The sequence below is a fragment of the Amphibalanus amphitrite genome, unplaced genomic scaffold (assembly GCF_019059575.1).
Source record: "Amphibalanus amphitrite isolate SeventyFive unplaced genomic scaffold, NRLGWU_Aamphi_draft 000079F_arrow, whole genome shotgun sequence".
NCBI lineage: Eukaryota > Metazoa > Arthropoda > Thecostraca > Balanomorpha > Balanidae > Amphibalanus > Amphibalanus amphitrite.
In genome coordinates this window covers 33006-318818 of record NW_024881575.1, presented here as the reverse complement: position 1 = coordinate 318818, position 285813 = coordinate 33006, and the positions used below count along the sequence as shown (strand labels likewise).

The following is a 285813-nucleotide window of genomic DNA, read 5'->3' as shown; positions in this document are numbered from 1 at the left end:
CACATACATACAGCTCACACACTTGGACGGATGGCAACCATAGCACACTGTTAGAACTTCTGGGAACATCCCGGCATGCCGCCTCCGCACTCTCAGAAGACACTGTAGTCGACCCGGGAGATGGCGGCCGAGTGGCAACTCTGCAGCGGGTTCTTGCTGGACGGCATAGTGAACGCCAGCGGCTGGACGCGCGAGAAGTCGTCGCCGTACTTGGCGCCGAGCGTCTCGCAGAGGATGCCCGCAAAGCTGGCCTTACGCAGCTCCTGCAGCTGACGCGGCGTGAAGCTGTGCACCATGCCGCCGTTGTCGTAGAAGAACCGGTCGCCGTAGCGCAGTCCGAAGAACTGCTGCGCGATCACGCAGCGGAACGTGGGGCCGACCAGAGCGTCGTCGGCAGCCGCCTCCGCCAGGCCGCCGATGAACAGGTCCACGTCGGCCACGTCCTGGTACACCCGCATCAGACGCAGCATGTCCTTCTGCTTCATGACGGAGAGCAGGTCGGAGAACTCGCGGATCTTCTGGCCGGTGCAGGCCGACAGCACGCTGGCGTAGGTCGGGATGCCGTGCTCGCGTCCGCGCTGCACGTTCAGCGAGATCAGGTCCAGGCCGTGATCCTGGTCGGCGTTAAATAGCTTCTCGTGCACCGCCTTGGCGACGCTCATGTCGAACTGCATGGAGCGCATCGTGGTAAGCATGCGCACAAAGTCGGCCATGCCGTAGCGCATCAGGCCGCTGGGCTCGAAGAAGGTGGACGTGAGGTTGACGGTGTGCGTGACCCGGCCGTCGGCGCCGAGCAGCGTCAGCTTGTCGCGCACCATCGAGTGGCCGAACCGGAAGGCAGCCGTGGAGAACTCGGTGCTGATGCGGGGGTCCACGTCCTCAGAGTAGAGTGTCGAGTAGCCGCTCTGCAGCGGCAGCAGACCATGCCGACGCGCGAATTCGCGCCCGATGACGGCCGGCAGCCACTCGTTGTAGGTGACGTGCTGCATCATGGCGCCCAGGACGCGGCGCCCCTCCTGGAAGAGGCGTTCGTCGTCCCAGGTGGGGTGGTTGCGCTGCAGCTGCTCCACGATGTGGTTGTGCAGGCGCACGAAGACGGTATGCACCACGGCCAGGCCGGTCTGCTCGTTGACGCGTTCGTCTCCGGCCTGGAAGCAGACGTGGCCGCGGCAGCGGCCGTCTGGTGGCTCGCCGATCATGCGCGCGGTGCGGCTGTGCGGACAGCCGCCGGCCAGTGAGCGGCCGGCCGGCTCAGTGCCCTTGTCAGGCAGCATGTGGTTGGTGCTGGTGCGCAGCCGGCCGTTGCTGAAGGAGCGCAGCTCGGCCGTCTGCTCGTCGGTGCTGCCGTACACGTTGGACGCGTCCAGCAGCTGGGTGGGCGCGTTCAGCTGCGAGGCCGGCCGCGCGATGCAGTCGGGCTCCGGGGCCGGCAGCGAGCGCACCATGTTCATGCAGCGCAGCCGGTGGCGGCTGTAGAACGGGTCGTCGGCGGGGATGTCGAGCGGGATGCAGAGCGGGTGGCGCGGCACGCTCGGCAGTCGGGCGCCGTTTTGTTCGCAGCACTCGATGCCGGCGCCTGTGTCCAGCCGGAAAATGGGCACCTGCGTGATGTCGTGGTCGATGAATTGGCCCATCTGCATGACGGACAGCGTGTGCGCGGCCGCCTCCGTGGCCATCGAGTCCATGGTGCGCTGGCTGATGAAGCGGGCGCTGGGCAGCGGGTCGCCACTCCTGGCGCGCCGCCGCGGAGTGAACACGCCGTCATCGAACGTGTCGGCCAGCAGACGGATCTGCTTGGCCAGCGAGCGGCCCCAGAGTGGGTGCTTGAGGTTGTTGCACTCGCCGGAGGCGGTGCGGTAGCGGTGGCCGGCGTCGCAGCGCGGCTCCGGCTCAGGGGTGCAGCCGGGCACCAGGTGCGGGTCGGCCTGGCGCCGGGTCCTCCGCAGCAGCTGGTTGGTGCTCTGGCCCTGGCGCATCATGAGCAGCAGCGCCTGGAGGGCGTTGACACCCTTCATCTGCGCCTCCTCAGAGGAGGGCGAGTTCCAGATGCTCAGGTCGGAGGGGGTGATCCGCTCGAGGTTCGCCTGGCGCCGCTGACGGCGGCGGCGCAGGCTCCGCGGCTGCATCTGCTTCATGGTCTCGAGGTGCTGCAGCGCGCTGTAGCCCATCGCCAGCACGTTCGAGCTGGACGGCGAGTTCCAGAAGATCATCTGCGAGGACGTGTCGTCAGCGGTCTGGAGGCGCTGGTTGGCCTGGCGCAGCAGCTGCAGCGCGCTGACGCCGGCCTGGTGCGCCAGCTGCTGGTCGGCACTGGCCGACAGCTGCAGCCGCTCGTCGGACGCCGCGCTGCCCAGCGGCGCCAGCGCGCCCAGACCGAGCCGTCGCTGCTGGCGGGGCACCTCCAGGCGGCACAGCCGGCCCGCCGAGCCGTCCGGCAGCGTGCACGAGCGGCCGGCGCCCGGCAGGCCATCGGCGGGAAGACACTGGGCGGCCGGCCGACAGAGAGACTGATCGGAGACCGCGGCGGCGGCCAGCGCCGGCCACAGCCACAGCAGCTGTGTTATCATCTGAAACACGATCAAAGGATAGTGGTAATGCCCACTGAATTGTACACTTATATTGTGCGTTCCTTAGTCATGATAAAATGCATCCAGCAGAAATTCAATTTTATTTCGATAACTTTTCATTGTTCACCTGTGTGTACCTAAGGTCTAAGGATGCATAATATGCCCGTGAATTTGTCTATTGTAGTGTCATTTATTATGTCATGTTACCCACATAAGCTGTATGTAACTATGTCCGTGTTCCTCTTGTTATTTTAACTGTATGCCGTTTTTTCTGAACGGTCTCTGTGAAAATGTTGATTCGTCAAGACAAGCAACACTGGCTTCGTCAAGTGTCCATTCGGCTGGAGTTATAGTTAGGTATGACGGCGTTTTCAGCAAGCCGTCTTTGAATTATCGACGGCTATATGCTGTGCTAAATGACATTATCTTCGCTGATTTTCCCAAAGTTTCGCTAGTCATAAAGCATAACCAGAAAGGGAAATATTGCAAATGTGATGAAACATGATTTTTTTTACAATTGATATAGATTCGGCCTCAATGCATTGCTGTTCTAAAACGTCGAGCGCTCACGGGCATCACTTTCTGAAAACTATTGGTGTGGTTGGAACGGTTAATTTTGGGATGCTAAAGTCATTTTACTATGGAACGCCACTGGGCTAAAATTAAAAACTCCAAAAGGTGAGGTCATTAAATTTCGCACCTACTTCATTTTGTACAACTCGGCGCATAAATCGGAAACGAATAGAACTACAGCGCCACAGAAAGAACATTTCGTAGCTCTTTAATTGCGCTTTCTGATGATTTCTCATTCTAATTTGACCTGAGGTCAACCGCATAGGCTTCAGATTGCAATAACTGTTAATCTGGCATTTTACCGGAAAATGATTTCTTTTCTACAGTCACTATTACTTGGCTCAAAACGCGAACATTTATTTTTCCGGCATCGTTTTTCTTTCTCTCGTCGAGACGTATCGAATGAATAACAATAATTTGACCTAAAGTTAAAAAAAACTGAAGTTTTGACCTCACCAGAAAAGGTCATGTTGCATATCAGTCGATCTGTATCGTGGAGCTGAACACATCCAGGTGTTTTCATTGCTCTAGCACAGTGGTCGGCAGGTCACTCGGGGTTGTGCCCCCTTTTTAGGCGCCAGGCAGGGCCATTACCCTCACCTACCAGACCCCATCGCTGTCAGAACCAAGTTTACTGAAATTCCATACCTTTCTGGAATTCTTTGGGTATTTCTGCATTTCCAATGCATTAAATTTAAAACATGACACTTCCTCCACAAAGCATTTAGTATATCCCATTTAACCCTCGTACATATAGGGGCGGCGGGTGGTTTTTCGTTAAAAGCTCACGTAAAAGCCGTTGGATCACGACCAAATTGTACCCTCGAGCCAATCATTTTTTTTTTCTGAACCTGCCCGGGAATTCCTGAGGCCAGTTTTACCAACAGAAAAATAGCCGCCTGCCGGAGTTTTTGCCTAAAAACCGCTTCACATACGGAGCGTAAGCGCGATGAGCATGTAAGTGGATAGGGGTTTACCGTTTGCGTTTACGTTTACGTAATCATTGGCTTCACATACGGAGCGTAAGCGCGATGAGCATGTAAGTGGATAGGGCTTTACCGTTTACGCTCCGTATGTGAAGCGGTCTTAAGGCGAACAATTCCGGCAGGCAGCTATTTTTCTGTCGGTAAAACTGGCCTCTGGACCCATAATGATCATTGGCTATGAGCTTTTTCTGGAGGTCATCTTGAGCCATAAAATCTCACTTCAAGAAGTTATACCGGGTCCCGATTTTCTCGACACTTGTCTTTGACCTCCTGAATGAGACGAAATGACCAAGGAGTAAGGACCTTAAAATGGGCAGCAGCGGCTTCCAATAGTCGTTTTTATGCACAACTCCATCTCAGAGTCCGAGAGGCCGCGGGGGTCCGATCGGCTCCTCCCCCTTACGTTAGCGGCTGTGGAAACGCCAACAGACGGGCGACGGTTAAAAATTGCAGCTGCTTTTGTACGACTGTACGGAACTGCGGTGAGATGGTGAGGCGAGCAGCTACGTGAAAATTGGTATTTAATCAATGTGTGCTATGCCTTTGACCTGGGCTTATCTTTGAGCCCTGGGATGCAACAGTCACGATGGTTCCATCAATGGAGCCACTAACTCTAAAAAGATAGGTTTTCTCAGAATCCCTCATTACCCCCACCGAAAGGGCTCCATTAGGTACCCCCAAAGGGGGCATGCCCCACCATTTGCCGACCCCTGCGGCTAGCATGTGACTATAGCTATCGTCGAAAAACTATGAAAACCTTTCATGACCTTAGGCGACCCCAGGGGCCTAAAGAGAGGCCACGGGTGCAATTTCTCGATTCTATTCCATGTTTACCTGTTACCGATTTTTTTAGTGTTTGTAACGATTTTCTTACAAAAGAAGTGCGGTTAAATTTCCTCGAATTGACTTATAGTATGGAAGGGTCGTAAAATGCTTTTGATCGAATCGATGAATTGATAGATGATTGCATTTATCGAATCGATGAAATGAATCCATCGATATTGAGATTGTGAGACATTTGTTTTATACAAACTAATACCCTTATCAAGCTCTAAAAGTTTCAAAACGACCATTCAGTCGGTGTAGCTATAACGAGCATTATAACTTTTCCTGAAGTACGGTCGCTTGGCGTGACTGCCTAAATTCCCCCCCCCCCTCCGGCCGAGGGAAGTAATGACGTTTGCCCAGGACGAGGCACTGACGTTTTTCTCGATTGCTCAGAATGCATTAGATGTAGAGGAATGAAATTCAACATAAGTAGGTACCTGATTTCAACCGTATATTTTGACACAAACCGCTCTTACCGGTTAAGTTAGATCACTGACCTGTGACGTCATGTGTGATACTCGGCGCGATACAGCAATGTCGCAACCTCGAGTGCTCCCAGCAGCAGGGTAGCTTTCGCTAAGCGGTGAAACTTGCAACAAGTGACAAGCTCCAGACTCCTTACAATGCCTACGTCTACGAGTATCTCGATTTTAATCATAGCGGTCACCAATCGTTTGAGGTCGAGTCGGTCACATACGTCTCCTGTTATGCCGAACTCAATATTGAAAAGCAAGGGAACTTATTATTTTGCGCCGGACGCTTTCTATCGGAGACTGTTCGGTAAGCATTAAAATCGTAATTTGCTACCATTTGCTTGCAAAATAAGAACTTGAAAGCTATTCTTTCATTTTAGACCTTGCATGACATAATAAGAAACGACGTAATAGGACATGCCGTACCTATTATGTGACATGTTATAATAGGACATGTCGCGACATAATGAGACATGACGTGACAGATGTGTAGAACATGACATGACATAATAGGTAAATCTCCATATATGGCCGTTGACCCTTTTGGGATCATCGGATTTTTCATCAATTTAACATCCAATCAGCTTGGGGTACCGCGGGCCAGAACCAGCAATGAACTCAGAACGAGCTACTGATTAGAATGATAGGTATGCATCACAAGTTCCTTCGACCAGCTACTTGGACTGAACGGTTTTGACATGACCTTGACATGAGCTCTGAGGTAAACAGCGTGTCATTGGACGTGGTTGAACACACCTGGCCCGTTGTGCATATACTAAAACCGCTGCTCTGTGGCTATTTTCTCCCGAAGTTAGGTACCAAAAATCGGACCCCAGCCTTTGGGTCACTGACTTGACAGCATAGGTCACCGATTAATTTGAAACTTTGATTGAGAACCATTTGCTGCGCCTCGGGGCGGCCAACACACTCGTTTACGTACAAAGCTCTGGCTCAACAACGGGCGACACGGCGTTAAAACCTAAACGTTTTATATGAAACGTTAAGATCCACTCTTAAGAGAAGGATACTTGCCATTTATTAGTTGAAAGAAGTTAACGTTCGTTGCAAAATACCCGAAAAGCATGGACGGATGTGGCTGTGAAATTTTTGAAGGAGTTACATCATGTACGAAATTTCGAAAATATTGAATAGTAGGTACAAAGTCAAATAAAGCAAAGGGAGACGAGAGCTATTACCCAGCGCCAAGAAGCTTTGAAACTGAGAGAGGCTTGCGACATTAATTAAAATTCAGATATCGACGCGTAACTAGATTTTGAGACAATAGTCTGTGAACGATCCCGTCAAAAGTATTTCAAATAAAGTTTTAGCCTGAGCAAATTAATTGATGGCGTACCTACTTGTAACGAATGGTCGGTAGAAAAATAACGGAATTTTATTCGTCTTATTTTCGTTCACATTGACAGTCAGATATTGCTTGAGACAAACGAATATAGCCTAAAACTGTCCTCCCTGGTATGATTCCTTTCTAACATCCTCTATGTCCCGTAGCCGGGTTTCAGTAGGTGGTTGGTCCGCCAGCGGACCACTCTGTATGTGCTCACCAGAGGTCGAACCATGTAAGCCGGGTGTGTGAAGCCGTCCGTTCTCGGTCCGTCGTCGCCTTCAACTGACGCCGGGAGCGTCGGACGGCCGCTCCGAGCTGCCGACCCGCCTCAGAACCTGACCTGCCGGTTTGCGCGGCGGCAATAAGAGTCGTTTCTGCTCGTCTCTCTCAGACTACGACAGCGAAAGCGATACTCTGCTGAATACGCCACCCAGACATGACCGGCCGGGTTTCTTCGACGCCAACCTGTAGCATCAGTCACATTTTACACTTCTCACAGCTTGCATTCCACAATTCGTCGCACAATAATGCAGAATAACGTAAATTTTCATCAATCGAGACTTAAATTTGTGAACCAGTATCGAGCTATGCAGTGTCCATAAGGGCACATTCGATAGTCTTATAGAAACTTTTCGCAAATGTTTCCTCATATCTGACCTAGGTTTAACAACTTGGCGTTCATAAGGCAAAAAACGACAAATCATAGACGTTAGACTGGGGCGTTCCACGACAAATCGACAAATAGAAAATTAAATTTGCACCCACATATTTTATTCTTCGTTGAAAATTGGTGTAAGGGGTTGCAATCGGCGGGGAAGCCAGCTGTGGCAATGATTTTTTTCTTCGAACAACGGTTTACGAGATATAGCCTCGGGCAATTCCTGGAGGTCACGCTGCAACTCCATGTTTGGCGGCTTATAACTCAGAAACTATTGGTTTTCTATGATAAAAACTTTATATGACTCAGCTCACAATCTACCAACAAACATTTTGGCTATCTCGGTTTTCAATTTTTGAAAATTTTGATCACGTGACCTTTTGACGTATTTTTCAAAGAGTGACCTTGATATTTTCCCCACTGAAAGTTAAAATTTTGTCTGATGAGGATTAAAGCCTGATCAATGGTCATTCATATGCGATAATAAAAAAGTGGTTATCACCCTGTGTTGACCTCAGGTCAGGTCATTTTTATGACCTGTCCATTATTACGAGCGGGAGTGACAGCGAGATCTCGAGAACAAAGCAAGATAGCGACAAGCGGTAAACGGTACAGGATACACAAGGATAAGATCTATAATTCTTACTGAGGTCATTTTCAGGTCAGGTCAAAGATGACGTCACAGGGGCAAAAAGGAAGTCAAAATAGCGGCACTTTAAATATATGAAGTTTCTCTCGAATAACCCGCGAGTTGCTGGGGGGTGGGGGCGTTAAACGCCCCCACTTTTTTCGCCGGGCCATAGCATAAAAACGGCGCGCCGTAGGCGCGCCAAATTTTGGGTACCTGTAGAGAATTGATTGAAGTTTATGGAGACAAATTAAAAAAAAAATCGATCGGGAAATTTTTGAGATATCGAGGTTTTAGTGACGTCATGATTTCTGAGTTTTCGACCAAAAACGGCATATGTTCAAAAAATCATATAAAATCACAGAATAGACATACAGACATGCCGTAAACGCCATTAGACTGCCTGCCAATACCATGAACAATCAAATGGCTATCTTCGATTATTGATTATCGTTCCGCATTTTCCAAAATATTGAACTGAATCTCGGAAATTTCTCGTGACTACTTCACCACCATGATATATGCATTTTTTTTTTAATTTAACTTTTTGAGCCAAATACGTACACATATGATAAAATGCAGGGGCGGATCCAAGGGGGGGTCACATGGGTCATGGCCCCCCCCCTTGAGGCCCGGGGGCCCAAAGACCTGCCAGGGGCACCACCGGCCTATCAGGGGTATCACAGTCCTGACAGGGGCACCACAGGACCGCCAGGGGCACCACAGGCCTAGCAGGGACACGACGGGCCTGGTGCCCCTGGGCCCTGACAGGACTGTAACGCCCCTGACAAGCCTGAAGTGTCCCCGGCAGGCACGTGGTGCCCCTGACAGGCCTGAGGCGCCCCTGCAAGGCCGGTGGTGCCTCTGGCAGGCCTGTGGTGTCCATGGCAGGCCTGTGGTGCCCTTGCTAGGCCTCTGGTGCCCCTGACAGGCTTGTAATGCCCCTGGAAGGACTGTGGTGCCCCTGGGCCCTGACAAGCCTGAGGTGCCCCTGACAGGCCAGTGGTGCCCTTGCTAGGCCTGTGGTGCCCCTGGCAGGCCTCTGGTGCCCCTGACAGGCTTGCGGTGCCCTTGGAAGGACTGTGGTGTCCCTGGGCCCTGACAAGCCTGAGGTGCCCCTGACAGGCCCGTGGTGCCCTTGTTAGGCCTGTGGTGCCCCTGGCAGGCCTCTGGTGCCCTTGCTAGGCCGCTGGTGCCCCTGGCAGGCCTCTGGTGCCCCTGCGCCCGGAGAGGACTGGTGCCCCTGAAAAGTCTGAAGTGCCCCTCGGCAGGCCCGTGGTGCCCCTGACAGGCCCAAGGTGCCCCTGCAAGGCCGGTGGTGCCCCTGGCAGCCCTCTGGTGCCCCTGGCAGGTCTGTGGTGCCCCTGGCAGGTCTGTGGCGCCCCTGGCAGACCTGTGTTGACTGGTGCCCCTGCTAGGTCGCTGGTGCCCCTCACAGACCTGTGGTGCCCCTGGGCCTTGACAAGCCTGAGATGCCTGGCTATGACAGGCTCGTGGTGCCCTTGATGGACCAGTGGTGCCCCTGCTAGGCCGCTGGTGCCCCTCACAGGCCTGCGGTGCCCCTGGAAGGACTGTGGTGCCCCTGCCCCTAGGGGTGCTCATGGGCCCAGCAGGCCCGTTGTGCCCCTGACAGGCCTGTAGTGTCCTTGCTAGGCCTGTGGTGCCCCTGCTTCCTGGCGGGCCTGTGGCGCCCCTGCTTCCTGGCGGGCCTGTGGCGCCCCTACAAGGCCATAGGTGCCCCTGACAGGTTTGTGGTGTCCCTGGAAGGACTTTGGTGCCCCTGACAAGCCTGAAGTGTCAAGGACAGACCCTTTAGACGCCAGTGTCAAGTTCGTCGGACTGACAACGATTTGCTTACCTGATAACGTTCCTGGTAAGTACTCACTACTCAGCGTCCACAACATATACATATACACATAGCACATTCATATATACTTGCTTACAATTGGTAAATGTGGTTGTGGCTAAGAGTTAAGATACTGACTAAAAATGAAAAATGAAAATAAAAAAAAACTGAAAATGGGGGCACCACCAAAATGAAGTGGACGAAATCCGTTGAGTTTTTAATTTTGGGTATAGGTAGGGGCACCACTTCGATTCATGACCCTCCCCTTGGAGTTTTCCTGGATCCCCCCCTGATAAAATGAATGTCACCATCGTGTTCTACGCCTCAAATTACCCATAAAACATGTGTCACAGGCTGCGAATATCAGTTTTGATTTTCGGGGATATTTGCCTACCCGGTTGACCTGACCTTGACCCTGACCTATGCTTGACTGACCTTTACATGGAGCTGACACTCTTGTAGGCCTTATATGATGGATTGTGCACCGTTTTGACAGAGTTTATGACGAGAGGCGCCAATTGCGAAGTCCTGAAGTCCATGCTACTGAAAGCCCGATTTCAGGTGTTTGACCTGACCTTGACCCCACCTGTGACCTCAAAATTCAACTTTAAAGTACTCATCTGAAGCGTCTCGTCGCGTTCTTTCGTTTGCCGCCTCGTGCGTTTCGCTGCGCCTATTGGTTCTCGAGTTATCGGCTGGGGGCGTTTAACGCCCCCCCCCCCCAGCAAACGGTGGGTGGCGAAATACCCCAGCAACTGCCGGGATAACCTTCAAGGTATCCCAGCTAGGAACAAACTAATAGCACCATGGTGATCCTCTCATCGATCCGCATCGAAACATATGTATGTTGACCTCGAAAGGTCAAGGTCAAAAGTTGACCTTAGGTCACGTGACCTAAGGTCATCATATACATCATTCGATGCGCCTTGACAAGCTGAGCACAATGAGTCCATCCGCGCATCTGTATCTCAAATCTGTAAGGAGTAATTAGCAAAAAACCTTTGATGACCTTTAATGACGTCGCATGACCTTACAGTTGCCCAAGAGCAAAAAAGGGTCTCAAAGTTAATCCTATATGAAGTCACTCATGGTATAATAGGCGATTGCGACGTGTTTTAGTTTAAAAGTAAGCGAGCCGATTTTTCCCCAATTGACTATTAATGGGATGGTCAAGAAATTGACCTGACCTTAGGTCATCGATATCGAAATTCAAAGCAAACTGGCGCTAGGCCAAAGCAAATACAATGGTGCCTGTTCCACGTCTCTTTCTTTATTAGATCAAAAGGTACAGCCAAAACTATTTTGACTTCCTTTTTACCCCTATGACGTCATCTTTGACCTGACCTGAAAATGACCTCTGTAAAAATTGTAGACCTTATCCGTGTGTACCCTGTACCGTAGAGCACTTCATGGGCCGGATAAATCCGTTATCCACGGATAAATCCGCGGACCGGATAGGATTGGATTCTAAATTTGTTAAAAAAGAACGGATATGGGCGGGCCGGATTTGGGAATTGAAGGTTGAACCCGGATCAAAACGGATCAAAATTTTAACATTCAACATTGAAGTTAAAAATTAACCTAATGTGTTAACCCTCGCATGTGTGCGGCGTTTGTCAGCTTCTAATGTGTAGGGGGGGGGTCGGTTGGACCCCCCCCCCCCTTGCCGTTTGGCCCCTGATCGAGCTAGAGCTTCGCGGAAAAAACGAGCGTGTTGCCCGTGACGAGAGGAAGCCGATGATACCCAATTTTAAGGTCCTAGGTCATTGGTTGACCTTCCAGGTCAGGTCAATGACCCAAAGTCGGGAAAATCGGGACCTGTTAGAAAGTCGTAAAGCGTGGCTGCTAAGGGGTTTTTCGGGGTGCTGATCACGAATATCGTGTTAGTTTTGATCACAGATGATGTCTTGAAGCATTTAGACCAGGTCGGGTCAGGTCAGGTCAGGTCAACCAGTAGGCGTCGTGACGGGTATTCGTAGTACGTGTCAACCGCCTCTGACAGCTTCGTAACATGTTACGAAGTCACCAAAACTACTTCGTAAATGTTCAAATGGTTGCTAAATTCGAAATCAGCTCCAAAAACTAGCCTAGAAACATGTAAAACTCGAAAAAGTGAACCGAGGTCACCCGAGGTCACCAAAGGTCAATGACCTGACCTGACCTTCAGGTGACCTTGACACACACGGGAGTAACATCAAATCACATGTTTGAACGTTTGAAACCACGAAAAGCTTGCAAACACGCGGCTAGTGCGAGCCGACATACGCGAAATCGCGATTCCGGCCAAACATGGTCTCGGAAAAGAGGTCACAGGTCAAAGGTCATTTGGGTCAGGGTCATGAAATTTTCAGGGTAGGTGTAAAATTGATCAATGCGAGGGTACTGAAAGTTTCGTCGCGATCGGCCGCTTTTTACGCGAGTTATTCGCGAAAAACCATGGGGGGGGGTCCATCCGACCCCCCCCCTACACATGCGAGGGTTAAGCGGCAGCAGAGGTTTGATTAAAGTAATAGGCATCATTTTATGACACTCACTTGTCACAAGACTTGTCTTCAAGTGGATAATGTATGCAATGTATGCATGGTTCTTGGAACCATGATGGTCTATGAGATGTATGGCTGTCTGGTCCCTTAGATTAAATTTGTTAGTCCAGTTTTGGGTGAAACCAGTTATTGGTGAAACGGATTATTACGGATATTTTTTGGAAGTTTGGCTGCGATACGGGCCATGGGTGGGCCGGATTCTGATATTCAAAGAAAGGCGGATAATGGGCGGATCTGGATATGACTTGCCGGATATGGGCCGGGCCGGATCCTAAAAAGCCTATCCGTGAAGTGCTCTACTGTACCGTTTACCGCTTGTCGCTATCTTGCTTTGTTCTCGAGATCTCGCTGTCGCTCCCGCTCGTAATAATGGACAGGTCATGAAAATGACCTGACCCGAGGTCAACGCAGGGTGATAACCACTTTTTTTATTATCGCATATGAATGACAATTGATAACGCTTTAATCGTCATCAGACAAAATTTTAACTTTCAGTGGGGAAAATATCAAGGTCACTCTTTGAAAAATAGGTAAAACGGTCACGTGGTCAAAATTTTCAAAACTTGAAAATCCGAGATAGCCGAAATGTTTGTTGGTTGACTGTGAGTTGAACCACATTAAGTTTTTTATCGTAGAAAACCAATAGTTTCTGGGTTATAGGCCGCCAAACATAGGGCTGCAGCGCGACCTCCAGGAATTGCCCGAGGCTATATCTCGGAAACCGTTGTTCGAAGAAAAAAATCCTTGCCAGTTGCCACAGCTGGCTTCCCCGCCCATCACAACCCATTACCTACACCAATTTTAAGCAAAAAATAAAATATGAGGGTGCAGGGCACTTGTCGATTTGTCGTGGAGCCTCTGTGGAATGCCTCTGTTAAAAAATTAAAATACTTTCATAGGGTACCTACACCTAATGAAACACACTGTACCAAGGTCGTGTTTCGAGGAGACACGTCAAATGAACTATAATATGACCTTTAAAAAGTAACTGGATAATTGACCTCATGTCAATTTCACGACCTGGCCATGAAAGGTCATTTGAATGTGTTGGTCCGCATTGCTGAGCTGAGCAGCCTGAGCATATCTATCGGTTATTTTGATTGCTCTAGCACGTCTCTATCAAAAGGTATCGTCCAAAACTGATAGCGACCTTTCATAACCTTTTAGATGCCCGCTAGTCATCAGCCGCACCGTGCACGTTGGCTTTTACACATGAGTAGATCTCAAAATTTATTGCGGTTTTGGCACGTTTGTTCAAAGAAGTTACGCAAATATTAAAACTGTAGCGTGGCTTTAAACCTTTAACCGAGCTGTGAACTGAATGATATAAGGCCTGAGTTCACGGCCTGAAGCTCAATCGACTTGAACCGTTCATCAGACAATGACACATACCTACTGTACGTCAGATTCCATCCTCATACGATTATTATAGGAATCACTAGGGTTACCCGCGTGCTCCGCAACGCGAAGGGGGGATTTTTTGACCCGTGGGTATTGGGTTGGTCTGTGTCGATTTGGTTGGTAGATATCCATTTCGTTCGATTGCTTTTTGACGGCCAAGCATTTTGTAAGAAAACAAAAAGATACATCGCATCGAGGTGCCCGTGTCGTATTACCATGCGTTCTACCACGGAATATATAGTCTACGACATGGAATGGACAAGATCGAGATTTCCTGTAACTGCCGAGTTTTTGGCGACCTGATGATTTAGTCGTGCGGATTCGCTGTGGTTACTTCCTTTACGAGGATGAAAGTATAGTTGCCAGACCTATAACTAATAGGGGAAGGTGGGGCATAACGGGGTACCGGGGCAATATGAGAAGGTGCATTTTATTCTAATCAGGTGTTGCTGTCTGGAATCACTTCTGACAATTCAAACTTCGCTCGTTTGCCGCCCTTTTCCTGTGGACGCCGGCGGGAGGCGGCGTTGCTGAGGATGGTGGGTAAGGTTTTTTCATGGTGCTGATGTATTTTTCAACATTCGTTTGGTAACTTCCTAGGTGAAAATCCGTTCGAGTAGGTTTGTCATAGTCAGTGAAAGCAATGACTCTCGTCCTAGCCAACATTTCGCTGCGATAGAAAGTTGCCGGCTGTTTTGATAAACATGAACGATCCTGCTCTATTGCCAATGTCCTTCGGGGGTTAAAACGGGTTTCCGGTAGAGGCGATATGGGGTGGTGAATTTTACCACATTTTACCACATTTACCCCATTTACGTGCCCAGAAGTGCTTTTTTGTTACAGTTAAAACTAGTTGCCTTTATTGGCCCACTCACGTTTCATGAATGCATTTAGATGAGGGGTTGTGTTAAACGTTTCAAACGTTGTCATAATGTTTCTTCATTATAAGTAGGTACACAGGCACCGTGTATGTGCCTAATATATATTTTTGCCGAGATAAACTCTTTCATTTTCAGTAGCTTGGATCTTGGTTTAAGCGGCGAGTGCACAGGAACGTGCACCCAGCAGCCTGACACAAGTCCCAGATTTTCACCACGCCTTTTATCGTTTGTCGCAGTCCTCGAATGGAGTCGATGCTGGCGCCGCCACCGTCAGTCCACCGCTGCAGCCAGGCGTCGCTCTCCTGAAGAAACTGCATGTGTTCTCCCGCCGTTGCTGGATGGAGGCTGGATATCGCGCGTCGCTTTGAGCAGGGGTCGAACCGGGCGGAAGAGTTTAGCACATCGAGCAGGTCGTTGAGGCGCAGCAGGAGAGTAGCAGTCGGGAGTGCAGTGCGCGGGAGCTTGCCGTGGGTCGCATGCAATGTGATTGCTGCTGCTACTGTCCGGCTCATCACCTGTAGGGCATAGCTGACTTTCATTTTTCAAAGCTGTTTGGCCTGATGTGTTTCTGGCTTAGTTTTGGAGCAGCCCGTGGGAAAGAAGCGCATTCCAGTGCGTAGAGTGTTTCTAAATGACTCCAAGAGGCTACTTCACCGTCTACTTCAATATCGTATTTCATTAATGCATTTCGTATGCATTTGAAGATGTGAGGCACGTCATACAGAGCAGCAACCTCGTGCCTGTCCACGGTGAACAAGCCGGTTTCCGCAGCTCCGAGCAGTCTGTAGGTCGCCTGGTTGTTCTTTGACATGTCACAAGTTGTAGCTAGCACAGTGAATCCCGCTGTTGTTGTTACACGTTGGACACACTGTGTTAACAGCTGCTGCTGCACAACGGCCTTGGTCGTTCCGTAACTCAGAAAGAAACCGATGGGCTGTTTCCAGCGTTTGGTGACACTGACGCCCCGCACCATCATGACCAAGGCGTGGTCGGCGCAGGCATTGGCGCGGCAGAGAGAGCCATGATCAGTGAAGCCCTCGATGACGTCATCACCCCGCTGGTAGGCCAACCTTGGTTTCAGCTGCATTTCGTCGAACGAAATGATGCACAGCTTGTCCTTGGCACTTGCTCCGGCGAACTTCTCTTTTAGGAGAGCCAAGATACTGATAGCGTCATGAAAGCCAGGTCGCATCTGTATTTTTTCCATCTTCCTCCGCAGAGTTCGAGGATGGGGAAGGACGTACCGTTTTTGTAGGAACCGATACGCCCTGGGACCAAGGCTATATATAGTCCTGGGACCCTGAAAGTAGAGCGCGAGTGCTCGCACTTCCTCATCTTCATCAAATTTTAGACGAATTTCATCGAATTTCATTTAATTTTAGACCAATGTTAAAACTCTAATGCAATGAATATGTATAAATGCTCCCGTAACAAAGTGTGCTAAAAGTTTCCAATAAAATATACGGTTACCATTTCGTCACAGTCACAACTTGACCCTTGAAAATGAAGACGAATCATTCGGACGATTGTTAAGAAAAAATGTATGAAATGTTAAGAAAATATATGAAAATGTAAACCACGTGGAAAGAAATTCATCCGCATCCTCCGGATCTCCGGATATTCATCCGGCAAAATCCTTGATTTTTGGTTACACACGTGGCAATGCTAATCGAAGCTCCTGTCCATTCCATGTCGTAGACTATATATTCTAAAGTAGAACTTTAGAATGATTCGAAAACTGACGTGGAGTCTTTTGAGGGCCATCGATGAATTCCGGTAAAAATGACAATGTAATGGTTTGGAACATTTACATTTTTAAGAATACTGTTGATCATCATGCAAAACTGAAGGCTGAGCCTTGGACAGAATTGAATGCTCTTTCCAACGGTGCCATTTTTAATTGCCAGAGATATCAGATCATTGAGCAAAACCCGTGTGATTAATTAAGTGGCACAAAATTTACAAACACCATTTTCTTCCGTGATTTGTACCACCTTGATTTGGAGCAAACAGCTTTTCACAATTTTCTCATGAGAGGCGGTACATTTCTCTTGCCAACAGACGTTGTTCCAACTCGCTCCGCTTAACAGTCACCTAAAAATAAAATTAATTCCAAAATCCCTCAAAAACCGCAATTTTTCAAATAAAAGTGCCCTCTCCGGTGCACGTGGCGCGTGCTATCCTCTGCATTGTACACCATTCAATAGCCCGTTCAATTCTGTACACGATGCTGTTTTCCCCGTGCCGGTCGGACCCCTGGTCACCAAGATATTGCACGTGAACTGGACCCGTGTCGGCCAAAATTAGCCGTTTTCGCCCGATTTCGCACGCCGATTTATACATGTAAAGTCTATGACGCGAATTTGCACTTTTTGAGCACTCGCCACGCGCTCCCTATCAATCCGATCGAGCTGAGACCCCTCAAAGGCACGTCGCGCATCCTTGATCTATAAGTTGTGCAAATTTCATCGGGCTAGGTGCAACGGTCTGGCCTGTAGTCCACGCAAAGCACCACCAAGTCGGGACCTCGGTAACGGACAGACGCACCCTCCTCAAATAGTAAGATAGATACGCACGATTATTTGTGCGTATGATACCTTCCATCGTTTTGCTTTTGCGGGATCCGACAAGCACCGCGGCATGCACCCAACAGCCCCCTTGTATCTCTCCTTACTCCCGTACTCCTGTACCAGTGAGGTATAAGAACGCCTATAGCAGTGCTTTGTCCCGGAATAAACACCACTACGACCCCGATGTTCTACCATAAATTAGACGGGTGCAGTGGCGGATCCAGGGGGGGGGCAAAATGGGCATTTGCCCCCCCCCCCAAACGGCATGATTTTAACATTACGCCTATGGACGATGCATGGAAAGAATCGATAAATTTTTATGGTTTGTCCCCCCAAACCTCTGAGCTGGATCCGCCTCTGGACGGGTGGACAGAAAAAAGAAAGTTTTAATTGTTAGTTTATTGAGAAGTCATTCAGATTATACAAATAGAATTGCATATCAATAATTTCCAGGTGATCAAACAATCCAAAATTGTAATCGCCAAAGTTATCGCCAGAGAACCATAGCGAAGCTGGCTGATCGGAGAACGGACTGGCACCAGTGCCCGCCGGTCATGACAGACTGTGCTCGCATTCAGCCAGCGAGGGTCCTCGGATCCCTCGGATTCAGTGCTTATCCACCACACCGTCTGCCCGTCGCCCTAATCGAACCGTTCGCCCATCACCCTATATGGTGCCGTCGTCCAACGCCGTCAACACACGGGACCAAACACCAGTGTCCGTTTATTATAATATAGAGCGGTATAAACTGACTCGGGGGTGGGTGGGGCGCGGCTGGCGTCCCTCCGCGGCGCCCGCTCAGCTCGCCTTGGCTCGGAGCACGGACCGCTTCCCGGTAACGGCCTGTGGGCAGACACAGAGAGAGGTGTGTCACACCGGGGAGTAGGGGTCACAGAGACCCGTCACACGGGGGAGTAGGGGTCACAGGGGCGTTACACGGATGAGCAGAGGTGACGGCTTGACGGCAGACACAGGGATCTCACACGGATGTCAAACGAGTGAGCGGAGGAAGCAGGTCACGCAACATCGCAGGACACAAATGGGCGCCAGATGGACGTCACCACCGATGAACAAATTTATACTGCATTGTGTCGCTTGACTTGATGTTATGTCCACAACACAACCACAAAAATAAACAATGTCAACTGATTAAAAAGAACGGTGACAGCTTTTGATGTGCTATCATTTGCACTTGAGTGATGTATTTAATTAAATTCAAATTTATTCTATAGATTTTACGCAAGGCAACCGGCATCTCGCTCTGCCACACTGCAATAATAGAAATTGTACGAGATTTTACCAAGTACATGAGCTTCCTCGTTTAGATAAGCAATCGGCAATACGTGACGCATAATAATTCAGAAATACGACACTCAATTTGTGAGTTATTATGTGATAGACCCGACTATTGCGTATACGCGCGTGGCTCGGCTCCGGGGCGGCGCGGGCAGTAACCGGCCCCGTATGGTCACTACGGTCCGCAGCCGGAAACACGACAGCTCCGGTTCGGCAGCCGGTCCAGCGGGCCGGACCGGGCCGGCGACCTGAATCGCCGTCCCAGCGCGACACGGTTCGGACACGAGACGGCCGCAGATGCGCCCGACAGCGACAATGATGCAAGAGCCGCATTGTGATCTACACACTTCAAACTACCTCGGGACTAGGCAACAAAACAGGTGTATAAACTGGACAGGCAAGTACGTTAAGAAAACACAGCTGCGTCGTCAAATCTGTCAAAGCTGTAAAACCCGATGTCGCAAAGATTTCGGAGAGCCTTGCCATGCGTCATAACCCCAATGCACAGATTGTGCAAACAACTGTAAAAATAATAGTTAAGCATTTAAAAGAAACCCAAACAGCAGAAAACAAAGAACAATGATTGATATCCCATGAGCCTAGAACACTTAATATGAGTTCCCACTAATCATCCATGCACATTGCACAATAACCGTCCGTATCACGTGTGATGTCATTTGTAAGACGGTCAGTGTGTCGCACCCGGGAAGGACAGACCGGACACGGGGCGCGGGCCGGACGCTCACCTGGAAACCGGACTTGATCGAGGCGACCGTACACCGCGAGCCGCACGACTCGCACTGCAGGAAGAAGAGGCGCGTGTCCTTCTGCAGAATGGTGTCGGGCGAGCGGCACGTGTGGCAGGTCACGTACTCCTGCCGGACGGAGAGGTGTCGCAGGGTCAACGCACCGAGCCACGCCTTAACGACGGGCCGGTCAACGCACCGAACCACGCCAAACCAAAACCGGCCAACGCCTCAAACACGTTCGTTTTGTAATATTGCACGCAAATCATTGCAAATCGTTAACAGTCACAAGTCGCATTAGAGATACACAGAAAATTATTCATATAAGAGGTGTAATCGATACGAGATCTCAACCTCGCAATCCACTAGGTCTTGCAATATGTAAATGAGAAAATCCATACCGGTCATGGGTTTAGGGTCAGGTATTCAGAGGAAAAAAACGCCCCTTGAGCCGAAACAGCTAGGGCCCTGCCATGATCTGTGTTGATGTCTGATGAGCACTGAGCGACGGATGCTTTTTTAGCAAATCTTGACACCAGTCACCATCTTTTTGCTAATAATTATCATCGGCGAGTTCTTTAATATTTTTATTGTAGCGAATTACCTAAACGCTATTGCAACTTAGCAAGCAGCAAGCCGTTGAAAACAAAGCCGATCAATTACATTGCGATGACATCACTTGCGATTTGTGACGTCTAAAGAAACGATTCATGCAAACGATTCATGTTTCATTTGCATCAAAGGAATTTGGGTTGTGACAATTGATAACAATTTTCAACACATGTCTTACGTTATGCTGGCAGACCGGCTGCCCACCAACGGTGAAGTAAGAGACCGGTCGAAAACCGGGCGATCCAGCCGACTGTGGGGGATGTCACACAGCCACACAACGAAGTACAATCGTGAGCTGATCGGCGGGAGAACGTTGGCCGCTAAACCGGCTTTACACTGTGCATCTCCACTATGCTTTTCGGTGATAAATCGCGTTTCCATTTATTCATGTATAATTAATACCTGTTAGCATTTTCTGTACGACTTTCATTTGATGACTTTCCTGTGGTTGAATGTGTGAAAGCGGCGTAAGTGGTGCATAAGCCAGACTGATTATTTAGATTGGACTAGTAACGTTGGTCAGTAGTGTCAGTACTTTTTATGCATTACGAAATTGGGATGTCGGCTGTGGTAGCTTGTTTAAAGCATAATATTTCATCTTTATTGCGTCCCTCTAAAAACCTAAGCGGCGACATTTGTCACCATATGTCACATCATATGACATCATACGGCTGTCATTCCGTGGCTTCAAATACGATACTTGTGACAATTACGCGTATTTTCTGAGACCTGACTTACACCTCCGTTACACTAGTCATCCTTGGCATCAATGCAAAACTTGCCATTACATGCATCGTAGGGGAATACTGAATAGATGCATTATCTATGCCGCCAGCGTATTCATGTTTATATTACGGCCGAGAAAGTACCTAGTTAGTTGACAGTAAATCGAATGAAGCTGGGGTAGCTTAGCCAACACATAATACACCCGTAGATATAATAACACACAGCCATATAATATATAGTCGCATGGTAATATGTAGTCACACCCCGCAGATATAACTTTCCTATCACAATGCACTCTGTCCGCCGCTCTCCCCCGGTATGGGCGAGAGAGCGGTGTCTGACGCGCGCCCCGGCCCGCCACCTACCCTGATGTAACGGCGCAGCACTGTCTCAATCTGCTTCTGCTGGAAGCGGCCCTTGATGATGAGCTGGTTGGTGCCGTCCACAGAGCCAGACGTACCCAGCTCGGCGAACAGGAAGTTCAACAGGTGCTGCGGCTGCCGGTGGAGCCTGTGAGAGGAGACGTGAGATGAACCGTAGAGCGAAAAGTAGGGAGGCAGAGAGGGACAGAGTTTAACGATAAAAATACAGTGTAATAAATATCCCTCCAACTTGAAACAACAGCATGAATAGGTAACCTGGAAATTCAGAGATTCACTGGTACAATAATAAAATACTAGCCATCGCCACAACAGTGTGTGAGGTCTCCTTTCATAAAAAGCTGAAACTCTGCTTAAGGCTCATGATGAATAATGATAATATAAGAATAACCAGTAACCTCATAATATAAATCAGAAATAGGAGCCAAAAAATCATATTTAAAGTTATCGAATATTTCGCTCCTGGAGCTTCGTCAGCGATAATTACAGAAATAAATAATTACTTTTTTTAAATAAATTTTTTAATAATTACTTTTTTCTGTAATTATCGCTGACGAAGCTCCAGGAGCGAAATATTCGATAACTTTAAATATAACTTTTTGGCTCCTATTTCTGATTTATATTATGAGGTTACTGGTTATTCTTATATTATCATTAGGTCTCCTTTCAATTTTAACTTGTCCAGACACCATGGGTGAACGCGTGAGTACCGGCTTGTTCGCGACGGTGGACAACAGCTAACAATGAGTAGGTACGTGATGTTACGAAATAAATACACATTGCACAAAATTCATCCGACTTCTTCATTATTCCGCCGCTGGTTTCACAGAGCACCCCTGAAGGATGAATTATACGACTTACATTTTGCAGATGTCTGCGAAGTTGACGAAGCTGGATTTTTTGGCGCCGAGTCGCACCACCTGCGGCGGACGCATCACGAACTTGCGCTTCTCGCCGGCCACCATGTCGGGGTTCTTTTCGCGCATGATGTCAAACACGCGCGTCAGCAGCTCGTCGTAGGTGTAGTCGCGGTCGGTGCCCGCCCAGCCGGTGCCGTCCTGGTCCGCTGTCGGTCACCGCCCGCCCCCGGTCAGTCGAGCGGGCAGTACCGCGCCGGGAGGTCAACCGACGGGCTAGTTTGGGCTCAGACACACACCCGTTCATACCCCGGCCTGCAGTATAAGAAATCTATTATAAGCGAGCTTCCCAACGCTGTTCCCAAAAGTATGCAAGCGATGTTTCCCTCCCCACAACTGGGCATGATTAAACGCAATATCGGTTGACATAGTGCAAGTAGCTATTAACCGAGATAAGCAAATGTAAGTATTTCGATTACTGTTGAGTAAATATCACCGGACGCAATCCCAAGGCTCCCCAGCGCCCTAGGGAATGGATGAGCGTATTGCAGCAGTGCACTGCCACAAAAGGTTCAGGGGTGAGCATGGTGGCAATGCTCGGCCCTAGCTGGGGCAATAATTTCCAAACAGAACAAGCCTATCGGCAGCAATATTTCGGCTTCCACGGTCCGCATGAGACGAGGTGGCCGAGTGGTTAAGGCGTTGGACTGCTAATCCAATGGGGTCTCCCCGCGTGAGTTCGAATCTCATCCTCGTCGACCGTTTTAAGGCAAACAAGGCAGACATTATGTTAACTGAAGACCCATCCACCCGCCGTTCCCCACCCACGACGTTTCGCGCAAGGCGAGATATATCATGGGGACTGCCATGGCATGGTGCTGGCATGGCAAACTATAGAACACGCTTGTCAGGGGTCTATAACCTATCAAGGGCCTAAAGCCTGAACCAGACTTTCCGCAGTCAGGAAATCGCATGCGAGAGCCTATTAAAATACATGGAAGCACGCTCGCATCAATCGCACGCAACTCCCGCATGCGATTGATGCGGGAAGAATTATAGCGTATTTGAATAGGTTCTCGCATGCGATTTCCTGAATGCGTAAAGTCTATTTCAGCATTTATAGGGCCAGTTTTCGACTTGGGACGACACGCAATTTAGCCACTCGAAATGCCACTCGTGAAATTTAGAGATGCAGCAGTCCTCTGACGAAAGCAGATAAGATCGATACTGAACGCCACATAAGCTCATGTAAATGCTAAAACGGACTACCGTCATGCTTGGGTGGAAAGTTGGTCGGAAAATGGGTACCAAGAACTAGGGCTCTTGAGGTACATATTTTCAAATTCATATTCAAACATCGCCCATCGACCTATTTCACTAAATTTGGACAAAAACCTGACACAGAGTTTACGTAAAGAGCCAAAACCACACAAAGGTGTAGATCGATTACATAGCTGATAGTTGCCTTCTCTCTTCTGCAATCATGCAGGAGTTTGCCGTCATCGATATCCATATGACATCCTTCCTGAATGCACCAGCGACTGATAAATATCTCAGTTTAGCGAGTAATGTTCCCGATTGGCCTGGTACCGGGGCGACTCGTGAACAGCGCCATCTACAGACACGTGACGGTACCTACCGGGCTCCTCGTTCTCTGCGTCGTCACCCGCCACCAGCTCCTCAATGTCCTTCTTCTTTTTCTTCTTCTTTTTACTCTTACTGAAGTCCATGTCCAGATCAAGATCCAAATCTTCGGCAGCCTGTAATACGTTCAAGAGGAGTAAAGACCTCACAAGTCACAAGAGAATGCTTTTCTTCCATCCCACAGGGACAAATTTGGACTTTGAAAAAGCAGCCTCACTAAGTTTCGTCTGAAATGTTTTATCATTGAACAGCCTGAAAAAAAAACAAGAGAGAAACAGAAGAATTTAGGAAAATATTTATGAAGGGGGAGGGAGGGAGAGAGAGAGAGAGAGAGAGAGAGAGAGAGAGAGAGAGAGAGAGAGAGAGAGAGAGAGAGAGAGAGAGAGAGAGAGAGAGAGATTCACCAGTCATCGTTTTAACGCAGTGTAATAAATCGTTATTTATTACACTATGATGTTTAAGAAACCATACTTCAGATGCATTGTGCTTGGACAGGGCACTTCGAGTTCAACCCACTTTGGGTTACCATACCACTCATCATCAGACCCTTGAGAGGAGCGTGACACATTGTCCTACCTCTTCAACAACCTCTGGTTTTGGCTCAGCAACCGGCAACGCATCACCCAACTCGTCCAAATTCAGCGGCATCTTCTTCTTTTTCTTCTTTTTGCCAAAGGTCTCCAGGTCAAGGTTAATGTCTGAAATAATGAAGCACAGAATCAGGACACATTGGACAATAAGTGCCGCATTGCAAACACACAAACAAATCGTATGTAGGGCCAATTAATAGTGGCTGAAGTAACATAAATATGTAAGAACCGATTGCGAAATTGAAAAATGAATCATTTACGATTTTATGCCATTTATAGGATCAAAATGTCTTTGCAACAGGCTCACACATGAGCAATGAAGCACTTTTGTAGGCACATACAGCCAGTGAGCAAGAAAAAATGTAATCTACGCCCCTCAACTTTGATCATTGTGCAGCCTACCCCAAAATTCAATGAAACAGTGCGCCACATAGCACAACTTATACAGCCCGCCAGCAGCTGAAATCTGCGTACCGTCATCGATTGCGTAGGAGGAGGAGGGGGCGGCATCTTGGCTGGAGGAGCCGGCGGCGGTGTCGGCGGCCGGCGCTGTCTCAGCTGCGGACGCAGCGCTGGCCGACGCTCCGCCACCCTCGCCCAGAGCGGCGTCAATGTCAAACGGAGTCTTCTTCTTCTTTTTCTTCTTCTTTGAGGCGTCAAAGATATCCAACTGCCAAAAAACAGGACAGGGATATGGTTACCGAGAATTGTGACAAAAAGGTTTCTCACAGAAACCAGGGGTGCGCTCTGACATGCGCAGCTGCATTTTGGGTGCTGTAGAAAACCAGTAGCCGGTAAAATGTTTTAAATGATTTAAATCTTAAGTCTGCTCAGACTACAATGACATCCTTAACCCGCGCCGGGCCGGGGATTGAACACCCCCGCCCCCGGCGGTTTTTCGCAGATATCTCAAAAACGGCGCGGAGCGCCGCCATTTTTGGAAGACCTGTTTATGCATCCTCTCCGCACATGTGCAAATTTCAGACCCAGGGCTCTTAAGGTCAGGTCACCAGGTCATGTCAAGTGACTTCACCTCAGAAAAGTTTCAATCCTCGTCATAGCTACACCGACTGAACGATCGCCTTGAAACTTTCAGCGATTGCTAAGAGTAACAGTATGTACAAAATTTATATCTCGGAAGTTTGATATCGGTGACCTAAGGTCAGGTCAATTTTGCGACCTCTCCATTATAAGTCATTGGGAGAATATTCAAATGCGCCTCTTGGGCGAATGGTGTTCAAAACCCTCTCAAACATCGGTTCATGGGTAAACATGACACACTGAATCGGAAAAATGCACCTGTGACCCCTCTGTGTGCCCCTGAGGTAATTTCAGGACATGAATGGTCAGCAGCAGTTTGTTGGCTATAACTTTTGATAGAGACGTGCCAGAGCGATGAAAACACGTCATATGTATTCAGCTCGACGATACGGATCGACTGATATGCAGCATGACCTTTTCCAGTCAGGTCATTAGTATGACCTTGACCTAAGGTCATATTTTCAAAATGACCTTTCAAGGTCAACGATACCTTTCAAAGTCAACGAATAATTCATTCGGCGCGTCTCGACGAGAGGAACACGATGCTGGCAAAAGTAATGTCGTGGCTTGCTTGAACCGAAAGTTATTACCGAAAACCTTTTACGTGAAAACAGCTATTTTTAGAGTTTTTGCCCTGCTAAACCGTTGAGGCGGTTGGCCTGAGGTCAAATCTGAGAACATAACACAGAAAGGTCTGTAAAATGGCTATCGAATGCGCTTTTCCGCGGTGCTGTAGCTCTATTGGTTCCCGAGTTAGCCGTTGGCAGCTTCCAAAATTGTTGAAATGGACGACATTTGACCTTTGATGACCTCTGGCGATTCGGCACAAGCGATTTTGCGCTGAAATTTCTGCATGGTTGGCGCTGGAAGTCGGGTGCCTATTTTCGCCAAAATTAAGCCAACTTTATGTCAAGCACACATGCACATCCATCGGTCAAGACTATATCAACCAGACAGGGCGTTTCGGTCTTGCACGCTCTCCCATGTTTGAGCGCCTAAATTATGTATGTATGTATGTATGTATGTATTGACGATCAAGAGCAATCCACAATCGGCGTGGCGATTACACTCCGAGTCCGAGCTGGTTGAAGATAACACAAGAAATAGGTACCTACACAAGAAAACGCACACACTTACGGATACGAAATACACAACGCGAACGAAACGAAAATTAGTTGATGTTTCCATGGAAACCCAATACCACAATAACCGTAGCGTCGTGCCGTGAAACAAAGCCCGGGCCGGAAGTTCGGGGGCCACAAAAAACAACAGAGCGGTGTGTTCAAGGCTGGCGAGCGCCGGCGAGGACCAGGCAGCAGAGCAGCAAGTGCTCTAGGACATCGGCCTCTTGTGCGGACAGTGGACACCGCTTGTCCGGGCACTGCTGGCACGCCGCGGAAGGGAGACGGCCGATTGGGTGCACGTACTGGAGCGAGGGGCCCCAGTGGGCCGCCCTCATCTGATGCACCAAAACAGCGTCCTCCCGGTCCTCTCCGAGCATGGGGAGCTGCAGCCTGCTCCCGAAGAGTGGCTTGAATAGTAACTCGGACCAGAGGTGGAGATCTCGGGGGTCCGGCCCCCCTAAAAACGAATTTCTGCTCTGATAGTTAATGGTATTGCACCCAGCCCGCCTCCATCTGCCCGGCCTGGACCTCCCCCCCCCCCCGAAATTTTGAGATCTCCATCCGACTCGGACCAGTGTCGCGCTATATTGACGCGAATCCGCACATTGGCGCACAATGAACCGGCCGAGTTAGCAAGCGGGTGTTCAAGGGCAGGACTGCCGCTTGCTTTGCCAGGTTGTCTCTCCTCTCATTCCCTTGATCCAGGAATACTTCACTACACCCGGCGATGTTCACCAAGGTCTTCCATACCTATCTCCGCGCTAAGGGTGGAGGCCTCACCTGGGCGGCCGCAACTTCACTGAGTAGACTCAGGGTGGCTCGCGATTCAGTGCACACAATGATTGGGGCGAGGGGCGTCTCATCCCAAGCCCTTTCCAGAGCTGCCCTCATGGTGAATCTGCTGCTAGATTAGCCAGCGTGCCAAAAAATTTGGTAGGTAACCGCCATTTGCCGAAAAATTCTGTGACAACCCTGTGCAAAAATCAAGCGGCCGCCATGCGCGGAATTTGACACATGGGATGTTACGCCGGACATGCAAGGAATTTTTTGGCGCAATCCAGCCACTTTGCCGGATATATTCGGCTTAAGGTCTAGCTACACTATGCGGGATCCTACGTCCGTGATCTGCAAGTTTGCGGGTTTTGCAGAAAATCGGTACGCAGGTCAAGTTCAGCTGATAGGAAATACACAGGGTCGGCTACACTGGGGTCACACAGATTCAGTCAAGGAAATCCCGGACGTTCAGTACAGGAAATGCCGGATAGTCAGGACGGTCAGGATGTTCCGTACCGATATAAAGTTCAGAGCTACAAACTTTTTTGCAGAATCTGCATCATTGTGTGATATGAGACAGTTGTTGGCACACTTGGTGGCGCACCATATGAATCCAAGTGATGTAATTAATAATTGTTCCATTAATTTTCATGAGCTGTTGATGTTTTATTGACCAAATAAACTCAAAATTAATAAAATAATATAGAAGATAGCAAACTTAAGCGTTTGTTGCGAAAACATTTATTACCTAGTTATTATTACGTCGGCATACAATAATTCACGGAAATTCTGTAAAATCGCAGAAACCGATGTCAAGGGAGTCTCGCAATCACGGATCTGCAGATCACGCACGTAATTTCCTGGACAGTCACACATAGTGTAGCTCAGCCTTTAGCCTGTATTTTTTCCAGCCTGGGCCTCAACTTCATTTCTTGTATTTATTGACAAAATAAAAAGAATTGTATCTTAAGTAGCCTATGCCATCTCATAAGGCAAAACAAAGCAAAAGCAACAAAGATGCCAAATACAACCCATCCTAGCCTTTTTAAAGCAAATAAAACTTTTTGCAAAAACTCAAGGAACGATGATAGGTATGTCCTAAATGTACATCATGATAAAAGCTAGAAAGGTTATGAGAAAATAAAACTACTTACCGCTTCTTCCTCTGCCATAGTTACAGATCAAGATCAAACTTTTTGCACTTATATAATTTTAAATAAACTCTCAATATCGATATTCACAGCCCTCCTTCCACGTGTGACGGCGCCAGTCTGACTTCAATTCTGACGCACGTCAACGATCAACCGTCTTACGCAAGCACAGGGGAGCAATGCCGCTTCAACCCTATTGGCCGTAGTGTCTAACGGTGGCGGCCATATTGCGCAGACCAGAAACCGGCTGCCGCCTGTGTTGAGGAATAGGGAATTCGGGACCTCGATTTACGTTTGCGGCCGCCGTATCCGTTACGTTCAAGTTACGTAGATACGGAACCCGGCATCTTACGCAGAATTGTGTGGGGAACACGATCGTATCTTCAGAACTCCTCAAATTCACTCTACTGACCTACATTTGCCCCGGCCGAGGGGGTTGATTGAACCCACCTCGCTAATGCACCGCTAATTAAACTAGAATTAAGCGGTAAAGTGGTCGTATGCGGCAAATTATAATGCAGAGTGACTGGTAGGAACCCGCTGTAAGGGTCTCAGGTCAACCGGTGACCTCTGAGGTCAGGTCAAGTGATCTAAGGCACGGGTTCGGTTTTTGGTAAATAGCTTCGCCAAAAATGGCCGTAGAGCCGCGATTTTGGCATCATCGTGTTCAGCTAGCTCAGGCGCATTGAGTGATATACTTTTTGTTCGGGTCAGGTCAACTTAGGGTGTTGACCTCAGGTCAAGGTCAGGTCAGCACCCCAGGTCACGAAGTTGGTCGAAAGAGGTCATGTCGCATATCATTCGATTCGGCAGGTCTTCCTGAGTCCATTGGTGGCTTTCCCGACTCGCTAGCTCAATTTGATCGGAAGTTATTGAAGAAAAATTGTGACCCTTGTGACGTCACAGATGACGTCACGCAAGGGCAACAATGCAAATATGAAGCATAGAACCTTGCAAAAAGTGCATGAAATCATGATTCTATATGCTTGAGATAGTTTCAGATCATTCTCGGCGCCAAAATAGCAATTTTCATATTTCCCCATTGACTTATAAGGGTTTAACGTATTAGTTCCTTGTAGCTGAGGATTTTTTAGGATTTCATCTTGTTCTCCACTCAATTCTGCGTAAGATGCCGGGTTCCGTGTCCACATAGCTTGAACGTAACGGATGCAGCGACCGCAAACGTAAATCGAGGTCCCGAATTCCCTATTCCCCAGCACAGGCGGCGGCCGCTTTCTGGTCTGCGCAACATGGCGGCACCGTTGGACACCATTTGGCGGCCGATGCGCATTCCACATTATATATCGGGGTTACATGAGCACAGTAAATACGTATTTAGCCGCTAATTCGAATTAGGAACGCATTACCGACTCATGTAGCCACCTGCTAGTACGAATCGGCGATCCGATCCGCGGTTACATGAGCAAAGCAAATACGTATCACGATCGGATTCACCGCTAATGCGAATCAGGAGCGTACTACCGACTCATGTATCCACCTGCTAATACGAATCGGCGGTCCGAACAAAATCCGCTGAGAAACAGGCTTAGAAGCGAATAGGACCAAGATACGTATTACAGGAACTATTTCTTTGCAAAAAGAAACATTAAAATGCAAAATAATAGGTATTTTTTTCAATTTCTTCTTTTGAAATAATATTTAAAAAATATGTCGGTATATTGTCAAGTTTTCAACAATAAATATTGTGAAAACCAAATAGTACATATCCACATAATTTCAGTTGAAACATTTTTCTGACAGCACTACAGACGAATCAAGAGAGGCAATTGCCCAATGAGTCAAAGCAAGACGACTTTATGTTCAACTTTTTTTTGTTAAGTTAAATGAGAATGTTTTGAGCAGATTAAATGCAAAAAAGACATAAGATAATAAATTTTTAATTTAGTCACCTCTATTGCTACGGAAGTGCGCCACATTTGTATACTATTCCGTTTGTAATGCGCATCGGGCCGAGAGCCAAACTAGATCCGTTTGACGTCACTGATACGAATTTGCTCATGTAGTCGGTGCACTGAATGCGTTCTTGGGGAGCTGATGCGAATTAGCGATAGTGCGTATTTGGAACGGATCGCTCATGTAACCGAAACGTCCGAGGCACACGATTCGGGCCGTATTTCACAAGAACTATTCTTTGCTGACTGGAAGCGTCAAAATGCAAAATACTAAGCATTTTTTTTATTGGCTGCCTCGTAGAATATAGCAAAAAAATGTTGGTATTTTGGTTTAGTCTTTGCATGTGAAATAAAATGAATGAAATATTTTGATAGATAATTTTTTCTGACCACCCTGCTGTCGCTGCATGGCGAATCAGTGCCCACTGACTTAAAACAAGAAAACTTTGTTTTCATTTTTTGATTTCATGTTAATTTTAAATGTTTTTGAGCCTATCAAATGATATAATTATTAAAAATTTAGCTCAGTCGTCCCGGTAAATGCCACAACTGCGCCATGACTGTACGCTAATCCTATTCCGTTTGTGATGCGAATTACCGGCCGTCGAGGAGTCAGCCCGGGTGAGCCAAACAAGATCCGTTTGACGTAGATAAAACGAATTAGTCTCATGTAACCGGTGCCGTAGATCCGTTTGTGGGGAGCTGATGCGCATTAGCGTAGGGCGTATTTGGAACGGATCGCTCATGTAACCCCGGTAATAGAGTTCAGTGTACGCAAGGTACTTGAAAAATAACATCATCACATCGTTATCGAGCCAATGACGTCACGGCACTGGCAGTCTTTTTCATCATCGACAAGATCACCACTTGAGATCCTTCAAGATAGTCTTTATTAGATACCAAACCACCCTATCGTCTCTACCAGTGGCGGATTCAGGGGGGGGGGGGGCAAAATGGGCATTTGCCCCCCCCCAAACGGCATAATTTTAATATTACGCCTGTGGACGAGGCATGGAAAGAATCGATAAATTATGGTTTGCCCCCCCCCCAAACTCTGAGCTGGATCCGCCTCTGGTCTCTACTCTGGTAAGATCATGGGTTGATCTTAGGTACTCCATGTCGTTATCATAAAAAGCTGTGGACTGCATAGTGCATAAATATTGTGAGGTTTTACTCCAAAGAGCAATGCCGGTTTTTAGGCGCAGCGGCATTCGGCGCCCCGATATGGTCTTGAAAGGCGCTTGCTATGCTTGCTATAGGTATTTGGGAGGGACTAAAGCCCAGTGTGCCCCCCTACCCCTTGACTGCGCCCCTGTACAGTCTGTCTTTAAAGTACCGCGCAAAGTAACGGTGGATCCATAAGACTAACCGAGGAAGGAGTGCTAAATTTGAGTCACCGAAGCAATTGACATCCTCGTCTCGTCCATTCCCCAGGTCAATTGGTTCAGACTTCGGTGACCCTCGGTCAGGCTTGATGGATCCACCGTCACTTTGCGCGGTACTTTTAAGACAGACTGTACGTGGACGAGGTGAAGCTCACGCCGTTTCGAAAGGTTGTGATGGCACTGGCCTCAACGATCTTCCCCCCTCCCCTTCCACTTCTTGTCAATTGATCCGGCTGTCCAGGCTCCAGCAGTGTGTTAGCTGCAAGTCGCAGCGCGATGTTACTGGGCCAGATCTGGTTGTTTCGGTCCAGCTCAGATGCCTAAGTTCTCCAGCGATAGTAGCCCCGTTTGGTCCATTTTCATATGACTCTGCAGTCTACCTACATTTACGAGGTGTAACCGATCTCGCACCGATGTTACGTGAAGTAGGTAGTTGGAAGGAGAGAACACGAGCTGTAGATGATTCTGGGTATATTGGAACATAGCATGCATAGACGCCACACATCTTCCGGGTTCCAACACAAAGCACACGAGTGACAATTATCTATTCTACCATATCCACCATACCATATCCACCATACCCACAGCATAGTGTTCCCGATGATGAGAATTAATCAAAATGAAATAATACCCGATTCTGCCGGCATCAGTATTTGAGTGCATCGGCAGTGAACATACAGATTTGAGACACAACTCAGAGTTTTACTACCGGAAAGACATGCACCGCAAATGGTCGATTAACCTTGAACATACGTCCTACGTTACAGAGCGCCAGAGCTGGGCGCGTTCCTCGATTTTCGGTAGTGCGTTAGCGTTCCTGCGTTCCCCCGGCCGCGGTTAGTGCGTTCCTGGAATAGCGTTCCTCAATTTTTTTCGCTCGGTGCGTTAGCGTTCCTGCGTTCCTGCGTCCCAAACTGTTAACCCGTATTGTATTCTGGCTCTACCAAGCAGCAAATCATACCAAAATCAGTGCAACGCAACACTGTAGCGGACAAAGTAGGCAAATCGCGCCAGTCCAACACTACAGGCGTGTTCTTCACAACCGAAGTCGTGGACAAAGAAATACCGCCGAACCACGCGGCGCGGGCCCAACCAAACACGGGGCGAATCGATCACAGAATACCCAGAATGGCGACGCGGGGCCGAAAAGCAACTCGACATCTCTTTTCCGAATCGAATATCTGAAATACGTTTTACCAATATCATCCGTAGGGTTTTCAACAAAAATACGACCTGCTTAAAAACAATAGTTAAGTTGAAAGATGTATCTAAGTAAAAGTTATCATATTTCCATTACACATTTGATGCCTGAAACCGAATCGAATAGTGAACATCACCACTAAATCTAAACAAGCCTTCCTCGATTCGACCGACAAGTGGCGCCTCTACCGGCAAACACACGTACTCGAGATTCAAACATTTGACACAGAGGTCTTTGGCAGCAATATGATTTTTTCGGGTGGTTCCGCAAGAACGCAGGAACGCTTCAAAATTTCGGGTGGTGCGTTCCTCTTACTTGCGTTCCTTTGAAAAACTTTGCGTTCCTGCGTTCTTGCGTTCCTAAAAAGGGCGGTGCGTACGTACGGAAGAACGCAGGAGCGCACTAAAGGAACGCACTTGCCCAGCTCTGCAGAGCGCAACTCCCTGGGTGATGGATCTTGACTATCTCGGAGGTGAAGCGGTATCTGGTCTACCAAGTACCGGGCACACATGACACAGCCAATACGTGAAGTCGTCAGGCTGGCGAACATACACCGCTGAGTGTTTCACAGGACATGGCCTGGCGTCTGCTAGCGTCAAATATAACGGAATATAAACCATTAAAAAGTTTTAAAATGGCAAAAGGCATGAACTTCAATCTGAGCCTAAATTATTTTTTTAAAAAGCAGCGAACATTTAGTCATCCATCCGCTTCCAAAAATAGAAATTTTTCAACGAAAATTGCTGAATGTAAAACAAATTACCGTTGTCTAATTCTAAAAGAAAACGATGTATGAAAAAGGAACATCATTAATCTTCAAAAGAACACGTTCACGTACATAAGCCCAAATCACGTATTTTAGGAATACAGGTACGCATGTAAAATACAGGTAAAGTAAGTCTGAGTTATAACTTATCGTACACATCGATTACAAGAAACAGCCAACCACGCACACGATGGGTAAAAGCGTTGGGATAATAAACACTTTATGCTCAGGTCACACCTCTTTGGCAACAAGGCATCGTCACGTGCCTGTCACGCGATGTCCTCTGACGCTTGTGCTGAAAGCTCTCGTACCTCACTGAACCGACGGGCGCTGGCTGTCTCAGCCAGACCTCAGTCGGAGCTGGTGCGTCACAGTTCTCACACGGTAATGTCGCCAGCGTCGTGATCCTGCGGCGTCCGGAGCAGCGGCGGCTCCGCCGTGACGCCGTTGTCGTCCACCGCAGCGATGATGGGCTGTCGGTCGGCGTCGCCGCGCCGGCGGACGCAGCAGCACAGCTGGCGCAGCGAGCAGTCGTCCTCGTCCTCGCGGTACACGCCCGTCTCGGGAGCCGAGCGGCGCACCGCCAGAAACTCGTCCAGCGGCGACATCGGGAACCCGTCGCGGTAGAAGGCCTTGATGGTCTCGTACGAGTCCATGATGATCGAAATCATAAGACTGATGACGACGTAGATGAAGAAGAAAATGAATACGTAGATGTAAAGCTTTGAGAACCAATAAATCATGCTGGACCGAGGCCAAACCTGAGCAAAGGTCGCGAACATGTCATCCCCATTCATCAGCGAGAATAGCGTCTCGGAAGTCTTGCTAATGGTGCGGAACTTGAGATGATATGGCGCCAGAACGAGCCAGCCACAGAAGACAAAGCCGGCATAGGAAATAGTTGCACACACCGAGAATCGCAGCACGCTCGGCATGGCGCTCTTCACTGTCAGGATCAGGACGTTGTAGGATTTAAAGAAGCTGAAGTAGCGCAGCATGCCTACCCAGACGAGGAGGTTGCCGGCCCCCAGCACCACGGCACACAAGTTCCAGGTCTCGACACCAATAGGAGACGGGATCAAGTCTATATCCAGCTGGATATGGATGAGAGACGCGAAAACAATCAGTCCGTCGTTGATGATGATGAGGACGTACCAAAGATTGAGGAAGCGCAACTGTTCCTCGTAGGTCAGGTCGTATTCAAAATGTTCGTGCAACAGAGACACGGTCTCGATTCGTAGCAGCTGTGCTCGATACATGGAACGCATGCACATAGCGAAAGAAGAAATACAGACCACAATGACCAGAGAGCTGATGATCGTGAAGAACACCTTCAGCGGGGCGCCGCCGCCGCTGGTTTCCAGGTTGCCGTTGCACGGCTTCAGGTGCGACTCTACATTCATCCTGACCAGCATCCTGCCGTCCTGACCGCCGTTCTCGAGCACCAACGCCGCCTGGAGCCGGTAGCAGTCCGGCTCGTTGGCCGGAATCATCTCCTTCAGGCGCACGGCGTTCAGCGCGAACGACAGCGTGGTGCGCGTCAGGGCGACAAAGGACACATTGAAGTCGTGCTTACCAAGGAAAGCACGCGTGGAGAAATTGTGGTTTTGTATTTCTACAGGGGTTGGCCTCAGATCCAAACAACGCTGGCGCACATGCGCGTCGAAAGCGTACGACAGATTGGCTGGGAAGACACGAGCGCGACGATACCCATTCAGACAGAGGCGTACCGGCGGCACTGTGTCGTCCGTGTAGCCGATCCCGCTCACCGTCAGGTTGTCCAGGTCGTGGTAGGCATTCACAGCGAAGTCGAGCGTCTCGAAGTAGCTCTGTTGCGAGTAGACGGCCAGCGGTCCGGCGCCGGGAGGGTAGACGTTCACCTCACGCGTCACATCCCAGCCCAGGATGAAGAGGTGATCCAGCGAGAACTGGGTGTTCTCCAGAAAGCTGACATGGGCAAGCCGGCTTGTGGCAAACAAGCTTAGCTGGATAGTGATCAGCACCACTTTGAATATCTGAAGGCTCAGCTTGAATGGCAGCTTCTTCCGAGCGCGGTATTTCTCGATCGGGTTCATGAAGAAGAACTGCAGCTTTCGACGCACCCGCTCGCCGGCAGCCTGCTGCGCGGGGTCGTCGGCCGGGAAGTGCTCGAAGCGGCCCTGGCCGGTGGAGCCGCAGTGCGACCCCGGGTCCGCGGCGACGTTTCGGCTGGCGGCGGACTGTCGCCGCCGCAGCACGGGCGACGGACACGGCGACGGGCTCGGCGACAGTCGCGCGCTGACCACGGCCGGACTGCCGATCATGGCGACACTGCGGCACACACAACTAGTGACAAAACTGTCATAAGGGCATTACCTATGAGTTATAAGGTTAGCCTAGCACCACCTAGCTTATCACAAATTTCTATTCACACGTGTGTGTAGGAAAAGGATACATGACATTGTGGGAATATATGTTTTAGGAGAGGTTAGTGCTTTCATTTAGATAAGTATCCTATTCCATTTTTCTTGAACACCTTATACCTCTAAATAGAAATTATTTGGCTCTCCTAGTCCTTCAGGTACCTTGGTGAAAGCACTTCCATCAGTGTAAGCTGTTAAAGTTGCTAATCATGCTTCTTCAATAGCATCAAAATTAGGAAAAACAGCAATAAAACCCCCAAAATTGACCATCAATACATCCAAACAACTCCATATACATAAGTTATGTAAGGCAACCAACAAGCATTAGTAATTTTCATGCTTCAAACATGACATGACATGACATGACATGACATGACATGACACCAGAGGTTGGTGTGCAAGACCACAATCAAGCCTGTCCCGTAGCTCAGTTGGTAGAGCATCGGACTCCCGGTAGTGAGAGCCCGGGTTCGAGACGCTCCGGCGCTCGTTATTTGAGACTCCTGACGGGGATGGTCTGCGGTTGGTGGGAGCATCCGCAGCCAGTTGAAGTCAGTTGAGTGGGACAGGCCGTGTCCGGCTTTGAAGGGCACGTTAAACTTTGGCATCTAAATTCTCCCGTTACCCGGAATTGCGCGATCGGACGGTAGGGGTCGGGGTCTACGCAACAAGCTCCGCTTAGCGTGGGCTCCGGCTCTGTCAATCCGTCCATTCAAACATTCGAGCTAAATTTATAAAAAAAAATTAAACTATGCCTTATACGTAGTTGCAACTGTAATTCTGATTAAAGATGTACAGCTGTACAGAAGATCCAAACACTGATTAGGTTATCATTCATAAACAATGAGCCAAACCAGCAGGTTAATGGTTTTCATGCAACATTACTTCAAGCCAGCCTAGTTTGGTATTGCATCCATGCCCCAAGTCAACCACTGTGGTATCAACTAAGGTCAATGACTCAATGGTGGATCCAGAAAGGTGGTATTGGGTGCAGAATAATTATTGTGGTTATCATGTCCTTAAAGCTCCAGTAAACAGAAAATTGGATGGCAGGGGACCCAGCATTCTCCCCAAGGCTGTTTTTCATTTTTTAAATCCTCAGATTTCGCTTCCTAGCTAATTCCTCAGATTTTCCTCCTTTATCCATTGCTATGAAAATCAAAGTAAACTTTTCCTTAAATAACATAGCTTCATCCTATGTGAAACCAAAACAGCAACAAAGTTTTGGAGAATGTTTTTGTTCACGTTTCAACAGTTACAAATACTTTTTGTAAGTAGTGATTTTAAAGCAGAGTAACATTTTCCAGAATCCAGATAGTGTATCAATTAGTGCAATTTATCAGTGTATCAGATACTGTATCATTCAGTAGCTTTATGCTTCTTAATTGATACATATGTCCACTCAATAGCTCTGTCAAAATAGGCACAGTGTGTATGGGCCAGGGTAGGCAGGAACCTAGGCACACTTTTCCTTAGCACCACCATTACATCATTTATCGTGATCCACAATTCTGTCAACAAGCTTTCAGTCAATGTATTTAGCAAAAGTGATAGATGAGCTTGACAACCAGTCGATACACCTAATAAGGTTGTAAAGCGGAAAATGAAAACAGAGGCCAGTTTAATTAACAGAAAAATAGCCGCCTGCCTGATTTTATTTTACCTGAAGACCGCTTCACGTACGGAGCATAAACATGATGGGGATGTAAGCGGATAGAGCTTTATCCTTTATGTTCCATATGTGAAGTGGTCTTTAGGCAAAAAATTCCAGCAGGCGGCTATTTTTCTGTTGGTAAAACTGGCCTGAGAACATTAATTGAACTGCCTCAGCAACTGCAATAGGCGTGCATTACCATGCATACCGTTTTTCAAAGTTGTATCCAGATTACGGTTTGGATCAAATTCTGAATGCAATAAAATCTTGGCTCAATACAAGGATGTATTAATCGTCAGATCTGAAAAAAAAAACTCAGCACAAAACACTGGAGAATAAAGAGAGCAAGGAGCGAGCGCTATTATCTCCTATCAATCAACAACAAATTATCTTCCGGAAATTGCAACACATGCGCCATATATGCCATTTCCATTGTCGAAAGCAGCCACTAAATGAAAGACCTGAAGGAAAATTTGCTGATCGTCCTGCTTTCACAACTAGTACTAGGGTGTTTGATTTTGATTTGTTTAATTAAAAAATGGAAATAATTGTAGCTTTTTTTCCGGAATATAGATTATTCACACTTCTTTGAATACCAACACCGCGGTTTGCATCGCACGCCACAGACCACAGTCAGAACTCAGAGGCCAAAGGGCCAGATATGGCCCTCTGACCTTATAGGCCTTTGCGCTGCTCTCAAAGACCGGTATGGGCGGTATGACCGAAATGAGGCCGAAATGAGGCCATTAGAGACCGAAATGAGGCCGTTAAAGGCCCTTGGAGGCTGGTTTAGGGCCTCAGATGGCCGTTTTTGGCAATCTGAAGCCAGTGAAGCCAACACAGGGCATGGCCCATGGAAGGCCAGTGTGGAACTCTGACCCTCAGACGTCGACGTGGGTCATCAGAGGCCAGAGACCCTTACAAACCAGTCTATGGCCCTCAGAGGCCAGTGGGCAGTGTGGGGGGGTCTAGCCCTAGGGCCTCCAAGACCGGTGTGGGGCCGTAAAAAGCCGGCGGTTTGGGGTTTTGATTGAGTTTTGACCCTCGTGATAATCGACCAAGGGCCACGACCTTATACGCCCATGGTGGCTCATCAGTTGTTCGGGCGGGGCGGGGCATGTGATATCTATAGGTATGACGGTCCTGTGATGTGATGTTGGGGACTGGGGTTGGTGGGGAGGGGGGGGGGGGGGTCTGGGACACCTGAGCGAGCGTCAGCCGTCATTTCAGCGAAAGACATTTGAGCGAAGCCTTTTCAGCGATTATCAATTTAGCCCGCGCCCCAGTGGCGGTCTCAGCCAACTTCGCCCTAGTGTGGGGGGGGGGGGGGGGCATAGGTATATGTTACCACCCACCTCTAACTCAAAAACTAAGAGGGCTAGAAATACGCGGTTAAAAGCAGTCGATAGCTCTCAATGCGTACGTTTGAAAGTATTCAGTCATTTTTCATCTTAGAGCAATATTGGGGTCACCAGAGGTCATCAAAGGTCAAAATTTGTCAATTGCCATTATATTTTTCAGAAAACATGCCGTTATCTCAGGAACTATGGTAGCTAGAAAAACGCATGGAAAAGCAATCGATAGCTTTTGAACTCTTCTTTTGATGAGGTCATAATCAAAATTGACCTCAGGTCAACGGTTTAGCCTCCAGAGGGCAAAAACTCCAAAAATAGCTGTTTTTACGAAAAGTGTTTTTCGACAATAACTTTCTACTACAAAAAGCCACGACATTTCTATTGCCAGAATCGTGTTCCTCTCACCGAGACGCGTCGAATGAACTATAATTTGACCTTGAAAGGTCAACTTGAAAATTTGACCTCAGGTCAAGATCATGACCTGACCGGAAAAGGTCATTTTGCATATCAGTCGATGCGTCTGGACAAGACAAACACAATGAGACCATACCAAGCGCTCTATCTCTTTCCAATCGTGAGTTATTGGCAAAAATCGGTTTGTAGCCTCAAAATGACCTCGGATGACCTTTCTAGAGGCTATCAGCAAAAATGACACCATGGTCATCACGGGTGGTCCAAATCATTGTGCTTCTGAAATATTTGGACTGTTCCTATGCGTACACACGGATCTAGAGGCATTTTCATTTTTCTCCATTGACTTGTGCCCAAAACGTGTTCTTAGGCTACCAAGACAATATTCGTTGCATACAATATCATTCAGAGGTCAAGGTCAAGGTCAAGGTCAGGTCAGGTCACCAAAAACAAAATATAGAAAAGGGCATGTGCAACACATGTTTTATGGGTCATTTTACTCATATAATTCAATAGGCACACTCAATAAGTGATATGGACCACCTCTGGATGAATTTCAGGTCGAGGTCAGGTCAACTGTCAAGTTCAGGTCAAGTGAGGTCAAGTTTTGAAGTTGGTTGTTAAGGCCTAAAAATGTGTCTATCTGATGCAGTTTTTCACGGCAAATCGAATGGTGCTATTTTTGTTTCCGTACGAGGTCTAGAACTTCCACAAAATCATTTTTAAAATTTGTTGTGTGTCGTGACGTCATAAAATGTTTAATAACTCCCACATTTTTGAACCGATTCTTCTAAAAATTGGTATGTAGGTGCACATAGACCACTTCTCTGACATATATTCCGGTTTTTTTATACACTCAAATTTTGGATTTTATAATTATTTTCCCAAAAAAGTCAGTTTTTTGGAAAAATTTGGACCAAAAACCAAAATTTTCAAAAACCGAGATAGCCATTTGATAACCAAAGTAGAATTACGTATAACCCTTTTTTGTTACGTCTTGATTCCTTTAAAAAAAATTTAAGATGTTAGCGGCGTTTGAAATTTTGCCGTTTTTGAGGCGAAAATGGCGAACATGACGTCACTAAAACGTCAATTTCTCAAAAAATTTCCGACGGATTTCGCTAAAATTTTCAGGGAACGTGTCAAATTGATGTAAGAAAAGGTACTGAAAGTTTGGCGGCGCTGCGCGCCGCCGTTTTTGAGATATTGCAAAAGATCGCGAGGGGGGTAAAATTTACCCCCCCCCCTCCAGCCCCGCGCGGGTTAAGCGATTGACTTTTTCAGCGATTGTCAAGTCGGCGAATTCAATCACAGCGATTATCAACTTAAGCGAGGACTGACGAAGTGTCATTTCTAATCTTCCTCAGGTAAATTATAGTAATTCGTATTCGTTTCGGGCTACACAATTGTTTTTATCTCAGTGTAGCCCGAAACGAATACGAATTATTATTAAGCGAGGACCAGAATCAGCGAAACAAGTTTGAGCGAATATATGGAGGTCAATGGGGGGGGGGGGCTAATTGAGCGAATACAGTTACAGCGAAACCGAACGCGACGGAAGTCAATCATTTGCTACTTTTCGCCTTTTCGGGAATTCTTGCCCTTTGAATACCCGCTTGGTAAATGGTATGTGTCATGCTTCAAGCTGCGCACGGCGCTTTTAAGCTTGGAAACCACAAAAATATCTGGCCTCATTCTGCAACTTTGAAGTTTGATCTGGAAATGTGGAACGTGAGAGATAGGACGACGGAAGGAATGCCAAGGACCAATAATAAACTCGAGGGATGGCACAGGGGGATCCAGTCTATGTTTCAGGGACCTCACCCAAATATCTGGAAATTCGTACGTTGCTTTGGGGAAAGAACAAATTTTACAACATGGGGAACTGATCGAAATTCAAGCGGGGGAATTTCGCGAAAAATAGCACAAACAAAATGAATCTCTGAACAAACGTTTGGTCACCATTATTGGCAAACAGCAGGGGGGGGGGGGTGAAATCGAACCACTGGAATTCTTGAGAAATGTGACATTAAATTTGGAGCCTAATGTCTGAGCTTTGAACGTGACATCCGCCATCCAGTTCCGCCCTCCGGATAGCCATGAAAAGTTCCGGAAACATTCGTTGTACGTAACTACGCTCGCAAAAGTAAGAAAAAAAAACTACACCGTTACGGGACGATGAAGTGTTTCGCTGAAATGACAGTCGCTCAAACTGTAGTCGACGAAATAGATGTCGCTGAAACATAGCTTTCGGTTAAAGTGCTAATCGCTCAAATTGATAATCGCTATATTTGATAATCGCTGAATTTGATATTCGCTATTTCGCTAAGTTGCCAGTCGCTGAAAATGGTTCGCTCAAATGACGTTCGCTTAAATGACACTCGCACCGGGGGGGGGGGGGGACACGACCGTGAGTCCTCCACCTTCTCGACCACCATCGACTTTACCTGACCTGAAAATGTGGTTGATGTCAGAAGATCCGCCTCGAATTAAACGACATTTAGGTAAATGACTTTTGCCGCCTCGACAATGCTGAAGGAAATCCTTTAAAATCGGAGGTGCCGGATGCAGATAAATAAGGTCAATCAATGCTGAAGCAATGCTGGATATGTATGCACTACATAGTGCACAAATATTATTCAAACGACTTTGGGTTTATTGACCCCAGGTATGGATTCAATTAAGGCCTTAACATAGCTGTATGATGCATTGTTTATATTATCTTTATAGACCACTGGCTTATTGGATACGTCTTTGCCGATTTAATGGCGAGAAATTGCGTAGATATCAATCAATTAAAGGTTTTTCTAACTTAGTAAAGAAAATGCCCAGTTCTACCGGTTGAATAAAGATGTGCAAATGAAGCTTTTAGCAGGTACGCTCCGAAAATCTTATCATATTTTGTACCGTACCTTTAGCTCCCTGTCGAAAATGGCTAACAAATGCATTCTCAAACTTGATATTTTCTTAAATGTGATTGCGACTTCTATTCACGCACTTATGTACCTAGTTATAAATGTCCCCCGCCATACCCCGCCCACAACCCCGGTTTCCCACATTTTCCCCTTGCGTGAAGGGAAGAAAGAAAACAGAAAATTGTATTGTTTCCAACGTTATTAAATGCAAATGCTCAAAACAGTTTTTCTTTTACTAACAACTCCATCCTTCCTTTTGTACCGATCTAAAAGCAGCGCCACTTGCACAATGATTTGTCAAAGATGGCAGCGTTTAATTGACGTCTCGGCAGAAAAAGTCATTTAAATGTGTTATGTCACGCTCGACTTGTTTAAGCACTCGTTTATAAATGAAATCGTTTCCCTCGTTCATTTATAAACTCGTGCTTAAAGGGACTGTCCCACCTTAACATTAGATTTGAGTTGAGATAGCCATCTTGATGGACGTTCTTTGAAAATCAGTGCCGTGAAAACCGTTTCTCCAGCAATTACTTCATCGTAAAGAAATTTGAGTTTGATTTTGACATCTGTGCAAATAAGTGCCACAATGTATTGGTATAGGCACTTAAATCTGATGACGTCATCAGGCTTTCGAACGTCCGTTAAATGTTTGACTAAAACGTTTTGTAGCACGTGGTGGTATATGCTGCGTTGCGCGCAACAAATGCCGCACTTTTAAATAAAGTCGCTAGGAACAGCGGAGATCCCAAAAAGTAAACAAAAGTAAAAGTCTAATATCTTGAAAACCGGTGAATATTTTTCGGTGAAATTTGGTAGATATTCGTTTTCGCTCTTTCTGAACCGAGCGACATCACTTTCATGCCAATTCATAAACTTTTTTAAAGGTGGGAGGGTCCCTTTAAACAAGTCGAGCGTGACATAAAATACATTTAAAAGGGGAGAAGGTCGCATAAAGGATAAGGTATGCCAGCTTTCAGCTTCCTACATTCACCGACGCGCTGTGATCCCGAAAAAGGTGACACCAATTCTTTCCACGGCCGCGAAGGGCTTCCTGAATTTCAAAGTGAGAATTTTCTGTCGATAGAGAGTAGGTAATTTTTTCATTTGCGATAATGGCAGGTAAAATTGGCAAAACATATCCTAATTTGATCTGCTTATACCTTACCGATTGCTTTGAGTTTGGATCTGGGCTGCTTAGGATTCATGATAAAGTTTAATGGCCGTTTAGATTTTAAAATCAGTCTAGCAGTTTCGGACATAGATTGGGGTCGATGCAATCTAAACCCCCGCCCTTCAAAGTTCCCCATATGGCGGTTAAACTCAGCCAATAGTCCTACAAGTTACGGTTTACCTCCTCTCCCTCCCTTGATGTTTTCGGTTTGAGTCTTGAAGCTTGAGATCAAGCTCTGCACAGGCTAACGTTAAATAAAAGTTATAAAATGATCGTACCTAATCCCTTCAGCAGTAGCCCAGCGATTAGTGTTCTGTGTGGTTGGCGCCAGCGGCGGTCACACAACTAATCCTCACCCCGGCTCTATATACGCTCGGACGGTGACGGTGCCACCAGACCTAGCGTCAGAGCGACGACAGCGCGAGACGCAGTTGGACGCCGCTTCTGGACTGCTCCGGTACCTTTATCAATGCCCGGTAAGTTCAGCTCAGCACGGGAGAAAGGAGTGTATGCACGTAACGGGTAATTATGGCAAGGATGGAAAGGCACCATGAGCAGGCAGGACGCACGTTTGTTTTGGATATAATGTTATGTAGTAATTTCAATGTCAACCTGTGAGGTGTTACGTTCCATATCGACGTTGATTTTTTGCGCAGCATTATGTCAGCTTCCTGTGCATTCGCTGTTAGTACGGGTACACATGTTACCTACAGGGGCGATATGTTTGCGATAGCTTCTGCACCATATGAGAGGGTTAAACTTAAAGTGCATTTTCTACAATGAATTAGACACTCTGAAACAAAATTATTTACCTATACTCCCTGAATAGTGCGTTGCATATCGATTCTTTAGTTACTGACCTTTTTGTAGATATTTAGCTCGAATGTTTGAATGGACGGATTGACAAAGCCGGAGCCTACGCTAAGCACAGCTTGTGTTGTCCGACCCCTACCATCCGATCGCGCAATTCCGGGTAACGGGATTTAGATGGCAGATGCCAAAGTTAAACGTGCTCTTCAAACCTGTCCCACTCAACTGACTTAACTGGCTGCGGCTGCTCCCACCAACCGCAGACCATCCCCGTCAGGAGTCTCAAATATCGAGCGTCGGAGTGACAACGCTCTGCCAACTGAGCTACGGGACAGGCAGACGAATTTGGGACAGGCAGACGAAGGGTATGTCTGCCAACAGGCAGACCGACCCTTACAGACGAATTTCGACGTCAAGAAGCGTGAACCTCAATAGTACCTAACCTATCTTTATGAACCAATAACATTTTAAACTCAGAAACTAAGGTCGCAAATCGCAACTATTTTGAAATAAGATCAGCAGCTTACTTAAAGTGACCGTCCCACCTTAACCCTGTTTTCATCCACCCCTCAGGTTTTTCGGGAATATCTCCGAAACTGCTGAAGCTACGATGCTGAAATTTTCTGACTTTTCCTAAAAACTAAATTGGGCACATTCCCTGAAAATTTCAAGTTCATAATTTTACCAGGGGCGGCTCCAGAGCACTGGGAATTGGGGGGTCCTATTCGTGAAGCGAGTCATTTGGGCGAAGATCACGATGCTGATGTAGTATAACTGTATGCACCAGTTTATGAACAGTGAATGAAAGGTATCATGTGATAACATATACAAAGTTATTGTGCATCCTCTTTTGACACGTTTTTGCTATAATAGGCAGATCCAGGCGTCCAAAAAGGGGGGTTATGTTTTACCTCCCAACATAGGTGCCCTGACACCGCCTATGCATGACCAATACAATTGTAGTCGTTCTCTCATAAGAAAATTGTAACATAACAAGACCATTGCCACCCTTTTTAGAAACAGTACCAACAAAAACCTTATTTACTTTACTTTTTGTGTACCCTAATCTCAATGATCTGTATCCGCCTATGATTTTTGAAAATGCATATTTTTAGGATCCATGTGAATTCCTGGTTCATCCTCTATCGATCGGCAAAAGTTGCGTTAAGATGGGTTCAGAAACCTGGCCGTGATAAACAGTCTAAAATGTATCTGGAATTTGCCCGTTTTTACCGCCCTCTACCACCTATTAACATTTTCTTAATTTTTATTTTTTAGAAACGTAGATCACGTTGAGCGAAATCGAATGCCGTTTGAATTTTGAAAATCGGCCCGTTAGATCTCGAGATATCAAGGGGGGTCGTAAACAGCCCCCCCCCCTGCCACTAATAGGGGTAGCCAGGAGCCTGCCACTAATAGGGTTAACATTAGTTTTGAGTTGAGATAGCCAAAATGGGGTCCCTGGCTTGCACTTACCGGTTTTAGAACTCACAAGATCGAGAAATGCCTCAAATAAAAATATCTCATTAAAGTTTCAGCACTTGGATTCAGAGGGCCAGAGGGGCTAATGCATTAGAATGCCCCTTCTGAATGTGTGACGTCAGCGCAGATCTAACGATTTTAAATATTTTACTTAAACGTTTGGTAGCACGCGGTGGTAGGTATATGCTGCTTTGCGCGCAACAAGTGCCGCACTTTCAATTTTCAAATAAAGTCGCTAGGAACAGCGGAGATCCCAAAAAGTAAACAAAAGTAAAAGCACAATATCTTGAAAACCGATGAATATTTTTCGATGACATTTTGTACATATTCGTTTTCGCTCTTTCTTCTGGACCGAGCGACATCACTTTCATGCCAATTCATTAACCCTCGCCCTGGCAGGGGGGGTCGATGCGACCCCCCCCTAAAGGTTTTTCGAAGATAGCGTAAAAACGATTTGGCACAGCCTATGGGGCAACCCTTTTACATATGACCTGAAAATTTCAGGTCCGGGTGACCTTGGGTCAGGTCACCAGGTCAGAAAAACCGGTACAAGGTCATGGTCAAATTTCAACTTTCTTTTTGCACCTGTACAACTCACAGTTTTCGACTGATTTCCTTCAAACTTTCAGGATGTGCTAAGTTCACCGAGTTGTATAACATATAGTTCGGGTTTTTTGAGGTCACTGACCTGAGGTCAGTTAGAGGTCATTGCGTCGTAATGTTAAGCCTATGGGAAAATACTAAATTCGGAAAATACTGGAGATATCCGCTTCGTTCTATCACTTTTGTGCTTTGAAACCACAGTACTTAACAGCAGGTCACTTGGTCCTTCTTTGTTTGGTGTACTTATCCATGGGTCAGGTCAAATGAGGTCAGGGGTGGATTTTTATATTAAGTTGGGGTTGCACGTGCAACCCCAACTTTGAATTGTGCAACCCCAACATCGGTTTGTGCAACCCCAACTTTACAACTGAAATAAATCGGCGGGCGACTCGAATGGTGCCGCCCCCATAACCCTGAGCCATCCCAAAACTCTATGCCACCCGTTGACTTGGCACCATCTTTCAAAAGAGTCCTACCCACCCCTCAACTATCTAGTGTAGTTGCCGCCTCCTCAGACCTCAAATATAGGTGCCGCTCCCTCGAATGTAGGTGCCGCCCCCTCGAATGTAAGTGCCGCCCCTCGAATGTAGGTGCCGCCCCCTCGAATGTAGGTGCCGCCCCCTCGAATGTAGGCGCCATCCCCTCGAATGTAGGTGCCACCCCCTCGAATGTTGGTGCCGCCCCTCAAATGTACCTAAATGCCGCCCCTCGAATGTAGGTGCCGCCCCCTCGAATGTAAGTGCCGCCCCCTCAAATGTTAGTGCCGCCCCCTCCCTCGAATGTAGATGCCGGCCCTCCTCGAATGTAAGTGCGCCCCCTCGAATGTAGGTGCCGCCCCCTCAAATGTTAGTGCCGCCCCTCGAATGTAGGTGCCGGCCCTCCTCGAATGCAGGTGCCGCCCCCTCAAATGTTAGTGCCGCCCCCTCGAATGTAGATGCCGGCCCTCCTCGAATGTTGGTGCCGCCCCCTCAAATGTACCTAAATGCCGCCCCTCGAATGTAGGTGCCGCCCCCTCAAATGTTAGTGCCGCCCCCTCGAATGTAGATGCCGGCCCTCCTCGAATGTAGGTGCCGCCCCCTCAAATGTTAGTGCCGCCCCCTCGAATGTAGATGCCGGCCCTCCTCGAATGTAGGTGCCGCCCCCTCAAATGTTAGTGCCGCCCCCTCGAATGTAGGTGCCGGCCCTCCTCGAATGCAGGTGCCGCCCCCTCAAATGTTAGTGCCGCCCCCTCGAATGTAGATGCCGGCCCTCCTCGAATGTAGGTGCCGCCCCCTCAAATGTTAGTGCCGCCCCCTCGAATGTAGATGCCGGCCCTCCTCGAATGTAGGTGCCGCCCCCTCAAATGTTAGTGCCGCCCCCTCGAATGTAGGTGCCGGCCCTCCTCGAATGCAGGTGCCGCCCCCTCAAATGTTAGTGCCGCCCCCTCGAATGTAGGTGCCGGCCATCCTCGAATGCAGGTGCCGCCCCCTCGAATGAAGGTGCCGCGCCGCCCCCTCAAATGTTGGCCCCGGCCACTTATGCATAGGTGTCATCGGTCATCCCATAAAATGTAGGTGCCGTCCCCTCGAATGTAGATGGCACCCCCTAGGGTGTAGTTGCCGCCCCCTAAGGCCTAGTTGCAGTGCAGCCCCCTCAAATGTAGGTGCCACCCCCTAAGTGTAGGTGCCACCCCTTGAAATGAAGGTGCCTTTCCCTCACATGTAGATAGATGCCGCCCCCCCCCCCCCCATGCGTGGGTGCCGCCCCTCAAGTTAGGGTGCTGCCCATAAAATGTAGGTGCCGCCCCCTCTGAGTGTAGGCGCTGCCGCCTCAAGTGCAAATGCCATCGCCGCCCCCTCTAATGTAGGTACTACCCTCCTCTCAGGAGCTTGAGCTGTCACAAGGCCGTATAGAGCTGTCGGACATGCAAAAATGACCAGTTGAAAAAATCGTGGATTTCGATTCCTGGTGCGCCGCTCACCGCTCAGTGGGGGGTGGGGGTGGTGCCCAGTGGAGGTCACAGGGGGCATCAGGGCCATGGCCCCCCAAAGACAAATCAGGGGCCATCATATAATTTGCCCCCTGAAGCAACCGATGGGCCCCGATGGGCGTAGGGCCCTGGCTCTTACCCGATTGTCACGAGGCTCAAGAAACCAACGCCAGGTATTATGTAACAGCCCTCATACCTGTCTTTGAGTATCCTGACTTCTGAGGGCGCTTCAGTGGCCTTCAAGGGCCCACCTTGACCGATGAGGGCCCACATCGACCTCTCAGGGCCCTCCACTGGCCCTTGAGGGCCCTAAAGCGGCATCAGGAGTCCCCCAACCGGCCTTTGAGGGCCCCACACTGATCTCTTGATGGCCTCATTTCTATCTCTGGGGTTCAGGACTGACCTTTGGGTGCCGGTCACTAAGAGCCCGCATCTACCTCTGAGGGCCTCAAACTGGTCTTTGAGGGCCCTGTACTGGTCTCGAGGGCTCCCAAACTGGTCTCTGGGTGTCCACGCCTCTAATGGCCTCATTTCTTTTTCTGGGGGCCCAAGACTGGCCTTTGGGTGTCCCCGAGGGCCCGTACTGACTTCTGAAGGTCCGATGCCGGTCTCTAAGGGTCCACATCGGCCTCTGAGGGCCCTATACTGACCTCTGGGGTCCAACACCGACCCATGCTGGTCTTTTAGGGCCCCACACTGACCTCTGAGGGCTCCACGCTGGCCTGTAAAATACCACACCGGCATGTGAGGGCCCACGTCGGCCTCTGATGGTTCCAAACTGCCCTTTGAAGGCTCTGTACTGGTCTCTGAGGGCCTCACACTGCCGGTACGGACCCACGCTGGTCTTTTGAGGGTCCAAACTGGTCTCTGACGGCCCAAAGTGGCCTCCTAGGGCCCAACACCGTGGCTTCGGATGGCCCAATTTCTGTCTCTGGCGGACAAAGACTAACCCTTGGGCACTTCTGAGGGCCCGTACTGGCTTCTGTAGGCCCGATGCCGGTCTCTTAGGACCAACATTGGCCTATGAGGGCCCATCCTGGCTTTTGAGGACGCTATGTTCGGTCTTTTAGGGCCCCATACTGACACCTCTGAGGGCTCCACGTTGGCCTGTAGAAATCACACTGGCCTCTGAGGACCCACGTCGGCCTCTAATGGTTCCAAACTGACCTTTGAAGGCCCTGTACTGGTTTTAGAGCCCAGAGGGCCCTAAACTGGCTTCTAAGGGTCCCAAACTGGCCTCTGAGGGCCCAAACCGGCCTCTAAATGTCTCACACCGGCTGCTGATAACCCCATTTCTGTCACTGACACCCAAGGCTGGCCCTTGTCCCTTGGGTGCCTCTGAGGGCCCCGTACTGGCTTCTGAGTTCTGAAGGCTCTATGCCGGCCTCTGAGGACCCATGACGGTCTTTAGGGGCCCTGTGGTAGTGTGCTCCTCGATTGTCTCCCTGGAGCCGCCTCTGCGAAGACTTGCCCGCCGGCGCATGGGCCGACGGCTGGGGTCAGCGGGCGCGGTTGGAATGTGGACCAGTCTTGTTCGAGACACAATGCAAGAGGGAGCCCTACTGTCGCTTATAACAGGCCCCACACTGGACTCTGAGGGCCCCAAACTGGCCTCAATGGGCCCCAGCCGGTCTATGGGGTCTCTACATCGCCACTGATGGCCCTATTATGGTCTCTGGGGTGCCAGGTTAGTCTGGTCCCTGAGGGCCCACATCGGCCTCTGAGCCTGGGGGCCCCATACAGGCCTTTGAGGGCCAATACTGGCCTTTGAGGGCCCTACACCGACCTCTGACGGCCCCGAATCGGGCTCCTCTGAGGGACCCACACTAGCCTCGGATGAACCCACTCCGGTCGCTGGGGGCTCAAGATTGAACTTTGGGTGCCTTGCACTGGGCTCTGAGGGCCCACATTGACCTCCGAGAGCTCCACACTGGCCTGTAAGGGATCATATTGGGCTGGCCTCTGATGACCAACTGGTTTTGGAGGGCCAGTACTGGCCAGTGGCCACTCAGGGTCCCAAACCGGCTTTTGAGGGCCATAACCGGCATCTGATGGACCGAACCGGACCCTGGTGGCCCAAAACAGGCCTCAGAGGGCCCCGCACCAGGCTCTGAGAGTCCCATCTTTAGTCTCTGGGGTCCAAGGAAGAACTTTTGGCGGTTCATGCCGTCCTCCAAGGTTCCCTGTCAGTCTCTGTTGGTCCCCATGTCGGAATTTCGGAATTTGAGGGCCGTTATCTCGTCGCAGCGGGCCGGCATTAATCTATTACCATATAGTTATTACCGTATAGTTATTACCATATCGGGGTCGCATCGGTTTCTGAGGGCCCATGTCTGCTGCCTAGGGTCCCTGGTCTCTGATAGTTCCATTTAGGTCTTTGAGAGCCCGGGCCTGCCCATCATAGGCGTCTCATGCTATCTTCTTATTCTCTGCCGATCTCGGAGGGCCCCTGTCGATCTGTTTGGCCCGTGCAGGTTTATAACGGCCGCTGCTAGTCTCTGAGAGCCCCATGTCGTTAGTTGTGTCTATTTTGGGTCGCATTGGCACCACACATGTCTCTTGGGGTCCCATATTGACCTCTCAAGGACCAACGCTGGCCTCAAGGGCTCACACCACCTCAGAGGTTTCGAACTGGCCTTTGACGACCCCGCACTGGCCTTTGATGACCCCGGGCCCGCACTGGCCTCTGATGGCTCAGGCAGGTCTCGTAAGACCCACGTTGGAGTTCAAAGACCCATACTGCTGTGCGAGGTCTCGCCCGGTTTATGAGGGTCAATCTCAATACTGGCCTTAAATGATCTTACGCCGGGCTTATATAGGGTCTCATACTGGTTTCAGAAGTTTTCCGCTACTTACGAAAAACTTCAGGGGGAGGGGGGCGGATATTCGCCCCCCCCCCTCCGCGGTACGCGGGTTGAGCTAACACACCGCTCCCCAGCGAGGGTCTACAGGGGCCCCTTTGCCAATTCGCCCCCCCCCCCACGCCAAGTTTACGACCGTACCTGGTGGCGCCCACTTCCGGACTATTGCGCCCCTCGGAACCGCTTTGGGCGCCCTTTCAGGGCTGTGCAACCCCAATAAAAAACAAATAAATCCACCCCTGAATGAGGTCAACTGAGGTCAAATCACATTTTTTCCAATAACTTGGCACATAATGACGCTAAAGCTTCAAAAACGGTGTCATTGTGTTCCTGGTGATCAGCCGAATCGAATGATATGCGATATGATGCAATTTGGTTAATTTGAACTTAATTAGTTAATTAAAGATAACTTAAAAATTAAGAAAAACTTTAAGTACACTTAAGCAAGCTAAAAAGTATATCATTCGACGCGCCTTGACGTGCTGAGTTCACTGGTGCTTTTCTTTTTGCTCTATCTTAATTAGATCAAAAGTTATAAGCGAAAAACTTTTGACCTGTTTTTAGCGAAATTTTTACATTTATACCCCCAAAAACCCCCCTAAATATTGACCTAGAACAACCAAATTTGCACATGGGCGAGAACTCCATGGGGCCCACCTACCTACCAAATTTGATGTTTCTAGGTGCCATAGGAGCCAATCGCGAGGGGGGTCGCATCGACCCCCCCCCCCTGCCAGGCCGTGTTATGAAAAAGGCCCTGCCAGGGCGAGGGTTAAAGGGACCCTCCCACCTTAACATTAGTTTTGAGTTGAGATAGCCAAGTTTGCGGCCAGGCTGAGAAACCACCATTTATCCTGGTCGCAACCCCCGCAGCTTTATGGTGTTCAAGAAATTTCTTCCCTTTACTTGCAGGGTGGGACCAGCGTGGTCCCTATCTCTTAACCATTACGGGAATCTGATGACGTCACCAGGCTTTCGAACGTCCGTTAAATGTTTGACTAAAACGTTTTGTAGCACGCGATGGTATATGCTGCTTTGCGCGCAACAAATGCCGCACTTTCAAATAAAGTCGCTAGGAACAGCGGAGATCCCAAAAAGTAAACAAAAGTAAAAGTCTAATATCTTGAAAACCGGTGAATATTTTTCGATGAAATTTGGTAGATATTCGTTTTTGCTCTTTCTGAACCGAGCGACATCACTTTCATGCCAATTCATTAACTTTTTTGAAGGTGGGAGGGTCCCTTTACCATTGAAACGTTCGAGCTAAATGAGTTTATTTTTATATCTCTTGTTTGATATACCCATGGAGGCTCCGTTTTAATTCATCTTTTTTTTCGCAGGCAATGAAGAGTTGCTGATCGCTCTCATGCTGTTGCTGTCAATCGCCAAAAAAGTAAGGCCACATATAGTTTGGATCTTCACTCAGCACTCATAGTCCTTGTTGTGTTGGTCACTGACCTTTTATGTCAGAGGTCACTAACCTCATAAGAGGTATCCGTGTTTTAACTGTACGTGCCGAGAACGCGATATTTTATCTGAGCAAATTTGAACGTTCTCTCGGCACAAACTGTGTGGTGTTATAATTTGATCTTGAATATGTAAGGCACTCGAATACAGGAATTAAACTAAACGAACTCTAAGTTACAACATAATGGCGACGAGGATGAGATACTAATTAAGTAGAGTAACGTAACGTCAGATATCGAGTGTTATCATGATAATTTTTATTTGAGAGAAGCTTGGTGCAAAGTAACTTAACAGACGTTTGATTGAGTTGGAGTGAGGTTGAACGGTGAACTGAGTCGCGACTGTTGCATATAATTGTGGATATCACTGTGGACCCGGAACAGGCCACAGCAAGTAAATATGGCGCTCAGTCTCAGCACTCCAGAGAAGTTCCATGAAGGTGAAGACTTCGATATATGGCTAGATGGATTTGAAGTGTACCTGTGTGCTTTAGGCATAGAAGAAGTGACTCGGAAGAGAGCACTGCTGCTTCATTTACTGGGCACTGACATCCAACAGAAACTAAAGGATATGGCTGAAATTGAATCCGATTCAGCACTGCCAAATGACTATGAACGCACCAAAGCAAAGCTGAGACGTATTCTTAAACCCCAGGTCCGAACTCTGTACGAAAGGAACATATTCCACAACATGACCATGATGGACCGAGATGAAAATATTAGAGATTTTGTGGGGCGCTTGAAGAAACAGGCAGAGAAGTGTGACTTTACTCGGGAGCAGAAAACTGAGCTCATTCGTGATATGATAATCTCACGGTGTCCGCACTCTTCGCTGCAAGTCAGAATGCTTGAGGCACAGCACCTGACGGCAGAAGATGCAATCAAAATGTGGGAGTCGTTTCTGCAGGTCCGAGTACAGGCAAAGAAACTTCAAGAGATGAATCTGACAAAAGAAGTCAATCCGAGTCCGGAGCAGGAGCCGAAGAAAGAAGGAGTGTCGGCCTACCGAGTCGTCGGTGAAAAAGGCCAGAAAAGTCCGTTCCAACACGGCGACAGAAAAGGCGGACAGAGTCGAGGCCCATGCTACCGATGCGGAAGGAGTTCGCACAAAGCGAGTGACTGTTTAGTCACCAGAGGGAAAACGTGCAACAAGTGCGGAGGCAAGAACCATTTTGCCAAGATGTGCAAAAGCCGCCAAGATGATGGACCGAGCTACAAGCGGCGAGTGAATGCCACAAGAGACGAAGTCGAAGCAGATCGGACAGTGAGTGATTTCGACGACTTTGCGTTCACGTCCGAGAGCAGCAGCGCTGAAGGACGTGGCACACTGACCTCAGTGCAGCTAAACGGTCAGACTGTGAGGGTTTTGGTTGACACAGGAGCCTCAGCAGATATTATAACAAGAAAGGACTTCAAAACACTGGTCGGTTTCAAGACAGTGAAGACCAACCGGCGTCTGCTGCCGTATGGCTCGAAGATCCCTCTGAAGCTGGATGGTCAGTTCTTGGCGACAACGGCGGTGAACGGCAGAGAGGTCCAGAGCTGCTGGCTGATCGCGGCCCACGGCCAAGTTTCGCTTCTGAGTGGAGTAACGGCGGAGCTGCTCGGACTGATATCCACCGGGAAACACGTCAATCAAGTAGCGGAGAACGGCAGCCAGCGCCTATCACTCGAAGCGATTCTGAATGAGAACAAGGATGTGTTTGAAGACAAGTTAGGACAACTGGCTGACGTAAAGGCCCATTTGAGGCTAAAGGAAACGGCAGAGCCCGTTTTCAAGCGAGTCAGAACGGTCCCATATGCCCTGCAAGACCAAGTTGAGAGCGAGCTGAAGAAATGGGAAGACAGTGGAATTGCTGAGAAGATCGAATATTCTGACTGGGGAACGCCACTGGTGGTGGTTCCAAAGCCCGGAGGAGGCATCAGGATTTGCGGTGACTACAAGTGCACTGTGAACCCTCAGCTTGAGGTTCCGAAACATCCAATGCCAACCTTAGAAGACATTCTGGCAAAGCTGCCAGATATGAAGTTGTTCTGCAAGTTGGACCTCAGCACAGCGTATTTGCAGATGACGCTGGACGAAGAGAGCCAGATGATGACGGTGCTGAACACTCCGAGGGGACTGCTGAAGATGAAGCGGTTACCATACGGGATAGCAGCCTCTCCAGCTATATTCCAAAGCACGATGGAGAAGGTGCTTGAAGGCCTTCCAGGAGTGACATGCTTCCAAGATGACGTCCTTGTAGCGGGACCAACAGAGGCTGAAACATTAGAGCGGTTAAATGAAACGCTGAAGCGACTGAAGAAGTGGAAGCTCGTCCTAAAAAGGAAAAAGTGCGAGTTCATGATGAAGTCGATTCGGTATCTTGGAGTGGAACTCAGCGGTGACGGCGTGAAACCAGTGAAGGAGAAGGTGACCCCGGTGTTGGACGCTCCCAGACCTCGGAACACGGGCGAGTTGAGAAGCTTCCTGGGAGCTGTGACCTTCTACGCCAGATTTGTGGCTGCCATGTCGAAAGTGGCAGCGCCGCTGCACAGACTGCTGAAGAAGGGCCAGAAGTGGAAATGGACGGCGACTGAAGAAGCCAGCTTCAACGAGCTGAAGAAGAGGCTCACTCAAGCACCCGTCTTGGCACATTATGACGGACGGAAGCCAGTGCGTTTGATCACGGACGCCAGTCCGTATGGCTTAGGAGCCGTTCTCGTGCAGGTGGACGGAGACGGGAACGAGAGGCCTGTCAGATTTGCCTCCAGAAGCCTATCCACAGCCGAGAAGAATTATGCCCAGGTCGAACGGGAAGGGCTGGCCGTTATCTTCGGTGTGAAACGGTTCCGCCAGTACCTGTGGGGCAGAAAGTTCTCATTAGTGACTGATAACAAGCCACTGACAACGATGCTGGGACCAAAGACACCAGGCCCTGCTCTAGCAGCTGCCCGAATGCAAAGATGGGCGTTGATTCTGGCAGAGTATACCTATGATGTGGAGTACAGAAAAGCAGCAGACATTCCCATGGCTGACTTCTTGTCTCGTTTGCCAGTTCCGGAAGCAGAGGAGACTGACAGGATCACAGATGAAGCTTCAGTGTGCTTCCTGGAGCAGTGGGACAGGATGGCGCCACTCACCTGTGAACACGTCAAGAGGGCCACTGGTCGAGACAGAGTTCTATCAAAGGTGGCACAGTACCTCCTCAGCGGCTGGCCGGAAAGGATCCCATCCGAGCTGCAACCGTTTGAAGCAAAGAGGAGTGAACTGTCGCTCACCTGTGGCTGTATTCTCTGGGGTAACAGAGTCGTGGTTCCGGAGAATCTGCGAGCCGAGGTGCTCAGTGAACTTCATAGCAGCCACCCAGGCATCAGCAAGATGAAGATGTTGGCACGAAGTTATGTTTGGTGGCCAAAGATCGATGAAGATGTGACAGAAGCTGTAAGAGGCTGTGCAGGATGTCAAGCTGGACAAAACGAGAGACCAGCGGTGTTTCTACATCCGTGGGAACATACGAAGAACCCGTGGGAGCGGATCCATCTGGATTACGCAGGACCTTTCAGAGGTCAACATTACCTAGTCGTAGTAGACAGTCATACCAAGTGGCCAGAGATAGTCACCATGAAGACAGTCACAGCAGAAGCAACAATCAGTGAGCTCTCCAAGATATTTGCAAGGTGGGGAATTCCGGTGCAAGTTGTGACGGATAACGGAGCGCAGCTGACCTCGAGAGAGTTTGAAGAGTTTATGACAAAGCTGGGGATAAAACATATCCGAATCGCACCATATCGACCTCAGTCTAACGGACTGGCTGAAAGAATGGTGCAAACAGTCAAGCAGAAGCTCAAAGCATGTCTTCTGAGCGGAGATGACCGTCCGCTGGAACTACAGCTGTCATCGTTCCTGATGATGTACCGAAACACCCAGCACAGCACCACTGGAGTCGCCCCGGCAGAAGCTATGATGGGGAGAGTGATGCGTACCAAACTCGACCTGCTGAAGCCAAGGCCCGCCGACAAGGTGCTAAATGCACAGGCGAAACAGATGGAAAACGGCAGCAAAAGATTTCCAGAATACCAGTCTGGAGACAAGGTGCTGGTACGCAACTATGCAGGCGGACCAAAATGGAAGGAGGGCCATGTTATTGGCCGAACAGGACCAGTGTCCTATCAGGTGGCAGTAGACGGACTGACATGGTCCCGTCACGCAGGACAGCTGCTTCCGCTGGGACATGCCAGCAAGCCAGCCTCGAGAGCAGCCGATCCACGAGCAGGCTCATCCGAGACACGAATACTTGGAACTGAAACGGAGTCAAGGAGGAACAATTCACCGCTTCGTCAGCGAGTAACCGAGATGTCCTCCCGCCCAGTGACACGACAATCGGTTCCAGTTGAACCGCGACCACAAGAGGTCAGCAGGAGCAACCCAACTGATGACAGGGTCCCTGATACGGGCACGACGCTCTCGGGAGCCGGGTCATCTGTTGAACATTCAAATGACGCTGAAAGGAGCACAGAAGGGAAAGATACAGCAGAAGATGGACACAGCGATGGAGACCCGTCCTCTGGCCAGGATGTTACTACATACTCTGGCCGGACGAGGATATTCACTAGAAGTGGCCGAGAAGTACGCAGGCCTCTCCGTTTTCAAGCAGGGGAGCCATAAAGGTCACAAGCGGAGTGGGGTCACATTTTAGGGGGTGTGAGTTGTTGTGTTGGTCACTGACCTTTTATGTCAGAGGTCACTAACCTCATAAGAGGTATCCGTGTTTTAACTGTACGTGCCGAGAACGCGATATTTTATCTGAGCAAATTTGAACGTTCTCTCGGCACAAACTGTGTGGTGTTATAATTTGATCTTGAATATGTAAGGCACTCGAATACAGGAATTAAACTAAACGAACTCTAAGTTACAACAGTCCCCCTGATACGGATAATCTGACCACTCCAACTTTCACGCATACAGAAGGATTGCTAAAAAAAATATTGGTAAGACACCCGAGCAAACAGGATAGTCATTAGCGACTGCTCGTCGTCCACTGGAAGCTCGTCCCGATGGCTGCCAAGATGATAATCGGCACCCTGCTCGGCCTGCTGATCGTGGCCACGTCCGGGGTGCTGCCGGTGGTGGTGTCTCGCTACCGGCACCTCCGCTCGGCCACCAACTACCACCTCTGCGTGATGAGCATCGCCGACTGCGTGGTGGGGCTCATCATGGTCGTGTACTCGTGGCTGAACACCTTCTGACCGTCAGCCACCAGCTCGGGCGTCCTCTGCGCCCTGCTAATGGTCGTCAACACGGCCTGCTCGACCGCCTCGAACGTCACCATGTTCTGGCTGGCGCTGGACCGGCGCACGGCCGTCCATAACCCGCTGCTGTACCCGCTGCTAGTCACCTCGTCCACGGTGGGCCGCCAGCTGCTGCAGACGCTGGGCTTCATCGCGCTGCTCATCGGGTACGTGGTCACGTGGCGTCATCTGGTCGGCGCGCCCTTCCCGGCCAAGATCCCTCGGTGCGCCTCCTCCTCGCAGCTGGTGTTCGGAGACGTCGGCACGGTGATCAACAACGGCGTCACCTGCTGGTCAGCTTCGCCACAGTCATCCTCTGCATCGACGTGCTGCTCGTGGCGCGCCGCACGCTGCGCCCGAACGTGGCGGCGCTGCCGCACGAGCTGGCTGAACGTGCACGGCTGCGTAAGCACGTGCGCACGTTCTACTACCTGCTGCGTGTGATGGTGCTGTACGGCGTCTGCCTGATCCCGTTCTGCATCACTGCCCTGCTGAAGGCCGTACTGGATATCAAGGCCTCCCTAGCCCGCGCCCGGCTGGGGGTCCTGGATTTCCACGCCCTGCTGGGGGGGGGGGGTGTTTGAACACCCCCCCTTCTAACTCGGCTCCTGGGCCACGTAGCGATACGCGGAAGGCGGCGTTCGAAAGAGCGTCAAAAATAATGACGAAATCACTTCGGTCAATTTTTTGGTCAGGTCAAAGGTCAGGTCACCAGAGGTCATTGAAGGCAAAATTTCGCCGATTTCCAGGTCGAATGTCGACAATTTCCAAGAAGCTAACGCATAACTCGGGAACCAATAGAGCTACAGCGCCGCGGAAAAGCGCATTCGATAGCCCTATTAACGCCCTTTCTGAGTAATTCTCTCAGATTTGACCTAGCGTCAACGGTTTTGCCTGCAGGGGGCAAAAACTGCAAAAATAGCCGATTTTTTCGGAAACAGTTTTTCTGCAATAACTTTTGACCCAAGCCTTGTACGAGCTTACTTTTACCGGCATCGTGTTCCTCTCGTCAAGACGCATCGAATGAACTATAACTTGACCTTGAAAGGTCAACTTGAAAATTTGACCTCAGGTCAAGGTCATGACCTGACCGGAAAGGGTCATGTTGCATATCAGTCGATCCGTATCGTCGAGCTGAACACATCTAAGGCGTTTTCATCGCTCTAGCATGCCTCTATCAAAAGTTATTTGCGAAAAACTGTTAGATACCATTCGTGACCTAAGATGACCTCAGGGCATAAACAGGGGTCACGGACACCATTTTCATGTTCAGTGTGTCTAAACCACTTGTAATTTAGTGTTTGGGAGTGTTTATAATGTCTTTCGTCCAAAGAACGCGCATTTCAATTTTCTCCCATTGACTTATAATGGGGAGGTCGCAAAATTGACCTGACCTTAGGTCATCGATATCAAAATTCTGAGATATACATTTTGTACATGCTATTGCTCTTAGCAATCGCTGAAAGTTTCAAAGCGATCGGTCACTCGGTGTAGCTATGACAGACATTGAAACTTTTTATGAGGTGAGTTCACTTCAAGTGACCTGGTGACCTGACCTTGAATGACCTTGGTCTGAAATTTTTACAACATGTGTAGAATTGATGTATGATAAGGTGTACCAAAAACGGCGGCGCTCCGCGCCGCCGTTTTTGAGATATTCGCGAAAAACCACAAGGGGGGGGGGGTGTTCAAACACCCCCCCCCCCCCAGCAGGGCGCGGGCTAGAGGACGGACCTCCTGCCGAGTCCACGGCTGAGAACAGCACGGCGGTGGCCCCCACCATGGACTCCGATGATCCTCAGATCCTGTGGTTTGTTATGATGGTGCTGCGCGGTTCGTTCCACCTCGTCGACTCCTGGCTGTTCTGCAGCAGTCCAGAGCTGAGACATGCCATCCTGCACTATTTCGGAGGCGACCGCTTCGACCTTTACCCATAGATATTGAGACAACTTGAGACATAGACCCGGGAACAGGGGGCAGCGGGGGCGCTTGCCCCCCCCCCCCCAACGTGAGAGCCGAGGGGCGGCGCCCCCTCAACATTGAGGCAGCGAGAAAGGATCTGTCCTCCCTTTTCCGGACTTCTATCCTTCTTGTTTCCTTTATACATCTAAACATCAACACACGACATTTGCCTTACCAATTCTGAATGGTTTCTGCTGATACGGTATCGATTTGATAACATCTGCTATTGTCATTCCGCTATGGTTTGGGCCCTGACCTTGGCCATAAGTTTGGCAGGCCAGATTTTATACTGGACCATTCTGAGTCAACTTTGAGAAATACACAACGTACATAGTACGTACAACGGTGGTAAAATCGTTGCTATAGGTATAACACAGTTTACCCGCTCCGGGTGTGAGGGAGGGGTGTGGGTCAATGAGTGCACTGACGTGGCGCCCTCGGAAGGCCGGTATGAGATTAACCCTCGCCGGCACAGGGGGGGGGGGGGGGTTGATGCAAACCTCCTAAGGTTTTTCGCGAATAACTCGCGTAAAAAGCGGCCGATCGCGACGAAACTTTCAGTACCCTCGCATTGATCAATTTTACACCTACCCTGAAAATTTCATGACCCTGACCCCAATGACCTTTGAACTGTGACCTCTTTTCCGTGACCATGTTTGGCCGAAATCGCGATTCGGCTTATGTCGGCTCGCATTAGCCGCGCGTTTGCAAGCTTTTCGTGATTTCTGCCATACATTAGGATGGGTGTCAAGGTCACCTGAAGGTCAGGTCAGGTCATTGACCTTTGGTGACCTCGGATGACCTTGGTTCACTTTTTCGAGTTTTACATGTTTCTAGGCTAGTTTTTGGAGCTGAATTCGAATTTAGCAACCATTTGAACATTTACGAAGTAGTTTTGGTGCCTTCGTAACATGTTACGAAGCTGCCAGAGGCGGTTGACACGTATTACGAATGCCCGTCACAACCCCTACCGGTTGACCTGACCTGACCTGACCTGACCTGGTCTAAATGCTTAAAGACATCATCTCTGATCAAAACTAACACGATATTCGTGATCAGCACCCCGGAAAACCACATAGCAGCCACACTTTACGACTTTCTAACAGGTCCCGATTTTCCCGGTTTTCGGGTCATTGACCTGACCTGGAAGGTCACCCGATGACCTAGGACCTTAAAATTGGGTATCATCGGCTTCCTCTCGTGACGGGCAACACGCTCGTTTTTTCTGCAAAGCTCTAGCTCGATCAGGGGCCAAACGCGAGGGGGTCGTACCAACCCCTCCCCCCCCCCCCCCTGTGCCGTCGAAGGACGCAAAATGGCCTGTGCCGGCAAGGGTTAAAGCTCAGCGACACTAAGGGCTTGTGTGGTGCCTTCGGTTATCGGTAGCACCCTTAGAATCACCGGCGTAGGGCCCCTCAGAGCCGCCGGTAAGGGGCCTTTAGAGGCACTGGTGTGGGGCCGTCATGCAGGTGCCGGTGTGGGCGCTCAGAAGTGCTAGTGCAATTCTCTCAGATGCGGCGGTGAGAGTCTTTACAGGCGTTGCTGTGGGCCCTCTCCTCATAGACGCTGGTGTGGAGCCGTTACAGGCGGGTGTGGCGCCTTTAGGGCTGCTGACGCGAACCCTCTACAAGCCGGCAGGGGGTTCTCAGTGACCGGCAAGGGGCCCTTAGGCCGGCAGAAGAAGTCCTGTGGGGTCCTTTGGAGACCGGCATGGTACTGTCAGACGCCGGTTGGGCCCTCAGAGTCACTGGTGTGGGGCCCTCAAATGTCATCAGTAGATGTCAGCCTTTAGATGATACTGGTGCTGAGTAAGAACTATCAGAGGCCAGTAACGGGCCTTTGGAGACCACCGAGGGGCCCTTAAAAGCTGCAAGAGGCCATCATAAGACGGCGTGGGGCCCTTATGGAGATCTTAGTGTGGTTATTTAGGGCCCATGAGGTGCTCTAGCGAGCCCCATGGGGCCCTTCTGAGTCGAAATATGGCCATCGTTAACCCTCAGCGGTCAAATGGCGCCGCTGGGCCTCTCGGACTCGTGGGTCCCCGGGAACCCGATGGGGGGGGGGGGGTACGACAGACACGTTTTTTTTATTCAACTTTAAAATTTGACCTTTTTTTACCTGAAGTGGCCTGCCCTAAGCTAAATTCAACTCAAAATGACCTCAAACGACATAAACGACATCGAATTCGAAATCTAGCCCTAAATGGACCATAAAAGATGTGTCACGTGACAAATGCATGATGTAAGATTTCCGTGACCTGTGATGACCTGACCTGACCCTGACCTGAAAATCAAAGTACAAGTTTGGTACCTTCAGGGTATCTTAAGCATCTGTTCACGAGTGTGTAAATAAAAAATGAACCTGATCTGACTTGTAAGACGGCGGCCAGAGCCCAAAATGTTAACAAGCCAAACATTGATAATTTTTACTTTGACCTGACCTGTGAAGTCATCGGTGACCTTGAGGTCAATGAAATTAGGTTTTGTTCGACAGTTTTTCCGGAACTATCAGACACCGTTTGAACTTTGACGATCGGCCCAGTAGTTTCGGAGTTAGGAGGGGGGCTATGAATAGCCCACTCCCCCCTCTCCCCAGTAGGGCGCGTTATACGCAGACCCCAGTGGGGTGCGGGCTAATGAAACGAGTTCTTTGATGATACGTTGACGGCTCGTGATGCCCACGAGCCATTAGTGCCATTTTCGGCTGGGGAGGCATCTGAGCGTCCATTAGCTTCTTACGCAAGAAGCTGAGCGAAGCCGGACAGTCCGAGGCTATATTTGGGCGAGCGCAGACAGCCAGGACAGAGCAGATCCTGGCTAGCCCCGCCTATAGCTATATGTCTTTGAGAAAAATGAGACGGAACCTGACGGCACTGGTATATTCGCTGATGAAGCAGGTCCATAAACAGATTAAAGAGGCCAGTCAGCGGTAGCGATCACTCGCTGAAAATATATTAGGAAAAGCATTACTGGATTCTGAAAACGGGACCAAATATTAGAAGAATAAGTCAAATACCTATAGTTGTACTTGTCAGGTACCAATGTTGAAAAAACTGCATTTGTGTCAAATTACACGCATCAAGCTTTCGATATGAGAATACCCTCTATATATCTGTGAGCAGCTGAACACAGTGTCCAATATATTTTCACATCGAAAGCCTTGTGCATTATTTCCAATTTGTCCCAGTAGGTACGGGTAAGTGCATCTGAATAATGATTTATTATCGTTATCTGCTATCCCAATTGTTATGGATACACTACGAGCAATGTGGAAATATGTGAGCGCGAAGCTGGTAACTACGTAACAACATTACAACCGCTTCTGCAGCGCACTGACCGTCCATATTCATACCGCCACTGACGCAGACACATACGGCGGCTCTACTATGGACGTCAAACCCCTTGAGACCCCACTTTTTTGCGATAATTTTTAAATGCGTCAACATTCGTTGACAATATTCTGGCAATGTGTGTTTCAGAACCTGCCGAAACTTTTATTACTAAGGTATTTTGACGCCAAACGATTATGGAAGGTACTTCTCATTCACTCGTAATGCTAAGGTCAATTCAGGCCCGGGCAGAGGCTTGCGCTCGGCCACACTCGAGCCTCGCCACCAGCGCCATCTGCTCTAAATGCCATCTACCAGCGCCCGCTACCGCTACCAGCTACCGCCCACCATCAAGCCTGAATGGAGCGAGAGACGCGAGTGACCGGTCGCCGGGCAAGGAGCGCCGGAGGGGTAGGGCGGAGCTTAGCGCTGACGTCATTACGTGGCTCCGCCCCATGAGCGCGTAGCCTCTACCCAAACAGCAGATTCGTTCCGTGAAATTTAACATTACGAGTGAATGAGAAGTACCTTTCATAATCGTTTGGCGTCAAAATACCTTAGGAATAAAAGTTTCGGCAGGTTCTGAAACACACATTGCCAGAATATTGTCAACGAGAGTTGACGCATTTAAAAATTATCGCAAAAAAGTGGGGTCTCAAGGGCTTTGACGTCCATAGTAGGTAACTATAAATCTGTATTCAATGAAGCAGCTTATCTGTGCCGATACGAATGAAATCCGAGACATTCGTGCCGGTTTATTGTCAACTGTTAGCAGTAAATGGCACTTACACTTGTGCTTGCATCAATATACAAACATGTTTATTTGATCATTCTCAGACAATTTTACGCAGTACACAATATTTAGCATATGCAATACACACGCCACGTTCGGCTGTCACGTCGTGTATACTTGAGCGGCCGTTTTACGACAAAATGTCGCAGACTCGCCATGTGCATATACAGGACAGACATCGAACACACGTTACAGTGGTCCCTAGGCAGACCGAGCATCAAACACCACCGAGCGGGCTCGCAGGTGTCGACTCGATCGCAACCACATGATGTCCTTGGCCACAGACTTCTCGATATATATATGAATAAGTCTGTGCCTTGACGTATGCGAATCTCACACATTACGGTTTCTTCAACGCTGATAACTGCTACAAATAATCAAATATGTACATACCTCGTACGAGCCGAATCACCCACACTCTTCGCACCGAAACCCTTCCCACACGCTACGTGGCTGAAGCCCACCCATAATTCCATACCATAACAGAGCCAGTGCCGAACTCGGCCAGCCCAATGCCGTTTCCCGAGGCCAAAGAAGCGCGCATCACGCCGACACGGTGGCTGTCCACAGCGACATTTCTCGCTACGTTTTGTCCCGCTCGTGTCCATGGCAACGGTTAAGCTCCAAGCAGGAATATTGCTTTGCCAGCAGTAAACCTCAGCTGGCAAGGCCTCCAGCCTCACCAGGCTACATTCAGCCTTGTAGAAAGATAACCATTTCTCCCCTTAGCGAGCCATCTCTACAGTCACAAACAGCCTTACCTTCTAACTAGGCATGTGATCTGCAAGTTTTAACCGATCCAAAACAATATTGGTGAACGAGTGTCTTTGCATCGTGTAACTAAGGGCCCTGTTACCCAAAGAACACGCATAGAAAAAATGTAGGGCGTTTGACATTAGGCAGGCATCGATACACTGTCAAATCATCGCTTACGATGACGCAAACCGAAAGGACGACAGATGGGTCAGATAACGCCTCCGGAAAGGACTGCAGTCCACCGCATTTCTCCGCATTCATTGTGCATCTGGGGTTTCTTGGGCTGGCAACCACCAACTCGCGCCAGACTCTGTCCCACCGACACGCGGCTTTGGATCACGAGTCGGTATCACAAGACGTTTCTGATCCGGGAGATCACCTTCGGTAGCTGGACAGTCCCGGGACCGTGAACGGCGTCCCGATTATATCCGCCTGTAAAACAGAACATCGCATAACAGTTAAAACGTAGCAGTTGCACCACGCTATTAAATGATGAGAAGAAAATGATGAGTGTTGGAGACTGTAGTGCGGAAAGGGTCAATGGGCTTGGCAGTACCTATGTAGATAAGGTGTTCAAAGAATACATGTGGATGAGATGGAAGGGCAAATCAAGTGACAAACAAGCCAGAATTCTTCGGTCCAGTATTTATCGCACTCGCATTTACAAAACATTAATTCAGCAGCTGGACTATGGTCGCACGGATCCGTGCGCCAGCTGCGGCGCCTGGCGGTGGCGACTCGCCTGTGTCAGGTCGCACACGCCGGACGACTTGTAAAGCAGGTAGGCGTTGCAGAGCGCCAGTGCGGCCACGATGAAGAGCGTGAGCACCAGCCAGCGGTGTGTGGCTGCCCCGTGGCGCGCCACCTGCTGCGAGAGCGCCTGCTGGCGCGCCAGTCGCTGCGACACGGACTCGAGCTGCTGGCCGAGGCCGCGCACCAGGGTGAGCAGGGGTCGCTCGGGGGCCGGGGCGCAGCGCAGCCGGCGCTCCAGCCGCACCTCGGCCGGCAGCGTCTGCGCGCAGAACAGATAGGGGTCAGTCAGAACAGATTGGCAAACGGTGGAGGATAGAACAGCCAAGAGGGGTCAGGGCAGCGGGCAGACGACACACGAGGAGTCAGCGCACAGAACAGTGAGCAGAACGGAGACGAGATCAGGGCACGGAGCAACGGTCAGAACAGACACGGGACCAGGGCCTCGTTTCATAAGGCGAGACCGTAGCTTACGCCGGTTTTTGGTCTTTTATTGCAAGTGCATGTGAAGTGATAAATTTATTTCCCCTTCTCCCTTCTGTTCTTGCTTGCAAGATAAATAAATTTAACGATTCAACCTAACGTCATCGCTTCACATGCACTTGCAATACAAGACCAAAAACCGCCGTAAGTTACGGACTCGCTTTATGAAACGTGACCCAGGGCACGGAACAGCGGGCAGACAAGACGAGGGACCAGGATACAGACAGCGGAGAGACTAGGCCCGGGGTCAAGGGATGGAACAGTGGAGACGAGACTGGAGAGATCAGACGCGGGAGCAGGGCACGAACAGCGTCTATGCATGTGGGAAATTTGAAATACAATTATATTATAGCATACAAAAAAATGCAAGTGAAATTAAGGGAACTGAAACCAAACCGCATCTTCAGATGTTCTGCAACTGTGTTGACTAATTTTGAGTTTTTCATTGGTATGAAATTGCCTATCAAATACAATCAAATCAAAATAATAATATCAAAAATAATATCGATAATATCAAATACTAAATAGTCTAAGCGACAACTTCAGGATAGCGAGGATGGCAGAATTCACCGCCAGCTCAGGGCTCCCCACACTAAATCCAAACGTTTCTCCGCCGCCGACTCGATTGTCTCACCCGCCAGATGGTGTCCATGTCACCAGCCGCGACCTGCTGCGGCTGCACGGGCGCGGCGACCAGCAGGAACTTCTCACAGACGGCCTGCTGGGCGGCCACGCCGGGCGCCAGGCGCAGCTCGACCGTCACCCGGCGACCCGGGGCCACCACACCGCACGACGGGCGCACGCGGAACTTCTCCGGCGCCGTGATCTTTACCTGCGGACGGAACAGTGTGGGTGGTTCACCCGTGCCGGGGAGTGCACTCACTGGCTGAGCTTCATAGCACGGATCGTCTGATTACAGGTAGTAAAGAAACTAATTTGACGGATGTCTTTCCATGTTGTTGTAAATTGTCTGTGGTCAGAGCAATGAGCAAAACAATCCATCCTCCAAATTTCAAATTGCGCAACGATCGCGATGGAATTGCCGGCGAGATGACTCTCTGGAATTCGATCCTCAGCTGTGGGCTTATACGCATGCTTCTCATCGCACAAATGTTCCAGAAAACAGCCACTGATGCAATCGTAAACGACCAATACGACTACAGACGCGTATGCAGGCTGTACGTAAAAGGTCGGATTGTGCGGCTTGTGGCAGAATTTCCAAACTGACGGGAGATGCAGTTAGTTTACAGGGGATGTGATAATGCGAACACAGCTGAGCGAGACGCTACATTACCGCATTACACAGCGATACGCTGCATGGATAGACTGTGCCACATTTCACCATACGCCGCGTAGGTAGACTGTTCCGCATTACACAGCGAGAGCTACATACTGTATAGGTAGACTGTGCCGCAATACACCATACGCCACGTAGGTAAAATGTGCCGCATTACACAGCGAGAGCTACATACTGTATAGGTAGAGTGTGCCGCAATACACCATACGCCACGTAGGTAGACTGTGCCGCATTACACGAGAGCTACATACTGTATGGGTAGACTGTGCCGCACTGCACCATACGCCACGTAGGTAGACTGTGCCGCATTACACAATACGCCGCATAGGTGGACTGTGCCGCATGACATCATACGCCGCAAAGGTAGACTGTGCCGCATTACACAATACGCCGCAGAGCTAGACTGTGCCGTGTGACACAGTTCAGCGATACGCTGCATAGGTAGACTGTGCCGCATTACACAATACGCCGCAGAGGTAGACTGTGCAGTGTGACACAGTTTAGCGATACGCTGCATAGGTAGACTGTGCCGCATTACACAATACGCCGCAGAGGTAGACTGTGCAGTGTGACACAGTTTAGCGATACGCTGCATAGGTAGACTGTGCCGCATAACACGGCTCAGTGATACGCAGTTATAAGGCCGCGCCGTATCACAAAACGGCTGAATGATACGGCATTCCGTGCCGTATGACGTCAGCCGCTATCAAGGGCGCACACAAGGGGGGCACACGGGCCCGTGCCCCCCCCCCCCCCCATTCGAGTTGGCCTCAAATGGGCCTCTAACAAGATATCTTGGCTCGCTCCGCGTCGCTTTGGCCATAAAAAGATTCGGGAGAAAATTTGGGATCGAATGGTGTTTTTCCGGTGACGTTCGGACGTCTAGAAGCTTCGATATTGGCGAAAAACTTGCTGAACTTGCAAAAGTACTTGGTACTTGCTTGGTACTTGCCAAAGTACTCGGTACTTGCCAAAGTAGTCGGTACTTGCCAAAGTACTTGGTACTTGCTTGGTATTTGCATAAGTACTCGGTATTTGCCAAAGTACTTGGTACTTGCTTGGTATTTGCATAAGTACTTGGTACTTGCTTGGTACTTGTAAAAGTACTTGGTACTTGCTTGGTACTTGTCGGGTAGAAAAGCTTGCCACTCTACTTGCCCCCCCCCCCGTTCCCCGACTCTACTCCCATCCCTACCCCCTCGGGATAATTCCGGGTTCGTCGGGTAGGAAAACTTGCCACTCTATCCCCCCCTCGCCCCAGAGCCATTTGGTATCGATCGGTGTTTGTCCCGTGTCAATCGGTCGCCAATAAGCCGAGATATGCACGGCGAATTATTTCAATCGGCGCCGATCAGAATCTTTCAAATACTTGGTATTTACTTGCCTAAATACCGCAAAGAACTTATTCCTTTCCGACGTTTAAATCAGACGACTTAAGCCGACCAAAGACTTTCCCAATTTCTCTTGGTCTCAGTTTGTTTTAATTTGTTATCAATGAATTGTTTGCAATTTCAGTTATGGTTAATTCCAATTCGTATTCTGTTTCACCTACCTATCATGTCTCACATGCTTTTTGCGTCCTACCTATTAAGCGATTACACTTACGTTGAAAGAGCCGGTGGGTGGTTATAATGCAATACCCTGCACGGTGAACAGCTTGCGAGTTTTGCAGCGGTGCGATTGCTGGGGCTTATCGCTGACTGAAAAGGGTAAATACAGTAAATACAGATGGCTGTGTTGGATCCCTTTGCTTTTGCCCAACATTCAGCGTTGGAATTGTGGCTTTACCGTCCCTCTTATTAAAGTTATCTCACTTTTTGTAGCTTCGTCAGGTTAGACACGACGCGCGCGGCGGTATCCATCTGGCGGCCGCTGGCGGAACTACCGCGCACGGCCCGCTTGCCGCACGGGCCTGGCGGCCGCCAGTGGAACTACTGCGCAGGTGGCAGCACCTGCCCGTGGAGAAGCGGCTGGCAATCGGCCGCCCCACTCCCCACCCCGCCCCCACCCAGCTGGCCGCCAGACCGTGGGAACGACTCGGCTCAGCACTGCCGCACGCGCACTCAGCGGCGGGTTGTCGATTTTTCGAGTGTCGGCTGCCGATCTCCCGAGAGCCGGCCACCTGTCAGCCGCCGCTCGGCTCTGTGTTAAGCATATGGGGTATCTCACTTTTCCGAGATGTACGTCAAACTACGTATTTAAAACTACATATTCTACAGCCGAATCTTCCAACTGGGGGTACCTCACTCATAATCGCACGTGAATTCAGCCGCATTCCATGTCACGCGCAATGTTGAAGAGATATGTGTTTCCGCGGGTATCTCGCAGGCCCTAAGAGAAAAAGCTCGCTGCAAAAACTCAGCGCTTCAAAAAACCCGCAATCCTACTCAAATGGATATTTAAACAAGATATCTTGGCTCGCTCCGCGTCGCTTTGGCCATAAAAAGATTCGGGAGAAAATTTGGGATCGAATGGTGTTTTTCCGGTGACGATCGGACGTCTAGAAGCTTCGATATTGGCGAAAAACTTGCTGAACTTGCAAAAGTACTAAGTACTTGCTTGGTACTTGCCAAAGTACTCGGTACTTGCCAAAGTACTTGGTACTTGCTTGGTATTTGCATAAGTACTCGGTATTTGCCAAAGTACTTGGTACTTGCTTGGTATTTCCATAAGTACTTGGTACTTGCTTGGTACTTGTAAAAGTACTTGGTACTTGCTTGGTACTTGCGAAAGTACTTGGTACTTGCACTCGCCCCCCCCGTTCCCCCGACTCTACTCCCACAACTACCCCCTCGGGATAATTCCGGGTTCGTCGGGTAGGAAAACTTGCCACTCTACTCCCCCCCCCCCCCCACAGAGCCATTTGGTATCGATCGGTGTTTATCCCGTGTCAATCGGTCGTCAATAAGCCGAGATATGCACGGCGAATTATTTCAATCGGCGTCGATCAGAATCTTCAGAACGGAGGGACCCACACTCATTTCTGGCCGTATCTCACTTTTCCGAGATATCATTTCTCACTTGCTTTTCGCGTCCTACCTATTAAGCGATTACACATACGTTGAGGGAGCCGGTGGGTGGTTATAATGCAATACCCTGCACGGTGAACAGCTTGCGAGTTTTGCAGCGGTGCGATTGCTGGGGCTTATCGCTGACTGAAAAGGGTAAATACAGTAAATACAGATGGCTGTGTTGGATCCCTTTGCTTTTGCCCAACATTCAGCGTTGGAATTGTGGCTTTACCGTCCCTCTTATTAAAGTTATCTAACTTTTTGTAGCTTCGTCAGGTTAGACACGACGCGCGCGACCTCTGTCGGCCGCTGGCGGAACTACCGCGCACGGCCCGCACACGGGCCTGGCGGCCGCCAGTGGAACTACTGCGCAGGTGGCAGCACCTGCCCGTGGAGAAGCGGCTGGACATCGGCCGCCCCACTCCCCACCCCGCCCCCACCCAGCTGGCCGCCAGACCGTGGGAACGACTCGGCTGAGCGCTGCCGGCCGCTGGACGGGGAAACCCCGCCCCGCCGCCCGCCGCCCGACACACTGCCGCCGGGCCGGCCGGTGGAATTTTCCAGCCGTCTCTCCGGAACGGCGGTACCCCGTTCATCTTCGCACGCGCATTCAGCGGCGGCTTGTCGATTTTTCGAGTGTCGGCTGCCGATCTCCCGCGAGCCGGCCACCTGTCAGCCGCCGCTCGGCTCTGTGTTAAGCGTATGGGGACGGCGAATTTCTCCCGGAGGGAAGCACCTCGCTCACAAAAGCACGTGAATCAGCCGCATTCCTGTGTGGCGCGCAATGCTGAAGAGATATGTGTTTCCGCGGGTATCTCGCAGGCCCTAACAGGAAAAGCTCGCTGCAAAAACTCAGCGTTTCAAAAAACCCGCAATCCTACTCAAATGGTATATTAAACAAGATATCTTGGCTCGCTCCGCGTCGCTTTGGCCATGAAAAGATTTCGGAGAAAATTTGGGATCGAATGGTGTTTTTCCGGTGACGATCGGACGTCTAGAAGCTTCGATATTGGCGAAAAACTTGCTGAACTTGCAAAAGTACTTGGTACTTGCTTGGTACTTGCCAAAGTACTCGGTACTTGCCAAAGTACTTGGTACTTGCTTGGTATTTGCATAAGTACTCGGTATTTGCCAAAGTACTTGGTACTTGCTTGGTATTTCCATAAGTACTTGGTACTTGCTTGGTACTTGTAAAAGTACTTGGTACTTGCTTGGTACTTGCGAAAGTACTTGGTACTTGCACTCGCCCCCCCCCGTTCCCCCGACTCTACTCCCACACCTACCCCCTCGGGATAATTCCGGGTTCGTCGGGTAGGAAAACTTGCCACTCTACTCCCCCCCCCCCCCACAGAGCCATTTGGTATCGATCGGTGTTTATCCCGTGTCAATCGGTCGTCAATAAGCCGAGATATGCACGGCGAATTATTTCAATCGGCGTCGATCAGAATCTTCAGAACGGAGGGACCCACACTTATTTCTGGCCGTATCTCACTTTTCCGAGATGTACGTCAAACTACGTATTTAAAACTACATATTCTACAGCCGAATCTTCAAACTGGGGGTACCTCAGACCGTGGGAACGACTCGGCTCAGCACTGCCGCACGCGCATTCAGCGGCGGCTTGTCGATTTTTCGAGTGTCGGCTGCCGATCTCCCGAGAGCCGGCCACCTGTCAGCCGCCGCTCGGCTCTGTGTTAAGCATATGGGGACGGCGAATTTCTCCCGGAGGGAAGCAAGATATCTTGGCTCGCTCCGCGTCGCTTTGGCAATCAAAGTATGAGGGAGAAAATTTGGGATCGATTGGTGTTCGTCCCGTGTTAATCGGACGTCTAGAAGCTTAGATATTCACGAAAAACTTGTTGAACTTGCCAAAGTACCTGCCAGCTTGCTGTATCACCTGCTACTTGGTAATGTACTGAAAACTTGCTAATGTACTGAAAACCTGCCAAAGGTATTTACTTGCGGGCCTAAATACCGCAAAGAGTTTAAATCAGACGTCTTAAGACGACCAAAGACTTTCAAAATTTCCCTTGGTCTCAGTCGTTTTAATTTGTTTTCAATGAATGTTTGCAGTTTGAGTTATGCTTAATTCCAATTCGTATTTTGTTTCACCTACCTATCATTTCCCACATACTTTTTGCGTCCTACCTATTAAGCGATTACACTTACGTCGAAAGAGCCGGTGGGTGCTTATAATGCAATACCCTGCACGGTGAACAGCTTGCGAGTTTTGCAGCGGTGCGATTGCTGGGGCTTATCGCTGACTGAAAAGGGTAAATACAGTAAATACAGATGGCTGTGTTGGATCCCTTTGCTTTTGCCCAACATTCAGCGTTGGAATTGTGGCTTTACCGTCCCTCTTATTAAAGTTATCTAACTTTTTGTAGCTTCGTCAGGTTAGACACGACGCGCGCGGCGGTATCCATCTGGTGGCCGCTGGCGGAACTACCGCGCATTGCCCGCTTGCCGCACGGGCCTGGCGGCCGCCAGTGGAACTACTGCGCAGGTGGCAGCACCTGCCCGTGGAGAAGCGGCTGGCAATCGGCCGCCCCACTCCCCACCCCGCCCCCACCCAGCTGGCCGCCAGACCGTGGGAACGACTCGGCTCAGCGCTGCCGGCCGCTGGACGGGGAAACCCCGCCCCGCCGCCCGCCGCCCGACACACTGCCGCCGGGCCGGCCGGTGGAATTTTCCAGCCGTCTCTCCGGAACGGCGGTACCCCGCTCATTTTCGCACGCGCATTCAGCGGCGGTTTGTCGATTTTTCGAGTGTCGGCTGCCGATCTCCCGAGAGCCGGCCACCTGTCAGCCGCCGCTCGGCTCTGTGTTAAGCATATGGGGACGGCGAATTTCTCCCGGAGGGAAGCACCTCGCTCACAAAAGCACGTGAATCAGCCGCATTCCTGTGAGGCGCGCAATGTTGAAGAGATATGTGTGCACGCAGCTATCTCGCAAGCCCTAAGAGAAAAAGCTCGCTGCAAAAACTGAGCGTTTCAAAAAACCCGAAATCCTACTCAAATGGATATTTAAACAAGATATCTTGGCTCGCTCCGCGTCGCGTTGGCCATAAAATGATTAAGGAGAAAATTTGGGACCGATTGGTGTTTGTTCCGTGTTGATCGGACGTCTAGAAGCTTAGATATTCGCGAAAAACTTGTTGAACTTGCCAAAATACCTGCCAGCTTGAACTTGCCAAAATACCTGCCAGCTTGCTGTATCACCTGCTACTTGGTAATGTACTGAAAACCTGCCAAAGGTAGTTACTTGCCTAAATACCGCAAAGAACTTGTTCTAAAATACTTGGTATTTACTTGCCTAAATACCGCAAAGAACTTGTTCCTTTCCGACGTTTAAATCAGACGTGTTAAGACGACCAAAGACCTTCCAAATTTCCCTTGGTCACAGTTCGTTTTGATTTGTTTCCAATGATTGATTGCAATTTGATTTGAGTTATGCTTAATTTCAATTCGTATTTTATTTCACCTACCTATCATGTCTTCCTTGCTTTTTGCGTCCTACCTATTAAACGATTACACTTGCGTTAAAAGAGCCGGTGGGTGGTTATAATGCAATACCCTGCACGGTGAACAGCTTGCGAGTTTTGCAGCGGTGCGATTGCTGGGGCTTATCGCTGACTGAAAAGGGTAAATACAGTAAATACAGATGGCTGTGTTGGATCCCTTTGCTTTTGCCCAGCATTCAGCGTTGGAATTGTGGCTTTACCGTCCCTCTTATTAAAGTTATCTAACTTTTTGTAGCTTCGTCAGGTTAGACACGACGCGCGCGGCGGTATCCATCTAGCGGCCGCTGGCGGAACTACCGCGCACGGCCCGCTTGCCGCACGGGCCTGGCGGCCGCCAGTGGAACTACTGCGCAGGTGGCAGCACCTGCCCGTGGAGAAGCGGCCGGCAATCGGCGCCCCACTCCCCACCCCGCCCCCCACCCAGCTGGCCGCCAGACCGTGGGAACGACTCGGCTCAGCACTGCCGCACGCGCATTCAGCGGCGGGTTGTCGATTTTTCGAGTGTCGGCTGCCGATCTCCCGAGAGCCGGCCACCTGTCAGCCGCCGCTCGGCTCTGTGTTAAGCATATGGGGACGGCGAATTTCTCCCGGAGGGAAGCACCTCGCTCACAAAAGCACGTGAATCAGCCGCATTCCTGTGAGGCGCGCAATGTTGAAGAGATATGTGTGCACGCAGCTATCTCGCAAGCCCTAAGAGAAAAAGCTCGCTGCAAAAACTCAACGTTTCAAAAAACCCGCAATCCTACTCAAATGAATAACTAAACAAGATATCTTGGCTCGCTCCGCGTCGCTTTGGCCATAAAAAGATTCGGGAGAAAATTTGGGATCGAATGGTGTTTTTCCGGTGACGATCGGACGTCTAGAAGCTTCGATATTGGCGAAAAACTTGCTGAAGTTGCAAAAGTACTTGGTACTTGCTTGGTACTTGCCAAAGTACTCGGTACTTGCCAAAGTACTTGGTACTTGCTTGGTATTTCCATAAGTACTTGGTACTTGCTTGGTACTTGTAAAAGTACTTGGTACTTGCTTGGTACTTGCGAAAGTACTTGGTACTTGCACTCGCCCCCCCCCGTTCCCCCGACTCTACTCCCACACCTACCCCTCGGGATAATTCCGGGTTCGTCGGGTAGGAAAACTTGCCACTCTACTCCCCCCCCCCCCCACAGAGCCATTTGGTATCGATCGGTGTTTATCCCGTGTCAATCGGTCGTCAATAAGCCGAGATATGCACGGCGAATTATTTCAATCGGCGTCGATCAGAATCTTCAGAACGGAGGGACCCACACTCATTTCTGGCCGTATCTCACTTTTCCGAGATTTACGTCAAACTACGTATTTAAAACTACATATTCTACAGCCGAATCTTCAAACTGGGGGTACCTCAGACCGTGGGAACGACTCGGCTCAGCACTGCCGCACGCGCATTCAGCGGCGGCTTGTCGATTTTTCGAGTGTCGGCTGCCGATCTCCCGAGAGCCGGCCACCTGTCAGCCGCCGCTCGGCTCTGTGTTAAGCATATGGGGACGGCGAATTTCTCCCGGAGGGAAGCACCTCGCTCACAAAAGCACGTGAATCAGCCGCATTCCTGTGAGGCGCGCAATGTTGAAGAGATATGTGTGCACGCAGCTATCTCGCAAGCCCTAACAGGAAAAGCTCGCTGCAAAAACTCAACGTTTCAAAAAACCCGCAATCCTACTCAAATGAATAACTAAACAAGATATCTTGGCTCGCTCCGCGTCGCTTTGGCCATAAAAAGATTCGGGAGAAAATTTGGGATCGAATGGTGTTTTTCCGGTGACGATCGGACGTCTAGAAGCTTCGATATTGGCGAAAAACTTGCTGAACTTGCAAAAGTACTAAGTACTTGCTTGGTACTTGCCAAAGTACTCGGTACTTGCCAAAGTACTTGGTACTTGCTTGGTATTTGCATAAGTACTCGGTATTTGCCAAAGTACTTGGTACTTGCTTGGTATTTCCATAAGTACTTGGTACTTGCTTGGTACTTGTAAAAGTACTTGGTACTTGCTTGGTACTTGCGAAAGTACTTGGTACTTGCACTCGCCCCCCCCGTTCCCCCGACTCTACTCCCACAACTACCCCCTCGGGATAATTCCGGGTTCGTCGGGTAGGAAAACTTGCCACTCTACTCCCCCCCCCCCCCCCACAGAGCCATTTGGTATCGATCGGTGTTTATCCCGTGTCAATCGGTCGTCAATAAGCCGAGATATGCACGGCGAATTATTTCAATCGGCGTCGATCAGAATCTTCAGAACGGAGGGACCCACACTCATTTCTGGCCGTATCTCACTTTTCCGAGATATCATTTCTCACTTGCTTTTCGCGTCCTACCTATTAAGCGATTACACATACGTTGAGGGAGCCGGTGGGTGGTTATAATGCAATACCCTGCACGGTGAACAGCTTGCGAGTTTTGCAGCGGTGCGATTGCTGGGGCTTATCGCTGACTGAAAAGGGTAAATACAGTAAATACAGATGGCTGTGTTGGATCCCTTTGCTTTTGCCCAACATTCAGCGTTGGAATTGTGGCTTTACCGTCCCTCTTATTAAAGTTATCTAACTTTTTGTAGCTTCGTCAGGTTAGACACGACGCGCGCGACCTCTGTCGGCCGCTGGCGGAACTACCGCGCACGGCCCGCACACGGGCCTGGCGGCCGCCAGTGGAACTACTGCGCAGGTGGCAGCACCTGCCCGTGGAGAAGCGGCTGGACATCGGCCGCCCCACTCCCCACCCCGCCCCCACCCAGCTGGCCGCCAGACCGTGGGAACGACTCGGCTGAGCGCTGCCGGCCGCTGGACGGGGAAACCCCGCCCCGCCGCCCGCCGCCCGACACACTGCCGCCGGGCCGGCCGGTGGAATTTTCCAGCCGTCTCTCCGGAACGGCGGTACCCCGTTCATCTTCGCACGCGCATTCAGCGGCGGCTTGTCGATTTTTCGAGTGTCGGCTGCCGATCTCCCGCGAGCCGGCCACCTGTCAGCCGCCGCTCGGCTCTGTGTTAAGCGTATGGGGACGGCGAATTTCTCCCGGAGGGAAGCACCTCGCTCACAAAAGCACGTGAATCAGCCGCATTCCTGTGTGGCGCGCAATGCTGAAGAGATATGTGTTTCCGCGGGTATCTCGCAGGCCCTAACAGGAAAAGCTCGCTGCAAAAACTCAGCGTTTCAAAAAACCCGCAATCCTACTCAAATGGTATATTAAACAAGATATCTTGGCTCGCTCCGCGTCGCTTTGGCAATCAAAGTATGAGGGAGAAAATTTGGGATCGATTGGTGTTCGTCCCGTGTTAATCGGACGTCTAGAAGCTTAGATATTCACGAAAAACTTGTTGAACTTGCAAAAGTACTTGGTACTTGCTTGGTACTTGCCAAAGTACTCGGTACTTGCCAAAGTACTTGGTACTTGCTTGGTATTTGCATAAGTACTCGGTATTTGCCAAAGTACTTGGTACTTGCTTGGTATTTGCATAAGTACTTGGTACTTGCTTGGTACTTGTAAAAGTACTTGGTACTTGCTTGGTACTTGCGAAAGTACTTGGTACTTGCACTCGCCCCCCCCCCGTTCCCCCGACTCTACTCCCACACCTACCCCCTCGGGATAATTCCGGGTTCGTCGGGTAGGAAAACTTGCCACTCTACCCCCTCCCCCCCCCCCCCCACACACACAGAGCCATTTGGTATCGATCGGTGTTTATCCCGTGTCAATCGGTCGTCAATAAGCCGAGATATGCACGGCGAATTATTTCAATCGGCGTCGATCAGAATCTTCAGAACGGAGGGACCCACACTCATTTCTGGCCGTATCTCACTTTTCCGAGATGTACGTCAAACTACGTATTTAAAACTACATATTCTAAGGCCGAATCTTCAAACTGGGGGTACCTCAGACCGTGGGAACGACTCGGCTCAGCACTGCCGCACGCGCATTCAGCGGCGGGTTGTCGATTTTTCGAGTGTCGGCTGCCGATCTCCCGAGAGCCGGCCACCTGTCAGCCGCCGCTCGGCTCTGTGTTAAGCATATGGGGACGGCGAATTTCTCCCGGAGGGAAGCACCTCGCTCACAAAAGCACGTGAATCAGCCGCATTCCTGTGTGGCGCGCAATGCTGAAGAGATATGTGTTTCCGCGGGTATCTCGCAGGCCCTAACAGGAAAAGCTCGCTGCAAAAACTGAGCGTTTCAAATAACGCCAAATCCTAGTCAAATGGATAACTAAACAAGATATCTTGGCTCGCTCCGCGTCGCTTTGGCCATAAAGAGATTCGGGAGAAAATTTGGGATCGAATGGTGTTTTTCCGGTGACGATTGGACGTCTAGAAGCTTCGATATTGGCGAAAAACTTGCTGAACTTGCAAAAGTACTTGGTACTTGCTTGGTACTTGCCAAAGTACTCGGTACTTGCCAAAGTACTTGGTACTTGCTTGGTATTTGCATAAGTACTCGGTATTTGCCAAAGTACTTGGTACTTGCTTGGTATTTGCATAAGTACTTGGTACTTGCTTGGTACTTGCGAAAGTACTTGTTACTTGCTTGGTACTTGTACTCGCCCCCCCCCCTGGTTCCCCCGACTCTACTCCCACCCCTACCCCCTCGGGATAATTCCGGGTTCGTCGGGTAGAAAAACTTGCCACTCTATCCCCCCCCCCCCAGAGCCATTTGGTATCGATCGGTGTTTGTCCCGTGTCAATCGGTCGTCAATAAGCCGAGATATGCACCGCGAATTATTTCAATCGGCGCCGATCAGAATCTTCAGGACGGAGGTACCCACACTCATTTCTGGCCGTATCTCACTTTTCCGAGATGTACGTCAAACTACGTATTTAAAACTACATATTCTACAGCCGAATCTTCAAACTGGGGGTACCTCAGACCGTGGGAACGACTCGGCTCAGCACTGCCGCACGCGCATTCAGCGGCGGGTTGTAGATTTTTCGAGTGTCGGCTGCCGATCTCCCGAGAGCCGGCCACCTGTCAGCCGCCGCTCGGCTCTGTGTTAAGCATATGGGGACGGCGAATTTCTCCCGGAGGGAAGCACCTCGCTCACAAAAGCACGTGAATCAGCCGCATTCCTGTGAGGCGCGCAATGTTGAAGAGATATGTGTGCACGCAGCTATCTCGCAAGCCCTAAGAGAAAAAGCTCGCTGCAAAAACTGAGCGTTTCAAAAAACCCGAAATCCTACTCAAATGGATATTTAAACAAGATATCTTGGCTCGCTCCGCGTCGCTTTGGCCATAAAGAGATTCGGGAGAAAATTTGGGATCGAATGGTGTTTTTCCGGTGACGATTGGACGTCTAGAAGCTTCGATATTGGCGAAAAACTTGCTGAACTTGCAAAAGTACTTGGTACTTGCTTGGTACTTGCCAAAGTACTCGGTACTTGCCAAAGTACTTGGTACTTGCTTGGTATTTGCATAAGTACTCGGTATTTGCCAAAGTACTTGGTACTTGTACTTGCGAAAGTACTTGGTACTTGCACTCGCCCCCCCCGTTCCCCCGACTCTACTCCCACACCTACCCCCTCGGGATAATTCCGGGTTCGTCGGGTAGGAAAACTTGCCACTCTACCCCCTCCCCCCCCCACACACACACAGAGCCATTTGGTATCGATCGGTGTTTATCCCGTGTCAATCGGTCGTCAATAAGCCGAGATATGCACGGCGAATTATTTCAATCGGCGTCGATCAGAATCTTCAGAACGGAGGGACCCACACTCATTTCTGGCCGTATCTCACTTTTCCGAGATGTACGTCAAACTACGTATTTAAAACTACATATTCTAAGGCCGAATCTTCAAACTGGGGGTACCTCAGACCGTGGGAACGACTCGGCTCAGCACTGCCGCACGCGCATTCAGCGGCGGGTTGTCGATTTTTCGAGTGTCGGCTGCCGATCTCCCGAGAGCCGGCCACCTGTCAGCCGCCGCTCGGCTCTGTGTTAAGCATATGGGGACGGCGAATTTCTCCCGGAGGGAAGCACCTCGCTCACAAAAGCACGTGAATCAGCCGCATTCCTGTGTGGCGCGCAATGCTGAAGAGATATGTGTTTCCGCGGGTATCTCGCAGGCCCTAACAGGAAAAGCTCGCTGCAAAAACTGAGCGTTTCAAAAAAGCCGCAATCCTACTCAAATGGATATTTAAACAAGATATCTTGGCTCGCTCCGCGTCGCTTTGACCATAAAAAGATTCGGGAGAAAATTTGGGATCGAATGGTGTTTTTCCGGTGACGATCGGACGTCTAGAAGCTTCGATATTGGCGAAAAACTTGCTGAACTTGCAAAAGTACTTGGTACTTGCCAAAGTACTCGGTACTTGCCAAAGTACTTGGTACTTGCTTGGTATTTGCATAAGTACTCGGTATTTGCCAAAGTACTTGGTACTTGCTTGGTATTTGCATAAGTACTTGGTACTTGCTTGGTACTTGTAAAAGTACTTGGTACTTGCGAAAGTACTTGGTACTTGCTTGGTACTTGTACTCGCCCCCCCCCCCCCTTGTTCCCCCGACTCTACTCCCACCCCTACACCCTCGGGATAATTCCGGGTTCGTCGGGTAGAAAAACTTGCCACTCTATCCCCCCCCCCCCAGAGCCATTTGGTATCGATCGGTGTTTGTCCCGTGTCAATCGGTCGTCAATAAGCCGAGATATGCACGGCGACTTATTTCAATCGGCGCCGATCATAATCTTCAGGACGGAGGTACATACCCACACTCATTTCTGGCCGTATCTCACTTTTCCGAGATCTACGTCAAACTACGTATTTAAAACTACAATTCTACAGCCGAATCTTCCAACTGGGGGTACCTCACTCACAATCGCACGTGATTCAGCCGCATTCCTGTGAGGCGCGCAATGTTGAAGAGATATGTGTGCACGCAGATATCTCGCAAGCCCTAAGAGAAAAAGCTCGCTGCAAAAACTGAGCGTTTCAAAAAACCCGAAATCCTACTCAAATGAATAATTAAACAAGATATCTTGGCTCGCTCCGCGTCGCTTTGGCCATAAAAAGATTCGGGAGAAAATTTGGGATCGAATGGTGTTTTTCCGGTGACGATCGGACGTCTAGAAGCTTCGATATTGGCGAAAAACTTGCTGAACTTGCAAAAGTACTTGGTACTTGCTTGGTACTTGCCAAAGTACTCGGTACTTGCCAAAGTACTTGGTACTTGCTTGGTATTTGCATAAGTACTCGGTATTTGCCAAAGTACTTGGTATTTGCTTGGTATTTCCATAAGTACTTGGTACTTGGTACTTGCGAAAGTACTTGGTACTTGCACTCGCCCCCCCCGTTCCCCCGACTCTACTCCCACACCTACCCCCTCGGGATAATTCCGGGTTCGTCGGGTAGGAAAACTTGCCACTCTACTCCCCCCCCCCCCCCACAGAGCCATTTGGTATCGATCGGTGTTTATCCCGTGTCAATCGGTCGTCAATAAGCCGAGATATGCACGGCGAATTATTTCAATCGGCGTCGATCAGAATCTTCAGAACGGAGGGACCCACACTCATTTCTGGCCGTATCTCACTTTTCCGAGATGTACGTCAAACTACGTATTTAAAACTACATATTCTACAGCCGAATCTTCAAACTGGGGGTACCTCAGACCGTGGGAACGACTCGGCTCAGCACTGCCGCACGCGCATTCAGCGGCGGCTTGTCGATTTTTCGAGTGTCGGCTGCCGATCTCCCGAGAGCCGGCCACCTGTCAGCCGCCGCTCGGCTCTGTGTTAAGCATATGGGGACGGCGAATTTCTCCCGGAGGGAAGCACCTCGCTCACAAAAGCACGTGAATCAGCCGCATTCCTGTGAGGCGCGCAATGTTGAAGAGATATGTGTGCACGCAGCTATCTCGCAAGCCCTAAGAGAAAAAGCTCGCTGCAAAAACTCAGCGTTTCAAAAAACCCGAAATCCTACTCAAATGAATAACTAAACAAGATATCTTGGCTCGCTCCGCGTCGCTTTGGCCATAAAAAGATTCGGGAGAAAATTTGGGATCGAATGGTGTTTTTCCGGTGACGATCGGACGTCTAGAAGCTTCGATATTGGCGAAAAACTTGCTGAAGTTGCAAAAGTACTTGGTACTTGCTTGGTACTTGCCAAAGTACTCGGTACTTGCCAAAGTACTTGGTACTTGCTTGGTATTTCCATAAGTACTTGGTACTTGCTTGGTACTTGTAAAAGTACTTGGTACTTGCTTGGTACTTGCGAAAGTACTTGGTACTTGCACTCGCCCCCCCCCGTTCCCCCGACTCTACTCCCACACCTACCCCTCGGGATAATTCCGGGTTCGTCGGGTAGGAAAACTTGCCACTCTACTCCCCCCCCCCCCACAGAGCCATTTGGTATCGATCGGTGTTTATCCCGTGTCAATCGGTCGTCAATAAGCCGAGATATGCACGGCGAATTATTTCAATCGGCGTCGATCAGAATCTTCAGAACGGAGGGACCCACACTCATTTCTGGCCGTATCTCACTTTTCCGAGATGTACGTCAAACTACGTATTTAAAACTACATATTCTACAGCCGAATCTTCCAACTGGGGGTACCTCAGACCGTGGGAACGACTCGGCTCAGCACTGCCGCACGCGCATTCAGCGGCGGCTTGTCGATTTTTCGAGTGTCGGCTGCCGATCTCCCGAGAGCCGGCCACCTGTCAGCCGCCGCTCGGCTCTGTGTTAAGCATATGGGGACGGCGAATTTCTCCCGGAGGGAAGCACCTCGCTCACAAAAGCACGTGAATCAGCCGCATTCCTTGTTATCGTCTAATGCTGAAGAGATATGTGTGTACGCAGCTATCTCGCAAGCCCTAACAGGAAAAGCTCGCTGCAAAAACTGAGCGTTTCAAAAAACCCGAAATCCTACTCAAATGGATATTTAAACAAGATATCTTGGCTCGCTCCGCGTCGCTTTGGCCATAAAAAGATTCGGGAGAAAATTTGGGATCGAATGGTGTTTTTCCGGTGACGATCGGACGTCTAGAAGCTTCGATATTGGCGAAAAACTTGCTGAACTTGCAAAAGTACTAAGTACTTGCTTGGTACTTGCCAAAGTACTCGGTACTTGCCAAAGTACTTGGTACTTGCTTGGTATTTGCATAAGTACTCGGTATTTGCCAAAGTACTTGGTACTTGCTTGGTATTTCCATAAGTACTTGGTACTTGCTTGGTACTTGTAAAAGTACTTGGTACTTGCTTGGTACTTGCGAAAGTACTTGGTACTTGCACTCGCCCCCCCCGTTCCCCCGACTCTACTCCCACAACTACCCCCTCGGGATAATTCCGGGTTCGTCGGGTAGGAAAACTTGCCACTCTACTCCCCCTCCCCCACAGAGCCATTTGGTATCGATCGGTGTTTATCCCGTGTCAATCGGTCGTCAATAAGCCGAGATATGCACGGCGAATTATTTCAATCGGCGTCGATCAGAATCTTCAGAACGGAGGGACCCACACTCATTTCTGGCCGTATCTCACTTTTCCGAGATATCATTTCTCACTTGCTTTTCGCGTCCTACCTATTAAGCGATTACACATACGTTGAGGGAGCCGGTGGGTGGTTATAATGCAATACCCTGCACGGTGAACAGCTTGCGAGTTTTGCAGCGGTGCGATTGCTGGGGCTTATCGCTGACTGAAAAGGGTAAATACAGTAAATACAGATGGCTGTGTTGGATCCCTTTGCTTTTGCCCAACATTCAGCGTTGGAATTGTGGCTTTACCGTCCCTCTTATTAAAGTTATCTAACTTTTTGTAGCTTCGTCAGGTTAGACACGACGCGCGCGACCTCTGTCGGCCGCTGGCGGAACTACCGCGCACGGCCCGCACACGGGCCTGGCGGCCGCCAGTGGAACTACTGCGCAGGTGGCAGCACCTGCCCGTGGAGAAGCGGCTGGACATCGGCCGCCCCACTCCCCACCCCGCCCCCACCCAGCTGGCCGCCAGACCGTGGGAACGACTCGGCTGAGCGCTGCCGGCCGCTGGACGGGGAAACCCCGCCCCGCCGCCCGCCGCCCGACACACTGCCGCCGGGCCGGCCGGTGGAATTTTCCAGCCGTCTCTCCGGAACGGCGGTACCCCGTTCATCTTCGCACGCGCATTCAGCGGCGGCTTGTCGATTTTTCGAGTGTCGGCTGCCGATCTCCCGCGAGCCGGCCACCTGTCAGCCGCCGCTCGGCTCTGTGTTAAGCGTATGGGGACGGCGAATTTCTCCCGGAGGGAAGCACCTCGCTCACAAAAGCACGTGAATCAGCCGCATTCCTGTGTGGCGCGCAATGCTGAAGAGATATGTGTTTCCGCGGGTATCTCGCAGGCCCTAACAGGAAAAGCTCGCTGCAAAAACTCAGCGTTTCAAAAAACCCGCAATCCTACTCAAATGGTATATTAAACAAGATATCTTGGCTCGCTCCGCGTCGCTTTGGCCATAAAAAGATTCGGGAGAAAATTTGGGATCGAATGGTGTTTTTCCGGTGACGATCGGACGTCTAGAAGCTTCGATATTGGCGAAAAACTTGCTGAACTTGCAAAAGTACTTGGTACTTGCTTGGTACTTGCCAAAGTACTCGGTACTTGCCAAAGTACTTGGTACTTGCTTGGTATTTGCATAAGTACTCGGTATTTGCCAAAGTACTTGGTATTTGCTTGGTATTTCCATAAGTACTTGGTACTTGGTACTTGCGAAAGTACTTGGTACTTGCACTCGCCCCCCCCCCGTTCCCCCGACTCTACTCCCACACCTACCCCCTCGGGATAATTCCGGGTTCGTCGGGTAGGAAAACTTGCCACTCTACTCCCCCCCCCCCCACAGAGCCATTTGGTATCGATCGGTGTTTATCCCGTGTCAATCGGTCGTCAATAAGCCGAGATATGCACGGCGAATTATTTCAATCGGCGTCGATCAGAATCTTCAGAACGGAGGGACCCACACTCATTTCTGGCCGTATCTCACTTTTCCGAGATGTACGTCAAACTACGTATTTAAAACTACATATTCTACAGCCGAATCTTCAAACTGGGGGTACCTCAGACCGTGGGAACGACTCGGCTCAGCACTGCCGCACGCGCATTCAGCGGCGGCTTGTCGATTTTTCGAGTGTCGGCTGCCGATCTCCCGAGAGCCGGCCACCTGTCAGCCGCCGCTCGGCTCTGTGTTAAGCATATGGGGACGGCGAATTTCTCCCGGAGGGAAGCACCTCGCTCACAAAAGCACGTGAATCAGCCGCATTCCTGTGTGGCGCGCAATGCTGAAGAGATATGTGTTTCCGCGGGTATCTCGCAGGCCCTAAGAGAAAAAGCTCGCTGCAAAAACTCAGCGCTTCAAAAAACCCGCAATCCTACTCAAATGGATATTTAAACAAGATATCTTGGCTCGCTCCGCGTCGCGTTGGCCATAAAATGATTAAGGAGAAAATTTGGGATCGAATGGTGTTTTTCCGGTGACGATCGGACGTCTAGAAGCTTCGATATTGGCGAAAAACTTGCTGAAGTTGCAAAAGTACTTGGTACTTGCTTGGTACTTGCCAAAGTACTCGGTACTTGCCAAAGTACTTGGTACTTGCTTGGTATTTCCATAAGTACTTGGTACTTGCTTGGTACTTGTAAAAGTACTTGGTACTTGCTTGGTACTTGCGAAAGTACTTGGTACTTGCACTCGCCCCCCCCGTTCCCCCGACTCTACTCCCACACCTACCCCTCGGGATAATTCCGGGTTCGTCGGGTAGGAAAACTTGCCACTCTACTCCCCCCCCCCCCCCCACAGAGCCATTTGGTATCGATCGGTGTTTATCCCGTGTCAATCGGTCGTCAATAAGCCGAGATATGCACGGCGAATTATTTCAATCGGCGTCGATCAGAATCTTCAGAACGGAGGGACCCACACTCATTTCTGGCCGTATCTCACTTTTCCGAGATGTACGTCAAACTACGTATTTAAAACTACATATTCTACAGCCGAATCTTCCAACTGGGGGTACCTCAGACCGTGGGAACGACTCGGCTCAGCACTGCCGCACGCGCATTCAGCGGCGGCTTGTCGATTTTTCGAGTGTCGGCTGCCGATCTCCCGAGAGCCGGCCACCTGTCAGCCGCCGCTCGGCTCTGTGTTAAGCATATGGGGACGGCGAATTTCTCCCGGAGGGAAGCACCTCGCTCACAAAAGCACGTGAATCAGCCGCATTCCTGTGAGGCGCGCAATGTTGAAGAGATATGTGTGCACGCAGCTATCTCGCAAGCCCTAAGAGAAAAAGCTCGCTGCAAAAACTCAGCGTTTCAAAAAACCCGAAATCCTACTCAAATGAATATTTAAACAAGATATCTTGGCTCGCTCCGCGTCGCTTTGGCCATAAAGAGATTCGGGAGAAAATTTGGGATCGAATGGTGTTTTTCCGGTGACGATTGGACGTCTAGAAGCTTCGATATTGGCGAAAAACTTGCTGAACTTGCAAAAGTACTTGGTACTTGCTTGGTACTTGCCAAAGTACTCGGTACTTGCCAAAGTACTTGGTACTTGCTTGGTATTTGCATAAGTACTCGGTATTTGCCAAAGTACTTGGTACTTGCTTGGTATTTCCATAAGTACTTGGTACTTGCTTGGTACTGCGAAAGTACTTGGTACTTGCACTCGCCCCCCGTTCCCCCGACTCTACTCCCACACCTACCCCCTCGGGATAATTCCGGGTTCGTCGGGTAGGAAAACTTGCCACTCTACTCCCCCCCCCCCCCACACACACACACAGAGCCATTTGGTATCGATCGGTGTTTATCCCGTGTCAATCGGTCGTCAATAAGCCGAGATATGCACGGCGAATTATTTCAATCGGCGTCGATCAGAATCTTCAGAACGGAGGGACCCACACTCATTTCTGGCCGTATCTCACTTTTCCGAGATGTACGTCAAACTACGTATTTAAAACTACATATTCTACAGCCGAATCTTCAAACTGGGGGTACCTCAGACCGTGGGAACGACTCGGCTCAGCACTGCCGCACGCGCATTCAGCGGCGGCTTGTCGATTTTTCGAGTGTCGGCTGCCGATCTCCCGAGAGCCGGCCACCTGTCAGCCGCCGCTCGGCTCTGTGTTAAGCATATGGGGACGGCGAATTTCTCCCGGAGGGAAGCACCTCGCTCACAAAAGCACGTGAATCAGCCGCATTCCTGTGAGGCGCGCAATGTTGAAGAGATATGTGTGCACGCAGCTATCTCGCAAGCCCTAAGAGAAAAAGCTCGCTGCAAAAACTCAACGTTTCAAAAAACCCGCAATCCTACTCAAATGAATAACTAAACAAGATATCTTGGCTCGCTCCGCGTCGCTTTGACCATAAAAAGATTCGGGAGAAAATTTGGGATCGAATGGTGTTTTTCCGGTGACGATCGGACGTCTAGAAGCTTCGATATTGGCGAAAAACTTGCTGAACTTGCAAAAGTACTTGGTACTTGCCAAAGTACTCGGTACTTGCCAAAGTACTTGGTACTTGCTTGGTATTTGCATAAGTACTCGGTATTTGCCAAAGTACTTGGTACTTGCTTGGTATTTGCATAAGTACTTGGTACTTGCTTGGTACTTGTAAAAGTACTTGGTACTTGCGAAAGTACTTGGTACTTGCTTGGTACTTGTACTCGCCCCCCCCCCCCCTTGTTCCCCCGACTCTACTCCCACCCCTACACCCTCGGGATAATTCCGGGTTCGTCGGGTAGAAAAACTTGCCACTCTATCCCCCCCCCCCCCCAGAGCCATTTGGTATCGATCGGTGTTAGTCCCGTGTCAATCGGTCGTCAATAAGCCGAGATATGCACGGCGACTTATTTCAATCGGCGCCGATCATAATCTTCAGGACGGAGGTACATACCCACACTCATTTCTGGCCGTATCTCACTTTTCCGAGATCTACGTCAAACTACGTATTTAAAACTACAATTCTACAGCCGAATCTTCCAACTGGGGGTACCTCACTCACAATCGCACGTGATTCAGCCGCATTCCTGTGAGGCGCGCAATGTTGAAGAGATATGTGTGCACGCAGATATCTCGCAAGCCCTAAGAGAAAAAGCTCGCTGCAAAAACTGAGCGTTTCAAAAAACCCGAAATCCTACTCAAATGAATAATTAAACAAGATATCTTGGCTCGCTCCGCGTCGCGTTGGCCATAAAATGATTAAGGAGAAAATTTGGGACCGATTGGTGTTCGTCCCGTGTTGATCGGACGTCTAGAAGCTTAGATATTCGCGAAAAACTTGTTGAAAATACCGCAAAGAACTTGTCCCTTTCCGACGTTTAAATCAGACGGTTTAAGACAACCAATGACATTCCAAATTTCCCTTCGTCTCAGTTCGTTTTGATTTGCCTTTAATGAATTGTTTGCAATTAAGTATGTTTAATTCCAATCCTTAGTTTATTTCACCTACCTATCATAAATTATTTGCTTTTTGCGTCCTACCTATTAACCCTCGCCCGCACATGGGGGGGGGTGGTTGCCACCCCCCCCAGGTAGTCTTTCTGCTCTGCACTCAACATTTTTAGAGCTAGAAGGCTGATTTTTCGTATAGCTGCTCCTCTATCCTTTCTTGATGTCCACTGAAATTTTCAAGTTTCTGTGATTTTTTGTTTCGGAGATATGACCTTGTTTGTCAGGTCATGTCATGACCCAAATGGCCAATTCTCAACATATTGCGTTTGCCATGGGCCTTATGAGCTTTCGACACCCTGATTTCGGCCTTTTTTGCCAGTCTTACCTCCCACCTATCATGGAACATGTTGTTCGACGATGTACAGGGGTCAAGGTCAGGGTCAAGGTCAACCTAGGTCATCTAAGATAATTGCGTTTTAGGCAAGCTGAATTTACTTTTTTGAAGTTTTTTGACTGCATTTTTGGTAAAAGCTTCTCAGATCATGATTTCATGTAATATGGACCCAAAAACAATCGGAGCACACATCAGTATACACACAGACACACACAGACATACAAACACATATAATTGACCTTGACCTAACTTGACCTGAAATGACCTCAGCAGCAAAATTCTGGTCGGGTAGTGTGACAAAGAGGTTCTAGCTGGCTTGGCACCAGAAAACAGCATCGTCATCGGTATTTGATAAGCAGCACACTTGATATCCAACGGTGACCCAAAACAGCAACATTTTTTAGTTTGACCTGACCTGGAAGGTCAATGACTGACCTGAGAAGGTAAAACTGGGTATCATTGGATTCGTCTCTTCCCAAAGAATCTTTTTGGTCTTTACCGCTAAGTTCTATCTCCAACAGGAACGAAATGGCGCGGGGGGGGTGGCAACCACCCCCCCCATGTGCGTTCTAGGATGGGAAAATGGCATGTGCGGGCGAGGGTTAATCGATTACACTAACGGTGAATGAGCCGGTGGGTGGTTATAATGCAATACCCTGCACGGTGAACAGCTTGCGAGTTTTGCAGCGGTGCGATTGCTGGGGCCTATCGCTGACTGAAAAGGGTAAATACAGTAAATACAGATGGCTGTGTTGGATCCCTTTGCTTTTGCCCAACATTCAGCGTTGGAATTGTGGCTTTACCGTCCCTCTTATTAAAGTTATCTAACTTTTTGTAGCTTCGTCAGGTTAGACACGACGCGCGCGGCGGTATCCATCTGGCGGCCGCTGGCGGAACTACCGCGCACGGCCCGCTTGCCGCACGGGCCTGGCAGCCGCCAGTGGAACTACTGCGCAGGTGGCAGCACCTGCCCGTGGAGAAGCGGCTGGCAATCGGCCGCCCCACTCCCCACCCCGCCCCCACCCACCTGGCCGCCAGACCGTGGGAACGACTCGGCTCAGCACTGCCGCACGCGCATTCAGCGGCGGGTTGTCGATTTTTCGAGTGTCGGCTGCCGATCTCCCGAGAGCCGGCCACCTGTCAGCCGCCGCTCGGCTCTGTGTTAAGCATATGGGGTATCTCACTTTTGCGAGATCTACGTCAAACTACGTATTTAAAACTACATATTCTACAGCCGAATCTTCCAACTGGGGGTACCTCACTCACAATCGCACGTGAATTCAGCCGCATTCCATGTCACGCGCAATGTTGAAGAGATATGTGTGCACGCAGCTATCTCGCAAGCCCTAAGAGAAAAAGCTCGCTGCAAAAACTCAGCGCTTCAAAAAACCCGCAATCCTACTCAAATGGATAATTAAACAAGATATCTTGGCTCGCTCCGCGTCGCTTTGGCAATCAAAGTATGAGGGAGAAAATTTGGGATCGATTGGTGTTCGTCCCGTGTTAATCGGACGTCTAGAAGCTTAGATATTCACGAAAAACTTGTTGAACTTGCAAAAGTACTTGGTACTTGCTTGGTACTTGCCAAAGTACTCGGTACTTGCCAAAGTACTTGGTACTTGCTTGGTATTTGCATAAGTACTCGGTATTTGCCAAAGTACTTGGTACTTGCTTGGTATTTGCATAAGTACTTGGTACTTGCTTGGTACTTGTAAAAGTACTTGGTACTTGCTTGGTACTTGCGAAAGTACTTGGTACTTGCACTCGCCCCCCCCCCGTTCCCCCGACTCTACTCCCACACCTACCCCCTCGGGATAATTCCGGGTTCGTCGGGTAGGAAAACTTGCCACTCTACTCCCCCCCCCACACACAGAGCCATTTGGTATCGATCGGTGTTTATCCCGTGTCAATCGGTCGTCAATAAGCCGAGATATGCACGGCGAATTATTTCAATCGGCGTCGATCAGAATCTTCAGAACGGAGGGACCCACACTCATTTCTGGCCGTATCTCACTTTTCCGAGATATACGTCAAACTACGTATTTAAAACTACATATTCTACAGCCGAATCTTCAAACTGGGGGTACCTCAGACCGTGGGAACGACTCGGCTCAGCACTGTCGCACGCGCATTCAGCGGCGGGTTGTCGATTTTTCGAGTGTCGGCTGCCGATCTCCCGAGAGCCGGCCACCTGTCAGCCGCCGCTCGGCTCTGTGTTAAGCATATGGGGACGGCGAATTTCTCCCGGAGGGAAGCACCTCGCTCACAAAAGCACGTGAATCAGCCGCATTCCTGTGTGGCGCGCAATGCTGAAGAGATATGTGTTTCCGCGGGTATCTCGCAAGCCCTAACAGAAAAAGCTCGCTGCAAAAACTCAGCGTTTCAAAAAACCCGCAATCCTACTCAAATGGATATTTAAACAAGATATCTTGGCTCGCTCCGCGTCGCTTTGGCAATCAAAGTATGAGGGAGAAAATTTGGGATCGATTGGTGTTCGTCCCGTGTTAATCGGACGTCTAGAAGCTTAGATATTCACGAAAAACTTGTTGAACTTGCAAAAGTACTTGGTACTTGCTTGGTACTTGCCAAAGTACTCGGTACTTGCCAAAGTACTTGGTACTTGCTTGGTATTTGCATAAGTACTCGGTATTTGCCAAAGTACTTGGTACTTGCTTGGTATTTGCATAAGTACTTGGTACTTGCTTGGTACTTGTAAAAGTACTTGGTACTTGCTTGGTACTTGCGAAAGTACTTGGTACTTGCACTCGCCCCCCCCCCGTTCCCCCGACTCTACTCCCACACCTACCCCCTCGGGATAATTCCGGGTTCGTCGGGTAGGAAAACTTGCCACTCTACTCCCCCCCCCACACACAGAGCCATTTGGTATCGATCGGTGTTTATCCCGTGTCAATCGGTCGTCAATAAGCCGAGATATGCACGGCGAATTATTTCAATCGGCGTCGATCAGAATCTTCAGAACGGAGGGACCCACACTCATTTCTGGCCGTATCTCACTTTTCCGAGATATACGTCAAACTACGTATTTAAAACTACATATTCTACAGCCGAATCTTCAAACTGGGGGTACCTCAGACCGTGGGAACGACTCGGCTCAGCACTGTCGCACGCGCATTCAGCGGCGGGTTGTCGATTTTTCGAGGGTCGGCTGCCGATCTCCCGAGAGCCGGCCACCTGTCAGCCGCCGCTCGGCTCTGTGTTAAGCATATGGGGACGGCGAATTTCTCCCGGAGGGAAGCACCTCGCTCACAAAAGCACGTGAATCAGCCGCATTCCTGTGTGGCGCGCAATGCTGAAGAGATATGTGTTTCCGCGGGTATCTCGCAAGCCCTAACAGAAAAAGCTCGCTGCAAAAACTCAGCGTTTCAAAAAACCCGCAATCCTACTCAAATGGATATTTAAACAAGATATCTTGGCTCGCTCCGCGTCGCTTTGGCCATAAAAAGATTCGGGAGAAAATTTGGGACCGAATGGTGTTTTTCCGGTGACGATCGGACGTCTAGAAGCTTCGATATTGGCGAAAAACTTGAACTTGCAAAAGTACTTGGTACTTGCTTGATACTTGCCAAAGTACTCGGTACTTGCCAAAGTACTTGGTACTTGCTTGGTATTTGCATAAGTACTCGGTATTTGCCAAAGTACTTGGTACTTGCTTGGTATTTGCATAAGTACTTGGTACTTGCTTGGTACTTGTAAAAGTACTTGGTACTTGCTTGGTACTTGCGAAAGTGCTTGGTATTCGCAAATGTACTTGGTACTGCACTTTTGTATGTTTCGACTACCTGGTCTGTTTTGTATGTTTTGAACGTTGTATGTTACGACTTCCATGTATGCTTTGATAAGTGTACGCTGCGGTCTTGTATGCGCCAGACTGCGGTTGTACCGCTAGGTGGCAGCAGCCACCGGTCCGGCCGCCCCAACTGCGGTCCAGGTGGCAGCAGCTGCCGGCAGACTCGGCAGTTTTTCCCGTCGTCGGGCGGTCGGCGGCGAATCTCCGCAACGGAGGGACCGCCACCGAGTTTGTCACGTGAATCAGCCGCATTCCTGTGAGGCGCGCAATGCTGAAGAGATATGTGTGCACGCAGCTATCTCGCAAGCCCTAAGAGAAAAAGCTCGCTGCAAAAACTCAGCGTTTCAAAAAACCCGAAATCCTACTCAAATGAATAACTAAACAAGATATCTTGGCTCGCTCCGCGTCGCTTTGGCCATAAAAAGATTCGGGAGAAAATTTGGGATCGAATGGTGTTTTTCCGGTGACGATCGGACGTCTAGAAGCTTCGATATTGGCGAAAAACTTGCTGAACTTGCAAAAGTACTTGGTACTTGCTTGGTACTTGCCAAAGTACTCGGTACTTGCCAAAGTACTTGGTACTTGCTTGGTATTTGCATAAGTACTCGGTATTTGCCAAAGTACTTGGTACTTGCTTGGTATTTCCATAAGTACTTGGTACTTGCTTGGTACTTGTAAAAGTACTTGGTACTTGCTTGGTACTTGCGAAAGTACTTGGTACTTGCACTCGACCCCCCCCCCCCGTTCCCCCGACTCTACTCCCACACCTACCCCCTCGGGATAATTCCGGGTTCGTCGGGTAGGAAAACTTGCCACTCTACTCCCCCCCCCCCACAGAGCCATTTGGTATCGATCGGTGTTGATCCCGTGTCAATCGGTCGTCAATAAGCCGAGATATGCACGGCGAATTATTTCAATCGGCGTCGATCAGAATCTTCAGAACGGAGGGACCCACACTCATTTCTGGCCGTATCTCACTTTTCCGAGATGTACGTCAAACTACGTATTTAAAACTACATATTCTACAGCCGAATCTTCCAACTGGGGGTACCTCAGACCGTGGGAACGACTCGGCTCAGCACTGCCGCACGCGCATTCAGCGGCGGCTTGTCGATTTTTCGAGTGTCGGCTGCCGATCTCCCGAGAGCCGGCCACCTGTCAGCCGCCGCTCGGCTCTGTGTTAAGCATATGGGGACGGCGAATTTCTCCCGGAGGGAAGCACCTCGCTCACAAAAGCACGTGAATCAGCCGCATTCCTTGTTATCGTCTAATGCTGAAGAGATATGTGTGTACGCAGCTATCTCGCAAGCCCTAAGAGAAAAAGCTCGCTGCAAAAACTCAGCGTTTCAAAAAACCCGAAATCCTACTCAAATGGATAATTAAACAAGATATCTTGGCTCGCTCCGCGTCGCTTTGACCATAAAAAGATTCGGGAGAAAATTTGGGATCGAATGGTGTTTTTCCGGTGACGATCGGACGTCTAGAAGCTTCGATATTGGCGAAAAACTTGCTGAACTTGCAAAAGTACTTGGTACTTGCCAAAGTACTCGGTACTTGCCAAAGTACTTGGTACTTGCTTGGTATTTGCATAAGTACTCGGTATTTGCCAAAGTACTTGGTACTTGCTTGGTATTTGCATAAGTACTTGGTACTTGCTTGGTACTTGTAAAAGTACTTGGTACTTGCGAAAGTACTTGGTACTTGCTTGGTACTTGTACTCGCCCCCCCCCTTGTTCCCCCGACTCTACTCCCACCCCTACACCCTCGGGATAATTCCGGGTTCGTCGGGTAGAAAAACTTGCCACTCTATCCCCCCCCCCCCCCAGAGCCATTTGGTATCGATCGGTGTTTGTCCCGTGTCAATCGGTCGTCAATAAGCCGAGATATGCACGGCGACTTATTTCAATCGGCGCCGATCATAATCTTCAGGACGGAGGTACATACCCACACTCATTTCTGGCCGTATCTCACTTTTCCGAGATCTACGTCAAACTACGTATTTAAAACTACAATTCTACAGCCGAATCTTCCAACTGGGGGTACCTCACTCACAATCGCACGTGATTCAGCCGCATTCCTGTGAGGCGCGCAATGTTGAAGAGATATGTGTGCACGCAGATATCTCGCAAGCCCTAAGAGAAAAAGCTCGCTGCAAAAACTGAGCGTTTCAAAAAACCCGAAATCCTACTCAAATGAATAATTAAACAAGATATCTTGGCTCGCTCCGCGTCGCTTTGGCAATCAAAGTATGAGGGAGAAAATTTGGGATCGATTGGTGTTCGTCCCGTGTTAATCGGACGTCTAGAAGCTTAGATATTCACGAAAAACTTGTTGAACCTGCCAAAGTACCTGCCAGCTTGCTGTATCACCTGCTACTTGGTAATGTACTGAAAACTTGCTAATGTACTGAAAACCTGCCAAAGTACTTGGTATTTACTTGCCTAAATACCGCAAAGAACTTGTTCCTTTCCGACGTTTAAATCAGACGTCTTTAGTCGATCAAACACTTTGCGAATTTGCCTTGATCTCAGATAATTTTGATTTGTTCCAATGAATTATTTGTAATTTGAATTATACTTGTTCCCAATTTGTATTTTGTTTCACCTACCTATCATTTCTAACTTGTTTTAGCGTCCTACCTATTAAGCGATTACACATACGTAGAGAGAGCCGGTGGGTGGTTATAATGCAATACCCTGCACGGTGAACAGCTTGCGAGTTTTACAGCGGTGCGATTGCTGGGGCTTATCGCTGACAGAAAAGGGTAAATACAGTAAATACAGATGGCTGTGTTGGATCCCTTTGCTTTTGCCCAACATTCAGCGTTGGAATTGTGGCTTTACCGTCCCTCTTATCAAAGTTTTCTAACTTTTTGTAGCTTCGTCAGGTTAGACACGACGCGCGTGACCTCTGGCGGCCGCTGGCGGAACTACCGCGCACGGCCCGCACACGGGCCTGGCGGCCGCCAGTGGAACTACTGCGCAGGTGGCAGCACCTACCCGTGGAGAAGCGGCTGGCAATCGGCCGCCCCACTCCCCACCCCGCCCCCACCCAGCTGGCCGCCAGACCGTGGGAACGACTCGGCTCAGCGCTGCCGGCCGCTGGACGGGGAAACCCCGCCCCGCCGCCCGCCGCCCAACACACTGCCGCCGGGCCGGCCGGTGGAATTTTCCAGCCGTCTCTCCGGAACGGCGGCACCCCGCTCATCTTCGCACGCGCATTCAGCGGCGGCTTGTCGATTTTTCGAGTGTCGGCTGCCGATCTCCCGAGAGCCGGCCACCTGTCAGCCGCCGCTCGGCTCCGTGTTAAGCATATGGGGACGGCGAATTTCTCCCGGAGGGAAGCACCTCGCTCACAAAAGCACGTGAATCAGCCGCATTCCTGTGTGGCGCGCAATGCTGAAGAGATATGTGTTTCCGCGGGTATCTCGCAGGCCCTAACAGGAAAAGCTCGCTGCAAAAACTGAGCGTTTCAAATAACGCCAAATCCTAGTCAAATGGATATTTAAAGTTCCCAATTTGTATTTTGTTTCACCTACCTATCATTTCTAACTTGTTTTAGCGTCCTACCTATTAAGCGATTACACATACGTAGAGAGAGCCGGTGGGTGGTTATAATGCAATACCCTGCACGGTGAACAGCTTGCGAGTTTTACAGCGGTGCGATTGCTGGGGCTTATCGCTGACAGAAAAGGGTAAATACAGTAAATACAGATGGCTGTGTTGGATCCCTTTGCTTTTGCCCAACATTCAGCGTTGGAATTGTGGCTTTACCGTCCCTCTTATCAAAGTTTTCTAACTTTTTGTAGCTTCGTCAGGTTAGACACGACGCGCGTGACCTCTGGCGGCCGCTGGCGGAACTACCGCGCACGGCCCGCACACGGGCCTGGCGGCCGCCAGTGGAACTACTGCGCAGGTGGCAGCACCTACCCGTGGAGAAGCGGCTGGCAATCGGCCGCCCCACTCCCCACCCCGCCCCCACCCAGCTGGCCGCCAGACCGTGGGAACGACTCGGCTCAGCGCTGCCGGCCGCTGGACGGGGAAACCCCGCCCCGCCGCCCGCCGCCCAACACACTGCCGCCGGGCCGGCCGGTGGAATTTTCCAGCCGTCTCTCCGGAACGGCGGCACCCCGCTCATCTTCGCACGCGCATTCAGCGGCGGCTTGTCGATTTTTCGAGTGTCGGCTGCCGATCTCCCGAGAGCCGGCCACCTGTCAGCCGCCGCTCGGCTCCGTGTTAAGCATATGGGGACGGCGAATTTCTCCCGGAGGGAAGCACCTCGCTCACAAAAGCACGTGAATCAGCCGCATTCCTGTGTGGCGCGCAATGCTGAAGAGATATGTGTTTCCGCGGGTATCTCGCAGGCCCTAACAGGAAAAGCTCGCTGCAAAAACTGAGCGTTTCAAATAACGCCAAATCCTAGTCAAATGGATATTTAAACAAGATATCTTGGCTCGCTCCGCGTCGCTTTGGCCATAAAAAGATTCGGGAGAAAATTTGGGATCGAATGGTGTTTTTCCGGTGACGTTCGGACGTCTAGAAGCTTCGATATTGGCGAAAAACTTGCTGAACTTGCAAAAGTACTTGGTACTTGCTTGGTACTTGCCAAAGTACTCGGTACTTGCCAAAGTAGTCGGTACTTGCCAAAGTACTTGGTACTTGCTTGGTATTTGCATAAGTACTCGGTATTTGCCAAAGTACTTGGTACTTGCTTGGTATTTGCATAAGTACTTGGTACTTGCTTGGTACTTGTAAAAGTACTTGGTACTTGCTTGGTACTTGTCGGGTAGAAAAGCTTGCCACTCTACTTGCCCCCCCCCGTTCCCCGACTCTACTCCCATCCCTACCCCCTCGGGATAATTCCGGGTTCGTCGGGTAGGAAAACTTGCCACTCTATCCCCCCCTCGCCCCAGAGCCATTTGGTATCGATCGGTGTTTGTCCCGTGTCAATCGGTCGCCAATAAGCCGAGATATGCACGGCGAATTATTTCAATCGGCGCCGATCAGAATCTTTCAAATACTTGGTATTTACTTGCCTAAATACCGCAAAGAACTTGTTCCTATCCGACGTTTAAATCAGACAACTTAAGCCGACCAAAGACTTTCCCAATTTCTCTTGGTCTCAGTTTGTTTTAATTTGTTATCAATGAATTGTTTGCAATTTCAGTTATGGTTAATTCCAATTCGTATTCTGTTTCACCTACCTATCATGTCTCACATGCTTTTTGCGTCCTACCTATTAAGCGATTACACTTACGTTGAAAGAGCCGGTGGGTGGTTATAATGCAATACCCTGCACGGTGAACAGCTTGCGAGTTTTGCAGCGGTGCGATTGCTGGGGCTTATCGCTGACTGAAAAGGGTAAATACAGTAAATACAGATGGCTGTGTTGGATCCCTTTGCTTTTGCCCAACATTCAGCGTTGGAATTGTGGCTTTACCGTCCCTCTTATTAAAGTTATCTCACTTTTTGTAGCTTCGTCAGGTTAGACACGACGCGCGCGGCGGTATCCATCTGGCGGCCGCTGGCGGAACTACCGCGCACGGCCCGCTTGCCGCACGGGCCTGGCGGCCGCCAGTGGAACTACTGCGCAGGTGGCAGCACCTGCCCGTGGAGAAGCGGCTGGCAATCGGCCGCCCCACTCCCCACCCCGCCCCCACCCAGCTGGCCGCCAGACCGTGGGAACGACTCGGCTCAGCACTGCCGCACGCGCACTCAGCGGCGGGTTGTCGATTTTTCGAGTGTCGGCTGCCGATCTCCCGAGAGCCGGCCACCTGTCAGCCGCCGCTCGGCTCTGTGTTAAGCATATGGGGTATCTCACTTTTCCGAGATGTACGTCAAACTACGTATTTAAAACTACAGATTCTACAGCCGAATCTTCCAACTGGGGGTACCTCACTCATAATCGCACGTGAATTCAGCCGCATTCCATCTCACGCGCAATGTTGAAGAGATATGTGTTTCCGCGGGTATCTCGCAGGCCCTAAGAGAAAAAGCTCGCTGCAAAAACTCAGCGCTTCAAAAAACCCGCAATCCTACTCAAATGGATATTTAAACAAGATATCTTGGCTCGCTCCGCGTCGCTTTGGCAATCAAAGTATGAGGGAGAAAATTTGGGATCGATTGGTGTTCGTCCCGTGTTAATCGGACGTCTAGAAGCTTAGATATTCACGAAAAACTTGTTGAACCTGCCAAAGTACCTGCCAGCTTGCTGTATCACCTGCTACTTGGTAATGTACTGAAAACTTGCTAATGTACTGAAAACCTGCCAAAGTACTTGGTATTTACTTGCCTAAATACCGCAAAGAACTTGTTCCTTTCCGACGTTTAAATCAGACGTCTTTAGTCGATCAAACACTTTGCGAATTTGCCTTGATCTCAGATAATTTTGATTTGTTCCAATGAATTATTTGTAATTTGAATTATACTTGTTCCCAATTTGTATTTTGTTTCACCTACCTATCATTTCTAACTTGTTTTAGCGTCCTACCTATTAAGCGATTACACATACGTAGAGAGAGCCGGTGGGTGGTTATAATGCAATACCCTGCACGGTGAACAGCTTGCGAGTTTTACAGCGGTGCGATTGCTGGGGCTTATCGCTGACAGAAAAGGGTAAATACAGTAAATACAGATGGCTGTGTTGGATCCCTTTGCTTTTGCCCAACATTCAGCGTTGGAATTGTGGCTTTACCGTCCCTCTTATCAAAGTTTTCTAACTTTTTGTAGCTTCGTCAGGTTAGACACGACGCGCGTGACCTCTGGCGGCCGCTGGCGGAACTACCGCGCACGGCCCGCACACGGGCCTGGCGGCCGCCAGTGGAACTACTGCGCAGGTGGCAGCACCTACCCGTGGAGAAGCGGCTGGCAATCGGCCGCCCCACTCCCCACCCCGCCCCCACCCAGCTGGCCGCCAGACCGTGGGAACGACTCGGCTCAGCGCTGCCGGCCGCTGGACGGGGAAACCCCGCCCCGCCGCCCGCCGCCCAACACACTGCCGCCGGGCCGGCCGGTGGAATTTTCCAGCCGTCTCTCCGGAACGGCGGCACCCCGCTCATCTTCGCACGCGCATTCAGCGGCGGCTTGTCGATTTTTCGAGTGTCGGCTGCCGATCTCCCGAGAGCCGGCCACCTGTCAGCCGCCGCTCGGCTCCGTGTTAAGCATATGGGGACGGCGAATTTCTCCCGGAGGGAAGCACCTCGCTCACAAAAGCACGTGAATCAGCCGCATTCCTGTGTGGCGCGCAATGCTGAAGAGATATGTGTTTCCGCGGGTATCTCGCAGGCCCTAACAGGAAAAGCTCGCTGCAAAAACTGAGCGTTTCAAATAACGCCAAATCCTAGTCAAATGGATATTTAAAGTTCCCAATTTGTATTTTGTTTCACCTACCTATCATTTCTAACTTGTTTTAGCGTCCTACCTATTAAGCGATTACACATACGTAGAGAGAGCCGGTGGGTGGTTATAATGCAATACCCTGCACGGTGAACAGCTTGCGAGTTTTACAGCGGTGCGATTGCTGGGGCTTATCGCTGACAGAAAAGGGTAAATACAGTAAATACAGATGGCTGTGTTGGATCCCTTTGCTTTTGCCCAACATTCAGCGTTGGAATTGTGGCTTTACCGTCCCTCTTATCAAAGTTTTCTAACTTTTTGTAGCTTCGTCAGGTTAGACACGACGCGCGTGACCTCTGGCGGCCGCTGGCGGAACTACCGCGCACGGCCCGCACACGGGCCTGGCGGCCGCCAGTGGAACTACTGCGCAGGTGGCAGCACCTACCCGTGGAGAAGCGGCTGGCAATCGGCCGCCCCACTCCCCACCCCGCCCCCACCCAGCTGGCCGCCAGACCGTGGGAACGACTCGGCTCAGCGCTGCCGGCCGCTGGACGGGGAAACCCCGCCCCGCCGCCCGCCGCCCAACACACTGCCGCCGGGCCGGCCGGTGGAATTTTCCAGCCGTCTCTCCGGAACGGCGGCACCCCGCTCATCTTCGCACGCGCATTCAGCGGCGGCTTGTCGATTTTTCGAGTGTCGGCTGCCGATCTCCCGAGAGCCGGCCACCTGTCAGCCGCCGCTCGGCTCCGTGTTAAGCATATGGGGACGGCGAATTTCTCCCGGAGGGAAGCACCTCGCTCACAAAAGCACGTGAATCAGCCGCATTCCTGTGTGGCGCGCAATGCTGAAGAGATATGTGTTTCCGCGGGTATCTCGCAGGCCCTAACAGGAAAAGCTCGCTGCAAAAACTGAGCGTTTCAAATAACGCCAAATCCTAGTCAAATGGATATTTAAACAAGATATCTTGGCTCGCTCCGCGTCGCGTTGGCCATAAAATGATTAAGGAGAAAATTTGGGACCGATTGGTGTTTGTCCCGTGTTGATCGGACGTCTAGAAGCTTAGATATTCGCGAAAAACTTGTTGAACTTGCCAAAATACCTGCCAGCTTGCTGTATCACCTGCTACTTGGTAATGTACTGAAAACTTGCTAATGTACTGAAAACCTGCCAAAGGTAGTTACTTGCCTAAATACCGCAAAGAACTTGTTCTAAAATACTTGGTATTTTCTTGCCTAAATACCGCAAAGAACTTGTTCCTTTTCGACGTTTAAATCAGACGTTTTAAGACGAACAAAGACTTTCCAAATTTCCCTTGGTCACAGTTCGTTTTGATTTGTTTCCAATGATTGATTGCAATTTGATTTGGGTTACGCTTAATTCCAATTCGTATTTTATTTCACCTACCTATCATGTCTTTCTTGCTTTTTGCGTCCTACCTATTAAACGATTACACTTGCGTTGAAAGAGCCGGTGGGTGGTTATAATGCAATACCCTGCACGGTGAACAGCTTGCGAGTTTTGCAGCGGTGCGATTGCTGGGGCTTATCGCTGACTGAAAAGGGTAAATACAGTAAATACAGATGGCTGTGTTGGATCCCTTTGCTTTTGCCCAACATTCAGCGTTGGAATTGTGGCTTTACCGTCCCTCTTATTAAAGTTATCTAACTTTTTGTAGCTTCGTCAGGTTAGACACGACGCGCGCGGCGGTATCCATCTAGCGGCCGCTGGCGGAACTACCGCGCACGGCCCGCTTGCCGCACGGGCCTGGCGGCCGCCAGTGGAACTACTGCGCAGGTGGCAGCACCTGCCCGTGGAGAAGCGGCTGGCAATCGGCGCCCCACTCCCCACCCCGCCCCCCACCCAGCTGGCCGCCAGACCGTGGGAACGACTCGGCTCAGCACTGCCGCACGCGCATTCAGCGGCGGGTTGTCGATTTTTCGAGTGTCGGCTGCCGATCTCCCGAGAGCCGGCCACCTGTCAGCCGCCGCTCGGCTCTGTGTTAAGCATATGGGGTATCTCACTTTTCCGAGATCTACGTTAAACTACGTATTTAAAACTACGTATTCTACAGCCGAATCTTCCAACTGGGGGTACCTCACTCACAATCGCACGTGAATTCAGCCGCATTCCATGTCCTTCGCAATGCTGAAGAGATATGTGTGCACGCAGATATCTCGCAAGCCCTAACAGAAAAAGCTCGCTGCAAAAACTGAGCGTTTCAAAAAACCCGAAATCCTACTCAAATGGATATTTAAACAAGATATCTTGGCTCGCTCCGCGTCGCTTTGGCCATAAAAAGATTCGGGAGAAAATTTGGGATCGAATGGTGTTTTCCCGGTGACGATCGGACGTCTAGAAGCTTCGATATTGGCGAAAAACTTGCTGAACTTGCAAAAGTACTTGGTACTTGCTTGGTACTTGCCAAAGTATCGGTACTTGCCAAAGTACTTGGTACTTGTTTGGTATTTTCATAAGCACTCGGTATTTGCCAAAGTACTTGCTACTTGCTTGGTATTTGCATAAGTACTTGGTACTTGATTGGTACTTGTAAAAGTACTTTGTACTTGCTTGGTACTTGCGAAAGTGCTTGGTACTCGCAAATGTACTTGGTACTGCACTTTTGTATGTTTCGACTACCTGGTCTGTTTTTTGTATGTTTTGAACGTTGTATGTTACGACTTCCATGTATGCTTTGATAAGTGTACGCTGCGGTCTTGTATGCGCTAGACTGCGGTTGTACCGCTAGGTGGCAGCAGCCACCGGTCCGGCCGCCCCAACTGCGGTCCAGGTGGCAGCAGCTGCCGGCAGACTCGGCAGTTTTTCCCGTCGTCGGGCGGTCGGCGGCGAATCTCCGCAACGGAGGGACCGCCACCGAGTTTGTCACGTGAATCAGCCGCATTCCTGTGAGGCGCGCAATGTTGAAGAGATATGTGTGCACGCAGCTATCTCGCAAGCCCTAAGAGAAAAAGCTCGCTGCAAAAACTGAGCGTTTCAAAAAACCCGAAATCCTACTCAAATGAATAACTAAACAAGATATCTTGGCTCGCTCCGCGTCGCTTTGGCAATCAAAGTATGAGGGAGAAAATTTGGGATCGATGGGTGTTTTTCCGGTGACGATCGGACGTCTAGAAGCTTCGATATTGGCGAAAAACTTGCTGAACTTGCAAAAGTACTTGGTACTTGCTTGGTACTTGCCAAAGTACTCGGTACTTGCCAAAGTACTTGGTACTTGCTTGGTATTTGCATAAGTACTCGGTATTTGCCAAAGTACTTGGTACTTGCTTGGTATTTGGTACTTGCTTGGTACTTGCGAAAGTACTTGGTACTTGCACTCGCCCCCCCGTTCCCCCGACTCTACTCCCACACCTACCCCCTCGGGATAATTCCGGGTTCGTCGGGTAGGAAAACTTGCCACTCTACTCCCCCCCCCCCCCCCCCCCCCACAGAGCCATTTGGTATCGATCGGTGTTGATCCCGTGTCAATCGGTCGTCAATAAGCCGAGATATGCACGGCGAATTATTTCAATCGGCGTCGATCAGAATCTTCAGAACGGAGGGACCCACACTCATTTCTGGCCGTATCTCACTTTTCCGAGATGTACGTCAAACTACGTATTTAAAACTACATATTCTACAGCCGAATCTTCAAACTGGGGGTACCTCAGACCGTGGGAACGACTCGGCTCAGCACTGCCGCACGCGCATTCAGCGGCGGCTTGTCGATTTTTCGAGTGTCGGCTGCCGATCTCCCGAGAGCCGGCCACCTGTCAGCCGCCGCTCGGCTCTGTGTTAAGCATATGGGGACGGCGAATTTCTCCCGGAGGGAAGCACCTCGCTCACAAAAGCACGTGAATCAGCCGCATTCCTTGTTATCGTCTAATGCTGAAGAGATATGTGTGTACGCAGCTATCTCGCAAGCCCTAACAGGAAAAGCTCGCTGCAAAAACTGAGCGTTTCAAAAAACCCGAAATCCTACTCAAATGGATATTTAAACTAATCCTTAGACCACCGAAGACCGTGTACAAAGGGCCCTCAAATGGCCTTAAAGGGCCCTCAGATGGTCTCAAAAGGCCCTCAGATGGCCTCGAAGGGCCCTCACTTAGCGTCATAGGACCCTCATCTGGTGTCAAAGGGCCCTTAAATGGTGTCAAAGGGCCCTCAGATGGCCTTAAGGAGCCCTAAGATGACCTCAAAGGACTCTCAGATGGCCTTAAAGGGCCCTCAGATAGCCTCAAAGGGCCCTCAGCTAACGTCAAACGGACGTCAGAAGGCCTTAAAGGGTGTCAAAGGTCCCTGAGCTGGCGTCAGAGGGCCATGCCCTTGCGTCGAACGGCTCTCCGAAGGCTCTAAAGAGTCCTTTGCTGGTGACAGAGGGCCCCCAGCAGTGGTGCCAGATGGCCCCCAGCTGGCGCCAAATGGCCATCAGAAGGTCTCAAACGGTCCTCAGCTGGCGTCAAGCGGCCCTCAAAAAGCCTCAAGGGGCCCTTAGAAAACCTCAAGGGGCCCTTAGAAGACCTCAAGGGCCCTCAGAAGGCCTTAAAGAGCGTCAAAGGGCCTTGAGCTAGCGTCAGAGGGCCCCCCAGCTAATGCCAGAGGGCCCTGAGCTAGCGTCAAACTTAAAGTGCCCTTAGCTGGTGTCAGAGGGCCCCAGTTGGTGTCAGAGGGTCATCCATTGGCGTCTAATGGCCATCAGAAGGCCCAAAAACACGATCCTCAGCTGGCGTCCAACGGTCCTCAGCTGACGTCAAGAGGCCCTCAAAAGGCCTCAAAGGCCCCTCGACTGCTCAAAGGGCCCTTAGAAGGCCTAAATGGGAACTCAAGAGACGTTAAACGGCCCTCAAAAGGCTTGAAAGGGCCCCCTGCTGATGGCAAAGGGCTCGCACCTGAGTCAATAAGAGCCTTGTCAAAAAACGGACCTGAGAAACCTTGCCGGCCCTTCTGCGGGACTCCTACACTTACCTGAGTGGCCCCCGTTTACTGAGGGGCCCTGGTTATTGATGGGGTTCCTCGTTACTTAACGCCTGGTTACCAGAGGGGCCCATGGTTACCTGGTGGGCCCCTGATCAATTGAAAACCCCTGGTCATCTGAAACGCCCCTGATTACCTAAAGGGCCCCTAATCACTTGGATTCAGTGACATAGCAAGGGAGCGAGGGGGTACGTGCCCGTTCTCGGGTTTAGGGTTCCTTCAAAACCGAGGGGCCATGCGGCGCCAGTTGGTAGCAGAGGGTTCGCGCTGGCCGCACTTCAACTCGGAAGGACACCACAGGGCTTGTGGGGGCACGTTATTGGCTCCTATGTAGCCACAATTATCTTCATAAAGGCCCAATGCCGGTTTCTGAGAGACCTCGCCGGCCGCTCAAGGCCCTAGTAACGGCCAACGAGGGATTGGCTGCTATGGCTCCACATCCGTCTGTGATAGACACACGGTCCACACCAGTGTTTCTAAAGGCACCCACAACGGCAACTGCGAGGCCCCTCGCCCCACCTCCAAGGGACCCCCACCAGCGCATCTTAAGGGCCTACATCGGCGGCTCTGAGAGTCCCCACACCGACGCCTCTGAGGGCAGGCGCGTAACCACCACTGGGGACACTGGGGACCGGTCCCCAGTAACTTTTGGGTTACTGGGGACCGTCCCCAGTAAAACCGACGACCTCCTCAATTTGCTTGATTAGCGAAATATTGTCTCTAAATCAACGTGAAGAGTAATCTGTAGTCAACGGGAGACAAAACTATCCATAGTTTTGTCTTCCGTTAACAAAACAAAACATCCATGGATGTTTTGTTTAGCCAGCGCCCGGGTGGGTCTCTCGGCCAACTTCGCCATGGTGGGGGGAGGCTTTTTGGCCACACCAGATTATCTCGGTAAGTAAGCAAGCTAGAAAGATGCGGTAAAAAGCAACATATAGCTTGCTACAGTATCTTTTAAAATTACCTATACCAGTAAAATGCCTTTTGGGCGAAGAACGAGCGAGCGAGATAGTGAGCCCTGCACGTGCGGAAGGGCGAGAGGGTGCTTCCAACGGGCTTGTGCAAAGCACCCTTCTAACCGGTCGCTAGCGGTGTGCCAAATTTGAACGCAATCGGCCCAGCAGTTCCTGAGATCTGGAAGCGGCATTCTGCACGTGCGCACGTGCAAACGGGGTCCAAAATGACTTTTGCACGGCACCCTACTAACTGGTCCCCAATCGTGTACCAAATTTGAGCGCAATCGGCCCAGCCGTTCTCGAGATCTGGAAACGCCCCCTGCACGTGCGCACGTGCAGTAGCACCCTAACTGCAACACATGGGAATGCATTGCCTGGTGGGTGCCTACCTGTATGCCAAGTTTCAGCGAAATCGCCCCAGTAATTACCGAGTTACTGAAATGGGAACAAATTTGGCACCTCTTATTGTTGTATTTTGCACGTGCACTGGGGGTGACCCACATACATCACGAGTATCCTATTTTGGGTAGAAAGGATGCTGCTACCCTACAAAAATTACCGCAAGCCAATCGTCCAAGCGGCTGCTGAGATATGAGCCTATCAAAATCACTACTTTTGCAAAACAGCTTGAACACCCTTGACTTTTCACGTGGCACGTGCCACGACGGTCACTGAGATGCATCAAAAGTAGTCAATTACGGGTTAGAAGGGATGGGGCTACCCAATAAAAAAGACCGCAGGCCAATCGGTCCAGCGGTTGCTGAGATATTGTGTGGTGACTCTGAGGAGCTCGCTCGCTTCGCTCGCTCGTAAAATACCATGTAACTTAGGCATTAGTGTACATTAGGCACACTCCTCGGGCATAAATGATACTTTTGCTTGCCGATTTTCCACATTTTCTCATGCAAAGACCGTTTTAAAGAGACCCTGCCAGTGAGACTGGACCCACCGTGCCTTCCTCCTCCCATCGAAAGGTCCTGGATACATCCTTGCCTGAGCTGACCCCGAGCCACCGGGTGACTCGCGGGCCCGGGGTCCGCGAAAAAAAACACATGCTAAAAAAACATGCTAGCGTAAAAATATATATGTTTTGAAAATTAAGCTGGTACCGAAATAATTGTTTTACCTACCATGCATTGACAAACCAATTGCTCAAGCTTCAAACCAACCGAAATATAGCCCCGTGGGCCGTATTTTTTTTTGGGGGGGGGGGGCCTTCGGCATGGGGGCCCAGTTCGAAGGTCGTGCCCCCCCCCCCCCCATTCAAAAATCCTGTGTGCGCGCCTGGCCGCTATAATCGGGAGGCGGGAGCGATGAATGTACTGTTTTGATGGCATATGGTGACGGTAAATGATAACATAAAATAGTAAGCCTGCCAGTAATGTGATGTGTTGCGATATGGATATCGACCTAAATCCTTAATTAGCTTCCATTAGCCAGCCGAACAATATCTAATAGAGTAATATACGTTCTAGATCACGGTATTTCTTTTCTCGTGCTCGTTGAATTCACCAGCAGTAGGTACTACTATTGCTAAATACATCCACCGCACAAGTAATGTGCGGTATCAGTCGTGGTTATTCTTTGCATCTGTATCTTCGGAACGATTTGCCAGACTACAATGAAACTTGCAATGTAGCTTACATGTGTTGTAATTCTTGCAGCTGCTAGTTATCTTTAGCTGTCTACTCCTGGATCACTCCGTATTTAAAAATCTTCAGTCAAAGCTATCTGTTGAGATTGGTAAAACCGCACATTACTTTAGCGGTGGGCATATATGACATGTAGCATTACTACATGCATCGTCAGATGCCACTTCAGGGTAACGGGTGACTAAGCCCATTTGGTTGTACTTGCGAGGTGTCTGGGTGGGCGAGCTTCTCGGAGCTAACGAGTGGCCGCCCAGAGTGAGATGACCATTTACTGCATTGTTCCGCTCTTGCCTCTTAGCTGGGAAATGACTAACATATAGCTGTAGGTACATTTGTTACTGACTGTAATTTTTTGGAGACTTGCGGTAATGTCACTCTTTCTTCGAGAAGTGTTTGGTTTTACGTGTTTGTCGCGTCTTTACATTTGACGTCGATTTGAGCAAGCACAGTTTAAAAGGACAGGATATTGGCTTACCTTGAATGCGACGGGAGTACGGTGAATGTTTTTCAGCATCAGCGGTCGCCTGGCCTCCACTGCATCCGTGGCGAACTGAATTTCGTCTCCCGGACTGATCTTGAGCAGGTCACCTGCGGTCAGCGGCCAGCCACAGACAATGTGTCAGCCGAGGCGAGACACGAACATACCTGCCACCTACAACAGACTATAAACCCGTGCCGTGACGGAGCAGTGGCTCCATTGTGACATAGCGAGACGGGAGGTGGCGCTTACCCGTCATCATCCCGACAAACCGGCCATCGCCTGGATATCTGTGAGTTGTGACAGTTACAATCACAGTAGGCCGTTAGTTAATGTAACTCATGGGAGGAATTCAGGCACACGGTGCGCAATTTTTTCAGTGTGCTATCGTGAGTTCGTGAATGTAGGTACATTTCGTGATTTCTCACGAAATTTACAAGTCACTCGTCAATGCTCAAGTCACTGGCACACTATCACATCACGTAACAAACAACCGATGGGTTCTTTAGCTTTGGTTTATCTTATGTCTGTGCAAAATATGTGCCTACCGGTGAATGGTGACACGGAAGTAACGCATGTCACTGACATGTAAGTGAAACAATATTTCGGAGAAACGTCCGGGTTCGTAAGTACTGTGGATTGATAAGCGAGTGTCTCAGGAAGGCGGCCTTGCAACAAAACGCTACACATTCGTGTTTTCTAATTCTCCGAATGCCTAGGTAGTGTCTGGTTCATGTCTGGTGCCGCCGGGACCATTAGTGCAGGAACCGTAATGTTTGACCGAACGTCTTCAAGCATGCTCTCCCAGCCGTGCTTGCCGATGTTTTATTGAAGCTATATAGGCGAAGTGCAGCATAGATGCGACGCCCGTGATAGTTGAGCAGTGGCGTTATCTTGTTAAAAGCATCCACATAATTCAGAAATGTAAGACATCAATGTGGTGAGCATGTGTCTTCCCAAACGCTCGCGATTAAAAACATGTCATGCTATCTTATTTATCAACGAATTTCCGTCACCCGGGGCCACCATTACCATTGGCTCACCCCTAAACCAGCGTTAAGTTGTCTCACCCACACCATCATGCGTTCACCGTCCACCAAGCCACAGTATACCGCTAACCGATTCGGGGTTCGAACACACCGATTTCCGCTGTCATCTCCTCGCCACCCGGCAGCGACTGGTCCGAAGTCTCGTCGCAGGATGCGCCGCTATCATCCGACAAATCCTGCTGGTGGCACAACACGACAATCGGTGTTTACTATTGTTCCAAACGCCCTAAATATGGTTCTCGGTCTGCCCTTGATTCGGATCAATAAGATGCGTCAAAAAGCTCAAATACTGCTCAAAAGCTGATAATGCCATTTATATTTCAGACAACAAGAACAATTCAAGTGCATTCAAGTTCGGAGAAGACGGTATCAAAAGCAAAAAAGCATGGGTAGCTTGCAGTTCCATGATACAATGTATGCTAAGATGACAGTTCCCTAACATAATAAGAAAATCATTTAATGAAGCATATAATATACCCGTATAACGCAAGTGCAAGTGAGCTACCTAAACACAAACAAGAAAAAGATCTAGAGGCAAAAACATTTGATAGACCTATGTCACGCATAATATGACGGAAAACTGACAAACCGCCCCTATAAACAGCTTTCCAGATATCTATTCAAGGGAGCGAAGCGGAGTCGTCTAGTGTTATCCAATGTCCAGCGGCAGTTCAGTCCAGGTCTGGTGAGTGGTGAGGTAGGACAGTTAGGACAGTCGCAGTAGGTAGGCACCCCTGCCATCCCTCCCGTTCTGCTTATCTCGGCACAGTAGGTGCATCTGGCCACCCCGCTCAGGCCTGTGCGGGCGGCACCTGCCCGTCCCGCTGCTCGGCGCCGCTGGTTACCTTGGCCCGGCGCTGGGCCGCGCTGCCAGCGATATCCACCACGCTGCGGTAGTGCAGCAGGCTGCTGTGGCTGAGCGGCGCCCGCTGCGTGCCCGACGGCGGAGGGGTGGCGCGCCGGCCGGCCGTCCGCCGGCGCACGGGCGCCTCCGGCGGCTGGTCGGAGGCCTCCTCCGCGCCGCGCGACCCCTGGCGACCGTCGTCAGCGCCACCTGCGCCCGGCGGAGGGGAGGGCTGCTCCCGGGAGGAGCCACTGTCCGCCGAGACGGTGTCCGTGTCACCGCTCCCGGCGCTCTCCTGAGAATCAAACGGAAACGGGCGCATGAATGGTGTACGGTATTATGAGCTTCTAAATCTCATTGACATTGAATGAGTAGTCAAATGAAATGAGATATACTGCAGGGCATGGGTGGAGAACCTGCCCCGGCCACCCCGGCCGTGGCCGGGGTAACTTTCAGCCGACCCCGGCGCGGCCGAGGTAACTTTTTCCACTTTTGTAAATCCTAAAAGCTGTCTCCATACGAAAAAACTGCCATCTATAAAAGTGTCTCTCATTATTTTTATCCACCTTGAAAAGTTCTTGAAAATTTACTTTACTTTCATTTTGGAGCTTATGTTTTTAAGTCTTTTCATCGCGGAGCCCGACATGTTTCATCAAACAGAAGTAAATCATATTTAAGGGCCGTTATCGTAAGATGGCACTGTAATAACATCACAAGACAGGACGAGGGTAATATCAGTGAGATGGAAGGACGAGCTGCTGGGGCTCAAGGCTCCCCCAACTTGACCCGCGCCAGGGTGGTGGCCCTATCGTAACACGTTGAGTCGAGAGGTGGGCTTTTCACGCTCCTTCTAACTCGGCTACTGGGCTACGAGGCGAGAAGCGGAACGACGTTTGAAAGAGCGACAAACGTGATCAGAGAAATCTGGTCATGTTTTAGGCAAGCTCAATAATAAAATCACCACAGATCATCAAAAGCCAAATTTCTCTGATTTTAGCGTTCTCCGACAACTTTTCTCACAGTTCATGAACATAACGGAGGTTAACCCGCGCCCGGCTGGGGGTCCTGGATTTCCACGCCCTGCTGGGGGGGGGTGTTTGAACACCCCCCTTGTAACTCGGCTCCTGGGCCACGTAGCGATACGCGGAAGGCGGTGTTCGAAAGAGCGTCAAAAATAATGACGAAATCACTTCGGTCAAACCGTCAATTTTTTGGTCAGGTCAAAGTTCAGGTCACCAAAGGTCATTGAAGGCAAAATTTCGCCGATTTCCAGGTCGAATGTCGAAAATTTCCAAGAAGCCAACGCATAACTCGGGAACCAATAGAGCTACAGCGCCGCGGAAAAGCGCATTCGATAGCCCTATTAACGCCCTTTCTGGGTAATTCTCTCAGATTTGACCTAACGTCAACGGTTTTGCCTGCAGGGGGCAAAAACTGCAAAAATAGCCGATTTTTTCGGAAACAGTTTTTCTGCAATAACTTCTGACCCAAGCCCTGTACGAGCTTACTTTTACCTGCATCGTGTTCCTCTTGTCAAGACGCATCGAATGAACTATAACTTGACCTTGAAAGGTCAACTTGAAAATTTGACCTCAGGTCAAGGTCATGACCTGACCGGCAAGGGTCATGTTGCATATCAGTCGATCCGTATCGTCGAGCTGAACACATCTAAGGCGTTTTCATCGCTCTAGCATGCCTCTATCAAAAGTTATTTGCGAAAAACTGTTAGATACCATTCATGACCTAAGATGACCTCAGGGCATAAACAAGGGTCACGGACACCATTTTCATGTTCAGTGTATCTAAACCACTTGTAATTCGGTGTTTGGGATTGTTTATAATGTCTTTTGTCCAAAAGAGGCGCATTTCAATTTTCTCCCATTGACTTATAATGAGGAGGTCGCAAAATTGACCTGACCTTAGGTCATCGATATCGAAATTCTGAGATATACATTTTGTACATGCTATTGCTCTTGACAATCGCTAAAAGTTTCAAAGCGATCGGTCACTCGGTGTAGCTATGACAGACATTGAAACTTTTTATGAGGTGAGGTCACTTCAAGTGACCTGGTGACCTGACCTTGAATGATCTTGGTCTGACATTTTCACAACATGTGTAGAATTGATGTATGATAAGGTGTACCAAAAACGGCGGCGCTCCGCGCCGCCGTTTTTGAGATATTCGCGAAAAACCACAAGGGGGGGTGTTCAAACACCCCCCCCCCAGCAGGGCGCGGGTTAAACACTGCAAACAAAACATTCGATTACTCGTTTAAGCCTCGGTCGCGAATAATATTTCAGGTGCGAGCTCAAATCAATATTCAATAAGAGCCAAGAGGGTCAAAACGGTCAAATTTGACATTTTGTTTTGTGTGGGAAAGGTTGCAACTTCCACGGAATAAGTTTTGCAAAGGGCATGATTGCATTTTTAGCACGGTCATCCAGCAAATTTGACCTGATGACCTGACCTATAGCACTAGGTGACATGCGTCCGAAATTTTAAGTCGTGTTGCAAAATTGTTGTTACAATTACGAAATCTTCCGCACCTGCGTGCAGCAGTTTTCCCTAAAAACGTACAAGCGGCAGACATCCATTATTCTATGCCACAGAATAGGGGTTTGTTGATAACCGTTGACAAATATTTGAGCATCATTGTCTTTCTGACTTTCGGTCGCCGGCCGGGGTAACTTTTTCAAACATTCTCCACCCGTGCTGCAGGGCAGCGCCAAAAAGATTCGGATTGAAGAAAAAGCTCGTCAGAAACCTACTCCTTCCAGAGGAGGTCGTTCTGTACACTGACCTGCTGGCCGAGGAAGGGAGACGGCGGCATCTCGCAGTCCTCCTGCCGGTAGGTGTAGGACCAGGGGTCCTTGCCACCCCACCGGACCAGCGTGTGCTCCGGAGGGATCACCGTTCCGATGTCTTTCTTATTGACGAACTTGATGAGCTGGTGCGACTTGGGCGGCAGCATCTGTTTGATGATTTTCCACGCCGCTGCCGAACGAGTTCCACGTCAGCACATCGAGTATTTCAGGGAAAATGCACGGTATCTGCAGTGACGCACCTACAGTGAGTTGTGGTAGCGCTATAGTAATCATATCTTTGCACAGAGGTGCACTAAGATGTGGAGATAGTTTGGCCAGAGGCCGTGCAAAGGTTACACCGTAGACACATAACCTGTCCTTCCACTTTCGAATTGCTTAGTTTAACCCTGGCTGGTGTGCTAAAGTCACACGAGAATATGCAGGGAACAGCAATCTTTGCACATTGCTTCATAGTAGCTAACAAAAGTAAAGCGACTCAGTTTTTCAAACGCTAGCGAAACTTTTCGTATTTCTAGAACATCAGTATTTAAACTCGTAATCACTAATGCTATACCGAAAGGTAAAAAAAATTCATAAATTTGTACCTATATTATTTATATACACTGTGCCACAGATAACAGTAGTACTGTGCCCTATATGTTACTTGTAATATAACTATTCTATTTTACATAACTATATTACATGAACAAAGCAAAGACACCCGCATAATTATGTAATACTGGGTGGGTTTGCCGGATTGAATTCCGCACAAAGACATTATGTAAGTCCACAACGTCCGACGAGCTCATTTCCGGTTTCTGAGAAAATAATCGTGGTTGTACAGTCATTAAAAAGATCTCTGTGCAGCAGCGCCAAGGTCTGGGGAGATAAGTCCTGTGGACTTCCGTGAAGACGTTATTCTGGGGTGTAATTTTTGATAATTCTCCGGCAAGGTCGACAAAATGCAGAGGATTAATTAAGGTGTGCTTTTGCAGCGCCAAGGGGCTGTGGGACAGACCTTCGTTAAAGATAAGTCATCAGTCGTCTGTCAAGGCAATGAGCCGCATTACATTACAAGATTTATGTCATCTCTTCACAAGTTCACATTGCATCCTATCTCTTACGGGATTAAAAGTGTAATAATGTTAAGTTCGTATCAGTTATCTGCTCTAAGAAACATATCGGGATGGTACGAATGCCTGAACAGGGGAAGAAAGTGTTCCCAGGCCAATAAAAGGCATTCATTCCTTTTTGGTTTTCCTGTGCTCACTACACAATAGTTAGACGTCTTAGACCATCCAATGCCTCGCCGCCAATCCTACGCCCACCATCAATCCCCACGCATCAGAGGACACCGGTCAGCGGCCACCCACCGTTCATGATCCATGGCATCTCGAACACGATGATGGAGTTCAGCATGTCCGGGTAGTAGAGCTTGAACAGGTTGATCAGAAAGCCGATGAACGGGATGTCGACGTTCGACAGGCCGGCGTTACCCATGTCGAGGATGAGCGAGATCCGCTGGCCACGCTCCTCTCTGCGAATATGGGAGAGATCACACGCGGGTAATGACTAATGTCCTGACTCAAACTCGGGAACGGCTAGATACCGTTGCGGTCCTTTGTATTATCTGCGGTCCTTTTTGATGAATATCAAACACAATTGAGTGCCGGCTAGATACTGGATTTTGGTCAGAGTGGATAGGCCTTATGAGACAATCATGCTGAGGGGCGTGTACAATGAACTTTGACCCCAGGCGCGGTGGAACAAGCGGACATGCAGACTTCTGCTTTGTTGGCAGATATAAGCGGTACGAGCACTACGAAACTGCATCAAAAGGAAACAAGATAAACATAGACAAATGTTTCGCATCCGGCAACAGGGTCGTTGTTTATTTTCCTAAGAATAATAATGTTCAAGCCACACCGCAGGACACCGAGCGTATCTGCTGGGCGGGCGCGGATCAGAGAAAAACACGTCAGCATTAGGTCCATGACAGCGGCCATTCTGGTCAGCAGTCTCGCAGCGAATGCGCCCGTCTGTTCGGGCGGCTTTGACGACGGCGCGCGGTATACCTAGCTACGGTCTGGACGGCACGGCTCAGACGCTAGCCCAGACGGTGGTTCAGACGCTAGCCCAGACGGTGGCTCAGACGGGGGTTCAGACAGTGGCTCAGACGGTGGTTTACACGGTGGTTTACACGGTGGTTTAGACGGTGGTTCAGACGGTGGTTCAGACGGTGGTTCAACTTCAGACGGCGGTTCAATGCGTGGCTCAAAAGGCTTGGCTTAGACTGTAGCTCACCGTGGGGCTCAAATGGTGGCTCACGGTGTAGCTCAGACGTTTCGTCTCAGAGAGTTATAGCTCAGGCCACCGAGACAGTGGCTCAGATGTCGCAGATTAGACGATGGTTCATAGCAGGCGACGGTGTGGCTTACGGTTCGGATCAGACAGCAGCTCACGGTGGGGCTCAGCCGGTGGGGCTGCGCATTTCCCAAGTGCATCACACGAGTCGCCCGACCATTTAGCGCCATCTCTTGGGCCCCGTCATAGTGACGTCATATGCCATGGTCACAACGCTTACGATCTTATCTATATATATAGATGAGGCATAGATGCCTTCACAAACCCAGCATGCATGTTGTGGCGGCTGGTGAGAGAATACAGATGGGATTGGACTTAACACAACCGGCGACTATGTGAACTGAAGTCACTTTGATTCAAGAACCTAAAGCCTATAATTATAGTGCATAAGCCTATGGCCGGAATCGTTCGGTAGTTCGCGTTTGAGCAGCCCTGTTGTGCCGTAGGCGTTGAAAGTGACTTGAAGTAAAGTCAGACTGACATCACTGTCACTGTTCATACATTTTTACGCCAGTGTTTGTTGGCTATTCTAAAGAGTGGCTCGCAGTATCGCATGCATAATAGCACAGGACGTCCTGCTTTGTGATGCCCTCACTTTCTGGATCAATACGGGACTAGCGAGGTGCCGGTGTTTGCATTGCACCATATCATTACCAACATTACCTACAGAGCAGGATGAAGCGCTTTCTTAGGCACCATTGGACTACTTGCTTAGATGTTTCGCTGAAGTTGCGATGGACTGTCCAGAAGTACCTATATTCAGTATGTTTGATGTTTTCTTATAGCTTTTTGTTTGCAAATCTTTGACGCAACAATTTTTTTTTTAACACATAACACGAGTATAACCAATGGGCATATTCGCACAACTTTTAAATAGTCACGATAACCATAACCTGATTTCAAGCCCTGTCTATAGTCTCTCTGAAGTCTCACTCTCACGTTTTCACAAAGGTAACGGCGCTTCGTGCAGCCATTCTCCGAGCATGCTGCAGGGCTCTGCTGCCTGCAGTCCGCTGCAAATACATGTAGCAAATACATGTAGCTGTGCCGTGGATGGAGACTGATATATGTGTCGACATAGAGACAGCCTCTCAAGCATGAGGTGATCTGCTTTGGCTATTTCGCATGATGTGTGAGGCGTAGGATAGTTGCAAAGTAAGACATTTTTAATAACTTGTTGACTTTTAAACATGAGGTTTGCACGGTAGGCATACGAAAGATCGAGCTAATTAATTTGCTAAATAACAGATGTAATATGCTGGAGCACATTGCGTCGGAGTACCGACCACAATCGAACAGCAGAGTGTAAGGTAGCGAGACGGTGGGTCATTGGGACGGCGGGGTAGTGGGATAGCGGGTCACTGGGGCATTGGGCAATGGGGTAGCGGGACAATGGAACAGGGGGCAGTTGGGGTAAATCGGGACAGCGAGGCACCGAGACAGCAGAACAGCGAGAGCAGTAATCTGAGCAGTAATCGCCGCGCACTTTGTATATGGATCGCTCTTAAATGTAAATACAAATACAAATACAATTCAAATACAACGAAGTACAACGGGACAGCGGACAGCGGGAATCGAGGCAGAACAGGACAGCAGGTAGCGGGCAGCGGGGCACCGAGACAGCGAGGCAGCGAAGGACAAACAGCGGACAGCGGGGCAGAGGAGTACGAACAGCGGACAGCGGGGCAGCTGAGTAATAGCTGTGGACGCTGGACAGCGGGGCGCCGACCGTCATGGCCCGGCGGCTCTCCGACCGGCCCGGTCATTACCAAACTGCTGACCTCCGCGACCACTCTCACCCGCCGCCACAAGGTCGAGAGTTCAGTGTCGCCCCGGCGGCCGGTCGCCCCTACCGCAGCTCGCCGTGTGTGGTTATACCGGAACACGTGCAGGGGAGAAATTAACGCGGTCAGATGGACGACTGTGCGGCGACAGCAGCTGTCTCGCACCCCGGTCTACTCAGCTGTGAACCCGCGCGGCCGTCGGCGGCGAGCGACTTCGGCCGCGCCGCCTCGGTAATGTTGTAATGCCACAGTGCCACAACCGTCCGCACATGGCGGCCGTCCCAGCGAAAGCTGAGGAATGATGCCGATCAGTTGATAGGATCATACTGAGAGGCGCAGCAGCGGTGAGAAGCATATATTTACATTTATAGGTCTACCAGTGCATTGCAAATTAGCAACAGGATTATACTGGCCATGGAAACACCGCACCAGAATACAGAGCCGAAGTTGCCTTTATTTCTATGACATTTATTTATCGAATGAAGGTATTCACTCGAAACGGTGACTGCCTCCGGCTTGACTGGACGGTCCTGAAAGTGTCAGCTCCCAGCCGTTCAAGCCCGGCGAGCCGTGCCCGCTCCCGACAGCGGCGCGTCCCAGAGGTGTGTGACCGCCGCGCGGCTGACCTTGACCCTGTTCGGCGCTCGTCACTGGTCGCCCGCGGCGGTCGGGCGGACTCGGACGGACGCTGGCGCAACCGCAGGGTGATGACGTCACCGAGGAGCAGCTCGGTGAGTCGCGTACGGTCCGACAACGCTGGTTTGGGGCTCTAGGATAGCGGTGCTGGGGACCAGACGAGATGGTCCGCCCCCCCCCCCCCCCACACACACACACTGCAGGGTATCCGTAGAGCGGGGAGCTCGACGCAGCGTAGCGTGCTAACTCGCGATGGGTAACACGATGATATCATCTGCCCCACGTGAATGATATGACTCATGCTGCTTGTTGCTGATCGCACAACACGTCTCTGAAGCACGTCTGATATGTGCGTCAGTTAGAGGAAGCACTATTATTTTTGTCTTGCGCAATCATACCTAAACATGGTTATTTTTAGTAATAAGTTTTTGGTCCTAAATGGAATTAGTAGTTGCCTAGACCTACAGGTATAGGCAAGGCAATTCATTGCAATTAGTAATGTCCATACTTCACTCCATTCATGGCTGAGTCACCACTCGATCTTCCCTACCCTGTAGACGACCAACTAACCCATTCCATTCATCGCGGACTCACCTTTCGATCTTCTCCACCCAGTAGACGAGGAACTGCTTGACTCGCTCGAAGCGCTCGCCGTGGGTCCTCTCGTGCAGGCAGGAGTGGAAGATCATCAGAGCGGCGCCGTCCCGATCGCGACCGTGCACGCTGAGCGTGCCTCGCTCAAAGAACTCGGTCACCACCGAGTCGTGGGTCAGCTCTGGCGGAGAACAGTCACGCGCTTGGAGTTAGTTACTATGACGAGATGCCGGTTAAGTTATTAATGATTGAGAAAGAATCGTTAAAACGTTGAGGAAAAGCGAGACATGGTGAATTTTTCTTGGATTTATAAACATAAGTTAAGAAGAAATGGCTATAGCAAACATTGCACAAAAGCAATGGGAATCAGTGGCGACGCCACGAATTTTCGCCAGTGGGGCAAGCTTGAGGTGACCCGACTGTTGTCTGATACGCCGATCTGCAAAATCCATGAGCACCTTGCCCCTAGATGTTGCCATTCAAAATTACCATGATTTCAGGTTTCATGCATACGTATTGAGCTTAACCATTTAACCCTCGCTGGCCGGGAAGGGGGGGGGGCGTTTTTTGCCTCCCCCTGGGGAATATTTGCGATACCTCATGAACGCTTAGGGATAGAAAGACGAAACTTGCTGTACCTTATCCCCCATTAATCTGACATCTTTGAAGCAAAAGAAAAAGGACCTAGCCTCCTTGTCCCTTGATAACGTCTCAGAGCCGATTTTTCTAGACTCCTGCACAGCAAACTTCGGCGTCACAGACGTGAACTTCAACCAGCTGCCAAAAATTGAGTTTCAGAAATAAAGACAAATTACGGGCACGGTTGTGTAGCATTTGACCTAGAAAAATATACTTAAGTAACTTTGGTGACCTGAGGCCAGAGGTCAGGTCAACGACCCCGAGCTGGGGCTTTAGTTTTTTTTCGCAAATAACTTAAAGGGACTATCCCACCTTCTAAAATGTTGTTAAAACCAGTTAAATTGTGCCCGACTTTATAGATTGGATGACCAGGAACACGGTTCTGGCATTTATTTTTCATTAAACATCTTAGGCTTCCCATATTCCAAACACAAACTTTCAAATATGTGACGTCACAGCCCAAAATTACCTCCTTCCCCAGGCCACATTACTGTCATAAAGCTGATTCTTTTTACTCTGTAGGCACCACAACAAAGTTCAGACCAAGTTTTAAGCGATTTTTCAACGAACAACCCCATTTAAATCAGAATGACTAAACGAGGTGACGTCACACTAACGGTCGCTCCATGTTGAAGATAGGGCCTTGTACAAGGCCCATTTTCAAATGAAGGGAACGAATTTCTTCAACACCAAGAGGCCGCGGGGGCTGCAACCTAGATAGATGGTGGTTTCTGAACCTCGCCGCAAACTTGGCTATCTCAACTCAAACCCCATGTTAAAGGTGGGATAGTCCCTTTAAACAAAAATGGTCCTAGAGCTACGGCAGTATCTTCGTATTCGTCTCGTCGAGACGCGTCGAGTGACACATAGGTATATTGTTTGGAAGAGGTCAAGTTTTATGTTGACCTCATATGACCTCGAATGACCTTTGGTTGACTTTGACGCATAAAATGTCGTTTGTGATGATTTCGTAGCCGCAGATCACGAGTGTGGCATCCATTTTGCTTTAAGCATTCATTTAGAGCCTCAGGATGGCAAAACATGTCTTAATTATTATGCTTGACTTGAATAAATGAAATAGACTTAGCATCTAGCAAGGATACTCTCTTCTGACCAGGGGCGTAATCACTCCTCAAAAAATGGGCTGGAAATAACTCCCTCCGGGGGCGGCATTAACCGTCGCCGGCCGAGGGGGGGGGGGGCGGGTGCCCCCCCCCCCCCATAGGGTTTTTTCGCGATAGCTCCGAACACGCCGGCGATAGAGAGCTGAAACTTGGCATACCTGACCTTTGATTCAAGCCGGATCTTTTGACACCAACCGCATTTGCGGGTAGGTCAGGTCACTGACTTATGATGTCATAAGTGAATCTTTGCACGGTCTTCAGATGTCGCAACTTCGCAACGCCCTCACTGCCAGAGGAGCTTTCACAGGGAAATGAAACTTGCAGGACCTAGTATCCATTAGGAAACCAACAACTTGTATATCTCGGATTTTTCCTAAAGGTCATATGAGGTCAGGTCATTTTCGTGACCTCACCATTATAAGTCAATGGGGCAAAATGAAAACTGCTATTCTGGCGCCGGGAACGATCTCCAACTATCTCAAGCACACAGAATCGTGATTTCATGCACTCCTTGCAAGGTTCCGTGCGTCACTTTTGCAATGTTGACCTTTCATGACGTCATTTATGACGTCATTAGGGTCATATTAGTTTTTCGTCAATAACTCCCGATCAAATTGAGCTAGCGGGTCGGGAAAGCCAGCAATGGACTCAGGAAGACCTGCCGAATCGAATGATATGCGATATGACCTCATTCGACCAACTTCGTGACCTAGGGGCGCTGACCTGACCGTGACCCGAGGTCAACACCCTAAGTTAACCTCACCCAAACAAAACGTATATCATTCGACGCGCCTGAGCAAGGCGAACACGATGCTGCCAAAATCGCGGCTCTGCGGCCGTTTTTGAAGACCTCACAAAGACCTCACCCACTCAAGGCCCCACAGTAGACCGAGGACTCTTTCAAGTGCTCAGCTTTACTCTTGAGTCTTGCTGCGCGCTCAGGGCACTACTCGTTGGCTCGGAATGCTTACATCAAGCAATCACACAGGGCCATTTCGCGACTTCGATGGTTGTTTGCGATCAGAGCGTCTCACCTGACGCTCTCATGGGCTGAATTCGCATAGGCGAATCCCTTAGACTTATCGAGCCCAAAATGTAACACTTTGTGTTGGGCAGCATACAGAGCCCGCCAAAACGTGCGCATGTCCTACATTTGCGCACGTTAAGAGTAGCAACCAAACTGAGATACCTAGCCATGGAATTATGAATCCCCCGGTCCGCACGATGTTCACCTATCGGAGACGTTTCAGCACAATTCGCCAAGTCAATGCGTAGTTATTATATGTAAACAGCAGCAATTTAAGCACCCCTGACTGAGCTATCGCCGAAATATTCGCCAGGGTTAGGGGCGAAAAACGCCCCCCCGGGCCAGCGAGGGCTATCATTCCGGGGAGAGGTGGCACAGCGCCTGACGAGAGCAGCACAGACATCGATGGAGCGTTATAGGGAGGGGCGAATCATTAAACGTTTTGACGCATTCTGGGAAGGGGAGGCGCGTAAGGGCAGAAAGGCGTCTGGGGAGGGGCGGCACGTAGCGGCGGCAAGGTGCCTTGGGAGGGTGGCGCCGACTGCGATAGAGCATTGTGGGGAGTGGCGGCTTGTTGAGGGCGGCGGGGTGTTGTGGCGAGGGGCGGCACATAGTGGGCGCCAAGATACTCTGGGGAGGGCGGCAAGGCGTTTATGGAGGGCGGCACAGACGGTGGTAAAGCGTTGTGGGGAGGGGCGGCACATTGGGGGCGGCGGGGTTTGTGGTGAGGGGCGGCACATAGAGGGCGCCAAGGCACTTCGGGGGGTGGGGGCACATATGGCGATAGAGCATTGGGGGGGGGCGGCTTATTGAGGGCGGCGGGAAGTTGTGGCGAGGGCAGCACATAGAGAGCGCCGAGGTACTCTGGGGAGGGCGGCACAGACGGCGATAGAGCTATATGCGGAGGGGCGGCACATTGAGTGCGGCGGGGTTCTGTGAGGGGCGGCACATAGAGAGCTCCGAGGAACTTGAGGGGAAGTTGGTGCGGAGGGGCGGAAGGACATCTGGGAGGGGCGGCGTGTAGAGGGCACCTAGTTATTTTAGTGAGGAGCGGCACGTTGAGGTCAGGCGTATAGTGGACCGAGCAGTGCCGTTTCTTTTTTCTTGGTTTTGAAGTCCGCGAGTCCCGCAATTGCAGTTTTCCTCTACTGGGGGCGGCATTTTCATCATCCCAAAAATGGGCTGGAATTTCCAGCGTTCCAGCGCGGTGGTTACGCCCATGCTTCTGACTTTGACCTTGTAGTAGCCTTGTATAGAAAGCTAAAGCACAAATAGGGGCCTGCTAAGCTTCAAAACATTTAAAACATCTCGGAATTTAGTATACAAGATATAAGAAAAAGTGCAAAGTTTGTGGTCAATTTTGAGCATGACCGTGACCTTGAATTTGAATGTTATGCACATTATCGAAATCCGCAGGCTCTCTTCTTTAACATTTAACATCCATTTTAGCCGTTTTTATGCACCATGCCGTCCTTTGGAACATGTACTTTGAGACCACTGCTAAAGTGCCGGTTTTTGCCTTTGACCTTGACTTCTGACCTTGAAAATTGACTTGAGGTTAGAAAGTTTAGGGGCTTTTGAATCTTCTCGTAGATACCTTTTGTTTGGTACCATTTTTTGTTTCCGTAGCTACCTTATTTACGGAGTTAAACAAGTGGAGGGGGGAAGGGCTACCCCCGGACTGCGGTGGTTGGGATTACCCCCGGGCCTGGCCGGGTTACGGTCGCAAGCAAATAAAACTATAAGACTAGATTTCGAGACACAAACCTGTGAAAACGTTATGTCGTTCGTTGAGATATAAAATGGTGCATTCCCCAAAACAATAATCAGTACCTAGTTCTCTTTTTTCCCGTAGTACGTATATGTGCGATTCTGGTATATCACACACGATTGATATACCAGAATAAGCTCTATTAGGGCGACCCACATAAATTTCCAGATAACAGGGCTGTTCACGGGCCCTGTGTGCGGTCGGACCGCACACAGCCTCCAAGCTCCGCCCACTGCGTCCCTACGTCAGCATTCCGTCACCGCACACAGCGATCGCTGTGGCCGGTCGGGACTGGCCACAGCGGACCGTCCACCGCACGCAGCCGTGACGTCAGAGCCGCCTACCCATCCCCTACCCCCACGCCTGCTGGACGTACCGCACACACCGCACGCAGCAGTGTGCGGTGCCCGTGAACACCCCTGGATATACATAAACCTATCACATTTTGTCATACATCCCTGAGCTCAGTCTCAGTCTAAGGGTTCCCAAAAGAGGGTGGTCTGTTCTCTGGCCGACTTTTGATAAACTGCCTCTCAGCCTCCTCGAGGTCAAGCTCGAGGGCAGCCTTCTGGTGAATGAAATTGAGTAGGAGAATGAGTGGGAGTAGGAGAATTATGGACAGACGGTCCGATAACGAACGTTCTGCTGATGCACTTGATAAGAGGACCATCAAAAACAGACATACTATTATAACCGCCTATCATGAATGTTGCGCCGGTCTTCTGTTCCCTTTTCAACATCAGCCAAATTTTGTGGGGGCAAAAACATAGTCTTGCCCCCAGGCCCCACGGCCTCCTGGCAGTGGGGGCAGTCTGCCCCCACTGCCCCCACGGTGGCGCCGTCCTTGAGGGGAATAGAGACGCCCAGCCCTAAAATTGTTAAATGGTGAAGATCCAAATCTAGCGAGGAGTACGCACCCTATACACATAGCATCATCGATACAGTTTTCGCAATTACCTAAATTAGTCGATCACATTGCGTTCGATGACGCCAGATTCTCGACATAACGAGGACCTCATACGACGGACCTCGACATGTCGAGGTCCGTCAGTCTTATCATTCGACGGCACTCATATAGTAATGCGATTACTATATGAGTGAAAGGCAACTCCTTCCACTCATGATATAGTGAGTGAATGGAATGACAATGGAAAATGGAATTTCATGACAATGGAAGGCAACTCCTTCCATTGTCATGATATAATGTCACCAAAAAACTTTATTAAACACAACACAATCCAAGACAAGGAACCATTAGGACTGAGTATGTGTGCTCTATCTGGAACATAAGTGTTCAACGTTTTACGAAAAGCAAATCAATTTAAGAGAATCTTAAATTGACGACTTTGAATTCCTAAGTCGTCAAATGTGACCAATCTTCAGAATATCTCAACTAAGGACGATAATGATAATTTGGTTGTGGGTGCCCGGACTGCAGAGGTCATCGGTTCGCAAGTTAAGCGCTCGTTTCGAATTGCGTTTGACTTTCAGTCAAAGTCATCATCCGTCAGTTGTGCGCGGTGCTGGCCAGTCCGTGACTGCTCCGGGGTGAAGGAATTCCCAAAAAGTCACGCCACCCTGCCACCAGCAGCCCCCTCCCCCGGCTCAAAACGTGCCACGGAGCGGGGAGGTGCTGATCCGCGATACGGATAGAGCACACCTCCGCGCGGCACGCGGCGTGGCGTGCGACGTAGATCGGATTCGGCATCAGGCGCACCAGCAGGCATAACCTCAGCTGAGAGCTATCCGTGCAACTGCAGAATGCCTGCGTGTCGATGGTGTAGAAAATGAATTTTTAATTCCACAATGTGTAATTTCTATAGTTATCTAAACTAACGTTATAAACTGCGTTGGGATTAGCCTGAATAATCTTAACATTTGATTTATATTATCTTGCTGTAAACAAAACAACCTAATGATTGCTCTCTGTAAAATCTTGCTGTTCAGAAAACACGTTTCTCTATGAGATGGAGACAACGTTGCCAAACGGACATCGCTTTGTGTGTGATCAAAATTTACGTGTGATGTGCCTAATAAAACTTTAAAGCGTTTATCTTATTGCTTCACCGTTTATATGCGTTTATAAGCACGCAGTGCACACGGCACAAAACACGTCTTACCAATTATCAATTATTAGACATCCGAGTTATAAACCACTTACGAGTATAATTACGTGCCTTTATCTAGTCCATGCCAAATATTTTCACCAAACTCACCATTGACTTGCCACTCGTGGCGGAATTTCACCGAGTCCATCATGAAGTCGAAGGCCTTGTCGATCTCCAGGTCGCCGTGCGCCATGAACCTCTTGCACCAGAGGTCGTCCGTGCGAGCGCGCACGATGTCTTGGGGGTGCACATGATCTGCGAACAGCGAGACAACGGCCGTCAATGGCTGACAACATGGGCGCTACTGCCGGACCTTGGGATACACCCGCGGGAGCCGGCCATGGGGCAGCGGTGGGTACCGTTGATAGGTGCGCTTGCGGCCTGCAATAGTGGTCTGTGTAGCGCAATAGATGCATTTTTAACAACTCTCATGTTGCTGCGCTTTGATAGTTATAATATAACGTTGTTAGACAAAATAAGATAAACAAATGTAATGCTCATGTGTCAATATCGGTAATGAGTTGACGAGCCCGAATCCAGCAAATCGCAATCAATTGTACCTCAACTTATTTTTCATAAACTGCTGCAGTGGCCTCTTTCAAAAGGAAGTCCAGTGATGTGGGACAGAAAATCAGCACCTTGCGGACGGGCTTTGTGCTGCCAAATCTCCTCCCAAGGCTGAAAGTACCGGATCTTTAGGATAGACCGCTGGTTTCCGCACGATATTCCTGTATCTGACCAAGGACGCGAGGCCAGGCATCTGACGTGCAGCGAAATCCACATCACGCATACGTACTGCCGACCATTCAGAACGTGTTCACAACTGATGACTGTGGATAAAACAATAATCTTCGGCAGTTTTGGAAGGTTCAAAATTGAGCTCAGTAGTTAGATCCGCGGCTGGCCCCATCTCGGGCCGAAATCTTGGAAACATGAGCCCGCCTTCAGGCTGCCTCAACCGTCTCAGCATTCCACAGAGGATTGCCAGAGTTACATAACGGAGAGGAGGGACGCAGTACCAGCCTCTGAGCAGGCCTAACCGAGCAGCTTCTCTGATTGCAGTCTGAGTTCAAGTGCATGGCTAGGCTTGTACAGATTTCATACCTATACCAATACAGGATTTTATAGAGTAATCTAAGGAAACAGTCAACTTTGAGAATCCATCCTGGCGCATGCACATTCAATGTCAGATTGTTAGATCCTGTTTCTGAAGTTGACCTTCATTTTGTTCAGCAATGGCGTATTTTTCAATTTGGGGTGGGTGAGGTCAGGTAAGGTCAGATAAGCTTTCAGGTGTCCCGTCGTATAATCTTGCTGGTGTTTACCACCACTAACAGATTCGCAAAACGTGACATGGGCTCAAAAACTAGTTCCAAAACCCCGAAACGTAAGCTCGATTCGAAATAACATACATGAAAGCTGCCATAAGCCGTAAACTTAGAAAAGTCGACCGCTGTTGCCAGAGGTCAGTGACCTCGAACTGACCTTCACGTGCACTTGGAACCCACTAAACTCACGGGAAAACATCATCTCACATGTTGGCACGTTTTTAATCACACACAAAAAACTGGAGACGTACAAATATAATGCACACCGTCAAGTCAAATCGCCATTATGGACTGATGTAGTGTCGAGAAAGGGGTCACATGTTTGGTTTGAGCCGGGTTCATGAAATGTTCAGGTTAGGCGTAACATTGATGAGCACGAGGACAAAGCATTGTCGCAATCCGCCGCTTTCTACGCACGTTAATGAGAAAAACAAGGGATCCATCCGACCCGCAGTCCCCACTACCCTTCCTGCCAGTCCTCGCGCTACCCTCCCGTAGTGCGGTGGTTAGCATTGAGCAAGCCTTGGGCTGTTTAGTGTTTGTGTTTACTTTAGTAACGAGTTCATTATTTATGTTCATTATTACGTACATAATTATTATTTATCCCGTTTTCCTCTCATTAAAAATGTAATAATGGTACAAATAATAAGGTAGGGGAGGGTGGGGCAAAGCGGCCACCCTAACGCTTCTCACGATGCCAACGCTTGATCTTTAAACTTGGAAAGATTCTTTCTATACCAATGTGGTCCCTCTGAAGTTGCCTTTTATTTCAACTGCGTTTTATTTCCAAAGGCGTTCACATATGGAAGATATTGACAAAACTTTAAACCTATGCATATTGGCCACTTTGCCCCATACCCTGGGGCAAAGCGGCCACCGGTGACCGGCGTCTTCTCAAGTCCCGATATGAGAAACAAAATAGTTGCCTCATGTACGACTAGGGTATTTGATGGTGACAAGGTTTAAGCGAGGATGGATGTTTGCTTTGTCAGCATCCCACCTGTAGGTAAACAAAGAAAGGATTTTCATGAAAAAACATTTAATTGCATTATTTGGTAACTCATGCAACTGAAAAGTGGCCAAGATGAATGCATGACGACACATTTGAATATACCTAAATAGTGTTTTTTATCCAGATGGAAACAACTTATGGCCAATTGGGGGGTGGCCACTTTGCCCCGGCCACTTTGCCCCGCGCATACCGTCCGAGAGAAAAATATTCCAGCTTAGCTATTAGTGGGGTAAAAAACATTAAAATTGGTAGAATACATGTACGATAACCATGCAATGCATGGACAAGAACGCTTATAAAAATTACAAACGGTTATGAAATAACATAACATTTAAAAATTTTAAACATAGTTGGTAACCTGGCAAGAAATGCTTTTCCGTGTTTCACAGAACAATGGTGATGGGCCTGAAACCCCGGTCTGGCTCATTCGAACGACCGTGGAGTGAAGTATAATTGGAAACCATAAATTGGAACTGACGCCAGCTATGAAGGGCTAAAACGATGGGTGGCCGCTTTGCCCCGGTTGGCCGCTTTGCCCCACTCTCCCCTACAATCTGCCCTCCTCAGCGCAGTTTTGAGGGTGTCGCTGTTATGACAACACTCAGACGTAATCCACGCCTCTAAACGTCACGTTGCCAAACTGAGCAGTGTGTAGCCGGGGCAAGGTCAAGATGACTAGGCAAAACAGTGGACGTCGATATCGACTCACGAGCCAGACGGTGTCGTCATTGGGCAGGTGTCACGAATACCCTCGGCACATGGGGTTCGGCAGCCTAGTCATAGGTCAAATTCAGTCACATGAGGCCAGCATTACCGCATCGTACTGACATGAATGACGAGCTAGTGATGTGGCCGAAACTTTTGAAATTTCGAACATATGAATGAAATGGAGGCACCAAATGAAGCGAACACACAGTGAGGCAGCCAAAGAGCAGAGCATGTTACAAGTTGGGACTTCTCGTGCCGTCTTTCAACTACGGAACCGCTTTGCTATCCTGCTTCACTATCCCTTAACTGTCTAATCTCTTAATAATATGAATGATATGCTTTGAATTTCAAAGACAATATATGGCTTACAAAGTTTATGCAGTGGTGGCTAAAAACTGTCCTGCGAATTTTACACATATATTTAATATTTTTGTATATGACAATGGAGGTCTGGGATGGCCTTACGGCATAGGGGCCATAGGTGAGATAATATTGAATGCAACATGCAATTCTGAAGTTTTCTTTATCTAATTATGTGAACGAGGCGCCATTTAGCTTCTATCAACTCGAACACGACACCATGTCTCGATTCGTTTTCTCTACGATACACATTTGTCTCGAAGTATAGATACCGCGGTCTTTCAAGCTCCGCTCCACGTATTTCAGTCGCCCGGTCCAGTCCATTCGTTGAAGGGCGTCCGGTCTTGCCATTGCTGTATTGCATCCAAATGTCGTAAGTCCGGGCGGACCGGGGCCGGCGGCTGTGGAGTAACACGCGGGTCACCGGGAGGGCGGGGTGGCCGCGCGGGACGGGGGCGGGGGGCGGGGTACAGGTACCGGTCCGGCCATGTGGTAACCGTGCACCGTCCGCGCCGCGGCCACTGCTGCTGCCGACTGGCAGGACCGGCCTGACCGGTGACCGGCCCGGTGACCTGGGGGTCGTCTGACCGGCCCGCCCGGACCCGCCCCGTCCCGCCGACGGACCAGGGACCGCCTCCTGGTCCCGCCGACCGACCAGGGACAGCCTCCTATCTCGGTCCCGCCCAGATAGCGACGGACCAGGGACCGCCGCCTTTACTTTATGCATTCGCTTCCACCAGTGAGTCTAGAGCCGTCTCCTGTGCTCGGCCCCGCCGACGGACGATGGGAATGGGCCAGGAACTGTTTGTCACCTGTACCCCGCTGTCCTCTGTCCGCTCGGGTCGGCAGGAGCGGACGCCCGTGACGCTGACCTGGCCCGGAGACGGCCCTCTGCATGGGTAATGTGCTGCCTCTCAGGCTCCGGTCGCCGAGTTAGCAATGAAAGCATCTCCGCCTCCAGGGCGTTTGCATACATACACTTCTACAGGGTGCAGTAACACCGCGTCCGTGCGCAATGGTTCGGCCTGAGTGCGACGGGCGACCATGATGTGACTGATCTGCAGCGCAGCATTCGAATGCTCAAAAGGTGCTATTCAAGCATCAACAACTGTACCGAAGTGTGCCTACACATCAGACCACGCTATCTCTTGGATCTATCAACACTTCGGCGTATCATTTAAACCGCTACTACAAACCAGGATCTGCTTTACATCGATGTATCCACCTGAATCGGTCATAGGAATGTGTTCAGTACTTATTTTGCGAACTTCACAATTGTTTAGTGAAACAACCCTCAAGTAAAAATAGCAGGGCTGCGGAGTCGATGGATTTTCGGCGACTCCGACTCCGACTCCGACTCCGGCTTTCAAAAACCAGCTCCGACTCCGACTCCGACTCCGGGCAGAATTGTCGACTCCGACCGACTCCAACTCCCGACTCCGACTCCGCAGACCTAGCAGGGCTGCGGAGTCGACAGATTTTCGGTGACTCCGACTCCGACTCCGGCTCGGGTTTCTAAAATCGACTCCGACTCCGACTCCGACTCCGGTCACAACTGTCGACTCCGACCGACTCCGACTCCGACTCCGACTCCGACTCCGCAGCCCTGAAAAATAGTAAGAGTTAATTGCTCCATGCTTAACATAAATATGTAGACCTAATATCTACCATTGTTCCGACAAAACCGTTTTAATGAATGTTTGATTTTAACGTCACAGAATGGAAGCATATAGCATCATCGACGCTAAAGCCACAACATCGTTTGTTGCACCAGTTCTGAGCGAGTTATACCGTCCAATGTGGAAAGTCAGGGTTCAAGGTAGAATTCAGAGCTGAACGTTTAATAAATGTTCTCAGTTCTCACATATCCGAGTATGTCCACGGTCCAGCCCCGTTCAAGACAGAAAATTGCTATGTCCTGTTAATTAACCCGGCACCGCCTGGGCTATTTCCGTACCCACATCAGCCTGGGGGGGGGGGGTCGGATCCGACCCCCCCCCCCTGTTATCTCGAGAACCAATGGTCGTATCGAGCCCCGCGAGGCGGCGTTCGAAAGGTCTCTACGAGACCTTCCCAAAGCACTCTTAAGATTTTAACATTGAGGTCAACTTTCGGGTCAAGGTCAGGTCAAAGGTCAAATTCAGGGGTTTTGCATGATTAGGCTTACGGACAGCGGAATCGATAACTGCTGCTCGAAACTCACCACAAATGACCTCAAAGACCTAGTGAAGGTACCATGTGCGTATAGGGATCATACTAAGTACGGGTCAAGGTCAGGTCAGGTCACGAAAGGTCACGGTTTTCACTTTCTGCTACATGGGCGTGCGACACATGTTTTATGGCTTATTTTTCACGCCAAATCCGATGGTAATGGTTATATGTGACCCCAAGTCACTGTGCTGGTGATAAGTGTGCATTGAAAGCATAAAAAATCGTTTATACCATACATAACTAAACGAGGGCTAAGAAAAAAAGTCAATTTTTCAACTTTTTATTTTTGACATAAAAATGCACTTTTCTAGACGAGCTTTGTCCCAGGAATCTAGTGGTGCCATTTGTTTTCACATGCGATGTTCAGAAGAGCCTCTAATTCGCGAAAATGCTTATGACGTCACCATGCCCTATGCATGTTGGAGCTATTTTTTACAATTTGGGGGTCAAAAATCAAGATAGAAAGTTGAAATTTGGGACATCTAATGTTCTAATAGAGCTTTATAACATATATTCCGGTTTTTGGAAATTCTCAAAATTTTGGATTTTATTAGCTGTTTTCCAAAAAATATAGTTTTTTGAATTTTTAGGGGTGAAAAACGCATTTTATGGAAAATCCGAGATAGCCATTTTAAAGAACTCGTTGAGCTGCGTCTTTTCATGTCCTTAATTTGCAATTTGCTTAAAACCTCGATTTTTGGCGATTTTTCAAACATTTATCATTTTTTGACTGAAAACGCCATGTAGTTACATCACTAAAATCGATATATCTCAGAAATTTTTGAAAAAAAATTTCTTCAAAATTGCACAGGAGACGTCAAATTGATGGGGGAGAAGGTATGCGAAGTTTCAAGTTGATAGCGCAAGCGGTTCATGAGTTATTCAAGAAAAACGGAGGGGGGGGGGGGTCGGATCCGACCCCCCCCCCAGGCGGTCGCGGGTTAATTAAGAGCATTTGCCTACACTTAAAAATCAAATACTTTGTTAACATTAACAACATCAACAGTTTAACATTTAAATAATCAGTTAGCATTTAATATAACTGGGGCATTCCACGACAGATCGTACCAGGCCCGTCACCCTCATCTCTCAGATTTTAATGAAAATCTGTCCTAGGGGTAATCATAGGCCCCAAATACGCCTGGCAAAATATCAGACTTCTCAGCTCAAAACTTTTTGAGTTATATTGCATTACATTTTTTAAACTTCGGTATGTAACGGTGAGTTTGATGGCCTATAACTCAAGAACGGGTTATGCAACCAACAAACGGGAAACAACACTAAGCTTGCGATGAACCAAAAATTGATATTACTTTTTAAAAATTCGAAAGAAAAATTTTGATTGTTGAACAAAAACCTTTATCTTTTTTCATTTGCCTCTAATGACTTTTGGGACCAAAATTTTTCGCATTTTTATTTTTTTCAAAAATAACTTCATGTCATTGCAAATCGACATGCAGAAAATTAGAAAGGTGTTCTTTCTATAAGTTCCTCATTTTCCCGCAAACAAAATGGGTTTCGGAGGGGTTGATACGACCCCAGCACGCCGTTTCGCTTCTAATAGAGGTAGAGCCTCGCGGAAAAAACGAGCGTGTGTGCCGTTACAAGTCGCCGCGATTGGTACCCAATTTTAAGGTCTCAGGTTAACCGGTAGCGTCTGAGGTCAGGTCAAGTGACTGAAGTTACGGGTTTGGTTTTTAGTAAATAACTTCGCAAAAAATGGCCGCAGAGCCGCGATTTTGACATCATTGTGTTCGCCTAGCTCAGGTGCTTCGAATGATATACTTTTTGTTGGGGTGAGGTCAACTTAAGTAGGTGACCTCGGGTCAAGGTCAGGTCAGAGCCCCTCAGGTCACGAAGCTGGGCAAAGGGTATCATATGACATATCATTCGATTCGGAAGGCCTTCCCGAGTCCATTGGTGGCTTTCCCGACTCTCTAGCTCAATTTGATCGGGAGTTATTAACGAAAAACTCGTACGACCCTAGTGACGTCATAAATGACGTCACGCAAGGTTAACAATGCAAAAGTGAAGCATTGGACTTTGCAGGGAGTGCATGAAATCACGATACCATGTACGTGAGATAGTTTTCGATCATTCTCGGCGCCAAAATAACAGATTTTATATTTCCACATTGACTTACAACAGTGATGTCACGTGACTCATGTGACCTTCAAAAATTCCCAGATATACAAGTTGTGAGACCTCTGGAGGACACCATGTATGCGTCCTGTAACTTTCATCTCGGACAGGTATGGTCATTGGCGTCCAAAACAATGTCAGAACCAAACAGCCTTTTTCACTTTCGCACTTATAGGAAAGAGGGTTGGATGAACCCTCTTTTCATTTTTTCAGATGACTAAGACTTCAATTGAAATTTCAGTAACCCATGATGTCACTAGGCAGCTTTACCACGCCATTTGTAAGCTCCCCTCCCGAAATCACTATTCGAAACCGTTATCGTGACGTAAAATAAATGCATTTATAGAAAGAACACCTTCCTAATTTTTTGCATACTTCTTAACAATGAGCTAAATATTTTTTTAAAGAAATAAAAATTCAAAAAAATTTGGTCCCAAAGTCCCTAAAATACAAATGAAAGAAAACTCGATATGTCATATATCAAAAATAGCTTATTTTTCGAAATTTCAAAAACACATATTAATCTCTGTTGCATTGCAAGTTTAATGCTATATAACATTTGGCATTTGAATAATCCGTCTTAGAGTAACAGCCCGCCAAACTTAGCGCTGCAAAGCAAGATCCAAAAATGTTATACACCATAACTCAAAAAATACTTATCTGATAAGCCTGAAATTGTTACAGGTGGATTCAGAGCCCCTGATTAACCCTGAGACCAATTTTCGTCAAATTCCGAGAGATGAGGGTGTCAAATTGGAAAAAAGTGGTACGATCTATCGTGGAATGCCCCAACTGTTTAACCGGGTGTTATACCAACTCAGGATGTTTTCGACCGTTCATCACCATCTACCTATCACGCTCCGTAATATGTATAAGGTATAAAAAACGCGCAAAATATAAGAATTAAAACAAAAGAAAGTAATCGATAAATCTTGCAGGTGACTGAGCAACGTTTGAAACAATGTTTTTAACAATAAGCCAACTCAACGTTTTGTTCACGTATTAAAAATTGCCGCCACATAAAATTAGTTTCAAGCGGTTTGATTACCTAATCAAAGAGCACCTATGTGACGTGTCCACTGTCCACTACATATGACGAAGGGCGTCTTATGTACAACGTTTATGCCAGCCAAATCATCCACCGAAAGAGCTTGAGCCAGACATTTATCACTCAATTAGCCATTGATCGAGAGGCCCTTTGCTACACCCATGACTCCGTGCTGGACGGTAGGTAGAGGTTGTGAAAGTGGACGGACAAGCGTGCAGACTACTTGGCATAAGTAAGTATGGTCAAGTCAGCTATATCAGCACAAGAACGAAAAACTGGTCCTCTAGGTTGTCCCATGGGAATAGGGCAGGTGGCACTTGGCAGCTTCTCCACGGTAGCTGCCTATAAGCACGATAGTGCAAAGTAAAAGGTAAAAGACAACAGATTAAATTATGAATGCACCGTACCTGGTAAGCGGACCATGGCCAATGACGACAATGACGAACGACTTTGCTGCTGGAATATACCAACCAGCCGTGACTGTGACCGCATACACAGTAGATATACATATATGTACGTACATACACACATACGAGTATTCGAGCGTTGAAGTCGCCGCTGGTGACATACTACATTACTACAATCGGTAAATGTTCACGTCAGGTCAAGTAAAACTTTAAAGTATGTCCATCGCTCATGGTGTACGTGTGCTCCCTCTGATCGTTATGATGGAGTGACTCGAATGGAGGGTGCAGCCGGCGTCCATTCGACGACGGATGCACTTGCCGAGACTTGTGATGTGCATTGTTCAATGTTCATACAATATGAACCTTAAATGCTTTTTGGTACCGTGAACCCGAGACTGGGAGTGGATGAAAACCCGCTATTGCAATTAACCTCATACTGCAGAGTGTCGACTAGAGACGTGTCGTGCAGCCACAAACGGTAGGTACATGTTCTTATCGAGCACAAAGAGCACAAATCTTGGGAGCTAATACAGCGTGAACTGACAGCTTATGCTGGCAAGAACAAAATAAGCTTCTCGAACGGTACTGTAGCTCCGTGTAGAAATGTGTCGCCGTAGAAATGTGTCGCCTGTCGCCTTGTAACATCGCCAGCTAATGATGTTCAAACTCGACAAAGACTCGTATGAATGACGACTCGTATGATTCAAAGCAAAACGTGAATTATTTCGGTTCATGTTAAAGGGACCCTCCCACCTTAACATTAGTTTTGAGTTAAGATAGCCAAGTTTGCGGCCAGGCTCAGAAACCACCATTTATCCTGGTCGCAACCCCCGCAGCTTTATCGTGTTCAAGAAATTTCTTCCCTTTACTTGCAGGGTGGGACCAGCGTGGTCCCTATCTCTTAACCATTACGGTGATCTGATGACGTCATCAGGCTTTCGAATGTCCGTTAAATGTTTGACTAAAACGTTTTGTAGCACGCGGTGGTATATGCTGCTTTGCGCGCAACAAATGCCGCACTTTCAAATAAAGTCGCTAGGAACAGCGGAGATCCCAAAAAGTAAACAAAAGTAAAAGTCTAATATCTTGAAAACCGGTGAATATTTTTCGATGAAATTTGGTAGATATTCATTTTTGCTCTTTCTGAACCGAGCGACATCACTTTCATGCCAATTCATTAACTTTTTTGAAGGTGGGAGGGTCCCTTTAAATAATAATGCGTCACTTATAAACTTAATGTCTTTTGCAGACTCCTGACCGTATACAATCATCTGAATCATTAATTTCATGATGACCATTGCGGTTGGTAGGCAGCGGTATGCCACACACCACGGTAGGTCACCCGTCCCAGCGTTTCCGCCACCGCCCCCACGGCCCACACGTCACCGGCTACATTCGGCCGCACTGTGGCCGATCAGGACTCACCTCGGACCTCCTCCTTCTCCACCGCCTCGAGGAACCTGCGACGGAGCGCGGCCGCCTGAGAGTCGCTCACGTCCGACACCGAGTAGATGACGGGGCCGGTCATCTTCGGCAGCTGCTGCTATCCCTCCCGAGGGTCACAATGTGAGCAGTCCACAGCAGGGTGGTAGACAGGGAGGGTTTCAACGCAGCCCCAATAAGGTACAGAGCGATTTGAGAACGGCTCAAGAAGAGCTCGAGGACGGCCTAAATCGTAGCTCCAGTAGAGCGAGGCAGGCGGTCCGGCTGCAGCGTACCGGCACTCCGTTCGGTGGCTCGGTCTCGGACACAGACAGCTATGGCACAGTTCAGCGCGACTAGCACGCTCAGTCGCTCCCCGCTCCGTACGCACCTCTCTCGCACGAAGGTCGCACTCCGACTGACGGGCCGGGGGCGCCGGCGGGCCGCGGGCCGCTCCACCTTGAGAGGGAGCCGGCCGACCGGCCGCCGGCGCGGGACCGGTCCCGCCGTACCGAGACGGTCCGGCCTGCACGCTGCAGCCGCCGGGATCAGCGGCGGTCCCCGGAACCCAAGGCCTCGCGGGATGACCGGCTGACGGAGGATGGCGCTCGGACCGCGGCGCGCCGGGCAGGTGAGGCCGCCGCGCGCTGGGACTGATGACTCATCGACAGGGAATTGCGCGAGCCGCGAGCTCATCGGCTGAGAACTACCCGAGCCGCGAGCTCATCAGCAGAGGACAGCGATTGGATCTATCGGTTTCCTACAAAGGTTCGCCTCGACCGAGAGTTTAAACCCCACCATCCCCTTCCGACCCTAATTGAGGTAAAAAAAAAGCCGCGCGGAAAAACGGGCGTTGTGAAGAGCCGCGATATTGGTACGGGGACCCGCAGTTGCTACTGTACAGCGACCCTGAGTAAATTGTCCCAGCACCCTCACAGGGAACAACGATAAGCTGTCAGAGGGCACGCACAGAAAACCTCAGCTGCTCTTATACAGGGACCGGTAGTCGATATCAATGTTATCGGTTGTTACTGGACAGGACAGACGGCTAGAGTTGGGGTTCGTGTACAGTAGCAACTGCGGGTCCCCGTACTACCTTGCTCGACACGCTCAGGTGTGTCGAATAATTTTTTTTCAGTGTAGCTTTTCCAACTCGCTAGGTCAACTTGATCGGGAGTTATTGACGAAAAAATATGATCAGCTGGGTGTCGGTGACGTGATAGGTTTGTCATAATCTTGGGTTGGTCTACCTATCCCTTCAGCTTCAAGCAAAGTCAACAGTGCAAAACTAAATTATCGGACCTTGCAAGGAGTGTACCTATGAAATTACGACTCCATGCCCTTGAGATAATGTTAGATCGCCTCCGGCATCAGCACTCACCTTTGTCTGTCGCTGTCGATCAGCAACTGTCCCTCTAGTCTCTAAGGACCGTAGCAACTGTACTTACGTCCATCAGTGCCTGTCCCTGTCTGCCAACGTTCGTCATTCTGGCTGACACCGTTACCGATTTTCCCCCATTTATTTGATTAACCCTATTAGTGGCAGGGGGGGGGGGGTTGTTTTTATCCACCCCTCAGGTTTTTCGGGAATATCTCCGAAACCGCTGAAGCTACGATGCTGAAATTTTCTGACTTTTCCTAAAACTAAATTGGGCACATTCCCTGAAAATTTCAAGTTCATAACTTTACCAGGGGCGGCTCCAGAGCACTGGGAATTGGGGGGTCCTATTCGTGAAGCGAGTCATTTGGCCGAAGATCACGATGCTGCACCAGTTTTACGAACAGTGAATGAAAGGTATCATGTGATAACATATACAGTTATTGTGCATCCTCTTTTGACACGTTTTTGCTATAATAGGCGGATCCAGGCGTCCAAAAAGGGGGGTTATGTTTTACCTCCCAACATAGGTGCCCTGACACCGCCTATGCAAGAATAATACAATTTTAGTCGTTTTCTCATAAGAAAATTGTAACATAACAAGACCATTGCCACCCTTTTTAGAAACAGTACCAACAAAAACCTTATTTACTATACTTTTTGTGTACCCCCAATCTCAATTATCTGTATCCGCCTATGATTTTTGAAAATGCATATTTTTAGGATCCATGTGAATTCTTGGTTCATTCTCTATCGATCGGCAAAAGTTGCGTTAAGATTGGTTCAGAAACCTGGCCGTGATAAACAGTCAAAAATGTATCTGCAATTTGCCCGTTTTTACCCCCCTCTACCCCCCCTATTGACATTTTTTAATTTTTATTTTTTAGAAATGTAGATCACGTTGAGCGAAATCGAATGCCGTTTGAATTTTGAAAATCGGCCCGTTAGATCTCGAGATATCAAGGGGGGGTCGTAAACAGCCCCCCCCCCCCCCTGCCACTAATAGGGGGTAGCCAGGAGCCTGCCACTAATAGGGTTAAAGGCAATGGTAAAGTCAAGTGACCGATGCTCCGACCTGGCAGCAGGTGACTTTTATTTGAAAAATCTAAGACGCAAGTAGGTAAGTACTTATAGTCGACTACAGAATGATGTTCCACATTCCACTTTTCACAGGCAATTATTTGCCTGGAGTGGTAGGCTGTGCCGCATCACACGGGCTGAGTTTACAAATTATAGTTTTGTCCCAATGCTCACAATCGACACGCTGCGTGATAAACGAAACGGCACAACTTAGCGCTCTGGTCAACTGATAGCTATTAGCTTCTGAGGAGTGAAACATCATTATGTAGTCGATTACACATACGCGATACGATTGCGCGGTACCGTCTTTTAGGGGGCAACACTATTCGACCGCCGGCGCCACCCTTGCAGCCATTCTATAACTCAGGAGCTACTAGACTGATCGGAACGATCGAAACACCATTCGAATCAAGGGGTACGATTTTATCAGCCGTTTCGAAGCTCGTGACCCCAGGTGACCTCGGTGACCTCAAGAGGTCAACTCGGCATTGACGCGCCTATTGCAGCCATTCTATAACTCAGGAACTACTGGGCCGATCGCGACGAAAATACCACCAGTCGAATCAGCGTATGCGATTTCATCAGACGTTTCGAATATGGTGACCTCAGGTGACCTCGGTGACCTCAAAAGGTCAACTTTACGTTTTCGCCTATTGCAGCCATTCTATAACTCAGGAACTACTGGGCCGATCGTGACGAAAACACCACCAGTCGATTCAGCGTATGCGATTTCATCAGCCGTTTCGAATATGGTGACCTCAGGTGACCTCGGTGATCTTGGGAGGTCACATGACCGTTGTGGCCTATGGTAGCCATTCTATAACTCAGGAACTACTGAGCTGATCGCGCCGAAAACACCACCAGTCGAATCAGCGTATGCAATTTCATCAGCTGTTTCGAAATTGGTGACCTCAGGTGACCTCGGTGACCTTGGGAGGTCACATGACCGTTGTGGCCTATGGCAGCCATTCATCAGCCATAGGCCACAACGGTCATGTCAATGTGACCTCCCAAGGTCACCGAGGTCACCTGAGGTCACCATATTCGAAACGGCTGATGAAATCGCATACCGGCTGATTCGACTGGTGGTGTTTTCGTCGCGATCGTCCCAGTAGTTCCTGAGTTATAGAATTGCTGCCATAGGCCACAACGGTCATGTGACCTCCCAAGGTCACCGAGGTCACCTGAGGTCATCATATTCGAAACGGCTGTTGAAATCGCATACGCTGATTCGACTGGTGTTGTTTTCGTCACGATCGGCCCAGTAGTTCCTGAGTTATAAAATGGCTGCAATAGGCAAAAACGTAAAGTTGACCTTTTAAGGTCACCGAGTTCACCTGAGGTCACCATATTCGAAACGGCTGATGAAATCGCATACGCGAAATCGACTGGTGGTATTTTCGTCACGATTGGCCAAGTAGTTCCTGAGTTATAGAATGGCTGCAATTTAGGCGAAAACGTAAAGTTAACTTTTGAGGTCACCGAGGTCACCTGAGGTCACCATATTCAAAACGATTGGTGAAATCGAATATGCTGCTTCGACTGGTGGTGTTTTCGTCGCGATCGACCCAGTAGTTCCTGTGAGTTATAGGATGGCTGCAATAGGCGCGTCAATGCCGAGTTGACCTCTTGAGGTCACCGAGGTCACCTGGGGTCACGAGCTTCGAAACGGCCGATAAAATCGTACTCCCTGATTCGAATGGTGATTCGTTCGTTCCGATTGGGCCAGTATAGTTCCTGAGTTATAGAATGGCTGCAAGGGTGGCGGTCGAATAGTGTTGTCCCTTTTAGGCCTTTACATAGCTTACCTATCCTATTGCAGCATTTTAGGGGCCACTCCCCTTGTTGCAAAAACAGCGCAGAACTGCGCCACTCCTTCCACTTTCATAAATACTGTTCTATTCTGCTGCTGACATATAGTCGTGAGCGATACTGGAATGTTTGACCATTCAGCACCCTTCTTTGGCATAAGTAGTGAACATTTAGCGGCTTTGTGAACACATTTTTCTGAATCAAATTGTTGACTTGACTGATAAGCAATAACGAAGCTAGGGCGCACCCATTAGCATTTTCCGTAATTGGTGGGGTTTCTCTTCAGTTTCATATTTGATTGATGACTTATTAAAGGTATTTTCGGACCAACAAAGGGTCTATTCATCGTTTAAATAGACGCAGTAGCTTGCCTACTGTTTTATTGTTTTCTGTCGTTGAGTCAACGCCTTGCAACAATGACCGGTCGGCTACCGGCCTGCGTTATTGATAACGGAACCGGGTAAGTTATTTTATTTTTGACTGAAGATTTTTAAATGAAATTGTTAATGAAATTAGCTATAACTGCATCTAAAATATCAGATTCAATTGTGTTTATAATTATGGGGTTGGCTATCTTCAACATTATCAGCATACCTAGGTGCCTAATCTTCGGATGAATAATCTCAAGGTGATAAATACCAGGTGGCATCACAAGAGAATACTGACGTCATGTTGTGCATTTTTTAGGTTAAAAAAGTATTTATTAAACAGTTTGATATTGAAAGTATGCTTTTTGTTAAAGTGATTCCAAATCTGATGAAATGTCCCAAAACAATATAGTTACCAAGGGCAAAATTCTTCTCAAAGAGTGGTCCCTCTTTGGAATAGCCTCCCATCAGGAGTGGTAGAGGCAGAAACAACAAACATATTCAAGAAACGGCTCGATAAGTTGAAAAATGGGTACAAGTGGCGCTATCCTATCTGTCTGAATCCTGACATTAGTCTCCAAGTACTTACGATGTGGGCACCTAATAGCCTGCCTAAATCAGCCCACTATCCCTAATCTTATCTAATCTAAGAGATTTCCTCATAAAAAGGGTGCAATTCACACAATAACATCACATAAAACAAACATGTTACAGGTTTACCAGTGACTGTGTCCTGAATGAACTATGAAGTGGGCAATGGGCATTTATCAATATTTGCATTGATGTGGATATTACCTGTCCAACTCCAGAGTCCATGACAGCTACTATCTCTTCTCACCTGGTCCTCTCACCTGGTAGGGTTCTCCTTGCCTAGCAGCCATTAGGAAATGATAGCAGATGTGATGGGAACCCAGGTTCAAAGGACACTCCAGCTCACTAACAAACATTGCCCATTGCCAGTCGCTGTGGCTTAAATGGATTAGATGTGTCCACTGGTAACATGTCTGTGTTGAACAATAGCTGTTTTCTGGATGAGAAATGCATTCAGCAAGGGGTATTATGCCTTAGTTTAGTTGTTATTTGTTACAGGGTTTGGGTCTATTTAATATAAATTTAGTAGCAAATAAGCCTATGATATTAGTCACACTTGGGGAAAATTTAGCACTTGTCTTGTGATTTGAAATAAAATGTTGATCACTTTCGAAAAAAAATCAGATGCCATTATATCTATTATATTTAGTAACATTCCCACTTCAGCAGGACACAGCACTTAGGTGTACTATAAAATCACATCACTTAAATAGGGCTGTGATAAAATAATGTGATTCTGATATTTCCAAAGAACATAATGATTATCAATCATCATTCCTAAGTTAAGGATAGCAAAGCTTGAATTTGATTCAATACATATAATTGTTGGCATAAAAAAGATACGCATACTGAAAGTGGGTTGGGCTCTTTGATCTGAGCTTACCACCACACCACATGGTGGACATAAGTTCCAGAGAAGAATGGTGAGAGGCTGAGAGCACAAAAGTATCGGATCGTTTGACTGAACATTCACCATGGAGATGACCCAAATAAGGCATGACTTTTTACAAACAAATAAAATGAATGTACTGGATAAATAACTGTTGCCTTTTGCAACAGCCCACAAAAATGACAGAAAAGTGTCAAAGGGATTTCATTGTGTATATTAGTTTCCCAAGATGATTGTTGCATATTGTATCTATCAGATAGTCAGATGCCCCATCTGTATTAACCAGGGTCCAGGCTTATCTAACTGTATGTCAGCATGTCAAATAGACTCTCTAATTGTTGATCTTCTGCCCAACCATATTTGACACAAATTGGTTGTTAATGTCACTAAGCAGTAAATCACATTTTGTGCACACTTTGTTCATATAACATAGCTGTTATAAGTTAGAGGATTGAAAGGTTAGGATAAGCACTGCTTGTTCCAAAAGGCCCTGTGAACCTGCTGCATGATTTTGATGGTGTCCAGTTCACCATTCCTTTCATGACTATATGACTAGGTATTGTCTTATCGGCATTGGTATTATTTTGAGCTGATACTCGTGGTGCTGCAGATACACAAAGCTGGGCTTTGCCGGTAACAAGGAGCCCCAGTTCATCCTACCCTCTGCGATCGCCATCCGCGAGTCGGCCCGTATCGGGGACCAGGCGGCGCGACGGCTCGGCAAGGGCGTCGAGGATCTCGACTTCTTCATCGGCGATGAGGCGTTCGATGCCACCGGCTATGCAATCAAGGTTGGTCCAGTAATCGGTGTGGACTGTGGCAGTCAGCTGGTGGATAATAGTATAGTGACTACACATAACGTTAACTAGGTGTAAGTTGAATCATTTTTCACCTGAGATTCGTCAAAGCATATACCTCTGTACATCGGTGACCTCTGTTCAAAGCATAGACAGGTGTACAATGATCGTGGTTAAAGTAAACACTATACTCTGTTCCGTTTCAAGCTTGCAGCCGAAGTTCCCTGCTGAAAGCAGTGCGTGATTTCTGTATATACAGTTTTTACATTTTAAGACGCAAATTCTTGAGCGGAGGAGCGATCTGTCGAAGAAACTCCGACTGCAAGCTTGATATGGAACAGACTATAGTTAGTATATTTATAGTCACCGTGGTTAGTAGTGTAGTGTGTGAATGTTCTCCTTACGCCATGCGTCGTTGATCGTCGGCCGTTCATCTGTCTCCAGTACCCAGTGCGGCACGGTATTATCGAGGACTGGGACCTGATGGAGCGCTTTTGGGAGCAGTCCATCTTCAAATACCTGCGGGCTGAGCCGGAGGACCATTACTTTCTGCTCACCGAGCCGCCGCTCAACCCGCCCGAGAACCGCGAGTATACCGCAGGTGGGTGTCCGAGAACATCGCTGATGGGTGTCCCCGACTGTCCATTCCGTTTCTGATGACACCGTGGTGTCCGAGAACACCCCAAATGGGTATCCGACTATTCGGCAGGTGGATATCCCGGCCGTTGCGGCTAGACGAGGTAGAAATGGGCTCGGTGTTGGTAAAGATTGCAAAAACAAAACCAGATGTTGCGTGGAACACCCGTTCTGAACGACCTCCGTTACTATGACCGCTCCCCGGCCTGTTTAGGACCTGCTGACCGCTCCCCTTTCGTTGTGGCCACCCTCTAACCGTCCCCTCCCTCCGCCAGAGATCATGTTCGAGTCGTTCAACGTTCCGGGCCTGTACATCGCTGTGCAGGCGGTGCTGGCGCTGGCCGCCTCGTGGACGAGCCGCCAGGTGGGCGACCGCACCCTCACCGGCACCGTCATCGACAGCGGCGACGGCGTCACCCACGTCATCCCCGTGGTGAGTAATACCGGTCACCCTCGTCAGCCCCGTGGTAACCCCACGTCACGTCCTGCATCAGCCCCGTAGTAACACCCATCAGCCCCGTAGTAACACCCACGTCGTATGGGCAACACCCACGTCATCCTAGTGATGAGAAAATACCCACGTCGTCCATTTGCTTCAATTCTTTGGGATTCTCATGCAGTGTATGTCATTGTGGGATCCGACTTAAGTTCCGACTGTGTTTGGTCCGGCTGTGAGTTCTGACCCTCTCTCGTTCTCCCGTGTTCCGCGACTCTGAGTTCTGACCCGTTCTCATTCTCCCGTTTCCCCCGGCTCGGAGTTCTGACCCGCTCTCGCTCTCCCGTTTCCCGACTCTGTGTTCTGACCCTTTCTCGCTCTCTCCCCGTTTCCCCCGACTCCAGGCGGAGGGCTACGTGATCGGCAGCTGCATCAAGCACATACCGATCGCGGGACGTAACATCACCTACTTCATTCAGTCGCTGCTGCGCGAGCGGGAGGTCGGCGTGCCGCCCGAGCAGTCGCTCGAGACCGCCAAAGCCATCAAGGAGAGGTGAGTGCCGCTGGACGCCCAGTGCTGTCCTTACCGACACTGTGGAACGGTGAGGGAGGCGGCAGACGTTTGTAGCACACCAGACTGGCCCTATGGAGAAGCACTGTGTGCAGTGGAAAACTTCGGCATCGTAAAACAGCGCTATTGTGTTATTTACTCGTCCCTGACCGGACATGTATCTGGTGCACTGCTTCCTGACCTAGATGTGATTCCTGGCTAGATGTGTGACATTCGGTGACTGAGATGGTCTTTTCTCTGATCGATGTTTGGTGCTATATAACTGTCCCCGGCTGGCGAAGTGTGGCGTAGATTGTATAACCTTTCCTAGCGGGCGGGTCGCCGGCTGCGGGCACCGGACGTATTGGTGGGCCGGGACAGGAAAGGAGCCGATAAGGGCAGCGGCCGACACCGTGGCCACACGGATATCGGCACGGCACGCCGTCACTGTTGACTGGCCGTTTGACTGAGGACTGAGTGGACGACTGACAGCATAAATACGAATGAACGCGGACTGTCAACATTACTATCATCTGTCTGTCTGTCTGTCTGTCTGTCGGCCATCATCTGTATGTGTGTGCTGTCGTCACTGAACAAATACCTACTGTTGTCTCATGGCCCAGTCACAGTTACTCTGGTTTGCAATCAGGATGAGGGAAATACCGGCTCGTCGGTGGCCTCTGTATTTGACATAGTTAGTTACATCGTGCAGGATCTGAAATGTTTCTTGGGCGGAAAGGGATGTGCAATGTGCATATGCATGCATGTGTGTGTGGGGGGGGGGGAGGTATGTTTGTAAGACTATTATTGGATTCGACGCTGGCTTCCTATTTCGATCCATAATAAACATTGACGGTCCTCACTCCTCACCACGCCAAACCATCGCCACCTCACTAACCACTGCGTTACGCACTGTTCCGTTCCCAAAGAAATTACTCGCTTATATTTAATGTCCGGTGCGCCCTGCCCCTCTGGCGCTCGCGATCACCATCGCGTCCCGCCTCCAGATTCTCCTACATTTGCCCGGACATCGCCAAGGAGTTTGCCAAGTACGACGCGGACCCGTCCAAGTGGATCAAACAGTACCAGGGTGTCAACTCGGTGACCAAGCAGCCGTTCGAGGTGGACGTCGGCTACGAGCGCTTCCTCGGACCCGAGATCTTCTTCCACCCGGAGGTAGGAGAGTGGTCCGATGGCCTGTGAGAGATCTTCCACCCAGAGGTAGAGGGTGTCCAAGTGACTGATTATACGCGCTCCAAGGCGTTACCCGCACGATTGGTGCTTGCACAAATGCCGCTTCTCCTGTTACTTGACTGATATTGAATATTTGGAACCGGAAAGCAGTTAGCTGATTAGACACCAGACGTGCTGTGTCTATTTATTCACGAACGAGTACAATAATTTCAGTCTTAGACTCCGATAAAAAGCGTGATGGACGTATGCAGTATGCACAGATAGCTTTGTCCGTCATGGTGGACACATTGCGTTTTGTTATTTGTATGTCATATTTTTTATTCCCACTTTATCTTTCTCAGCACATTAGCACCATTCACGCCTCGCATACCGAAAATGTTCCAGTGGAAGCGAAGCTGTCGATTATTTCATGCTGTTTAGAGGGCTGACACTGTAAGAAGCGCCTCTGAGTTCTGACACTGACCTTTCCTCTCCTTCGCATCTGTCGGCAGTTCGCGAACCCCGATTTCACGACGCCGATCTCGGAGATTGTCGACAATGTGATCCAGAGCTGCCCGATCGACGTGCGCCGGCCGCTCTACAAGAACATCGTGCTGTCGGGCGGCAGCACCATGTTCCGCGACTTCAGTCGGCGCCTGCAGCGCGACGTCAAGCGCCAGGTGGACGCGCGGCTCAAACTGAGCGAGGCGCTCAGTCAGGGACGCATTACGGTCAGTGGACGCCGCGGGGGACATGGGGAACGAAGGGGGGGGGGAGATGGCGACGGCTGGGGATGAATCTGTCTCGAGGCATTGGGTAGACCGGGCGGTCACTGAAAATGTGCAGCAATGTAGTTCGGGAATGATCATGCTAATATGCTGGATTGATTGGACCTTACTGCTCATCCCATGGATGATATGCATGCTGTTTAACTGAGTATCTTTTTATGGAATGTGAAACTGCTGAGTGCTGCAGCACTCTCGTCAGAAATCGTCGCAGGTGTGACCGGGCCTGTCCCAGGCACTGTTCACAGCCGAGGTCTTTCTGTCTGTCTGTCTATCTTTGGTGTGATCTGAGATCCGGTCATTCAGGTCTGGCCAGTTATGCCTTAACTAATAGTGTAAAATATTTAACCCCTTCGCCGGAACCCCGGTTCACAGCCGAAGTGTGTCTGTCTATCGGTTTTCTGCGGTTTGGCCTGAGGTCCGTGTGATCTGCTGTCTAACTCCCCCGTCCCGTGCCCCTGTTCACACTCGAAGTCTGTCTGTCTATCCGTTTATCTGCGGTGTGGCCCGAGGTCCGTATGATCTGCTGTCTAACTCCCCGGTCCCGTGCCCCCGTTCACAGCCGAAGCCGATGGACGTGCAGGTGATCTCTCACCACATGCAGCGCTACGCCGTCTGGTTCGGCGGCAGCATGCTGGCCTCCACGGTGAGTGAGCGTCCTCCCGGACACGCCATTCCCTCACCAGCGCTCCGGCATCCCCAGCGTCCCCTCTCTGTGTTGTTCCTGCCAACGTCCCTCCTTTGAAGGGAGAAATCTATCGTTTTTTATCAGCATTATGACACAGACGTTCGTCAACTTACATGTAACGCTTTCGCACCGTTAAACTTTAAAGCCAAGTTTTGTTTGCTGTTGTTGCTGTTTTAAGGCGTATCTAAAGCAAAGGCGGCCTGCCGTAAAATTAAATATATCTTCGTGTATCTCAGCCACTCCCCATTCCGTGAATCTCGGTCGCTCCTCATTTCGTGTACCCTGCCGCTCCCCTTTGTTTCCAGTTTCGTGGGACAGAAGGGGACCCGGTCCCCTTCTGGGTCTGAAGAAGGTGCGGTCCGCACCTTCATGGTCATTGTCATAACGCTCTGTCCCGCTGCCCTAACGATATGACCCTTGACGCACTGCCCCCTGCCATGACGCTAATGTCCACTACCACTCTGTTCCCTGTCTTGCCGCCCTGTCCCGCTGCCCTGACGCTATGCCCCTTGACGTATGTACTGTCCCTTCCTTGGCGCTAATGCCCCTGCCGATGTGCTCCCACTGTCTTACCGCCCTGTACCGCTGCCCTGACGCTCTGCCTCCTGCCGCGACACTGCCCCGTGCGCTGATTTATGCCTTTTGACGCATGACCCCGTGCCCGGACGCTCAGTTTCCTGCCGTGACGCTCGTCCCCGCCCCGTTCTCCTCCGGCAGCCCGAGTTTTACCAGGTGTGCCACACCAAGGCGCAGTACGAAGAGTACGGGCCGAGCATCTGTCGGCACAACCCCGTGTTCGGCACCATGTCGTGAGCTGCTGTTAGCAGAAACGGACGCCGGCACAGCCGACCGGACCGTGGTGACGTGGCTGAGACTGATTCCTTTTCTTACACAATTTATAGCGTGTGGTGCCGGCCGCCATTCCACCTAGAGAGAGAGAGCGGCCGAGGAGAGAGGAGCGGAGGTGATCATGGCGCGAGACTAGACTGGCTTTGGCGTGAAAAGCGAGCGGGGCCGCAGCCAGTGCTTTATTGTTAATTTTCGATATCAGCCGCCCTCATGTGATTCGAATATGTAAATGAATACATTATCCTGTATTAGAGGGTGTTTGTTTGTCGGGTACATCTGTCGCGAGACGAGGACGGGGTGTGGGATGTTTTCGCGAAACCACACCTGTCTGCGTTCTTGTCTCATTTCTGACGTCATGCGATCTTCTTAAAAGCGTTGGACTGTGAGTTTGTCACTTCGTATTACATCCGACATCAGCACTGCGCGAGTGTTGCATAATCAGATGGAATGTTCAAGATAAATCCCAGATGTATACAGACAATTTAACTGACATAAACAAGCATGCAATGACACGGAAGTGGCGCCACGGTGGAATTATGTGGCGAGGTATGGAAATATTGCCACGTAAGGTAACCTTGGCTGCACCCTCCATGTCTCTTCTCGGGCAAAAACCCGTGGTTGGTGGTTTTTGTTGGTGGATGATACTTGCATCTGACCACTGGGCTTGGCTCTATTCGGAGTCCAGATTTCTCGCAAAATACCGGCGGTCATTCCTATGAATTCGAATCTAGCTCGGGCTACGGCTCAGCCGTATCCGTACGACAGGCGTGCACTGGGCATACCAGTCGCCCACTCATTTATGGGTATATGAGTTAGGACTCCGGGCATAGGGTTCGTGGCTGGGGTCGAGTTAGGTGGGGATGGTAGGTTAGGTTCAGAGGAGTGAGAGTTCAGAGGTTAGGTTTAGAGGTGGTGTCAGAGGAGTGGTGGTAACTGGGAGTTGATCAAGGAATGGTGGATGTCACTTTAGCCAGCCTGATATTCTATTCGTCCAAACTCTAAGAGGCCTCTTCTTCAGCCATCATCAGCCTACGCCGCGTATCTCTAGCCTCTCTAGCTACTCCACTCATCGCTTGCCCCAATGTGCATCGTGACCCGGCGGATAATGGTTAAGAACAGTCCATTTTTTTAAAGGGACACTCCCACCTTATCATTAGTTTTGAGTTGAGATAGCCAAATTGGTGGCCATGGCCTGCAAATACCGGTTTGGGCACTCACAACATCGACAAATGCTTTAATTCGGAGATATGGAATTTCAAACTTGCAGTTTTCGGATTCTAAGGGGCTAGTGCATTGGTATGCCCCCTTAGAATTTGTGACGTCAGCGGAGATCTAACGATTTTTAAATCTTTTACTAAAACGTTTGGTAGCACGCGGTGGTATATGCTGCTTTGCGCGCAACAAATGCCGCACTTTCAAATAAAGTCGCTAGGAACAGCGGAGATCCCAAAAAGTAAACAAAAGTAAAAGTCTAATATCTTGAAAACCGGTGAATATTTTTCGATGAAATTTGGTAGATATTCGTTTTCGCTCTTTCTGAACCGAGCGACATCACTTTCGTGCCAATTCATTAACTTTTTTGAAGGTGGGAGGGTCCCTTTAAGTCACGGAAAGCATCAATGATAAAGCTTCCGAGACATAAGCAAAGCAAAAAATGTGATGTGAATAGTAGCTCTAGGTAATTACTCACTACTCATGTCATTATCATAATATGTTTCCTTGGCTTATCAATTCGTGGTCATGACCATTATTACGAGTCCAGGATTTTGCATCACACAAACTGTTTTTATTGAATCACGCAATAATGTGACGTCATCAAGTAAAACGAAATAAATTAAATGTTCATTCAAACATCGAATCAACTTCAAAATCGTTTTGTTTTTCGCAAAAAATGGTGTATTTTTCAACTAAAAAGTGAGTGATAGAGAAAATTTCACATTTTATTTTCCGAAAAACTTTCAGAAAAACCAATCAGGCCATAGTTTTGCATGACGTCATTAAAATTGAAACGTGTGCATGGACTTATTGAACTGTAAACAACAGAGTTTCGGGAAATCGCACAAGAGGGGTGATATTAAAACGTAGATTGATAATACATCGGAACTCGCTTTTGAATAAATATAGGTGATCGGGTTCTATTTCAGACTTTTCCCATTTATTTTCTCCGTGTTTTCCGAAATGTCTGGAGCAACTCGACATGCATCCAAAAGCAGTAGCACCGGAAACGAAGAGGACAGGTTCGTTGTTTGATAATGCTTTTGACTATCAATCCTATACGATCATAGCTTTAATTTGAAGCATAAATGGTTGGTTGCCTCTAATTGCTATAGCTATTTTAGTCTTAATTGCAAACATTCTCTAGTCATTGGTAGCCTCAAAACATTCCAGTGCGTGGAGTGAATTCAGTTGCGGAACCGTCCAAGGCCAAGGGGAGCATTTCAATTTGAGGCATTTAAACTTTACCCCACTGACCCTACCCATGGCACTTGATATTGACAACTTTTTGCAGTTTTCCTTACATAGAAAGAAATCTTCAGTTTGACCCAAAACTGCACAGCTGAGCAAGATGCTAAGGAGGGATTTCCAAGAAGTTTTTGGAAATTTGATAAACGTAAACATTTAATACCTATGTTGTGGGTTTTCAGAGTCTTAACTCTGCCTTTATTGCAGGAGGAACTGCTGGGTGTGCTTTGCATCAGATGAAGATGACCGCATGGCCCTGTGGGTGAAGCCCTGCAGATGCAGAGGAACTACAAAATGGGTATGCATCCTTGTTTGGACATCTCTGTGGAGTCTGCAATGTGCAGTTGTGCAAGGAGGGGGAGGGGCTCTCTGGCCAGGGAGTGTGTGGTGCTGCCCCAGATGATTTCTCCAGGAGTACTCAGGATATTTCACTGAGCTGTATTTCAGCTTACCTGACCCTTGACTTGAGCCTGTGTTTTTGAAAAGCTTTTGGTTGATAATGAACTGTATGAGTGAATAGGTAAAGTAGCTAGCTTTTGAGCTTTTTTACCATTTGTATAGGTATTTCAGATTTTACTCATGTTACCTGATCTTTGGTGAGTGAAATTACTGTCCCCCTGAAACCTTGTCAAGGAAGTAGGTACCAAAATTGCTTACCTACTTAGCCCCCCCCACACACAAAAAAAAAACACCTAGTCCCAGCTATAAGCATTTATAATCATAGTTTTATAGGCTATGTGCTCTTTTTTTGCATTTTACATCTATTGTGACGTGACATGTCATAAATTAAGTCACTTGACCTCACTGAAGTCAGTTTAGGTTGTAACCATTTTTGGTAATAACTCCAGACCAATATGAGATAGGCATGTGCCTGGTTTGGAAATATAGGTACCAATGAGCTTATAATAAACTGCCAAATTAAATGATTTGCAACATCTGAATCATCTTAATCTGAAACACCTGAATTATATTATCACTCTGAATGGTGTTCAGTAGTGGTGTCAATTTCAGAAAACGTACGTCCAATGTCCGTCCAATGTCCAATACTTACGTCGACTGTCCGTCCAAAAATGTCCAAGCCAGCCATTTGTCCAAAGATGTCCGACATCTACGCAATAGTTTACGCCCAACACCGTTATTTAATTTGCTTTTAATGTATCGTTACCAGCTCAAAAGTGTTAATCATATCGAAAGCTAAGCTTTCTAATAGCCAATCAATGTTAAACACGATTACTTTATAAAAATGTTGAGGTGTAGCAAGCTATTGTCCAAAGTTGTCCAAAGCCTGCTGTCATTGTCCAACCGAATTCCGAATTGGACATTGGACAAAATCGGAATTCCGAAGATTCAAGTTCCGATTGACACCACTAGTGTTCAGTCATCAGTGGGGTCCCCCAAGGGCCAAGGATCAGTGTAGGAACCAGTCCTGTTCATTATGTTCGTAGATGAGGCGAGCTTTCAGACATTGTGGGCAGCAACATGAAAATGTTTGCAGATGACGCCAAGATATACAGGTCTGTTCAGTCACAGCAATATGCTGAGATTCTCCAACTGGACATATCACCTTTAGAAGTGATCTCAGGACTGGCTTTTGGAATATAACCCTCACACTTCTAGGGGGTCTGAACGCCCCCCTCCCCCCGATTTCGCGAATAACTCGCTCAAAAAGCGGCCCATCGTGACGAATTAACTTTTAGTACCCTTGAGCCTATCAATTTTACACCTATTCTGAAAATGTCATGACCCTTACCCAAGCGAACTAGACCTGTGACCTGTTTCTCGAGGCCATCTCAGGCCAGAATCGCGATTTGGCGTGATCTTGCATATTATCCGCGCGTCTCCAGTCTTTTTGTGGTTGTAAATGTTCCAACTTCAAATATGTGAAATAATGTTTGTTCCATGCGTTATGGTGGGTGTCGAGGTCTTGAGGTCAGCTCAAGGTACTGGGTATAATCGCTTTTCCCCCCTTTGCCGTTTCGCCCCTGATCGAGCTAGAGCTTCGCGGAAAATACGACTGTGTTGCCCGTGACGAGAGGAAGCCGATGATACCCAATTTTAAGGTCCTCGGTCATTGGTTGACCTTCCAGATCAGGTCAGTGATCCAAAAGTCGGAAAATCGGGACCTGTTAGAACATCGCCCCCTATACGGGCGAGGTTTAAATCAGATCGAAATTCGAAACAGGCGATTCTACTCCGTCTGTTTAGTGCATAGCTAATTGTTAATAAAACTTTGAAATAGTTGTTACAGTTCATAAACAATAAACATCTATGCATAAGTTAACAGAAATACTTCATACGTTGGAATGTCAGTTGTTGCCGTTGGCTTGTGAAAATGATCCACCTTTGTGCTTATTTGTGAACCGACGTATTTATTTATGCAAATGCCCATTGTATTCGGTAGACCCTTGGTCAATGAACAAACAAACAAGCAGGAGTTGACGTGTTTGTTATGTCTTACTGTCAGGTGCACCAGACGTGTCTGCAGCGCTGGGTGGACGAAAAGCAGCAAGGCAACGCCATGGCGCCCGTCCGCTGTCCGCAGTGCAACACAGAGTACATTATCATCTTCCCACAAATGGGTGAGGCTGCTGGATAAACTGGGGCTTGCTCAGTAGCCTTCTAATAATGTTTGCTGGTTGAAATGGAGCTTCTACCGGCAGCATTTCAAAATAGTAACTACATGATGGCCTTTGAGATATCGTTTGCTCGTTGGTCATTATATTTAATTTGATCTTCCACACATAAGCTTTCGCACGCGGCCAGCCTGATGACCCGCGACTGCCGCGAGCGGTCACGGCCGCTCACGACCCCAGCGCCCCTGGTGACGGCTGCCGCAGCTATGGTTGACTGACTGCCTCCCTCCCTGTCCGCGTTTCTGCGCGCAGGTCCGGTAGTGATGGTGATGGACCTGATTGATGAATTCATCAGCCGCTCCTGCCCGTTCGTGGCCGCCGGCGTGGTGATCGGCTCCGTCTACTGGACGGCAGTCACTTTCGGCGCTGTCACCGTCATGCAGGTGAGACCGAGGGCAGACGGGACAGATCTTCATGAACAATGAAAATACGTGTTACATGCAGATTTCAATGCTAAGCGCTTTAGGTAATCTGTTTACAAGGCATATTTATCTGCTCGTGTATTCCCGGTAATAGACCGGTAATCCGTAGGGTCCTATAAACACTTACGAGTTAGCATAATTCATAATGCGGCAATTATGTATGTTTTCCAGAACAGCTTATGATTATATATTCCTAGTTATGTCTCGTGGATAAGGTCTTGATGCTATTCGGACAACAGGATTGTACGAATCAAGCAGATATATTTTCAGCTTCCTTATTCAACCGAAAAACTCACCATGACTGACGGCGAGATCCGAAGGTGTGGCAGATGAAATCGCGATATCGACACAATGTCCATTCTCTCGGTATGACGCTGGTGCCCGCTCTCCATACAGGTGGTCGGACCGCGCCAGGGCCTGGCCGCCATGGAGCAGGCCGACCCCATCTTCCTGCTGGTGGGTCTGCCCACCATCCCGCTGCTGCTCATCATGGCCAAGATGGTGCGCTGGGAGGAGGCGGTGCTGCGCTTCCTGCGCTCCAGCGCCGTGCGGCTGCCGCTGCTGAAGCACCTGATGCCGCCGCCACCGCAGCTCGTCTCGCCAGCGCAGCCGTACGTGGACACGCTGCCGCTCAACGACCCGGCGTCGGCGACGCGCGTGCTCTGCGGCGCGCTGCTCTTCCCCACAGTGGCCACGCTGGCCGGCAAGGCGCTGTTCGAGAGCGTGCCCAGCCGGCTGCAGCGCACGCTGCTCGGCGCCGCCGCCTTCGTGGCCGTCAAGGGGGCACTGAAGATCTACCACAAGCACAAGCAGCTCATCAGGCTGAGCCTGAGACAGGTGGGTGGACGGGTCGGACGGGTAGAGCTGAGGATGGGTATCAGGCGGGCGGATGAGACTTACCAGGACATTATCAGGACGGCTGGCGGGTGCTCGAGGTCCAGCACCAGAGGATTGAGGTCCCGTACTAGGGAGGGTGATGAGAGTTTGGCTGGGTTTTGTGGTTGTAGCACTTACTTGTATGGGGCGAAGGACGAGGGTGTGTCTTTTGTACTGATATTAATGGAGATCGGGGATTTCAGTGTCCATGATTTGTGACTTGATGCCGGTGCTACTACGCGACTGCTAGTATATTCTGCTTTTTGGTACTTAATTCGACGCCTTTGTTGTCACAGGTACTGAACTTTGACGACGAGAACGCAGTGAACATCCGACAACGTCAGGCGCGGGAGAACGGCAACAGCGAACGACGGGAAAACGCACAGTGAGCGGTACTGAACGACGGGAAAACGCCCAGTGAACAGTACTGATCATCAGTGAAATGTGTTGAACGGTGGAAAACACCAAGTGAACAGCCGAACAGCGGGAAAACGCCCAGTGAGGCACTGAGCACGGCTAGACGTTGTGAAAATGCCCAGTGACCTATGCTCATTGGCGGGGAAATATTCAGTGAGGACGTGTGCAAAACTTCGGGAAAACGCCCAGTTAAGGCTTCACTGAGAGCAGCAAAACTTAACCTGCCTGCTGGGACGTCCTTGCTGCACTGGTCGGGAGGCAGTGCCGGCGGCTCTAACCGTTCTACGTGTGAACACGGGACGTGATGGTAGGAGTCTGCACCACGACTCGCCGTTCGCAGCGCGGCAGACCGTGAAATGTCGCTCGAACACTCGGGCCGTGTTGTCAGCGGCTAGCGTAGAGCTAACTCGATAATCGGGACGCGAACGGGACGCGATTGCAGCGCGTCCCTGATGATGAATTGTGCGTGGTGTTGCCCGCTTTCCCCATGTATGTTTGTAAGCCACATGTGATAACGATATAGAATCCTGTGTACGGGACGATAGGCGTAGTCGTTAGAATATGATGGGCTGGCACATGCTGAGTTCAAGGTGTTCTCTGTATTGAGCACTAGGCGTGCTTATGACTAAGAGGCATGGAAACGTGATTCTCCTGGCAACGTGAACACGTCTGTAGTTCTGTAAACGCTGGTACAAATGATAACGGTAGAGGAGTGGATTGATGGGCGTTATGTTCAATGTTTTGAATTTGAACAGAGTGCTGCGCGCGCGGTGCGACAGCTGCTGCTAGCGCCATGGTGTGACATCAGGACGTGGTGTATGGTGGCGTCTAATGCGAATTAATCTGTCGGTCCTCGCTGATGATGCGCCGCGCAGAGCAGCGTCATCTGTGACCTCTGGCCGATGTTGTACATTACTGACGAGCGACCTGAGCTGTCGATAGCCTCCGCTAGCTGTACAAGAGAGTAGCTTGTCTCCGAATTACGCGGCCCAGGTCGCCACTGCAGCTTCTGGAAAGTTATGGATGTTTGATGGATGATTGATGTGTCAAGCCTGGCCAAGCCAATTCTGAAGTAAAACCATGTGGCTTGATCCTAATCCTACACTGTACGAGTTGTGTATAGCTTACGGTGTGCTCGGAGCTTCTTGCATCTTTTTGGATTAAGTTTCAGTGCGGGGATTTTACGTTCCGTGAGAAGGTTATCCAATTAATTCACGTTTGGCGCAGGATCAGCGTACTCGTTTAAGAAGTTTTATTCAATATTCGTTCTTTCATCGATTAATACAGCTGATACATTGGAAATGTGCCCACTGAATCTTTTCTCTGAGCAGTCTGAAAGCTGGTTGTCACCAGCAGTTATTGACCGTTGTTGGGATGTCATTGGCTGTTGAGCTTCCGGGTTCCGACGCAAAGTGGCATGGGTGCTTCGTGTGAGTGAGTGGTAACGGCCACGCATCGGAATAACGACTCCCACTCACTTTTTTGTCAAGTGGGAACGGTTTGTCCATGGCTGATATCCCGACTTTGTTTTTGACAGAGTCTATTTCCCCGACATGCTTTCAGATTACCGACGTTTACATGGGCAAAGTCATAAAAATACTGTGTAGCTGAAATCAAGATGCAGCCGTATTCCCGCGAGATAATTAACCATATAATCACCACCGAACGATTATTGTGTGACTGAATAGGTCTCAAACAGGCGAAATAAAGAGCTTGTGTAGCTTCTTCAGATATTCATTCGGTTGTGTCACTTTTCGTGAAAAATGTTTGTTTCGCTTTTTAGCAGTGTTTTAAGCCCAAACCAATTTGCCTGCCTCTTTTTCACTATCGTTGATTGTTTACATTCATGTGGGTGTGAGAGGGGAAGGAAAATGTCTGGGGTCGTGGGTCGGATGAGGAATGTGCGGTTGCCGAAAAGTACCAGGCGTAAGTAAAATCTTACACTTATATCTATTCAACTTTCTTGTGTGTCGTAAAGTGAGCCAGCGTGCCTTTGTGTGCGAAATTGGCCTTGTTTGTTATTGTATCAATAGCGCAATATTTGTCGCATGGCTTCTAGAATGGCTTCTAGCCGGTGTTTATGATGATAAAAATGTCATTATTAATTTTTTTACCGAAAATGTTCTCATTTTTTCAGTTTAACACAATAGTTCCTAGAGGCAGGCATTATAATATCTCAATTTTAATGATCCATGTGCGGACAAATGCATATATTGCCTAATGAGAAACAATTTTTTATCTTTTTATTGACTCCCTTGACAGTTGAAAGTCATTCATGGGCTGTTTTTAGATGTCATATTGCTTATTTTTCTCTTTTTAAAGACAATTTCATCTTTCAAATTCACTTTAAAATCCGCTAGTGGCAGTCATAAAGCATCTAAACATTTCTATTATGATTCTGCTTATATGAAGCAATGTGGATTTTACCTAATTAAAAATTATTTACCTCTATGGTTTCCTTTTTATGGTTCATTTAGTGCCTGATTAACTGCTTTATTTAGATAGCGTGGTGCTTTTCATTTTAAAATAAAGGTTCGCTGACGTTACACACTTTTTATTGGGGAAATGGAGTGTTAATGCATAATATACTGCATTTTCTCAGCTTATGCTCTCACCAAAGCATGCTATATAATTTTGGTGATAGCAGGCAAAGATAGGGCTGATAATAGATGCAGGATCATTTTGCTCTGACAATAAAATTTACACCAAGACATAAATATTAAAAGTTGTAAATCAGCAAGCCTAGTCATTCATTTGCTATATCCATGTAAAACTTGGAAGTGATTTTTTTACAAGGTGCAACACATTCACACATGTGTAATACTAATAATCCAGGCTAATTTTTCTTTGAACTACTTGTATTGAGAAGGTAATTCCTATTGAGTTTGAAAATATCACATGGCTGTAATAAGATGATCCTCATTGTTAAATTAAATTCAATAGTGCAGTTCCACTGAATTATTAGTACTGTCTCTGAAAGACAAATTTTCCCCACCAGGTCATCTGCTAGATCATACCATGCCCGCACCCCCTGGTTTTATTGTATTTGGTCATGCTGCATACCATTGTTTTGTTAAAATATTTAGGTGGATACCAATCCAAATGTTACTGTTTTGATGTTATGATTTTCTGTTACTTTTAACCTCAAAGTTTCTTAACTTGCTATGCTACTGAATCCAGCACTTCCTGTCATACCACCCCTGCATCCATTGCCACCTCTGGCATAGTTACTACCATAGTCACTATCATTATCACTTTATCCCTGGTGCATCACCCTGGTACAAACAATGCTCCTGTCCCTATCACCCCCTTGATACTCACACCAGCTCTGGTACTCATGTTTTCCTGTTGCTAACATCACATATTGTACTGCAACTCATACCACCCTTACTTTACTAATACCACCCCTTGCTTCAGCTAGCACCTCCCTGTGGCACTACCAATACTGCTGCTATCATCACCCATACTATTAACAGTCTACTCCAGCCACTATCGCCACCCTAGCACTTACTATCAACAGAACCTGGCACTATTACCACCCCTGGTCCTGTCACTGACCCTGGTATTACCACTACCCCTAGTACTTAGTACTATCACCCCTTTTGCTCACACCACCCTGTCCCCCCTCCCCTGTATGCTCACCACTCTTGCTAGTTACTATCACAGACTAGGTACCTCTTGGAGCCCACCCCACCCATTTTCACATCACGTCTACCTCTTTCACCACTCTAACACTATCACTACCCCTGCTATTCACAATGATCCTGACACTAGTGCTATCACCATACCTGCTACTCTGTGGTTCTATTAGACAGGTGCTTCTAGGTATCACCACCCTTGTTCTATCACCACCCCTTTCATTCACACAGACCCTGCCACTATCTGTTGCTGCACCCTGATAGCGCTACTGACCAGGGCCGCAGAGTCGGTGAATTTTCGGCGACTTTGACTCAGACTCCGGCTTTCAAAAACCAACTCCGACTCCAACTCTGACTTCGCGCAGAATGGCCGACTCCGACTGACTCCGACTCTGCAGACCTGGCATGGCTGCCTGCGGAGTCGATGGGGTTTCGGTGACTCCGGCTCCGACTCCGGCTCCGGTTTCCAAAATCGACTCTGACTCTAACTCCGGCTACAATCGTCGACTCTGGCCGACTCCGACTCCGCAGCTGTGTTACTGAGTACTGACATCACTTGCTAGGAACACCACCCCTCTTACTTACACCACCCCTGTCTCTCACACAACGCCTCAGGCCGCCGGGACAGCGATGAGGAACCGATCAGGATTGATTTCTCCCGGCCGCCCTCGGAGAATATTGTCGAGTTCGTGTGGCGGGCGTGTCAGCGCGAGGGCATCAGCCGCGGCCAGCGCCTGGCCTACCTGAACGCGCTGGTAAAGGTGTTCTCTGCACTGGAAGCGCAGCAGGATCTCACCATCGAGCGCGAGGAGCTCATCTACTGGTCAGTCGGCCCCCGCCGCAATTGGCTCTGGAGAGTTATTGGTGCTATGGCTGCTGAATGTTTGCTCAGTTAGATATATGAAATGGGTAATCAGAATTGAGATGATTCAGTTTGTGACTTGGCTACATGATTATTGATTAATGTTATGTTTCGTTACTTTTCAGGCTTTAGCGTGTCTGCTTTACTGACTGACATCAGATCTGATCCCGATGAACCGAAATGTATGTCACATCCCACTCTAACCGATATGCTTGATCCGTCAGTCTGCGGGTGACGCTGGTGAACGAGACCAAGGAGGTTCGCGCCGCCGGCTACCGGGCGCTGCGCTACCTGATCCGGCTGCCCGAGGACGTACGCTCCATCATCAGGTTCCAGGTATGGACGGCAGCGGCGGTTCGGTGGGATTCTGCTCACCGCTCGCACCATGTACCGACAGAGGTGGACGGACTCGGGAATAAAATCACCTGACGGCAATCAGTGCTGCCGACTGAGGTCAATTAACCCATTTATGCCCAGGAATTTTGACCATCATGAAAATCGACGAAATCAAAATATGTTATGCTCCTACCAGGGCCTTGTATGGAATCGAAAATAATTTTTGCCTGCAGCAAAAGTTTCTCGAGAAAAACGTAAAAAACATGCGTTGCGAAATCGCAACGAAGGGCACACCGGGCGCCATCAGCGTTGCGAAAACGCAACGACGGGCTCGGGCACATCAGACGGACATAAAGTACACTGAACTGCCGCATATGCTAATATATTTTGACAAAACATCAATCAACTGTTGACAACTATTGCTTGAAAATGCGGAACCCACATCCGTCATGCTCTATAACCCGCCTAAGAGCCTCAGTGAGGAAGCATAACTTCATGATTCGCGAACGGGGAGATGACAACACGGTCATTATCAACCATTTACGTTGTCCATTGCTGTTCATTTAAAGTTGTGGTCGACACGTATCCAGGGTGATGCTTCCTTTTTGGAAGCTAGACAGATCCATTACCTCCACCTATCAGACCCTGCACAGTGCACACTGAATACAATTAAACGGAGGATTGGGAGTAAACCAGTGCCTCTCGTATGCGCGTATATCCGCAATCATTTTTAACCACCCTCCTAGGAGTAAAGTTAAATTCCATTGCAGGTTAGTCGTACCCACTCTCAGCAAAAAGAAAAAAGGACCGATCCGGCTCTAACAAATTACCCGCGTAAGGCGTAGCGCATCACAACAAATCGACTCCGTTTACACCTAATCCAAAATTTTCATGGCCCCACTCTCAGCGACCTTCACGTGTAACCTCTTTCTCGAGACAATGCCAGGACAGAATGGTGATTCGACGTCAATCCGTCCTTTCCATCTTCAGGATAGTTGAATCCTCCTCCACGCCTCATCCCCCTGTTCCGGGCTGGACCGGCAACGTATATCGCAATCGGGCAGCTCACATAGGAGCGCGCCTGTAGCCGGGTGCCCGGTGCAGTGAGTGCTTGGTAGGGGGGAAGGGGATGGGTCATGGGTGGCGGCTGCCCACTGGCTGGGCTCAGTCTCCAGTCTACGATTGACCGTGTCTGGTCAGACAAATGTCTCCCCTAATTCCAATAATCCTGCTAGCTCTAAAAATGGTCTGATTAGATAAAAAGCCTATCAAAGTAAGAAAACAGGCGTATACTCCACATCAAGCAGCTTATGAATCTATGCGAGTTATGAATCCTAAAAATTATTATTTTCCCATGGGTCCGCCCTCATTACCCCTGCCGAAGGGCTCAGCTACCCTCAGAGGGGGCCTATCCCACTATTTGCCGACCCTCAGTTATCTTTTCTAACGTAAATGCTGGTAGTCAGCAGATTCTATCCAGAGAATGGCGATGCCTATCTGTCGCCTAATACCAGAATACATCCCCGTTATTCATTATTTATGCACAATGTACATAGTACATCCAATTTCCAAAGGACCTAATTATCTCTCAGCTCCGTTAGCATCGCCGACCGTTTGATGCATGGGTCCTTTTCCTACCATGCGATTTTCAGATGCATGGGAACACATTGCTTAGTGAACGAACAGCCCGAGGTCGAAAATCTGCGAGAGAAAAAGAAAGGAGTGTTTGTGGCTGTTTGAGCCAGCAAATATGAAATGTGTCGCAACATTTTACGTGCGAACGCACCTTGCACTAAACATACCTATATACGTCCCTCATGGCATAGGCGGCGGAGCGGGGGGAGGGGGCACCGGGGCACCGTGCCCCCCTTGATTTTGCCATTTTAACATTATCCCGATAGGCGTTGCATGGAAATGGAAATGGAAAGAATGAGACCAAAAGTCAGCAGTGCTCCCCCCCTTAATTGAAGATGTTCCGCCGCTACAGCCTCATGGCTACAAAATGAGAGAGAGAAAGAAAGAGAGAAAGAGAGAGAGAGAGAGAGAGAGAGAGAGAGAGAGAGAGAGAGAGAGAGAGAGAGAGAGAGGGGAGAGAGTTGGGGAACGAGGAGGAGAGGGAGGAAGATGGGGGAGAGAAAGAGAGAACCCACAGCGTATCACGAGTGCAGTCTACTGTTGATATTCATACTTCCGCTACCCTGCCAATGTGCTCATCGTTGCGTTTTCGCAACACCGCTGTCTTTCCGATGTGCCCTTCGTTGCGTTCCCGCAACGCGACCGTAGTCATATTTGAAAATAGTCACAAACCCTTTTTGTAGCATTATTTCTTAACAAAATGCATATCTACGCTATTGTAGGGACTCTGCAGAATATGTTTACACAATTTTCATTACGATATTATTAAGCACTTAGCCTACTTATCTTGGTTTTCGTGACGTCATCACTCACAAAACCTTCGACTTCCCTCTGGGAGCTCTAGGCAGTAACTTACTGGCCGCACAGACTTGTAACTGCGTAGTATCATGCGCACAACCATGCTACACACGCTGAAACTTGTCTCATCGGTTAGTCTCTTTTACACACTTCTCAAGCTTCGATCACGTCGACGCTTGCTTGCGTTGCGAAAACGCAACGAAGGGCGTAAATGGGTTAAGTCAATTGTACTGCTGGCGTGATGATGTTACGTCCCTCCTCAGGCGTCGGGTCATGATGATGGTGTGTGCCGTTTCTTTGTCAGATCCCGGCGCTCATATGTGTTATGCTTTTCTGTCGGATCACCGACACTGATAGTGTTTCATCTCTCCGTCATCTCCATGATGATAATATGTATGTCGTCTCTTCGTCATATCTGCCAGATCCCGATACTGCTTTGTGACGTTTCTCCCGGTCTTGCCGATTGATTTTTCAGATCCCGGTGGTAATAATGCGCCACCACGTCTTCCTGTCAGATCCCGGTGCTGATGTGTGTCACATTTCTCCGTCAGATCCCGGTGCTGATGGTGCGCTCGCTGGACCTGATCCTCGATAACACCGTGGAGCGTGTTCAGGCGCTGCGTCTGGCGCGCACCATGCTGACGGTGGCGCCCAGCCTGTTCCCGTCCGACCTGACTCGCTGCCTGCTGGCCATCACCGCTGACGGGCCCGTGGAGCGTGACAAGTTGTGGATGATCACACTGGCCACTGTCACACAGCTCTGTGAGTGGTCGACGGTGGGGAGGGAGGCGCTGGGACTGGTGAGTGGGATGTGGAGAACTGCTGGATGCTTTGATTATCTGGTTACGATAATTTGGTAATTGTCAAAATATATCGAGTATGGTCTGTTATGGAATCAGCGAGTTTTGTTGGTAGAGGGGGGAGGGGGGTTGAGATATATTTATTTTAGTCTTTCAACGATGTGACGCCTCGTCATTCTTGCTGCGTGATCTGCAGGGTTGTCGCCTCTTTTACACGCATTATCGGGTATTTTGATTGACTGATCTGGCAGATTTCTCTCGGTATTTTGATTGCCTTCTCTGGCATCGCACTGAGGTAAAGTTGTGATTATTGCCCGGATTGTCCGGATATGCCGGTCCTCGTTTGACTGCGCCTGCCGTCGCTATGTCGTGTCGAGCTCGGCCCGTCACAGTCACCGCTCTCCCCGTCCTCCTCACAGCGGCGGCCAACAGCGACCAGCTGGCGGCGTGCGGCGGCGTGCACGTGCTGCTGCGAGCCGTGCTCGACTGCTACCAGCCGCGCGCCGTCGACGCCGTGCTCTCGGCGCTGTTCGGCCTGCTGTCCCGGCCGGCTGGCTGCTGGCCGGACCTGGGGCTGCTGCTGGCGCCCCTGGCCGACCCGCACTACGGACACCACGCCCTCGAGCCCGACTCCACATCCAGGGGGTGAGCGCGCACAGACAGGGAGATTAGCTGGACCTTATGAGGGAATAGAACTGGCTTTGTGTCAGTTATGAATATAATAATTTTCTCGTGGACTTTTTCATATGAAAATGTTTCACCTGGCTTTTTTAAATCCTAGTGTGTATCTCAATTATGCCGGACTGTTGGTTGTAACATTTGGGAAAAAGTGGCGGACAACCACCGATATCACAAGTTAATGGCATAACAAACATATTGTCTTTTTTACAGAATGACTGTGCTCCGTGTTCCGTCAAGCCAATATGATAGGGTTCCATCTCGTGGACATTTTTGGTTGATATCCACCCCCCCACCCCCACCCCCATCCTCTCCGTTCAGTGCCGCCGCCAGCAGTGGTGAGGAGGTGACCCGCTCGGCCCAGGTGGCGCAGCTGACCGCTCCCCTCTGACCGCTCCCCCCTCCCCTCCGCTCCCCGTCCCTCCCCTTCCAGCGCCGCCAGCAGTGGTGAGGAGGTGACGCGCTCGGCCCAGGTGGCGCTTCTGACCGCACTCCTCTGACCCCTCCCCGCTGACCCCCGCTCCCCGTCCGCTCCCCCTCCAGCGCCGCCAGCAGTGGTGAGGAGGTGACGCGCTCGGCCCAGGTGGCGCTTCTCTCGCTGCTACGCTCGTGGCCCGGCCTGCTGCTGCTCTGTTCACAACACGCCGTGGCTTTCCGGGCCCTAATCGACTCACTGCACGTGGACCGGCCGGAGCTGAGGGTGAGAGAGGGAAGTGGGCAGATGGGGAGAGGAGGAGGGGACTGGTGGGGGATGGAAAGGGACTTTATGAGACGAAGGAGGAAGGCAGACCGGTACGGTTTGGTGGATGGGAGTGGTCAGGTCAGCGATAAGAGTGAATGATCATGTATGGAGTGCGAAGCAGAAAGTAGAAGCTATGATACGGTAAGAAAACTTTCAATTGTCAATTGCATGAATGTCACAGAACTTTGGTTTGTTTTTTTTCGTATAACTTCGCTCAAGATATATGCATGTGCTATGTAGTGCCACTGTCGTCTGACGGCTATAAGAGGGCGGACCGGTAGCTAACCCTCCCTCCACTTCGTCTGCTCCTTCAGAGAGCGCTACTGGCCGTGCTATTTGAGCTGCTCGGTCGAGAACTCCCCGACCAGAGCAAATCGCCCGAGACACTGGTCACCGAGTACCTGAACGCCTCGCTACCCGCCGAGAGCACCAAACTCTACGAGGGCTTCGTGGCCGAGGAGGCGCGACTCTTCCTGCCGCACCTGGGCGACACGCGGTGAGCTGCAGCGGGGGGGGGAGGGGGTGGTAGAAACACTGGAGGCTGTGGGTCACAGCGGGTCCGGGTAGTGGCTGTGGCCTTGTAAGCCGTGGTGGGAACATCTAGTCTTTTTCGCCATTTGCCATGCATGAATAAAATTACGTGTGTTCCCATTTTAGGAGACAGTAAGTGGCATGCAGTCAATTAAAAGGAAATAAATTGACAAGCAATAGATATTGAATCAAGCTTGCTCTATGTGACCTATAACGGTCCAAAAAGTATATGAATGGAAAAAGTTTACTTTGGAGCCTCAATTTACTCAATATTTCTCCTCTCAGTCCTGACCTGGTGATGAACCACCTGGCCGTGCTGCTGTACGTGCTGCTGGAGAACGGCGTGCTGGAGGCGCTGGTGGAGGTGGTGGTGACGGCCGACACGCCTCTTAGCCTGGCCGCCACACTGCTCATCGCCGACATCCTGCACCGCGTCAATGAGCTGCTGCCCGTCGAGTGCGCGCGCTTCTCCAACTGTCTGCCCACACTGCTGGGACGCGCCGCCCAATGCGGGCCTACCGAGAGGAGGGTGAGTGACACCGACCCCCGGCCCGAGCCCCGGGCCAACCAGACCCCCGCGCCGCCCAGTGCGGGCCCACCGAGACGAGGGTGAGTGGCCCCGCGAGCCCCGGCCCTGAGACCCTGAGACCCCCCGCCGCCCAGTGCGGGCCCACCGAGAGGAGGGTGAGTGACCCCAGAGAGGCATCACACCCTGAGACCCTGAGACCCCCCGCCGCCCAGTTCGGGCCCACCGAGAGGAGGGTGAGTGACCCCGCGAGCCCCGGCCCTGAGACCCTGAGACCCCCCGCCGCCCAGTGCGGGCCCACCGAGAGGAGGGTGAGTGACCCCAGACCCCGGCCCTGAGGCATCACACCCTGAGACCCTGAGACCCCCCGCCGCCCAGTTCGGGCCCACCGAGAGGAGGGTGAGTGACCCCGCGAGCCCCGGCCCTGAGACCCTGAGACCCCCCGCGCCGCCCAGTGCGGGCCTGCCGAGAGGAGGGTGAGTGACCCCGCGAACCCCGGCCCTGAGACCCTGAGACTCCCATGCGCCGCCCAGTGTGGGCCCACCGAGAGGAGGGTAAGACGAGCTGTGGTCTCTGACCCCCGGCCCCCGGCCCCGAACCACGCGCTGCCCAGTGCGGGCCCACCGAGAGGAGGGTGAGTGACCCTGGGCCCCCGACCCTGAGACCCCTGACCCCCCCCCCCGACCCCCGGCCCCTACCGAACCCTCGCGCCGCCCCGTGCGGGCCCACCGAGAGGAGGGTGAGTGACCTTCGGCGAGCTCATCTCTCGGCCCCGCAAATCCTGCTATCCCTGTCCCACTCCCGTGCCGCCCACTGTTGGGGCCCATATACAGTAGAGAGGAGAGTCATGACTCACTCTCCTCCCATGTAGAGGAGAATGAGAGCTGCATTTTGAATAGACTCGCGTCAATGATAGACCGTATGTACATAGTTAATGCTGCTGTTTGTGTGTCGGTCTAGCCGACTCTGACCTCCCCTCTCTGACCTACCTCAGGTGACGGAGGCCATCAGTTTATTATCGAGACTGCACACCGTCCGGCGGCGACACGCCCTGATGGATGGAGCCAGCGTGTTTTTCCGTCAGCAGATGACGTTCTGTGGCCAGGACGACCCCAGCGCCACAGACGTGTTTGACCGGGCGCTACGGGAGAACAGGGAGGTGAGTTATTGAGTCACGGCTCTGGGGGAGAATAGGGAGGTGAGTCGCCGAGTCACGGCTCTGGGGGAGAATAGGGAGATGAGTCATTGAGCCACGGCTCTGCGGGACACTGGGTCTGGAGGACGTGAGTCACTGCTCCATCCCCAGCATTTCAAAAAGCAGTTTAAAGTGTATTAATTTCTTTAATTGGTTTCAAGGACGTGCTGAAAGTCAGTTAGACCGCTGAAAATGAACGCTGTTATGCCGTGTGTTTGCTGTCACCCGTCCATGTTCGATAACGCCCTCCCTGTCCCCACCTTCCCCAGGTGAGGGTGAGCGACGAGTGCGTCCGTAGCCTGCTCTCCGACAGCGGAATGATGAGCTCTGAGGATTCCACCACCTGGCGCTGGTCATCCGTACACTGCCTTGTCAAGGTAGGTGCGAAACGGGGTGGTTTAATTACGACCGTTATGGTAGTTTGGGTGTGGTCAGGACACGGCCTAGGATGGTAGCGGCAGCAGTGGTCATTAGTTGGCGACCAGATAGACAGAGTGCTAAACCAGGATAGCACGGTGCAGACGATACCATATTATTGTTCTAGGCTCAAGCGCGTTCATAGTCATTTGTTATCCGTTAGGGCTTTACCTTGATTAAATAATGTAGGGTGTCTTGCTGGTATCATCAATCATGAACATTTTCCTGCATCACCCAGTCGCTTTTCACTCTGAAGAGCTATTTGTTATGTGTGCTGCTGTGCTGTAACGCTTTTAGAAATCGTATCCGTCTGTCATTCAGCTCATGAATGGTGTCCACGTTTCCAGCTGTCGACGACTCAGCACGGGACACAGCTGTGTGCAGTGCTCTCCAAGCTGTGCGCGCTGCTGAAGCCCGACTGTCGTCAGTACTGGCGGCTGCCCGTGGGCAAGGCCAGCCACCAGCAGACCCTGGTCATGGCCGACACGGTCTCCGCACTGCTGCAAATAGACCAGGCAAGGAGCGCGGACTAGGACTGGGGACGCCGGTGTCAGGCTGGCTGGGTACGCGATACGGATAAACTGCGGAATTCCATCTAAATGCTGTTTTAACCGTTTGGAAAAATGATTACACGCAGATAATTGATCGCCCATACGAGTAGTATCTGTACCGATCTACACTGACTATCCTTCGGCCCGGGGGTGTCATACTCTGACCTTCCCCCCCCCCCCCCTAGAGTGTGTGCTCCCAGTGCGGTCAGCTGATCTCTGACCAGTTCCTGCTCTGACCTCCCCCTCCCTCGCCTCCCCAGAGTGTGTGCTCCCAGTGCGGCCAGCTGCTATCCCAGCTGGTCTCGGACCAGGCCCAGTTCCTCCGTTCGGCCACCGGCGGCTCTACGGGCGGTTCTGGCGATAGCAGCGCGCAGATCAGCGCCAACTCGCTCATCAACACGTGTGTGCAGCACCAGTTTCTGCTGATCGGCCGCGTGTCGAGCTCTCAGCGCGGCCGGGAGCTGCTCGAGAGGCACGGCGTGGCGGCGAGGTGAGCGGGCAGGGAAAGGGGTGGACTGAGGGGGGGGGGGGGGGATAAGTCGGCCGGGAGCTGCTCGAAAGGCACGGCGTGGTGGCCAGGTGAGAAGAGGAAGAGGGCCGGGGGCAAGGAGAATGATTACATTTGATACCTGGACAGTGATGTTGATGGTGAATGGAAGGAGAGGGAGTCGGGCAGCTCTTAACGTAAGTTAGGAAGAGTCTCGTCAGTGAACCTCCGTCCTCCGGTCATTCTGTCTGTCTCTGTGCAGTTCGCGCCTCTGTAACCTCTCGTCCGTCCGTCCCGCAGGCTGACGGACCTGGTGGCCAGCTCCGGCTGGGACTACTACGTCAAACTGGTGGTGTCCAGCCTCGACTACAGCCAGGGACAGTGGTCGTGGCGCCTGCTCGAGCGCTGCCTGGCCGCCGCCGAGGAGACGAAGCGGCTCTACTGCGTGCAGCTGCTGCGGCTGCTGGCGCGCGCCCACTGCCCCGGCTTTGCACGCTGGGGTGTGGAGATGCTGGTCAGCAAGCTGTACGACACGTCGGAGCGCGTGTCGACCGCCGCGCTGCAGGTGGTCGAGGAGGTCTGCGACTATGAGGTGGGTATTCCGCTGTGCGCGTCCACGAGGTGGGTACGTGGTTGGTGCCACCGCGTGGAGCCCCGGACAGTATCGGCCATGACACTCACTGCCAAGTAGATCAGGAATGCGAATAAAACACCCAGCGATTTATTTTGGGTTGATCATGATTCGAAACTTCTCAGGATTCGCTACATTCCATGGCGGTGAACATCGCATCGTTGGATTTTCTTATTTGAACGTTCCAGCCGAACCTCGGCGGTGCTCAGCCAGCAGCCGTCTGTATTGTATGTCTGTCTTTGTGTTCCAGCCGTACCTGAAAGCAGTCGTCAGCCAGCAGCCGTCTGTATGTATGTTTGCCTGTGGGTTCCAGCCGTCTGTATGTCTGTCTTTGTGTTCCAGCCGTACCTGAAAGCAGTCGTCAGCCAGCAGCCGTCTGTATGTATGTTTGCCTGTGGGTTCCAGCCGTCGGTATATCTGTCTGTGTGTTCCAGCCGTACCTGATGGCCGTCGTCAGCCAGCAGCTGTCTGTATGTTTGTTCGTGGGTTCCAGCCGTCTGTATGTCTGTCTGTCTGTTCCAGCCGTACCTGAAGGCCGTTGTCAGCCAGCAGCCGTCGGTACTCTCGCTCGGAGACGGCGGCGTGCTGCTGTTCGCCCGACTTCTCTCCGTCCCAGCCGGCCACCGGATGTTCCAGCGGGCCAACTTCCTCGACCACGAGCTCGACCGGTGGCGGGACAGCTTCAACGCCAGGTGGGACTCGAATGCGGCTCAGAGCGGGCCGCCGAAATTGGAACGGGAATAACTTGAATCATGAGTTAGACTTACTTCGGTGTATTTAGAGGACATCTTAGTGATGACTGCGGGATTGTCTCCGTGGTGTATTATGTTCCGATCACCGTCCGCAACTACCACCGTCTGTCAGATGTGCTCCGGTGTCCCCCGTGTGACTGCCTTGCCCCCGGCTCCCCCAGTTAGCGTCCTGTGTGACTCCCCGTTCTCTCAGGTAGTGTCCTTTGTGATTCCCCTGCCACCGCTTCCCCAGGCAGGGTCCTTTGTGACCTACTGTATCCCCCAGGTAGTGTCCTGTGTGACTCCCCCTTCCCTCCCGCAGGTACGTCTCCCTGGTGGAGACGGAGCTGAATGACGCGCTGACCCGCCACCAGCGCGCGGCCGGCGGCGGATACGGCCGGCGGACGGGCGAGCGGCACCAGACGCGGCCCGTCCACCTGCCGTACCACCTGTACGGACAGCTGGCGCACCACCGGGCCGGATTCGACTTGGTGCGAGCCCGGCCCGAGGTCACCGATATGATACGGGTGAGACGACCGGTGTGCCTGGGGCGGGTTCGTGCTGCTGACGAGAGCGGTGTCGGAACATGACAATTGGTGGGTCTTGGAACATGCTACTCGCGGCGGCGGCTTAAATATTTATGTGAGTGATAATGTTAGCGGAGTATCAACAATTTGTTACATTTAATGACGTTCAGTTTCAGTCGAATAGTTGTTGAATTCATTGCTTAATTTGTTTATGATTACCTCATTTTCGCGTGACGAAATTAGTAACGGCTGGCTATGCACCCCGCTCGCTGATTTTTCTGCTGGTTGGTTTTTATGCCTCACTGGCCAGCGTCCCGCCCCGCAGGTGGTGAAGGCGGCCGCCGCCGACCTCTCCACCCCCGGTAACCTGCACCAGCTGAAGGCGGCGCTCTGGGCACTGGGTAACGTGGGCCGCACCGGCCTGGGCGCCTCGTGGCTGTCGGACGCCGGGCTGGTAGCGGCCGTGGTGGCGCTGGCGGCCGGCGCCGGCGCGCTCTCGGCCCGCGCCACCGCCTGTCTGGCGCTGGGTCTGCTGGGCTCCACGCCGCAGGGAGCCGCCGCGCTGGCCGCGCACGGCTGGCAGTGTGTGTGCCGCCGCTGGACCGAGCGCTGGGCCGTCGACGAGGAGAAACTGGACGCGCCCGGGACGGAGGAGCGTGCCACCAACGGTGATCTACTCTCGGTCAGCAGCGGCTCCAGCTACGACCTGAGCCGGGCGAGGACCGCCAGTGAGACGAGCGAGAGCGCAGAGCTGAGCGCGTCCGCCCGCAGCGCCACGCTGCCCGCGCCCGGCCGCGCCGGCTCCAGTCGACACGCGCGCAGTCTGAGCGACGCCGCGCGCGCGCCCGTGATCCCAGAGTTCGGCGCGTGGCAGGGCTCTCCCACCGGCGGCGGCTGGTCATCCACGGAGAGCCTGGGCCGCTCTGGCGCCGAGCCGACGCCGGCGGCGCCGCTCAGTCCCATCGCCAGCTCCGACTCGCTGGGTGACGGCGGCGGCGCGGAGCCGACCGGCTCGGCGCGGCTGGCGGTGCCCGTTCCCACCACCCGCTCGCGCCTGCCGTCCGTCTCGCTGTCGCTCTCGCCGCCGACCTACTACCCCAGCGAGGAGGACGCGCAGGGGTACGCCACGCTGCGCGGACTGACGGGCCGCCTGCGACGCGGCGAGTCGGCGGATGAGGGCGCTTCGGGGACGTCGGCGGCGCCGCTGCTCGACTGCGGCAGACGCCGACTGGCCTCGCTGACCCTGGACGCGCGTCTCAGCAGGACGCTGAGGTAAGAGGGGTACTCGGGACCAGGGCTAGGTGGGAGCTCTGTCAGGCAGACGGGAACCAAAAGACAGGGGATGGTGCAGGCGCTGAGTTGTCAGCTGGGCCAAAACGAGGTGCGATAGGAACACCGCTTGGAGGCCGGTTTTATGATTGGCAATTCGTTAAGGATATTATGACACAACTTTTTCCCAAGAAAGCATCAAATTTGTCTTGTGGAAAATCGGTTGTTTATTCAAAAACTTTTGATTTAGTCTTATTTGTAATTACCATCGCTATACATAAAAGTATGCCATTCGCCACGGTGTATCGGCTCACCCTCCCACCGCCCACCTCTGACCTCCCCCCTCCCGTCGTCGCCCGCAGCGGGGCGGGTCCACCGTCGCCGGGCGGCGCTCTGCTGATACGCGGCTCATCCCGGCGCTCCTCGCTGACCACCGTGAAGCGGTACCAGCTGCAGAGGAGCGCCCTGGCGCCCGCCTACCTGGGCATCGCGCTGCCGCTCGACCTGGCCACCGGCCTGCTGGCGCCGCCGCCACCGCCGGCGCACGCGGCGCCCCGGCAGCCGTCCACCGACTCCGAGCCCGAGCAGAGCTCCAAGGACGCCAGTCTGTCCCTCGGTGAGAGGGGAGAGGAGGGAGGGACGGGGGAGGGATCATGCGGCGCCCCGGCAGCCGTCCACCGACTCCGAGCCCGAGCAGAGCTCCAAAGACGCCAGTCTGTCCCTCGGTGAGAGGGGGGAGCAGCGTTTGGAAGGGAGAGGCCTTTTCTGCTTGTTTGGTTTATGGTGCTTTGGTATGGGCGCTACTGTAACCATCGCAGCTGCACCCAGACCCCAGTGTTTACCATACCTCGACTTATGTCATGTCCTGTGATATCTCTTTCTGCTTAATTGACATGTTCGGTGCCCGCTGTTCGCTGTGTTTGTTACATTACTCGTACGTGCTTTCGCTGTGCCGCTGTCCGTGTCTTCCTACTGACGCGTGCTCTCTATTCCCGACGCCGCCTCTGTACAGACGAGGACGGAGTGCTGGAGTTCCACAACCCGACCAACTGTATCCGCTGCTTCACACTCAAGGACCGCGTGGAGAGGAGGCCGAGGAACAGGACAGGTCAGTCGTACGTGCTAGCGAGTTAGTCGCTTGTGAGTTAGTGGCTGTGACCACTATTATGACACTCACTTAAGTTCGGTTGACCGTATTTTGTCGTATTTAACAAAATACAGCAACATGGTAGTGGATAAGCTAAAAAGCGACGTCACGCAGCCTCCTGTAACGTCACGTACCGTACCCTCTCGTAACTCCTCGTACCCCTCATGACCCGGCAGGTACCCTCGCCGTGACCCCCTCGCCCTCTCCGTGACCCCTGTTCCCTCCCCGTGACCCCGTACCTCCCCTCTGACCTTGCTTGCCCCGCTCTGTCTTCAGACACGGAGTCCAGTACAGAGAGCGCCCAGCACGTGGCGTCGCCGCCCCAGCCGGAGCACCCGGTGGGCGGAGGCGGCGGCGGCGGCGGCGGCTGGTACCTGTCACACCTGCGGCTGGGCGGCGGCGGCGCCACGCTGGATATTCCGTCCTCCATCACCAGCGTAGGCAGTGCCACCAGTCTGGCCAGTCACGAGCACCTCCTAGGTGGGTATCAGAGGGACACAGCGCCACCAGTCTGGCCAGCCACGAACACCTCCTAGGTGGGTATCAGAGCGACACAACACCACCAGTCTGGCCAGCCACGAACACCTCCTAGGTGGGTATCAGAGCGACACAACACCACCAGTCTGGCCAGCCACGAACACCTCCTAGGTGGTTATTAGAGGGGGAGGGGGGCACAGCGCCACCAGTCTGGCCAGTCACGAACACCTCCTAGGTGGGTATCAGAGCGACACAACACCACCAGTCTGGCCAGCCATGAACACCTCCTAGGTGGGTATCAGAGCGACACAACACCACCAGTCTGGCCAGCCACGAACACCTCCTAGGTGGGTATCAGAGCGACACAACACCACCAGTCTGGCCAGCCACGAACACCTCCTAGGTGGTTATTAGAGGGGGAGGGGGGCACAGCGCCACCAGTCTGGCCAGTCACGAACACCTCCTAGGTCGGTAACAGAGGGACACAGCGCCTCCTAGGTGGATATCAGAAGGGGCGCAGCACCACGAGCACCTCCTAGGTGGGTGGGTGGAAGAGGGGACACATTGCCACCAGCCTGGTCAGCCACGGGTACCTCTTAGGTATGTGCATATGAGTGCCTGAAACGGGGATGGCACTGGTAGTCAAATGGCTCTCATGTCATAGGGCTGGAGTGGGTTTAGTCTAACATGTGTGGAGGATCCAAAGTAGCCTGGATGGGAGTGTGGGCGCTGATAGGTCAGAGGTGAGCCAACGGCGCAGCCCCAGTGAAGCGACTGGCCAGGGGGTTCGGAGCCGCTGGAAAAGTCCAAGTGTTAGTAGTTGAAATAGGGTTTGGCCTTTGGATGATTCACTCGACCGACCGTTCACTGCATGATAGTACATAGTTGGCGGATCTTGTCCAAATGTGTCTGTGTCTCCCGTGTTCTAACCTCGACCCCGTGGACGGCAGGCGGCTCGCGCCAGATGACGGGCGGCCACGTGCGCTCCCTGGTGCGCCGCGAGGTCCTCCGTCTGGTGGGGGCTCTCAGCACCAGTGTGGGCGTCAAGGCCGCCGAACAGGGCCTGCTCAGGTAAGCAGAGGGGAGGGGAGTGGAGTACTTTATCTGAGTCGGGTGAAAGGTCACAGCGCCAGACGTGTCGGCGTCAAAATCACGGTATTGTTTCTATGTAATTAAAGTCGCGAATTTCAGGTGAACCTCGAGCAATAGAAACTGTGCGAAGCGGATTGTTACGCAAGACTGGCCATTAAACACCCAACTGGACAATCTTGAGTACACAGCGTAGTTTATGGTAGAGAGTGGCCCTTTCAGCCCTTGGAGAGCCACTGAGTGACCCCTCCCCTTCCCCTCCTTCATTCTGTGCCGATCAGCCTGAAGCAGAAGTTCGGCAGTCTGCTGCGGACCGACCTGTGTCTGTACACGGAGATCCACCTGCTACTCTCACACTACGACTTCAGGCTGGCGTCGCGCAGATTCCTCCAGGAGCTCTTCGAGGACGTTATGTTTGAGGACGTGAGTAGTCTGGTGAACGGTGAGAAGAGAATTTGGTGTTGTCGATGTGGGACAAGCACTCAGGGACGTCAAACGTGTTGGATTATTTTTGTGAACGGTTGCCGGGGTAGCTTCAGAATTATGACGAACGACTGGCTAACGTTCGTCATAATTCATACAATGTGCATATTTTTCGTTTTGGAGGTAAAAGACTGCTTCTTTCTCAAGATGATTAAATTCATCAGACTCTAAAAATGTATGACATGTTCTATGAATATATACTGTTCAAGCAATTTTATTTGCTGTCCTTCACAAAGGCCCCGATGACGGGCACGTAGGCCTTCCACTATCAACAGTTAACTGCTGAGCTCCCGGCCTGTAACGATGCGCCTCTCCGGGCGGACAGGTGAAGTCGGAGGCGCTCTGGATCCTGGGCCGGTGCCGCCAGGAGAGACTGGACCAGACGTTCGACACGGACACGGTCCGCAGACAGGGCTCTGTGGACGTCCAGCCGACTGACCCGGCGGACATCTGGCCCGAGCCGCCCGCCTGAGCGCTGGGTACGCGGGGCGACCGGACACAGAGCTTCATAGGGGCGCTCGGGACGCCGAGCGGTGCCTTTTTAATCGATTATTTATTGAAGAATTCCGTTTGTCACAATGCCGTTACTGGCGCAATGCCGTCTTCTCAAAGTTGCCTAGTTCACAGGGTGGGGAGGTTTGAGTCCAAATGGCAGGCGGTATGTCGGTGCGCTGTGTATCAGAGACCCGGGGGTTGATGTGATGAACTGCCGCGGGGTCGCGGTACCGACCAACCCCACTGCTTTTGCGATCCACTCCGGGCGTCGGGAAGCGAGGATCGATATGTGTGCTCCCGTGCCGTCCGTCCATCCGGGGCTATCCTCGTACCCGGGCCCTCTGATATGCCCGCGCTCATATCGGGGGTTCCGGGCGGGCTGGACCGAGTCAGGACAATATGTCGACGGTGGGGTTAGGGACTGTGAGACGTCTGATGGGCGGGGCTGACCGTTTTTACCGCCGGTTTTTATTGCTCAGTATTGCTGGTAGTCGTGTTCATTGAATCATGTATTGCGGCTGATTCCAATGTGGCCGAAACGCGTATATTGCGGGCTTATCGTGTGGGCTTCCTTAGTCCGACATTGCGGGACGGGCGGCTCGTGTGGCCGCGGGGAGGGTGGGAGAATTCGGCCGGCGCTGTAGCGCCCGCCGCTCGTTTTAGAGTTCGCTGTGTATCGCGGGATTCGGGGGAGCGACAACCACGACTGTGACGGCGCTTCATATTTATTACATTGTTATAAAGTGTTCATAACCCATGCCGCCGCGGTCGCGGGCGTCAAGTCATGTTTTTCACTGGTCGACAACGTTGATAAACCATCAAACTGCTCTGAAGTCTCATGTATTGTCATTAGTCACAGTCGATTTCTGGTGGACCGCCAGCGGCATCGAATCTGCGGCATGGCGCGCACAACCGAAAGACTAGTCCCAAAGGTCCGCCACCAGCAGGCAGGCTGTATCCAGCTGCAGTAGTCAGTAGCCATACCCACAGGCTGGGGCGAGTCGGACAGCCGGGACACATCATCACCGGTGAGAGGCGCCGTGACGCGTTTGACAGAGCAGCAACCGCGTTGGACGCCGCAGCATAGACTGCCGCAATCAACAGTCATAGGAATCCCGAGTTGCACGCTCGGTAAATTGACCTCACTGGTCTCTTGTGGCATTCTTTGGGCAAGTTCGGAGCGCCTCGGTATCTGGTGCGCACCTCAAGTCCGCCCAGTAATGGAGTCAGATTATTTAAAGTCAGCAATGTTTGAATATTTGTAACAAAACAGCGTATTGTACAAAACTGAGATTTCAAGTAGCACACATTTGAGACGATTTTTTTTCGCCCCTTATCGGCTTCGAGAGCCTTGCGGTGCCGTCAAACGGATATCCATATGACGCTCTGCGCTAATGGCATGCAAAACGGCGTCAACTTGCGTGGAGAGACAAATTTCAAAGTGATCCATCCGACCGGTGAATTCATCAACGGAATACCGTGAACTAGTTACAACACTGGGTTCCACCCGACGAGCACCTGTTCACAGACCCATATTGGCCGTCAAATTATGCGAACCTAGGATAAAAACGTGCAAACGAAAACACGACAGCAATGAAACAAGATCGATTGAAACGGCAGAATCTGTCGAGCCCACAATGAACACCTGCACGCGGGATGACAACACAAACACATCACTTAGGGGGCGAGATCAGATTAACCAAGGGCCGCGCACCGTGCGGACTTGAAGTAGCCCAAATGTTCGACCGAAAACGGGAGAATAGCCCAACTGTAGGGCTAAACGGAAGAAAAGTTCAAACAGTTCAACTGGCAGTTGGATCAAACTACCAACAGCTGTCAACACCATGTGAACAGGGAGGAGTTCCTTTGATGCTGCCAGTCATTTTCTACCATCGCGGGGTCATCAGAACAGGCTGTGCTGGGCTCGGCTCAGCAGCTCATCCTGAACATCAATTAAAACTGAAACCACAGAGACCCTTCCACCGGAGAGCATAGCTAGCCGTGATAACTAGCCTAATCACCGCGGCCCAATGACATCATCACCTGTTCGTCGTTAACCGCCCGCAGTTCCTTGAACCCTGTGGATCGGACGTGCGTCCCTCGTCCGTCGGCACCCCCAACGGACGCCAACCGGGAGCCCTTGACACAGCGAGAACCCCGCTCCCTTCCGTCCACCCCGAGCCGGGGGGAGGTCGGCGGTCGCTACCGCGCCGGCTTGGCCTTTTTGAAGGCGAGCGCCATGTAGAGGCTGCAGGCCTGCCACTCGGCGCGGGACATGGTGCCCACGCAGCGCTCGTGCTCGGCGGCGGCGCGCGCGTGGCTGTACTCCTCCTCTTCTGCCAGCAGCTCGGCGCCGTGCTGCGGCGGGTACGCCTGAGAAACAACGACCAGTGCCAGTCAGCGAGAGGAAAACTGTCCGAGAACGCATGCTCCTAACGGTTACCAAAATAGCCCGCAACAAAGCCCAATCACGCATGGAGGCTATAGAACAAACTTTGATCAGGAAGAACACACAAACGACATGCGATTCCAAAAGAGCATATTACAAAAACTTACCTCCAGTGCCTGCATTTTGTTGAGCAGCATCTTCCCATCCTGCGTGGTTTTGTACGAGCTGAACATCTCATTGAAGCGCTTCTTGTAGACCAGGTCCAGGTCGTACTTCTTGCACAGTCTGTGGACGAGGAGACATTGACGTGTTTTCTGATTATCACCGAACAGTCGAGGAATGGCTAGGGCTGGGTGAAACTGGTGGCCGACAAACTGATCTTAGTGACCACACCGAACAAAATACTGTCCATTGACCTCTAATGCGGCAAGCAACGGGTGAGACTGCATTAATATAAACACCATGCGAGAATTCCAGCTGAATTATATGGAAGATACTATGTGCATTCTTTTCGCTTTTGTTGTTAAGCCTTGCTTATTATGTAGCCACACCCAGTTCAGTGTTCACACTTGGCTACCCCGCCCCTCCCCCCCCCTGTCCGTACTAAAGTGTGGACCGATTTCCACCCACCCGACCACTCACTTCTCCAGCAGTGGCAGAAAGACGAGGAACTCGGGGCAGTCGACCACGCCCTCCAGGAAGAAGTCGTACTGCGCGCCGAACAGCGCCGGCGGCCGCCGCTCCGGCTCGCGCAGGCGCACCTTGAACAGGTCGTTACCGAACTGGCGTCCGCCTGCGCGCTGCAGACGCGCCCTACACAAACCAGAGAAAAGGGAAGGTGAGACTGTGACTGAGGCATGTAATACTGAGAGTCTGAACACCAGCTGTGGCATACTCAGCAGACCGGCACAGTGCCGATTTAGTGCTCATGTCGTGGATAGACTGACTATGAGTGACTGAGCACAGACATTACCGGCCAATAAGTCTCCTTCCTTGTCTGTCGAAAATTCTTGAAAAAATTGTGTTCTCTTCAATTTATGATCACCTCACAGAACACAGTCTTCTTTCGGACAAACAAAGCGGATACCGTCCGCACCACAGCGCCGAAATTCAGTTAACGTACCTGACACACAACATATATAAAAATTTAGACGAGGGACGCGACGTAACAGCAATCTTTCTTGACATTTCAAAGAACTTTGACAAAATTTGGCACAAAGGACTTCTCTTTAAATGCAAACACGAATTTCACATATCTGGCGTTCTCCTTTCCTGGCTAGAATCGTATCTTTCAGACAGAAGACAAAGAATACGTATTGGCAATGACTTTTCTTCGACAAAAAACATTGAATCCGGCTGCCCACAAGGATCAGTGCTCGGACCTCTTCTTGCTTTAATGTACTTGAACGGACTGACAACGAAAGTGACTAACGACATTCTCTTGTACGCTGACGACACATCTTTATACGCACCACAAAGTAAACAAAACGCTGATTTAGTTCGACAATCATTACAACGAGACCTGGACGCAATTTACGACTATGGAACTCAATGGGCAATTTCCTTCAATCCAACAAAAACTACTCAACAATTTTTCACCCGTAAAACTGGAATAAGTCCTCCCATCCTCACTTTCGGCGGTCAACGTATATCTGTGTCAGACAGCCATAAGCACCTGGGATTAATGTTTTCTAAAGATCTTCGGTTTCACGAGCACACTAACACCATACTTAAAAAAATGAACAAGGCGCTAAGTCCAATATGTCCACTAGCAAAACATTTGACGCGATCAACAATAAACAGCCTATACACCACTTACATTCGACCATTTCACGATTATGCGGACGTAGCTTTTGACGGACTCTTGACAACACACGACCAATTTCGACTTGACAAATTTCAAAATAGAGTTGCAAGACTGATGACAGGTACACCTTTCCGGACTTCTACTGCCAAACTGAGACTAGAAACAGGATGGGGAACACTGAAAGCAAGACGAGAACAACACAAATTAATCCTATTCCACAAAATAATGCATCGTCCAGACACACAACCCGAGTACATCAAAACAATCATACCTCAAACACGTATCACAGACACAGAACGAAACACAAGAAACGCCAACGCCCGAACTCTCCCTGCAAATAACACAACATCATTCCAAAGATCATTCATACCAAGCACCGTCAGGAAATGGAACCAACTTCCAACTTCAATCCGACAACAACCCTGCCTTTCAACCTTTGTAAATGGCATCGTCGAACTGTGGGGCTGCCCTTCTCCCCCTGCATACTACTCATTTGGCAGTAAATCTAGAAATATGCTTCATACACAAATTAGAACCGCAACTTTACCGCTAAATGCATACCTATATCAAATTCAAAAATCAGAATCGTGCTGTTGTACATGTGGCTTCCGTACCGAAAATGTCCAACACTTCGTTCTATACTGTCCACTGTACCAGTCGTTGAGAGATAATTTATTTACCGATCTCTCCGAAACAATTGAAAACTTCACACACCTTCCATCAGAACAAAAATTTGACATCCTCTTCCACGGCAAATCCCTCAGCGCAGAGGACGGTCGGCGCGTCGCCGAGTGCTTCCAGAGCTACATTGAAAAATCCCTCACCATCAGGAATTCGGCGGCGGCTGGCGGCGGCGTGGCCGTGCGGCGGTGACAGCGGCCCTTCCTTGCGGACATCGCCAGTAAACTACCTCAGAGGCGGCAGCATTACTTTAGTTACTCATGCTTTATACGTAACTTAGTTGATACCAACGATTATTTTATACTTTTTAGGTGTATTTAATTTTTCATTGTATTTTTCTTTTAATTCGATTATTAAAACTTCAATTTGTCATTATTTGTGTTGCACCCGATGTTTTTTTTTTTTGTCGTGAATGATGTGTGAACGAGCCAGAGTGTGTGAGGGAGAGGTGCCATGAAATAAGCTGAACAGCTTTTGCACCGATCCCAGACTGCCTTATGTTTATATATGCGAAAATATTCAATAAAATCGAGCAACATTCAGTATTTCTAGTTCCTACTAAACGGGAGAGTCCGCGAAGGACGCTGAGCATCTGTGATGAACAGTACCGAACAATATTCCCGTTAAGCTGGGCGCAAAATGACCTTGTAGTCGGCGCGCCCTCAAGCCCCAATAAACAACAAAATATTCCCGTTACTTCCCTGACAGCGCCGATCGACTTTCGCGTCGTCACGTGACATTGTCGAACCTGCATTCCAATTTGTGACTTTCATGTTGGTACCGACCCAGCATCCCCGTCACCCGCATAATGATAACAACCAGTATCCAGTTCCATGTCCCGGACTCACATGTCCGCACCGACATCCAGCCTCCCGCGCGTCTCTCTCACATGATGGCGTGTCCGTCTGGGACGGTGGCGATGAAGTAGCCGCCCGGTCTCAGTCGGTCCGAGACGTTCTCCAGCATCCGCTCAGCCTGCTGCAAGCTCTCGAAGCCGTAATGCAGCGCGAACTGCACGCTCACCAGGTCCACGCGCATCTCGGGCGACCGGAACTGCTCCTGGATCCGCACCTGAGGGGATAGGGGACCACATCAGAGACCCGGGACACTATACGTCCTATTGACTGGCGACCGGAACTGCTCCTGGATCCGCACCTGAGGGGATAAAGGAGCGTCTCAGAGACCAGAGACACTGCCTACCGACTGGCATTGGAACTGGGGTTCGGACTTCTGAGCTTCAGGTTCGTTAAAATGTATCGTCTCAAAACGCTCTTGTACAATACGAACCGATTTGAATAAGCAGAGGCTAGAAAGACCAGCAAATCGGCAAACGTTTTGATTAATTCAGTGATGAACCTACAAGAGAAACTGTACAGTGGCGCCCAGCACAGACGATCGGGTCACCGTCCACTTCCGCAAAGAGCAGAGGAACGGTGTTATGGCTCGGGTGCCGCTCGCGCTGACACCACTAGGCAGTAGGCACTGACCCAACTAACTTCCACTGGCCCTGGTACAGTCCACCCCTCTGACTCCACTGACACGGATACAGTCTGTCCCACTGACCCCCCCCCCCCCCACACACACACTGACCCTGGTACACAGTCTGCCCCACTGACCCCACAGACCCTGGTACGGTCTGCCCCACTGACCCTGGTGCAGTCGGCGGCGATGAACTCGGCGCTGAAGAGCGGTTGCGGGTGCCGCTCCCGCTCGTTACGCTGCTTCATGTCGCGGTACCGGCCCCGGCACTGTTCCACCGACGTCTCGGCAATGTCCACGCAGATTAGGTGGCGAATTTCCGCCTGCCGGGGAGGTAAGCGTCAGATACCGACGGAGTTATGAGATCGTGGAGCCTACTCACTTTGTAATACGTACAGTTGCATTTGTATTACGTTAATGTATTACAAATAACGCGTGCGACTTTCGCACATAAAACGTAACGCACAAAAAACAATACCAATACCAAACACACCATTGGTTTGAGCAGCCGTTAGTGTGGCATTCCTAGGCCCTGTGACAGATTCCAGTGGGCAGTGGAAGCCCCTCCTTCCCGGGGTTGGACGGACCTTTTTCCATTTGAGCATGTCTCCGCCCTTGCCGCAGCCCATGTCGAGCACGGTGGGCCGGTGGCCAGTCACCGACTCGTCTGCCAGCCGGTGCACAAACTCGCCTGTAACACACGCACAACCTGACGAACTGCCAACACACCGAGCTGGGTCGTAACGGCCAGCTCAGTACACATCATACGTACCGATAACGCAACGATGGAGCAAAAACAGAATTTGAAGCTATGATTTCACCCGCACATGAACGTAAACATTTATATTAACTCAGTGTTCAACAGTCAAAGATCAACAAGCAAAAAATAGTAACAGTAATAAATCAGCATTTGTTGCGGTTGAAATAAGAAAATGCGGCGGAAAATGAAAAAAATCAATTATTCATGAAATGCAATGAAATTTGCGTTATTTTAATGTAAAAATAGCGACAGCCATACGAACCGATGAGCATACTCTTCACCCAATTGTTAAAGTTTCTGAGGTAGAAGATGGGGCTTTTGATTCGGTCGCGGACACCGGTATTCTCCAGCTGATTGTAGTGGTTGGCAACTGCAGTAGCCAGTCCATCCTGCACATAAGCATTGAGTTACGACTCACGCTTCGCTAAAACACGCGCAAACAGGGAACATCGCGAGACAGAGCTCAACTATAACGTTTAAGCCCTAGATTTATTTACTTTTTACTCTACAACAATAAGCAGGCCAACAAAACACTAGCAGAGTCCCGTACCTGGTTGGCCGTTTGAACCTTGGTGATTTCGTCATTGCTCTCGGTGGCGGTCTGGGGCTCGTCGGCACTGCCTCCGGGTCCGGCCGACTCCTCAGTTCTCTTCTTCTTGGGGATCACAAAGCCACGGTCTTCACCATGCTTCCTTTTAGTCGCTGGTAGGGTTGGCTTCTCCATTGTCAATCTGTCCTTGGACCTAGAAATTGAGCACACAAAAAAGATAATATGCATTGCTTCCGCGGTAATATTCAAACTATGAAGTAGGCATGACAATTTTGACAATTCGTAAGTCAAAGGTGCGAGTTGCTCAGCCAGCACGGATGGCGCAGATTCTTAGAATGATAGCAGCGGGCATTCCAAGTTGTCTGGGAATTTTAACATTTTTTCAGGGGTTCACATTTACCCTCACTGCTGGCCGCACTCATCACCTAGTCTGCTGCCATACTTCAGCCTGGTTTGAGTGATAAGCACCATATTCTACACACTCCCTATTCCCCAACACTAGCGCCGGCGACCAAGCGGCCGCCCGGCTGGTGGCGGAGCGCCGAAACATCGGCGCCGAGTGCACCGGCGGCCGCCGCACTGGCGTGCGTGCTAAAAACGCGGTAATGGAGAGCGAAATTAGCGAGCTTTAGCTCATAAGACACGATTTCAGACACTTTAATCAAACCTTTAAGTCATTTCTTAAAATAATTAAGGCTCCAGTTAGTCATTATCACACACGGAACCATTAGCTGATGCCCATAAACTGAGCAGATATTCTTGACTTGCCGATGCAAATTATCACCAAATATCATCGTTCCTCGGCAGTTAAACAAGTCCCTATTAATAATTTAATAGAAATATTAGCTTATTTTCATGTTATTGCATTAAACATCACTTTATTCTAACATTGGCTCTTCGGCTGTAATCACAAAAATTCACTTGTGAGCATAATTTAAGCAAATTCTTTAACTAAAACTGGGAAAATAACATTTTCAAGACATTCCTCAATTCCTGTTCTACCAGGTTCACAAGACTTTTCATCAAAATCGGTTACAGGTAGGCAATAAATGACAAAAGTATACAAAAAGACGCGCTCCGCCCATAGCACGCAAAGCTAAAATGCCGCCAAGCCAACGCCCTCGCCGTCCGAAAATCCGCCGCCACCATCGGTTGGTCGGAAAATCGGCAGAGTGTCCCATCCAGGAATACCTAATCCATGTGCCTACCTAACCCATAAGGCCGAGGCCAAACCGAATGGGGGACAGTGAATCCGAATGCTTTCCAGTCTGGGATCCAATACTCTGCAAAACACTGATTAAGAGGTAAGGAATACCTTTTGTCTTCACAAAAAATAGATTGGTATCCAAATAACAAAGAAAATATTAACATTGATTGGTTTGGACTTTGGATTAAGCACCATTATCCAGTGGATCAAGTGTCAAATGGAACTCTTATGCTGTTCTAAGCGGCCAGGTAGCGGCAAAGCCATGCATATCGCCCAGGAATTAAATCAAGATAACTGAACCTTGGGAAACTTACCCCTAGGCGAAAATGTGCTCCCCAAAATGAAATTATTATCTAATTAGTATATAATGGCATACAATGCCCATACATTGAAAAACATGTTCAATACATCCTGGTATTCATCTCGTTTTTCCCTAGCAGATTTTAATTGGTCAGTTTTGTTTTATGAGACCGAGACAGAACGGTTGATTTATCGAGCAGCAATCAATTTTGAACATTAGTTAGTTTTCTGCGCTGTCTGTCTTTTCAGCGTCATTTATGAAACATGAATCCTTTATGAATGCTTTGTATTTGAAGGATGACGTAAACATGATACTTTTATTTTAAATATTCGAACCTCACAATTGAATAACCATTATAAGACTTCGATGCTTAAGTTATCTTGAAATCTATGAAGTTAATTGTAGCACAGACTTACTCACTGATAAAAGAACGGAAACTTTTTTCTTAAAATTAATATACGTCATTTGTAAGCATGGGATATTCTGAGTCATCAGCGAAATACGTGGGGCGTGTTTATCGTATCGTGGAAAGCGTTGTGGTTCCGTGCTTGTGTGTGGGAGGGTTATAGGGATTTAGATAATTTATTCACCGTTAATAAATTCGGAATGCTCATCAAGGAATAGTAAGTGCTTCAAAAAATAACACATTATTCATTTCCAACGGTGTGCTGCGCTATGCTTACCACATCTCTCGATATCGTTGTTGCGTCTTAAACGTCTATTGATGAGTAGTTGTGAGGTTATGTTGATTTTTTGTAATTTTACCAAGGGCTTTCTTGCTTTCTTTTTGAATACTACTTAACCGTGAGTAGTACATTCAGTGTTATCTACCTTTTTCAGTTAGTGGTCTGGCGAAGAAGAAATACTGGTACCTATGGTCTATGGACTGGCACGTATAGGCCATAGCTAATTCATACGATAAAATGAATTAATGCCAGAAGTTATAATTAAGCAACTAAATTTAGTTGGCTGGAAACCCACTGAATATGTGGGACCCCCACTGTTCTTGCTGTGATTATATCCTTATGCTCTCTGGAGTTTTTTGTAGTTTCTGTAAAAGCTTTTAACACTGTGTTTTGTTTCAGCCGAGTTGTGCTGCCACTCACAGTGGAAGAGGTGAGAACTGAGATGTAGATTGATTTTATGTGACTTGTTTTGTGTTTGACACTTGTATTTAACTCAAAAGCTCTCTATGCATGGGATTTCCTGAGATTCAAATATAGACCCATTGAAGGAGGATTTCTTAAGACATTTGATGAGGTTTTTTATATATGTAGCCTGTTGCATATGTAGCCTTCTTAACATTTTATTTGCATAAAAGGCTTGTATTAAGCTTTTGGTCATCATCTCTCATGGGATGAATGGATGTTGAGCAGCCACATTCTGGATGGTCTATGGTGAACCTATGGCTCAGGCATATGTAGATCTGACAGCATGTGTCTCATTTCAGTACCAAGTTGGACAACTGTACTCAGTAGCACAAGCAAGCAAAAATGAAACAGGTGGTGGTGAGGGCATTGAGGTGTTGAAAAATGAACCCTATGACAATGTGCCACTCCTGGGAGGAAAGTTCACAAAGGGTCAATATACGTACAAAATCTACCACTTAGCTAGGTGAGTTTCAAATTATATTTACCATCATTCATGCATTGCATATTGTTTTGATGTTTTATTTTATATTTTTCCTTAGACATGTACCTAGTGTGCAATGCACAAATAGTGATATTGATATGTCTGAAAGCCTTGTTTGCAGTTCTTTTTGTATATTTTTGGTTTCCAAGTTGTGAAAAGTCTGTGAAACAAAAGTGAAAAGGCTGTTGTGATCCATCCTCAAATATTTTGTCTTTTCAGCAAAGTCCCCAGCTTCATCCGGCTGCTGGCACCCAAGGGGTCCCTCGAGATCCACGAAGAGGCATGGAATGCATACCCCTACTGCAAAACTGTACTGACGGTAGGTGCTCTAACACTGAATTATTTGATCTTATTTGCTGATGGAGATTTTAGGGTCATGTTCAAACACTTTTCGCAGCTTTTCCTCTAGGTCGCATGAGCCTACAGGTTTTTTTTAGGCTGACATCTTTCCAGATAATGAGCACCGCATGGTATATCTTTTTCATACCAAAGAAAGCCTTATTAATTTAAGTTTATTATTGGCGTAGGCCCAAACGAACTATTGGTCTCAAGATAAGGGCCCAGGCGACCTGTAGTTCGGATGCGGTGAATACCCTCACTCTCGCCACAACTCGAGTGGGGGTGGGGCTGGGTGGGAGGAGGGGTGCGCTCGGCCCGAGCTGTGGCGAGACTAAGGGTATTCACCGCATCAAAACTACAGCTGGTCGCCTGGGCCCTTATCTTGAGATCAATAGTACTTTATCGTAATTATGATTGCGCCACATTATCGCATCCTAAATGATGCAGTTACCATAGTTGATAATGTTGCGCCTTTTTCAGAACCCGGGTTACATGAAGGACAACTTTCACATCACGATTGAGACGTACCACTATCCGGACGCCGGCCAAACACCAAACGTGAGTAGATATACCCCGCTCAGGGCGGACCGATGCGGCCTCTCCAGGCCCGCTCCCGGAGACACCCACCCCCGGCTCTCAGACGGGGTTACTCTCGCTCCCTCCGACGCCCACTGTCCCTCAAAGACGCCCATCCCGTGTTCTGGTGATAATTGCCGGCTGAGACGCCGCTGTCAAAGGACTGGGATGGTGCGGGTGGCCGCTGCTAAGGATTGTGGCACTCTGTGACGCCGCTGCCAAAGGACCGGGCGGGTCAGGGACGCCGTCATCGACATGGCCTACCGGCTGTCCGGGACTGTATTCACCTGCTGACACTGGCAGTCCGTGCCGGGTCCAAAACTCAGAATCATCATCATTATCATACTGACAGTGATGTGGCAAAGTACAGGGCAAAACGCCATCTGCTTCCAGGGATTGCGAAACCTGCCGCTTATGCCGCTTATATGCTCTTAAGCGTTTGCCGTTTGTTGACACACGTCATATTCTTGCGGCAGCCGTCCAACAGTCAAGTGTGCCAGGGTATTTCTTCTGTAAATGTCTGGGTGTGTTGTGACGTTTGGTCCACATAGGAGGTGATATTTGAATGTTGGGAGGTGCCTTCTTCAACTTTTAGTTCAACACTCGCCAGGTCTGAAAGTATGGCAGACGCATCTTCCGAGGACGGGGTCGTTTGGACCATGGCTGGTTGGCAGTCTGACGGCAGTTTGGCAAACTTTGCGCAATGCTGCCCAGAACGGCAGTAACACACAAACGCTTCTTACTTTGAAGTTGGCACCAGAGCCCTGTCCGTATGTTTCATAGTGTGTCTACGTGTCGTCTACGAAGCTCCGGTGGTATTGTGACATTGTGGCAAAGCTTGTGTAATGACAAATTATGTACTAAAAAAGTGGATGTTATTTAGCTGGTGACGGCAGCAAGTGTTTGATTTCAGTGAATAGTCGAGAAAAGTCGAAATGAATCACCATGTAATTGATCGTTAAGTGATCGGTATTCAGTAGATTGTGACTTTTAGTTGACATTGGAATGGAACGTTTGAACTTACAACCACCATTAGGCTATCGTGTATGCGATTGGCAATGAAATCTCCTGTCGTGTACTACCGATTTCATTAAATGCCACTAACGCACATGTCCCGACCCAGTGTCCTACTACCGCGTGCGTCTCTGTAATCGACGTGTAATGTGACACCATCTGATAACGCGATGAGGCGGATAGCGCACGTGGCTAGCTCACGTAACACCACGCGTTTCTTATGGACTGTCTACGATCGGGGACGGGGAGGGTAGGTACTTGACGTGGTTGTTCGTAGCTCAATGCTGGAGCGGCTTCGCGTGGAGCTGTTTGGGGTTTGCGGCATTTTATACATGGTTGCCCATCGTAAACAAATAACGCATAGATTAAAAGCGATAGAGCAATATCCAATCTCAATTTGGCGTATGGTTTCATCCAGGCTCTTTCTCCAAGTTATTTGGAAATGGTTGCTGGGAGCAGTTTGCTAAGCAGGTCTTTTTTATCAAACAATATAAAAAGATGTTCGAGTGGCCCGAGATAGCCTATGACTCGAGTTCATGTGCTTCGATCTTGGCTGGGGAAGTCCCTTTCATATTGATTTTTTCTTAAAGACCAGCATCTCTTACGTGGCCTATTTGACAGCTGCTCGCGCTCAGTGTGATCGCTCTCCCTGCATGCCTCTCTCCGCGTGACCGGTTACAATACGTCTGCGGTTAATCATTGGTCATATTATGCAATCCTCGGATAGTAAATTAACATCAGTCATTGTTCAGAATCGTGGCTTCCATGATATAGCGACTGTTTGACTTAACGTAAACGTTTGACCGTCTGATCTACGCATCGGGACGGCCTCAACTGCTTCCCTGAGTAAAAATGATCTCATTAGGCACCTGCTAGATCCGTGGGCGTGGTTTCTTACTTGCTCGTTGTGCATTTCATGATTTCTCGAGACTGTGAGTGTGGACCGACTTCTATAGTCTGTTCGTGCTATTATGATTCAGCAAAGCGAATGTTCACGAGATAATGCAACCGAATGCGCGGGTGGCGACTCCAGTGCCCACATTTTATCTCGCAATAAGGCTAGCCGTTTATTTGTCTTTAGTGAGTTGAGGGGTGAACCACACCACGCTGGTCGCTGAACTCGGCTGCGATTTCACCGACCTACGGGGAAGTGTTTCATCTAAGCGTGTGCTGCACTGTCGCAGTGTTCGTGTTTCGTAAACACCAGCTGAACCTTACCACCTGGTCCGTTAATTTGCTGCAGAGCCTGCAGTCTGCAGTGCAGACAACATTGCCCTTCGGGTTAATGATGTTGGGAGACGTTCGAATTGTCTTCTTGGAGTAGGGCGGAGCAGCATGCTCCCCTTGTATGTCAGTGGTCCAACGGCCGCCTGCGGTACCCCCAGCGGCGTGACTGGCATATTACCATATCCAACTCACTCGGTAGTCGATCCACGCGCGCGGCCGGGGAGCATTTCTCGCGGCAGGTCGTCTCCATACTGTCAACTTACCATCAGCATAACAGCTGTGTCAGAGGCCTCCACTGCTCAGGAAGGAAATTGACAATGATCGCGTCAGTATGCGTGCTCGTGTTTTGGTGGCCTGACTTTGGGGGGCTGTGTGCCAAGTCCCGACACTGAACACATCGAGGAATTGTTACGTGACAAATGCTGCTGGACGGCAGGTGGATAGTAATTTCGACCAACACTAATGAGTGCTGTTGAGTACCTATAGATCGGGGATTAGCGATGAGGCGAGTGTCAGTCAGCGGGGCTGTCATCACCGGCCGACACAAGGGCGACTGACAGATGGCAGTTCAACTGCCGTGTCAGTTCAACTGTTCAACAGTTCAAACTGTCGCCGTTAGTGGCTGCGGGATCGCCCGCGCATCCTTTTTCTCATGATCCGTGCTCCTTTCGCCCGTCACCTTTTCAGCTGCCGCATCGAATGTATTTCCGCCTCGCTGCACGGGACGGGGAATGCATATTTTAGTTCAGCAACCGAACTGTCCCATTCGTCTTTCAGCAACCGTTCCGACTCCCCAGGCTCCCCGTGCCAACCCCCCCCCCCCCCCTCCCTCCATGCTCCCCGCACCTGACCGCCCCGCCCCTCACCGCCCACCCCCACCAGCTGCACGAGCTGCCTCCAGACCGTCTGAAGCAGCGCGAGGTGGTGATGATCGACATTGCCAACGACCCGGTGCCCTCGTCCGACTACAAGACCGACGAGGACCCGACCAAGTTCCAGTCGGTCAAGACGGGACGCGGCCCGCTGGTGGGCAATTGGCAGCAGCAGGTCAGTCGTCGCCGCCGACGCCGAGGGGAGGAGAGGGGGAGGGAAGCCCTGGACCGGCCAGCCGGGAAGCCGGGAGCCGACCGGAAGGAGGGTGATTGGTAGGGGCGATTTATAATCCGGGTCAATTCAATTGTGATGTTGTTGTGAGTAGAGTATGTATTTCTAGAAATTGGAACCGATTTGTGGGGATACGCATGATTATGTGTGTTTCAATTGTCATTCCCGTTGTATCAGACATGGCTGTTGATATTGATGTGTGTGTCCTGCTGATGTCCGATTTTAGAAGCCGGTCATATGTTGTTACAAACTTGTGGAGGCCGAGTTCAAGTGGTTCGGCCTGCAGAAGCGGGTAGAGAAGATGATCATGTTCCAGGAGGAGCGCATTTTCCGCAACTTCCACAGGTACCCGGTGGGGTCCAGCGCAGTCCGATTCAGTCCAGTCCGGCTCAGTTCTGTGTCGTTCAATCCAGTCCTGTCCGGTCCGGTTCATTGTTCATTCATTCGTGTTGTCGTTCATGTTCATTCGTGTTGTCGATCCTGTTCTGTCCGGTGGAGGCTGGTCCCGTCTGTCACATTCTGTCCGGGGATCCCTGTTGTGCCGTCGGTGGTCTTTCGTAATGTTTTCGTTCTCTCGGATCACCGCTGTTTCCGCGCCGGGGATGGCTCGCCGCCCTCCCTTCGCCCTGACGAGTGGTACACCTCCCATCAGGAGCCCATCATGTGCTGCTACAAACTGGTCTCGGGCTACTTCAAGTTATTCGGCCTGCAGGGGCGCGTCGAAGCCATGATCGATTCCCAGTACCGGCGCGTGTTCAGGACGTTTCACAGGTAGCTGCCGCTCCAGCCGGGCGGTGCTCTCTCCTCTCGACCTCGCCTCTCTCCCCGTCTCTGTCTGTGACCGCTGTCCAGTCGCTTTGAGGTGGTCCACTGTCCGTCCCGCCGCTGTGCTATAACACTGCTGACCGGAGCCGGGCGGGCGGAGCGACGACACTGCGCTGCGGGCGGGGCGACCGACCGACGAGAAATACTGCCCCCCTGACCGGCGAGAGACGCAGTCTGCAGAACCGGGAGGCTGGCAGGGATGATACAGTTGTAACCTGTGTTGCGCTTGTGACCCGAGTTTTGTCCCGCTGTCTGATCGTGACTGCCTTCGCCGCTGTCTGTACTTATGTCAGCGGTGACTGGTGACCTTTGTTGAGACCTCGGTGACAACTGAAGTGGTACAGTGACGTACACGTGATGTTGTGAAGTGATCGATTATGTGACGGAACCCAAGGTGACTGGCGTATATCGGGGGTAACGCGCCGCAATCTATGTATAGTGGCCGATGGAGTTTAGTGTGGCTAAGTTAGCGTGTTATCTTATCGACCTCTTATCGACCATTAAACATCTTAAAGGTCGACATTTTAATGCATCATCTTACATTTCCGAAAGTGACCCAACTTAGAGAAATGGGCTAAATTACGCGGTTATGCTTGGTGCATCCTGTATTGATACCCTATTTCGGTATAAAAAAAAATGTAGTGTTCAGTGCTCATTGAAGCAGCTGCGGCCTACGCAGCTATCTCGCTGTCTTATACCGGTGACCGTCTAATGCCGTCAACTGCTGTCAACTGTATCTGTGGCCAAGCCGTATCTGTCTGATAAGTCTGACCGCCATCCGTCTGACTGGTGTCCGTTTGACGATATCCGTCTGGCCAGAATGCCCATCTGAGCCATCTGACCGATACCTCTCCGTCTGACCAACATGCGTCTGACCCGTATCCGTCTGGCCGATATCTGATCGGTATCCGTCTGAGTCATCTGACCGTCTGACCCATATCCGTCTAGCCAGTGTCCGTCCTTGCCATCTGGCCGATATCCTTCTGAGTCGTCTGACGATTGTGTTGCGTGTCTGCGTGTGTGCCCGGCAGTTGAAGGAGCCTTATATGACCTGTTACAAACTAGTCACCGTCGAGTTTAAGTGGTTCGGCCTGCAGTCGCGGGTGGAGAAGTTCATCATGAACCAGTACCCTCGGTTATTCACCAACTTCCACAGGTAGCGCACGCCCCCGCCGCCCCCCGCCGCCGCCCGGCCGTGCTCCGCGCTGTCTCCGTCTGCCTAACTCACTCTCTCTCACTGCCCGCCACTAACCGTCCACTGCGCATGCGCCGTGACCCGCCACCGGCGGCAGGTGTCGCCCATCATGACCTGCTACAAGCTGGTCACGGTCAGCTTCAAGTGGCGCGGCCTGCAGAACCGCGTGGAACGTTTCATAGTTTCGGCAGAGCAGAGGCTCTTTACTAACTTTCACAGGTCTGTCGGCTCGTGCACGCCCGGATAGCACCCCGCATGGCCTGCCGCCCTCCCGTCCTCTCTCTTTGCCCTCTGTCGCTCTCCGTGCACGCCCGGGTATGATGAGGAGATCAGCTGCGGCGGGTGGGGTCTCGGCTGCATGGGTCGCTCGCGGTGACCGCCGCCCCGTCCGGTGTCGGTGCATGGCTTGCTGCTTAGTGCGCTGGATAAGTGGCTTTCTGAAGCGATACTAACTGGTGGCTGGAGGGGGTGGCAGCTCTGCGGGTGTGGCAACCAGTCAGGTAGGCAACCCTTCATTTGTACATTGTTTGGAGAGCAATATAGTATTGTGTCAATACAATAGATTGTTTAGATCAGGCTGTATTATTGCATACGAATAGTTTATTGCTGAAGTAAATCCGCAGTGTCTTTTTAAGCTAGTTGAATGCGTATTATTGTTCACTGGTAGATTCATTGAAATGTGTGCTTAAATTAGGAATGGCTTTTAGCGGCATAGTCATTTAGCATCACTTTTTACTAGACACCACAATCAGTGTAGCGTATAATATAGGTCCAACAGTGAATTACTGTTCCCTTTGTGCAATACTGGTGCACGGTTGATGCTGTTACGTCGGCCGCGTCATGTCGTTTCGCAATTGTTATATTATTTAATATTTTTACTGGGTGATAGTTGGTTTATCCAATAACTGTTAATGACAGCGGGCTATAGCCCTCCTGGAGCTCCTGGAGTTATAACAATAAGCGGAGGCTTTGAATGTGCATATTGGCGGTTCACTGATATTACCATGGTGACTCAATGGACGGCAGCCCGCCAGTGTAGTGCGCACGGCGCTGAAACTGCGCCAGGGGCATGCTATATCGCCCTGCAGTCGCGGCCCGCCGCGCGGTACCCGTGCGAGCGGCAGCGGCTGGGGCATTCCACGTCAAATCGAACAAAAATCGGCTGTTTTGCACCTTACCGTCAGCGATTTCATTATAAATTTGTGAGCGAGTTCCTGTGTGGCCCCGGACATTACTTTGATGTTTTTTGCACATTCTGACCACAGGTCTTCTAAATATAGGGCATCAAATTTTTACAAAATGTTGCATCTTTATATTTTTGAACGACCATAACTTTGGTTGTACTTGTTTGATTTGAATGAAATAAACCTTACTGTTTAGGTAATTTCTTAAGCATTTGTTTAGAATTGCACCTACTTAAATATATGACCTTGAAATTTGCTTAACTCTGTTCTTAAGCACAAATATTGAAATAGCAAAAAACACGTCACCTTCGATTTGGCTCATTTTCATATATTTTATTGCCTACCATATTCTTAACAACCTGTGAAAAAATTAGAGTGGGCCATTCATAAGTTTTGAAGAAAATTGCACATATGCAAACGTATGTTAGCACGCGCAGTGGAGAGGGAAGAGCGAATTTCGCCCACCCCTCCTGTTTTTCGCCAATGTCTCATAAGATTAATGCGAAATTAATTATGGCTACCTGTCAAGAATTGAATTGGACATCTCGTCGTGCAAGCAATAAGAAAATCGGTTCACAACTGTTCTAGTAATAGCGGTGTAAAGTGAACATCCTGTCGCCGCAGCGACGCGGCGACTCGGCAGCCGGCGCCGACCGCTACGCGCCGCCTGAATTGTAGACTGTGCCGGGACGGAACGGAACGGTTCCGTCTTTACATGGCGCTCCCTACCGCTGATTACGTTCGATTCGCGTCAAATTTTGTGAGAAGACTAAGAAATGTACAGGCAATCTTATGGTAAAAGAATTTTGAAAATCGGTTGGTAAACAATTGAAATATGAACGTGTAAACACAAAATTGTGATTGCTGCGTTTCCCGCATCGGCCGAGCCCGCCTCAGCCGGCGACATGTTACTCTTAGCAGGCCTCTAACTGCCATATTTATTATTGGATTAACTAGAAATTCCCCATACATACTAAAAAAATTTATGTTCTTTCGTATAGTGAAGATCAAAAGACGTGAAGATATCGTTGCGTGATAATGTTTTCGTTGAATTTACTTCATGATGCATTTCCACACGGCTCAAAATTCACCGCAAAATACCGTTTGCCTGAGACACTTTTACTATGGAACGTGAATGCTTGACTACGATAACTATGCATTTCCGTTCTCGCAGAGTTTGGGATATCACTAATCAGCAATCATTCATTTCAGAAAGTGTACACAAGCAAGCATGTCTTGACTCTGTCTTTCAAGGTCACGCGCGGTTGCGTGATGTTGATGCATGAAAACGGCGTTTGCCGCGAAAGTTATGAATGGCCCACTCCAATTTTTTCACAGATGGTTAGGAACATTGTGACGGACATAATATGTAAAAATTACCCAAATCGAAAGTGACGTGTTTTTTGCTATTTAAATTTTTCTGTTTTAATTCAAGGTCAAATGCATTTCAAGGTCACTTCAATTTAATTTTATAATTAAAAATCAAAGCCTTATCAATTGCCTATAAGACCCTGTTAATATCATTTTGATACCAGAAAAGGAACCAGAGTTATAGCCATTTAAAAAACTGATGTGTGGCATTTTTCGCTATATTCGATGACCTATATCTCAGCGATACGTTATCAAATTTCGAAATTATTATACGTAACTCAGTTTTGAACCATGCCCAGTCTGCCTACAAATTTTCAGAAAAATCGAAGGGGATGACGGATTTCGGTGTTTGATTTGACGTGGAATGCCCCGGCTAGGTCCTGTCCCAGCTGGCCGGGCGGTATCACGCCGAGCGCCGCCCTCCTCAGCGGTGTGCCGCCGGCCCGGCCCTGACCCTGCCCACGGCCGGCCGACGAGCTGCGCCTGGCACCCCCCCCCCCCCCCGCCCCGGCCCCTCTCAGCCGCGCCCCGCTCCGTAACACGCCGATTGTGGGCAGGGGAGGTGACGTAGCGGGGTCTGTCGGCTGATGGGCGACGTGCAGTGAGGCAGGGTGATGTAGGCTATATGCAGGTGACAGGGTCACAGGATGGAGCTGTGGACCAGGAAAGGCTAGTCTAAAAATCTCCTCCATTATTTATATACTATATAGTGAATGGAAGAGTGTGAATGTAGAAGAATGAAAAGAATTTAATGAATGGAAAAGGTCAGATTTTCCGTTAGATGGGCCGCGGACAGCTCTGAAGATATTTCATTAATACCCTGACTAGGCTGGTGGATCATTAGCTTGGCACAGTTCGCCGTAAATATTAGGGGTTTTCTGCTCAAATCCACGTAAGGATCCGGCATTGCGTGACCCGGAAGGCCTCGGTTTCTGGAATTTACCTGCAGTATGGCACGCGACACGCTAACTGCAGATCAATGCTCGGGACAATCAGTCTGGAAAATAATGCGGCTAGATGTTCAATTACCTTTAGTGACTACACTCTGCTTACCCCGAACGTAGGTCAATAATGGTGATTTAATGGCCCAAAATGACTGCCAAGATTAAATACGTAGGTATATGCTGCATTGAATAGAAGTCCGATTGGAAATTATAAATCGGAGCCTATCATCTTATTCCTCTAAAGACCGGGGAGGGTACACTACACGCTCCTGCCCAGGGAGTAGGGATAGTATGTATCTGGGATCTGGTACACCCTTTTGCACCACTTCGTGCGGTCTTCGTGCGGTGACATTTCGTGCTCACCCGAGCCGCGTTGACACTGCACGCGTGACGTCATTTCTGACGTTTACTGAGGCCTGTGACGTCACTCGGGTATTGTTTGCCGTGGGCCGTTTAAAGGGACCCTCCCACCTTCAAAAAAGTTAATGAATTGGCATGAAAGTGATGTCCCTTGGTTCAGAAAGAGCGAAAACGAATATCTACCAAATTTCACCGAAAAATATTCACTGGTTTTCAAGATATTAGGCTTTTACTTTTGTTTACTTTTTGAGATCTCCCCTGTTACTAGCGACTTTATTTGGAGCAATAATTTGGCAGCCTTAAAGTGTGGCAGACGTTGCGCGCAAAGCAGCGTATACCACCACGTGTTAACGATGGTTTTAGTCTTAGATTTAAAAATCGTTAGATCTCCGCTGACGTCACAAATTCTAAGGGGGCATTCCAATGCATTAGCCCCTTAGAATCCGAAAACTGCAAGTTTGAAATTCCATATCTTCGAATTAAAGCATTTTTCGATGTTGTGAGTGCCCAAACCGGTATTTGCAGGCCATGGCCACCAATTTGGCTATCTCAACTCAAAACTAATGTTAAGGTGGGAGTGTCCCTTTAAGCCGCGCGGTACTTACCGCAATTGCTGGAACCGGGTGGGCAGTTGGCGACGACGAGGTTCGGTCGCTGCCACCGCATTCAGTCAGCCTTGGCGGGGATGGTAACTGAATGGGTTCGTAGAGTGTACAATGGCGGCCGTCTGGGCTGCCGGCGAATGGAAGGGGGGACTGGCTACAGTCACCTTCCACGGGAGACTGCGTTGCCGTGGGAGGGGAGGCGACTGGCCTACTATGGCATGGGTGAGGTACCGACTCGACTGCCGTGGGAAGGGGGGGGGGGGCGACCCGACTGCCGTGGGAGGAGTTAAGAGAGTGGACCGATTTGACCGCCGCGGAAGTGGGAGGGCCGATCCGACTGCCGTGGGAGAGACGAGGGGACTCGGGACGGGCCAGTTTGGCTGTCCCAGTCCGTACCTCGCCGGACGCCAACTAATTACTGTGGCTCTTGGCCAGCTGTATCTGGGAGGTGGACACCCGCCACCGCCATCTTTCTATGTGGCTGGCTTGCTGGATGTGGGAGGTGGAAATTAGCGTATGCTGCGGCACGAGGCATATATTGGAAGGTGCTGATTTGGTTGAATAAAATGGATGCATTGATCGGCATCGAGCGCGTCAGGTCAATCGGATTTAGGGAAGTTTGATGACCTCTGAGTGAGCTTAACGCTACGACCATTTTTATCTGCCTGCTCAAATTACAATCGCTGTTATCGAACAAACCTGAACCGAAATAGCTTCCTCGGCATTCCGCTGAGTAAGTGCAGAATGCTGTCATGTTTAACACCGACTCAGGGCGTTGACCAGTCGTCGTCTGTTTTCCTAACAGTAGGAACTTCTCTCGGCTGGCAGCCGGCCGGGGTGTGTAGGAGCCGCTGCCAATGCCCCCGCTGACCGGCGCCCCTCCCCACCGACCACAGACAGGTGTTCTGCTGGCTGGACAAGTGGCACGGCATGACGATGGACGACATCCGCGAACTGGAGGATAAGACCAAGGCCGACCTGGACAAGGTGAGACGTCTGCAGAGACTCCCGGGCGGCAAGGGGGGCGGAGTGGGGATGCAGGCGTGTGTGGGAGGGGCTTGGAGGGGAGGGAACGGTACGGGGGCTGGGGGGAAGGGGAGGCAGTGAAAATGGGGGAAGGGGAACGGGAGGGTGTTGTGGCGTGTGCGAGAGGTCGTACGCGGCGTGGTCGAGTGCGTATGCTGTTTTATGGGCACATTTGACCTGGATTGCCCTAAACGGCAACACAAACATACACGCTCGTAAGACCTTGTCTGTTACGATGTGTCATCAGTTGGACGCTTTACGCGCTGCGCGTAAGCTCCGTTCGGCCGCGTTTCCCCATCACTCATCTATGCTGTGTCAGGTGTGGATCGTTGTTTTTTCTTCCCTCCCTCTTCCTCAGTCCTCACCACATGTGGCTCTGTTCTGACACCCCTCCCCCCCCCCCCCCAGCAACGGCGAGAGGGCCAGGTGCGCGGCATGAAGGCGGAGGGCGACTAGCGGCGCGGCCGTGGCGCCGACTAGCGGCGGGCCCTGGTACCAGTGGTTCGCCGAGCGCCCGCCGACACCGGCCGGCCTGTCACGCGTGGGTGTTTAGGTAATGGCCATTGTACGGTGAATTTAGTTGATTTATATTCAATCAGTCAGTAAAATTTAGGAGGCTAGTGGGAGGAGCTGAGACATGTGTGTGCTCTGCGTTGGTCGGCGGTCCGACCCATCTCTGTGTACCCCCGGTCCGCGCCGGTCCGGCCGGCCGCCCCCTCCCCTCCCTCCGCCCGGCCGGCCGCCGCCCGCAGACAGACAGACAGGCCGACTAGTCCGGCAGCTGTGCCCGCTGATCAGGCGCGCGCAGTGGTCGTGTGGGGCGGCGACCGCTGGGGGTGGGTGGGGGCGGCCGCGGCGGGCCGCACACGAATCCACCGACCGACAGCGTGGCTTTTATTGGCCCGGAACCTACGGCGATGTAGAATCGTTCCACACACTCGTATCTCGAATCTATCTTCTCAGACTGCAATGGCTGACGTTATTCTACAATTAAGTAGGAGTGGAGCCCTGAATATGCACCGCTCGTCAGGTACTGAACTCTGCGCGCGGGGCCAGCAGGCCGACCGTTCACCGATCGTCGTTCGAACCAGCCTCCTCCCACCCAATCCTCGCCACCGAAAAGGCTGATCTGGGTATCTAGTGTGAATGTCGCTCCTCTCCCCAAGTACGAGCAGCCGTCACCCGCATGTGGACGCGCACTGTTGTAACTGCCCTCCCCTCCGAGACGTTGACCGGTCCTCATTTTATGCGTGTGCTCAACGGAGAGAGAGAGTGGATAATATTATCACGTCTTACTTCACTCGCCTCGCATCAGTGTCTGCTAGTGACCTGCCTCGGAGCGAATCGGAGCCGCGATGGAGTGCATGGGCCCCAGACTGACTGCTAGCTCTAGCTCGTTTTGCCTCGCTGTCTCCGCTGCCGCCGCCGCCGCCGCTGTCATTCGGGCGCCGCGGCGCGACTGTCGTTTGTTTCTCTGTCCCCCCGGTTCGTGTGTGCTGGTCCTGTTCTATTTCTCGGTGCGCGGCGACTGTCTCCGAGGCGCGCCGGTCTCCGCCGCCGCCCGGAGCCGTCGCTCGGACTGTGCGCGGTCGCAGCCGTTTGTGTCGCTGTGTGCGCGCCGGGCCGCGTCCCTGCCAAAACTGCGCTATGCTTGCCCCATAATCGGGGGCCCACGCGCATGGGGCGTATGCATTCCATTCTTTTGTTTTGTTTTGGCTGTAAAAAGTGTGAATACAGGTAGGTCAGGTCATACCTAACGTGTTTGATGTGACATTTACTGATATTTGACGTTACCGGATGACGGCACAACCGCACTAAAGGGATACTGAGCTCGTCGGGCTGAGACGGTTGCCTATAGCCTCACAGAGGCTTTTGTCAAGCCTCTTCACACCGCCTGACCGACCCAGAGCCGGCCGGCGTCACCCCTGACCGGCCGGCAGTCCGTGACACCGCCCACTCGGCGCGCGTCCCCCTCAATCGCACCTATCGCTAGAGCGTGACCTTCAGCCGGCCGACTGGCCTAGATGCGCCCCGATAGGACACGCTAGCGGACCCCGTGACCCAGTGCCCCGCCGGACGCGTCTCCGGACCAGATTAGCGGCGCGTCACCTGTCACCTCTGAGTGCCACCGACGCGACGGAGAGCGATAGATGATAGCCGCTTGTTACCTATGCTGTCACAGCTTACATAAATGCGGCGTTACTTTGGTCGCTATTGGATTGCTATTGGCGTACAGGGATTTAACGTAGATTGTTGGAATGATCAATTTTGTCTTCTTGTGTCACATTGCGAAAAGAAAGGAAAGATTTGATGGAACCTTTCTTTGTATTTGGTGAATTAATTCAATTTGGATTTGGTAAAATCTTTCAAGCCGGCGCCTGATGTCAAATGCGACCTATTTCTAGCATTGCAATATGGGCATTGATTATTCTGCCCTGGCGGACTCCTTATGCGTTCTAAATGAGCGCAGAGGGCGTGGTCAACACTTATAAACCGCAGCCTCCCGTTGTTCACCACAGTCCGGCCAGGGATTGTGTATCAGGGCGCTGTGCTCCGGTCGCCACCGTGGTTTACCCTGTGACCGGAGCATCAACACGGCGCCGAAAATAGCGCCTCCCACCCGGCCGCTCGCCGGGGGCGGCCACCAGGAGACCTATTTGGAGGAGCCCGGCGCCGGCCGGGGATCGATAGAGTCGTTATCGGCGCCGGTCCGGTCCGCCGGATGGACCCGGTGACACGCCCTCCCCCCCCCCCTCCCCCTGCGGCCATCGATTGGTGTGACGTCACCCAATTGGCGAACCAATCGCCGGCCAGCCGCTCCTGCCATCTGTCGGTCAGAGAAGGAACTTCTACACAATCCTGCAGCGCCCCACACAGACTCTGGGGTAAAAGTATATTTCCTCTTAGTTTTGTACAACACCAAATTACGCCGTCAATAACCGGAAATAGACCATTGTTATAAAACGCTTATAATACTAGACATAATCTACGCGGGCGCTCTCGTGTGTGTGTATAAGGCGTTATCATTGCGCGGCGCCGTAGGGCGCTGGCGGGCAGGCGAATATACACGCTAATGTCAGAGTCGGAGTCGGCGTCTGGTCAGTCGGTCAGTCGGTCGGTGATTCACACGGCGCGCGGAGGGGCCGGCGGCGCGGCGGAGCCCACGGCCCTCACACCGACCCGGCCGGCCCGGCGCCCTCCGCGGCCCTCTCCGACCGGCGCTAGTTGTGATATGTTGAACGCTGACTCGCACACAAGCGGGCGGCGCGCAGCGCGGCGCGACACATGTTATAGTGGTCATATAGGCACGCAGGATCACTCACGCACATTCAATACACAGCTCTCAACAGAGGCGCACGCGCGCGCGGCGGGCGGCGGCTCACGAACGGTCGCGGCCGGCCCAAGCTCTCAGCGGCGGCACCTGACGGCCTCCCTGGCCGCGGGGCGGTACGGCGGGCAGCGGCGCGGCGCCGCCCCCTAGGTCTGTCCGCTGCGGTACGAGCGGCTCGTGTTGGTCATTGTCACCGTTTTCTCGACGCGCTGGGAGCTCTGGCTGAGCATCCGCTCGGCAGAGGCCAGCGAGGTGAGCGGGTCGCCGCCGCCCGTGGTACGCGTCATCGACGAACTGTAGTGACTGGTCGACGACTGCCGGCACACGGTCAGGGCAGGTCAGACACGGTCAATGGTAGGTAGGAAAGGATACGGTAGTTGGTTTCATTGGCAGTACTGCTACAACCTAGCACAGTTCCAGTACAAAATACAGATGTCATTCCTTCACCCACTGGCCACTTCACTGCGCATTACTAAACACAGACCATCTCATTGAGACAGCTTCATCGTTAGAATGTTCCTTCAAAATGCCTGCATAGGTCGTCCATTGGCCAAACGGGCGGCGGCCTCACCTTGTTGAAGTTGCTCGCCGGGCTGCCGGACCGGCCGCCGGCGAAGCTCTTGAAGTGTTTGAGTGACTCGGAGAAGCTGGGTCCTTCTGTGATGGAGCTGTCCATCTCGGCCTCCGAGCCCGCGCCGCGGTCCGCCAGCGGGCTGAACAGGGAGAGAATATCAGAATTAGGCGGCAGCGGACAACAGGCAGGGCACATAACTGATGATTCGGACAGTTGACAGCACGCAGGGCACAGACGACTCAGACAACAAACGGGGCACAGACCGACTCGGACAATAGACAGGGCAAAGGCTGACTCGAACAACTGAGCAAATGGTACAGAGCGCAAGTAGTCTACGATTCAACTAAAAAAGAAATTATATTCGTAGACTACTTGCTCTGTACTATATCATACATGTCCAATATATCTACAACTGAGCAAATACTAAGTCGGACAAAAGACAGGGTACAGACTGGCTCGTACATCTGACAGTGCACAGACTGATTCAGACATCAGACCATGACTGCACCTAGCCTAGTGAAGAAGTGGGAGAACCCGCTCCTTCACTAAAATCCCTGACAGCTCACCTGGCGGTGGACCGTTCGATGGTCAGTTTGGAGAGGCCGCCGGCCAGCGCCGAGGCCGGGTCCTGGTTCACTGGAAACTCGCGCGTCACGCTGTACGAGGTCTTCTTGAGCGTGTTGCCCGGGGTGGACTGGGGCGTCGAGTGGGCTGAAGATGTGTAGTAGATGTTCCGCGCGCCGTTGGCGTCCTGACGCGAGGTCTCCAGCCGAGAGGACTCGTACCTGTAGGGCGGAGAGGAGTTAAAGAGGGGTGACAGTGGGGCCGAGGAAGGGAGAGAAGAGGCAATGCACAGACGTCAGAGACGGAGACACCAAAGCATTACAATGTAATGCTAGATTGATGTGTACGTAGAAGGATGGCAAAACCTTCATTACAAAGTCCATAAAACCAGTACGATTGCTGAGCGCCAGCCAATTCTCAGTAGTAGGCGTCATGGGCGCCAACTGCCGTGCAAAGGCAAAAACGATTACGTCAGGTCAGACTAGGTCATTACGTCAGATAAGAGCCTCACAGTTCGACCTAGCGTAATCGCTTTTGCCTTTGCACGGCAGCACTGTTCATTATGAACCTCGGCGGACCGGCCGTTCATCTTACCTGGTGGAGCTATCGTAGCCGCTGAGGTATCCCTCACCCTCGCTGTCGCCTCCCTCGCCGTACTTGGCGCGGCGCAGGGCGGCCAGCTTCAGCCGGGCGTCCTCCAGTTCTCGCTCCTTCCGCAGCACCTGGCGGGGGACGGCACGGGGAGCGTGACAACGTGACACCAGAAAAGACAGCGTCACAGCGTAACGGCGGCGGCGGTAGACGGATGGGAGAGCGCTCAGCATCTCCGCAGCGCAATATAGAAACTCTCGAGAGCATTTAAAAAAAAAATGTAACAGAGACAGTTTTCGTCAGCCAGTTAAAAAAAGGCAAACCAAATAAAGAAAAGAACACTGACGGCGCCCTATAATTTCGGTCAGCACCGCCCACAACACAAGACACAGTCAAACCACACCTGCACGCAGACTATACCCCGCGGCTGGTGTTGGGTTTCACAAAACACACATCACCTCTCCCTCTGGCGGCACTCACGTCGCTCTGCGCGTCCAGCTCCTGGGCCAGTCCGCCGACGAGCCGTTTGTTGAGGATCAGGCTGCGCTCCTCGTCCTGCTCGATGGCCTGCTGTGCGGCGCGCACCAGGTTGTCGGTGGCCTTTTTGACGCGGTTGCCGGCCTCCTGGAGCCGGCGGGTGGCGGCCGAGTCGGGGTCGGCCTTCACCTTACAGGCCACCAGCAGCTGGGCAGTCGAGCCCGCCACCTGGACAGGGCGAGAGGGATGTGTTACTGAGACTGACGCGGGTCAGTGTGAGGAAACAGGCTCTGTAGAAAAATACTAAACGCAGGGAATTATAAACAAAAGTCAACAAAAGTCGAGTAATCTGATTATCTTGTATGATGTAAGAGGAGCTACAACGTGGAAAAGGTGGCAAGAGGATGCCTTGTTGTAAGCTTGAAGTTTGAAGATAATCTTCGTTGAAACTGGAAAATACAAACATACAGCAACACATTGGCATTACGTCTACCACTTTTCACACCAATCATTCTCAGGAGGGAGCCGACCGCAGCCCGTGACTGACCTGTTTGGCGGCGGAGATGAGCATCTCCTCGGAGGAGTGTCCCTGCACCAGCGAGTTAGCCGCCTGGCACAGACTGTGGGTAGCAACGGCGACAGTGCGTGCCGCAGAGATGAGGCCCTCCGACCACTGGCCGTCCTCGCTCGAGTAGTGCGCACGCTGGCTCACCTGCAGAGCCGGACGGAATTAGTTCAGAGGTGAGAGACAGGTCAGATCTGAATGAGGAGGCTGGGGTAGCTGAACTATATGTCAAAGACAAAGACGGGAAGTGCCTACCGCGGGGAGCTACCCAAAGGAATACCCCACAGGAGCAGAGGCAGGTTTGGGGGAGACCGGTCCTGAGTAAAAGATAAGCCACCTATCTTAGGATGGCTGGTTAGGAAGATGCGGAATGGAAGCGACAGGGCGCGTCCCCCCGAAGCCGTCACAGACTGTTGGCTGAGCGCGGGTCACCGTGTGGGACCGGCATATCGGCGGTAGAGAGAGAGACAGTGACGAGCCCAAACACAATGGTGACAGCCGGGCGGGTGCCGCCCGATACGGTGATGGAAGGAGGGTGTGTCCGTCAGCGCACGCCACAGGCGGGGCAGGATTGTCCTACGGCAGGACTAACAGAGCGACAGCACAGTACACCGCCAGAGAGCGACAGAAAGTCACGATACAAAAGCCCGCCCCGTCCCCGGACAGAACACGCCGTGTTGAGAGCCGAGAGCGGACGGCAGAGTCTCTGGTCTGACACAGAACAAATATGTCCACAGCGCACATATGTGATTGTAATCTTAGTTCTCCTTCCGTGACATCTAAATTCTAAACCAGCCCCTGATGCCTGCATTTCCTGACCCCTACCACTGCCATCTCTCCTTCCTTTCTACTCCCCTACCCGCATATCCACCCTCTCCTTCCCTGTTCCCCGCACTCTCCGCCCCCCTCTCCACACTCTCCGCACTCCCTTCCGTGGACTCTCCACTCCCTTCCGTCCCCCTCTCCCCGCACTCACCACTCCCCGGTCGACCAGCTCGCGCTGTGCGGAGGAGGCCGCCTTCACCAGCGCAGAGGTGGCCGCCGCGATCGACTGGCATGACTCCAGGATCAGCTCGTCAAAGTTCATATCCTGGTCGGCCTCCTGTGGCGACAGACGGGGTCACGGGTCAGAGGTCAGGTCACGGCTGGGTCAGAAGTCGGGTCAGTGACACAGCGCCGGTGGCTCGGCCCGGGACGGAGGCAGCGCCTCCCGTCGGTAATAATATGTCTGATATCTGGTTGATTGAAAACACAACCAAGAATATCAAACATATCTGACCGCCGGGGGCAGGTCTCCCGGGCCAGCTCTGGACGACTGACTGTCTGAGCCGTAAACAGACGCATTGCACCTGGTAAAGACAAGACGTCATATCGCTACTCAGCCAGCAATGAGCATACATTGTCGTGAGTGCTTCAAATCGCACGCGGTTCAAGACACGGCAATCCCTGATGACTTGTCGCTCCCTTCTCCGTCAGCACACCATCATGCATAGTTTAACTACCCGTCACAAAAGCAGCTTTCTCACTGGGTTGTAAATCTAACAACGATAAAAAGTTTTCTACGCTCTCCTATTCAGCTACCTACCTTGACCTGCCGCCGGGGACGGAGGGCGGCCAGTTTCTTGGCAGCGGCGTCGATGGAGGAGGCGGCGCCGAGCAGCTCTGTCTCGGCGATGGCGCACGGGTCGTCCGGATCTACCCAGTCACTGCCTGTTGGACGGGCGGGCGGCGGGAAGAGTGTCAGCAAAGACAGCGAGGGTGGGCGGACTGGTGAGGGAAGACTGGGGGCTTGTGAGGAAGGATTTCAGGCTAAAATGCAGCTGGGAATGGAGGGCAAGATAGGGTGCTGAAACTGGTGAGAGAAGTGAGGTGAAGTGCGGGTGAAGAGAGACAACGGGCGTCTGGTGAGGGGTTGAGTGGGCGTTGAGAATGGTGGGTGAGGTGAAGGGCAATTGAAGAGGGACAGGCGGACGACGGGCGAGTAGTGGGAAGAGACAGACAGAGGAGAGATGATTGATGAGCCGGGGAGACATTTTGCGACGAGACCAAACCATCAAACTTACATTACCGCCGTAAACTTTAGTCAAAACATAACTTCAGCAAAACCGCTCTCCAGGCCACCAACTGAGCTGAATATCCTGACACGTTATGTAAGTCATACAACATCAATATTTTTTGCAACTACATGCTACTGTTAGTCTCGGCAAGAATCCACACATCTTAAAAAGTAATCATTAGCTGGGTCAGTGGCCAGTGCCGAACCAAAGCACTGACTAGATGAGACGCTCCACGCAGCGAACGCACTCGTCTTCCCAGCATCAGCTCGAGCATCAGTATCAGTTCTCTACAAGGAGCGTTAAGACGTCCTGGGTCACTACTGTGCAGGCACGAGCGGGTCGGTCCGACTCTAGCGAGCCTCCGCCGTCCCTCAGCTAGTCACAGCACACGCAGACAGATGAGGAGGGTGAGAGAAAGAGAGAGACAGCCAGCGAAGAAGGACATTCCCATGCGGAGATCGGCGTCCGCAAAGGACTGGCAGAGTCTGGGAGCCACGCCGAGCCACGCCGGGCCCGCTCGAACCAGGCGAGATCAGTGAGAGACGCAGGCAGTTACCCCGCAGTCGGCGCCGCCGCCTAAGAATTAGATCAGCTCCACTCTGTCGACTGAGCTAGGTGGGTGCTAGTCTGCTGCTAGTCTGCTGCTAGTCTGCTGCTAGTCTAGTCGGAGGTTATCCGGAGCCACACAGAGAGAGCACACACAGACTCACCGTTACCATGGAGACCGTAGTGACCGCCGCTCTCAGCTGCGCGCACACAGCTCGGTCAGACAGGGCCGGGGAGGGGCAGACGAGCCCGCGACCGGCCGCACACAGACACACAAACACAGGGAGGGCTGGAGCAGAGACTGAGGCGCGGTGACGAACTCTGTTTTGGTCAGGATATAATGTTGTTGTTTTTTTAATGCTAAAATAATTAAAAACATAGCATGGATGAAAACCCTTGCTCGGAATATTTCAGATCATATGAAGCGACCAACAATGCTGGTGACCACTGTATAGTTTTCGGATCTTAGTGTCATCGAATAACAAGATCGTCAACTTCCTATAGTTTAGGCTGCTGGAATACCAAGCGGACTGAGCCGCAGCAATATCCGGCAATGTCCAAAGACTGAGTTCATCACTCCCGCCTCAGTCTCTCTCCAACACACGTAGTCACAGAGACGGCACGCGGGTGAAACACGGGCACACGGCACACATTAGCCGGCCGTCCAGCCACTACCTACGGGGCGCGGCGGACAGTGCTGTGTTGGTGCGGGAGGCGATACTGGTGCTGGTGCGGTTGGTGCAAGAAGACAATGCTGCCGGCCGGTGACGGTGCAGTGCTCTATGCGAGTCTAGTGCTAGGTGTTGCTTAGCGCTACAGTCTGAGATAGCCCCTAGAGCTGTGTGTGTGTGGGACGAAGCACGCAGCCGGGCGGTGTCTAAAGCGGGGGTCGAGCGGGGGACAGACGCAGGAGCCACGGTACGGCCCGCACGCCTGCACCGGATTAATCACCGTCACACTGGCATGGACTCACGGCTGTCTGGCGCCCGCCGTCCGCCGTCCCTTCGGCTGCTGCCGCGGAGTGCCCCACCTCCCCCGTCCCGTCCCGTGAGACCCACCTTTGAGCTGCTCGGCGGCTGCCACCAGCTCCGTGACACACTGGGCGATCTGGCGACTGACAGCCGGCAGCTGCTGCTTCGACTCCACGGTCGGCTTGTTGAGGATGGTCAGCACCCACTGTAGCAGACGGCGGTATTCGGCAGCGATACTGTGACCCGCCTCCAGCGTACGCGTCTTCAGCTCGGCAGACTCAGCACTGTACGCCGCGCCCTGCGCCGCACAACAGGAAATGACAGCGTTAACAGAGGATCAGGAAACGCTTAAACTTGGCGTGCAAAAATCCCGATCGCAGCAATATGACCGCAACTTACACCTGCTACACACACAAACTAGTTCCGGTGACTGCGGAAGCAGCGTTTGACACTGTGGAGCATAAATACAAGGTAGTTTCCAGGTACCTTGCAGGCGGTCAGCATGTCAGCGATGGCCTTCCGGCCAGCGTTGGCCGCCGCAATGACGTCATCCTGGCGGCAGCTGTTACCGGCGGCCACGGCGCGCGCCGTGGCCTGCGTCACCGGCTTGGTGGCACGGATCAGCTCCTCCGGGGTCACCTGAGGGCGCACGGCGGTGGTGTACGGGTTAGTGGTAAGGTTACATGTCAGAGATCAGTCAAAGATCAGTGGGGTCAGTCACAAACGGTCAAAAATATGGACCATGGGCAAGAAATGTCCAAATAATTAGCGATTACAAGACATTAGTTGACACTTTATCAGATTGGTAGCGACGAAACTCATACTACAGAGGGAGTAGCCTATTTTTTCACCCCTCGTGAAAACCCCTCACCCAATTCCAGTACCTTGCCCTTGGGCGGGTCGGCCGAGTCGAACGCCTTGAGCTCCTGCGCCAGTGCCTCCACGGTGGCCTCGAGGGCGCGCGTGCCGCGGTTGTGCTCGTCCTCGACCACCTTCACCGTCTTCAGCAGCGAGGTGACGTTGGTGACCATCACCTGTAGGCGGGTGGAGGGCAGGTATGTTAGACGCCGACGAGGTTCGACAGGACCGGAGACGGGAAGGGAGCGGCAGGGAGCAGCCAGGAGTCGGTAGAAGGGTAGAGGAACGAATCTTCAGAAGCCGGTAGGGGAGAGGGAATGCGCGGCCAGCAGGCAGTGAAGTGGAGGCAGGAGCGACTACTAACGGTGGATGGAGGCGGCCAGCCATCAGGAGATAGTAAAAGGGAGGGAGGCTAAAGGGCATGTCAGTGGCTGGCGTGAAGATAAATCCAGACTCAGAGAGAGACATGTGCTTAGAAGGATTGAGGGCAGTGAGCTCCAAGAGTAGATGTTATTGATAGATCTGAAAAGGGGGTTATGTTGATAGGACACAAAACAAGATAGTAGCGTGACCGCCCACTTCTAGACAGGGAGACAGGACACCCGAGAGGGCAAAACAGGAGAGGGCAAGACAGGAGCGCAATGGAACAGGAGAGTCGGCAAGTCGTGGTCAGACAGGCAGCCAGTACCTGTTCAGTCAGGCTATCTGGACATCCGGTACTTTCCCAGGCCGGTTGAGAGATTGGAGCTCAAACAACACAGGACCGGCCAGTTGGGCGCAGCCGGTAACACACCGCACACGACAGGGTACATCGCACTAACGGGACATCACCGACACACGGCACACACACGCGCACGCACACACAAACACATAAGGACACCAGGGTCATGCTCTATGCGCGCATGGCTGGTGGGTGGGTCGGCGAAGCTAGCTAGGCACACGGAGAGGCCGGAAAAGGCGGATGTGCGGCGGGAAAAGGCGGGGACAGACGGGCGGAGCGGGCCGGCACACGGGTTAGCTGAGCAGGCGGGCAGCTCGGCGGGTCACCGCGCTAGTCTAGGCTGGGCCGGCGGCGGCCTGTTAGTCTCAGATAGAGATAGAGGGTCAGCCAGCGCCCTGCGGGGCCGTCCTACCTGAGAGGGAGCCGCGCACCGCCACCAGCGCCGGGGAGCCGCCGCCGCCGCCTCCGGGATCTGACCTGACCTCTCTGTCGGACTCCGGGACCTGACCTGACATCTCTGCCGGCCTCCGGGACCTGACCTGATACTTCTCTGATGGCCTCGTCCGATCTGACAGCCCCGCTGGCTCTGACTCCGACTGCTCTGCGCAGTCTGATTCGATTCAGATCGGACTCAAGAGCCCTAGCCTGACAGCCCCTTACGGATAACACCCGACAGACAGTCATTCAGACTCAAACCTAACCTAGCAGTCACTCTGATTCCGACAAAGTTCCGCGTCCTCCGAGCACACAGGAACTCTATCAAAATTCGTGTATTAAAGCTCGAAGCGACGAACTTGGCGCATCTAACGGTGGGCACGGCGGACCACAGCCGCCTCCTGCATCGAGACCGCGGCGCCGCCGGCGCGGAACGACAAACCAACTCTGCAGCATCACCCCTGGCGACTAGTCCCCTCTGAACTCAGCAAGCTACCACTTTACGGTCGGCAGTTGGACACTTTTCCCGTTTATCTGACGGCTAGTATTCCAAGTTAGCATCCGTTACTCGAAGACGATACCCCCGACGTGAGATTCGCATAGACTAGCGTGAGAGGGACCCAGCGACTGCTCGCGCGCGCGGGGCGGCGGCCCGCTCAGAAGGTGCGGATAATTTTGGCGCTGTCAATATCTGGCTGCGGCTGATTGAGGTTCTCGACACTGAGCAATCGGATGAGCTCCTCCTCCTGATCTGAGACGGCCCAGTCGGTCACGTAGTCCGACTCAGAGGCATAGCCGGCCTGCGGTGGACGAGAGAGACAGACGGAGGGCCGGGCCGGGCGGGCGGCCGTCAGTCGACCGGCCCCGGACAGAGCGACAGAGCGGCAGGGAGAGGGAGAGAGGGAGGGGGAGGGAGAGGGCCGGGGCGGGCGGCCGTCAGTCCACCGGCCCCGGACAGAGCGACAGAGCGGCGGGGAGAGGGAGGGAGAGAGGGAGATGGAGAGGGAGAGGGAGAGGGAGGGAGCGGGCGGCCGTCAGTCCACCGGCCCCGGACAGAGCGACAGAGCGGCAGGGGAGAGGGAGGGAGAGGAAGGACGGAAGGAGAAGGAGAGATGGAGAGCGGCCGTCAGTCCACCGGCCCCGGACAGAGCGACAGAACGGCGGGGGAGAGAGGGGGAGGAAGAGAGGGAGAAGGAGAAGGAGAAAAAGAGGGAGATGAAGAGACGAAGGTCGGCGATGAGCGGTCTCTACAGTACGGACACTACGGGGAGAGCGGCCGACACGGGATTTGGGAATAGCATCAGAGGACCGGGAATCGAACGGCATACACACAGTTAACGGAGCTACGCCTTCCAAACGAGCAACGTTATTCATGGCGGAAATATTAATGTCACAAATGACAATCAACATCTCGAAAACATCGCGCTTCAACACATGCCGCGTCGATATGAGTAAAATAATTAATCAACACAGTCCGAACAAATTCAAATGATATGTTAACATGTTAAATTGGTTACGTGCCCCACTACTACTTTCAAGTTTTGATAAAATGGCTCGCAAAGTTTGGTAGCGCCTTACCCGCAAAAAAAGCGAGTCATGAATTAAGCATACTTTCCGCCATTTTAAAGAGCTGGATCCTCTCAAATAAAAATGTCTTCATTTAATTACGTGAATTTTTACTAGAGGCAGCGTTTTGGGAAAGTGTTTCGATATTGTGATAAACAAATAAAATGGAATGCAAGTAATGACACACATCATATGCGTCAAAATATCTAAAATATTACGATTTTTTCAGAAGCAAATAAGGATAACAATCCATCAAACATTCTTTCCGTGTCACCCGCCACCTAGCATTTCCGTCTGATGGCGATGGTGAGCCCTATCACTGAAAAACACCAGGCACCGCCGTAAAGTCCATCCTGCTGGCTTCAGCAACTCCTGCCTCCCAGAAATTAATTGGACTGCGGCCCGCGGACCTAGTCGAGAAGGGTGCCGCCCACCCCGTCCCGCCCGCAGACCCACCTTGGCCGACTCCTTGAGGTTGAGCATGGCCGGGTCGGTGGACGGTTTGCCGGCGGCCGACTTTGTGGCGTGGATCAGGTCGCCGAGGGCCGAGGCCACGTCACGGACGGCGTTCATTAGCATCACCTGTCGACGGGAGCGGATGACATGGGTCAGCCGCGGGAGGGGGGGGGGCACTGGCCAGGGGTCAGCGGACTCCCGCAGGGGCTGACAGGTCGAGCGCCATGTCATCCGCAAAGTCTACATCTGCCGACTAAATTCACTCAATGCTTATAACGTGTGACACAGCTGATGGTTTCTTTTCTTCTCGAGCATTTGAAAAAAAAAATCAATGGCCGTAAAGTTGATCATCCATCCCGTCCGTCAGCTAACCCTCAGTCAGAACGATAAGCATTCATCACCGATCATCCCCTCGCTCTCTCACCTGCGCGTCTGTGTTGTCGGTGCCCAGGCTGGCGGCGCCCAGTTTAACGACGTCCGCCAGCTGCAGGATTGTGGCCACCGCGTTCTGCGCGGCCGAGGCCAGCTGCTCCTGGGTGCTGGCCGCGCCGGCCACCAGCGTCTTGGTGTCCTCGACCAGCGCCTTGGCCGTCTTCAGGATGGTCTCGCGGTGGTCGGAGAAGGTGTCCTCCTCGTTCTCGGCAGGTAGGGTGCCGGCAGTGGCGAACTGCGGGACGGACGGGCGGTCAGTGCACAAAGCGATAGTGTCGGTATAGCTGCTAGTTACTCCTCATTAACCCGCGCCCTGCTGGGGGGGGGGTGTTTGAACACCCCCCCTTGCGGTTTTTCGCAAATATCTCAAAAACGGCGGCGCGGAGCGCCGCCGTTTTTGGTACACCTTATCATACATCAATTCTACACATGTTGTGAAAATTTCAGACCAAGGTCATTCAAGGTCAGGTCACCAGGTCACTTGAAGTGACCTCACCTCATAAAAAGTTTCAATGTCTGTCATAGCTACACCGAGTGACCGATCGCTTTGAAACTTTCAGCGATTGCTAAGAGTAATAGCATGTACAAAATGTATATCTCAGAATTTTGATATCGATGACCTAAGGTCAGGTCAATTTTGCGACCTCCCCATTATAAGTCAATGGGAGAAAATTGAAATGCGCCTCCTTTGGACGAAAGACATTATAAACACTCCCAAACACTGAATTACAAGTGGTTTAGACACACTGAACATGAAAATGGTGTCCGTGACCCCTGTTTATGCCCTGAGGTCATCTTAGGTCACGAATGGTATCCAACAGTTTTTCGCAAATAACTTTTGATAGAGGCATGCTAGAGCGATGAAAACGCCTTAGATGTGTTCTGTTCAGCTCGACGATACGGATCGACTGATATGCAACATGGCCCTTTCCGGTCAGGTCATGACCTTGACCTGAGGTCAAATTTTCAAGTTGACCTTTCAAGGTCAAGTTATAGTTCATTCGATGCGTCTTGACGAGAGGAACACGATGCCGGTAAAAGTAAGCTCGTACAAGGCTTGGGTCAAAAGTTATTGCAGAAAAACTGTTTCCGAAAAATCGTCTATTTTTGCAGTTTTTGCCCCCTGCAGGCAAAACCGTTGACGTTAGGTCAAATCTGAGAGAATTACTCAGAAAGGGCGTTAATAGGGCTATCGAATGCGCTTTTCCGCGGCGCTGTAGCTCTATTGGTTCCTGAGTTATGCGTTGGCGTCTTGGAAATTGTCGACATTTGACCTGAAAATCGGCGAAATTTTGCCTTCAATGACCTCTGGTGACCTGACCTTTGACCTGACCAAAAAATTGACCGAAGTGATTTCCTCATTATTTTTGACGCTCTTTCGAACGCCGCCTTCCGCGTGTCGCTACGTGGCCCAGGAGCCGAGTTAGAAGGGGGGGTGTTCAAACACCCCCCCCCCCCCCAGCAGGGCGTGGAAATCCAGGACCCCCAGCCGGGCGCGGGTTAACCTGTGTATGGCTGTGACTTGTTCTTCGCCACCTTTTTAACAGTCTATTACAGCATAGAACACAATTTAACTGTTTATACATACGGTATTCCCTGACCAGACATGCATTTCCCAATCATACGCCGGTATGCATGCATGTATGTATGTATTTACGGCGCACTCATCTCTATGTGGTCAAAGAGCTATTCTCTAGTCAGACCATCCGACCAACCAGCCCAGTTACCTCACCCAAACCCACAAAGACCCTCCCCGTCAATCTGTCCGCGCCTCACCATGATGGTGGTGTCCAGGTCGCCGATGATACCCGACACGGTGGAGGCGGCGTTAATGCACGCCTGCGTTCCGCGCGAGCCCGCCTGGAGAGCCGACAGCACCTGGGCCACCTGGCGAGAGAAGAAGAGCAACATATCGTCAGAACAAAGCCGCATGGTTTCCCACACAATACGGCCAATCTATCTGCATGTATGTTGTACAACTCGGTCAACTGTATAAACTAAACATATTCCAAATGTGATAAAGACAGGAGCTGAGCAGCGCGTATTCACGAAATGCAGCTTTGAGCTTGCTCAATACCTTCACAATCTATAACCGTGTAGCCGTGTAAGCCGTGTAAGGAAGCCAATCAGCACGTAAAATATGTCGTTAGCGTGTTTTTCTTTACAGCCTCCATTACTGATGGCTTACTCGGTTCTTACCTTATCCTGGACGACTTTGTTGGCCTCGAGCACCTCCCGCTGAGCGGTCGGATCGGCCGGAGCCGCCTGGCAGCTGCCCCCGGCCTTCACCAGGCCCACGCAAGACTGGCCCAGGTCCTGGACGGACGAATGCAGGCGGTTGCTGCCGAGAGAGAGGTAGCAGGAGTTAGGGCAGATGGAGGGTAAAACGGGCAGAGCTGATGAGGGAGAAGGATATAAGGGAGTACAAACGGGCGAAGGGGAGATGGAGTACGACTGGTAGCTCCTGCCTCCTTAGACTTAGACACCCTGCAGCAGTGAGGAGTTGAGGTACGTCGAGACTTACTGAGGCACAAATGAGTCACCTCCCCTCTGACGAGTCACCGCCCATGAGTTCCTGTCCCCTCTCACTGACCTGATTTCGGTGTTGTTGGCCACCATGACGGCGCCGCGGCTGTCGGAGGCCAGCTGGCTGTAGCCGTGACTGAGGTTAGCCGCCAGCTGTCCCAGCTGCGCCGGGTCGGCCGCCGACTTCTGAGACATCTCCTGAGACGTGCGGCTGATCTCCTTCACACTCTGCACCATACGCGTCTGATAGTCGACGAAACTGAGGTCGCCGTACGCCCTGAAGAGGAGGAAAGCCAGCGCGGGTGTTAGATAGCATACAGGCTTTGGTGATCAAAAGGGGATGGCGGACACCATATGATCACTGCTTCTTGTAAAATGGTGCAAGTCAGGGAACAAATAATTTGATAAGGTAAAACAAACACTGAAGAACCTGCAAGCATTACAATGTGTTTAAGATCCACATCTCTCAAATCTGATCACCAACTTGACCTAAAAATATTTTTGCTCTTTATAAGTAAGGCAGTTTGAGGCACAGCGTGCTACAAACCGGCAGCATTAGCCGCTGTAAGAACGAGGTCGGTCGCCGCCCTCCCAGCACACAAACGGACACACACAGAGACACGGACCTGCTATCGGTGAAGTCCTGCTGCACCATCGACTTGTTGATGGTGTCGATGACGCCGTCGACGAAGCCGGCGTTGGCCGCCTGGTGCTCGAGGCTGGCCAGCAGCTCCTGGGCCGCCTCCTTCATCGTGTCCGCAGACTCGTCGATGTCAGAGTGGATGTGCGACGCCTTGGGGTTGCCGCCACCCTCCTTGGCGGCGTAGAGCAGCTGCAGCGCCGACTCGGTCAGAGTCTTGCTCTGCTCGATCAGCATCATCTGCTGCTTGGTGTTGATCATGTGCGAGCAGGTGCCGACCACGGAGGCGCACAGCGGCTCGAAGAACGAGCTGAGCGCGGTGACGCCGTGTCCCAGCCGCTCGGCCTCGCCGCGGGCGGCGGCACGCACCTTGTCCACCGTCTGCAGAATCTGCGGGACAAGGGAAGGGATCACGGTCAGCCGGCGGGGAGCGGATAGGGAGAGCAGAATCACATAGAGGAGAGAGCTGAGTGACTGATAATGACTTGCACGCATTGTGCTTACAAGTGGACCAAAAAAATCAACGGATGACTGAAGTGATTCTATAAGTTCTAAGCGGAGCACAGTGTAGGCGAGCAACAGTCCTTGGCCTGACTGCCCACCCACCGCGGTCTTACCTGACTGGTGGCGTTCTCGGCGCGGTCGCTGAAGCCCTGCAGGGTGTTGTCGCGCCGGGGTGCCAGGCTCTGACTGGCCACTGCCATGCTGGCCTGGTCCAGCTCGCGGATAGATGCCGACAGCTTCTCGATGCTATCCTCGCACTCCTTCTGTCCTGGCGCCTTATCACGGATCGACGAGACCAGTGCCTTGATCGAGTCTGAGACATCCTTGCTGTGCGAGGCCAGCGCCTGCCAGCGTCCCGGGTCGCGGCTGTTGACCGCCAGCGACTTGGCGGCCGTGATGAGCGCGCAAGAGCCGTCGATGATGCGCCGGCCCGAGTCGCCGATCGGTTGCTGCGCCTGCTGCGCCTTGGTAGAGATCTTGGCCGGCACGGACGCAAACTCTGGCGAGTTGGCGAAGCTGCAGAGGTTGTCCACGGCCTCGATCAGCGGCCGGGTGGCCTGGGCGCAGCGAGCCCGGTTGGCGTCGCTGTAGTCCTTGTCGAGCTCCTTGATCTCCTTGACGAGCGCAGCGGTGGCGTTGGCCACGTCCTTGGCCGCCTGCACAAAGTGCCGCTTGGCCACCGGGTTGGTGGACTTTCCGCTGGCCACGCGGCAGCTGGTACACAGTGCCGACGTGTGTTTGGCGATCTGGGTGGCCGCCGAGAGCACCTGCTGCTGAGAGCTGGCGCGGTCTGTCAGCGCCACGCACGCCTGCTGGATGGCCTCTCGGGCGCGGCCGAACTGGCTCTGGTCGACCAGACCGGGCCGGCCGGCCACCGAAGTCGGGTCGGAGACGCCGATCAGGTAGCTGGCCTGCGCGGCCGACTCGATCAGGCCGCAGATGGACTCGGACACCGAGCCGACCGCCTGGCCGAACCGCTCCGGGTCCGGCTGACGCGTGTGGTTGGCGATACCCGTCATACCGTCACCTGTCGAAGCGGGGCCAAATCAGTCAGGGATGGGCGCATGGGTCGTTGCAGCGAGAGCGGGTCGTACAATATGGGCTGATGCAGAGAAAACGGGAAACGAGAAAGAAACTATAAAAGTAGCTCGGAGACGGCGAATCGGAATATTGAAGACGGAGAGTGGGAATATTGAGCTAGAGTTAAGTGCTAGTCAACAGAAGTACAGACGGCGGCTGAGGAAAAGGCTAGGAAGTTATCAACACTTTCGGTCCACTTGGCACCCAGACCAGACCGCTTGAAATCGTCACTCACCCAGACTGCGGGACTTGTCCATGACGGTCTCGAGGCACTCAAAGTAGGAGCAGTCGCTGATGGGCTCGGTCGGGTTGGCCAGCAGCGGCTGCAGGCTCTGTATCTGGCGGATGGCGTTGTCACACTCGCGCTGGCCAGGCGCAGCTGACGTGCACACGTTCACCAGACTGTTGATGGAATCCGTCACCTGTCCACAGACACGGCGAGGTCAGTCGGTGGTAGAAAAAAAAAACAAAATCAATGGCGGGTGGGGGAGGGGGTGCATTGGTGAAAAATCTACTCATTCAGCATATAGTAATTGCGCCTCACATGGCCAATTTTAAACTTAACGGGTCATTTGAGGATACTGACACAGTACGGTAGCTGGCAAAAGTGTGTACCAACTTATCCGCGACGTGGGACGGAGACAGACACAGAGACTGAAACAGGGCCTGAGACATAGACAGAGACGTAGACTCACCTGTCTGGCGGCCGCGGTCAGGTTGTTTTTGGCGTTGGGCGCGCTCGGGTCGGCCGAGACAGTTTTGGCGGCGTTCAGCAGTCGGGAGGAGACGGTCGAGACCGACTTGAGCGACTCGACGATCTCCTGACGGTTGTGCTCGTCCTGCCGGGACACACAGGCGGCGGGTCAGCTCACAGCCACCGCAACACAGAGCGATAGGTACAGGAGCGGGCTAGGGCGCCCTCGAGCGAGGCACCGCTGCCGGCGCGACTTAGCGATGCTACCCGATACAATACGGTCGACAGTGACGGCATTCACTTCGTCCACATCTCGGCACTTGTTCGTTAGCAGTGTCGATCGTTGCTGTTCTCCCATCCAACGTCCTGAATAATAGTCAGTCACCCTGTCAGTCAGGGTCTGCCTCTGCTCCTCATCAGAATCGAATCACTTGATTGGGTCCATCATAAAAATCACTCCCCCTACCCCCGGGTTCCTCTCATTAGGATCCCTACCTCGGTTTGATCTCCCCTCACCCAGGGTCCATCAACCTCTGTCCACTCCTCACTAAGGTCGACCCCTCCGTTCTCTTACCTGCGCCTGGCCGGCCATGCCCATACCGGCGTCGAGAACGTCGCCGTACGCTCCGCCGAAGCGTTTGGTGCTGTCGGCCAGCTGTGCCGGCGACGTCTTGGCGCCGTGCACCACGTCAGAGGTGACGTCGTTGAGCTGGGAGGCGGCGCGGCTCAGGTCGGCCTGCAACTCGCTGAAGAGGGGAGGGGAGGGGTCAGATAACCGGCCTGGGGCGGTTCAGTGCGGGAGGGTGAGGGGTCAGGTAAACGGCGCGGGGAGGCCCACTGCCTGAGAGGAGGGAAGGAGAGGGTCACATACGACCAAAGGTGTCCCCATTGGGTGAGAATATCAGAATCAGGGCAGTTAAGTTTATCAATCATAATCCTTAGAAAGCAAGAAAATTGTTCTGTTAAACGGCTGTGACCTCGCGAAGACAACTAGCCAGCACTTCCCCTCTCGACCCCTTGTCCCTCCGACCGCCAGCCGCTGGCCATGGCCCCGCAGGATTTCCTGGCCCGCCCTCCGACTGACCCGTAAGGTTTGCTGGCCGGCGGGAACTGGTGTCTCTCCAGCCGGGTGGTGGTCTCGGTGATCTCCTGGAGCACAATGTCCACGTCCCGCTGGCCCGGCAGACAGTTGACGGTATTGTTGAGTGCCTGGCTCACACCCTGTACGCGAGAGGGAAGGCAAAGTGTCAGAGCGGTTAGGGCAGATCCATACTCCGTTATTCACACAGAACAGTAACCACTAACGGTAACCACTAACCATGTAGCTACATTTTCCAAGTTGTGAGTACTTTCGAACGCTTTGATTCTTTATTGATCCTAATGATCCCACATCAGTAAAATTCCATGAGTATAGCTTAGGGTTCGGCGACATTTCGTTTCCCTTGTCGATCAGTCTCTGATTACACTTCATTTACTACAGCTCAGTCTGCTCTGCCTCAGGCATTGAGCCCGGAACTGCAGCTGTAATCTCTACCTTTCCACGTGGTGATTGGCCTAAGTAATAAGTAAGATATGCTAACTAACCTTGGCGACGTTTTGCAGTTTGCGCTGGCTGTCTGCCGAGCGCGGGTTGGTGACGATAATTTTCACCTCCTCAATCAACATAATGGACGAGCCCATCACGTCGTGACCGGCGTCAATCACACTGCGGGATCAGACAGACGGAGAACAGTTGAAATAAAAACATGTACCGATCGCACTGCAGGGTCAGACAGACAGACAGAAAACAGTCGAGACCAAAAAGATGCGTCTATCACACTGCAGGGTCAAACAAAGTACAGTTAAAGCCACAGACGCACTTCTGAGTACGGTTACTGCCGATAAATGAAACAAGAGTCGTCGTGAGGCACACAGCCGACGACTCAACTCCACAATCAACTTCGACCAAACTTTCTAACCCCGCACCACCACCACATTGGTGTTCCCAGCGACAAGTGCTGGACGCCCTACCTCCCCTTAATTACTCACGAGTACTCAGCGCTGCGCGGTCGCTCGTCGTTCCCCACCCTATCCCACCCCCTCCCCGGCCTACGCCCCTCCCTCCCTCCCTGCCACTCACGAGTGCTGCGCGGCGCGGTCGTTCCTCGTTCCCCACCCCACCCCTCCCCTGTCCTATGCCCCTCCCTCCGGTCACTCACGAGTGCTGGGCAGCGCGGTCGCTCATTCGCTCCCCACTGTGCCCACCCTCTCCCCGGCCTACGCCCTTCCCTCAGGTCACTCACGAGTGCTGTGCGGCGCGATCGTCGGTGGTGGCCGCCACACTGCGAACGGCGCCGGTGAAGTCGCGCAGGGCGTTGGCCGTCTCGCGCGCCGCGCGGCCCGTGTAGTCCTCGTTACCCTCGCTGGCAGCCGTCAGCAGCTGGGTCATGGTCGAGCCCACTGTCTTCTTGCAGGCGCTGAGGTTGTGCGCGGCCAGCTCCGGCTGTGTGCGGGACACGGGAGAGGTCAGGGGTATGACCGGTAAATGTGTTACGAAAACGATTGGAGCCGAAGATCGAGATCACAGATGTGTGAGCGAAACCCATTATCTTCGGCAGCTGCTTTATAACGACAAATTATTTGTTGACTATCACTCAAACTATAATTGTGATCAATCTCTAACGCTGCTGATGTTTTATCATCAAGGCTATCCTGACCGACTCTCGTCCTGTCCCTTACCGTGTCTCCGGGCAGGGGGCGTAGCTGCAGCTCGTCGGCCGCCTATCCCAGTATGTGCCCTCCGTCCCCGTTCCCGCCCCTTACCGTGTCTCCGGGCAGGGGGCGCAGCTGCAGCTCATCGGCCGCCTGCCGGAACTGCTCCAGCTCGTCATCCAGGCCGCGGATCATGTCCAGGGCGGCGTCCACCTCCAGCGAGCCGCAGGCCTCCTGGGCCCGAGCCATCGACGCCTGTAGATCAACCAGTAGCAGGTCAGAAGGGGCGGTCAGTAGCGAATACTAAAAACAGGATTTGTGGGATTCAACAGATCATCGACAACGCAAAGGCCATATTTTAAGTACGTCGTCACATCAGGCCGCCCACCTCCATTCATTAGTCAACCCCCGTTGCCTCAGACTCGCCAGCGACTGCTGACCCGGAGGACCCAAACCAGCCGCTCCGTCCCGTAGTTCGATAACTGACCTGCAGGTCGGCCAGCGCGGCGCTGAACTGTTTGCTGGTGTTGTTGAGCTGCAGCGCCGACGACTCGTCCTGTACCGTGGGCAGCGCGCGACGCACGCTGTCCACCATCTTGGTACTCGGCTGTACAAACGACTGGCACGCCTGCAAGAGAAGAGTGAGCGTTTGAGGCGGCGGGTGGGCGGAAAGGGGCGCCAGCGACGGTCAGTGACGACTGCGGCAACGATACGTTTATTAGGATATGACAGGCAATGTACTATATCCACAAAACAGCGCAAAAACGAAGATTTAACGTAGCAAGAACGTTGACAGGAGACACGGGATATAACGGTATTCCTTCACATTTCCCATTAGACGCTTAGCCAAAATCAGGCGAAATGACCTCAGACTTCAAGAACGTCTGATCCGTTTGAAATTAAACCTCCCGGCACGAATATCAATAGTGGAGCTGTCAGCCCGATTAGTTCCAAAGACGAAATGAGACGCTCCATTGTCAAAGGAGGGGTTGAAATGAGACGAGCCATACAGAGCAATGACCAAAGCCGGGCTCACACGGTCTCGTTGGTCTGAAGGCCTCCAAACAGCCCAAACGTTGCGAGTTGATCCCACATGTTGTGTACCAATAAAATAATTTTGTAATGAAAAAAACTTGTAAACTGGGTATAAAAAAACTGGGTGGGTTGCAAAACAACGAACGTTTCGCCACAAGCAAAGCAAATCGAGCTTTCTTTCTTTTCTTTTTTGACAGATGAGTATAAATTTTCAATATCCTAAAACATCCAGAAACACCAACAGCTCAAAAACTAAGAAAGCCAAGCCTCTACACCTAAATCCCACCGCCACTGAACAGAAAGGACATCTTGACATCCCCTTCTCCCTACGCCCATCATCAGCTACCTAGAGCCTTCCCAGTCCTGCCATCCTCCCGTCTATTCCCCCTCAATCCCTCACCTGTAGCAGGTCGAGCTGGGCGCGCGACGAGTCCGGTTCGGAGAGCGTGCCGCGGATAGAGCGCACCAGGTTCGGGATGTGGTTGGCCACCTGTCTGCAGTCTGAGATCAGCTCGTCCTGCACGGCGTGGTTCGAGTTGTACGGCCCGGCGCCCTGGCCGGCAGCGATACACTGCGTGGCAGAGCTGGCCGCGTGCTTGGCCGTGTCCTGTCGGGGGAGAGGTGTCAGCTGATATGGTCTATGGGCCTGATCCATCACCATCGTTTATTAGGGCGCAAGACGACACATCAAGCCAATACCCCCACAAATCAACAGTGCAGCCAATGCGAGTAAAAACGTCAAACTCATCAACCTTAGCAAAATATAAGTGTTTTTTACATCCAGTCACTCTCCCTTCCCTCTCTTATTTTATATCACATCTATTTCCCTCCCTTATTTCCTATCACCTCTCTTCCCATCCACTCCCTCTTTCCTCTCCAAGCCCTCCCCTTCCCTCGTCGCACCTCGAGTCGTTTGATGAGTTTCTTTCGGAGCACATCAGACGCTGCCAGGCTGGTGGCCGTGCGCAGATCCTCGGCGGCCTCCCTCAGTCGCTGCTGCTGATCCGCGTTACGAGGGTCGGACGCGCACTGCTTCGCCGCCTAAAGAAGAGGCGAGGGCGGTCAGGAACGCATCTTTGAAATGTGCGGTTTGAACGAGGCAACGAAAGTCAAGCAAAGAAAGCTGGGCCATAGTGTGACTGAAATTGTGATTAAATTTTTGCAACTTGGCTCCATAGTCCATATATCCTATATATTCTTCTTCCTCATTATTCTCATTCACTATAAATGAAAAACAAAACTTGAGAAACACAAAACATTTTATGCCTAACAAATTATGCCCTTAAATAATTAGCGCAAAGCACTGAGTGGGTGCAATGTGGACCACACAGACCAGACGCCCGAACCGGTCGCTCGATCGTCACTCACCGCCACCATGCGCGCGGTGGCGTCCGCCAGCTGTTTGGCGGCGCTCAGCAGGCGCGTCTGGAGGTCAGAGTTGGGAGTCGTCTCCGCCTGTCCCTGTACAAAGGAGACACGGGAGTCAGTGAGGTCAGAGTTGGGCGTTGTCTCCGCCTGTCCCTGTGCAAAGGAAATATGGCAGTCAGTGGGGTCGGAGAGTGGCGTGGATCGGACGAGGGACCATTGACGATAGACTGACCAGTGGATCCGCTGGGTCGCCTAGGTCAGATAGGGTTAGGCTGGAAGAAGACTATCTGTTTCTGGATCTAGTGTACCCAGGACAAGCCCACCCTCGGTGAAGTCAGAGATGACCTCTGGAGACCGAAGGGTAGGGTCAAATTAGACCAGATGTTCACACACGATCTGTGGAAACATAGTTCGAAGAAGAAACTAGTTTAACACAGCACAGGGTGGCTCCATACACTAAGTCATTGATGGCAAACACGTTGGAAGCAAGGCCACGGAAACAATTTCGTAGTATTGAATATTGACACTAAGCTCCGGTTCCTAAAAATAAAACGCTGGAAGAACCTGTTACTCATATCATCGCACACAAACTGTTTGGAAATGTTTATCAAACAAAACGATGTGTGGCGTCCTCATTCAACCCGCTCGCTCCCTGACTACTCTATCGTCGGTGTACTTTATAAAAAGCAGCGGTACTAACACAAACTAATTCCCAGCAGCTAAAAGCACAAAGCTGCAGGCCACAGCGTTGATAAGACAGTGAACAGTCAGCGTTGACCTACTGTCTGTAAAAGACACCGAAAACCCCGGCTGCCAGCAGAGATAGACTGTCCGCCCGGCCCTGGCGACTGTCCTGCGGTCAGGCGGCGCTACTGTAGCTACTCGGACCAAGGCGCACCGGACTGGCGATACCCACGGCTACATAAGGCGGGCACATGCGGCGACGTGCAGCTATCGAAACCGGATCGGGCCGGGTCGCGCTTGGCGCAGGCGACTAAACCGACGGCTAGCTGGAAAGCTAACTCCCCAGTGTTCTAAAATTGGATATTGGTTGGGTGTGCCGATGAAGAAAAAAAATCCTAGGATGAGAAAAAAGAAAGTAAATAACTGCAGTATTTTTGCAAAATGGTGTAATGCCAATTTTTATGCTAACTGATAAACCAGGATTTCATGTCAGGATCTTGACAGGGTGTGGAACAAAAGGATGTGGGTGCATCAACTGTCAAGTGACAAGTGAACTGGCTGTTGGAAATACATGAAACTCTTTTCAGAGATGAAGTAAAGTCGGTCATTCATATTTTAGGGATGAAAATATTTTCCCCATTAGGTGTGATTTGCCACCAAAAAGGCTGAAAAAATGAAACACTGTAACTCCCTGAGGAAGCTAGCAACAAACGTCTCCTAAGCCTAACTCAAGCAACAAACACATACATAGACGCAGTCGAGTCGACGGGGGAGGGGGCACCCCGTCGACCCAGCTGCATTCACCATGCGGTCGCCATGCAGCAAAGCAGCGTTTCGCACAGCATCTGACGAGTCGGCCGCGAGCTAACAGCGGCCCTACGCTCGGTGGCGCTGACATGCAAGGTGCGTGAGACAGACACAGCGCCATGGCGGCGAGCGCGGCGCATCAGGCAGCCACTAACCGGAGAGAGGCCGGCGGCCTGCTGCGTCGCATACGCCTCCTCCTGTAACAGTGGCGCACGGCTGAGCAGGGCCGTGGGTCGGACTCGGCGCCACACGCGGAGTTAATTATTACACACACACGCACGCAGGCAGGCCGGGATTAGAGTTACTGTCAGTCAGTATACAGGTGTACCGCGATAGAGGAGCAAACGCCGCGGCAGACCGGTAGTTAGTGCGGCACAGCCCAGAGACAGTCTAGGGGTTAGTGAATCGCCGCAGTACGGGACGATGCCGGGTCGGCCGGACAAAGAATATCTAGAATAAAGTTCTCACACCACGCCCTCAAATACAGGGGCCGGCGAGGGAGAGTTAGGGCCATGTTACACTGCCATGCCGTGCCCGCTATTATTATCAACAGCACCAAACCAAGACACCCAGCCCAGAGACACACGCCCCCGTATCAAACTCCCCAGACCAGCAATCCAAGACCAGTCCACCAGGCACACTCTGAGCTCCCAGCCCAGAGTCCTGCCCGGTCACCTACCTTGATGCTCTGGATGAGCTGGGCGGTGGCCTGCGCCAGAATGCGCGCCTGGTTCACCATCTCCTTTGTATCGGACGGCTGCGCGAACATCTTGTCCGTGACGGTGATGATTGTCTCCACACAGGTCTCGTCTGTGGTCTCCTTGACACGCTGCTTGGTGCCGTGCCTGGCGGGGAGGGTTACAGTGTGGTAACATGGTGTGTAAGGGCGACAGCACAGATGTTCAGACTTCAAACACAGTTGGTAACGCATGCCAGTCCAACATGGCCGGCGGCTACAGACTCAAACGCTGACTTTGAAGGTAACAAACAAACGGTTGCAAAACACAGCCCAAGACACTAGCCCTAAAACACAATAAATACAACACACTGTCGACATACAGCAGCCCGTCCCAAAGCATCATTCCTCTCCCCTCCCCACCCAATCATCCATCGGTCACTCACTTGATGTGGTTAAGCAGGTCGTTGAGAGCCCGCGTGACGTCGGTGGCCGCGGTGCCCAGCTCACGGCTCAGGGCCTCGTCTTGGCAGCCGAGCTGGCACTCCTGGACGACGGCCTCCACAGCGCGAGCCACCTCCTTGGCCGCCTCGATCAGCTGGTCCTGGCAGCTCGGGTTCTGGATCGTCGGGGCCACCACCTACGCGAGAGCGGGAGGAACGTTACTTGATGACTTCGACATCTTCGGAGGAGTGTGAGCTAATGCCTATAGCGTTTCAGTATCAACACCACTGGCGTCAGCATAAGAGGAGCAGATGCCGTAGGCAAGGGATTATGGGCATATTCTAATTGGAAGTACAACGCTCAAGGGTGGTGAACAGAGGTAATGATGGACACACCGTCAGCATGACAGTGATAGCGCCGCCCACCAGACATCCAGTCAGAGGGGATATCTAACGTCGCCCATCCCACCAGAATATGTCCCAACCGGCCGTAAACCCACCATTCTGTAACTGTAATAGCTCAGCAGAGACACTTCCCACGTCTCAACCCACCACCGCTCACCTTAGCGATGGCCACCAGCTGCGAGGTGGTGAGCGCGCACTGGGTGGCGGCGCCGATCACGCGGTTCTGCTGGTCTTCCGTCTCACAGGTCGACGCCACGTTTTTGGCCTTGAGTACCAGCGCGGCGGTGGAGTTGGCGACGGCCTTGGCCAGGCCGAGCAGCACATCCTGCACCTCCGTGTTGATCTCGGTCTCCTCAGCGATGTTGGTGAGCACGCCGCCAGAGGCCTCGCCCACCCGAGAGGCGGCGTTCAGCAGGTTCTGGCGCGGCTGCTCGGCGGAGACGGAGTGGGGAGAGAGTCAGACCTACAGTAGCTCGAACACAGGGTCGATGCCCACTGTCATATTGCGATCAGCTTGAGGAGCAAGCGTGATGCAAAAATAGTAATTCTTGCATGGTTTTCAAAACAGCACAATCGATACAAGCTCCAGGAACTTTTTTTTAGGTACCTCAGCTCGCAAATATAGTCGTTAAATTCAATCAAAACTCGGCCTTTTTATCCTTTCTCCACAGACCAGTGGAGAGTGGTTTCGGCCACAGATCCCATCTCCCTCATGAGCCCAGCCTTGCGGCGGTGACCCACCTCCTGTTTCTCCGGCTCTGTCGCCCACAACAGGTCACTGAGGGGGATTCCCTCTCCCCTCTTTTACCCCAGGCCTGGCCCGGTGACCCACCTCCTGTTTCTCGGGCTCTGCCGCCTGCAGCAGGTCTCCCCCTCATTGCCCTAGCCCAGTCCAGTGACCCACCTCCCATTTCTCCGGCTCGGCGGCCTGCAGCAGGTCGCTGAAGGGAATTCCCCTCCCCTCTATTACCCCAGGCCCAGTCCGGTGACCCACCTCCTGTTTCTCCGGCTCTGTGGCCTGTCTCCCCTCTATTACCCCAGCCCTGCGGCAATGGCCCACCTCCTGTTTCTCGGGCTCGGCGGCCTGCAGCAGGTCGCTGAAGGCGTCACACAGCTGCCGCGTGGCGCCGATCAGCCGATCGCCCGACATGGAGTCGTCCATCAGCGCTGCGATTGTCTGCACGCCACGCGTCATCGACGGCAGGTTGGTGGTGATGGTCGAGATGGCCGCGCCTGTGGACGTTCAGGGCGGTCAGCGCGGGGTGGGATGACACGGCGAACAAAGCAAGACTTAGCTACAGGGTGTGTGGGAGAGGGGAAGGCTCCAGAGAGCGTTATTTCGAATTAAGTGCCTACGCAGGCTAAACATTCAATGTTATAAAAATGAACATGACAATTTGCCGTCTCGCTAAGCGAGACTCTAGAAATTGTGCAATGCGTTTAGACTTCATGGCAACAGGAATGCTTTGGTCGCCCGACTTATGAAATGTCAGCCATCTCGAAATGGTGGCGGTGGTTTAGGCAGTTTGAAGTTTTAAACGCAGTCGGCGGGACCAAACAAGGATGCGTGAGGTGCCATTTAGACAAGCAGCTTGCTAAGCTGCCACAATAGCGATAATACTGCGCAAATCACATCTCAGCTAGTCATTTTCCACACACTAAACAAACCATTCCACCAAAACAGTAATCAAGCAGCTTTTGACCAAGCTCTATGGAATTGGATAGCAGACGCACCCGCACACAAAAAGGTACATGAATGCCACAAATATGCCACAGTTGCGCCGCCACTCGGACAAAGGTATGGCAAAGAGCGACACAGCTCGGCCGGAAGGGTCTGTACGGGTCTGTACGGGTCTGTACGGATCTGTACGGGTCTGCCGGATCTACACGCGGCCACGGGCGGTGCCGATTCAACCCGCGCACGTCTTTAGTAGGAGGGCGGGGAGCGGCGGAGCTCGGCTCTCGGCGCCTGGGTTTAGCCACAGCAGACGCGGGCAGCGCCGCCGCTCTGGCGGGCGGCCGGGCGATTAGGGCACACGGCGGCGGCGGCGGCGGCGGGCCGCGCGCGCGGTACGTACCGGTGCCCCGGCCGCCGGCGGCTCCGTCAGAGCGCGCGGCGCGGCCGTCGTCGGCGGCTCAGCTCTGAGCGCGGCGTCCCCAGGCGCACACACCGTTCGGCCAGCCGTGTATTGGAGAGGCTCACACGGCCGGCGCGGCGGCACGGCACACGGACAGGTGTGGCAGACCCGGCACGGCACACGTGGAAAGGGTGCCGCAGGCCCGGCGCAGCACACACGGAGGGTGCAGCAGACACCGGCCCGGACACAAGGCCGCCTAAGACGGCATGTCACCGCGCCACGCCGCGGCAGACCCGTACCTTCCGTAAGGATCGACCGGGCGCCGAGCATAGAGTACACATCACACGCCACGCTACACAGAGCTAGACATGGGAGCGCCAGACCCGTAGCTTCCTCAGGGCGCAGCCCCAGATATAAAGCATAGATGCAACACCAGCACACCGTGGTTCACAGTTTGAAACTCGAACACTGCTACCCAAGTCAGCGGCGGTCCAATGCAGCAGCACACGAGCGACACAGCACTCGGATACAACCGGCGGAAGGCGCTCCCAACGCTCACTAAGCAGACTCCACTCCGGGATGGCTGCATAGGCTCCACACCGCTCGCTTCATGACCTCACCACCGCTCATCCCATAAACTCCACACATACCCAGGTAAAACCTCGCTACTGCGGACATAACTGCATCTCCGACAGAACCTTTCACAATACCATAAAATCCACTCCTTCCCAGGTATACCCTCGCTACTGCGGACATGCTTGCATCCAGGGCAGAACCTTTTACATTGAGCCCAAATAATTCGGTAGTTTTACAGCCCACCCAAACGGTCCTCCACTTTTGAGCCCATTGGCACATATCCCTCCCAGCGCTCATAGAGACGCGATCTAAAGCAGACCGTCCCCCTGCGACCCCGTGTCCGCCGCGCGCCGCTGCCGACTCCTCCAGTCCAACCAGAGCATTGTCAGAGCGGCCACACAGAGTACGAGAACGGCTATCAGCGGGCCGTGGGGTCCAAGCGGGGAGCGACGAACGGCAGTCAGCGCCACCGGTTCTGCCGCAGGGGTCTCTACCGACGGTCCACTTACAGGGGTCCCTGCCGAGGGTCCACCCACGGCGGTCCCTTCCGCCACCCGCTCCCCATCCACCTCTGCGGTCTTTCCCTCTTCAGTCACCCTTCCAGGCTCAGCGCTCCCACTCCCCTCCGCCGCCGTTCCAGCCTCGGTCGGTAAAACCCCCAGTCCCAGCGACTCCTGCGTCTTTCCCGTCAGCTCCAGCGGCTCCCCCGTGCCGTCCGCCCCAGGCCGCCAGCGCAGCGCGCTCGGCTCGACGTCCACAAAGCGCATCACGAGCCTGCTCTCGACCCAGGCGAGTTCCTCTGCCTCCTCGGCCTCCACCCAGAGCAGGTCCTCGCTGGCACTCCTGGCGCGGTGCAGCGCCGGCCCCAGCTCCCCCTCAGAGCCGGTGTCCGGTCCTACCGGCTCGCCGTCCCGCGGCCTGTCCTCGCCGCCAGGCAGGCTCTTTTCCAACAGATCCCACTCGGTTTTAGAAACTCTAACGTCACCCAACTCCTTAGCTTGTTTGGTATCTCCATTGCGCTCAGTATACTTGACATCGAAAGTGTCCTTAGTCACCTGGCTTTCTGTGAAGTTCCTACTCTCTTCAGCATTTCCAGAATCCCCGACAGCATTTCCAGAATCCCCGACATCCCACCGCCCCCGGCCGCTCTGCCTATCTACGCTCGTCTCCCTCTGCTTGACGCCGCTGGCCGGGCGCTGTCCCTGACCGCCCTCCCGATCCCTCCGTTGATCCTGCAACTGGAGAGCCTCCTGAAACACCCGCCGGGCCAGCTCACTGGAGCGGGTCCAGATGGGACAGCCGGCCGCACTCGCGCTGCCCGCCCGCGGCCGGCGCGGACCGCTCGGAGACTGGCTGCCGGGAAATGGACGCAGGGTCTGTACGCCCTCTGAGTTGGCCCGCACCGTTCTGGGCCTGGGAGATGGACTGTTTTTGACACGCTCAAGAGTTGTGGTGCCCCTATCTGGTTGGATACTGTTTTGGTTAAATGTGCAACTTGAGCGGAAGGCCGTCTTATTTCCAAATTCAGGGGCAACTTTTGAGCGGGTTCCGTTAATTCCAAGGTGCTGATTTTCCTCATAGCAGGTCTTAGAATTATGAAGAACTTCCGAGCTAGAGCTGTATCCACTTTTTGCAAGCCCATCGGCAGAATCTACTCTATCCCTGCCTGCTTCATGACCCTCCTGAGAGTAGGTCCTGTTCTCTGTGATAGCAGCGCCCTCCTCTGACCAGGCCCGGGTGTCTCGACCCCTCTCCATCCATCGGCACCGCTCGGGCTCCTCTGACCAGCCCCGTGGGCAGCCGCGTCGGCCCGCCGCCGGCCGGTGCCGGGGCGACGGCGGCGGACGGGCCGCGGTGCTCGGCCAGATGTGCTCAATGTACTCCGTCTCTTCGCAGACCCGCACTGGCCGGCGGCCGACCCTCCCGATCCTAGAATCCGAGACTGCGCTGCCGCTACCGTACCGGGTCCTGAATCGCGGAGTCCCTGCTCCGATTGTACTAGAGGGCACAGGCGGCCGTCCCGTGTCGCTCTGAAACCCGCTGAGGTAGTGCTGATTCCTCTCCCCTCCTGGTTCACTCGTGGGCTGCACCTGAGCCCCTGCTTTCGGTGCCAGTGGCGGAGTCCTCGCTATGCATGTCTCTGCGCTACCGCAGCTACTGCTACCGCTACTGCTGAGCTCAGTCCGCCTGCCCACAGGACTGTCAGGAGTGGGGCCGCTGGGACTGGGTGACAGTCGACCGTCTCCTGACATTACTGATCCAATATCACCCGCCGCGTACGCCGTGCGGGCGCTGTTCCATCCACCCACACCATCATGTCTAGGCGTACCCCTCTCCATGCCGGAACCAACAACCGCACCGCTCACCACACTCGCTCCAAAACCCCTCTCCTCCCCTCCTACACCCTCCCCCGGCCTCTCCACACCCCTCTGCAGCACTGAGGGCGTCGCGACGGGACACGTACCGACGGCCGTGTGGTCGACGTCCTCCTGTGGCCCGGAGGTGAGCGTCACGACCTGGGCCGTGGCAGCGTTCATGGCAGCCAGCTGCGACGACACGCTCTGTTTGTTGGTGTCCATGGTGGTCTCCTTCCACTTGAGCGACGCCTGGGGGAAGAGGGAGGGGTCAGAGGGTTAGGTGGGTGGATAGGGTGAGCATGAGACATGGGTGAACGACACAGGTTTGTTTGATGGGGTTTTAGGGGGCGTCGAAAGCGGGCTCATTTCTAGCTCATTGAACGATAGGTACATGAGAGTCGGGATTTTGCTCAAGATGGATTGCTCGTTATTAAGTCTCATTAAAGTCACACAAACTTAGCAACGTCAACTAAGCGTCAAAGCCAGTCGTAGAACTTTCACTCGCATAACCCTGCATACGAGACCAACGACTGACATTCATCAGATTCTCATGTCACTACAACCCCACTATAACGATATGCCTTTCACCCTCCCCTTCCTGCCTCTCGGCCACACGGTCACCCTCTACCTTTACTCTCCTCTGGCCCCTCTCCCTCCCTCTGCCCAAAGTAGTGTTGTCTCCCTCCCTCTGCGGGGCAGAGTCCACTAACCGGATCGGTTCCCAGTTCGGGGAACTGCATCCTGGTGTCGAGCTGGCGGCGCGCCGAGTCGATGGCCTCGTGTCCCACCACAATGGTGTTGACCAGCGCGCGCTGCGGCTCAGAGCCCACGGACGTGATCTGGGGCTGCTGCGCCTGAGAGGGTGGGTAGGGGAACCGTCAGAGGGTGGGTGGGGACGGGGACTACAGCACCTAGCGGACACATGAGACTGTGAGACTCTACAGCTACACACGGTCTGGTCCTTCGACGGCAAAGGCAGCTAAGCTTCAGGCGCAGTGGCTCAGCCAACAGGGCATCAGCAGGACATGACACAGTCCTGAGGATTGTTAGCTCCATCCCATCAGTACAGTCCTGGCAGATTCGAAGCATGGAAACTACACAGCCTATGTAGTCTATAAAATAGCGGACATAGTCGGCTGGCGGCGGTCGCGACATCCCTGTCCATAAGGGGTCGCAGCCGCCCGGCTTTGTCGCTAGAGGCAGCGCAGGCAGCAGCCACGGCCGGTCAACTGATGGACCATTAGAGGTGCAATATGAACAGAGCACACCCACAGCCGGACGGTGTCCACATACACAAATTACTGCGCTGTAACAGCCGCGCTGCAAAGCCACACTCATCGCACACAGCTGCGTCAGCCAGCAGATGCCAGCCACAGTCAGCCAGCCGATGTCAGTCAACAATCCACAGTCAACGCATAGCCCACAGTCAGCCACAGTCAGCGGACAGCCCACAGCCAGTCTTATGGCGGGCGCCACATATTTACAGCCAGCCAATAGCTCACAGCCAGCCTATAGACACGTAGGTGGCTATTTGATGCTACAAAGTTAGTTAATGATAGTTAAAACAGCTCGTGCAGCCAACAGTCAGTTGGTTACATTCTATGAAAATGTCTAATGGAACGTCAAGATGGGACACTTGTTCAAATCGTGCAGAATAAGACAAAATGTACGGTGATTACTGGTCATGCATCAAACTGAAATAAAGTACTAACTAAATTGGAATGACATGCACTTGCACCAACCGATTAGTCTATTTGATGGCATGACAGTAGCGATATATTTATGTACCTACACAAATCCTAAAGAAGTATCCTTTGGAGGCTAGAAAAGGGGACAGAAAGACACAATCACCCAAAGCACCAGAGATGGCACACGTCCCAACCCATGTTAGTCACTCGAGTTGGTAAAGGCTATAAAAGGTTGTTTGGAAACTAGGTCTGGAGCGGTTCAATGGGATACAGAATAGGATAGGATAGGACGGGACAGACAAAACCAGCCAAGAAGTACTGGAAGCACTCGGTATACTGAACCCGACCTCGGGACAGGACCGGTGGCCGATAGCATAGCTCCAGGAACTCGCCAGGCCGGCCGAGCTCATAACCCTCAAGTGGGACCAAATGCACGCCACAAGGAGCGGTCGAGATCTCCAACACCCGGCCTCGGGGCTCGGCGGACGCCGTCCGGTTGGCTGTGAGTGCGGCGACTCCTTAGTTGCCGCCGTCCGACCGTAGCCTCCGGCTCTCCGGCCGATCTGGTGTCGGGTTTCACCCTCGACCGAGGCGGCGGCCGGGACAGATCGGCTGGGCTGGACGGTTAAAGAGCCGGACAGCTCGGCTGGGCCGGGACAGCTCAGCTTGGCAAGCCGGATCAGAGACGGGCGTAGACGGCGCCAGGACTCTGAGCGACCAGCGGCTCAGACGGCATCAGGTGGAAGGTGACAGTGATGGTGACGCGGAGCGGGGAGAAAAGATGGAAGAGCCGGCAAGACTTCCCTGGAGTGGAAGTTGACTGAAATGACTGGGAAGTACGTGATCCTTGTCCCGGATAGACGGACGGAAGCAGAAAGAAAGCAGTAACTGAGATGTGCCGAAAGGTGTGAGTGGACGGCCAGGAGAGGTGCCTCGTAAAAGAGCGGATCCCTGGTCACGGAGAGGCGGATGAAGAGCGGTCAGTCTGGAGACGTGTTAGTGATGTGAGTGGACAGCCAGGATCAGTTCCCTGGTGAGCGGGTTAGACAGGGGCAGTAGCTGCGGTCAGTACGTCGTCAGCTCTTACCATGGGCGGCGCGTGTGCCAGGTTCACCTGGCCTCTCATGGTACCGTGCTGTGCTCCACCCATGTGGCCTGTGCCCATCACGTTCGGTCCTGGGCCACAGACGGTACCGTCAGCGGGTCAGGAGGTCGGCGCGGGGCCCCCACCGAGACCAGCGGGGCCCCGCGGAGCCGGCACAGCAGCCGGTCCAACATGCGACACATTCGTGCCCGAACCAAAGACGGCCGCCGCACCGGCGACCGACTACAAAACAGCGAACTGAACCGAACCGAGCGTGCTACCAAACACAGGGAGTGATCCCGCGGCTGGCGCGGCGGCCGCAAACAAACTGAGAGCAGAGCAAATCAACTGGCCGGCTGAGCAGTGAACTGAACAACGTAACTCGCAGGCTCAACCCACCGCAGTAACGGGGGAACGCAATGTGAAAACGACCGAGCACCGCCAGTCTCACTAGCGGGCCGCGACGGGTCTGACACAAAGACTGCCGCTCGGAAACTCACCTGTGTCGCCCGTCCGGAGGATGCCTGGCTTGGAGATGGAGTCCTCCTCCACCTTGGTGATTTTGGTCATGCCCTGCTGGATGATGGTGGCCCTGCGACACACGAGGAACACGGGAGCACGCTGTTAGTTAGGAGCCGCGATTGTAGCACATTGGCACACACATCTGATACGGCGCTGCAGTCATGCCGGTGTGCAACTTTGTCTACAATTGTGAGTTATTGGATATAATCGAGTCACTACGCCCACTTTCCCTAGTTCCTACCTTTTCATCAAACCTAATCCACCACACCGTCGGCAGGGAAAGCCTGAGGCTGATCGGGAATATTGTTTGACCTCCCGGTTCACACTGGGCCACATATCACGGTCACATTTGGGGCCCGTCGGAGGCAGTCACTGCCGGCGCCGTTAACAGTGTATAAGCGTCCGTGGCAGCGGGCGGCTGGTAGCGGCCGGGCGGTCGACACCAGTGCTTTCCGGACGTATCAACAAAGCTAGCCGAACGGCGCAAGCTCAGTCCTTCGATATCAAATTTGTCCGGTGTATGCATAAAAATGGGATACCATTCATATAGCCCAAAAACACCTAGAGATCTAACATTTAACCTCAATCTTGACACGCCATTCTCTCCATTTCTACGTGATGTTAGCTACCATTCCCACATCTCATTCTGACCACTTAAACTCCACAAGCCAATCCAGTACATCCTCCAAAAAAGCATCAACGTGCCGTCAGACCCCTTCAGCCCGCCCCTTCCATCCGACTCACTTGTTAGGCGACACGGACTCCTCCAACATGATGGCGTCATCGTCCTTCTCGACGCCCAGCCAGTCCTTGGACTTTTGCTTCTTGAGGATGATGTCGATGTAGCCGGCAATCAGCTGGGAGATCTGCTCTCCCTCCGTGGTCTGTACCGAGTAGTACTGGTCGGCGTAGTCACCGAAATCTGACGGCGCGGAGGGACGGATAGTCAGAAGGGAGGACCGTAACGGGACGGGATGGAGGAACAAGCCAACAAGCGGGCGGTCATAAGGCCATGACAGCGGCGCGCGTTTGTCAGACGTGCTGTAGAGAGTGAGCACAGTGGTCAAGCGGTACCCCTCATGTCCAAACGTACCAAGTGTGAATGTGTTGGAGCTGATGGCCCACCGTCGCACAGTGTCCTAGCAGCACCTCTTTCACGTCCAAACGTAACGAGTGTGAATGTGTTGGGACTGGCGACCCAGCGGCGCACAGAAGTGAAAAGTCACTCCTTTCTAGTCCGTACCGAGTGCGAAAGTGTTGGGGCTGGCCGCCCACCGGCGCACAGTGGTCAGTGGCCACCCCTTACTGGTCAAACGTACCGAGTGTGAATGTGTTGGGACTGACCCAAAGCGGCGCACAGTGGTTTAGCAGTATCCTCTCACGTCCAAACGTACCGAGTGTGAAAGTGTTGGGGCTGGCGGCCCAGCGGCGCACAGTGGTCAGCGGCCACTCCTTGAGAATCTCCTTGGTCTTTTCATCCAGTCGCAGCACGGCCTCTTTGGTGACACCCAGCAGGCGCGGCACGAGCTTATTGCGGCCCTTCAGCTTCTCCTGTGGACGGGAAGGAGTCGTAAGTGTCAAAGATAAGCATATCTCCTAGTCAGAGACAGTGCACAGCAGTCATGTCTCCGCGCCACGGGCCATAAAGGGTCCAGGCTAAAAACAGATGGTCTCTAACAGCATCGTCGCCGGAGCAAAAATTAGGTCTCCGCCGGTTCAGCAGATCGCGAGCTACTTCAAGTGACTCGTTACATTCCAACTGGCGTATATTTGCAGAATCCATCCCAATCGCGGTTATCGCTGAATATCAAACACCCGTGACGTCAGAGCACGGCTTTCAAAGAGCATCGATCATCGCTCTGAGAAGCCGTCCCGATCTGTCAACATATTTACTAGCAGCACACAGCTTGTACGGGTGGAACCACGACCTATCGCGCAGAGCCGTGGGGTCTCTACACCGACTCACCGGCCGTCGGCGGCCGCGGCCGGACGCTGAACTGACGACATTCTCCTAACGACTGACACTGAGTACGTCACCGCGACGGCGTCTGCCGGCCCCATATTGCCGCCGACCACACTCACTTTGACGAGGAAGAAGCTGACACCGTAGGTGGGCAGCGCGCGAGCCTCCTTCACGTACTCGACCTTGGCGTCGAGCTCGTTCTTGCCCTCGTACTTTTTGTGCTCGCTGTAGATCTTCTTTTCGATTCCCTTCGTTTTGACATAGTAGTGCGGCACAAACTCGCGAAGACTGGCGGGAAGGAGAGAATAAAGACGGTCAGATAAGCGAGATAGTGTGGGCGTAAAACTGACCACGTAAGGCGCGATACAACTTAGCAATGACCGGAGCGTGCTAGAGAACCGAGGTGGCAACAGTTGGTTCATCTACTGACTTTGGTCCAAAGCGAAAACTTGTGTAATTTACAGACAGCAAACCACCCAGCAACGAAGTTGGGATAGAGCCAGGCTGTGGCTCAGAACTACCAGCCCGTCCCGGGCAAAGCCAATATCGGACCCCACTGCGAATCTCCAGACCAACTATTAATACAGGCATTATTGGTGCAGATGTGCGGGTTTCTAAGGTTCATGCGGTCCATTACCCTCACATTTAACAAAAGGAAGACCTGCGGAGCCGTGTTGGCCATCAAATTTTACGGCGTCAACTCCACTAAAGCTCATCACAGGAGTGGAATTAAGCCGTTCCCGGACACAGAGCGATTACTGAGCGGCGCGGAGCTCCGATCCCAGCTGCGCCAGCTCCGGGCGGTCGCCGGCCGGCAGTCGGCAGCCCCCGCAGCAGCTGCAGCTCAGCCCTCGGCCGGCCGGCCGGCGCGCCAGCTCAGCCGCACGTGAGGCTTCAATCGGCCATCGACCCGGTATCACCCGTCCGCTCCGCGCCCGGGCCGTCCGTACTCACTCTAGGAAGCCGCTCTTGTGCTTCTCCTGCTGGAAGTCGCCGAACTGGATCTGGCACTGAATGCCGGCGAACTGGCACGCCTTCTCCTCGGTGACCGGGTGGGTGCCGTTCAGAATGGCGTCACGGGCCTGTGAATATACACTCGACACGTCAGTGGAGGCTGGGGACGACCAGCCGGAGACGCGAAACATAGTGAAATAAAAATAAGATGACCGAAACATTTTGGAGATGTGACACAAAATGAGAGACAAGTAATTTTAACCAGTATTGAAAAAAAAACATTGTGATCATTCGCAGCTGCAATGAGCGCCAACCTGCACTGAACTCATTCTTTCATAGCGGGTTCTGTCCTATGGCTGAGCTGTCCCAGTGACTGAAAGTCTCGTCAGGAGGAAAAGGCAGCAGGTAAGGCAGAGCAGTACTGAGACAAATGTGCACAAAATGGCCAGTCTGGGCAGATCCGACAGCCGGGGGGCGGGGGCCGGGATATGGGCGGGGGCGCCGCCACGCCGGCGCCAGCCCCAGCTCCAGTGGCGCACACATCAATCTTACACGCTGGATTGGGGCTTAACGGTGCGGTACGGTCGGTGCGGGGGTCGGCGGCCGGCCGGGCGCCACCAGATGGTCCCGCGGCCAGGTCACGGGGGCTGCCGCCGCCGCCGCGACCGGCAGGTCATTTGAGCGCCGCCGACGGCATGCCAAACACGCCCGGACGATCACTGAGCACCAGAGGAGGACGGAGCTGTCCCAGTATCAGAGGCCGACGGGGAACGCCAGCCCAGGGCGATAGGGGAATGGGCATGGAAATATGGGAGCCATCGGAGTTCAGCTGACCGGTTGATGTTTAAAGTCGCTCAATAAGGTCTTCGCAACAATTAGTCGCTGACAAATACAAGACCCGTGACTAGGACAAGAGACAGAATAGTGGATAGGGGAAAAGAACAAAGGAGACAGGCGAACAGCGCGATAGAAGGGCGGAGCACGCTTCAAGGGTCTGCAGACTCACCTGAACGTAGAGCAGGTTGAGCTGGACCGGGTCGCGGCCGTCGATATTCTGGTCGGAGAAGAAGAACTTGCGTCGCAGCAGCAGCGTTTCGTTTTCGTCCACCCCCTGTTCACGGAGGGTTTTGCTGTGGTCCACCCACCCCACTGCGACAGAGGGAGCGAGCAGAGCGTCAGAAACGAGAAATATAACAGGTTGGCCGGAGACATGGCACTCATACGCATGATTATAAGTGATATAAAAAGTGACGGAAATACGCATTCCATATGGCTGTTATACGTCTTGGGCAATATCCAAGAGCTCCTAAGCCCTACACTTGTCAAATGTGGTCAATTGGCCATTCATAGATCACACTTCGCGGTGATGCTTTGCTATTCTTAGACTACTTGGTATTCCTGGAGTAAATGACACCACAGCGAGCAGCCCTCGGTACATAAATTCCGGTGCCCGACTGCAATGGGCGCGGTCCCTCGCTGAACGCTGGGACGGGACACACAGAGCCCCTCGGCGCCGGCAGCACTATCAGCTGCAGCCATCTGAGGGCAGCTCCCACCGTCACCAGACTCGGCAGCCGCCCGGCGCGGGCCGCTATCACCCCGACATCTGCCTGCTGACGCCCCGCGGCCCCGCGCCAGCCCGGGGTCTGCCAGGTCGGCCGGAGTATTACCGAGCGGCGAGCCAGCTAACAGCGCTGATAACGAGAGCGGCACCGGTCGGCTGATTGCAATTAACGCGCCGTCGGGAAATGTGGGCTGTAAAACTGCGCGGCCGCCGCTCCAGTTTATACGAAAAGCAGCGACATTTTGGCAGCAAATCAATGAGTGAATGCATCGGAGGCCGCGGATTTTTCATCAGCAATATCTGCCTCTAATTGCTATCTCCGAGGGCCGCCAAATATTCTGCCGGCTGCCATCCGAACCCTGAGCGCGCTGATCCGATTACGTTCCAACAAGCGGCAATCAGGCACGCTCGTGCCATCACTTCTGCTCGTCTCCCTCATTTCTCCCGCTCCCCCTCTCTCCCTCCCTCTCTCCTCTCTCCGTCGGCTGCTCACGTTCGTCGTCGGTCTTGAGCTTCTTCTTGAGGGACTCCATCTTGGCGTCGACAGTGCGGTCGTCGGAGGCCTTCTTGCGGCGCAGCGTGAGCGTGCCGAAGTTGGGCTTGACGTTCTCCTGTTCCTCTTCCTCCTTCTCCCGGATCAGCGAGTACTCCTCGTGGTTGATGATGCCTGCCGGAGAGAGACAGATGTGTCAGATGTGCTCACTAAGGCCGTAGAAGCGCAGCGTTGAAACATGGCACCACTAATTTTCACCCAGCAGTGCAATGCATAAACTGTGAAGTGCGTGATTGTTTCGGCTCAGCTGCTTTATGAATTTGTGCCCGCTGCATCCACAGTCATATCCCACGACCTCCGATTGCCATCCAGAATCAATCCATCTGTCCCGACATTTCCTTCCGCCCAGTATCAGTCGGCCTTACCATTATCCACTTCATAGCACAGGTCTGCGTCTAGCATTACATATAAATCCTGCCGCACATCACATCACAAGCCCACCCCCCACAGAAAAGACGAAACCACCCCACATCACAGTACGACCCAATCTATATCACAGTACCACCCCGACCAAGCTCGCCCACAGCCCATTCCTGTCCCACAGGCCACCCCACATCACACCTCGGCTCCATCCCACAGGCGGTCGCACGTCATCCCACAGCCCGCGTCCATTCACCCATCGGCAGCACATATCGGTGGTTCGGCGCCCATCACCGAGCAGTCACCACCAGCCGGCTGATAATCAGCAGAGCTGCCCGAGCCGAGGGCGGGGGCGGGGGCGGCTCTGCACCGAGCTGAAACCGAACCGGGTGCGAGGCGCCGCGAAGGCGGCGTCCCGGCTGCCGGCGGGCCGGCCATCGATCCGCGCTCACAGCCGCCGACATACCGGCTGTATCACCGGCTGTATGGGAGAAGCAGATACCGGTACACACATACCGGCTGCAGGAGAGAAGGAGGTGCCGGTAGAATACCGACACAGATACTGACGCTGACACCGCACAGGTACCAATACTGACACCTCGGACACCTGACGTGCCGGCTTTACGGGAGGAGTAGGTGCCGGTACCGGCAAAGGTAACGGGACACCGCACTGATACTGATACTGACACCGGACAAAAGAAAAAAAAAACAGCCGCTGACATACCGGCTGTATGGCAAGAGCAGGTGCCAGAACCGACTACCGATACAGCCGTAGATACTAGATAACCACACCGATACTGTGCAGATACTGACACAATTGTCCGCCACTGACACTGATCTAATAACGACGTTGGTGCAGATACTGACACTGACGCAGACGCTAACACAAACGTTGAGACTGACACCCGAGTAGATACTCAATTAGACATTTACTGACAAAAATAACACAAGACACGTGCACACATACTGCAATCGATGGGCAGTACTTGTTGGTAGCGTCACTGCTACCGGGCCGCAACACGCACAGATCACGGTAGGTATTACACTGAAATATACAGCTGAACATACATGGTAACACAGATCAACATGCTATTAGGATACATAACTAGGTCCCACGGAACCGACAAATACCCACAGAAGCTCAGCTAGCATCCACTGCATGATCCACATACCCCAACCGGCCCAGCCACGGTCTCCCACGAGCCGGACGAGCGCCATCAGCGCCACCCGTGCTCGGGCAACTCACCGATCTTTGTGCAGATTGTGACCATGAGGTTGCTGACGATCTGGGAGTCGTCCACCAGCATCGTCTTGACGGTGCCGTCCAGCATACGCACGCGCAGCGGCCGCAGCTTCTTCCTGTACTCGATGACATCCTGAGGACAAGACACATATGGTAGAGGCGTGGCGGGACGGGTAATGATAGGGAGTTGTGTGATATTTTTATGTTGATAACAACGCCTACATAATTTCATCGAAAGCGTCAGTGGCTGGTAAGGTTACACGTACAAAACGAGACAAACTTGCAACAGCAAAGGTGTAGGTAGGTATCATCGTTTTACAATTCCGCCTTTTGCTTGACGTTTTATGCTCCATTCCTTATGGAACTTTAAAAATGTTGCAGCACACCACAGAAAGCTTAGCAAACTACTTATCATCGCTGCTTACATAACGGTTTCGATGAGAAAAAGAAAAGAAAAATCATAAATTAAATTCAAGCAAAATCCTCTCGAGGATTTTGAGGGACCATGTGAAAACGGAAAACGAGGCTGAAACTGATAAGAAAATGCGCCCGAAACACTCCAGTGACATCCTTTGGCACTTCTGAAAAGAACGGTCCTCAGAAGTCGCTGGAGCTCAAAACTGAAACTGACCCACCTGCGACAATAACACACCCAGCATTGGCCGGCGCAATTCACCACCGCAGTTCGCGATATTTTCCCCGGATGGCAGGGGACAGTACAGCATTGAGGCATGGGACACCCATGGCCAAAGGAATGACTAAAAATCGCACCTCATACTTGGCCCCTTCTACACCTGAGCTTGAGACACCTGAGCTCAGCCCAAAACAAATTCGGGAGACTTGTTCTGAGCATGTTACAAGAGTGAAACACACCGCATTATTCCCGTCAAACACGACCGATGGTAAGAAGACAGCGTACCAAACATCCAACTACCACCAATTTGTCTCTTTCTGGTCGGCTCTTGACATCAAAGCCGGGTTTTTGTAGGAGCGACTCGTCGGTCGGAACTGACAGAGGCGCAGTGCGCCTGGATTCCGCGAACTGCCGCCGGTATTCAGTGGAACGGAAGTCGGCGCCACCAGACTCCGCCGCCGGAAGGGAGGCTGGGCTCTGACCGCACCCGGCGGCCACTCCCTGCGGTCCGGCGCCGAGACAACGTCCCCGTGGCTGCACAACGCGGACCTGAACAGCGCCCCAGCGCATAGCTGCACTCTGCGAGCACCGGCAAGGAGCCAGGACCGTGCCCCAGTGCATAGCTGCACCCTGCGGACTGGAACTGTGCCCGCCGGCACTCCCTGTAGACTGCGGTCCGGCGCCGGGACAACCCCCAGTGCAAGTGGCTGCACGAGTGCACAGTGTAGATCACGGACCGGGACAGCGCCTCTGTGGCTACACCCTGCGGAACGGCGCCGGGAGAACGTCCTGTGGCTCAGTGTGCAGACCGCGGAGCAGTACAGCATCCTTGTGACTGCACAGACCGCGGAGCAGTACAGCATCCTTGTGACTGCGCAGACCGCGGAACGGAGCAGCGACCCAGTGGCTGCACCTTGCGGACTGGAACTGTGCCCGTGGCCACTCCCCACACGCTGCGCCCACCAGAGACGGGACAATGTCCCCGCGACTGCTCACAGCACCATGCAAACTGGAACCGTGCTCGTGACCACTCCCAGTAACCCGATGGCCGCGCCTGTAGACCGAGATATTGACAGCAGATTGTAAGGACACTCGACCACCAGAGCGTCACCACCTCCAACGTGCAGGTCGGCCTAAAATGTGCAGATTTCTGTACGGAGCCGAGAGCCCGATGTGATGTGCCTCCAGGGAGCAGCAACGAGCCAGAAAAAGGAACAGCCCGGTAAGTTCAATGACCCCACCTTCCGGTTCAACGCACCTGCCGATGTTGCGGTTCAACGCACTTGCAATATCTGAACTAGGTGCAGAAACTCAACTGATAGTACACCAACATAACTAAAATAAGCTGACACTGAATCGCATAAATAAACGCAAATTACGACATTCCTGTCAGATTATCGAACTTCTCAAACCTGAGATAAGCGCTGCAATATGAAGATAAAATAGTTCTCCGCAAGAGCGGCGTTTCGACATCACACGCAAATAAATGAGAACTAATCAAACTCTGCAACGAACTTTGACAAACATGAACTCTAAGGATGACAATCAGCTTCCTAGTGGAAGCATGTCACAGATTGCATTTTGACAATTTAAAAAAAAGGTGCCAGATACCATCAGAGCGATGAGCTCAAAGCTGACCGTGCATTTTGTCAACTTTAAATCATGTGATGTGAACCTATGCATATCTAGCCCCATCCCGCGCACCCACACATAAAGGGAATGCCGGTGGATGGCCACTATGCTCCACACCCTCAGTTCTGCGTAGTTCCACAGCCCTACCAGTCCCGCCGCTTCCTTCCTACCTCCTGGTTCCGGCGCCATCCCTGCCGGTGCAGAGGAGCAGTCCGCCCTCCACCGACCGGCCTCCACCACCATATGCTGCGGATTGGCCTCCGACCGACCGATTTCCCGCGGCGGCAGACAGAGCGCTGCCAGTCTCCTGGCGGTGACCGGGCCGGCACACAGCCACAGCGCGGTTCCGGTGACCGTCCTCTGGGCGCGCCCCGCTGTCTATGGGTGCGGCTGACTGGCTCGGTCGGCGGTCCGCCGGCAGCAGCAGCGGCGGCCGGGAGCCCCGCGCGGCGCCGGCGGGTCGCGCCGCCGCCGCGCCGTCACTGGACGCCCGGCGCCGCCCGAGAGGAGCCGCCGCCGCCGGCGTCGACGCGACTGGGAGCTATCGATCTGCGCGCCGCTCCCCGCCGCCTCCCCCGGCTCCGCTCGGCCGGCCAGGCCGCCCCGCAGCCGCTCATCTCTTTGTAGCGCACCGGCCGCGACGGCCCAGTCGGTGCCAAAGAGCCCTGGCGAGATAACGGCGGCACCGAGCGGCCCCCGCGTGCCATACACGGCATCGATACTTCCGAGCCGACAATTTCCGGCCGGCAATTTCCGTACATGGTCCGCTCTAAGGGAGATCCATCATATCATCCGGCAAACCCTTCTAGAACGTCGGATACCTCCATCTATCGTCAAAATACGCCGGACACCCCCAGCCAGCGCCATACGGCACCACACCGGGGCACACCATGCTCGATAATCCTCGCCATTCCGTCAGACTCAGTAAATGGCGGGCAATGGACGGGTGTGCCCTGTCGTATGACTGTCAACGACCGACCGGTCGGCACGAGACGACCTCGTGCGCGCCAGCACGCAGATAGACCCGGATGTCGTCGTGATCAAAGAACGATCTCTCACATAAAAGCACACAGACGCCCCATGGTACGCCAGTGGCACACACACGAGTCCGCCGACACTACTCAGAGCTGTGGCAAGCGGAACTGCCCCCTCGACACCGGTCTGGGACGAGCTCTGAATTTATTTCCACCCGGGAGACCGACTTTAACGAGCTATTCAAACCGGACACCGTAGCGCTGCCTCTCACGGAGCTTGATTTGATAAACTATGTAAAACAGTGTGTGGCGAAATGACACATAATTTGAGCCAGCCGCCGGCCGCCGGTGAAACTTCACTAGCCACGAGACAAAGAGCAGAGTCGGGCGCCAGACGCGCCCGCCCCGACGGCACCATCTATTCAAGTTGGTCGCTCGGTCGAGAGGAAATCTTCTGAGGAGCGGCCCCACATCAGTGATGACTCATTCTCCGCCGAGTTTCAAACAGCCCAGTGGCCTCAGACATCAAGGTTCAATCCGGCGGCTTTATAACAGCCGCGGCGAAGCTCCGTGGTGCCTTCCGTTCACCTAAGCCGGAGTTTCAGTGATGTAAAGTGATTCAGCTTATAATTTGACACTACGAAGCACTGACACAAGGTTCATCACATCTGATCAAAGGGGGATAATTTTTCTCAGCAGCGCCCAGTTGCGGATATGTGCAGGTAGTGGGACTTACTTCGCTTTTGAGCAGGTAGTACTCGAGTGTGCGGCCCGGCTCCAGCCAAAAGCCCTTCTTGGTCTCTTCGTCCCAGAAGAACAGTCCAAAGTCCTTATCTGAAAGCAGACAAACAGCATTTAATATAGAACGACCGTGGAACCACCTCTCCACAGAACAGTGTGAGATTGCTGCGCCGTTTGAGTGTTCTGTCAGCTGTCACGGCTATGACACTGTCGATGTCTGTTCTCATTGTCCTAACACCTCTCGCCTAAAGCTAACGTTTCTCGTCCCCATAAATGCCTTAGCGCTCTATCAAATTTTTCAATTACGGCATTTCATATTCAATGGCACCTCTCACTCCTGTTTTCCTGGACACAGTGAGACGCGCACGGCGGCATTGCGCCGCTTCCACCGCGCGGAGAGAAATCAGCTGATTCAATTGTGCCCCGACTGCAATCGATCGCTTCGAACCGCTGAGAGTACATACTGTGTAAATAGAGTCGTAACTGTTACGCTGTAGGTAACCGTGATTAAGTGCCATATCATCGGCTCTTAAATAAGAAAACAGTCACTTTAGCAAATCTATAACCGGTCTGGTCGTGAGCATGACAGGCTTGTCCTGAAATAATCGATAGACAAAACAAAGATCACCGTCTCGAGTATCTGTCATTTCTCGGCGACAAAAGCTACATAAAGTGAATCACATTCCATTGTGCGCTCGCTCGTCTGACGAACCTATTCGTATCTCGAGAATTCCTGGAATGTCCGGTGGGATTATGTCAGCAAGCAACGAATTAAACCAGTAAGAAGATGTAGCTTTCTCATCAGTTTGCTACCACGTCACGCAGACAACAAACCTATGAAATAATATATCCAGCGTAGAGTATCCTCCGATATGTAACGGTAGCACAATCCAGTTTTTACTGAGGGACGGGGCGATCCCCGGCTGGGGCCGCCACCGTACCGTGTTTACGGACCACTGATCGGGGCGCTCCCCCGGCCACCCTCTCCCCTCCCTCCCTCCCCAGCTCTGCCGGCGTCCCACCGCCAGATCAATACCCACCAACAAACGACATCGCTTACCAGCCCCTTAACCAACTCAATTACCGGAGTGTTTTGTCTCGGCAGCTCGGCAATCGATGTGAGCCGCCTGCTCGCCTCCGCCGGCCGGCCGGTTCGCTCCTCAGACTGGCGGTGTGACCCGTTTCGCCCGCCCGTACCGACTGCCGGAGGGTCCAGGGACGCCCCCACCCGATACTCACGGTTGGAGATATCGGTAGTATCGGCCAGACGCTCCCGGATCATGCGGCAGGCGTCCAGCACGGCCGTGTTCGGCTCGAACTTCATCGCCTTCACCACATTCCGGTCCTCTATGCGGACCCGCAGCGTCAGCGCCATCTCTGATCTGTCGGCGGAACGAGAGCTTTGGTTAGCAACCGCCGTGGCGCTGTGGTTGCGAGACCACTCCCACTGAGAGTTCGTCCACAACTCCACTGGCACTATCACATTGTCAAGTGCGCTACTCTAACTCAACGTACACATCAGACGGTTGATAGTGAGGCGATACGTAAAGAAGTTAAGTGAGTGACTTTTGATGCAGTCCCACACCGCTTGCAATCTTAGGCCAAAAAGCCAGAATGCGGACACAACACTGCGAACACCAGACAGTGGGAAAGTAGCGCAGAGTGGACAGCAGATGAGCAGACCACAGACAACGGGCAGTAGACGGACAACAGACAGCAGACAGCAGACAGACGGCGGACAATAAAGCGGACAGAAGACAGAGGGCAAGAGACAGCGGCCGGTAGACTGCAAACAGCGGACGGTAGATAACAGAAGACGGACAACAGGGGATACACATGAATTGTTTTCAGTCAGGCGAAGGTGTAGCCGTGTAAGTTTGCGATTACAAAAGCCAATTTTTCACATTGTTCTCTTACGTTGACAGGCATCAAAGTGATCTAACTAAGCAATTTTGACATCCGATATCCGGTCAGAACAGATTAAAATACGAGCAGACGGAATTGGAAAAGATGGTGGGAGCAAAAAAAAAACAGTCACCACCGTGTGCCTACACAATAAACCAAGTAATATGCATTTACTATCTCACCCACAGAACAGTTTCCAAGTCAAAGGCAGCGCGGAGCGGCCGGCGGTCTATTACCGTTTATCGTCGCCCATCGCGATACCGCTCGGTAAACGGCCGGCTGTTCTGTGGCTATCAGCGGACTGATCGGCCACACCCCTCCCCCTCCCCCACCCCGGCGAATTCATCGCGCGACTATCACTGTCAGTGTCCCCTCCCTGCGCGCCGTCTCCCGCCGACCAGCCCTCGGGGGAGCGCGCACAGCCCTATCGGTAATTGTATCACTCCATAAAGCGGCCGACACAGACAACGACGCACGCGCCTCAGAGGAGAGAGCTCTCCCCGGCGGGGGACAGAGGGGGGAAGCTGGAGAGGACCAATTAGGTAGAGCGGTGACGGCCGACATTGGGTGCAATTTGGCCGAGCGATGTGACACTGCGTGTCACCGGGTGACCGGAGTGACACGGACCAGCAGGCCGGGTGGCCAAGGAGGACAGACACTGCAGAACGACCGGGCGAGGATTTCAATCGACAACTCGTAATGATTTGTAAACAGACGGTTGACGAACAACACGTCAACATGGACAAGTCGATTCACTGACAGAGCAGCACAGCGACCACTGGCGGTCGCAGCCGCTAGCAAAAGGGGGGGCCAAAGTCACACTCGCGGGACGTAACATTTATCCGTCACCGGGAGGGGGGGGGGGTGATCGGCTAATTTTTTACGTCCACGAGGCGCCGCACAGTTGGCATTACTTATGTTTCATCCATCTCATTCTTGCGTGAAATCTTTGAGCTCAATTTAAGGCAAAATCACCAGTTCCATTTACCGTCTCACGGTGTGCCCACCGGTCGGGCCGCTGCACCATGACGACGGATCGGTGTAGCATAGGTATACTGGGAGCTGTCAGGCACGCGTATTCATGACCTTACCACTATAAAACAATTCGGAAAAGTACAGATACCTCTTGCTAAAAAGTACAGATACTTCTTGCTTTGAACAAGCATGTGTAACCCAGAGAGCATTTTTAGACTATGGCATTTTGATTTACCCATATACATATGTAGGTACCTAGTTGTGTGGCGGCGGGAGAGAGTAGGTACACCGACCTCTGGAGACCCCCACAGGTTCCGAGCTTTCAGAATTGGCATCTGAGGGCCGCGCGCGACTCCTGCGGGGCTTCGCAACGGCTCTGTTGGGGCTCACTCAACCTGCCTGGTCCTACTGCTAAAAAGACTGGCTCTGAGCCCTAAGGACTTCATCAGTCTCTGCCAGCCCCAGGACCCACACCGGCTCATGGGGTCCCGACGTCGAAATATGAGGGAATCAGCGCGGGACCATCAGGACGTAAAGCAATCTCGATCAGGACCAACGTAAGGCTGTGCCGGAGACTGCGTGAGCCCTCTGATCTTCAGAAACCCACCCATGTATGCTTTCATGTAGAGGCCAGTTTAGGGCCCTCAGAAACCAGTACAGGGCCTGCAAACTACAAAGGCCAGTAGTTTGTGACCATCAGAGACCGATTTGGGCTCTCAGAGGCTAATATGGGTCCTTACTCATTACAGGCCAACATGGGCCCTCAGAGGTCAGCGTGGGGCCCTAAAAGACCGGCATGAGCCGTCGTTGGACCCCAGAGGCCAGCAGAGGGCCCTCAAAGGCCAAGATGGGCCCTCCTTAGAGGCCAATGCAGACCCTTGGAGGCCGGCATCGGGTCTTCAGCAGCCAGTGCGGGGCCCTTATAGTTATTGGCACCTAAAGGTTCGTCTTGGGACACCAGAGACAGAAATAAGGCCACCAGAGACCGGTGTGAGACCCTCAGACGCCGGTTGAGACCCCTGAGGCCGGTTAGGGGCCCTCATAGGCCAGATGTGGGGCCTCAGAGGTTGATGTAGGCTCTTAGCGGTCAACGTGGGCGCTTGACCACCACTGAAGTTCCCTCAGAGGTCAGTGTAGGACGCTCAAAGACCGGTGTGGGAGCTATATTTATAGCTGGGCGTGGTTTTTTTTTAGCCTCGTGACGATCGAATAATTGCCAGGGCCCCATACACCTATATGGGGGCCCATTGGTTGTTTGAGGGGGGCAAATGATATAATGGCCCCCTTTATTGACCTTTGGGGGCATGGCCCTGATGCCCCTCCCCCCGGCCCCCCGCGACCGCCACTGTGTACACATTACACACATGCCTCTGAGATTACATACTAGCTCATGCAAACTCTATGCAGGCCCCGGAGGTCCCACGCTAATCCTTAAGAAACCAAGCCGGCATACGGCGTCACCACCGGGCTTCTGAGGTGCACAGCACCGCAACCCATGAGGTCTTACTTTAGTGTCTTGGAGCCAATCTCCTTTAGCAGGGCCCACCCGCCACTGCCGAAGAGGGTCTCATGCCAGCCATTGCTGAATGCTGGGCCTACGAGAGCCTCAAGTAAACCCACGCTGATATTCCATATAAGATCCGGCCATACTCGTGAACCGGTGCCAGCGACGCTGGCCGCCAAATTGACAGAATGCGAAACTGAGCCCACTCATGAGTGAAATTTACGTCCTTTGATGGCGCAAGAAAGAAAATGAAACATACGAAAAGCTTTTCTATGACTTTTGTTCGATCTGAAAGGTGGGGCCAAAAGATAGTATGGCCCCACCTTTCAGCACCAAAGGGGGGGCCATGGCCCCCGTGGCCCCCCCCTGCGACCGCCAGTGACAGCGACACGGCACCAGCACCAGCAACACACCAGCGTAGCAGCATACCAGGACCACCAACCGGTGCACCAACGGCGTCACCACTAACCCAGCGCCGGACGAGACAACCACCCGCCCGACCCCCATGCCACCAGCCGGCTGGACTATGACGTCACTTGTCCGTGACGTCATCCGTTAGCGTGACCTCAACACGCACACTGGGCGGCCGACACACCTGTTCGGACCATCGACCGCTGACATTGGCGCACACACACCTGTTCACTGACCACCTGTTCAACACGCAGTACAAACTAGAGCCACCGTCAGATCATCATCTTCAACTAGCATAGGACAAATGCACCGTAGATGCAGAGAATAAAGTCCGACCGCAGTGTCCAAAGGCGACCAACTCGGGATAGTCCAGTTCCCACGGTACGGCTCAAAACAGAGAGCCCGACTACACCTGTTCCTCGGAGAGCGGCCACTAATGCCGTTCAGACCCATCACGCAACGGGGGACGCCGCTTCCATACACCACTCGGACAGAGTGCAAACCGCTGTCGGTGTTTGTACCGAGCCCGCCCGCCGCTGAATGGGATCATCAGTCATTCGGCACGGGACAGAGGCGCAGGAGCAGGGCTGGCAGCACGGCAAGCCATGGTGCAGGCTATGTGGCACCGCCCTGTGCCGTCCGGCGGGCTGGTGGACCCCGTGGGTAAGCCAAGCTCGGCATGACAGGCCCAGTTACAGCGAGGCCGAGCACCGGTCCGGCCGCTACAACTGCCGCGCTCTCCAGAGGACACACTCGGAAGCCGTGTGAAGCTTTGGACTCTAACGTCATGTGGACTCACGACCGCTGTGTGGACTCCCCGACTCCTGGCCTCAGGTGGGCGGACCCGGCCGCCGCCGGTGGGTGGGCCGCATTGTGTGCGTGTGCGCACGCCACCTGAATGCGTGATATGTGCGCCGGCGTGTGCGGCGTGACACGCACGTCTGACGGCTCAGGAATGCAGCTACCCCCGGCAGTGGGACAGCTGACACAGTCGGTGACCTGTCAGCGGACTCTGGGACATTTCCTGTGTCACATAGCAAACGAACAAACCAGCAAATAAGCGCAGCAGCAAAATATGCAGAATGACTTCGTAACACATCACAGAAAAACACAACTCGACACTGCGCGCAACGCGCAACTGTCAGGACACGACCCGCTCTGTCCCGTTCCGTGTGATGCGCCTTCCTGGAGCGCCGAAGCAAACATGAAATCACCAGGCTTACTTGGCAGATGCTCTGGACAAGCACGATCACTTGTACAGCGCTCCCGGAACAACTATCGCACCACAAAACTGCGACACGGCCCGGTCAGACATGGTGACAGTCGTGCAGAGGACGGCGACGGGCGATCGGCCGGTGAGAAGGAGCGGCAGCTGAGCAGCTGGACAGTGGACACGGTGAACACAGCACACAGACTGAGGCGATACGGCCAGTGATTAGACGAACACAGCGCCTGAGCCGGTGCTCTCTGAACGCTGCGTAGTGCGTACCCTTCCACAGTCAAACGCCACCAATGATCGCGAGGTTGCTAGTTGCAAGGGCCCGTCATAGAAATCCTCACGATCACAATGAACGCGTCAACCAAACGTAAATGTTTTCGGCTATCTCAGTTCACCGCCCTAAGCGTTCGGCCACAGCCACGCCGCGCCGGCCGGAACCGGCTTAGAGAGCACGGAAGGACCAGAACCGGACCGGCACCCCCCCCCCCCTCCCCCACCCACCGGGCGGGGGAGGTTGCTTACAGGAGTGGAGTCTGGAGGGCGTGCACCTCCGTCAGCTGCGAGTCGCTCCAGACAGCGGAGAAAGCGTTCGAATGTCCGCACAGCACAGCTGGCACGCAACAATGGCTGAACACGCGTTGTGGGTTTGCACGACTGGGAATGGGCGTGGCGCAGTCACAGACGGCGGAAGCCAGCAGCTGCCAACCAGTCCAGCGGGAGACAAATCCGTCCATGGGAGGCGGTCTGAATTCTGATCCCACAGTCGCAAGTGGCATTGTTGGCAGGGCAGCGCACACGCTACCGTTTGACGTATGGATGAGAAGCATATGTGAGTGACTACACAGGCCTACACCCACGATAGTCTTGATCAGGTTGAGTCAACCACACCCAAGCACTAGGTGTGGTGCTTGGGTACCCTTTTCCGCACACACAGCGTGATCTATTACACGAGTCGTAAGGTACCAGCCAGTGCACTGTAGATGCGCGGACAGAAGCTACTCATATTTAGCACCGGTTACATGGTCAATTTCCGATAACTGGTAGAGATTAAAAAGTAGATAAAAACATAGAACATTACATAACAGGTGGCCGGATCCCGGACAGATAATAACCCCAGCCCAGGAAGGATAAATATCCGCCGAGGTCACTGAGCCCGCATGAACCAAACTCGTCAATGATGTCATGCAGACACGCTCGCGGGCATTGTTTGGCTGGGAACACCGGTCGGACGGGTCCATAAAACCGGCAGCTACGGCCCGGTTACACGAGCGGGGCAGGTGCGGCATTCAGTCCGAGCTGCAAGCGCGGAGAGCGCACCTGTCGAGCAGAGGTCTGCGCTCAAGGCAGCCTTAGCACGCACGGCACCAGCAGCTTGTCCCTCAGCTGAATTGTCAGCTACTCTCTTAGCTTTCCACCTACCACCATTGTTACTGAGCATCTCCTACCGTTATTCACTGAGCGTTGTTACCGAGAGCCTGTCCAGCTCCGGGCTGCCCACCGTCGCTCCAGGCGCGGTGGCCCGCCGCCCCCGCCCGGCGTCCAGATAAATATAACCGCGCGCGGCTGCCGCAGCTCCGACCACCTGGTGAGCGGATACAGTTCGGAGGAGAGCCCCGACTCCGACACTCCTGGCAGACCGACAGATACAGTGGCGGACGGTACAGCCCACTCAACTGGCAGTATTCTGGCAGGTACTTGACTCAATGATCATGTCAGAGTGGGCTGTTGGCGTGACACCGGACAAGTGCATTGATGAGCCCGCCATCAGTGAAGGGTTGTCAAGTGTAGCGGGGGTATCTCAGCCGGCAATTACGGGGAGAGATGTTTTAACAGTCAACGAGCGAGCGCACACGACCACTATTCAGTACGTCATTGGTCCCCCGACGAGCCCCCTCTGTCGGTCGTACAGAGCCATCATCGCTCTGGGGCGGCGGCGCCTGTCGGGCCGCTCGTTTCCGAGTCATTTCACTGAGGAGCAGCACTGGCGCCGCTTCAGACCCCTCTCAGTTACTGTACGGACGAACGATCCGGCGCGCGCGCACCCCCTCTCACAACAGACCGATGGCCGGGATGATGACACAAATCAAGACCAATCGTGGGTAAAGGCAGCCTGTTTAGCGGGCGGCGCCGGGGGCCGGTTACGCCCTGTAAACCGGGCCGTATCGACCCTAATGAGCCGTGCAGCCCGCGGGCCGGCCTGTCGCGGCCTTTATGTCATTAGCGGCGCTCGACAGTGGCGGCCGTGCAATCTCACTAATGAGGGGCGAGGGTTCAGACAGAACGGCTTCAGACCCTCCCGGCGACTGTCGCCCCTCTGAGCCTGTGAGCTGCCGGCTGTCAGCGCAGGTCAACAGCTGAGAGAGCAGCTGCCGGGACCACACAGTATTCCTATCCCTAACACTATCGAGTCCCATCGAGCATTCCCATCACAGTTGGGAAATAAAAGCAAAAACGTTTAAAAACTCTACTCAAATGGGATAAGCTCTTCATTCAGATGGTGACTGGCAGGCAACTGAAACTTTCGATGTTTTTAGTCCACAGCCGCTGTGCAGTCGCTCCATTGAATCAGCCATTCTAGCTGCAGCTGCTCTCTAGAGGTCGCGCTTGCCATTTAAGCTGCTTACTGCAAGTTTGCACAGAGGCTGTAACTAATGAGCTTAAGGATCAAAACACCGGAGGCTTACGGACAGCAAGAGAATCACTGAATGCTACGCAAAAACCCAATGCTGGTTTATGGTCAGCCGAGAACGGGACAGGTATCCGACCCGTCAACAAAGTATATAGACAGAAAAGATTTTAGCAGTGTTTAGCAAAAAAAAAAACTGCTTCAAAATAATCAACCTGAGTAGCAGATTATTATTATTTTTTTTACTGAAGAAATATTTCTTGCAGCTTTGAATTACAACTCAAAACTAGCTTATTAGGGTCCTAATTCGTCCTTATTTTGACACCAACTGGCCATACAATTCTCCCCTGAGGTAGCGCTAACAGAGAAGCCCAGATTCGCCATAAACAATCCCCAGCTGTAACAAATGCACCTCAGTATCCGGGATTATCCCCATGTCACACGCTCGTTCTGTCACCACTGCTGTTAATCCGGTACTCGCGACTGCCGCGACTTTACGCCGCCGTCCAGTGGCCGCGGCCGCGGCCGCGGCGGGGGCGGGGGCGGCTCCCCGTGCGCCGCCGGCGGCGTCATCTCCCTAATGACGCCCATTCACATGCAAACGTTGACACAGCGGATCGGGCATTGAGCGCCGGTCGAGCGCGACTCGTCCACTTGAGCGGTGTGCGCGCGGCGGGGCGGTGGCCAGTGACGCGTGCGCCGCTGACGGGCCGACAGCGCACCGGTGACGGGGCCCGACAGACGGGGGCGGCGCCCCAATCACTGAGAGCAGCGCCCAGGGAGGAAGGCGCAGCAGGAAATGCCCAGAGCTCCGATCAGTGTCCGCCCAGCCACCGTATTCATGACGGAGGAAAACAATATCGCTCGAGCATACGATGGGTGGAAAGTGAAATGGCACCGCTGAATGCCCAAGAACAGTCCACTAACAGACCTGAGTTTCTGACTGCAAGACAATAGCATTCCTTGGGATGACTCGACCGGGAGTAAGATCTGCGGAGAGTGGCGGGCCGGGCCGGGGCGTCGGCAGAGTTGTCAGACCGACCCTGCAGGGTCGACTGTTACCGGGCGCCAGACGGCAGTTCCGTCTGCACCGTCACACAAACGGACTCAGAAGTTACCAGGAACGCCCTTATGACGAAGACCCTCCCTCTAAAGGAGACTGTTCCTCTGACCGTCCCTCTGACGGTGGCCGCCGTCTCGGCCAGAGCCTTGGAACGCACAGTCAGATACACCTAACGATGAAATCCCGGACTCAGAATCTGACTTCGCAGCCCTGTCATTACAATATGACAGCTGTACATTACATTACAGTTGTATCACTGAGCAAATGCACAGTGATCAAGGTTCTATGAACTGAAATACATCGTCGAACATCCCCAGATCTCCCTCTATATGCCAGATATGGGTATTTACTATTTACATCAACTGCCATGATCTCCAATCTCCATATCGGCCGCTAAATATCCTGAGGGCTGCCGAAATCCCAAAAATTGACAGACATGCTCTGTCCTCTGCCGTTAAGTTTACTGAATGCTCAGCCGCGACTGTCCTGTCCGAAGCAAAAGCAAAATCAGCCAATCGGTAAATACATCATTCCGGGACTTTTATCAGAAAGCTCCCAGCAATACAGACATACTTAAAAAGTGAATTACATGCATGTCTGAATAAATTTATACATGTATGCATATGTCGGACTTATTGTGCTCCGCTTTTTGCTTCCTCGCTTTTACTCTAATTTCGGGATGTCAGATTGATTTTAATCTTTGGCACTAAAAAGTACCATTTGCGCAGTCAGTGTCAGTTTTCCACTTGTCTGTATTTCTCGTGTATTATTACATGTATTATCACTTTTTCCTAGAGACATATTTTCGTGGGAAACAAACTACGAAAGTGAAAACCATGAGCGATAAACCAGAGTACACAGCAACGGTGATGAGATATGCGGGCAAAAGCTACTAGGCAAACGCCATAGTATACGAGCAACCACGTCCAGGACCTGGATAATCTGATAAATTAAAAAAAAAAACGCAAAGTGCCGCTAGACCCGAGCTGATCACCAGAGCCTAGCCGATACTCTATCGGTATTCAAAAGATGAGCGATATCGGGCTGAAGCGTTGGTTCTGGCCGCGTTGGCCGGGCAGGGCCGCCAAAGCCGACCGGGGCTCAGTGCTGACTGTAGCTGGCCAACTGAGGCTGAACACTGAACACTGAACCGTGAACGCTAAACAGCGACGGGCAGCTACGCACCAGCCGGAATCGGTCGGCTGAGATAAGCGGCATCAACAGGGATTGGTCAGCACGAATCACTGGCAGCAGCTGGATCGGTCACTAAGGATTGGTCACTTGGGATCGGTCTCCACGGATTGGTCAGCCGGGATCAGCGGCACCAGCCGGGATCGGTAGCCGGCACCAGCGGCAGCAGGCCAATTAGATAGTCTTGCTCGGCCGAATCGGCCCCGGGGCCCGGGTGGGTACCCGGGACCTACCTCTAGACGGTCAAACTGACTCCGATCGGTGGATTTTGGAAAGACTGGACGCTGCCATACCCTTAGACGGCCAAATCGGCCCCGAGCGGCTGCCCAGGACCTACCTCTAGACAGCCGAATTGACTCTGAGCAACGGGATTTGGAAAGACTAGACGCCACCATACACCGCCACGGCCAAATCGGCCCCGGGCGGCAGCATTCAGAACAGTGGACGGCGCCATATCCTTAACACGGGAAAATCGGCCTCGGGCGGAGGAACTGACAACTGGACGGCTCAACCCGAAGGCGACTGGATCGGCACGGATGGCCGCTTCAGCTCGGCCAAAAATAATAAGATGGATTTACAAACCTCTGCAACATCTGATCAGCAGGACGTCAGTCCGCACACCAGTCGGAACTGGTTGACATCAAATTGGCAAATAGGCTATGAAACACCAGTAGACACCAGTGGGGCTAGGCCCGCCAACTGAGCTCAACATGCAAAACGACGGAAGCTGGGCCCCGGGGCGGCGAAGTCGGCCGGGCCGGGGCCGTGTTAGCTGCCGATGTAAGAGAGTCGTCGGCAGCACCATCCGCTGTCAGACCTCAGCGACACCCCGGACCGTCCGCTAAGAGAACTCAGTGACATCCCGGTTAGGCCGAGCCGATCGGCAGCCCGAACCGAGGCGGGTCGGTGGAGCCGGGCAGCAACCAGCGCCCACTCAGATCCCACAGAAGGCACAGCAGCCAGCGCTCACCTGGCATCAGAGACTGGGGAGCAACAACCAATGCTTACTCAGCCCCGGGCACAGCAACTGCCGCCCACCTGGCCCCCAGAGCCCGGGGCGGCGCAGAAGCCAGTGCTTACCTGGCATCAAAGCCCGGGGCACAATAACCAGCGCTCTACCCGACACCAAAGCACTGGGCACAGCATCCAGCGCTCACCTGGCTCCCACAGCCCGGGGCGCAGAAACAGCAGCCAGATCCGCTTAGCCCGTAAGCTGATTGCTGACAATCCAGGACATGAAGAGCATTAGAGCGAGCCGCATCCAAGGCAGAATTAAACAAATTGACTACCACTGGAGTTGTTGAGTATGATGGCAAACAAATGGCCGCTGGCTTTGGCCGGGAACTAATCACAAGCTTATCGTAATCATCTCCGGCATATGAAAGGCCATCCAGCCGCATTGCACGATTGCATCAGCCACAAACTTGGAATGATGCATCCTTATTATGTAATACATATGACGGTATTTAATAGTTCCATATTGTTTATTAACTACATGTTACTTTGCATTTAAACTTTTTTAAAGGTCAGTCGAATCGCCAAATATCTTTTGCCATAGGGAATTGATTTTCTGCAACCAAACGAATTCGTAAAAATAGCATCATATGTTAAGGGTTCGCTTCTTACGGACCATTATCGCAGAAACGCAGTTGATCGGTCCCAAAAAGGCGTGTTTCTCATTCAGAGTAAGCGTGCCTGTCTGTTCACCTGTCCTGAAGCATCCATAATGCATAGCAGACGCTCGCATGCTATCCGCACATGTGATCCAAACACGGATGTACGTCCCCCAGCTGCAGGCGAGGCGCCGTCCCAAACCACGAGCTATTGTCCCTTCAGGGCAGAGCGCGATGCTCATGCAGCCAACCTCACCTGACAGACTGTAATCAACGCAAACGGCTCGCCTAAAAGGATGTGAATAGCGAAACATTGAGAAGCTTGGAATATTCCACCTTGCCAGCGGCCAGCATGAGATGATACGTTGACCATCTAAGATCAAATAGATAAGCACAATGTTCTGCAACTTTGTAGATGTAGGTACGCAGATTTCACAATGTGCAAGCGAATATATCTCGTCTGCATATAGGTATGATATGGATGAAGCCAGGGACCTCCTAGTTCCTTTGCTGCAACGCCTGCCTTTCAACAGCTCTGCCGAAATTTCAACTAGTACTTACCGATTGTGCTCTGGTAGACCGGACTGTGGCGGAGCGGCGCACCGGCTGGGGTCGGCTCAGGTCACGCCGGGTCACCGGGTCACAGCCTGGCCCCATCTCCGGTGGCAGGCGGACAGTGCCCGAGGCGGCGACAGCGACCCAGCGAGCGGCGGCGCGCCCCGCAGAAAGGACCCCCGGCTCAGAGAGCCGCCGCCGGCCGGCTCGGCGCACTCGTCTGCAGCCAATCAAAGCTCGCATCGAGACACCCGAAAACATGGGCCCGCCACCCGCCGGCAAGAAGGGCCTACGTTTTCGGGCGGGCCGGCCGCCGTCGGCCTGCGGCGGACTGGGTCGGCCCCGACGGCCGGGACAGCTCCGGGCAGCTCTGCTCCGGGCAGATCCGGGTAGCACACGGGAGACCCCGCGGGTACAGACGAATGTCCGGTCTGGAGTACGGACTCAGTGACTAGTGATGTCAATTATGGAAAATCGTGATACCGATACCAAACCAAATACCAACAATATCCATGGAAAAATACCGATACCGAACCGACTTGGGAATTCGAGGAAAATACCAACTTTTTACCAAATTATCAACCTCTTTTACATTAGTGAAGATTCATAATACCAACAATACACCAAATGTACTCTCCTTGAAATACCAAATACCAAGTTGGTATCGGTTTGGTATCGGTATACCAAAAAGTTGGTATCCGATTGACACATCTATCAGTGACAGCACTGAGCACGCTCACCAAGGCATTTCAGTACCGAATGGTGATAAGCGAGCCGATGTAATAGACATTGTTTAAGTTTGGAAGATGCAAATGAGTAGCGTAATCCTTCTAAAATATCATGGGCCTATAATCTACATATATTTAGGCAGGTTAGCACGCGTTCCGTAATTAGCTGACCTTATCGACGTAGAGGGTAGACAATAGAAATTACTTAAATGGTATATCCAGATATCTGGTTTGAGAATGAGCAAAAATATTCGAAATGGTATAACAGCGTACTTGGACCAAACAACGGTAAATGTTCCTAAGTCGTTGCATGGCTAAATTTAAAAGAAAAATTAAATATGCTCAGCAAATAAAAACAAATTTACTTCAGAATGATACAATTCGAAAGCCAACCGCCCAAATCACTCGAATCATGCCTATACCTACAGGCATGAAAGACTACGAAAAAAACAAGTTTGCTGGTTTGCGAGAAAATGCAAACTGTGTAGGCGAAAAAAATAGTATTCAGCCCCTGCATGTTTCAGGAAATATCCAAAACGGAGACACATATACAGATTTGTCATCTGAGTATTCTTCGAAAAGCGCCACGCCCGGGCGCTACGAATCTCTGCCGCCCGCCAATAGATGGCAGCAGCAGTACCGCCTGAAGGTAGGCTGTGCCGCAGGACCCAGCCAGGACAAACGCGTCCCCGAGAACCAGCCGAGGCAAACTGATCGGCGCCACGCTGGCTTCTGATTGTAACATAAGCCCACAGCATCTCGGAGACAATGACTAACGACAGAACAACCCAATGAACAAAACGTCAGACATGTCAGCCACCATCAATGAGATACGCCAGATGGGACCGAGGCACTCACAAATCATCCGACTGTCACGGGACAAATGACAGTCTGTCAGTCGGCAGTGCCGGCGCCCAAAGTTAGGTCCCTCCTCCCCCCCCCCCCGCCGCCGGAGGAGTCATCAGCCACCAACTGCCTGCCGGCGGCTCCCCCGGCGGCCCGCGCGGCGATCATCGGATTAGAACTCCGACACGGCACAGCGCGCCGCGCCGCTCCCCAATTGGATTACACAAACATTTGATATCCATCGCTGATTTGATTTAGCGGCGGCGACTCCCTCGACAGCTCGCAAAGCGGCGTAGCGCGCCAGTAAACGCCGCCGCCGATAGCATTGTTCCCCGGGGCCAATCTCGGGCAAATTACGGCGCGGCGAGACAGGGCTCCGCCGGGGAGGTTGCGGAATGGGAACAGTGCCCCGGCAGAGCGGCGACGCACTCGCCGACAAATGAAGACAAACGTGCGTCAGAGCGCTGACCGAGCGGCAAGCAGTGACCGATGGCAGCCAGCCCGGTCAGCCAGGGCACACTCCCGACAAAACGGCCACAGCACGGGAGCCCAGATGAAACGCTCCTTTATCCAAGCTTTCACTCGAGTAAAGCGAAAATCCGCGGGCATTTAGCCCTAGTCAAGATCAAAAGTCGGCAGACGTCAAAGTCCGACCAAAACTCGCGCTCAGCCTCGCGGAAAGAAGCAAAAAAAAGCCTCGCATCAAATAAACCAGCCCTTGTCGGTGACGAAGCGAATAGCTAAGAATCAGCGATCCAGTCAGAAAACTGAGCTCATACCGCATCCATCCGTCCGCAGACGTGTATTCCAAATCCAGACCCCGCTCGGTCTCGGACCGCCTGCGTGGCTCGGCCAGGGCGGCGTTTGGTGCGCCCGTCCGGGGGACGCCGCCGCTCTCCGTCGTCCTCCCTGCAGCGGCACCCCAACTAATGGAACGGAACCACAGCGCTGCTTCCGCGCGCGCCGGATGCGAACGCGACCGGAAGTCGGCAAGAATCCCGGAGCGGGAGCGTGCAGGGGGAGGGAGGGAGACGCGGTCGGGTCGAGCAGGGATGATACCAGGGCGGCTTTCCAGCGGGGCGCCGGCCGCCGCTCCGACTCCGGCCGGCGCCACTCTATTGATTGCGGCGTCCCATCTGCAGCTGATGGCGGCCACTGTGAGCGGCGGCGGCCGCCCGGCCCGACGGCGCCGGCGGCTGTCCACTGGCTGTCTGGTGGAGTACCGACCCCGGCGGCCGGCAGACAGCCGTCGGCACAGCTGCCGAGCTGCAGCCGACCCTGTGCACAGCTGGTCAGACAGAGCAGCCGCCTGGCCGACCCGCCCGCGCCGCGCGCCCCTCCCACGTACCGGCCGAGGTGCTGCCAGCACCGCCGCCGCCGCGACCTTGCCCCTCCAAACACGGCCGGCTCACCAGCGCCGCCCCGCGGCAGATCCCGCAACTGGCGCCGGTCGGCGTCCCCGCCCTCCAAACACTCCGGCTGCAGCGAGCGACGCCCGAGCGGCCCGAGGCTCGTCGTGCTAGGAGAGAAACTGACGACAGACCAATCCCCAGAATCGGCCACGGATCGGCTGCAGAGTTCGGCCACGACACACCCAACTCCAAATAACGATCTCTGCAGATGTTAGCGGACTAGTTTGAATCGCAATCCTGAAAATCCGACTGATCGCCTGCAAAATGCACCAAACAGTGGATGCTTGCACGACAGGGGTTCTCGTCTCACGCCGAGATGCTCCACGGCGGCACGGCCACCGGAGATGGTGGGAAGACTGAAAGAAACATTCAAATCGCTGGTTTCAACCACTGACTAAGAACAAAGTATTTCGAATGCCTACTGCCGAGGCCTAGCAATTTCTTTTCCGAATGTTGCAGATGATCAACAATGCAGCAAAAAGAAACGGCCGATGATCATAAAAAAGAAGCAATACTTCTACGACTGGAAGATAGGCAGCGATAATCAGACGACCAAAACGCACTCAGTCGACTGAGCCCGCGGCGCCGCCGGCCGGTCGTCGACCGCCGTTGAAGACGAGCAGTCGTCGTTGTCGACGAGCGAGGCCGCTCTGGAAACAGGCGCGATTATGACTCAGGCCGTCGGCGCGGACGCGTCATCGTTGTTTTATGCGCGGCAATAAACTGGCAAATCATCTCAAACGGTGTGCGGGGGGCGGAGAGAGAGTCCGGGGAGGGGAGGGGGAGAGGAGCCGACGAGGCTGCCAATCTCGCCGAGAGGTTCGGGCCATATATCATCGCGGGGCGGCGTGCATTATCCGTAGAGCACACAGCGGCGGCGAGCCGGAGGAGGAGCGGACAGCGCGGCTTCTCCCCTCCGCGGAGAGAGACGGGTGCGGAGACAGCCGGCCGTCGGTCGGAGAACGACTGTCGTCATCAGCTAATGACGAACGCCGTCATCAGCCGATTGTTGGCGGTCAGGCAGGCGCTGACGCCATTCGTCGGGTAGACCTGTCAGCTCACGGATTAACCACAATCTCATCACCGGTAGCCACAAACCGGAAAAAGACTAACTTTATACCGGCAGCTCAGTGTAACCGGTCTCCGACCCACTCCACGGACTCTGAGGTTTGTGCCCCTCAGATCACTCAGGTCGGTCGCATTCGGTCGGCAACAGCAGCAGGTGTGGCGGCAGCGGCGGGGGCGGGGGCGGGGGCGGCTGGTGCGCCATGTCCGCCGCCCCCGCCCGAGCCGGTCCGACTCCGCCCCGAGACAGCGGCGGCCCTGCACCTGTTCACTGTTCGCTGTCCACTGAGACAGTGTCTCTGGCCTGGCGCCTGTCCTCAGTCCAGTGAGGCAGTGGCTCCCACCCGGCGATCATTCTCTGTCCAGTGATGCAGTGGGACTGTATCCCACTCCAGATTGCCACCTCTGCAGTGAGGCAGTCGTGACTGGATGTCAATCGAAAACAGACTTTTTGGCATAACGATACCAAAAGCAGTGCAGTGATGCAGTGAGGCAGTCGTTACGGTGCAGGTCACCACAGTTACGGACAGTTGACTGTCCGTTGTCACCCTGTCAGCGGCGGTTTTGTTTGGGACGAGTTCAGCTTCCGCTCTGAAGACAGACAGAACTGGCATGCCAAAAGTTGACCTGACCTGGAGCCAAAGAGCGGCTGATCTTCAAACGCAGTCACTTGACTGGGACCTGTGATTCGTGGCAGTTGACTGTCAATTCGAACTAGCTTGATCGCGAGCTGATAAGGCGGAGAAAGCTGTTCAACGTGCTTCACCTGCACCGAGTGCTGTGTCAAACATGATTTACGATCACAAATCGGCTGAACACGTGATGTGTGTGATCATTCAGAATCGTACAGCCCGAGCCGAGCCGAGCCGCGTCGGGGCCACGCTCTCCATACACATGAGCCCAGCAGACCACGTGACGCTCCTGCAAAGGCCAGCCCGAAGCACCTCAGCGCCGACCGCCTCGGTCCCACGGCGCTAACCGCAGGTGTGACCGCGGTTCTCAGCCTTGACCACAGCACACAACGGGTCCAGATCACACCACGCCGCATGGAGCTGTGTGAAGCAGCCCTATTCCTGCGCCGATCGTAGGTGTAGTGGAAACTCGACGCTGAATCTCATTAAGGCTCGATCAGCATCAATCACCTGTTTAGCATATTTACAACACTAAAGGAAACCATCAGACCCGACAGACGAAAGTTGACGCCCCTCGCCCGGTATGGAGAGGGCGTACGCTTTTCCGATATCGCGGCGGCACTCCCGATATACAGAGATAGATATGTATAGATAGATCCCGATATGTACAGAGAGCGTTAAGTGCCAGTGGAGCACACCCAATAAAAGCCGGCTCAGGTGCGCGATCTCCCCAGCTCCGGTCTGTCCTGTGACCTTCCCTCCGTTGTCCATCTGTCTCGCTATGTCTCGTTCTGACCACGGTACGGTCGCTACTCCTGACCAGCCGCCACCTGGCAGCAGTCGACAGGGTCTCTGATAACGGGCGGCACGCCGGTACGGACCGACCACGTGAGTACTGAGTACACACTGGCCGACGCCCCGCGTACACACGCGTCGAGTCCCTATCGGGGCAGAGGGATCAGTGGAGCACCGCACCGGGCGTGTGACACCCGACCACGCCTTACGGAAGAGCGCTAACCTATACGCTCACCCCGTAGTCGGCATAATGCCAATGGGCAATGGGCATTCGTTGAGCATAAGAGGCAAACACGAATACAGCTACCGGACAAGGCGAAAGGTTTTTTTTTGCGGACTGACGAAGGACGATGTGATGTCTAACTGCCCGATAAATATGGCTCCTACTAATAAGCAGAATATGAACGGCTGCGCCTCAATCATTAAAAATGAATAATGAACTTTAGGTATTTAAGCACGGAAGAAAATAATTCCTTTCAACCTACCTACACCAACAGCAGTTCTAGGGACACTTCTATCCAACAAAGCACTGGTCTGTACTTTTATGCCATTGACAGGTTCAACAGACGAGTCATCCAGTCTGTTTTTTTTTTTTAATCGCCTGTCGTAGTCTACCAAATAACCTTACGGCGTTAGTAGGTTTAGGCTCAGTGGACTGAGCAGGTTGCACCAGTTTCTCCGCCACTGGGTGGCGCCAGTGCACGCCTCGCCGCCGGCACGGTCGGCTCCACAGACGTCCGAGAAGATACCGAGCGAACCCGCTGGACGATATCCGGTAAACCCACCGCGGTCACGGCCTGAGGAGATGGGAGAACCGTCCGATTTCGACGAGACGCCTTACTCGAACTGTAAACATTTCAGCAGCAACTTCTTCCTCATTCCCCGACAGGCTGCGATAGTGAATGGAGTATGATAGGACGGCGAACCGTTGCAAGGGATCCGAAACTTTGGCAAGGCCCTCGCAGGCGGCGACAGTGGTCGGTGGCGATGACAGCGGCAAGTAGGCGGTCAAACAGAGTAGTGCACCAGTTAGGGCCTAAACTGACGTTCATCTGTAATGTGGTCCACGGCTTGATGGTTGCGAGCCAGTGCCCCTTCGCAACAGCATCAACGTTTCACAAGTGATCACGACGAGTCACAGTTACCGTCTCTGTGAGCGAATCAGCATCCGACCCATCCCCCGGACACACTGAGTCACCTTTTCCCAGTTCAACCCCGCTGCGAGTCACTCATCGCTGCGAGTCACGCGGCAAGCTGAGTCATCCGTGACGCCAGTTCTCGGAGACGTCACTTGGCAGTTTTCAGCGCCCTGTCAGCAGCAGTTCCCCCATCCAAACTGCTGACAGCAGCCGGCGCGCTGGCCACAGACCAGGCTTCCCAGACCTATATCACAAACACACACGTATGTATCCGTTCAGACCACAAACCCCAGCGGCCCACACCGCACGGTGAAACCCGCACCATCACCCGCACACACAACACCGGTGGTCGGATCCGGTGACGACACCACTCTGACGTCATCGTCGACAGTTCCGGCGCAGCGCCGGAAGGGCGACCCGGAGATGTGACGTCACAGCCGGAGGCAGCTCCGTCCGTTCTGTGGTCTGAAGCAGCTCCTCTAGTCATCCTCCCGTCTGAGACAGGGCAGCTGAAGGCTCTCCAGGCTCGGTACTAGGTTTAGAGCAGGGTCTGTTTACCAAGCCGTGTGTATCAGCACCAGCCTCACCCGGTGGTCTAACGGAACGTCGCGTTCATGGCGGTACACGCCTCCCGCCTAACGTAAAAGCTTCCTTGGCTCCTCGGCGCACTGTTTGACCGGGTCGGCTTTAATCCCGTGTTGACTCGGCCGCTCACGTACTGGGTGCCGGCGGCCGAGGGCCCGCTGGACAAGCCGCGATGTTGTAAGAGCCGCGTGTTTTCCTTGGCCGTCGAGCCGGGCGGCGGCGTCGGGCGCAAAGTCGAGCCCTGACGCCCGAGACGAGCAGTTTCCGACAGACGTTCATTTGACGGGGTTTGATCGTCAGCGAGGGTACACGCCGAGCGCGGGCAGATGACCTGATGATGAATTGGGGTTTTTGGGCGCCCGGACTACAGTGGTCATCGGCGCCCAACATCGGCGTCCAGCAGATGACCTATCGAGGCTGGACGCGAGGGCGGCGGAGTCACTGACGCCTTGTGCCGGTGGTGAAATACAGGGCATCGTGAATCCAAAACCGTCCAGCATAACAATAAATGTTTCGTCAGCCCAATGATCGAAAAATCAAGAGCGATGCCATCCTCCGATTGTTGGACATTACTCGGACCAAAAACCCATCGGGACTCACCTTTGTTGTGGAGCTCAGATGCAGTTCGTTGTTCGGGTGGGTCGTTCGGGAATAAAAGGCACAGCACGGGCAGTTCTCCGACTCTGTAACACAAACCATGAGTCAGTAACGGAACGGGCTGCCAGCCTAATAAAACGTAGGCTGCAAGAGGTCATGGCAGAATAGAGCAACTAGAGGAGCATCAAGGCATCAAGAGGAGCTTCTTGACGACGGTGTTTACTCCGACGAATGCATCCTATATCAACACCATCCGTGGGCCAGCCACCCATCACGCAACACATGGAAACGACTAACGACTGTGTGGATGCTCCATTCGGCATCTTCACAGCTTTGCAATAGGTAGCTTTGTTTCTCAATGTAGGCAGCTTTTAGGCAGCTAGCCCCAAGGCACAAAGAGCATGCCCCGGCTTCTCCATTCCCCCACCAGTAGGGTGGTCCACATTTACATGGTAAAAAATAAAGTTCGTCAGATTCTTCGGGCCGGGTCGGAATTCTTGTCGATACTATAGCACAAGCTTCTGTGCAAAATTTCAAAGATTGGATGATTTTATCCCGTCCCGCAAAGCGGTCAAAGTTTCCATTATATGTACCAGCCTTCAGTATAGGGCGAATACTTGTCTTTCAACATTGCCCAGTCGCGCCAGCGGCTATCTACCAAAGAGCTTGCATGCTCAACACACCAACCCTCTCTAGCCTTCTCAATGATAGATCTAGTCTTCCTATCAGCCACAGGCAGGAACGATAATCCACAGTTCCTGTTGCAGTTCCTGTTCTCAGTGCCAGGAGCAAGGGCCTGTATGCCAGGAGGTGTGAATGCATTACGCTAGTTAGGAATTTGCCTGCGTCTGGGATGGCCGCTGAAGCTGCAAAAGGCACACGCTCAATCACCGAAATGTGGCTTGTTTTGGCAGCCAGAAGCAAATCCTTGCTGGGTGAAACAGCCTCTTACGAAATGCATGACGCATCTTTTCACTTTTCACACCATCCGCCTTCCGGCCCGGGACTCCCGAGATCCCGTCCTTCAAGCGGTTTGTAAAGTGGTGGCAGCTCACGGACCGAGTGTCGTTCAAACCGCTCAATGACTTCATTGACTTCGCCGACAAGATGATCGTCACCTGACGCGCGTTGCTGATGAAGCAGCGGCCCCATGATTACTACCGCAATGTGGTGTACTTCACCACCGCCGTGATGGACGGTGACTTGGAAGCGAGCATCCTGAAACCGGTTGCCCTACAACGTGCTCGTTGGATGGCAAAGTTGATCAACACGTAAGATCTCTCAAGTCAAGAACACTCTCAAGAACACTCTTCTGTCAGCCTCAGCTTGCGCTCACCGAGCACGAGAAGAGGACGATGGTCCGGTTCACCGCCTTCATCGTCACAAGGTAATTAGCACCGTGGCTGTCTGCCCACTGATCGACCTCAGCATCGTGAACTGACATCGCCCTCCGCCAAGGCTCCTACCGCTTACCACACAGATATCGGACGGTAACCGGGCAAGGTGATGGGCAAGGCCATCGGTCTCTCCTTCTTCAACGACGGGACGACGGTCGAGGAAAAGAGGCGATCGCCACCTCCATGCAGCAGCGGCTGAGAGAGAAGAACCCTGCCGCGCCAAAGTCGCCCTCGACGCAGTGGGGCAGCGCTCGCTGGCGTCGTTTGCATCTGTCGGTCGGTACGTCCCTCGGGGCCAGCCACGATTTCCTCAAAGTCGACTCCGCCGAGTGGTCAGACAATGACGACTTGACCACTGCTCATCGGCGACCGGCACATATACGGGTGGTGAACGACTTTGCGAGAGCTGGGTATTGCACTGTTGCCCTCACCAGTGGGAAATTTTTAGCGCCATCGCGCACGGCAAGGAATAGTGAAAGCACTTCCTTCAGGTCGAGGAGCACCACTGCACCGGGCGTTGCATCCGAGAGGGATATTATTGGTGCTATTGGTCTCAAGATAGGGGCCCAGGCGACCTGTAGTTCGGATGCGGTGAATACCCTCACCCTCGCCACAATTCGAGTGGGGGTTGCGCTGGGTGGGAGGAGGGATGCACTCGGCCGACCTGTGGGGAGGGTAAGGGTATTCACCGCATTAAAACTACAGGTCGCCTGGGCCCTTATATTGAGACCAATAGTACATGATGGCATGCACGGTGGATTTAGTTCTTTTATCTATACCAGATATGCTATTTTCACGGATGCCCATTCCACTCTGATGTGTTTCTCTCCTTTGCTGTTCTTTTTAATGACTGCCAGTGCTTATTGAGCGAAAAATGTGGACTGAGTGCGAAAATTCGTATTATCGCTCATCCCGTTATTGATAACATAGGGAAAACTTTGGTCGCTTTGCGGGACGGGATAAATTTATCCGATCGCAATAAAATTTTGCACACAACCTTGTATCATGGTATCGACAAGAATTCCGACCCGGCCCGAAAGATCCTAGAAACTTTTGCAAAATGGACCACCCTACCCACCAGCACCTCGAGCGTCCGACTATGCCAAACGGCCCAGAGATAAGCTGGCGACGATCGTATAAACAACACCACTGCAGCGATTCACCGCACGTTTTGACGTGGCTACGGGGCACACGGTGCGACGGCATTTCGCAACGAAGGCTCTCCTAGGCCGGTCGTCCATAACCGCCTGCTCCACACGCCAGGACACAAAGCTCCCCACCCGACGGCAGCCGTCCGCAGCACGCCGGCCGATGATACAAAGTTACCGGCGTCGCTCGGCGCGTTTGCGTAAGATAGGCGATATTGGGTTACCCACGACCGTTATTGGGTAGTGAGTGTCAGCGAAATTGCAGCGAAGTTTGCAGTGGGCTCTGCTGGCGCCGACCGGCCACCTGGACTCGCTCGGGCAGGCGAGTACCAGTCTCGACGACTGATAGACGACAGCGTTTGCTGGCGAGCTGGGTTCGAGTAGCTCAGAGGGAGGGTCAAGGATCGCTCAAGGACCGCGTCCGCCGGAGATGACGAGTCAATAACCAGCAATGAGACTAACAGGCGGCGCACAGAGTGAGTAAGGCCCAGAGGCCTACTAAAGGTGACGAAACCAGAGCAGTGTCAGTAGTTCATGCATGAGCTTCATGAGTTCATGCATGAGCATGGGGAGGTACGAATTTCCAGCAATCTTCCACCACATCTCATGTCCCATCTCGAAAAAAAATCATCAAATGTCCCCACATCCACCGCCCGCTGTCCACTGACCGCGCACGCCTACACCGGCCGACACCGCCGCCCGTCTAATGACCGAGCCTCTGCGGCCGTCCGGACCATCAGCGCGGCCGGTCGCCGTACTATGAGGTCAGCGCGGCCGACGTCACAGGTCCTCGTCCAGCAGCGCGGCGGGCGGAGAGCGGCGCGGCGGCCGGCGCCATATATGGTTATCGACACCCTGCCGCCGAGCCCCGAGCACGGCCGGCCAGGTCAGCAGCCCAAGGCCGGCCGGCCGGCCGGCATCTGCCGCTCCTGGCCTGAACTGAGGGGAGGAGCACGACTCCAATATACAGGGAGAGTCAGCCGGAGGCCAGAGACGGCTCTATGGAGTCGGTCAGAGTCAGGTGACGGCTCTATAATGAATATCAGAGACAAAGATGGGGAGAAAGCGATGTAGATAGAAGAGCTGAAGGAAAACGATGAACATTAACAAGGATAAGAAATCTCCAAACTATGAGAGAGAGAGAGAGAGAGAGAGAGAGAGAGAGAGAGAGAGAGAGAGAGAGAGAGAGAGAGAGAGAGAGAGAGAGAGAGAGGAGAGAGAGAGAGAGAGAGAGAGAGAGAGAGAGAGAGAGAGAGAGAGGAGAGAGAGAGAGAGAGAGAGTAGAGAGAGAGAGAGAGAGAGACCAGGGGCCATCGGTGAGGCGGCGTACCCGCGCGGAGCTCCACGCCAGGTACTGGGAGCGGGCTCGCCTTTTCCTCGTAGTGACCCATCAAGGCTGGACGGCGGCGGTACTAGTTTCGCAAGGGACAGACATGGAGCGACTCGGGACTCGTCTCAGTCCGGCCGCTACCCAGCCGCCCGCCGCGCCTGGCCGGGCTGCTGCTTCGCCGGCCGGGTGGCGCAGGCCCCGGCTCCCGCCCGTCTGGGATGCGCTCCCCAACCGCAGGGCGTCGGCGGCGTCCAAGAGGCACAAGAATAACGGCGGTGCTGCGGGCGGCTTGTGGGGTGACGGTGCCGCGCTCCTTCCCCGGCCCCTCGCCGTCCGTCCCCTCTCCCCGATGCCGTTTTCTTCCAGGGGAGGCGCCCCGGCCGCCGTGCCGGGGCGTAGCGCAGTCTGTGCTTTAAGTACAGCAAGATATTCACCCAGGCTAGATTAGGGTCACAACAACCTAGGATTAAGGGTGGCTACAGACTTCAGACTCAATGCAGACTTAACATGAAGGTATTATATATGCAACTAAATGACACACATGGTATTTGTTCTAACCTTCTCAACAGAAAGTGAACATGTCAGGACAGCACCCCTCGGTGACCATTATACTCAAGGGGTGTGGGCACTGATTCCCCAGGGGTAAAGTGATAGGAGCACAAACATGAGTCACTAGTTGGCTCTGTGTCTTTCCTCCTGCAGGAAAAAATATATGTGTGATGCCCAATGTGAGGTAGCTGCATATTATAAAGCTGGAAATATTGTACAAAGTTATGACAACACAAGCAAACTATGCATGTTACTGCTCTTGTTATTGCTATATTGATATGAGACCTCACAAGATACAAAAATATGCATGGTAAAAAGGGAGCAACAATACATTTCAAATGTAGCTTGTCATTAAAATGATCATGAATTTCACTACATCAAAAGTGAATGAAATTAAGTGATAATCAAAGACTGGAAAAGAAGATCAGCATAACTACATAATATGTCTTGTTTCCAAAGCTAAAGTATGATCCTCAATGTTGCAAAAGTTGGTTGACTTTAACAATAACTTTGAATAAAAAAACAACATATGGTAAACAGTCACACTTCAAGGAAATCGCAAGATCCATCCAACCTTTGACATGCCCTGTTTGGAATGCTGTTAACATGCTATGATCTTCACAGAATAGGTAAAATCAACTCAAAATATTACATTCTTTTATTACAAATCATATCTTCCCATGAACTTCATTATTGTGACTGCAGAGCTCATTCAGTCAATCAGAGACTGTGCAGAGACTTCATCATTCAAACAATCAGAGAATCAATGTGCAGAGACTAACACTTAAAATCTAGTGATATTTCACAAACATCTTTTATGCTACAAGCTTATGCTTACCAAACACTTTTTCATGACTCAAATATGGTGGTGTTTATTTTAAGTGAAAACATTCATCCAGCACTAAGCAGATTATTTCTAAGCTCCACGAAGTCCCAATTTCTGTTATATTTCGCTTGGAGTCACTTCATAGTTTGAACTCAAAGTGCCTTGTGGATTTACCTCAGTTATGTAGGTAAATCCACAAGGATTGATGGGCTTTACCTCAGTTATGTAGCTGCTCCCTCAATTTAAGTTTCTCGTTAAATTTCATTGAGGCGTTGCAAGATGGGCTTGCAAGATGGGCTGTAGCCAAATTCACTTGCCTGTTTGGCTGATGCTCATAATACCTGAACATTTTTAATTCCAATTTTTGTAGCTGTTAACAATTGATGAAGGCCCAAGTACCTACACAACAATGACGTTACAGAGGAAACCCCTGGCTGTGTTTCACGGGCGCGCTGGTGCTGCCAGCGCATTCTGTGAGCTAGCGTCAACCTCTGGTAGTGTTGGAGGTATAGGCTTGTTGATGTCTCTATGGAAATCAAAAGTGGCTGGCAAGTGTCACGAAACACCACCCTTATTTTTGCACAATAATGGTGTGATAACTGTTGCTGCAAGAAAATATAAGGTGAAGTGAAGACGTGAAGTAAAATCAGGTCAGACATTAATATATACCCAAAAATAGCAGTGTATGGAGTACCTATATTTACATTACCAATAATATGATGCACAAGTAACAGACCATAGAAAAACAGGTGAATGTGGAATTGTAACCCAATTTCAATAACAACATGGCACTTGGCATTAACAGTAAAACACAAAGTTTTTTATGTTAAATCAACAGAGAAAACCCCTAAACATAAACAAAATGATCAGAATGTATAATAAGGATAATAGTATAAATAAAAATCGACGAATCAGCCTATCATCGCCCTTACACATTCACGACTCCCCATTCCACGCAGAGATTGTTTACCCCACGGTGACTATAACCTTGGCTTACCCCGTGTTCGCAGTCTCCCGGACGACGAAGATTCTAAACGCCGTCCGACCAATCACGTTCAAGATCAGCGGGGCTTGGCCGCGGTTCTCGAGCGTCATTGGCCAGATTACGCAGAATCTTCGTCGTCAGCAAAACTTTGAACACAGGGTTATATTTATCGCTATGGTAACAAAAGCGCCAGAATTGACTACCAGAATTGGATCCGAAGGTCAAATGGGTCACGTGACTGTCAAGTTCAGATGGACAACACCTGGCTCCCACTAGGCAATGCATATCCATGTGCCAGAGTTGGGTTGCTGCTGCACGTGCGCACGTGCAGGGGTCGATTCCAGATCTCGAGAACGGCTGGACCGATGGCGCTCAAATTTGGTACATGGTTAGGGACCGGTTAGTAGGGTGCCGTGCAAAAGTCAGTTGGGACCCATTTTGCACGTGCGCACGTGCAGGGTGCCGCTTCCAGAACTCGAGAACGGCTGGGCCGATTGTGCTCAAATTCGGCACAACGCTAGAGACCGGTTAGTAGGGTGCCGTGCACAAGTCAGCTGGAGGTACCCCCTCGAAATTTCGCACGTGCAAGGCTCACCCTCTCGCTCGCTCCGTTAGTCGCCCCAAAAGGCGTTATACTGGTACAATATATCAATGCATATCAAGTTGATGGAATCAACTGGTCCAGTTGCCGACCGTACTATATTACGCGCGACGGGGCAAAGGCCTTGATACTTGAGCCGGCTAAACGAGATGAATCTGTGTCAGCCTCATGGCAGTTATCAGCTAACGACTCCGCTAATGGCCCTGTTGATGGATAACGGACCCACTAGCAGCAGCCGGCGCTGCGAGCGCCCGTTTCGGTGGGCCGTTTGGCTCGGCCGTCTCAGAGCCGAGGCTGGTGGGACGCGCGTGGTGGGACAGTTCTCTGTCCGTCTGCGTGCGGTGTCTGTGCGCCGAGGACGGACCGGCGCCCGCTGCCGGGAGGGACGGGGTGCCGGAGGGAGCGGGGGGGGGGGGGCGGGGTGGAGTGGCGCCGCTGTGTCGGCCGGACGGTCGGAGCGGCGGCCCGGGCCGCCAGAGCGGCGCCGGCCGCCCCCGCCCCCGCCCCCGCCCGGAGCGGGCGGACACGCGCCGCCGACCAGTGCCCTACCCCCCCTCCCCCTCCCACTCTGTCACATCGTCCACTGGCAGGAGATAGTGAGGAATGAGCGATGCTAACTGGGGACGAGTGGTATCACTGCAGAGGGCTCAGATGATGAAACTGTGATGCTCAAACCATTGCGAAACCAGTTTCAACCAAGCATAAGTTGTGTTAGATTATTGACTTCTTGAAATAGTTTTTGTTGAGATAACTGACCAGTACTAATTTCAATATACAATAACTGATCAGTATATAAAAACTGAACCATTCTCGCTAAGTCGTCGTTTTTTTTTTAGCTGTGTTGACGGGCTTATTGTATCTCGCCCTTCTTTGCTATTTTTAGTTTTACCCTCTGAGAAAAGCCACACGATCATGCAAATTGAGCATTGCATTTTAATTTTTAACCATAGACATTTCCTTACCAACTAAGTTTAAATTCTTACAGCAAAACTCTGCCTTTAATGAGCGTTGGAAGAGTGTTTTGGTTGTTGTGGTGTGGTCTTTATTCTCGTGAGGCGTAGCATTTATGTTGATCTAGTATACAGAAACTAATTTAAAGTTGAGGTGGGTTGGAGAAGCCACCGATTTCGCTGATAGATGACCGGATGGCTCGCAGGAGCGGTGGATAAACCGTTACTAACTGGTTCCAAACTCGAAAACGATGGATCTCTTACATAGACACATACGAAATACTTTGAAATTTGAACGTAGATGTTTTCTTATGCGAAGTTCAGTGATGCAATTTTATTTAACTGCCTGCCTTAGTATTATGCTCTTTTATACGTATTCTCGAGTTGTTAAAGCAGTGTTGAACTGTCCGGATATTTTTATTGTACTATTTCACCTAGTTCCCTGACCGGTTATTAATCGCAATCAAAGCGCCATAACCAATTAAGATTTCTTTAACCTGACCATGTTCTAATGTGATGTTATGGGCGCTTATGCCTAATTACCCCAGTTCGGGCCCCCTAAACCCTCAACTCATGATAATCGAACGGTATAACTGACTCAGCTTTTAAAGCGTTTTGTGAGATTGTGGTAAAGCAGGGATGGATTATTGCAAAGTGATGAATGAAATCATCCCATGATGAAAATTAGTTATAAATGTAATGAAAAACCTCAGCCTCATGCTGATAGATGCATTTGATATAAGGCGAAGTAAATAAAGTGTATTTTCTTGGCCTTATTTTAAATAACAATAATTAACGTGAGCTAAGGTTCTTTATTACATTTATATTTATAATCGTGAGTCTTTAAACCGCGCTGTCTTCAATCATAATGAACTTTGACAGATTTTTGTGAAAATGCGGCGTTTTTAGCGATCATTTCCCCTCATTTTTCGTGAACCCCCCACTGCTGTTTTGTCTAGTGCTGTGACCCGAAATATGAAGCATTCACCCGCAGTGCAGGAAGCCCCGTGTTCTGTCGCGTGTGTGGAGTGCCTGCGTTCCCATGAGGTGAATGGCGCGGCGGCGAAGGACGGGGGCGTGTCGGGTGTTGGTGGTGGCCCGCCGCAGCCGCCCGCTCCCACCGGCGGCCACACTGCAGCCAGAGGCCGCCGATGAGGCTAATCGGGTATCATTAGCGGCGCGGTGGCGGCCGGACGTGCGGCCGGCTGCGGTCGCCGCTGCGCTCCCCAGACAGGCGCGCGGGCGAGAATCTCCCTCAGGGAGGTGGCTCCTCCCTGCGCACAGGAAGAGAAAGAGAGAGGGGGGCAACTGGGAGAAAAAAGTTGCAGGAAGGAACGAGAACTAAATAAAGCGCAGTTAGTGAACAAATCTACTGGAGCGATTGCTCGTTTTTGGTTCAGACAAATTAAGCGTGTGTACCGTGTATAGCCCAGAAATGACCAGCAAACAGAATAGAGACAGGCTGTGTTGCGAAATCCACACAGGAGGGAAATTGCGCTTCATAGCCCGGAGAAGCTCAGCCTAACCAAATTGCGTTCATAAATTGACAGATGACGTGTGCTAACCAACACTTCATACTCCTTCCCTCAGAAAATCTTCCAGAAGCATGAAAATGCTTTTAGGTGGCGGTGAATTATTTCAGCCTTAGCTTTCCTCCAGCGGCGGGCGGAGTGTTCTGATTTTGTGGACCTCCGCTCGGCTGTGGCGGTAATGTTTGCCGAGTGGCCGCGGCCCGGTCGGCCTTTGTTCGTTCGCTCTCCGGTCTGCTAACGACCTCCGACCTGCGGCGCCGACCCGTCTCGTCAGCGGCCGCCCGGCCGAGCGCGGGAGGCCAGCTCCAGCGCCCGCCCCGTCCGACCAACACGCACGGCCGGTCGAGGCTGCGCCCGAAACGGCCCACTGAATACCACCTTCAGATACTTCAATAATGCACGCGGGAGATCCCGGGCCGAGCACTAAACGCTAGTCGATTAAAGGAAATGAATACACATAAGACCGTATATTCATAAATTCATCATCTAAGGTGACTGAGTTACTAGAGTTCTTCGCTTGCTCTCTGTACCCTGAACACCTTTTATTTCGCCCTTATTTTGTTAGTTATTTCTACTTCATGAATTTAATGGATGATACTTCTGTGATCGACACTGCATGGCTTTCCGAGAACGCTTTCATCTAAAATGTACCTTACTGGGATCATTTCAAACTTCTAGAATGGCATTGCTCTAGGGAAGACTTTCGCTCGCCATTTCGTTTTTATTTTGATTATAATGAAAGTTTCAACCGATCCTACAGGAGCTCTTTGTAGCCGAATGATGTGACATTAACAGGAGGAAGCGGCCTGTTCATGTGCTCTGTGTGCCTATGTAATGTCATCATCCGAACACATTGCTCAGATTGTGAAATGCTAATGCTTCCGACAGTTGATGGCGGCACTTTATGGATGGACGTTCCGCGCGCCTTTGTTATTCCGCTTAGCGGCGTTGCGCCGTTACCGGACCTAAGGCTGAAAATAATCCGTTCCCTAAAACATGGCGTCGTTAGTTTGGGTCACAGATGCAATTACACGAAGCGTTTCGAACTCAGCGCGCCGAGTGTCGCGCGCTGAAATGGGACCCAGTTGGAGCAACTTGTGCGGCGCAGTCATCGGATGGCGATAAATGACGGCGCCTTATTTGTAATTCGGCCGGCGCGCGGCCGCTCGTTCCGGCTGCTTGTCAAACAGCCATGGAGTTTTCCGGCTGGCTGGACGATTGTTTGGTCGTCACTGGGCGGCGCCTGTCGATCCGGCGCGGGCCGGAGTCCGGAGTGCACCGGAGTCGCCAACTCCGGGATGGATGTCATTGACGGGGTAATTCGGCTTCGGAGACTCGGGAAATTAATTACCCGGCTCGACTTTCACTACAGGAGGCTATTCAGTACCACAAGTACCGAAACACTTCTGCCAGGAAGTGGGTTTCCTTACGATGAACTACTGGAAATGTATCCGAGCCATATGTTTTTCGCTACTCTGTTGAACTTCCAGGCGGCGTCTCGCGGATTCCCCGGGGATTGTGGAGCCGGGACCGTGCTAGGCTGGTCACCTCCAACCGGCTGAGGTGTCAGCAGAAAGTTGTGCTGCGGTTAATCCATTATAGCCAACTTTTGTCGGAGTTGCTGAGCTACCAGGAGCGGGAGGTGTAGTGAGATGTGGAGCCGTAATCGGCTCCGGCCGGAACTGCGGACAGCTGACACCGCGCCGTGGCACTATGGTCGGTCCTGGCTACATGGTGCACGTTTTTCGCAAGGGCATGGCGAAAGATATTTCGCTGGGGCATTTCCTTTTGTTCGTTTTATTGGTCTCGAGAAACTTGCCGTCCCATAAAACTGCATGAGGGCTGCTATACGAGCGACAAAAGCGATAAAACGAAGGAAATAAAAAGGAATAGCTCAGAGCATAATTGGGCTAGAAAAAAAAAATACCAAGCTCTCTCAGTGAAGTTATTAACGTGATACATCGTAAAAGCTAAAAAAGGAACGTCTTCAATGTTCATAAAACGTGACACGAAAATGAGAAGGTAAAGGGTGCCGACCTGCGCGCTGTGACCATATTTCACCGTACGGATGTTTGTGAGCGGATGACGGCGCACAGCCTGCGACATTTGCGGATAGCTTGTGCGGCTGCCGGCGACCATGGACTCGTCAGTGTATCTGAGGTGACGGTGGCCGTCCATAGAATTTGTGTTCCGCGCCAGTCATGCGGTCCTACATCACCATATATTCGTCGGTGGTCCACTGTGAGCGTGCACGATCTGTGCACAGGAGCCGTCTGGCGGTGCTGCTGTGGGGCCCATTGTCAGCCCTGTCACAGCCTGTGGTGCAGTGTCGACTGCCAGTCCCGCCAATGAGCGCCTACTGCCGGCGGTTCTCCCTCTCCACCCGTGTCGGCGCCGCTGACAGTTGGGGGACCGATGGCTGGCCGTTACCACCACGAACGGTGTCCGCCGAGCCGTCGTCTGCTCCGAGGATGAACGGCGCCTCTTTGAGCCGGAACCAGACATCGCCCGTCTCCCTGACCTCTGGGTCTGTCTGTCCCAGACCGCGTCCCCAGCGGCCGCGACCGCTGCACGCAGTCTTCCCCCCCCCCCTTGACAGGTCCCCGGGCGTGACCTGTCCTTGACCCTGTCCCCAGCGGCCACCGCGACAACTGCACAGCTGCCGTCTTCTGGTCTAATGGCAGGACCTGTTCCATCGTCCCCAGCCGTGCCTGCCCTCAGCGGCCGTCACAGCCGCACAGAGTCTGTCTCCCTGATGGCAGGACCCGTCCCACCGGTCTGGCCAGGGTCCCGTGGACAGGAGACTGTGACTGAACGTTTCCCGGACCCGGTACCTCATCCTCACAGCCGCCTGATCCCTGGACACTGCAGCATGAATTGCGATTCCCACTCCGTCTCAAAGTAACGCCCGCTAAACGAGCCTGCTACCGGCGATCGCATATCATCCTTGCCTTTAGCAGTTTTTAAGCATTAAATGCTTTAGTGATAGGTGACTTGTCAATGTTTTGATGTTATCTTTCATAAAAAGAAACATATAATAGATCACTTGCAAGAAAAGCTACGGCGTCTTTTGCTGTGTCATGCGACGCCACGCGTGCATGTCGTGCCGCACAGTGTTGACTCGCCCCCCCCCCCCCGTCCCCCGTCCCCCGGCTCGGGTCGGCCGTCCGGCGGGTCACGTCTCGTCCTGAGTGGCCGGGCCGCGATCAGCTCCGGCGACATGGAAACGCACTCGACCGGCCCGGCCGGCGGGCGATCCGCCGCGAGCGGCAGCGGTGTCGCGCCACCCGCTCATCACAGTCTCTCCACGGGGCAGTGACCAGTCTGATGTCTTTTACTCGCCGGCAGAAGGCCTTTGTTAGGATGGTCGGGCTCCCGCAGACTCCTATCGAGCGCCGTCTAATCTTTTTCAGCTGTGATTGTGAGCGCTAGTATTGGTCGACAAAGTGGATTAGAAAAATACCTCGCATTCTGTGTTGTGAATTGTGAATAAGTTTATTCACAATCGTAGTAACTGAGTCTTCAGGTTGTTTTCGAATATATGTACCCGACTCCTCAATTATATTAACGCCTCTGCCCCCCCCCCCCCATCTTCCTCTTTATCCTGCATAAGATCGTCTTCTTTTTGTTCGACCTTCAGTTTTTCATTTCCGTTCCGTCACTGTCTTCTGATGCCCGTAATTCCCTGATGTCTCATACGCGCCTGAGCGCCGATAATCCTATGATATTGCTTCTGCCCATTTGTCTTCATTTTCATGTTTGCGTCCGTGGCCTATCTGAGCACGGCCAGTGGCCTGAGAGATATCGCGGTCATTGGTGAGAGATATCATGGTCATTGGTCGGATACCACGGCTAGTGATCGGTGAGTCTGGTCATTGGTCGGAGAGATATCGCGGTCAGTGGTGAAAGATATCATGTTCATTGGTCGGATACCACAGCTAGTGATCGGAGAGTCTGGTCATTGGTCATGGTCATTGGTCGGAGAGATATCACGGTCAGTGATCAGAGAGATCACGGTCTTTGGTCTGAGGGATGCCACGGTCATCGATCAGTAGTCAGAGAGATATCGCGGTCATTGGTCAGACAGAGAAATTGCCAGTGAGATTTGCACTGTCATTTGAGATTTGCTACGGTCAGTGGTCAGTGAGACTGGCCGGTAGTCGGGAGGAGTACCTATCATGGATAGCGGTCGTGTTGGTTTGCACACGTCTAATGGTTGTAGAGGTACCGGGTATGTACCACAGCTCTAATGGTCGTCTTCTCGATCGATGTTCAAAGTGTCACCGGGGAGTTCGTGGTCGCAGTTGTGCTCTGTACTCGGTACCTCTGTCGGTGGTCAGAGCGGTACTACAGTCAGAGCGGTACCGTGACCTGTGCTCCGAGCGGTACCGCGGCCTGGCTCGGAGCGGTACTGCGGCCTGGCTCTGAGCGGTACCGCGGCCTGGCTCTGAGCGGTACCGCGGCCTGGCTCGGAGCTCCGGCGGCCGCTGTTTACGTCCGTCGGTCCACTCGCCAGAGGCGGACTGGGCCGCCGGTTTTTGTGGATCGATGGCCGATCGGCTGAGCAGGCCGACGGACGGCGAGCGATGGGACGGACGGCGGACGGCGGACGGTGGGACGGTGGGTGATGGTGGGACGGTGGGTGATATGGGTTTGACGGACGCCGATCGGTTGGGTGCTGATTCCCGTTGGTGGGACTTTGGGACTGGTCGGTGAAACGGTGGGTGATGAGAGGTGGGACGGTGAGTAATATAGGTGGGATGGCGGGTGATGTCCGGGAGACGGCGGACTGATGTTTGTGGGATGGCCGGTGATGTTGTTGGATGGTGGGTGTTGGCTGGTGGGACGATGAACTAATGTTCGACGTGACCATTTCGTTTGAAGGGAGGTAGATTGAAGTCGGGTGGGGAGGTTAGTGGCTGCGATGTTTTATCCGCCACTCGCCAGCTGAAGTGCAGCGTCAGCGCGGAGTCGTATGTCCTTTCAGACCCGTGCTTCCTTTTAATGCTGTCTTACCATCCGAGCTGGTCGTCTGTCACCGGTGATATGCCCAGAGACAGCACATCTAAATGCTCCTCGTTTTACAAACTGCCGAGCAATGTTTTGAGCTGATTGAAAAACATGGATGTATGTTGGTGAATGGTGATTGAACCAGGAACTGATCGCCCTGACGACTGGTATCGGACCGCGGGTCTGGATATGGGACGGGGTCCTGATTTCTGTTCGCCCTGACGACTCGTATCGGGCCGCGGGCCTGGACGTTGGACGCGGGGTCCTGATTTCTGATCGCCCTGACGACTGTTAGCGGACCGCGGGTCTGGACGTTAGACGTGGGGCGTTACCGGGCAGAGGTCAGACCTGATAACGCCGATCGGGTGTCGTTACCATGGTGACCCGACTCTGCACAGCAGTCACCTTGGTTCCGGCGATGGACAGAACTTGACAACAGGCCTGGAAGGAAAAGTGCATGTTGCTCAGCTCATCTGTATGTGGTATGTCGGAGATGTAACCAAGCATTTCCCGCAGCTACACGAGCAGTCAATGCGTGTTTTAAATGCATAGCCGGTTAATGCCCAATACAAGATCCGTCTTTAATGTGCTTTACTGGCTTATGTGGCTGCGGTTGTGTCTCGGGGACTGCTTAAGAGTCTTATCGATTCCCAGAAAATGCTAGATATTGTTTATCTCAGCCTTCTTTTCATACGCTTTCATCTGATGCTGGTGCTCGTCTCGGCCAATTAACATAACCCAAAGCCTACCAATCGTTTGTTTACAGCGTTACTGCAAAGGGTACATGATGGAGAAAACCTTTGATCAAATTGACATAAAAAGCAATCTAGAAATTAAGAAGGACTGTAAGTGGTGATTAGTCCTGTCCAAAAAATGAAGTGTGGGAAAGCTAGTGGGTTACAGGCCGAAAACTTGAAATATGCGGGGAAAAGTTTATCGTCAAAGTTATCCGCTTGCTTCACAGCACTACTTATGCATGGCATTCTCTCAGAATCAATGATGGCGGTGGTCCTGGTGCCGATTATCAAGGATAAAGCTGGTAAGGTCACTGCAAAAGATAACTACCGACCTGTTGCGCTAGCTAGCGTAATGAGTAAAGCGCTAGAACTAATCCTTTTGGAACGGATAGAGGACCACCTGTTGACAGCCTCCAATCAGTTTGGTTTCAAAAAGGGAATGGGAACTGACCAGTGCATATACCTCCTGAAACAGTCTATTGATCTGTACAAGTCCATGAATGGCAGTGTATTTATGTGTTTCTTGGATTCAAGCAAGGCATTCGATCGTGTACAGCATAAAAGGCTTTTCGACATTCTTCGAGATAGAGCAGTCCCAATATACATTGTTCGTGTACTCGTGTACTGGTATGCCCGTCAGGAAATGTGTGTCCGGTGGGGTAGTGCCATTTCCTTTAAATTTAGGGTATCGAACGGCGTTAGGCAGGGTGGCATATTGTCCCCATATCTGTTTAATGTGTATATGGACGGTCTGAGTTCTTTGTTAAATAGACAGAATGTAGGTTGCTGGGTAGGGGATGCGAAAATCAATCATCTGATGTACGCAGATGATGTGGTATTGTTATCACCGTCGGTTGCAGGGTTGAGCAAACTGATTTCATTGTGTGGAGAATTCGGAAAAAACTTGCAATATTTTGTACAATGCAAAGAAAAGTGTTGTACTGGTTTGTCGCTCTAAACACATGAAAGATTTGATATTGCCAAGGCTGTTCATTGAAGGTGTTCCTCTAAAGGAGGTTGATCATGTAAAATACTTAGGGCATATCATCAGTAATCATGCTTACTCAGATGACCTTGACATAGATCGGCAGTGTAAACAAATGTACAAACAGGGGAATGTGCTGATTCGTCGTTTTCACATGTGCTCAGTAGCAGCAAAGGCGCGTCTCTTTACAGCGTTTTGTTCATCTATGTACACTGCACACTTGTGGTCAAATTATCGCCAGTGTATGTTGCGCCGGCTGATGGTGGCTTACCATACGGTATTGAAAACTATGCTAGGCATTTCTAGGTACGAGAGTTCTTCTCACACATGTGTCGTGCACCGTGTTCCTCATTGTGCCGTTCTCATCAGACAGCGCATCTATAATTTCATGTGCAGGCTGAGTACATGTGATAGTGAGCTGGTAAAAAAGACTGATACACTCAAATTCGAGTGTAAAATACCGTTCTCGCCTGAGGCGCCACTGGCAACAGCAACTGTACGTTCATTTTAGCACATAGCTCTGCGCGAGTGCTGAAACAGACCAGAATGATTGTTTGTGTGACATTTGGTTGTCTTGTCACTGCACTGGCTGAAATCATCAGTATTTAAGAGTATGGACCCAGAGTCTGAAATAAAGCTTATCTATCTATCTATCTATCTGTCTAGTCCGTGTTGATCAAACACTGTTGGCCGACTGTATTGTGTAAAATTAGCCGTAAAACGGCCCATCTACGCCGGTAAGATCCGGTTGCGTACGGTCGGTCGCGGCGGTCGGGTCCCCGGGCGTCTGAGGCGGTGGCCCGCTCAGTCCCATTGTGCCGCGGGCTCTGGCCGGCCGACTAATTGCTATTGTCGCCGACGGCCCTGAGTGGCATTTGTCGGCGGACGGTCGATTGGTCGGGATCGGCCGCGCGACGGCCACCACCGCCGCCGACTGTCCCCCGTCCCCCCCCCCCCCCGTCCGTCCGTCCGCCCGCCCCGGGCCCACGCGTTCCCGAGACTAGCAACACGGAACGGATGCGAAGCAATAAGCATGGAAATGCGGAGAGGACACAGCTAGGGTCTTCGCTACTTAAGCTGTTGTTTGTGCTCAATTTATATGTATTCGTTAGTATGTATTTGAAATAAGATAGTTCTTTTTTGTGCACTGTTTATTATTTGTTCGTGTTTGAACAATTCTTAGGCGATGATAATGGCAACCGTATGTTACGGGAATAGTACCAGAGAAAATTTCAAATTTTCCTCAAAGAAGGGTGCATTCAGTTCGTTCGAAAATCGACTGGCCACCTGACATTGACCGCGATGCGTTTGGCGCGCAGCTAGTGTTTGCAGTCGGCGGCGAAACCACTCAGGCTATAGGTGCTCGCGCGGGCTAATGATTTCCGCGATGGTTGCAGGCGCGGTGTTATTTACGAGGAATAATTGGGGTAGCTAAATCCCTTATAACTTGCAAGCAGCGTGATCAAGTAGACGCAACTAATATGGCGCATTGGAAAGCTTTTGTTCTATCTATGATCATTAGCTCCTACTTAGTTTGTGCTGTAGTTTTAGCTAAATTGGTTAATGCAAATGGATACAAATGGATGAATTGTTCAAAGTGGATTCCATATAATGAAGTAGAATCACAAGGTTTATGGGGCTTGATGTGCAAAGTTTGTCAAGTGCAACACCTGTCTCTTGGGCATGAATGCGCTCATTGGTAACCGTCTAATGCCGACTTGTAGCGGACAGTATAAAAGCAGTGTCGATTCCTTCCACATGTCGTAGCAACTCAAATGTCGTGGATGTTGTAGGACATATTATTGCCACCAACTTGTATATCACACAAGTGGTGTTGCTCCGTGTAGATAGTGCACAATAGTGCACTCGTACATCCACTGTAAGTTCATTATATTCCACGTGCATAGCCGGGAGGTCTGCATTTGCTGTTCATGGCTATCAACGCACTCCGAAAAGAGTCGACCTGCCGTGCGACCAGGCCGCCTCAGAGTCCGGCAATGGTGCGCTCATCGTCCGTGCTGAGAGGCGTGCCAGCAGGCGCCGACCTTAAGCGGTGCTTATAACGGTCACCGCGCCCAGCTGCGCTCGGTGCCGCCACCAGCCTGTATTGAGCACCAACAGCCACTGAGCTGAAGAGGTACTTACGATTGACAACCGCTCTCAGCTGTAACCGAAGTACATTCGAGCGCTGACTCTGTTGCCGTGCCGCTCTGCATTGTTTTGTCGCCCTGTATTGTTTGTCCTTCAGCAGCGAAGTCGAGTAACTTAAAATCATTCGGCTGTTGGTCTGTTACCATTTCTCTGTATTTGTAACTACTGCTCGGGACTTAACCCGCGCGGGGCTGGGGGGGGGTAAATTTTACCCCCCCCTCGCGAATTTTTGCGATATCTCAAAAACGGCGGCGCGCAGCGCCGCCAAACTTACAGTACCTTTTCTTACATCAATTTGACACGTTCCCTGAAAATTTGAGCGAAATCCGTCGGAAAATTTTTGAGAAATTGACGTTTTAGTGACGTCATGTTCGCCATTTTCGCCTCAAAAACGGCAAAAGTTCAAACGGCGCTAACATCTTGATTTTTAAAGGAATCAAGACGTAACAAAAAAGGTTATGCGTAATTTTACTTTGTCTATCAAATGGCTATCTCGGTTTTTTGAAAATTTTGGATTTTGGCCTAATTTTTTTCAAAAAACTGATTTTTTTGGGAAAATCATTATAAAATCCAAAATTTTGAGTCTATCGAAAAAACCGGAATATATGTCAGAGAAGTGGTCTATGTGCACCTAAATACCAAATTTTAGAAGAATCGGTTCAAAAATGTGGGAGTTATTCAAAATTATATGACGTCACGACACACAAAATTTTTGAAAAATGACTTTTTTGGAAGTTCTAGACCTCGTACGGAAACAAAAATAGCACCATTCGATTCGCCGTGAAAAACTGCATCAGATAGACACCTCTTTAGGCCTTAACAACCAACTTCAAAATTTGACCTCACTTGACCTGACCTTGACCTGACCTCGACCTGAAATTCATCCAGAGGTGGTCCATATCACTTATTGAGTGTGCCTATTGAATTCTATGAGTAAAATGACCCATAAAACATGTGTCGCACATGCCCTTTTCTATATTTTGTTTTTTGGTGACCTGACCTGACCTGACCTTGACCTTGACCTCTGAATGATATTGTATGCAACGAATATTGTCTTGGTAGCCTAAGAACACGTTTTGGGCGATCAGTCTCAGTCCATGACTCCATTCTTCGGCAACTACGGTGCAAGGCCGATACTGTAGAAACTTGCAATTTGTACCCTTGACCTGACCTTGACCTTGACCTCAAACTTTAAATTAAGTACATTTTTTTAGTAGTTCGTGATGAGAGCTTTCGATTGGCGTTTGAATTTTCCAAATCGGACCATTAGTTCGGGAGATAACAGGGGGGTAAAATTTACCCCCCCCCCCCAGCCCCGCGCGTTCGGCTGGAGACCCCAGCCCCGCGCGGGTTAATGTAAGATCACCTTTTATTCGTCGCCAACAGTTTTTTAACAAATGCAGCTTATGCAATGAAATACACTCACTAGCTTACGACTAAATGATTAGAGCTCCAAAATTCAGCCACCAGTGGTGGTCTTATTTTAAAAATGCAGAGACTTCAAAGGTAGCGAGCGCATCATTTCGATTCAGCGCACCCTTTAGCGGCGGATTTTCCACTTATCTCGCTGACGTATTAGCATGTGATGCATCTAAAATTTAATTACGGCCGGAAAGAAGTTGTGAAGAAAAACGTCGTAGACCGTCGCGTTCTTTGCCGTTTCTGAACAAACCGGTTGTGATGGGCGAATGTGAATAAGAATGTGATATGGAGTGGACGAGCGTGCGTTATTTGCGTCAAGAAAAAAAAAATGTTCGTGTTCACCATTGGCGAACAATGGGCGCAAAATGACCTTTGCTGTCGACGCGCCCTTAAGCCCCAATAAACAAACAAACATTTGCGGACTAAACATTTACGAGTCGTATATTTAATGCGTTGTTGGAATTTGTATCGCTGGTCCAAAACTCGCCATTGAAAGGGGTGGAAAGAATTGTCGTTATTCCGTTAGCTCCCTGGATGATGTATACTTCTATTCCACAAGAAGTGTCGCGGCCCTAACCCTGATTTATGTTTCTAATTTGTATGCGGCTGGCGTTCCTCCTAGCCCCAGCCAATGGAGATTTGTCGTTTTCGGCCACCCCCGGGAGAGCTTTCGCCCGCTCCTGATGAGATGGCTGGAGGGCGGTGGCTGGGTTTGACTGCCGAGTGCGGAGCAGTGTCGCTCCCACTGGTGATCGGAGACAACTGTCTCTGAGCCGACAGGAGCGCAACGGAGCGGAATGGTGGCACTTCAGCCCCGACCCTCATCCAGCCACCACCCCGGCCGCGCTCCCTCCTCAACTAGTGGGTCTTGCGGCGGCGCGTTGAAGACTAATGCGGTGAATTACGAGCCAGGTGGCGCGGCATGGTGCCACGTGAGCGCTCGTTCGGCCGGCGCGCTGACTCGGAAGATAGAATCGACAGTCGGCGGCGGCCGAGCACTCTCATTTGTCGGCAAATGGGATCGTTCGGTAACCCGGCGTGAAGGGACTGTATCGCCCGTACCGGGGACGGCGGCTGAAACATTGGCCCGTCGCCGGCGCCGGCCGCCTGGGAGGCACCGATAGCGCTGAGCAATGCGACGCGGACGCCGCCATTGAGCTACGGCGGACCGGAGAGGGCTGGGGCGGGATGGGATGGTCCCAACCAACCAGTGCAAATGGCAAATGGAGGCTGTCCTCTGGTGGCCGCCTACTGTGTGGTGTTGAGTAGAATGTCCACGCCTTTTGCGCTTTATTTCGTCTCGGAGAGCCAAGATTACACGGAGACCGGCGACGCTTTAAGAAAGGATGGCCGGTAGGAAAAACACCCGCCGGTAAACGGAGGCCTGTCAGGCTGCGCTGCTCTGCTGAGGAGGCGATGGCTGGAAGACGGATGGCCGGCTGCAGCGCGCGCTCGTCGGTCTGAGCTTTCGTACGCGATCCGAGCCAGCGGGACATTTCTCGGCGCTCTGCGGTGCCGCTTCTGGGCCGGTGCAGCAGATGTTGTGCTATTGATCTCAGCAGCAGCGCCGATGTCTGCGATTTGTTTTGCGGACTGGTCGGCCGGTAGTTGAATTCGGAAAGTTTCCTGCGCCCATTGCGGCCGAATGTCGGCGGGTTCAGTGGAGCGACTATCAGGATATCGGGCTGATGGAGAGAGAGAGAGACAGAGACAGAGACAGAGACAGAGACAGAGACAGAGACAGAGACAGAGACGGAGAGGGAGACGGAGAGAGAGAGAGAGAGAGAGAGAGAGAGAGAGAGAGAGAGAGAGAGAGAGAGAGAGAGAGAGAGAGAGAGAGAGAGTGAGAGTGAGAGTGAGAGAGAGAGAGAGAGAGAGAGAGAGAGAGAGAGAGAGAGAGAGAGAGAGAGAGAGAGAGAGAGAGAGAGAGAGAGAGAGAGAGAGAGAGCTGCAAGGAATTGAAAGAATGTAGTGAAACTAACGAAGGCCCCCAGTGGATGGTTATTAATGAATAATGATGAATCCTCACTCACTCTTCTCTGTGCATGTGGATGAGCGCGCACTAGCGCAGTGCCTGTCGCTAAGTGGCTGGCACCACAACGCTGTTATCATTACTGAAAGGACTCGTTCTTTCAGTAAGGACTC

At 51.6% G+C, this 285813-nt stretch overlaps 10 protein-coding genes and 1 non-coding gene across 23 annotated transcripts in view; 5 read left to right on the top strand and 6 right to left on the bottom strand.

The window, feature by feature from the left end:
• The window catches only part of LOC122379529 (chorion peroxidase-like), a 7594-nt gene extending 476 nt beyond the window's left edge, over positions 1 to 7118 (bottom strand). Inside the window, exons 1-2 of the mRNA XM_043361809.1 lie at positions 6990 to 7118; positions 1 to 2567 (exon numbers count right to left, since the gene is read on the bottom strand). The exon at positions 1 to 2567 is cut by the window's left edge and continues 476 nt beyond it. Of these exons, the coding sequence (XP_043217744.1) occupies positions 93 to 2567; positions 6990 to 7004 (2490 nt within the window). The 5' untranslated portion in view covers positions 7005 to 7118 and the 3' untranslated portion in view covers positions 1 to 92. The remainder of the gene's footprint in view (positions 2568 to 6989) is intronic.
• A 10886-nt stretch (positions 7119 to 18004) lies between these two features.
• On the bottom strand, positions 18005 to 28430 carry LOC122379484 (eukaryotic translation initiation factor 2 subunit 2-like). The gene is made up of 8 exons (XM_043361720.1): positions 28244 to 28430; positions 24625 to 24820; positions 24137 to 24258; positions 23556 to 23676; positions 21921 to 22125; positions 21045 to 21189; positions 19342 to 19470; positions 18005 to 18142 (listed from the first exon to the last, which is right to left on the bottom strand). The coding sequence occupies exons 1-8, from the start codon at positions 28259 to 28261 to the stop codon at positions 18098 to 18100; spliced, it is 981 nt and encodes a 326-aa protein (XP_043217655.1). The 5' UTR covers positions 28262 to 28430; the 3' UTR covers positions 18005 to 18097.
• On the top strand, positions 22593 to 22674 carry Trnas-gcu. Its single transcript has one exon. It is a non-coding gene; the product is annotated as a tRNA-Ser (tRNA).
• Positions 28431 to 31996: 3566 nt separating the features above from the next.
• On the bottom strand, positions 31997 to 37926 carry LOC122379483 (mucolipin-3-like). Its single transcript, XM_043361719.1, has 2 exons — positions 37770 to 37926; positions 31997 to 35815 (listed from the first exon to the last, which is right to left on the bottom strand). Exon 2 carries the CDS (start codon positions 35806 to 35808, stop codon positions 33883 to 33885), a length of 1926 nt encoding a protein of 641 aa, XP_043217654.1. The 5' UTR covers positions 35809 to 35815; positions 37770 to 37926; the 3' UTR covers positions 31997 to 33882.
• Positions 37927 to 63907: 25981 nt separating this feature from the next.
• On the bottom strand, positions 63908 to 135717 carry LOC122379482 (motile sperm domain-containing protein 2-like). Of its 3 annotated transcripts, none has more exons than XM_043361716.1 (11): positions 135104 to 135717; positions 124571 to 124717; positions 117794 to 117974; positions 113789 to 113952; positions 112412 to 112605; positions 109612 to 109905; positions 108858 to 108945; positions 107715 to 107827; positions 66582 to 66779; positions 65457 to 65726; positions 63908 to 65146 (listed from the first exon to the last, which is right to left on the bottom strand). In XM_043361716.1, exons 1-11 carry the CDS (start codon positions 135204 to 135206, stop codon positions 65090 to 65092), a joined length of 1809 nt encoding a protein of 602 aa, XP_043217651.1. In that variant the 5' UTR covers positions 135207 to 135717; the 3' UTR covers positions 63908 to 65089. The 3 variants fall into 3 exon arrangements, with proteins under 3 accessions (XP_043217651.1, XP_043217652.1, XP_043217653.1); XM_043361717.1 differs by having other exon boundaries at positions 108858 to 108942; positions 135104 to 135703; XM_043361718.1 differs by having other exon boundaries at positions 135492 to 135703.
• Positions 135718 to 139547: 3830 nt separating this feature from the next.
• LOC122379481 (actin-related protein 3) lies at positions 139548 to 147383 on the top strand. The gene is made up of 9 exons (XM_043361715.1): positions 139548 to 139830; positions 141829 to 142009; positions 142460 to 142616; positions 142927 to 143084; positions 143492 to 143640; positions 144645 to 144813; positions 145323 to 145541; positions 146158 to 146241; positions 147001 to 147383. The coding sequence occupies exons 1-9, from the start codon at positions 139787 to 139789 to the stop codon at positions 147094 to 147096; spliced, it is 1257 nt and encodes a 418-aa protein (XP_043217650.1). The 5' UTR covers positions 139548 to 139786; the 3' UTR covers positions 147097 to 147383.
• A 1783-nt stretch (positions 147384 to 149166) lies between these two features.
• Positions 149167 to 155245, top strand: LOC122379499 (E3 ubiquitin-protein ligase MARCHF5-like). Its single transcript, XM_043361765.1, has 6 exons — positions 149167 to 149369; positions 149803 to 149893; positions 152060 to 152174; positions 152481 to 152611; positions 153047 to 153487; positions 153823 to 155245. Exons 1-6 carry the CDS (start codon positions 149311 to 149313, stop codon positions 153913 to 153915), a joined length of 930 nt encoding a protein of 309 aa, XP_043217700.1. The 5' UTR covers positions 149167 to 149310; the 3' UTR covers positions 153916 to 155245.
• A 543-nt stretch (positions 155246 to 155788) lies between these two features.
• Positions 155789 to 174821, top strand: LOC122379501 (rapamycin-insensitive companion of mTOR-like). The gene is made up of 22 exons (XM_043361767.1): positions 155789 to 155869; positions 158197 to 158404; positions 158668 to 158779; positions 161764 to 161974; positions 162432 to 162657; positions 163234 to 163390; positions 163747 to 163928; positions 164249 to 164492; positions 165484 to 165648; positions 165954 to 166061; positions 166449 to 166616; positions 166913 to 167142; positions 167440 to 167731; positions 168293 to 168462; positions 168824 to 169028; positions 169354 to 170300; positions 170660 to 170913; positions 171310 to 171405; positions 171721 to 171924; positions 172872 to 172992; positions 173292 to 173433; positions 173819 to 174821. Exons 1-22 carry the CDS (start codon positions 155815 to 155817, stop codon positions 173963 to 173965), a joined length of 4644 nt encoding a protein of 1547 aa, XP_043217702.1. The 5' UTR covers positions 155789 to 155814; the 3' UTR covers positions 173966 to 174821.
• Positions 174813 to 183347, bottom strand: LOC122379526 (mRNA cap guanine-N7 methyltransferase-like). Of its 2 annotated transcripts, none has more exons than XM_043361804.1 (9): positions 183176 to 183347; positions 181655 to 181847; positions 181367 to 181493; positions 180932 to 181035; positions 180515 to 180667; positions 179755 to 179936; positions 177020 to 177190; positions 176545 to 176662; positions 174813 to 176361 (listed from the first exon to the last, which is right to left on the bottom strand). In XM_043361804.1, exons 2-9 carry the CDS (start codon positions 181826 to 181828, stop codon positions 176191 to 176193), a joined length of 1200 nt encoding a protein of 399 aa, XP_043217739.1. In that variant the 5' UTR covers positions 181829 to 181847; positions 183176 to 183347; the 3' UTR covers positions 174813 to 176190. The 2 variants fall into 2 exon arrangements, with proteins under 2 accessions (XP_043217739.1, XP_043217740.1); XM_043361805.1 differs by lacking the exon at positions 183176 to 183347 and adding an exon at positions 182970 to 183086.
• A 100-nt stretch (positions 183348 to 183447) lies between these two features.
• Positions 183448 to 198316, top strand: LOC122379498 (phosphatidylinositol transfer protein alpha isoform-like). 4 transcript variants are annotated; one of them, XM_043361760.1, is made up of 9 exons: positions 183448 to 183785; positions 184248 to 184278; positions 184613 to 184776; positions 185014 to 185113; positions 185614 to 185691; positions 188833 to 188997; positions 190911 to 191035; positions 196435 to 196525; positions 196973 to 198316. In XM_043361760.1, exons 1-9 carry the CDS (start codon positions 183769 to 183771, stop codon positions 197018 to 197020), a joined length of 819 nt encoding a protein of 272 aa, XP_043217695.1. In that variant the 5' UTR covers positions 183448 to 183768; the 3' UTR covers positions 197021 to 198316. The 4 variants fall into 4 exon arrangements, with proteins under 4 accessions (XP_043217695.1, XP_043217697.1, XP_043217696.1 ...); XM_043361762.1 differs by lacking the exon at positions 190911 to 191035 and adding an exon at positions 189281 to 189399 and having other exon boundaries at positions 183663 to 183785; XM_043361761.1 differs by lacking the exon at positions 190911 to 191035 and adding an exon at positions 191172 to 191293 and having other exon boundaries at positions 183671 to 183785.
• A 1129-nt stretch (positions 198317 to 199445) lies between these two features.
• On the bottom strand, positions 199446 to 264138 carry LOC122379496 (talin-2-like). 7 transcript variants are annotated; one of them, XM_043361753.1, is made up of 49 exons: positions 264049 to 264138; positions 244424 to 244566; positions 243180 to 243277; positions 239207 to 239336; positions 237541 to 237714; positions 236490 to 236632; positions 235484 to 235611; positions 234649 to 234817; positions 233961 to 234117; positions 233311 to 233488; positions 232545 to 232636; positions 232048 to 232136; positions 229983 to 230126; positions 229380 to 229521; positions 225322 to 225494; positions 224419 to 224688; positions 223860 to 224053; positions 223417 to 223582; positions 222893 to 222934; positions 221247 to 221339; positions 220782 to 220919; positions 220279 to 220485; positions 219331 to 219471; positions 218955 to 219098; positions 218435 to 218634; positions 217737 to 217857; positions 217237 to 217373; positions 216727 to 216898; positions 216154 to 216297; positions 215694 to 215880; positions 214492 to 215405; positions 213861 to 214264; positions 213302 to 213511; positions 212908 to 213049; positions 212485 to 212595; positions 210701 to 210943; positions 210277 to 210402; positions 207125 to 207274; positions 206727 to 206879; positions 206328 to 206538; positions 205434 to 205469; positions 204252 to 204376; positions 203643 to 203768; positions 202649 to 202813; positions 202105 to 202329; positions 201628 to 201755; positions 201036 to 201254; positions 200467 to 200608; positions 199446 to 200209 (listed from the first exon to the last, which is right to left on the bottom strand). In XM_043361753.1, the coding sequence occupies exons 2-49, from the start codon at positions 244557 to 244559 to the stop codon at positions 200042 to 200044; spliced, it is 8307 nt and encodes a 2768-aa protein (XP_043217688.1). In that variant the 5' UTR covers positions 244560 to 244566; positions 264049 to 264138; the 3' UTR covers positions 199446 to 200041. The 7 variants fall into 7 exon arrangements, with proteins under 7 accessions (XP_043217688.1, XP_043217690.1, XP_043217689.1 ...); XM_043361755.1 differs by lacking the exon at positions 222893 to 222934; XM_043361754.1 differs by lacking the exon at positions 205434 to 205469 and having other exon boundaries at positions 264049 to 264136.
• Between the last annotated feature and the right edge of the window lie 21675 nt (positions 264139 to 285813).

Bases quoted from the DNA above. Each gene is read 5' to 3' on its own strand.
- LOC122379482 (XM_043361716.1), bottom strand. From the start codon at position 135,206: ATGACCGGCCCCGTCATCTACTCGGTGTCGGACGTGAGCGACTCTCAG. The intron at 113,953-117,793 runs GTGAGTCCGCGA...CCATATTCGCAG, and splicing joins TGGGTGGAGAAGATCGAAAG to AGAGGAGCGTGGCCAGCGGA. The intron at 107,828-108,857 runs GTGTGTTCGAAC...CGCTGACCGCAG, and splicing joins GGAGATGACAGCGGAAATCG to GTGACCTGCTCAAGATCAGT.
- LOC122379498 (XM_043361760.1), top strand. The intron at 185,114-185,613 runs GTAGGTGCTCTA...CGCCTTTTTCAG, and splicing joins ACTGCAAAACTGTACTGACG to AACCCGGGTTACATGAAGGA. The intron at 191,036-196,434 runs GTAGCGCACGCC...CACCGACCACAG, and splicing joins TTATTCACCAACTTCCACAG to ACAGGTGTTCTGCTGGCTGG.
- LOC122379483 (XM_043361719.1), bottom strand. From the start codon at position 35,808: ATGATCGGCAGTCCGGCCGTGGTCAGCGCGCGACTGTCGCCGAGCCCG.
- LOC122379481 (XM_043361715.1), top strand. From the start codon at position 139,787: ATGACCGGTCGGCTACCGGCCTGCGTTATTGATAACGGAACCGG. The intron at 144,814-145,322 runs GTAGGAGAGTGG...ATCTGTCGGCAG, and splicing joins AGATCTTCTTCCACCCGGAG to TTCGCGAACCCCGATTTCAC. The intron at 145,542-146,157 runs GTCAGTGGACGC...CCCCGTTCACAG, and splicing joins TCAGTCAGGGACGCATTACG to CCGAAGCCGATGGACGTGCA.
- LOC122379499 (XM_043361765.1), top strand. From the start codon at position 149,311: ATGTCTGGAGCAACTCGACATGCATCCAAAAGCAGTAGCACCGGAAAC. The intron at 149,370-149,802 runs GTTCGTTGTTTG...CCTTTATTGCAG, and splicing joins ACCGGAAACGAAGAGGACAG to GAGGAACTGCTGGGTGTGCT. The intron at 153,488-153,822 runs GTGGGTGGACGG...TTGTTGTCACAG, and splicing joins TCAGGCTGAGCCTGAGACAG to GTACTGAACTTTGACGACGA.
- LOC122379496 (XM_043361753.1), bottom strand. From the start codon at position 244,559: ATGGCGCTGACGCTGCGGGTCCGCATAGAGGACCGGAATGTGGTGAAG. The intron at 243,278-244,423 runs GTGAGTATCGGG...GTCTGCTTTCAG, and splicing joins TACTACCGATATCTCCAACC to ATAAGGACTTTGGACTGTTC. The intron at 201,255-201,627 runs GTAAGATGAACG...TCCGCCCTACAG, and splicing joins GGCTACGATAGCTCCACCAG to GTACGAGTCCTCTCGGCTGG.
- LOC122379501 (XM_043361767.1), top strand. From the start codon at position 155,815: ATGTCTGGGGTCGTGGGTCGGATGAGGAATGTGCGGTTGCCGAAAAGT. The intron at 163,929-164,248 runs GTGAGCTGCAGC...TTCTCCTCTCAG, and splicing joins CCGCACCTGGGCGACACGCG to TCCTGACCTGGTGATGAACC. The intron at 169,029-169,353 runs GTGAGACGACCG...CCCGCCCCGCAG, and splicing joins AGGTCACCGATATGATACGG to GTGGTGAAGGCGGCCGCCGC.
- LOC122379484 (XM_043361720.1), bottom strand. The intron at 21,190-21,920 runs GTAAGTCGTATA...CTCCTCTCACAG, and splicing joins TTCGCAGACATCTGCAAAAT to GCTCCACCGGCAGCCGCAGC. The intron at 19,471-21,044 runs GTAGGTGGCGGG...TCCGTCCGGCAG, and splicing joins TGCTGCGCCGTTACATCAGG to GAGTACGTGACCTGCCACAC.
- LOC122379526 (XM_043361805.1), bottom strand. From the start codon at position 183,025: ATGTTAATATTTTCTTTGTTATTTGGATACCAATCTATTTTTTGTGAA. The intron at 181,848-182,969 runs GTATTCCTTACC...CTCAATTTCTAG, and splicing joins ATTTTTTGTGAAGACAAAAG to GTCCAAGGACAGATTGACAA. The intron at 176,362-176,544 runs GTAAGTTTTTGT...GTTGTTTCTCAG, and splicing joins ACAAAATGCAGGCACTGGAG to GCGTACCCGCCGCAGCACGG.